At 43.3% G+C, this 223,401-nt stretch overlaps 40 protein-coding genes across 57 annotated transcripts; 18 read left to right on the plus strand and 22 right to left on the minus strand.

Moving 5' to 3' along the window:
• Positions 1 to 3,340: 3,340 nt before the first annotated feature.
• Positions 3,341 to 5,183, minus strand: LOC132264203 (leukocyte elastase inhibitor A-like). Its single transcript, XM_059764315.1, has 2 exons — positions 5,008 to 5,183; positions 3,341 to 4,886 (listed from the first exon to the last, which is right to left on the minus strand). The coding sequence occupies exons 1-2, from the start codon at positions 5,065 to 5,067 to the stop codon at positions 3,837 to 3,839; spliced, it is 1,110 nt and encodes a 369-aa protein (XP_059620298.1). The 5' UTR covers positions 5,068 to 5,183; the 3' UTR covers positions 3,341 to 3,836.
• Positions 5,184 to 20,619: 15,436 nt separating this feature from the next.
• On the minus strand, positions 20,620 to 21,521 carry LOC132264204 (chymotrypsin B-like). Its single transcript, XM_059764316.1, has 3 exons — positions 21,474 to 21,521; positions 21,239 to 21,411; positions 20,620 to 21,175 (listed from the first exon to the last, which is right to left on the minus strand). The coding sequence occupies exons 1-3, from the start codon at positions 21,519 to 21,521 to the stop codon at positions 20,620 to 20,622; spliced, it is 777 nt and encodes a 258-aa protein (XP_059620299.1).
• A 516-nt stretch (positions 21,522 to 22,037) lies between these two features.
• On the minus strand, positions 22,038 to 22,957 carry LOC132264205 (chymotrypsin B-like). Its single transcript, XM_059764318.1, has 3 exons — positions 22,886 to 22,957; positions 22,667 to 22,839; positions 22,038 to 22,596 (listed from the first exon to the last, which is right to left on the minus strand). The coding sequence occupies exons 1-3, from the start codon at positions 22,955 to 22,957 to the stop codon at positions 22,038 to 22,040; spliced, it is 804 nt and encodes a 267-aa protein (XP_059620301.1).
• Positions 22,958 to 24,165: 1,208 nt separating this feature from the next.
• On the minus strand, positions 24,166 to 26,743 carry LOC132264151 (probable cytochrome P450 4ac1). The gene is made up of 2 exons (XM_059764248.1): positions 26,256 to 26,743; positions 24,166 to 25,721 (listed from the first exon to the last, which is right to left on the minus strand). The coding sequence occupies exons 1-2, from the start codon at positions 26,520 to 26,522 to the stop codon at positions 24,465 to 24,467; spliced, it is 1,524 nt and encodes a 507-aa protein (XP_059620231.1). The 5' UTR covers positions 26,523 to 26,743; the 3' UTR covers positions 24,166 to 24,464.
• Positions 26,744 to 26,933: 190 nt separating this feature from the next.
• On the minus strand, positions 26,934 to 28,410 carry LOC132264154 (probable cytochrome P450 4ac1). Its single transcript, XM_059764255.1, has 2 exons — positions 27,642 to 28,410; positions 26,934 to 27,585 (listed from the first exon to the last, which is right to left on the minus strand). Exons 1-2 carry the CDS (start codon positions 28,389 to 28,391, stop codon positions 27,091 to 27,093), a joined length of 1,245 nt encoding a protein of 414 aa, XP_059620238.1. The 5' UTR covers positions 28,392 to 28,410; the 3' UTR covers positions 26,934 to 27,090.
• A 395-nt stretch (positions 28,411 to 28,805) lies between these two features.
• Positions 28,806 to 30,901, minus strand: LOC132264149 (uncharacterized aarF domain-containing protein kinase 5). The gene is made up of 3 exons (XM_059764246.1): positions 30,736 to 30,901; positions 29,533 to 30,676; positions 28,806 to 29,474 (listed from the first exon to the last, which is right to left on the minus strand). Exons 1-3 carry the CDS (start codon positions 30,739 to 30,741, stop codon positions 29,023 to 29,025), a joined length of 1,602 nt encoding a protein of 533 aa, XP_059620229.1. The 5' UTR covers positions 30,742 to 30,901; the 3' UTR covers positions 28,806 to 29,022.
• Positions 30,902 to 31,034: 133 nt separating this feature from the next.
• LOC132264155 (CCAAT/enhancer-binding protein homolog 2-like) lies at positions 31,035 to 31,578 on the plus strand. The gene is made up of 2 exons (XM_059764256.1): positions 31,035 to 31,282; positions 31,351 to 31,578. Exons 1-2 carry the CDS (start codon positions 31,199 to 31,201, stop codon positions 31,576 to 31,578), a joined length of 312 nt encoding a protein of 103 aa, XP_059620239.1. The 5' UTR covers positions 31,035 to 31,198.
• Positions 31,579 to 31,614: 36 nt separating this feature from the next.
• LOC132264206 (zinc finger protein 501-like) lies at positions 31,615 to 33,016 on the minus strand. The gene is made up of 2 exons (XM_059764319.1): positions 32,987 to 33,016; positions 31,615 to 32,856 (listed from the first exon to the last, which is right to left on the minus strand). Exons 1-2 carry the CDS (start codon positions 33,014 to 33,016, stop codon positions 31,615 to 31,617), a joined length of 1,272 nt encoding a protein of 423 aa, XP_059620302.1.
• LOC132264150 (GPI mannosyltransferase 3-like) lies at positions 32,793 to 36,365 on the plus strand. Its single transcript, XM_059764247.1, has 3 exons — positions 32,793 to 33,387; positions 33,443 to 34,742; positions 34,813 to 36,365. Exons 1-3 carry the CDS (start codon positions 33,260 to 33,262, stop codon positions 34,957 to 34,959), a joined length of 1,575 nt encoding a protein of 524 aa, XP_059620230.1. The 5' UTR covers positions 32,793 to 33,259; the 3' UTR covers positions 34,960 to 36,365.
• Positions 36,366 to 36,697: 332 nt separating this feature from the next.
• Positions 36,698 to 57,459, minus strand: LOC132264153 (protein NDRG3). Of its 5 annotated transcripts, none has more exons than XM_059764251.1 (9): positions 56,368 to 56,516; positions 50,741 to 50,937; positions 48,534 to 48,617; positions 44,597 to 44,790; positions 44,419 to 44,539; positions 42,929 to 43,374; positions 42,741 to 42,853; positions 41,971 to 42,055; positions 36,698 to 38,441 (listed from the first exon to the last, which is right to left on the minus strand). In XM_059764251.1, exons 2-9 carry the CDS (start codon positions 50,935 to 50,937, stop codon positions 38,431 to 38,433), a joined length of 1,251 nt encoding a protein of 416 aa, XP_059620234.1. In that variant the 5' UTR covers positions 56,368 to 56,516; the 3' UTR covers positions 36,698 to 38,430. The 5 variants fall into 5 exon arrangements, with proteins under 5 accessions (XP_059620234.1, XP_059620232.1, XP_059620235.1 ...); XM_059764249.1 differs by lacking the exon at positions 36,698 to 38,441 and adding an exon at positions 39,344 to 40,137 and having other exon boundaries at positions 56,368 to 56,515; XM_059764250.1 differs by lacking the exon at positions 36,698 to 38,441 and adding an exon at positions 40,153 to 41,063 and having other exon boundaries at positions 56,368 to 56,519.
• Positions 57,460 to 58,268: 809 nt separating this feature from the next.
• LOC132263969 (uncharacterized) lies at positions 58,269 to 73,659 on the plus strand. Of its 2 annotated transcripts, none has more exons than XM_059763996.1 (4): positions 58,269 to 58,557; positions 61,871 to 62,046; positions 72,047 to 72,335; positions 72,904 to 73,659. In XM_059763996.1, exons 2-4 carry the CDS (start codon positions 61,871 to 61,873, stop codon positions 73,081 to 73,083), a joined length of 645 nt encoding a protein of 214 aa, XP_059619979.1. In that variant the 5' UTR covers positions 58,269 to 58,557; the 3' UTR covers positions 73,084 to 73,659. The 2 variants fall into 2 exon arrangements, with proteins under 2 accessions (XP_059619979.1, XP_059619980.1); XM_059763997.1 differs by having other exon boundaries at positions 58,273 to 58,557; positions 72,047 to 72,323.
• A 111-nt stretch (positions 73,660 to 73,770) lies between these two features.
• Positions 73,771 to 75,697, plus strand: LOC132264009 (dnaJ homolog subfamily C member 21). Its single transcript, XM_059764050.1, has 2 exons — positions 73,771 to 74,362; positions 74,421 to 75,697. The coding sequence occupies exons 1-2, from the start codon at positions 73,876 to 73,878 to the stop codon at positions 75,467 to 75,469; spliced, it is 1,536 nt and encodes a 511-aa protein (XP_059620033.1). The 5' UTR covers positions 73,771 to 73,875; the 3' UTR covers positions 75,470 to 75,697.
• Positions 75,697 to 76,977, minus strand: LOC132264010 (LHFPL tetraspan subfamily member 2 protein). Its single transcript, XM_059764052.1, has 3 exons — positions 76,872 to 76,977; positions 76,471 to 76,671; positions 75,697 to 76,185 (listed from the first exon to the last, which is right to left on the minus strand). Exons 2-3 carry the CDS (start codon positions 76,647 to 76,649, stop codon positions 75,702 to 75,704), a joined length of 663 nt encoding a protein of 220 aa, XP_059620035.1. The 5' UTR covers positions 76,650 to 76,671; positions 76,872 to 76,977; the 3' UTR covers positions 75,697 to 75,701.
• On the plus strand, positions 76,680 to 78,208 carry LOC132264011 (putative gamma-glutamylcyclotransferase CG2811). 2 transcript variants are annotated; one of them, XM_059764053.1, is made up of 4 exons: positions 76,680 to 76,819; positions 77,238 to 77,574; positions 77,928 to 78,038; positions 78,118 to 78,208. In XM_059764053.1, exons 2-4 carry the CDS (start codon positions 77,252 to 77,254, stop codon positions 78,176 to 78,178), a joined length of 495 nt encoding a protein of 164 aa, XP_059620036.1. In that variant the 5' UTR covers positions 76,680 to 76,819; positions 77,238 to 77,251; the 3' UTR covers positions 78,179 to 78,208. The 2 variants fall into 2 exon arrangements, with proteins under 2 accessions (XP_059620036.1, XP_059620037.1); XM_059764054.1 differs by lacking the exon at positions 76,680 to 76,819 and adding an exon at positions 76,833 to 76,947.
• Positions 78,209 to 78,320: 112 nt separating this feature from the next.
• LOC132264012 (troponin C-akin-1 protein) lies at positions 78,321 to 80,406 on the plus strand. The gene is made up of 3 exons (XM_059764055.1): positions 78,321 to 78,881; positions 79,206 to 79,522; positions 80,142 to 80,406. Exons 1-3 carry the CDS (start codon positions 78,870 to 78,872, stop codon positions 80,305 to 80,307), a joined length of 495 nt encoding a protein of 164 aa, XP_059620038.1. The 5' UTR covers positions 78,321 to 78,869; the 3' UTR covers positions 80,308 to 80,406.
• Positions 80,407 to 83,904: 3,498 nt separating this feature from the next.
• On the minus strand, positions 83,905 to 84,433 carry LOC132264207 (uncharacterized). Its single transcript, XM_059764320.1, has 3 exons — positions 84,413 to 84,433; positions 84,295 to 84,350; positions 83,905 to 84,223 (listed from the first exon to the last, which is right to left on the minus strand). The coding sequence occupies exons 1-3, from the start codon at positions 84,431 to 84,433 to the stop codon at positions 83,905 to 83,907; spliced, it is 396 nt and encodes a 131-aa protein (XP_059620303.1).
• A 7,355-nt stretch (positions 84,434 to 91,788) lies between these two features.
• LOC132264013 (small ribosomal subunit protein mS35) lies at positions 91,789 to 93,015 on the minus strand. Its single transcript, XM_059764056.1, has 3 exons — positions 92,816 to 93,015; positions 92,137 to 92,756; positions 91,789 to 92,075 (listed from the first exon to the last, which is right to left on the minus strand). Exons 1-3 carry the CDS (start codon positions 92,931 to 92,933, stop codon positions 91,818 to 91,820), a joined length of 996 nt encoding a protein of 331 aa, XP_059620039.1. The 5' UTR covers positions 92,934 to 93,015; the 3' UTR covers positions 91,789 to 91,817.
• Positions 93,016 to 94,162: 1,147 nt separating this feature from the next.
• Positions 94,163 to 96,142, plus strand: LOC132264095 (ras-related GTP-binding protein C). Its single transcript, XM_059764164.1, has 4 exons — positions 94,163 to 94,322; positions 94,406 to 95,214; positions 95,393 to 95,969; positions 96,027 to 96,142. The coding sequence occupies exons 1-3, from the start codon at positions 94,320 to 94,322 to the stop codon at positions 95,727 to 95,729; spliced, it is 1,149 nt and encodes a 382-aa protein (XP_059620147.1). The 5' UTR covers positions 94,163 to 94,319; the 3' UTR covers positions 95,730 to 95,969; positions 96,027 to 96,142.
• Positions 96,143 to 96,252: 110 nt separating this feature from the next.
• Positions 96,253 to 109,603, plus strand: LOC132264094 (phosphatidate phosphatase LPIN3). The gene is made up of 10 exons (XM_059764163.1): positions 96,253 to 96,386; positions 102,537 to 102,891; positions 103,729 to 103,907; positions 103,989 to 105,146; positions 105,220 to 105,319; positions 105,401 to 105,529; positions 105,931 to 106,102; positions 106,165 to 106,835; positions 106,904 to 107,007; positions 108,959 to 109,603. The coding sequence occupies exons 2-10, from the start codon at positions 102,712 to 102,714 to the stop codon at positions 109,182 to 109,184; spliced, it is 2,919 nt and encodes a 972-aa protein (XP_059620146.1). The 5' UTR covers positions 96,253 to 96,386; positions 102,537 to 102,711; the 3' UTR covers positions 109,185 to 109,603.
• Positions 109,604 to 110,899, minus strand: LOC132264096 (mRNA turnover protein 4 homolog). Its single transcript, XM_059764165.1, has 2 exons — positions 110,548 to 110,899; positions 109,604 to 110,488 (listed from the first exon to the last, which is right to left on the minus strand). The coding sequence occupies exons 1-2, from the start codon at positions 110,573 to 110,575 to the stop codon at positions 109,761 to 109,763; spliced, it is 756 nt and encodes a 251-aa protein (XP_059620148.1). The 5' UTR covers positions 110,576 to 110,899; the 3' UTR covers positions 109,604 to 109,760.
• Positions 110,900 to 111,137: 238 nt separating this feature from the next.
• On the plus strand, positions 111,138 to 128,768 carry LOC132264097 (14-3-3 protein zeta). Of its 3 annotated transcripts, none has more exons than XM_059764168.1 (7): positions 111,138 to 111,269; positions 122,764 to 122,956; positions 123,091 to 123,204; positions 123,478 to 123,604; positions 125,613 to 125,736; positions 126,936 to 127,099; positions 127,899 to 128,768. In XM_059764168.1, exons 2-7 carry the CDS (start codon positions 122,895 to 122,897, stop codon positions 128,055 to 128,057), a joined length of 750 nt encoding a protein of 249 aa, XP_059620151.1. In that variant the 5' UTR covers positions 111,138 to 111,269; positions 122,764 to 122,894; the 3' UTR covers positions 128,058 to 128,768. The 3 variants fall into 3 exon arrangements, with proteins under 3 accessions (XP_059620151.1, XP_059620149.1, XP_059620150.1); XM_059764166.1 differs by lacking the exon at positions 126,936 to 127,099 and adding an exon at positions 125,900 to 126,063 and having other exon boundaries at positions 111,139 to 111,269; XM_059764167.1 differs by lacking the exons at positions 111,138 to 111,269; positions 126,936 to 127,099 and adding exons at positions 120,701 to 120,941; positions 125,900 to 126,063.
• A 2,914-nt stretch (positions 128,769 to 131,682) lies between these two features.
• On the plus strand, positions 131,683 to 136,457 carry LOC132264004 (ATP-dependent 6-phosphofructokinase). Of its 2 annotated transcripts, none has more exons than XM_059764046.1 (8): positions 131,683 to 132,043; positions 132,100 to 132,596; positions 133,552 to 133,660; positions 134,040 to 134,228; positions 134,285 to 134,563; positions 134,935 to 135,253; positions 135,317 to 136,004; positions 136,069 to 136,457. In XM_059764046.1, the coding sequence occupies exons 1-8, from the start codon at positions 131,900 to 131,902 to the stop codon at positions 136,208 to 136,210; spliced, it is 2,367 nt and encodes a 788-aa protein (XP_059620029.1). In that variant the 5' UTR covers positions 131,683 to 131,899; the 3' UTR covers positions 136,211 to 136,457. The 2 variants fall into 2 exon arrangements, with proteins under 2 accessions (XP_059620029.1, XP_059620028.1); XM_059764045.1 differs by lacking the exon at positions 133,552 to 133,660 and adding an exon at positions 133,800 to 133,908.
• Positions 136,458 to 136,529: 72 nt separating this feature from the next.
• Positions 136,530 to 137,712, plus strand: LOC132264005 (mediator of RNA polymerase II transcription subunit 30). Its single transcript, XM_059764047.1, has one exon. It carries the CDS (start codon positions 136,640 to 136,642, stop codon positions 137,495 to 137,497), a length of 858 nt encoding a protein of 285 aa, XP_059620030.1. The 5' UTR covers positions 136,530 to 136,639; the 3' UTR covers positions 137,498 to 137,712.
• Positions 137,713 to 138,234: 522 nt separating this feature from the next.
• On the plus strand, positions 138,235 to 140,116 carry LOC132264039 (ATP-sensitive inward rectifier potassium channel 1). Its single transcript, XM_059764090.1, has 2 exons — positions 138,235 to 138,846; positions 138,906 to 140,116. The coding sequence occupies exons 1-2, from the start codon at positions 138,370 to 138,372 to the stop codon at positions 139,923 to 139,925; spliced, it is 1,497 nt and encodes a 498-aa protein (XP_059620073.1). The 5' UTR covers positions 138,235 to 138,369; the 3' UTR covers positions 139,926 to 140,116.
• A 116-nt stretch (positions 140,117 to 140,232) lies between these two features.
• LOC132264208 (ATP-sensitive inward rectifier potassium channel 8-like) lies at positions 140,233 to 141,615 on the plus strand. Its single transcript, XM_059764321.1, has one exon. The coding sequence runs from the start codon at positions 140,233 to 140,235 to the stop codon at positions 141,586 to 141,588; it is 1,356 nt and encodes a 451-aa protein (XP_059620304.1). The 3' UTR covers positions 141,589 to 141,615.
• Positions 141,616 to 141,650: 35 nt separating this feature from the next.
• LOC132264040 (uncharacterized) lies at positions 141,651 to 143,664 on the minus strand. The gene is made up of 3 exons (XM_059764092.1): positions 143,420 to 143,664; positions 143,069 to 143,363; positions 141,651 to 143,010 (listed from the first exon to the last, which is right to left on the minus strand). Exons 1-3 carry the CDS (start codon positions 143,610 to 143,612, stop codon positions 141,780 to 141,782), a joined length of 1,719 nt encoding a protein of 572 aa, XP_059620075.1. The 5' UTR covers positions 143,613 to 143,664; the 3' UTR covers positions 141,651 to 141,779.
• Positions 143,665 to 143,919: 255 nt separating this feature from the next.
• LOC132264148 (uncharacterized) lies at positions 143,920 to 146,852 on the plus strand. Its single transcript, XM_059764245.1, has 3 exons — positions 143,920 to 144,397; positions 144,639 to 146,477; positions 146,735 to 146,852. Exons 1-3 carry the CDS (start codon positions 144,223 to 144,225, stop codon positions 146,770 to 146,772), a joined length of 2,052 nt encoding a protein of 683 aa, XP_059620228.1. The 5' UTR covers positions 143,920 to 144,222; the 3' UTR covers positions 146,773 to 146,852.
• A 433-nt stretch (positions 146,853 to 147,285) lies between these two features.
• LOC132264209 (chymotrypsin B-like) lies at positions 147,286 to 148,197 on the minus strand. The gene is made up of 3 exons (XM_059764322.1): positions 148,150 to 148,197; positions 147,909 to 148,081; positions 147,286 to 147,841 (listed from the first exon to the last, which is right to left on the minus strand). Exons 1-3 carry the CDS (start codon positions 148,195 to 148,197, stop codon positions 147,286 to 147,288), a joined length of 777 nt encoding a protein of 258 aa, XP_059620305.1.
• A 90-nt stretch (positions 148,198 to 148,287) lies between these two features.
• On the minus strand, positions 148,288 to 152,767 carry LOC132264215 (supporter of activation of yellow protein). Its single transcript, XM_059764331.1, has 6 exons — positions 151,047 to 152,767; positions 150,874 to 150,980; positions 150,675 to 150,812; positions 150,162 to 150,605; positions 149,778 to 150,096; positions 148,288 to 149,248 (listed from the first exon to the last, which is right to left on the minus strand). Exons 1-6 carry the CDS (start codon positions 152,532 to 152,534, stop codon positions 149,099 to 149,101), a joined length of 2,646 nt encoding a protein of 881 aa, XP_059620314.1. The 5' UTR covers positions 152,535 to 152,767; the 3' UTR covers positions 148,288 to 149,098.
• A 6-nt stretch (positions 152,768 to 152,773) lies between these two features.
• LOC132264217 (bifunctional lysine-specific demethylase and histidyl-hydroxylase NO66) lies at positions 152,774 to 154,383 on the plus strand. The gene is made up of 2 exons (XM_059764333.1): positions 152,774 to 153,039; positions 153,096 to 154,383. The coding sequence occupies exons 1-2, from the start codon at positions 152,900 to 152,902 to the stop codon at positions 154,360 to 154,362; spliced, it is 1,407 nt and encodes a 468-aa protein (XP_059620316.1). The 5' UTR covers positions 152,774 to 152,899; the 3' UTR covers positions 154,363 to 154,383.
• On the minus strand, positions 154,377 to 157,104 carry LOC132264216 (V-type proton ATPase subunit B). Its single transcript, XM_059764332.1, has 4 exons — positions 156,945 to 157,104; positions 156,503 to 156,602; positions 155,170 to 156,164; positions 154,377 to 155,098 (listed from the first exon to the last, which is right to left on the minus strand). Exons 2-4 carry the CDS (start codon positions 156,588 to 156,590, stop codon positions 154,694 to 154,696), a joined length of 1,488 nt encoding a protein of 495 aa, XP_059620315.1. The 5' UTR covers positions 156,591 to 156,602; positions 156,945 to 157,104; the 3' UTR covers positions 154,377 to 154,693.
• Positions 157,105 to 157,215: 111 nt separating this feature from the next.
• On the plus strand, positions 157,216 to 168,239 carry LOC132264214 (insulin-like receptor). 4 transcript variants are annotated; one of them, XM_059764328.1, is made up of 12 exons: positions 157,216 to 157,858; positions 160,449 to 161,092; positions 163,102 to 163,532; positions 163,607 to 163,757; positions 163,814 to 164,004; positions 164,067 to 165,258; positions 165,331 to 165,514; positions 165,925 to 166,316; positions 166,394 to 166,701; positions 166,769 to 167,498; positions 167,560 to 167,928; positions 167,994 to 168,239. In XM_059764328.1, exons 2-12 carry the CDS (start codon positions 160,687 to 160,689, stop codon positions 168,185 to 168,187), a joined length of 4,548 nt encoding a protein of 1,515 aa, XP_059620311.1. In that variant the 5' UTR covers positions 157,216 to 157,858; positions 160,449 to 160,686; the 3' UTR covers positions 168,188 to 168,239. The 4 variants fall into 4 exon arrangements, with proteins under 4 accessions (XP_059620311.1, XP_059620312.1, XP_059620309.1 ...); XM_059764329.1 differs by lacking the exon at positions 157,216 to 157,858 and adding an exon at positions 159,821 to 159,840; XM_059764326.1 differs by lacking the exon at positions 157,216 to 157,858 and adding an exon at positions 160,222 to 160,355.
• LOC132264218 (dynein light chain Tctex-type protein 2B) lies at positions 161,150 to 161,866 on the minus strand. The gene is made up of 3 exons (XM_059764334.1): positions 161,776 to 161,866; positions 161,495 to 161,694; positions 161,150 to 161,315 (listed from the first exon to the last, which is right to left on the minus strand). Exons 1-3 carry the CDS (start codon positions 161,776 to 161,778, stop codon positions 161,150 to 161,152), a joined length of 369 nt encoding a protein of 122 aa, XP_059620317.1. The 5' UTR covers positions 161,779 to 161,866.
• Positions 168,240 to 168,775: 536 nt separating the features above from the next.
• Positions 168,776 to 172,724, minus strand: LOC132264210 (xanthine dehydrogenase-like). Its single transcript, XM_059764323.1, has 3 exons — positions 171,267 to 172,724; positions 170,802 to 171,209; positions 168,776 to 170,743 (listed from the first exon to the last, which is right to left on the minus strand). Exons 1-3 carry the CDS (start codon positions 172,722 to 172,724, stop codon positions 168,776 to 168,778), a joined length of 3,834 nt encoding a protein of 1,277 aa, XP_059620306.1.
• Positions 172,725 to 174,075: 1,351 nt separating this feature from the next.
• On the minus strand, positions 174,076 to 182,613 carry LOC132264132 (MAGUK p55 subfamily member 7). 6 transcript variants are annotated; one of them, XM_059764220.1, is made up of 12 exons: positions 182,445 to 182,613; positions 180,975 to 181,173; positions 179,425 to 179,606; positions 178,006 to 178,101; positions 177,798 to 177,929; positions 177,064 to 177,096; positions 176,446 to 176,613; positions 176,182 to 176,364; positions 175,878 to 176,013; positions 175,481 to 175,756; positions 175,065 to 175,408; positions 174,076 to 174,988 (listed from the first exon to the last, which is right to left on the minus strand). In XM_059764220.1, exons 2-12 carry the CDS (start codon positions 181,009 to 181,011, stop codon positions 174,812 to 174,814), a joined length of 1,764 nt encoding a protein of 587 aa, XP_059620203.1. In that variant the 5' UTR covers positions 181,012 to 181,173; positions 182,445 to 182,613; the 3' UTR covers positions 174,076 to 174,811. The 6 variants fall into 6 exon arrangements, with proteins under 6 accessions (XP_059620203.1, XP_059620206.1, XP_059620202.1 ...); XM_059764223.1 differs by having other exon boundaries at positions 175,481 to 175,660; positions 182,436 to 182,613; XM_059764219.1 differs by having other exon boundaries at positions 182,436 to 182,613.
• A 2,766-nt stretch (positions 182,614 to 185,379) lies between these two features.
• On the minus strand, positions 185,380 to 189,970 carry LOC132264211 (RNA-binding protein FUS-like). The gene is made up of 9 exons (XM_059764324.1): positions 189,758 to 189,970; positions 189,164 to 189,294; positions 189,043 to 189,081; positions 188,795 to 188,973; positions 187,352 to 187,598; positions 187,224 to 187,301; positions 186,863 to 186,935; positions 185,739 to 185,922; positions 185,380 to 185,663 (listed from the first exon to the last, which is right to left on the minus strand). Exons 1-9 carry the CDS (start codon positions 189,764 to 189,766, stop codon positions 185,380 to 185,382), a joined length of 1,224 nt encoding a protein of 407 aa, XP_059620307.1. The 5' UTR covers positions 189,767 to 189,970.
• On the minus strand, positions 186,808 to 187,622 carry LOC132264121 (uncharacterized histidine-rich protein DDB_G0274557-like). The gene is made up of 3 exons (XM_059764207.1): positions 187,380 to 187,622; positions 187,224 to 187,301; positions 186,808 to 186,935 (listed from the first exon to the last, which is right to left on the minus strand). Exons 1-3 carry the CDS (start codon positions 187,558 to 187,560, stop codon positions 186,874 to 186,876), a joined length of 321 nt encoding a protein of 106 aa, XP_059620190.1. The 5' UTR covers positions 187,561 to 187,622; the 3' UTR covers positions 186,808 to 186,873.
• Positions 189,971 to 195,587: 5,617 nt separating the features above from the next.
• On the plus strand, positions 195,588 to 196,873 carry LOC132263981 (endocuticle structural glycoprotein SgAbd-2-like). Its single transcript, XM_059764017.1, has 4 exons — positions 195,588 to 195,691; positions 195,759 to 195,905; positions 195,964 to 196,410; positions 196,669 to 196,873. Exons 1-3 carry the CDS (start codon positions 195,677 to 195,679, stop codon positions 196,348 to 196,350), a joined length of 549 nt encoding a protein of 182 aa, XP_059620000.1. The 5' UTR covers positions 195,588 to 195,676; the 3' UTR covers positions 196,351 to 196,410; positions 196,669 to 196,873.
• A 1,022-nt stretch (positions 196,874 to 197,895) lies between these two features.
• On the minus strand, positions 197,896 to 199,239 carry LOC132263982 (uncharacterized). The gene has a single exon (XM_059764018.1). The coding sequence runs from the start codon at positions 199,147 to 199,149 to the stop codon at positions 197,920 to 197,922; it is 1,230 nt and encodes a 409-aa protein (XP_059620001.1). The 5' UTR covers positions 199,150 to 199,239; the 3' UTR covers positions 197,896 to 197,919.
• Positions 199,240 to 217,804: 18,565 nt separating this feature from the next.
• LOC132264380 (larval cuticle protein LCP-30-like) lies at positions 217,805 to 218,886 on the plus strand. Its single transcript, XM_059764571.1, has 3 exons — positions 217,805 to 218,031; positions 218,086 to 218,427; positions 218,497 to 218,886. Exons 1-3 carry the CDS (start codon positions 217,874 to 217,876, stop codon positions 218,729 to 218,731), a joined length of 735 nt encoding a protein of 244 aa, XP_059620554.1. The 5' UTR covers positions 217,805 to 217,873; the 3' UTR covers positions 218,732 to 218,886.
• Positions 218,887 to 223,401: the final 4,515 nt, after the last annotated feature.

A 223,401-nucleotide genomic window follows, 5' to 3' on the forward strand; every position in this document is an offset into this window, starting at 1 on the left:
ATTGAAAAGTTAACAGAGAGTGACTTGCCAATACGCCACACATTTTCCCTTCGACTCGCAACCCTTTTTTGCCATGGCATTTTCAATTACTCACATCCTCATTCTGGGGCGCTCTGTTTACTCGACTAGACAGATTTAATGATGCTTCTGTGTTGCAATTTCACCCCGGCGCGTTGCATTTCGTGACAAATGTTGTGTGGTGCACCAGAGGAAAGAAGAAAACTCACTCTGACTCTGGGTATTTCCTAACGACTTGCATCAATCTCTGGCCCTTTTCTCCACTCAATTTGCTGCCGTTTGCTTGCTCGTTCTCTCCGTGTATTCAACTTAATCGCAGGGTGTCGTAAATTAAATTCTCAGGACATATGAATTATATTTTTACATCTGCAGACAGCGAGATTATTCTTATCGCCGTTTCCGCGCGTCGGATCTCTGCGGAGACACATGCAAAATGGGTGAAATTAAGAGAGTGCGCTCCTGAAACATCTCTCCACGGGTGGGATTTCCATGGAACTTCTCATTAAACATGAAGAACATTTGCACGGGCGCCAAAACACTGCGCGACAGTGCCAAATTCTCATCCCCACGCGCTGAAAAATTTAATTCAATGACGAGGAAATTATGGCTCTTGAAGCATGTTCTCGAGAACTAAACATAATTGAGTTGATGTTTTTCTTCGGTCGTTACAAAAGCGCGCACTCCACTCACGATAGTGCATGAAAAAATCAATAATCTGGAGGTTCTTCGCCCACAATATTTTGTCATCATAATTCGATCTGAGATAATGAAATTTTTCCTCTCCCACCCCAAAAGAAAAGAAGAATGGCAGAGCCACAAGAGAGACAACTTATCGAAATGAGTGGCTTCTTCTGTTCTTTCTTCCTCACAATTGAACATCATTAGTTGAGCGAGTGTGTGGGAGGGAAAAAACTTTTCCCGGAGCATCTCAGAAGTACGCAGAAAATTCTCTCGGCAACACTGCTAGTAAAGGGAGAATCATTGTAAAAAGAAGTATTGATAATTTGATGAGGATTCATCTTCGAATGAGTTTCTGACTTTATTTTTTTAACATTTCACAGCATGATAGAATCCCATGGAGTGAATTTATTAGATAGACTCTGGCTTCTGAGAAATGACTCTTCTAACAGTGTTCCTCAGCCAGAAGGAAAATATCGTGACACGTGTATGAGGAGTCATAAAAAGCGAGAATATTGGAAAGCCGGCACTTTTATGTGACTCGCTCTCTTGCAACACATTTTCCAGCATTAACAATCTCGTCTGTATCGCTGTTTATACTGACGGAGAGAGAAGAAAATGCCTCTCGAGGCTCAACGTGTTTTCTCTTGCCCCATAAATTTCCACCCTGAATTATGAATTTAAATACCCCCCGAATACACATTTCCACCCCCAGAGACTAATCCTCGTGGCCGGAAATCGATACTCTTGGGGCGCTTTTCCTCACCATTTTCACGCCATGGGTCACGGCTTTTGTGCATAAAATGGATTGTTTTTGATCGAACGCCGCTTCCTTTATTTCTCCCATGACTCATCATGTTTCCGAAAAAGAGCGCCTTCGAACTTTAACACACCACACACAAGGCAGACAATCGTTGCCGGTGCAAAAAAGAAGCAATTTCTTGCACGTTTTTACTCATGGGAAAACACCGCACTTCATTCGAATTCCCACTCGCAACATCTGAGGTTCATCTGCGGACCATCCCAACAGGGTGGAAAATTTATGCAATCTCACACATCCCCATAATGGAGGATTATTGCAGGAGTGTAGAGCACTGGTGAAAATTGATGAGCTCATCTGCTCAGCGATTATTGCTTCAAGGAGAAATTGAATTCGTAATTTTGATCCATATGACGATTAAGTCACTGGCAATATTCATATCTCACTCTCTAATCGCCCAGCAAAGCGAGAATTATGTGCCTTTCTTTTGTTGTGAGCAAATTCAAAGGGTGGGGAGAAAAGGGAAGAACTGTTGTGCTCGTCTTAGCGAGAAGTCTAATTAATTTCGTGTCATTTATAATTTAATTCCATAATTGTTATGTCAATTGAGAAGGATGAAAAGGGATGACAAATTAATTTCCCGCCTCTGAAGTGGGAAATCGTCCGTTTTCTGCTGCTACGCGTTCAGATTCTTTCACCGACAGGAGCTGTAATTCTAATTGAAGTGTGTTTTTTTATAGCCAGAAGTCAATGAGAATCTTATGACACTTGAGATTATTGGCCAGGTGTTGAATAACACACAGCTGAGGTGGGAAAAAAGAACCATTCTCTGCGTGGAATTTCGCATTAATTAATCGCCTCCCCCTCGCAGCGGGGGAGAGATTGCAGGATCCCTCCCAATGAATATCCCAGTTTACAAGATAAGCTGCTGCTAGCAAAATTGTAATTAACTTTGTGGTTCATTAACTCAGAAAAGGTTTAAATTCACTTTATGGCCAAGAATGTGACGAAAGTTCCACTTGGGGTTCGCCTGAGCACAGAGGAGAAAGCGCTCGTCTGTGGACGTTACAAATGATTACTTATGCCAAATGTACCATTGGAAGATTCCTTTGAACTCTGGGCTCTCCATCTGGCATCCGAGAGAGAGGGAATTCCTGTGGAGGGATGAGTGGTGGAAGCGACCACCCATGCTGAAAGCTTACATTTTCCATCTCAGTCATCTTCCATTTTTCCTCACTTGGAGCGAATGAGGGGAGAAAAATACATAACAATGAATGTGTCCTCAGAGAAAAATGAAAGCTTATTAAAACACTTGCTTTCACCCCCAGCTTTCGCAATATTAATCTGTTCGAGAATTTATTCAAGCTCCACGACAGAGCATTATTTTATGTCCTCAAATCCAACCCAGAGATGGAAGATAAACGATGTCGCTTAATACAGATTCAATGGAGATTAAAAGCGATTTTCCCTCGGTGAAAATCCATCATCTACAGCGTCTTCCGCTCTGCAATATGGGCTGTCTTGTTCTCGACGGAGGTTTTTGTGTTCAACCAACAGCTCATGAGAGGGAAGCACAGTGCTGAGAACAATTTGTCGTACCCTCTTGATATCACTTTTCAATCCCAACGCATGTTCAGAATGGGAAAATCTCTGGAAAATCTCACAGATGTGGAGCATCTTTGAAATTGCAATACAACACAATCACTCTCAAACCCCAGAGAGCACTATTGGAGGTGGAAATTCCACAGACAGCGCTCCTCTTGCCACGCTCAGACATGCAGAAAGAATGCTGAAAACGGAGAAAGAGGACTTCGTGAGGATTCCCCGGATTTTTTTTTTACTACACAAAATGATGTTATATTGAATATGATTTAATCCTTAAGACTGACAAGGTTCTGAACGAACAATCTTAGATGGAAATAGTTCTATTTATTTTGTCTGTGCTTTCAAGATTTGAATCACCATCAGTGCAGCGACGAAGCAATAGAAAATGACTTGTATTAAAACGACACGCAAAGGATGATTCTTTGGTTTGAAGGTATGAAACAAATTAAATCTTCTTATCTCTTAAAATCATGATTTCTCTGGCTATTTAGTATGACTTCTTATGTTAATCCTTTTTATTAGTCAAACAGTATAATTTTTGCTGGTAAGCCGAAAAGGGGTTCCAAAGCTTTTTGACACATCCATAAATTAGACTTTCATTTTAGGAAAAATGTTGGCAAGAATCCAAGTAATTTGAGTAACCCGTAATATTTCTTGAGTGCGAGAATATGATTTTCCTCTCAGTGTCACAGCTTATTATGTGGCGAGATATATCTTTATTCTCTCTGTTATTTTTATCTTTGGCAGCTTCTTCACTTTCCAAACTGCCCATAATCTACTGATTAGGATCCACCACGTGACCTATGAAGACCACATTGCACTTGTGCTTGACGAAAAACAGGAAGGGATGATCGGCTGTGAACTCCTGAACGGCCGACGAGGAACTGGCAGAGTCGCCGTCTTCGCCGTCTTCGCTGATCGCGATGCTGGCGCGATGGATGATCTCAGAGACGCAGAACGGCTCGTCACACGCGATGCCGGAGAGATCAGCTGTTTGGCCTGAGAATAGGTCATGAACGCCCATCTGCTCGAGTGGCACGCGCATCCGCGAGCCGTGGTCTATTTTGAAGCGCGGCATCCGCACCGTCACGTCCTGGCGTCGCAGCTGCGCCACGGCGTACATGAGATTGACGCTGGGGAGCTGCTCAATCACGCGTCCCAGTCCCATCCTCTGATCCGGCAGCAGGATCACCAACGCGAAGTCGTCCTCCGCGAAATCCAGCTCTAGGATCTTGGCTGAGATCTCGGCGCAGACGGAGAAGCGCAGCTTGGCTGTGAGCAGCATGAAGTCCGTCGGCTTGGAGCGGCGCTCGTCAGTCCAGAAGGGCGCCTTGTTAGGCTGCTTCTGAAACTTGCGCTCCCACAGCGCCCCAAAGTGGGCGGCATTCACCAGGACGACACTGTCACTCGCGGCATCAAAATCCTGACCACGTTTCAGACACTCAGTCACATTTTGGCGCGTCTTCTCCGCCACCCACTTATTCACCGAGTCCACAGTTGTGAAATTCTTCTCGCGAGTGCTGAAGCTTTGCATGCTGACATCGAAATTGCTCCTGGCGTCGCTGGGAAACTGCTCGTCCATCTTCGAGGGCTCTCTCAGCAACATCTTGCTGGCCACGGAAATCGATTCTGTGTCGCGATAGTTGGAGTTGAGGGTGCGAAAGGTGGTCAGGATGGAGGAGAGATTGTGGCCGTTGTACATCAGGGCGACTGCCAGCTCTTCGGCTGTCTTTCCTCTCACGCCAATCAACGTGGCTGTGAGGAGATTCTGCAGGAAGAATGGTGCAACGGCGACGTTCTCAGTTGTCTTGCCACTGGCATAAATCTGCAATATTCAAAATTTATCATCTAATCTCTTTGCGACGGAGAAATGTGACTGATTCAGTATTTATGAACAAAGGATTGCTCGCTGGCACAAAGGCTTTTTGTGTACAAAGAACACTCACTCGATAGAATTGCGTGGCAAAATCGTTGAGTTTCATGAGAAATTGTAATTTTTCCGTCATTTTCACAGCACTCTTTAATCACAATTAACTGAAAATTCCCTTATTCAGTGCTTTGAAGCAGAAATTCACATAAAATCAAACTCAAAATACCGAGGATGCTCGACTTCACACGCGGATGATGGAGCAACGATTGAGAGAAAATTTCCACGGTGGAGACACAGAAAATTTATTTATAATTCCAACTCAGTGGCTCTTTCTTTGCCAATTAATATAGCGACAAGTGGATGACGTACTGCTCGGACAACGCCACCAGAAGAGCCTGAGCCGCACAGTGCATGATGAAGAGGCTTTATTGTGATTTTGGCTCCATAGCCAGAAATATCATTTCCCGAAGCTATAATTAATAAGTCACTGCAGAAATCCATGCGAATCACGGTGGAAAATCTCTGGTTGATTTCACAAAGTCACGTCGTGGTCTCCCAATCGAGGATGGATTGTCACAAGCAGGAAATTGCTGATGCTATTTTCAGTTGATATTCACGTGAAGAGTGAGAGAGAGAAGCTTTTCTTTTTCCACGGGATTTATTGCGGTATTTTTTTCTGCCAATGCAATTGACATGATTTCCATTCAATATCAACTTTCCTCCTTGAAACTTTCAAATCCCTCATTCAATGATTCAATCTCTCCCACCCATTTGATTTGAGCACCGAGTCTGACTCGTGTGTGTGTGTGTGCTCACAAGTCAATATCCTTATGGTCCCTTCCATCGGGAAAATGACGAGGAAATTATTCAAATGGCGAGTCATTCGGTATTCATGATGCATAAATCATACATGAAATGATGGCTGAAAATTGAGGATGGCGGGCCACGTGAGATTCCTGGACGACGTCCTCCAGTAGAGGTGGCTTTTTATGACTCTCTCGCCATTTATTAGTTATTGTTTTGAAGCACCAGCGTTAAGTGGAGTCAGCGGCGGCATTTACGATTATTTCAATCCAAGAAATTTATCTCCATCTCGTAAAGATACCCATAATCTTCCAGCTGCACTTGAGTTTTTATCCACCATTGTTACATGGCCATAAAAGCGTTTTGTCACGACCATGCGAAGAACACCCTCACAATTTCGTAAATTAAATACAGTAAAAATGCAATTGATATCAGGGGAAATAAAATGAATTACCTTCACTCACAATTTATACGTATATTTACCATGCTTTTGCATGTTTTTACACACATTTGAACTCCTCGCATATGTCACAGGATATGCCATAGTGGAATTGAGCTTGCTGGAAGTCTTCCAGGGTGAAATTCACCGCGAAAGGCAACTCTTGGACGTACTCGAGAGCTTTTCGCAGTATCTCTCCTCTTTTGTACATAGCGTAGGTAATATTGCGCAGTTTGTCATTCACATATCCAACGAGAATGCCGAGATCGTGCATTCCATTGGGCATTTCTTCGCAGCCCCAGAGCATCACCCACTGATCCCATCCTTCGATTCCGTGGGTGGTTTTCCTGAATCTGCCTCTCATCGGTGATTTCCATGTCGCACTCGGTGTGCAATCTCGCGGCAGAGCAAACTGATAGACTTTCTTGTAGTCCGCGAAGAACTTCAAATCCGGAGCTTCGAATTGAATGTTGAAACGATCCATTAGTGTATAAAATTCACTACACGATCTCTCATCCTTTTCAAATCTATCCTTCTGTCTTACGATACTAATTTGTCCGTTGGACATGTTTCTCGTCTCAGGAATGAATGTCCAGCAATCCAATTGATGGTCGAAGAAGTGGCGAAAGATGTGATTTCTCGACGGAAGACCTTCCATTAGGAGGATTGGCGTGAATTCCGCAATAATCCATATTTCATCAGATTCTTCATTCCACTCTGGACAAACACCTTCAAACAACTTTCCATCGTAACTCGTGAAGAAAAGCAAAATCAAGAATAAACCACAGATTTTCCGAACAAGCATTATTAGGCGAAATATCAAAGATACACTAAAAGTTGTGTTTAGAAACCGCATAAACTAAATCACAGACGACCAAATCTAATTAATCATTAAAAAACGATTTAACTTTTTCTCCTTGACACTCATTTGGGTCATCAATGCGACAAACAACATTTATTAACTTAATAAGCATATACACTCAAATAAATTGTTCACCAATTCTGTAATGAACGAAATTTTCTCTAGCAGTGCTCGAAAAACCATCCCTGAAGTTTCCAGTCAAACTTTCGATCCCTTTTAATTTCTTTTTACCCAAAGATTGATGATCAAATTAAATTTTAATTTATACACAGTACTTTTCTGGGCTCTTGTCGGTGATATTAATTTCCCCATCAAATCGTCTTTGGCAAACTTTGGTCACTCCTCAAAGGATCTCATCAATTTTGTGCAAAAGATGCTCTTCCAGTTTTACATCTCCTCCCCAAATGTAATTTGAATCTCATGCGACCCGCACTCTTCATCTCTTTGATTTCAGAGATTCAAGAGTCTCTTTTCATTGACAAAATATAGGGAAATTCACCAGCAAAGCATTGGTGAATTTTTTTTTCCTCATCTTCCCAACTGCTTTCAATAACATCCAAATTTTATGCCAAATTGCTTTTGTCGGCGACACAGCGAGATTTCGTCTCCTTTGATTCCTTTGGGAGCCTTTCCCCCATTATTCCCCAAAAATCGAGGATGATTTTCGCGTTATGGAAAAGGAAATTTTTAACGCATATTTCCCAAGCAAATCTCACATCATCATTCGAACATTCGATGTGGGAATCAATATTCTCAGCTAAATCATGCATCCATTCGGATGTCTCGGGGAAAACAATCATTGATGTGCCATCAAAGAGATGTTGAGAATTGAATGGGAATGATTTATCTCATGGGGTTTCCGGGTCTCCCTTTTGAAAGCACCGCTTGCGAGAAAGTACATTGGCTCCAGCTTTTTCCTCTCCTTTCGCTCACTTTCTCGAGCTTTTCCCCCTTTCTGTGCCGTGATGCAGAGTTGCTGAGTTGGAAGTGTGGCGCAGAGAGAAGTGTATGAATAAGAATAGATGTCTCGGGAAATTGAAAAGGAAAATGCCGCGAGGTGTGAGTGAAAAGGTGCAAAATTACAAATTTCCCATTGTCACTCCCTCGAGATTGATTGTTGAGTGATGAAAGAGGTTTTCACGAGTCTCACAATGAGACATGTTGATGCTGCAGAACAATGCAAAGTGCTCAGTAGAATCGACACTTTGGCTCACTTTGCGTGAAACCCTCAGATTCACCGCTGAATTCAAGTTGAACTTTAACATAGCACAGTTCATTAACTCCAGCCGCCGTTCTGGGGAGGGTTTTTTTTGTGGTGTGGCAGAACTTTTATGGCGATACAGGAGAATCATCCAGAAACAGTTTAATCGCTTCGTTTTCTCCTCTCGGGAAAATGCTATGGGAAAATGTTTGTGGAAATTTTCACGCGAACGTGAAGATTGAGAGTCCCGCCGAGGAGATTAATCTCAAGTCTGCGCTGCATTCTAATTCAAATGGTGAATTTAAGCAGAGGCGAAGATTATGACTTCAAAATGGGGATGAATAATAAATTAATATGCCGTCTTTTGTCACTCCTAATTGATTCACCGAGTATTCTAATTACCAGACCAAACAGAGACAGCTCTCAAGTTGAATTGCTCGTGGTGAGATTTCGTGCAGATTAAGAGACGCTCGCTGTCTTTCAACAAGGAGAGTTTTAGGTATTTACCAAGGCTTCTGTGAAAGTTATAATTAAAATAGAAATATTTGATTCTACATTAAATCTAGACTTCTATCTGATTATCACGTTCAAAGGAGCGACTAAACTTGGGAGGCAATTTGGAAGAGAGCTTTGGAAAAAGAGTGTGCAATTGGCATTTTCGTTTCACCACAAACATTTCACTCACACTTCGAGAGCTTCCTCGAAAACTTCCATTTCCTCTCGCATGAGCACATTTAGGAATCACTAACAATTTCCACACAACATCTCACCGAAAGTGTAATCTGCAGATTAAGAAAGCATTTGTATGGCAAGCAAGAATCCTGCTGGCAAGAGAAAAATGCACAAGTTCGCAGGAAATTCTTCATACACAGAACAGCACAGAAATTGGGAAAATGTACATTTGCTCAGCATCGTGACTGCTCTTGCAATTTTCCCGCAGTGCAGCACAGCGAGCAAATTCCATTAGGATCAACCCGATGCCGGATGGCGGGCAACAATCTGTATGCATCAGATTTCTCTTTCGCCAGTAAATGAAAAATATGGCAATTTCGGGTAGATTTTGTTTTATCAATCTCGACTCGATGTCCTCTATTTTTTCCTGGTTACAAAAGACGACGGATGGAAAACATCGATATAATAAATTATTCATGTTTTCCTTCCACTTTCCCTCAAAGTGAAAAATGCTATAAATTATTTTGAGATTAATGGAATGTTGCGGAACGTCGTGCAAAATGTATTCTCCCTTAAACCCGTGGCGTCTTTGCATAAGAGGGGCAGAAAAAATGTGCTCCGCGTTCAATGGTGATGACAAATGGCACATTAAAAGTTCAACACTTCTTGCATTAATGAGTGCAGATGAGAAGCGGAAAAATCCCAATGGAAATCTTATCTGTGGGGAGAAATTTTTCAGAACGCCCAAGACGAATGTCTAGACAGTTTTCGCGTAATGGAGCAAAATGATGAAATTGAAAGTGTGTCGTTCAATTACTTAATAGCTCATGAAGACATTTCGTCGAACATTCTCTCAATTATTTTGCTGAAAATTTATAGGGGGAAGAGAATCATCCCCATGAAGTTTTGATAATATTTTCCTCTCTCTCTCTCCCTCAAATTGTCCCATCGCACGGAATATCGTGATGATGAGGGCGAAAGTGCGAAGCTGTGCAGAGTTGCTGAAATGAAAATCCACCCCCTTTAAAACCACACTTGGAGAGAGCAATTATTGAGATGTACTTTAAACTTGACTCCCACATGTCTCTCGACTATCGAGCTTTCGAGCTTCTGGCAACAAATTCAACACTATATTGTCGACATCGTAGCCATTAATTCAGTCTGGTCCCTTCCACAGTTTCCTCCACGCCAGCGCCATTCCACTCCGACGCCCCGCAGACTCAGACATTATGCAAGAGATTTGGCCGCACTCTCGTGCAGATGCAATTCCCGGGCTGAAATTGGCCCATTAGGCAATGCATCCTCATTGGCTATAATTCATCCCTGTGGCAGCGCGCATTTGGCCGTCTTCCGGTGAATGGCCGGAACTCATCGGGTTGCTCATGATGTTGGCAATTGGCTTAATAGATGCAATCCACGCGGCCTTTTGTGCACAAATTGCCAACAATGGAGGCAATCTCTGCTTAATAACCATGGCCTCGCAAGTGCTGATATTGCGTGGGATCTTCTAAGGAGAATGGCAAATGAATTGTGGTAATTTTCCATTCGACTCCTCGAAGATTGAGCGATTAGGAGGAGGAATTTACAAGCGGAATCATAAAAGCATGATATTAATACGGGCGTTAGTTGCGTCATTTACAACGAAGTGCTCATTAGGAATATTAATTGATGAAGATTATAAGCATGTTCCATAAATTTTCGATCGATTTTACTCAAGCGACATTTCGGTGATGGAATATAACCACATTTCCAAGTCGCTTCTCAAGGATGTTTTCACTTTGAAATGCGATGAAACCTATGAAAAATGAATAAGGTAGAGTGATGTGTCTTTCTTCGCCTTGAGTTTGTTCAAAAATCTTTAGACAATTTATGGTTCGAATTGTCATCTCAGGGAGAGTGAAGAAAAGAAGCACAATATTCTCACAATGTCTCCAAATTGATTGTCTTGAAAAATTCAATTGAACACGTGGCGAAACTCTTCTTCTCTGCGTCCTTGCTGCCAAGTCATCCGTCGACCTTTCAACTTCTGCCCCAGGAGCATTCACATTTGCCTGGGGATGGAAAATAATTTTATCCGTGGATTTCCACCGCATCACAACGAAATTGTAAACAAACATCAAAACGCTATCAACTTTTTCTGATCTCTGCATGCAATGTCGTGTTGGGGGTTAAACGAAAAAAATTCTTCACATTTTGCCGGGCGAACTTCTTCGCAATCAAACATAAACAGTGCACCATAAGAGCGTTGCCTTTTCACCTGACATCATTGCATTGTCATGTGCAGATGAGAGGATTATTCAACCCTCAGCTCGAGAGCACTTTTGTGGTTTTTCTGCAAATGTTGATGCACATTTTGCAATGCAAATCATTAATTAGCCAACATTGATTATGGATTCTTTGCACTCTTGAGTTCATCGTGCAAATTTCGCGTCTGGTTGTCTTGAGGTGAGCTTTTACTTCCTCCTGGCCGGAGAATCATGGGGGAATGATTGGAATGGCAGAAGAGGTCATAAAGGTCGACAAGAGAGTGGGCGAGATATCAAATGGAAAATCCATCAATGCCTCGGTGGAATTTTCCCTGAAATATCTTCACCTCATCTTTCGCCTTTATCACGGCATCATAAAAAGTTGTTTCCATTAATTTTTATTTCGCCCGATTCATTAGAAGATACTTAAGATGTGTATCGACGTGATTGAATGGAATCCGATCTGGGCAGGAAAAAGGCTCCACGCGAAATTCAATCCCATATCGATTGATTTGCGGGCAAGGCGAGGAAGATGGATTTTGCATTGACCTTTTCTGTTTTATGTCCTTCGCTCCCCCCCGTTTTTCACCCGCCCTTCACGACACAGATATTTACATATTGTATTTCGAAGCGGAAAACACTTAAATCAACATCGCTATAATTGTATCTGGGAATTCCGTGCGCCGATGGAAGAAAAAAATCTCTCCGCAATTCCAATCTCAGAGAGATTCTGATGCGGACAAATCCTGAGGAATCTTCTATATTTTAAATTGCATATCTCATGTGATGGCTTATAGAAAACCGCCCATCGTGAGTCCCACAAAAAGCTTGTTTTCTCTTCCTCACCATCAATCACTTCTCCTCTCCTTCCGGATCATTTGCCACGCCGCTTCCCCAGGACGATTCCCCTTCCGGAGGATTCGCATCCCTCCCAAAACATCATGTACATGTTGCGCCTCGAGGTTCAATCCACTCAGACGAGGTCTGCCAATTTTGGGCGGCTCATTTGCCGCCACGAGTCGTCTGTAAATTGACTTTACAGCACCGAAATGCATGAAATTTTCCAATAAGAAGCATTTGACGCCAAGTTTGACGCACTTTAAGGACTTCACAGAGCCAAGAAATTGGCAAAAAGTATTCTATTTCTCATTACATTAGAGCAAGTGGGACACATTTTAATCTATTCGCATGCATTATTCGACCATCGCGTGCCTGGCGAACACGAGTAGTATAATTAATCTTTAGAGAGATTTATGGGCGAAATATATCATCGTCGCATCGGGACAGTGTGATGAAGATGAAAGAGGCTTATCCGCATGGTGATAATTTGGGTGAGTTAGTTACTTTGTTTGGCTCAAGTGTTCATCAACTCCGCATAGAGACCTTAGAGCAAAGCCTCACCCTCATCATTAGCCCCAACCCAGCCAAATTCTCACCACTTGATATGATTTATCCAGGCCGAGAGAGAGAGTTTCATAATAAAATTTCTCCCTTTCATGCCCCACGATAATGCCTGAGAATCTGGGAAGTTTGGAATTGATGAAAAACACGCAAGATGCGATAGATAAACAGAAGTCTTGAGATATTCACCGAAAATTCCATCGCTTGAAGCCGCATTAGCCACAGAATTGTGCGAAACCTTAATTTCCTGATTCTGATGTACTCAGACAAAGAGTAATCACAAGGAAAACTCGATTTTTCTTACGAGATTCTCTTGAGTATTGATTTTCCCACAGAATCACAGACACATTCAGCCATATCTTTTCTCCTGATTTTCTTAGGCTCAATATTCTTAGAAAATAATGATTGTAATGAGTAATAAAATGTGGTTTTCTCTGAGTGTGCATAATAAAAGGATCCCAGCTTGTTTGGGCAAAGTTCATGTGGAAATTTAGACACAAGTTTATTGCATTTGAAGTCACTATATCGGTGTGCTGGAGCCACAATTTGCTGTGGTGGCGCTATTTTAATAATCCCCGAACACAACTTCCTCATTTTCCCCCATTTTCCCTGGGAAATATCCTCTCACAAAATTGAAAATATCCAACGAAGCTCCAGGAAACTTCATGAATGTGGATGCATGAATTTAATTTAAGTGGTTTTGCCAGAGCAAATTTAAACATACAGCGAATATAACTTTGTGGTCAACATAATTACATGAATCCATATTTCAAATTTGCATTTTCGATGTTAATTACCTATAATTACGACAATTGCGACAATCTATGCTAATTGCCTTTCGACTGCAGTTTCATATCATTTTGCCTGAGGCGGCATAGTTTATTGCGTGAAACGCAACTGAACAAAGTAATTCTTTGTCTTTTGCAATTTAATTTCAACTCATATCAAAAGAGCTTTGTGAGGAAATTTATCTCATTTTACGGCTTCTTGGAAGGCCACCAGAGCGCCCCTAAGCAAACAGAATGGAAGTGATGTAAAAAGTGCAGTAAATTCCAACACAAATGCTTCAGTGTGGGGGAAATAAAATAAATTTCCTCACAGAGAATTAGACTGTCCCTTTCGTAGTCATTTTCCTAATCCTGCAGATAAGTAAATCCCAAACATTTCCTGGGAGTGATACACTTGTAAACTCGTAAGCTTGAGTTTATGAAGGCATGTGCAGTGGCAGAACGCCCACCGCCCCCAAGATTCCCAATTAAATTCACCCATGAAGAGGCCCTCACTCGTGCTCAGCATGCAAGAACCCTTTAATTGTGACAATACCTCTCTCGGGGCTCTGATAGCCATCAGTGACTTGACGGATACGCTTTATTATCGTCCTCATTGATGGATAATGCGGAGGACAGAAAAAAAACTTGACCCAAATTGAATAACAAATATCTGAGGCTTCGGCATTGGCTTCAATAAACAAAGGTCACAGAGGTGGTGGTGAAAATGTGTCCAATGTAATGGAATTGTGATGAACAAGAAGCGAAAGAGAGGAAAAAGTGACAAATTATCAGCAAACTTTGTGCGTACACGCATTTGCCTGCCACGAGCAACTTCTTGCTGTCCACATTATTTCCTCATTATCCCATGAGATAGTATTTAATTTGTCAAGAAGAAACTTTTCCACCCGAAACACTCGCAAGTGGACGCCGAGTTGTTTGTTCTTGAAGCTCCGCATAAGCATGCGAATATGATAGTGCAATTAGAGATATTGGAACTCGATAGTCACAGATTCACCCTTGTTTGCTCATCGATGAAAAACAAGAGCACAAGAGGAGATTTTCACTTGCTGGAAAATATCTCAATATTGAGAGGAAAATACAAGTTTTCAGCAACTTCAACCAATCCATTAATACTTAATTCACTCACTGATGCAAATAGCAATAAAAAGATGTTTCTGGTATTTTGCAATCATTTGCTCTTCATAATTTCCATGTCTATTTTATCAGCAGAAAAACCGCGCTTTTTCCTTCCTCTCGAGCAGCACACCAATTTGCAGTTTTTTGCACGAAATATGCGACTTTCGTGCTGTTGTGCTATCCATTTGGTAATTACATGCTTTAGCACACAAGAAGAGGGAGAAATTTCACCCCGAAGGTGCCCCATAATGAATATCAAAGAGGAAAAAAGTGAATTTTCCATTTACTCTTTCGTCTCTGCGCAGGATAAAATACGAGGTATTTTATCCAAGTCTAGGATCTGGAAGTCCTCTCAGTCTTGCCTTTTGTTGGGGCGCTGCGAGGCCGAGTCTGGGTGATTAATATCAGCACATAACGTAAAGTGGCGGTTAATTAGATTGCTCAGCAATGGTGGGCTGGAAAGAAAAAGAATGTGGATGTTGGGAAGATTAAGAAATGGAGTCTATTAGGCGACTGATTTATGAATTGAGTGTCTCTCATGGCAGGAGATTTCCAGGATTTTGTCGATCCCGCCACTTTGAGGGCGGGAGAAATTGCTATTTAATTTTCAGGGATAAGTGTTGCGGAAAAGCGGGATTAGAGTCCCACCCGTCGAAATTTGTCAGAAAGCTGAGCCAAAATAGGCGAATTGACAGGAGAAAAATGCGCATGAAGTCGCTTTAATTGAAAATAAATGGTGAAGAAAAATATGAGTGGTGAAAGATCTTTTCCAGCACCCATTTTTCTCCCCATTGACACCCTCATACTCTCCGGGGGTTGTTTGGGCCACAAAAAGTTTTTCCCTGTCAGAGAAGCTGATGGCAGAGAATAAACTTTCAGGTTGTCGTTGTTCTGCATGACGTGCAGAGTGGCTAAAAGGGTGGGAAAATTTGCATGAAATCACATGACGAGAGCGTCGGGAAAAATCCCGGCGAGATGAGTGCAAAATATAAACAAATCAATGTCTAAAGCTGGGCATTAGCCATCAGCATAACCCTTAGTTTCGGGTGAGACGCGGAGGGTAGAAATACCCGAGTGATGAATACGCTCTGACTAGACGGAATTTATGGGGTGATTCTGGAATGGGAATCCCTCGGCCGGCGTGTCGAGGGCGACAGATAACGCCAGAGTGCAAAAGGTGGATGATGGACACAAGAGTGGACCAGCGGGAATTGATATATTCTCTGGATGATCCGCACTCGAACTCAACTGAATTTCTTTGCAGTACTTTCGTCAATTGAACCAGATAAATCACTTACTTTCCGTCTGAGAGGCTATAATTTGTATAGGATTCGAGTTGAGACACGAATTTAGATTAGATTACGAAAATATTTTGCATCATTGTCAGTAAAATTCACTGTTTGATGACTGATAATAATTTCCGCCTCAGTAAATAACTATGTCAAAAATCTTGTCATATTGTACTTTTGTGGAGCTTTCCGGAACTTCATAATATAGTTCAGAAGCATTATGACTGTTTTAATTACCCACATTGTATTTAATTGTGAACAGATGAACATAGATAAACCCTTTTAAGCCAGATAAATTGAGTTATATGCAACAATCTCCTATCTAAACACTCACCAACTCCGCTTTCTCCAGACGCGATAGAAGATAACATGAAAGATATTGCTGCAGACTCTTCAATCAATACTTCTTCGATGTTCTCCCCATCTTGTGGCGCTCAGCTCTCAACAGGAGCCACGTTATTGAGGTCATGACAGTGCTTCACCCCGGAAGCTCCTCGCAGAAGGTGAAAGTGACGCCAACAGGAAAAAGCTCTTACAACATACGCTGCTAAATCTCTTTTTGCCTACTTCCCCGCATCGTCATTAAATAGCACTTTTTGCCACAATCGATATCGCGCTCATTAGCATTTCTGTCACTGCCAAAGATTTATCTGTGCCATGTTCAATAGAGAGACTCAATCTAGATAGAAAATTCACTGAGGGATTTTGCGAGATGATTTCCAGAAAATTTAATTTGATCTCTTGAAAAACAGAGAAAATCCGCCGATAAAGCATGACACATGTGAGAGAGAGAGAATGAGTGTGTTAAAAAGCGGGACCATCAAATTTTTATAGTCACATTTACATGATCTTTTGTTTATGCTGGGGAAAAAGGGGGCAAATATAAATTGATGCAGCATAAAATGCCAAGAGGGAATAAATGTGAATAAGGAGATCTCTCGAGAGCTCAGCTTTTTGCTGTGTAGCTTTCAAGTTCAATCACTTCGTAAATCACAGCAGAACACCTGAGTTGAAGGCAAGAACGTGGCCGAGAAACTGTGGGTGGGATTTTCTCGCCTCTCGGCACGTTTTCCTCAATCCCAGAGGGAGAGGAAATTCAACTCACATCAATCCTAACAGGTAACAATTTAAACTTCCGCTTCTGCTGGATTTTCTGCAACATTCACAACGAGATTTATCAATTATAAAGTTGTGTGTACATATTGACACTGTTCAACCATGAGAACATGTGCAAAACTGCCATTCAAAATTACTTTTTAGGAATTACCATGGCAGCTTCAGAGGATGCGCCAATTAGCGGATCCCTCAGTTGCTGCTGCTCTCCCAGGATAATTAGGAAGCAGACAGTGGAAATCCACCGCAAGAGGTCGATGACTAGCATGGTGATTTAGAGATGCTTTGTCACACCCTTCCAGACAGTTTTATGTCAGTTTCCCCGAAAGTGCAATTTGCAAAGCTCGCCTCTTGGCTCGCCTCAAACTCGGGCTCCCACAGGAAATTATATATAAAGCTCTGCTTGGGCAGAGCAGCGATTAATCAAATTGGGAGCTTTGATGTGTGCACAAATATTTAATGGATTTTCGATGGTTGAGGGCATAAAATATAAAAAAGTATGACCATGAAAGACGCTCGCCCATAAAGCGGGCATTCAACGCAATTTAATGGGTGAGACGAGAATGGAATTGTACTGTAAATTTTATAGACCCTTTCACACCCACAACTTGCAATATGTCACCCCCGGCTCGATAAATAAGCACTGCCACACACAAATTTTCCAGCTTCAATTTGCAAAATCTTCCCTTTTCGCCAGGAATTCAATATGTCATGCCTAAGTCATAAATTAGTCCTAAAAGACAGCAATCATCGAATAGGGTAAATTCCATTACCACTTTCGATTAAGATTAAATGCCTTAAAGGCATGTTAATTAAATTGCCAATCCGGAAATTTGAATGTGGCTGTTAAATTCAATATATAAGGAGTTTGTATTTTGACGAACTTTTGACCCACTTTCATTTCATGTGGGGAAAGATAAATGTTCCTTAATGGCTTTTCCTTCGTCATTTGGGTGTTTTAATGAGAAATTAACCGAACCCAGACCAAAATCCAGACTGAAATCCAACATTCAATATATATACATATAATTTGATTGCAATTTCTTCTCGACTACAAGAAGTATTGCTGCAAAGCGATGCATTATAACGATTTGCAATTCTCAGAGCGGATTTTCTCTTGTATCAGCAAATCGCTTTTTACAATTCTGCTGCGCTGCTGGACTGAATTAAATGGCAAATATACATGAAGACACCATCGAATGGATGCAAATGGAATTTTCAAACGTTTTGCCAGCAAATCACGTCAATTTCCATGCACATTCGCATTATTTCTTCGTTCGCACAGCTCTGAAATCGAGCATTTTCCCAGTCATTGGATAGTTTTTTCTGCCCAAGAGGAATTTATTGTCTTTAATACTGGATAGAAAAAATCCCCTCAGCAAATTGAATTGATTTCAGCATTTGACGGTGCAAAATGATATTTCATTCACTTCCGCAGAAAACACTGAATTTATTATTCATTTTGATTTCTAGACCAACCCAAAAACATCCACGAAATGATAAATGAACTCAAAGAAACTTTATTATTTCTCTGCGGTGAGTGGAAAAAATTCATTTCCACCGAGTCGCTGATGATTAATTGTGCGAATTCTAAGAAGAAAATGGACTCACGAGAGCAAATCATTGGGCAATTCTCTCATCAATGACTTCTGACGGGGAAATTAAATATCCTGTGCCGCTTGAGAATTGTTGCTATTTCGAGAAATCTCATTTGTGCAAATAAAGTGGAAAAAGCACCTTCATTCATCACTTAAAAGCCACGATGGAAAATCCATCTCGTTGAAAAGAACCGTGAGAAGTTTGACAGATTTTTCTTAAAATTCCATATTGACGATATTCTTCAATTAACCGAGAAGCTAAATTGTTGCTTCTTTGATATTATTTGATGGTGAAGAAATGACTTCTCAACCACTTTCTCTGTTTTGCGTTGCGTAAATTTCTGTTTGACTTTGGAATTGCAAAGGAAATATTGGGATTAAGAATTCGCACTTCTTTGCTTTGTCATGGAAAATCTTAATTAACTGTTTCATTTCAGACATTCTTGTTTACTGTGCAAATTCTACGTGAGCGAATATTGTTCATAATTAGAATGATGTTTCAGCATAAATCTCTCTATTGACTCAGTTTTTTTCCTGTTGTTTTTCCAGTTATTCTTATCTTGAAGAGGTTCTTAATAAATCCGTCACTTAAAATAGAAATAGAAGCAAGAGTGTATCTTGAATACCTTGAGGAAATATCGAAGGAAAATCTATCCACTTCACAGACTCACTGTCTGCTCAAGATACCCCCAAAAACGCCCAGACATTCTCAGTAAAATTGATGGTATATTTGGGGTAATCGCTCGTTTTCCATTGAGTGCCATAGTGAGCATCTCAGGCGAGCAGAAGCTTCTGTCGGGACTGTTAATTTCCCCCGAAACCTCTCAGGCAATCGCCCTAACGACGCGAGGAGTTTCCCAGAGATTGAAGTGAGACTGGCACGAGAGACTCCCCGTCAGGGCATTGGAATATTGGGATCATTGTTGCATAAAATGAAAATGGTGTTTGCATATGTAAATGGCCAATGGTGCAATAAAAATGCAAATTGTACAATTCGCAGTTGCGCTGAGCCATGCAAATGTCTCCCGAATGTGTACGCAATATTGCCTCATTATTGTGCAATATCGTGTGCTTTTTTGGCACATTTCGACCAGGACATTTTCGCCTTCTCCCTCTCTATATGAAGCCCTCGAGAGACTATTGAGAAGAATTCTTATTGTGTCTGCGCTGCCATAAGTGCTTCTTTTGTCGTTAAATTCTATTTGGTATTTTTCTTCGGCTCCGCAGGGCTTTTCACCTCCGAGGGAAAACTACAATATATATACACTGGGAAATTCCTATGCCATTAGAAAATTGTCCCTTGTCTGCGCGTCCTTCTGAAATGTCTGAAGTGTGGAAAGGGGTTGGAAATTTGCGTCCCTTCGTCCAAACATCATGTTTTTCTTCCATTTCCAATAATTCACCTTCGTCGACAAACACATGCAAATTTATTCATTGGCGCTGCTGCGGTAAAGAGTCTTGGCGGAGGCGCAGAAAACACATTTCGCTGTATATTTACTGTTTGGGCAGAGCAACAAGCGCCAATGTCACAATAAATTATCCTTGTCTCTCCGGCACCAAGAGAGGAATTTCTCAATCTCCAGCCGCGCAGCGATGGTGAAAATTTCAGCGCGAAGAAAGCTCGTGTTTCCCACCTTTTCCCTCTGCACTCTTCCACGAGAAGTCAGTTCATCCGCGATGGCGAGGGTTGATGAAGAAGTACAGCTCTGATTTTATGGTGACGCCACGGAAAAGAAAAATATAGAGTTTGGTGAGATAAAGCGAGCTTGTCTTTTTAATTTACACCTCCTGTGCACTTTAAGTGTCGAGCAATAAAGTCACAAACTTTTACGACCGGCGACTCTGAGGACACCGAAAACAGGGGTGAAATGAACCCCAAGCAATTAGTGAAAAGTCTTGTACAACTTTTCTTGATTCAGGTGCGCACTTGATTCATAGACCGTGAGATTTCATCACTTTTGTGTAAGTTTCCAAGTTTTGATGCGCATGAAGAGTCTGAGGAATTTCTGACTGTGCGATATGATTTTTGCAAAGGTAAGAATGTGGAATGTTCAGAGTCACTTTTCTTATTGATTTCTTATTGATTATTGAAAATAAGACACTAAATAACTTGAAATCTCAATTTAATTCGCCACTTTTCCCTCTGATCGCTGGATTTATATTCCAGTGATCATCTGGATCCACGTCCTGTAGACGCTCACGCGCACAAAAACTGCTGGATTTTCGACTTGGCAATTCTCACTGTGAAACGAAGCCAGACCAACGAGAACAGTCTGCGAACGCACCATACCGACGAGGGCTGTGCCCTGATCTCCGGCGCAGAAGGTGCTCTGGTCAGTGGCTAGGCCACAGAAGTTGTTGCTGAGGAATCTGCCGAGGTGTGGGTAAGTCTGAGCGCAGACCTGATCGGTGGTGACGCGCTTGAAGCCCATGAGGAGCTGATCGGAGAAGGGACCGGTGGGGCCGGTGAAGCCGAAGCCGTTGAAGCGGCATTTATCACCCGGGAATGGCGCTTGAGTATCAGTTGGCAGTGGCAGTGGAATAGCCTGCACATGTATGCTGGAAATAAATGGCTTCACCATGAAGATGATGGCGATGTTGTTGTTCATCGTGGTGTAGTCGAACATCGGATGGACGAGAGCTAGAGTAGTTGCAGACCATTGCAATTGATTACGATTCACACTCCCAACTCCGATTTCCCAGTGACCGAAGCTGCAGAGAGATAAATTCAATTCAATACGAATTTCCGGTATTACGCCGTGCAATTTTACTCACGTTCGCACATTCTGGGCAGTGGTGAGAACGTGAGTCATGGAGATGAGGCATCCGCTGCCGACACGCGCTCCATCATCCTGATTCTGTCTAATAAGAATGTGAGCGTGATAAGGAGCCGATCCAGGAATCGCAGGTTGACCGTTGATCACGCGATTCGAGATCGACGGATTGGCCTTTGAAAATGAATTCAAAAAATTGTTTTTACGGAAGCCAAGTAGAGAGCAGACTAAATTACCTGGACGCTAAGAGCGAAGACGAGGAGGAGCACAGGTGAGTACTTCATAGTGTAATTTTTCTCAACAAACTAGCTCAAGTTTCGCGACGATGTCTTCTTTTATTGGTGAATTTCACGCCGTAACGCTGATTGACTCGCCAGTTAATTAATAAATTCTGCAATCTTGATAGCGGCAGTGCAGTGATAATGGCAAAAGAAGAACACAAATTACTCACAATTCTTCGAAAGTTCTTGGAAGCTCAAACATTGGAGATACACATTTGATAATAAGCTCTGAAATTCATTGAATATGAAAGAGAAAGCATATGATAAGAAAAGGTGTCAAAATCGAAATTTAGAAGTAAATTGACCTTCCATTATGATCGTCCAAATTCTCCAATATGGAATCCAATTCTGAATTTGTAAGCCAACCTTCATCTTAATCATTAATTAATCTTTAATCTCATTCAGGACGAAAATCTATTAGGAAATACATTTTCTTATTACTGAACTTTCTTAGTGATTTTTTCAATGTAAATACACATTTTATAACGTAAAAGCAGCAGAAAACCATGGAAATAGGATTTACAATCCAGTGTTCTGCTGAATCCAATTCCTGTAGGCAGTCACGCGCACGAAGACTCCTGGAATGTTGCCCTGACATCTGCCATCGGTGAATGATGCCAAGCCGACGACAACGAGTCGAAATCGCACCATGCTGACGAGAGCTGTGCCCTGATCACCCTGGCAAAAAGTACTCTCAAACTGTAAGCCCTGGGCGCAGAAGTTGTTGACGAGGGAATGGGCAATATGTGGGTAAGTCTGGGCGCAGACCTGGTCAGTGGTAACGTGCTTGATACCCATGAGGAGCTGGTCGGAGAAAGGACCGGTGGGGCCGGTGAAGCCGAAGCCATCGAAGCGACAGTGAGCATTTGGAAATGGCACTTGAATATCAGTTGGTAAGGGCATAGAAATGGCCTCTACAAAGAAACCAGCAATGAAAGGTTGCATCACAGTGATGATGGCGATGTTGTTGTTCAGCGTGTTGTGATCGAACAGCGGATGGGCGAGAGCTTGAGTGGCTTCGCGCCATTCTAGACGATCACGTTCTACATTTCCTACTCCGATTTCCCAGTGGCTGAAGCTGTAGAGGGAGAGACAGAGGGAGATTTAATACGAATATCTACCATTGTGTCGCTTAATTTGGTACTTACGTTCGCACATTCTGAGCAGTGGTGAGAACGTGAGTCATGGAGATGAGGCATCCGCTGCCGACACGCGCTCCATCATCCTGATTCTGTCTAATAAGAATGTGAGCGTGATAAGGAGCCGATCCAGGAGTCCCAGGGTGACCGTTGATCACGCGATTCAAAATCAACGGATTGGCCTCCGAAAATCAATCAAAAGCTTATTATTAGAGAAGGTATTCTTACGGAAGCAGAAATCAAGCAATTAACCTGGACGCTAAGAGCGAAGATGAGGAGGAGCACAAGTGAGCACTTCATGGTCTAACATTTCCCAAAAAACTAGCATTGCTCACAAAACGCGAAGGTGCTTTTATATAAGACTGAATTTCCGCTCTGACACTGATTAACTCGACAAGCAATAATCAATAAATTCTGCAATCTGAATGCAGTGATAATGGCCAGAGAAAAATACACAATTGACCATAATTTTTCAAATATTCTGGGAAACTCAAACATTTCAAGATACATTTGATGATAAGCTTCTAAATTCATTGCATATTAAAGGCTTACCTGATATTACGCCAGATAAAATATTCATTTATCTGAAAAAGAGAAATTAAAGGTCTGCCAGTCAAACTTTATCAGTTTCCCAGTAAAGAAGCTTGTGCGGAATCTAGAAAGTTTCTGAAATGTCGGCAAGGAATAAATTCGCGTGCGTATTCAAATGAGACTCGCCATTTTCGTTTCATTAATTAAATGTATCGGCGCCAGTGTGTAAATTGCTTGTTTTGCCAAGGTTCAATTTGTTCCCTAATATTGCTACAAGATTACAGAGGCGAAGGGGAAACCGATAGTTTACCTTTCGCAGATTGTGTGGAAATTTGCCGGAAAATAACATTTTCCCCCTATTTAGCGTTGGTAAATCCCTCATTAAAATGCTAATAGCTCACAATTATGCTATCGGAAAGCGTGCTTTGTGTCCTCTTCTTTTGCCAGAGACTTTATTTATAGTCTCACCCCTTCATAAATCTCCGCGGTATTTTCGCTAAGAGAGAAATTTCCAAGAAATGGCTTAACTGAAAGCTTTTTGAAATGTTAGGGAGGAAAATCTCATTCGCCCACGTCCACAAATCAAACAATTAAATTATTTTTCATCTCTCTGGGGGATTGTGTGTGGGCGTGACACAATTTTCAGGGTGAAATCAAAGGCATGTTTTCGAGTCGTTGACCTAGAAGTAGAATGGAAGTTTACGCGTAGAAATACAGCATTTCCAGCCATCTCTGGCCACTCTCCATCGGGCACATGTGTAGTTAATGTTGTGTTGAAAAACAATGGAGTGAATTGGCGAGGATCCGGAGGTGACCTCCTCAGTCAAGCATGTCCACCCTCAAAGTGGCTGAGCGCAGATGCTGCAGGGAATTGGGTGACGATTTCAAGAGGCATTCATGGCTCAAGTTGAGGAAAGCAAGGAGCAGAAAAATGCAGAGTGCGAGGAAGGGAAAACTTCTTAATTGAATCTTCTTGCTTCTGGCACTTTCAAAATTCCCTTATTATTGAATTTCTGCACTTCTTCGACACCATCATAAACATCGCTCAATTGTCATAAAGTGAGAAAAGTTTAATGGGATTTGATGAGCTCCTGGCCTTCTTTGGAAACTCATTCTTGCATTTCACTGGACTTTCAACGGTGATGAGAATTTCCTCTCTTCAGATATGCTAATAATGAAATTTATATGCACTCGATTCGTCTTCATAGCAAAAATATATTATTCTTCATTGTATGTACATCTATGCCAAGAGTATATTCCCAGATTGAGAGAAGCTTCAATTGACGCATTTTCCAACTCTCCTATTGAATTTCACTAGTACTGGATCACGAGTTCGCAGAACAAGATCAGCAGTGAAGACAACATCTTCACGTTTCGTCACCGGCGAGAGCCTGAACGCCATCAGGACGTGCTGCAGAACAGCCTTGATCTCCAGAAGTGCGAACTTCTGCCCAATACAATTCCTGGGACCGGCGCTGAACGGCACGTAGGCAAAAGGATGTCTGTTCTCCACATTCTCAGGCAGAAAGCGATCCGGATCGAAGCGCTCGGGATCTGGGAATTGCTCAGGATCACGATGCAAATCAAATATGTGGATGTGACTCATAGTCCTGATAGGAATCTTACAGTTAAACAAGATGAATTCCTCGCTAGTCTCACGAGAGACAAGAGGAACAGGCGGATAAAGCCGAAGACACTCCTTAATTACGCGATCCGTGTAAGAAAGCTCACTTAATTGAGCCATGGTCAGGACTTCACCCGGATTTGCCTTCACCAAATACTCAATTTCTTGGAAAACTCTCTCTTGCACATCCGGATGATGAGCCAGGAGGAGGAAGATGAAGGTCAGGGCAGCTGAGGTTGTGTCATGACCCTCAAACATAAAAGTGTCCACTTCTTCTCGGATTCCCTCGGTATCGATCAATCCATCAGCTTCAGCCGCCAAGAGAGTGTCCAGCATCGCGTATCTCCGTTTCTTCGTCTCATAGATATTCTCCCCGTGAGTGAAATCCACAGATCCTTCCGTGTGGAATCTCTGCCTTCGCTGCCTGATGATCTTCCTGGTGAAGTTGTGAATGGGAATCAGCGGACGATCGATTTCTCTCTTGTATCCCAATAATTTGTAGGGCAGGTCGAGATAAATCCACGGTTTGAGGATTCGTGAAATCAGTAATTTGCCGATGGTGTAAATATTCCTTCGATACTCATCAGGCTCTTCCATTGAGTCCAACTTGACGCCCATCGATGTCTCACAGATCGTGTTCAGGGTGAATCGCGAAGTGATTGGAGGCAAATTCACATCCTCACCCTTTGTACTAATCATCGAATTGAGCAGATCGACGAGCTTTTCACTCTCCTCGTGAAACACACGCAAAAACTGCTGCAAGATGTTAAAGTGGAAGGCAGGAGTGAGGATTTTCCTCCGTTGTGACCACTTGTCGCCTTTGCTGATCAGCAATCCTTCACCCAAGAAAGCCGAGAAGAATTTGTAGAATTGCCCTTTGTCCATGTGACGATTGCCTGAGAGATAAATCTGCAAAGAAACAAAACATCTTCAAGTCTACAACGCCGATTAGCACAGACAGGAGGAACTCAATACAATTTGTGAACCGATAGAAGCTTTATGATCAATTGGGAGTGATATTAGAGTTAAGTGGGCGAAGTGGATTATAAACTTAAACAGCTTTGATAAGAGCGAAAAAGATTGTTTGATTAAAATACCTGCAAATTGGCATAAATCTATGAAGTATTCAACTGATTTAAGAGGTTTTTCACTCATTTTCTACAGTAGATTGACTCAGAGATACTTAAAATAATGCTGATCAGATGTAAACAAATATAGTGTACACTTTGAAACGTGATTAACGAAATAAAAACACAGAAATCAATACATTTTTCTAGAGTGTCGCGACTCCCTCGATCTTATCACCTTTGATTCCACAATTGACGTACAATCGTGCTAAAATTACAGTAATTTATAATCTACAATTGCATAATTATTGGTCTGTTTGAGTGGAAAAACACCAACATTGTTGCACAATTTCTTTGCGGATGCGCAAAGTCTCACCTCGACTTCCTTGGCGCGGATCACGTTGATGGAGAGCCGCCCGAAGGCGTAGAATCTGTAGGTCTGTCCGAAGGTCTGTGCGTACTGTCTGAGATGGCCGAAAGTTGTCTCCATGGTCAGCGAGGCGAGGAACTTCATGGCCAGGAAAAAGAGCTGCACGGGCGGTCCATCGATCTTGCGGGCGACATCCAAATACACAGGCCTGGTCCTGAAGTAGATCTCAATGCAGATCGCGAGCAGGAGAATCGCCAGCAGAAATGCGATCATTTCGCTCACTCAGTCACTGCGGAACTGCGCGCGCGAGTGGAATCAATCTGTGATTCTGTGTTCAAGGAAAATCAGTGGAAAACCCGTCTCAATTCACATTCTCATGCCGAGTGCAAATGACAAACGGCCAGAGTGACTAGTAGAGAACATTTTCCAGCCGAGATTGTTCACCCTCAGAAGCTGCGTGATGCCCTTGAATGGCGCATTGTCTCCGACAAATACAACTGATATCGAAGGCAATAAACTCTCACATAATTAGAATTTATGGATTTCGATAGCGCGTGGGCAGGGAAGAGAGTGAAAAACACGGGCCATCCATTGCGTCTGTCCGTGTCAGAGTCGACAAAGTCCACCGGAAAATTAACTCGAGTGGCTGATTAACTTATTTTAGCTGTTCCGTTGTCTTTCACCTTTGATCTAAATTCGAACGAATTCAGATAATCGCCCGCGGGAATATCTGGATCACAGACAATACATTTATTGACCCATCTATTCTCTCTGAATTTCGCATATGAGCTGAATTGAGTCATTATCAAAGCCTTGACTTTGACCCTCTCAACACTGGGAATTATCTGATATGGAATTTCACTTTTATCGGTGTTTTCGCGCGTAAAATTATATCGCCCACGAACTCAATCTCCTCACGCGTTGTCACCGGCGAGAGCCTGAACGCCATCAGGACGTGCTGCAGAACAGCCTTGATCTCCAGGAGCGCGAACTTCTGCCCAATACAATTCCTGGGACCGGCGCTGAACGGCACGTAGGCAAAAGGATGTCTGTTCTCCACATTCTCAGGCAGGAAGCGATCCGGATCGAAGCGCTCAGGATCTGGGAATTGCTCAGGATCACGATGCAAATCAAATATGTGAATATGAGCGATGCAGCCTTCGGGAATAGTCTCATTCTCGATCTTCATATCCTCAGTCACTGAGCGAGTGATGAAGGGAACAGGAGGATAAATTCGAAGGCATTCCTTAATCACTCTGGACGTGTACTCGAGTTCGTTGAGCTCATTTGTAGCCAAGTGTTGATTATTATTGCTCTCCAAGGCTGTTTTTATCTCCTGTCAAAGAGAGCAAGAATTAGAGAATTTCCTGGACATAATTAGCAAATTCTCACTTCATAGACTTTCTCCTGCACGTCCGGATGATGAGCCAGAAGAAGGAAGATGAAGGTCAGGGCAGCTGAGGTTGTGTCGTGACCCTCGAAGGTGAAAGTGTCCACTTCCTCTCGGATTCCCTCGGCATCGATCAATCCGTCAGCTTCAGCCGCCAAGAGAGTGTCCAGCATCGCGTATCTCTTTTTCCTGGTCTCATAAATGTTGTCATTCTCATCCAGCCCTGGCACCTTTCCAGGCTCTCGCAGCGACTCCAGGAATTGCACGCGTCTCTGCTTGATGATCATCCTGGTGAACGAGTGCACAGGCACCAGCTGAGCGTCCAGCTTCTTCCTGTAGCCGCTCAGCGTGTACAATGTGTCATTGTACAGCCAAGGCCTCAAGAATCTGTGCAGCAGAAGTTCTCCCAGCTTCTGAATTGAGCTCCTGTACTCCTTGGAGCCACTGTAAGACTCCAGCTTGACGCCCATCGCAGTCTCACACACTGTGTTCAGAGTCAAATGACTGGTCAGAGGAGGAAGATTTGTCCCATCGCTCTTCGTGGTTTCCACTTTAAGCAAGCCAATGAACTTTTCACACTCCTCATGGAAGATTGTGAGAAACTCCTTCAGGATGTTGAAGTGGAAAGTGGGCGTGAGAATCCTGCGTCTCTGCTGCCACTTCTTGCCATTGGCCGTGAGGAGTCCTGTGCCCAGGAAAGGATGCAGGAAGAAGTACAGGAAACTCTTATCGCTGTGCTTCGAAGAGGACATGACTGTCTCCACATCACGGCAGTTTATTATGTTCATGTTTAACTGCCCGAAGCCCCAGAACTTGTAAGAGCGGTAATTGTACTGCACAGCCATTTCCCGACCAGCATTGAAAATTTCCACTGAACGGGGAAGGAAAGGCTCATGATTTACATGACATATTAAATTACACTCTTAATCACCTGCATTCATGAGTCTCACATGGCCAAAATTGCCCAGAATGGGCCAAATTGGAGTGGGTCCGGGCAATTTGAGCGCCTTGGCCAAATAATAATTCTTCGTGAGCAAACGAAGAAGTCGTGAGAGATAGAAAAACACGACAATTACCACAGCACTCTTCAAAATAAGCACGACAGACAGCATTTTGGCTCTCGCTTTCTCTGACTAAATCCCACTGACGACTGATTTGCAATTCCTTCGCAATTGGCGTTATCAGGCGCCAAAAAAGCCTCCACGAACCCTTATCAAAAGTAATCACACATCTTCCAATACAAATAGTCCCTGAAGTGTGTTTATTCAAAATATACATCTATTACTCTACTCCAGCTGCGAGGATAGCTGGTGTTTGTGCACAATTAAAGCTCTCAAGAGGCGCTAAAGTGAAACTGACCAGCTCTGATTATCGCGGCAAAAATTACGCACGACTTTCTGTGTTTATCTGGAAGAGACTTTTTGTCTCTGGCGCTCTGCCCAGCTTCGTCAGGAGGCCCAAGTACGCCTGTATGAACCAGTAGTGGAGTGACATACGCAGCAGCGCTAGCTCAAAGTGCAGACGTCTCACGAGATAGCGCAGCCCCATGAGAAATCCTCCCTCGCGATGGATGCTCTTCATGGCGTGTCTGGCCATCACTTTGGGCCTGTTCACAGGATCACCGTGATCTCTCGCCACGGCGCGAATGATGTTCAAGTTGCGCACGATGAAGATGAGATTGCGTGGCATTTCCTTTAGCGTCTCCATGATCAAGTCAAAGCGTTTCCGGGCGATTTTCTGCATATACGCAATCTCTTCGTCAGTGAGACGAGTTGTAAACTTGCCTTTCGCCTCCAACGGTCGCTGCAGCAGAATCTCAGCGAACCTGTAGTGATCTGAAATGCAAAAACATCCCTTTAACTCCTCGTCTAACCACAATTGATCCCCAGTTACCTTTCACATTGAGTTTCGTTGCATACTTCTTCATCATATCATGATCTCTCAGCACGATTGCTTCCCAAAAGTGACAGAGAGAGTCTTTCACATCCGGCGGCACTGTTTCGTACAAGCCATGATCCAGAAGAACCAACTCAGCTTTGCCCCTACTTCCTTGGCGAATCAGGACATTTCCCGGATGAGGATCACCATGAACGAAACCACTGTTGAAGATCTGCTCTGAGAATGTCGTGAAGATCTTCACGTCAACATCAGCCAGATCGAATCCTCGTTTCTTGATCTCCTCCGTTTGGTTCATCTTCACACCGTCAATGAACTCCGTGGTCAACACTTTGGTGCTGGTGAGATCCCATCGAACCTTCGGCACGTAAACATAGGGAAACTTGGCCAGCTCAGCAGCGCATCTTTCTGAGTTTCTTCCTTCATTCACAAAGTCCAGCTCCTTCTCAAGATTCCGCCGCACATCGCGAATGATCCAGCCAAAGTTGTAGTTCTTGTGTACAATCTCAATGATGTCCTGCAGAAAGATTATCGTGCCCAAATCCCCGGCGAATCTCTCCTGCAGATCAATATACTGCACTTTAACAGCCACTTTCTCGCCATCCCTCGTCGTGGCACAGAACACTTGAGCCAGACTCGCGGCCGCTATTGGCTCATAATTGAACTCCTGGAACAGCTCCTCTGGCTTCTGGCCGAACTCCTTCAGAAACACCTTCTTCACCTCGTCCTTCTTCCGCGTAAGGCACTCATTGTGGAGCTTCTGCAGCGTGTCTGTGTACTCAGGCGGCAGAATGTGGTTGATTGTGGCGAATCCCTGGCCCACCTTGATGTACAAGCCGCCGTTGGCCAGGCAGCCCTGCAGCATCCGGTTGGCGCAGCGCAGGTGAACCTCCTTCTTCTTCGCATCGTACTCCGGAGTGCCTTCCTGCTGGCCCCACAGCGACAGCGTGTAGTCCAGCGAGATGGTCGCGGCGATTCTCAGGGATCTCATAAATCTCGTCGCCGCTCCCGTGACACCGAACTCATTCACCACTCCGTCATAGGCCAGTCCGGAGGCCAAGAGCCCCACGAAAACCTTACCCTTGACAGGGCTTCTTCGCTTCACCGCCGATGCCGAGAACTTCCGCACAAATGAGCGAATCTGCAAGATAAGAGGGAGTATAGTTAATCTGCAGCAGGTGCAATTGGTGACACACTCACAAACATCACAGAATGTTTGGGTGAAAAACAAGCAAAAATGCAACACACAACAAAATTTCCAATACACTGTCACACTTTCTCCTCTCAGTGGAACTTGTCCCAATCTGTGGACAGCAAGGGGCCAACAATTGGGAGAATATATTGCAGAATAATCGAAGATTTACCAGAAATAAAGAGAGTGTTATTTTCACTTAGATATCCATTGTGCATTGGGCATTATTGCATTTACATTACTTTCATCACAAGCTGATGGATGATTTAAAAGCCCCTCGCGTGTGGAAACTGACGTCATCGTGTTCCAAATTTCATCACAAGTTTCGCAAATTTCACAACATTTCGTCTTGCGTTCGCAGTCTTAACAAAATCAACGCACAGAGCGCACGGCAAAAATCATTCCTCTTGCAAATCCATGAAATTACTGTGAAGTATTGTGATAATAATAGGAAAAACACACAAAGCAACAATGCCTTCGAAGAAGAAGACCACAAAATTCGCGAAAAGCGAATTCAGCGAGGATTATCGCAGGAAACGGGAGAGAAACAATGAGGTGAGTTTGTCAGGTTCTTTCTGCCCTTGCCACACTTCCTCATGGACATATATTCCTTCCTCATTCAGGCAGTGAAGAAGAGCCGCGAAAAGATGCGGTTGAACACCATCGAGACGCAGAAACGCGTGGACAATCTCCGGGTGGAAAACAAAGTGCTGGAGAAGGAAATTGTGGGTCTGAAGAAGAACCTGAAGCTCCTGAAAGAGCTCTTTATCGCCCAGGCAAAGGCCAAGAACAGCACCAGCCCGAATCTGAGAGAACTGCTCGCCAGCGATAGCGAGGATGATGAAATCTAGCTTAAGATTAGAAATTAAAATAATTTATTAATCCACTTACCATTTCCTCACTTTTGCTGCTGCATTCTCGGCGGCGTGATGAATTCGCTGGTGGGAATATTTGGCTGAGAGTGTGCAGAACTCGTGGTCGCAGAAGGAACATTTGTGCCGAGGAAGTTTCGAGTGCTTCGCCGAGTGTTCGCTGAGATGCTTCTTCGTCTTGAAGGCTTTGGGACACACTTGGCAGAGGAATTTCTTTTCCAAGCCGCTGTGATTGTATCGGATGTGTTTCTTCAGCTCCATGGCGTTTGAGAGAAGCTTCCCACACTCCTGGCAAACAGCAGGATCGGCTTTGCAACGCTTCTGGTGCATTTTAAGAGACGCTCGTGTGGCGTAAAAGCCTCCGCATTGTCCGCACTCCACTTTGGCTGCGATTTCTGTGCCATGGTACTGCTTTACGTGCCTCTTCAGCTGGCATTTAGTCGTGTAAATCTTCCCGCAAGAATCACAGACGAAAGTCTGGCCGGTCTTGTCGTGCGCCTTCATGCGATGATGTCTCAACTCTGATGGCGTCAGGAAGCCTTTTGGGCAATCGGGACATTTGTAGCGCTTCTCCTCTTCGCTGGCATGAAGCCTCCTGTGGAAGTAGAGCTTCTTAGCACTGGGAAACACTCTCGGGCAGCGATCGCAGATGAAAGAGCACTTCTCAGGAGACTTCGAGCATGATTCCACATGAAGACGCCTCGTGCGGTCACTGAGGAAGATTCTGGAACACGCCAAGCACTTGAAAGCCTCCGGATCAGCGTGAAGCTGCAGATGAGTGACCAAATTGCCCAGAGCGAAGAACTTCCGGGAGCAACACACGACGTAGCCTTTAACACCGTGCCGCGTGCGAAAGTGGAACTTCAGACTGTAGTAGTTTCTGCACTCTTCTGCACACACATCACACTTGAATCCCAGATACTTCCGCACCAGATCATCTTCAGTCTTCAGGACTTTCTGCTTCTTGGAATCCTCCTTGTCCTTTCTCGAGTGCTTCTTTTGCTCCTTCACAGGCACTTCATCAGCGGAATCTGAGCATGTTCCTCCCGTATCTTCAGGGGAGTGACTCTCCTCAAAATTACTGAAGATTTCCACCAATTTCTCCTCACTTTCCTTGATCTTCTGGAAGAAGTCAATGCAGTCTCTAGATTTCGTGCTGCAGGCACAACAAATCTTGCGTGGCCAAGTGTCTCTTTCTCGGAGCTGCGAGTAATCAACACAAAGATGGATAAAATGTAAGGAAAATAATGAAAATGTCTTGAAAAACACTCTTATTTACCTCCAGTCTGAAGATAAGATTTAGGTTAGCAACCAAATCTTCTATTTTCTCCTCAACACTCTCACTGTTTTGAGTACTTTTCAAATCTTCCAAGCATAATCTACACACAGCACCCTTCTTCATCTCTTCACTGCTCATTTTCCTATTTTTCACGGGATTTTCCACTCAGTTCCCACGATTCCTCGCAATACCCGCATCGAAACCAAAACAAACAGAAATCCGACAGTAGCGCCTCTCGCGTGAAAGCCGCACAGGCTTGTTATATAACAGACTCGTATAACAAGCGCGTTCAGTGGGGGAGCCGCGTGTATTTGTTGCGCTTTTCCCCGGCAAAGTACCCCATTTCAGTGAATTTTCAGTGCTTATCGCCTTCTGGACACCATGAAGGGCGTTTGGGTGTTTCTCATTCTGCTGGCGGTGCGCCTCTTGTCCGTGTTGTTCGTGAAGACCTCCTACGTTCCGGATGAGTACTGGCAGAGCCTGGAGGTGGCGCACAAGCTTGTTTACGGGTGCGTCCGGAAGCTTCTTCCACGGGCCTTTGCTAACTCTTCTGCTCCCTTTCAGCTACGGCTACTTGACGTGGGAGTGGACGCAGGGCATTCGCAGCTACTTGCAGCCCCTGATCTTCGCGGGCGTCTACAAGGTGCTGGACTTGTTCCACGTGAACTGCGTCTTCGCCCTGACGCTGCTGCCGCGGGTGCTGCAGGCCCTGCTGAGCGCGTACGCGGACTGGAGGTTCTACAAGTGGTGCCAGTGCTCCAAATGGTCACTGTTTGTCGTCGCCACGTCCTGGTTTTGGTTCTACACGGGCTCCCGGACGATTATCAACTCCGCCGAGGCTTCGCTGACCACAATTGCGCTGAGCTTCTATCCGTGGCGCGGTGAGAGCGCCTTGTACTTGTGGTACGTGGCCCTGACGGCCTTCATTCGGCCCACATCGGCCGTCCCGTGGGTTCCGCTGTGCCTGCATCACATCCGGAACTCGCGCATTCCCGTGCTGCGCCTCTTGCTGACGCAATACCTCCCGGTCGGAGCGGTTGTGGGCGTCCTTAACACGGCGGTGGACTACCTAGGCCACGGATCGCTCGTGTTCACGCCACTGCGCTTCTTCAAGTTCAACGTGTGGCAGAATGTTGGCAGTTTCTACGGGAGTCAGCCCTGGCACTGGTACTTTTCCGTGGGATTGCCAACAGTGCTGGGCGTGGCGGCGATTCCGTTCTTTTTGGGCGTGCTGGACACCCTGAAGAACGTCTCGGCGAGTAATTCCCGGCGCTTGATCTTGCTCATCTCCATTGCGACGACTTTAGTGGTGTTCAGTGCGCTGCCGCACAAGGAATTCCGCTTTGTGCTGCCCATTCTGCCCATGTGCCTCTACCTGAGTGCCGATCAGTTGAGTCGCTGGAGTCGCAAGGCCAGCAATGTCGCCATCTGGGCCGTCACACTGACTCTGCTCGTGGGAAACGCCCTGCCGGCCGGCTATCTGGGTCTGTACCATCAGAAGGGCACCACGGAAGTCATGCCTGTGCTGGCGAAGATCGCGAGGGAATACAAGACGGTCGAGGGAGAACGCGCCAGCATCCTCTTCCTCATGCCTTGCCACTCGACGCCGCTGTACAGCCACGTGCACGCCAACGTCACGCTGCGCTTCCTCACGTGCGAGCCCAATCTCACCGACGATCCCAACTACGAAGAGGAAGCCGAGACGTTCTACCGCAATCCCACCGCCTGGCTGGACGCCAACGTTCCCGCCTATCCGCCCAGCGAGATGCCCTCTCACTTGGTCCTCTTCGACTCGCTGAAGCCCAAGATTGTGGAATTCTTGAGCAAGTACAGCGAAACGCACTCGTTCTCTCACGCAAATGTGGTGAGTTTGTCCTCCTGACCACTCAATCTGACCTCTGATTATTAATGTCTTTCCTCTGGAATCTTTGCAGCTCCTCTCCGATCGGGTGGGCAAGAATGTTCTTGTCTTCGAGAGAAGTGACCAGAAGACTGAAAATACTCAACAACAGCCGAAGAAAAAGGCGAAGAAGGAGATTCACGTTGAGGAGAACTTGGACGCGAGAGACGGCGAATTGTAAGGAGATTTTAAACTTGTGACAAAAGCGTACAAAAGAATTGAACAAGTAACTTTTTTTAGAGAAATTTAAGCAAAAGTGCAAAAATCAGGGATATTATTAAAACGAAAAGCAATATTTGAGAATTCTAAATTATAATTCTTGGCGCGCGATTGAAATGCAAAAAATGTGTGCATTTTTTGTCCATATATTTTGATCCTCAAACTAAAATTCATCACATTGAGTAGAAAATGATTCATAATAAGTTTCATGCCATCAATGAAAAGGCGAGGCAATTTCAGAAGTTCTCTTTCTCTCTCTAACTTGTTAATTTTATTTTGAAAGTAGATTCTTCAAAAGACATGAATATTTCGAGTGAATTTTGCTGCCATTTGTGCAATTTACTACCAAGTTTGTAAGATTTACTGTTTCAGCTTCTGAAAATTGTCTACTCTTTGATTTATCAACACTCTTATCTCGAGTCTTATCTAGTTTTACTTCATGCGTGTTCAAAATGTAGTCTTAAGTTTGTATTTCTCTTTCATTTCATGACTTCTTTCTGTAATCACATTTGAACTGTTTTGACAAAGAATTGGAAACTCTTCTCGTTGAAGTGTTAAATAAAAATATAATGGACTTTTTAAAATACATGCTTTTTCTCTCTCTCTTTCTCTGGAAAACATATGAATTTCATTATTGTGAAGATCAGGCGAATTTCTGTACACTTTCAGCGTCTCTCGGTGACTCAGGAAATCTCAACTGAAGAAATAGGAATTTAAGGATTTCAATTTGCAAGCAAAATGTGTGACAGAGAAATAGAATTCAAGTGAAAAGCTTCAACTTTAGTGCTAGAAGAAAATTCAGTGTAATTGAAGCTGTTATCAGATTTTTCCTAAGAAGTTAAGCAATTTTAAACTTCTGTGGGAAATCTCTTAATTCTCTAATATCAAATTAAATGTTTTCTTTCAACCAATTATCAATACAATGGATTTTCACAAGCGACAGAGATTTCTCCTGAAACTTTTCATCTTTCTGAACATTTTGCAAACGTGCTGAAATCTTCAGTTTAGAGAGTCTTTGAACTGTTTTTTTTATAATAAAAATTAAGCATCTTTTACCTTAAAATTTCGTCACACTTACCAAAATTCCAATTGAAGCTCAGCGGGAAAAATTGTGAAAAATATTAAGTAAAACAACTCCCAACGAACTTCTGATTAACAATCGGTTTTTATGTCTGTTTTTTTTTCATCGCATAAAATATTTAAATATTTTATATTAGCAGCTTGCATTGCGCAGTGATGTTCATTGTTATTTACCTTTTACACAATATCTCGATATTTTATCTTAATTGTATACACAAAAGATAAAATCGATAAAATCATACAAATTGATCTAAAAAGTGTGACTTTTGTTTTTTATATTATTTTCTTCTTCTTTTTTTTTTCTTCAATTCAATAAATAAAAGCGGAGATTGAGAGTTTTCTTTTCGTCTCTCTTCTCGTGTTTTTTCTTCTTCTTGTGAATCTCTTTTCATTGTGTGGTTATTGGTGAGGAAAATGAGGCACAAAGTGAGGAAAATCTCGGCGTATTTTTTTTCATCATCAAATCAACTTCAATTTATCTGTTTATCACAATTTTTTTTCGTCAGTTGGTGTTTTTCAAACGCTATTGCTTTCAAAAAATGTAACTCGCTTCCAAAAGGGACTAAAACTAGAAGAATTTGACTGAATTCAAAGCTACGACTAAATTATTTTTTCTCTACTTTCTTCTGATTTTAACACTCTTTGAAAATTGTCTTTTTTAGCTGCAAGAACGGAATGTTTCTCATTAAGTACAATTGTTTTGTAGCAAGAATACAATTTATCTACCATTTAATAATTATACATTTCACTCACTAATCAATACTCTACGTCCTGCCATTTAAAATGCTCCAATGATGCATGAGGCCATTTATTTCTATATTTTATGCTTAAATTCCATCTGCTCCTCTTAAGGATTATATTTATTCATAAATAGGTTTATCTGAACATGTAAAGCTCTACAGGATTTTCTCTCGTCATCTAAAATTTTCATTGTTTCTTGTAGTTTTTCATGCATTTCATCATCTCTAAGTATTGGTTTTTGTTAATTCAACTATTTATCATTCCACACTTTCTTAACCCCTTTTTTTCACGTGATCGCGTTTTAACCAGAAATTTTTGTGTCATTTTTGAAAATCAATAAATTGGGAGAATTGAATTTTTGCAATACAAATTTTTATCTGTTTTCTTTTCTATTCTGTGAATTTCTGGCAGTAGAATTTTTCTTTTTCCTCCAAGTGCTTTCTCTGCAAAATGCCTTTTTTATCCATTTGATAAAACTGAGACGCAACAATCACTACTGGACATTTCTATGTCATTTATTAGGAATATGTTTCTCATAGATTTCTCACTCTACTTAAGTAAAAGTTGCATTTATTTGCATTGCAAAAATATCTTAATCTGGCTCTTTTCCTTCTCCACCCCGGGGAAAAACCACTGTTTTCTCACACCCCACCAAGTTATATTGTCTACCTAAGTCACACTAAGATGTGTTTTTTATTCTTCAATTTGATATTTGTCTCAGCATCAGTTTTCTCATTCCCTCGTCTGCAAATAATAAGAGTCTAGGATAGAAATAATTATGATATGAACTTATTTGCTCTTTAGTGCCGTCGCCAAATTGGCAAAATATGTCTTAGGAACTCGATTGCGTGCTCACTTTGAACATCTTCACATCTCCTAAACTGCTGCTCTTCCCGCGCTACTCTTCGTGAGAACGAATCAAGGGATAGAATTTTCTGATATGTTTTCTATAATCAACTCTGGACTGCTGATGCTCAAATTGCGCTCAAAGTGATAGAAAAAAAAGTTCCTTCTGAGATTTGCTTAAGTATTCTCTCTAGAAAACAATAAGTAAAGATAAAAAAAACGATCAAAATGGCTCCCAACTGAGGAAAAATAATGTCTCCGCTCGAAGGCAATAAATTAGTGTACGATTAGGAGGCGCACAGTGCGAAATTTGCGCTTCGTCCAGTTTCGGCTGCGCGTATTGGACGCCGGAGCGAATCTCTAGCAGGTCACGAAGGGATTCTCCGTGATGCGGATCTCCTTGGCGGCCATATTGCCGTTCACGCTGTTTGCGTAAGCGTCACTGAAGATGTCGTTGTTGTTGCTGGCGGCGCTGCCGGTGCGACTGCGGAGCCACCTGAGCGCCGGCGTCGCAATGAGCGGTGATGCTGATCCAATACCATTTTCGTTAGACATTAGTGTGTTCGTTGAATGGTGGGCGGATGTGTTGCGAGTGGGTGGTGGGCGGTGAATGAAGAAAGCGTGTGTTTTGGGGAGTAGGATTTGTCATTTTACAACTTTCTCTTGGTATTTTTCTCTTTTGCGTGATTTCTGTGTTTTTTTTCTCATTCATTTTTGTCTGACTGCGCTCTGTGGCATGATTTCTTTTAGTTCAGCATTTTTGTCTTTAAATTTTCTCTGTGGCCGCGCGCAAGGTGAGTCGACGAGAATATGTACAAAAAGAAAACCCATGTTTAACAATCTCATCAACATTCTCATCAACTCCGCTGTAAAAGCAGAGCAATTTCGGTATAAAAGCTATGAGAATCACACACAAAGAGCCACAAAGCTGGATGAATTGTCCTTTCACTCTAGATGACTTGTTAACCATTCATAAGGCAAGTTAAGCAATTTGTCCTAGTTTCAGGCGTCAACACAAGTTACAAGAAACATAAATATGAATATCAAAATGTAGGGCAGTTTCAAGATGTTAAACAACACGATCTATAGCATTAGTAGAAACCAGTTTGAGCCTTGAATCATTCAGTTTTCTTCTCACATCGTTTTTTGTGAGAATTTCCCAGCTTTCCAAAGCCAGTTTTTAGTATTCTATTTAATCCTTGAAATCCTGCCCCACATTTTAACACTCACATTTACACAATATTTATTATCTCTTGTTGTCGTTGAGCATAAGAATGGTTCTTGAAGCCTTCGTTGCCTTACAAAAGTTCAACAGAGTTGAGTAAGTTGAGAAAGCAGCAAAACAAACCACTAAATTCAGCATCAAAACTAAATTTTAATGCTGAATCGAGAGATTCTTTATCTCATTTCCAGCCAAAATAACTCAACAAACACAACTCTTCGTCGCCTGTTTTGCTGATTGATGGCAATGAAGCGATGATGATGATGTTTATGACGAAAAAATAACATAAACATGATGAATCCTCAACGTTATTCCCTAAAATATCTGCTGGTCATTTCTCGGTTTCACTGTCATCGCTTCGTCTTTTGCATGTTGTGTTCAGAGTGTGAAAACTACCAAATCAAACAGTGTTGAAAGAAGAAAAAAAAAAGCCACAAAAAGCGTGCAAAACACAAGATTATTTTCCTCAAACGGACTCAGTTTAATTTATCCAATTGATAAAGTTGATATAAATTGTTTCTTCATCTTTTGGGTAAGAAAGTTTAGAGCAAATATTTAAAGGTTACAAGAAAAGGATTTTTGTATAAATCTATATAATTTTGCTTATCAATCTAAACTGTTCCCGTTTGCAAAATTATTATTTCTCTGCAATCAAAACTGCATTCTAAAAACTAGTCACAAATTCTTAATACTATTTACACTACTACTAAAAAGAAAATATGATAAATTTTGAGCAATGAACAATTTAAAATATATCAGTAAAATATAAATGTGATATTTCTCTTCAATATTATTTCTAAACTCTAACAATGAATTATTTTATTATTGACCTGCAAAATTTAATTCTATAAAAGAATACAGAAAATTGTGTTAAATGCTCATTTCTAAATTCTGCTTCTTAACTATTATTCTCATCTCTTGAACTGCAATTTTGCACGAAAAGCCATAGAAAATATGTGCGAAATATACTCACTAAGAAAACTATTGCGTGTGAAAAGCACATTTAAATAAACACAAAACTAAACATAGTTTAAAAAAAAGATAGACAGAAAAGATACAATTTAAAAACTATTTCGTAAAAATCCAATTTGTATTTTGGTATGCGTTTTTCTTGGCCTAAACCTATGATGATGTTCTTCTTCCTCTCCTAATCTAACGATACATATTTCCTCTTATACTGTGCACAAGATAGTCAGGGCGTTAAGCTCTCTACGGTGGCGGCTCTAGCTAACTTTTGCAACGCTCCGACAGCTATAAAAGAAATAAACAAAATGTGTGTCTGTGAAAAAAGAAAATTAACAACAATTTTGTTCCTTTCGCAGCATTTCATGCCAATCAAAAATTGTGTCCAAATTGTAACGCAATTGCGCTCGTTAAGCAAACTCAAGAGCTTTGCTGTCTCTCTCTGTCTGTTTTCCACTGCAATTCTAGTGCAAACTGAATCAATCCAGGAAGAAATTGATAATCCCACTTTTGTGTGCTTTTGACTATCAAATCTTGTGTAAATTGTCGTCACGCTTGCATCAATATTTGCTGATATAATTTTCGACTCTTCTTGCGCATTCTTTATTTGTCTGTCTGTCTATTGCGTGCAAGAAATTAACCAAGACATGATAAAAGATTCATGCTAAAAATATCTACAAGATGCTCTCTAAGACACTTTGCAACTATTTCTCAAGTTTCTGTACATACCATCACTCTTCGCAAAGGCACTCAAATCACATTTGTTTAAGCATGTCAAAATCTGTTGGGAATTTCGTGTGTGATTTTTGTCCAATTTCATTTGCTCATAAAAAGTAAGAAAAAGAGTGTCGAAAAGATCATGTGCCAAAAGCTCTGCCAGAAAGAATACGTGTATTTTTGTGTTTTTCAACAGTTCAATGTATATAAAATGAAGAAAAAAAAAATCGCCCTAAAGATGTTTATGAAAACAACTGAATTTAACCAACTTCAATATTTATTCAAGTATCAGTTTCTCTCTTTTTTTTCCTTCTGTCATCTCTGGATTATATCATTCGAAAGCAATAAATATTTTCATTCTTTACATGGTAATGACAAAAGTGATTAATATACTTCATATATATTCTCTGAACATTTCAATAGTTATTGTTTTCTCATCCTTTAAATACTCTTTCAAACATTTCTTATGCAGTTTTTCATAGATATTCTCTCTCTTACTGGAAACAAAAACACAAGAATAAAAAGCACAGAAACAAGTTGTGAAATTAATGAAAGTATTTAGCGAAGAAACTCATAAAGAAAACTCCTTTAATGAAATGTTTATAGAGTTTTTCATTTTAGTCAATTTGGTCAATTTTTGATTGCATATTTTTCTCTCTCTCTCTTATTTTCTTTATAATACTTCTCATTTTTTCTCCTCCTCTTATCAATACCAAAGTGAAGTACAAAAAAAACACTTCATATAAAGCTTTCAAGCTAAGAGTGCTTCAAAAAAGAATTATCTAAAATAAAAAACTTTGCTCTTGTATTGCATATTCAAAGGAATGTGCTTCAAAACAACAGAGCGAAAAGAAAACCAAAAAAAAGAGGTAAGAAAGTGATGTTCAAAAGATATAATAAGAGTTTCATATTGTGCAATACAATGAGCGATTTCTTGCATTGCTGCAAAGCTCTCGACTCGTACAATTAACAATCCTCACAATGCAACCCAGTGAAGTGACCGAGTTCCATCTCATTACCTAACATGATTGAGCCTTAAATTGGGTATTTTCTTGAAAGCTTTTTACGATCTTCTCCTCCTCTCGACCATCTCTGTTAAATTGATTATCATTGAGTAACTGTGATGAACATAATGGTGAAGTTAATGGTATTATTTCATGAATGTGTCCCTCTCGTCTTAGCTATCATGTTTTTCTGCTTAATGACTTTCTCTTGCATTTTGTATTTTATAAATATACACACACACATAGAAAAAAGAGCGTCAAATGATTCTCTATTGATTCTCATATTTTTTTTTTGGCTAAAATACTGTTTGACATATGAATTTATGGCGATTTGGTTTTGCATTCTTTCTCAGCGCATATTTTTTATTAATTCTGTTACTAGCAAGAATTTAACACTTACCATAGCCTTCACCCTGAAGGAAAAGCCTGAAAGCTTCAGCCAATTTTCCCGGTTGCTCCTCAAGAACCATTGCACAATCTTGAATCTGTGTGTTGAAAGATAGGCAAAACAGTCGTTAATGCAATGTGTAACTCAGGAATAAGTCAAAAAGACAGGATAGAAAGTTTGCTAATTCCACCCACGATTCACTGCATCGTCACCTTATCATGCTTCAGTGCCGTGAAATTGCATTTTCCTCCTCCTCCTCCTCCTCCTCCTCCCCATGGCAATGTGCAGGAGACAATTTATTTATGAAAGTAACACAACTCTCTCTCTCGCTCTGCCTTCATTATCATCATCCCTCGAGGACGCGTGAGAAAAGCTATTCTCAGTGCTGCAACATGAACCCACGCTTTTGTGCCTCGAGTGCCCGTTATCAAATATAATAAAATTGACACTTATTTATAACCCCCACCCTTCTCGTCAAAATCCGCCCCACCGCCAAAACCGCTTCTCCTCAATTAAGCACCACAAATGATGGCACGGAGAGAGTCTCCTCTTGCAGTGTTATCGGGAATTGCGTCTCAAATTTCACCACATGAAACTCAGTAGAGACGAAGAGGTTTCCATTGGCCAAAGTGCTTATTCACACTGTAATTTCCTGCCCCCTTTTTCCTGCCGCTTCGCATCACAGAATAATTTACACACCAGCGGAATTTGGAGGTATCTTTATGGCCAATTCATCCTCCGCAAAGGCACTGCGCGTCTATAAATAAACCAAAAATACTCACTTTCATCCAACTGGAATTTGTCGGATCGAGACGTCCATTGAGAGTCACAGTGTCGTCGACGTGCGGAGAAAGGGCTCCAGTGATGTTGATGATCGGCATTTTAAGCGTTGTGCCTGCAAAACAAAGCCCAATGTGAAATGCCTTGGACACAGACAAGCGGAGAAGCCCGAGAGTCTCATTATTATTACTGTTCTGCTGCGGAGAGCCAGACGGAGTGCGTGCGATGTTGAGGTCAGTCCTATGGATGTACGAGTAGATCCACATGCCCAGATTCGTGGGATTGATGGAGCGCTCGAAGTGGTTTTTGTACATTTGCACCAAATCGTGATTGCGCTCCTCGAGATTCCTGCCAAAGTGATGCCACATGAGGTAATCCACGACGCCCTGTGTCATGCCCTTGGTGCGCAGGAAGCGCGCATTGAACGTCTGGTAGCCCCACTCGATCCATCCGGCGGCCGTTGACACGCAGTTCAGCAGACACAGCGCGCCCACCTTCTCCGGATTGGCCAAGGCGAAGCGGGCCAGGATGTTCCCACCCGCGCCAACACCGAAGCCAATCACGGTCTTCAGACCGAAGTGCGACAGCACAAACAGCAGCTGAGCCGCCAACTCGTCCATCGTCGGATAGACGTAGCTGAAACAGCGAGAGATTTATTAAGCAAAATCACTTATCCAATTCATCATACGGGAGAAACTCATTGCAATTTTCTCTGATTTCTCTGCTCTGAAAATGCTTTCAGCTCACACCGACAGCAGAAAGAAATAGATTACATCAGGTGACATGAAGGGAATTTTCTTTCTGCTGACACAGCACAGGAAATATGTTGAGAACTCGAGTTAGGTGGTGAATTATTGAGCAATCACAAACATAAGTATATACAATTCCCAACAACATATAAACTTCCACAGACATTCGAGACATTTGGGTCATATAAAGTGAGTATAAGCTCTGAATATTTCCACCAACTTTCCCTTAATTTAATTCTTTACAACTATTGGATTTTGCCAACTTTTCCCGAATATTGGATAAAACCTTCTTGAATGCTCTATTCAAAGTCAATAAAAGTTTGTGTTACCGCAAGATAAGCTTGTAAAATTATAAAAAGAAACTTCAATTGCGACTAACTTCACACGGTGAACAATGTAACATCTTATCGTCTACTTTTTACTATGTTCTGTCAATTCCTTTGCCAACAGAACAAGGAAACACAAAGAAGACATTTCCAAACACACCCTGAAGTGTTGGTTGCACTTCGATAAAACTTAATCACAGGAAAACTGATCCAATTATTAGGAAAGCGTAGTGCTTTCCCTTATCACCTATTGTCATTGTTAATTGTTGTCCTATTTTAATTATCTCAGGTGCTCAACTGACTCAATTGACTATGGATGATTTTTGCCCGTTTTCATCCCCTTAAGCTGCTTTAAAACTAATTACAGTGAAGATTAAAGCACTTGAGTCAAAGTATAAGTAACTTCCTGAAAACTTTCCGCTGCTAACTTGATAATAATTCATATGTTCATCATGTGCTCTGCACAGTTTCAATGATTTCGATAAACAACGTGAGCTTTTGTAAGCGCTCTTGTTCAACATTTTCCCATTGAATGCCCGCACAATGTTATGCAAATTTCCCCCCGAAAACCCCCGCGAGAGAACAACTTCAATGACTATACTCACTCCTCGGGCAGCGTCGGAGCGCCTTCCTCTTGCCCAGGAGCCGTCACGTGGTACACGCAGAAGTTCTCCAACAGTCCTCGCATTGTTGGATAGTTGAAGAAGCCCGCAAAGCTGGACAAGTCTGCAAGGAGGGCAATTTCAGTGGTGTTTCAGCCAGCGACAAGCACATCTTACTCACAATTGAGTCCAAGATCATGGTACGTGAGAATCGCCGGCTTTGTGGTGTCACCCTGAATGGCCACGAGGATGTCTCCCTTGTCCGTTGGCACGCGCCTCAAGTCGCAAGAGTCAGCTATCGAGCCACGTGAGTTGGGAAATTGCAACTGGACGGAACGCAACTCAATGTCATCCATTGGATCCACTGGCATAGCTCTAAATCATCCAAGCGTGGAGAGAAAAATTATCATTAGCACAAACTTATCATAGAAATATTGCTGGCAAAAATACAAGAGACAAATCATAATAATTAAATCATAGTAAAGGATTTATCCATTAAAAAGTACTCCATTTATTTCAACAATGTCTCAATCTACAGGATGTTCCACTCAACAGTCGAGATTTTACCCACAGGAGAGTGAAATGGGAGAGTTTATACTGTGAAAAATATCTCTCTCTCTCTCTCTCTCTCTCTCTCTTCTAATGTCATCATCCTCACGTAAGATGTTCTGGAACTTCTGATGAGCTTCTTCCGCTTTTCTTGATCAACATTATATCCTCAATCCCACGAGAGTTTTGCTATCGATTTCTTATGTCATAAGAAATTCCTTCTTTCCTTCATTATTATTAAATTTGCATGCAAAATTAAAAATTTATCACTCAAATCAACCTCTTCAAAAACTCCATCTTTCGCTAGAAACAAGACAAAGACGTTTTTCTTATTCTCATCACTTCTCAAATTCAAAATTCTCCAGCAAGAAAATTACCCAAAAAGCACATGCAAATTTTTTTCTGTTTAGTCCAAAAACAAATTTGACGTGAGACGCATTTTCGGATTGTGTGAATTTGTACCAATTTCTCAAATAGCCCATCGCACTCTATATTATCTGCCAAATGGCAAGGCAAAAGAGCGGGAAAATTGCGCCAAGACAAATCGTGAGGAATATATATTTTCAATGATTTTCCCATCACTTCCTTTGCCTCCCATTTCGATATTCATTCTTCACGACCAACAATTGCGGCACGTGAGAGGTGGTTCTTTTTTGCCATTTTCCCCGTTCGCTGCTCCATTTTCACACACATGACGACACAGTGGCGGGTTTCTATAGGAACGCGCTGAGGATATACAAAACACACACCCTCATTTTCAGCCGCGCACACAATGAGAAAACACTGAAAAGGTATTGCAAGACCTCCACACATCGTGTTCCTCAGTGCCAAAGCTGCCCTCGAGCACCTTCGCCAGCATAAATGGTCACAAAGCACACCCTCCCCAGACGTCATATTTTTTCCACCGAGAAACCGCCGTGCGATAAGCAGATTACAACCCGAGCAGGTCAACTCCCATGTGCATGTGTGACAGACTCCACAGAGACTCAATTACGAAGGTTACCATGCACAAATTATTAGTTCGACTTCCCATCGAGCGTATTATGCAATTTTCTCACACAACCCGAGCAATTTTCTCTCACGTCAACATCAAAAGAAGAGACACCCAACCAGTCATTAATGCAATTTCCCTCCATCATGAGAGCGCATGAGGTATTTTCCCAAGGGAAACCCTTCGCGATGACCCACTTTCGCAGCCGCTCCCAAAAGTATTCAACAGGATCGCCGCTCATCCCTTCGCAATCGCACAATAACAAGGAGTCATTCAATATCTTCTCCCCCCCATTGAAAATGCAATGGCATTTATGGCGCATTTTCGTGGAAAATTGAAATTATATTTTCCCATTTTCAACATGGACAAAAGAGCTGAAAAGCGATAAGGAAGAGCGAAGCAACTTCAATTGCCCCATTGACAAAATTCACAATATTGTAGTCAAACTGAAAAAATATGGTTTCAATATTTTCACAGGACAATAAATTCCAACAATTCACCCAATTTCCTTTCCAACGGACTCGGCAACTTAAAACAGAAATGACTTTGTCGGAATAAGATCCGTGAAAAGCCATCGATATCCTGAGATTTGTAAATCGCGTGAGTCTTTAATAATGCAGTGAATTGTAAAATAATACAATGAATATTCCCACAATTTGTTATTGACCTGAATTTTCTATGAACTCCTGGCAAAACTAGTTTTTCCTCCTGATCAATGAATGACACGATTCTTCATCTCACTGATTTTCTCACTTGTTCGATAGCCCTGAATGCCCTGGACATCTTCCCAGCCTTCGATCACAGCATTAACTGCCTCATTTTTGCGCATCGCTCTTCTGTGGAAAATTCAATTTCTGTCCATTTCCTTTCAACATTTGGCTTTCCTTGAGAAACATGTGTCCGCTTTGATGGGCAATTTGGCATCCCAAGAAGCTTCCCATCATGAACATCGACGGGAAGTTGCCTCCCAACTTTCCACTGTGCCTCTGGAGACAAGACAATGGCATCTGCTGAGATTCACACAGTGCTCTGCACTTTGTTCCGCAACCACCGAGTCCATTTTTCATCTCTTGCCGAGGAGAAACACAAACTGGGCCAATGATATTTTTCAACCCTTCAGAGCACAGAGTGTCATCGTTCTGGGAATTTATTAAAATAGCACTCCTCGTGGCGCACAATAAATCCAATTGACTCCGGAATATTCCCCAATTAAGGGTGTGACAATCAACTTAAATGCGTGTAATTGATGTCCTGTTCAAGACAATTTTCCCCAAAATTATTAATAAAGTAATTGACACTCATTTTTTCCCTCCTATTTTTATCCTCCTCTTCACGCCATGCACAAGAGATATCAAGATTCTGACTCATGGATAAACTAATTGGTTATAATTTTCCATTAAATCTATTATGCTTTCCAAATTCACTTTGCACCCCCATCTCCTCACAAATTCATCCCCCTTTTCCCTTATCCTTGGCAGTGGAAATTGGCACAAATTCTCACCCATTCAACACACTTCATCTCACATCCAATTTGGGTCAATTGAATTATAGTTTCAAATGCTTTTTATAGCTTCACACTTTTCCAATTTGATATTTCACATGAAATTCACACATTTTTACCTGAAATCAAAGAGACTCTTATTTTTCTCTAAAAATGCGCACAGCAAAGAAACACGCAAATAGCAATTTTGGAACTCTCATTTTTCTTCTTCTCCTTTCCTCTCATGACGATAAAAAAAAGAAACTTTTTATGTATATTATCACCTCAACATATGAACTAAATGAGTGGGTAAAAAAAAGGAGAATTTACTACAATAATAATTGTTGTAAGTTGGTGGTTTGGTGTGATGTGAATGATTAATATATTCTATCAAGTCACGCACTTTCAGGTGGACAATAATTACGCTCTATTTGATTCTGGCTTCAGAGCAAAAAATTAGTTTGAGAAAATTCCAATTCTAAAAAGGACTTCATGCATTTTCTATACGACCTTGTGACTTTCCAACTTCAAATTCTTATCATCTTAATGGCAATTTACGTTAAGATACAATCATAATCAAAAGGTAATTTACGGTAAAAGAGGCTCTCTAAAGGTGTGATTAAGAGTTAGGTGTGATTTATCTAAACAAATCAATTTAATTATACTCAATACTAAAGAGATGATAAAAGACAAATCAACATATAGATTACAAAAGATTATATACTGGTAAAATCATCGACGACACCATGAGAAATTGCTTTATATTCATGATGTCGTGTCAGATTTATTTATCAACAACTCTAAATTATTAATTAGGGTGTGTCTCAAATTTTGGCTCTTCTTGCAGAAATACAGAAAAAAAACAATTTGTGTTTTATTGGTTCACTGAAATCTTTCACCTTTCTTAAGTCTGTCAAAACAAAAATTGCCTGATTGATCTCTGATTTCCAATTTATCTTATCGAATTTCGTAATCACACTCTTTTCAATATCTGCCAACAAAAACAATAACCTGCAAAATGGAGACTGAAAAGAAATCCCTTCAGTCGCTTTAAATGTTCAAGGGAGTTTCGTAAAAGGGGACTTTTGCTTCTCTTACCCAAGGAGACGTGCCTCTTCGGCAGTGTGAGTCGGAGCGGATGGCATCCTGTTGTTCGTTGGTCGACCACTTTTGTCTCGGTCTCTGCAAAAAATATCACTAAACATGCAGGCAAAACACGCAAGATTTTTATATCTCTCTTTCAAAAAACCATTAAAAAAAGAGGTATTTTACATATTAAATCAAAAGGGGGAAATATTACAAGTTGTATTGTTAGAAACCATATTTGAAGATTAAAAAAAAAACACAACACAAATTTAATTCATACAGAGAATAGAGAAAATCCTTCTCCATCTTCGCCACTCATTTGCGATAGAGAAAGATAATGTTAATTAATTATAGGTAAGATAACAGAAACTTAATCAAAAATCTACATGTTATTTGAGTATAAATGAGGAGTATTTCTTTTACATTTCTACACTCTCCTTTAAATTTCCCCCTATTTCAAGCGCGAAAACCTAATGAGAAATTTCATCCATTCTCTCTCTCTTTCTCTTATGCTAATAATGACATTGTGGTGAAGGATTAGAAAAGGAACTAAAAGTGGCACAATAATTTTACCCAAACTCAGTCATATTCCAAACATCAAACTCTCACGCGAACTTTTATGGAAAATTTTATTCTTTCTCGTTTACTTTTCTCCAACAATTTCAATTCAAACCGAATCAATTGATAAATTTGTAAATTCCTCTTGATTCACTACTTAAAACCGGATTGTTAATCACATTCCCTGATTCAACCCAGAGATTATCGCGAAAAGCCAGCAAAAACATACAATTTTTGCGTGGGATGAAAAATACGACAAATTGATTGTAAATTTGACAACTGACTGAAGGCACGGTTTTGCATCTTATCTGTGCAAACAAAGAATCGCTTATCAAAAAGAGATCATTTTTTGCTACCATATCACTCCTTCTACGTCGATTTCAGTGACTTTTACACTGATTCCCGTGCAAATAGACACACTTTAATCAATTTGCTCCACTATTTCGAGCTCAACATCGCGAAACACAAGCCAACAAGAGCGCTGTGTTTGCGCACAAACACTCTCAAGTGCGCGCCCAATGATGAAAAATCACGAGCCTCTAATTAAATATTGAGAAATTATTATTACTAGCAGAAAGCGCGCGATTCTCAGTCTCTCTCTCACTTTTACAGGCCATGATTCTTTTTCTGCGATAAGATTCCTCAATGTAACCATGGTTATATCAGCAATAACAATACTCCAATATAATTGTGTATTTTTGGACTTTGTCGTGTGTTTGTGTGTTCGAACGTAGAGAGAAAAATTAAAATAAAACATACCTCATATTGTGGTCTAGCACTAATTGATACAGTAAGCAAAAATCGTGCATGCAATGAAGCGGAGAAAAAAAGCCACCAAGAAAGTCAATTTCACAATTTCGCCTTTTCTTTCAATGGGATCTTAGAGTGTGTGGCACTTTTGAAGCACATTTTGTGTCTTACGAAAACACAAATATTCATTAATTTTACATCCAATCAATATTTTCACCAATTTATGCTCATTCCTCGTTATACAATTTTGCAAGCATATTCGCAATTTCACCTCTATTTACAAGCCAACCGGAAAAAAATTAGCTTCATGAGAAGTTCTTGGTATTCACAGTGAAATTCACACAGAGAGAGAGAGGAAAAGCAATTTCCCTCATGATTGCGAAAATAACCAATAAAAATTCACTTTATAACCAAATATCAAAGAAGTCTATCAATTCACCTTTTAAAACATGTTTCTCATGTTCGTGAAAACCATGTGAGAATTTCTTTCCTATTTCAATTTCCTTGAAAAGTGTTATTGAAACCCAAAATTTATTTTCTCTATGTTTATATCAAATAAAGAATTTTATTGTGAAAATTTACTTTCATCTCTCTCTCTCTCTGTGAAAGTTCACGAAAAGCCTCAAATTCTGACCTGTTGAAGATCTCCAGCACCATCGAGAAGTACTCTTTGGAAAGATGCAATGCAATCACCACAGAAAGTCCAATCAAAATGCTCTTGAGACTCTCTGTAGATGCGAAAATTCCCAAGTTGTAGCTTCACTTTATCCGATATTCTCGCCAGCCCAATTGGGAAGTTTCGCAGAAGCAAGCAAAAGCATTCACAAAACACTGTCCGTTCCTCTAACCCTTCAACAAGCGACTCTCTGGATGACAAGGAAGGCGGAGAAGCAACAGGGAACAAGACTTACCTGGAGCTCACGATGCTGATGTTCGTCGACTTGGCGTTGAGCAGCGGCGGGTCCTGGTGCCCGCCGATCGCCTGCCCAATCGCCCGCTTCACGGACTCGAGCACCGACTGAGCCCCCGACGCAGGCTCCGTCGTGGCATTGTACACGGACCGAGGCCCGTTCTCCAGCGACACATAACCCCCCTCAGACTGGGGCATCTTCGCCACGCCACAACACCCAATTATCAATCATACCGCCCGAGCATCATTCGGCGATTGGCAATTTGATGAGTGACCAAATTCATAACAGAACATAAAAGGAAAGAAATATAAAACAAGATAAGAAATAATAGAAAATAGATCTTTCAAAAAAAAAAGAATCAAATTATATCATAATGACCAAAGAACAAATACAAGTTTTCCCTTCACCCAAAATCAAAAACAGATAAGAAATCTCCCCTTTGTGATACCTTTTGTTACATTATCGAACCTTTTCCGTGTTTTTTTACCAAAAGGAAATGTAGGATGAAAAATACAAATAAACAATTTCAAGAGGACATGAAACATTAAAAAAGAATTCACAATCCTAAAGTATAGACTATATATTTTTATAATTTTGTATCTTGATTTATTAGTTGTGGAATTTTTATTTTTAAAAATTTCCTTATTTATAGGTTTTAGATATTATTTAGGTGACTCTTTAGATTATGTTTTGTGTTAGATTTGTATCATGTGTCATAATATGTTTGTGATTTTTAAATCTATTCGAAGATTACGTGTTTCTAAACAAATTAGAAATCAAACAAAAATACTCTAGAAACGAAGTATAAAATAAAAATATTACAATTTCCTTTTACATTAACACAAAAGAAAAAAATATATATGATAATCGCGTGAAATGTGAGTGAAATGCGAAGGTTTTTTTAGCATTCTAATAAAATTTTACTATTCACTACGAAAAAAATTCTACCGATCTAAAGAATGAATTTCACTTGATTGTGCAGCATAAACCACTCAACAGTAAAGCTATAAATTTGAAATAATATTTACATTGGAAGAATGGAAAATTTCTCCTTTTCTTCAGCTACAACAAACATTTTTTTTTCTTTTTTATTTTTCTCATACAAAAGGCAAGATAGAGAGATAAATGAAAGACCTAAAAAATATAATGTACACAAGATACAAAAGGAAATTGTATATGTATAGAAGGAAATTTAATAACATGGAAATTCTCCTGACTTTTTCTTGCCTCCACTTTTTTATCTCTCTCTCTCTCTCTCTCAACTATGATATCCTCTTTTCTCTATATATTTACCATACAACAATCAAAAGTGCCAATATTAGTAGAATGTTAATAATCTCGAGTAATATTTCCACTAGAGAACACTCAAAATACAGCCACAGTGTGATGGAGGCACAAACAACACACACCAAATCTAATAAGAATGTACACACAGGGAAATTTGGGACTGAGAGTGGGTGGTGGGTGGGAAATGGTGTAAAATCGATATTTTTTCATTAGGGCCCACGACTTTCCGGAAGCCCCACATCGAGACCATTAAATCACACGTATTGGCGCGGCAAAAAATGATCCACATTGAGCAAAAGACATGAGAAAAATCTGTCCGATAAGGGATGAAACTTTCGCCCTCGCTTCTTTTTATAATGACATTTTTGCCATGCCCTCCTCCTTCTCTCTCTCTCTCTCTCCTTCACTCGGGATCATATCTTATGTGGAGAGTTTGAAACTTGAAAACAAGTCACGATCTCCATGGATGAAACATTCGGCAAAAGAGACGCAAAAGTTCGCAAAAGGTGGAACTTCCATTCAGCTTCACATACGCAAGAGATGCTAAAACTTCCTCCCCTTAAAACACATGGAAAATTCTCAACACGAGACATGTTCTCTTCACCAAGTCTATAGCAATAAATTACTTTTAATTCCATCCTAATAAATCCTTCGTCTTTCCGCAGAAAATTTACCTACATTATACACAATATTGATTAATCCACCCCAAACATATATTAAAGCTTCTTCACCACCTCAAAGTTCTCTCCTCAAATTCTTCTGCATGACTAAACAAATTTGCTGAACTTGAAATTTCACAGGCAATAGCGAATTTTAGGCCTTCAAAGGCCGACACCCCGCAATCACGCATCGTCACAAACAATATGTAATTAAGAAGAATATTTATAGAATACAAAGCGAAAGTCTTCCCCGCATTAACTTCCTTCGCTCGAGTATCGTGTAATTAATCATTCACCAAATCAATAACTATCAATTTGCCACGATGAAACATTTGAGAAGCATTGAAAGCATCTAGAGACTTGAGAGAGAGACCTATCTCAATGTTTACCATGTAAAAGACTCCCAATATCAATTTGCACCCACACAAGTTGACTCTATTTTTACACACACTAATTGAAATTTTCCCACAAATTTATGGATGAAAAATATCTATGTCGCACTTTATCCAATTCAAGACAATTCCCCAACAGAATAGACACTGGAAATTAAGATGAAAGAGGAAATTCATACGTATCACGAACTCCTATTGAGTCACATCCTCTCTAACCAATTTAACACTGATAAACACTCCACTGTCTCAAACACACGCCTCTCTTCGCTGCGTCTCTCTTTTCTGCGTCTCAGATGGAAAAATTTCCCATTCAACACAAATACTTCGATAAATACACACTGTCGGCCCGCACAAAATCAAGCCGGCATTTAGCAGATTGAACTGGATTGAGACAAAAATATCCAGATGCAATTCAGAGACAATTTTCACCACTATTCAGTGATTATCGATCGACTTTGCATCCTCGCTTGCTTTCTTTCTCCAGCCACAGAGGACCAGGAAAGTGAGATTAATTGATGCAAACAAAACCCACCCACGTACCAAAGAGCCACGAAGAGAGACACAATCTTAATCTTACATAGACAATTGAATTAAATTTCTCGTCATTTGGGTTGATTTTCATGCCTTGTCCTCTTTCCGCTGGGCTTCTCAAGAAATCACAGTTATTGTTGAGTTACAAGTTAAAAAAAGTCTAACATTTTTTTTTAATATATAATATAGAATATTTAGAGAAGCATAAAAATTGTTACAAATTGTAATTTTAAAATAATTAATTAATAATTGAAAATTGTGTGGATTTTCTTAGGACATTTTCAAGAAAGAGAATAGAATTTCCTTCAACACAATTCTTTAAATGTTTCTCTCTTCGTTTTGCAATAAATCACTGAGTTTCATTTGAAATTAAGCTCTTGAACTTGAAATCGAATTGTTCTTAGCTTTGACTCAGACATTTGTTCGTATAATTAGCAGAAAATCGTGCTCATTCTGATGCATGATGATGAATCATCGCTTTGCGATATTTGAGGGCCTCAATTAAGCTAGTACGAATCTCTACAACTATAAACTTTTCAGGCTGTGTCTCTGGTTTTATCGCCGCCCTCATGTTGTGTTGGCCCTCGGACAAACCATCAACAACTTTAATGCGCTCCTCATTGGATTATTATGACTCTCAAGCGACTTGAGGGAGACAAAGTGGCACAATATACATTTATTCTAGAGATAAACTCAAGATAAATGGAGCAATATTCTTTTTTCCACAGGCAAATCTCCCTCGCAGATCATCGAAGATTTATGTCCAAATATCATTCCTCGCAGCGTGATTCACCTGTATTTCACAAAATCGCACCCGAAATCGCACGTGAGTGCGAAACAGTGACGCAATTTGGCTCCACTCTTTGCATTTTGCCAAACGCTCGCGAAAGCAGCGCCAAAAGGCACGAAAAAATCGATCTACATTACACAATTTGCAAGACTTTTTCACTCGATACATACTTTTTGAGTGAATTTTTATCATCTCTCCAACGCTTGGATTTTATTGCCAAATTTATCTTTTGACGTCTAGACTGAAAAAGAGTCTAAAAAAGAGCACAATTCGTACTCGTGCCATTACGCTTCCTTACACCCTTTTTTCATTTGGAATAAAATGGATTATGCTGAGGCAATTTGTCGACGCATATATCCATTAATTTGGGCACATTAGCAAGTGTGTTCCCGCAAAAGGGACAATTGCGCAAGAAAAATGCCATTTTTATGGCTTGTCAGTCCTTTATTTAATCGCACGATTTATGTTCGTCTCTCATATCTCGCTAAAGTGTATAATCAGTGGGAATCATATCGACCTACATCTGTCACTGCGAGATATTAGACGAAAGAACGATGCTTTGTCCGAGTTGTCTAATAAAATCTGAGATTTCACAGAACTTCTAGCTCACTTATCAATTTCAAGCGTCAATCGCAATCCACTCACAGAAGTGCACACAAACCAATAAATTGTAACATGAATTATTCATTCATGCACTCATTCTTGTGAAACATGTAGAAACAGAACCTTGATAAAATAGTGAAATAAGACTGCAATGAATTTTTGTGTTTCTGATCAATTTTAACGCATAAATGTTGTGTAAAAGTATTCAGACTTCATTCAGCCCTTTTTCTCCTTTCCCACCCAAATACTCAAACAAATAATTAATGAGTGATTTCCAGAGACGCCAAAAGAGAGAAAAACTTTCCACGAACTCGTTCCACCTAATTGGCCAGTGGAAATGAATTTTCCATGAAAGACAGAGATTCAGAGAAGTACATTCCTTTGGATTTTTCTGCTTATCTTGGGGTGAAATCCTCTTAGAATCCCTAATTTTCTTTTGTTCAATTTAATGGCATTCTGAAAGCTCGAGAATCATCAAAATTTCATGCTTTTTCGATCAAACTTCCGGACACGATTTTTTTTTCCGGCAAAATGACTTGCAAAACAATAAAAGCCCCAATTGTCGTAAAAGCCCCCTAAATAATCTTCATTTTTGATGGTTTTTAACTCCATGCTTTCATGGGTTTACTTCCTAAATCCGGTACATCGGCACTTAACCGCCGAGTGGCTTTCGAAGCTTAAAGCTCGCCAAGCCTTCTTCGATGCGCTGGAGCTTTAAGGCGATCAGAGGCGCAATTTGTGGCAATTTCGGGACTGAAATCCCTTTCGATTTCCGAGCGGAAATCCGATGCCACCCAGGGAATTAGATGCAATTAAACTCCCATTCCTAATGAGACTTTTATTGCGTGCCTCAATTTTGCCACAGGGCAGTTATTTCAAGGCACTTCCGGGGAGAATTGTCTCACCCTCCCGCCGATGTTTTCCACGCGAATTGATAGAGCCTCGCGACGGCTCTTCTGGCGATGACAGCGAGTATCGATTGAGGGCTCTTCGCGGTGGCCGCTGGCGGAGAGAGAGACAATAAGTCAACGCCAGAAAGCTCCCTGAAGTGACCCTTGTGAAAAATCAATAATCAATGCAGAAGACTTTCATGGCGCGCTCAGTCGAGCAACCTTCGCGAAAACCGCGGAAAAGTCACACCATTTTCCACCACCACCTTTCCGGAAGTACCCAAATCACCTCCCAATACAGGGCAGGACACTGTGGATGGGGTTCTGGGACTAGAGCCTCATGGACAAAGGCCGGGAGTGAGGATGAAAGTTCAACTTTGGCAACATTGATCCAAAAGAGAAGGCTGAAAAAAGGAGGGCAAATGCCTTCCTCCTCAGGTTTGCCGCACTACAGCTTCTTCCAACAAACACATACCTTCGATAATCTCTTGGGAAACGATTCACGTGCTAATCAAGAACGGGCAGAACACTTTTCACCACAAATTTTCACTTTTCACGCCGGAGACTCTGTCTTTCACTTCCACTTCGCACGAAATTCGATTACAATTTAATTACGTGAGTACAAAATTCTGACAGGCAGCGCGAGATTATTCCGCGCGGCGCGCTGCAATCGCCTGAGAGGCGTCACGCCTGTGCCGGAGCAGCAAATGCTGCACGCGCGTATGCTGTACGAAATATACTCACTCTGTCGAATTCCCGCCAATTTTCTCCATTCTCTGCTTCGTGATGATTTCTCAATTTATGCAAAAATAATCCATTTTCCACCGCTATTCCTATGCAGAGACGATGAAGTGTCAATTTCACGTGCAAATTTTCCGGTGCTTCATGGTAAAACCTGTTAAATGGCACTCAACTTCACCATAAATCTGCACTAAAATGCAATTGCAATTACACGATTCCTTGTCACTACATCACGATCACAAAATCACTATGCAATCTATGGGAGTGAAAAAAGTCCAAAAATGATGTGACATAGAGAAAATCATGATAGAGGTTTATCAATTTTAATATTTCCTTGGAGACACTTGTGTAAACTTCATGTGAGCAAAGAAAAATTACTCAAAAATATACCAAAACTAATATTTTCGTATTTTGCCAACACAAATTTGTGTCGATGAAGAATTATGTGTTGGCAAACCATATACAAAAAGGAATTTATCGATGTGTGTCAAAATGGAAAAAGAAGATGTAAAAATATTCTTATCATGATTAAAAGAAAATCAAAAAAAAGTGTTGCATAATTTGAATTCAGACATTTTTCAATAAAAGAAATCAAATTCTCCACAGGTCAAATTTAATCACTTTTCCCACGACACATCAATATAAATAATTTTATTCACTAAAAAATGGATATATGTTGATCTTAAAATGCTAAAAATATTCCTCAGAATTTATTATATTTCACTTTATCCACCCATTTTTGGTGTCTTTGTTTTTTCCACTCTCAATAATTGACGGATTTGCAAGTTTTGCGTGCTTCTGATCCGACTTTTTCCACTGAACTGAGATCGTTCCGCTCGATTACGCGACAGATGATCGCGTCACCCATATTTCAATCTCCCACAAAAGATAATTCAAATAGGTTGGAATCCATTGAAAATCGCCACTTTGTACGTGTGCAAATGCGATGCAGTGGCACATAAAACTAGTGAATATGCTTGTTGGGGGATTTTCATATCAATCAACTCGCTTCGACTATTGGGAGTTCCCGGTTTAATTGTCATCAATTGAAGGGCGTATTCATCTAGTAATGATACTAAGTAGTGTCTAGCAAAGTGTTTGTGCAAAACAAGTCTCTCAGCTCGCCCAGCTTTTTCGAACATCAACGAATAATTTTGAAAAATCAAGTTGTGCTTTCGGTAGATTTTCGATAAATTCATCTTTCTCGCTCGCACTTGGGGAAAAGTCTCCGCAATTTGAGCCAATCTCTCTTCTTTACGTGGTCATCATGTGACTCTTTGGAGATTTCGCGTGAGTCTCTTTTACACATTTGCAAATGGAATGGTTGAAAAGCGAGATGAACAGATGCAACCTGTTGCTTCCAGGTAACGAGAATTAACTGAAATGCAATCATTACAAATGTTAGGATTGTTAAATGAGTTCAGAATGATATCTATTAAATATTTTCAAATCTATCTTTGAACACATTTCCCTGCAATATCCTAAAAACTCGCAAATGCTGTGCGAAGTGGCATGAACTTGTTCAGAGGGGAAATTCAACGTGGCATCACTGAAACTGTTGTCTGTCTTTGCTCCACGCCCAGAAAGCATTGTGCTGAACAGAGAAGGCAAGAGAGACTCTTTCCATCTCTCCATGTGTTTATTTCTGTTGAAATTCAGACGCGTGGAATCGGCACCAAACTTTCCACAAGTGCACGAGTGAGACAGGCGATCGTGAGCGCGAAAGAGTCTTCACTTTCGCGCCAGAGACAATAATTTTGAAGTCAGTTTTTTCGCGGACTCGAGAGGAAGTGGGTGCTCTTGAACTGTTGGATCTCCTCGTGTGAAATCTGTGAAATTTCCCAGAGATTTTTTCCCGAAAGAAAATCCATAGAGAAAAAAAGACGAGAAATCACAAAGTCTGTGAAATTATTAGTTGTTTAAGGTTAGTGAATTTTCCACCTTTGATTATTTTCAGCTCTCGCGCAATTGCCTCACCTGAGCAAATAACAGTTGTGCAGAGTGAAACTATCGCGGAATTTATTAGCATTTCAATGGGGCTCTTGACTCTTTTGTCAGATGCGAATTTATAGTCCAAGTTCAACAGTCAGAGTCTCTCTGCAAGTGATGACGAAGGCACATTTTTCTGCCTTCGCTCTGAAGCTTAAAAGAGGGTGTAAAAAAAAAACGTGATCTTGCGTCGAAAATCCACGCGATCGATGCACTTTCCTCAACGTGGCGCAACTTTTCGTCAACGTCACACCATCGCCGTGGAAATTGGCCATTGAACAGGGCGGAATGCGGTCCGCGATCGGGTCTTTGCGTCTGTGACACGCGCACTGATGCGCAAATCGGACGATGATCTTGAGGCTGAATTAACATTCACCGCGTCGAATTGAACTTTCCTTTTGTCCAAATACACTAACTGGCAACCGCCTGCAGTTTGGCATGGAAGATGAAGGTGGAGAGGTATTTGTAAGAGTGGCAAATGGAGATCAGATCAGGACATGCAATTGTGAATAATCTCCATTTTTCCATAGTTGAAATATTTGGAGTGAAATTTGGATAAAAACACGTCATGTTAGCGATAAAGTTCAAGTGAAATTTTTATCACTTCACTTTTGAATTGAGCAACAGGAAGCAAAGCGAGAAAAGCTCAGAACCGGTACGAGATCCGGCATTTGAAAAGTGAAACTGATAAGTCAAATATGCACATTTATTTACCTCCAGAGCACAAACTGAATCCGCAGCAAAATTTCCAATGTCAAGAATTATATATCTCACATTAATCGCCTCTTATGTAGGCTTTGAAACCAGAAATGCCAAGACTCATTTGACGAAAATATCAAAACTCCGAAGGACAATTTGAAAAGAATTATGCAAAAATCAATACAAGGAAGTTCAGCAGAAGATTTGCAAAATAAAGGAAAATTCGAACTTGAGCAATTCTTAATTATTGTAATTTTGCAATGAAGAGTCACAATTCTAACTACATTTTAAATAGAATTTTCAAATATTTTTTAAATGATTTAAATAATTTGTTGTATTTGTCGTTTTTATTTATAAATTCAGTTTATTTTTCGGTTCACAATTTATTCATACTATTAGCATTCTAATATAATTTTGGTAAATTTTGAATAGATTACCTCATGTTGAAATTCTCTTTTAGACTCAAATTAAGACAGTGATTGATAGCAAAATCACTCTATTCTAGAAGATTGATTTTATCGATTAATAGGATAGATTTATTGGTCATTACTGCTCCGAAAATCAACTTTCACATACTCAATAAATTCATTGTTGAATTGTTCTCAACATACTTTGTTGTCGTTGCATAAAATGCTTATCAACTTCCAGTTTTCCCCTCGAACTTCCATTCTGTAATCATGTTTAACCTTGCAATCTGAACTGAGCGCGCTTATCTTGTTCATTTCGAAATTTGTCCATCATCTTTCAAGCCCTGAGTTGAAATTTCACAATGCTGATGTCTTGCGTTGATTGAAGGTTCTTGAGAAATTGTAAGACTTCTCAACAATATCCGTCGAGGCGCGCGTTCGATGAATCATGCCGAAATTTCCCGCCAATCGACTGGCAAATTTGTGTCGATATTGCGATGGGAGAAAACTTTCTTTCACGTCGGATGCAAAAAGAACCAGAAACCGCAAGTCTCATGAGAAATTCATGCATGCGTTGAAATTCGCTGTGTGATGCTGGAGAGGCGAAAGAGCCGCAAGATCTCAAGATGCCTCTCCGTGTGCTGCCGCCCCAAAAACATGAAGAGCAACAAGCATCAAAGGCAGAAAGCCCCTCGAGTTTTGTATGTTTGGAAGTTTTGCTCTCTGTGCACGGAGAATTGCACAGAAAACTTTCTTCGGAGCACGTAAAAAGTGAAAGCGCAACACACACCAAAAATTCACTGCAAATAAATCGCACTCCGTGCCTTTTGTTGCAAAGATAAAACCGCACACACAAGCCTCAACCGGAGTGAGATTATTGCCGAAGAAGACTTACTGATTAATTATCTCTGGGGCGGTTTGCGGCTTACGGGGCGAATCCTCGAGTCTCCCCACTAAACACCTCACAAATTCCACGAGCTTAGCTCTCGCAAGCTCTGAGCTTTCATCTCCGGAGGGAAGTTGTTGGCAGCATTTTTGGCCAGTGCAGTGCTGTTGAAAAAGAAGCAATTGCCGTGAAATGCTCATTGCGTGCCTTTTGACTTCTATCCGGAAGTATTGCGATTAATTGCGTTAAAGCGAGCTCCTAAACCTACAAAAAAACTGCAGTTTTTTGACACCCTCTTGAACAACTTTTCAATCAATCCACATCAAATCATAATGAGAACTCGTTTTTTCAAGGTTTCTCCAATTCCGGCATGTTGAACTGCATTTCCGACTTGATGATTTTTTAATTTTTCAGCTCCATCAGTTTATTATATTAAACTGGATAATTTTTTGGTGGAAGTTTTTCGACAGACGCTAACATTAAGAATTGTGATGAATAATAACAAACGATTGATTTGATTATTTAGGAATAAATCATCAAAGCAGAATGGCAAATATAAATATTATTCATATTCTTTTAAAATCAATGAGTCAGAAAAAGATATTCAAAAACAAAATTGCTTAACAATTGCGTATAATCGATATTTTCTTAAGTTTCTCTAGCTCTAAACATTGGATTTAAAGAAAATCGAAACTGCTACTTTAATGGGGAAATTTTCTCATACATTTGCTAAAATAAATAAGTTTAGTGTGAAGTTTGAAAAATGAATGAGTCTCAATGGTTTAAACCTCTCAGGTTCATGATCCATTGCGCTTAATCGGTCAATTGTTGAGGATTGTAAACAAACCGTTCAATTACGTGATTCACTTACGCGTAAATCCGTAATTGTGGAGTGTAATGTGCAATTTAACACTACAAACTTGCTGGACAATCCACAGTGGAATTGCTAGCCGGAAGGCGCAGTAAAAGTCAAGATGTGCGTGGCTTGGAATGAAACAATCAACTGACCTTATCTGGAAGCGTTTTCAAGTTTCCAGTCGGTTTTTTCTTAATCACGCCTCAACCTCGCAAAGTGGTGAATGGCTATTTTTCTGCTGATGAGCGCGCGGACTCTGCAAAAATGGGACATTAATTCTCGCCACATTCACTGTTTCGAAGTAGTAAAAGCTATGATAAAGAGCGTGTGTTATCGCTGGACAGATAATCGTAGACACTTTGGCTGATTGGGCGCTTTTTTCTCTTGTCTTTCTTTGCAGATGCTTAAGTCACTAGTTGTCGTATCGTGCCTTGTGGCGGTCATTCGCTGTGATTCAGGTCTCAAAGTTGACGTGGTCAGTGTACCGGAAGTGTGTTCCAACAAGTCGAAAAATGGTGATATGCTCACAATGCACTACACCGGAACCCTCACAGATGGCAAGAAATTCGACTCAAGGTAAGTCCGCCACACTTTCGCCTCCGTTCTTCGCCTCGAGATCTCTTTTTTGCTGACTCTCGAGCAGTTTCTCACCTTTTACCGAATTTCACTTTAGAGCATCCATTAAATTTGTTTATTAACCGATGGCAATTTTTGGCCGCCAGACAATCAAATTTCTCTCCGCACTGTGACTCATTGACAATTCCCATTTCAATCTGCAAGAAGATGTTATTACCAGTGGTTTTGTGGGAAATTTGCACACTTTCGATCTGACGATTGTGTGATGAGATTACGAAATGTGGCGCTTACTAAGTGTGGATGATGACCTGTCATTTCACTTTTCCATTGAAAATTCATAAAATCCCATTTTTACATAACTTTCCATCGCGCCGCAATCTTTGAATATTCATTTATCGACAGTAAGCTAAACGCATCTGCAACAGTTTCGGGCGCAAATGTGGATTGGGAGTGAGGTCTAGTGACCTGCTGATCGCCAGTACACCGCTGAGTGCGGGTGCCTCGCCTTGGCTGGCTTCCTCTAAAGAATGAACTCGCCAGAGTCAATAATAATGATGATCAATCTGATGGGCGGTTGAATTATGATTCTGGCCGCCAAGCGGCGAAATTGGGCGGGTGGGGGAGAAAATGCATTGTATTTCTGGTCGTTTTGAGGCTGTTTTTCATGCGTTCACACGGACAGGCCAATAATGAAACTGCAATGCGTCGATGCGATAAAGCGCCACAGAGATCCGAACTCTCACCCATTGTTGGGAGTGCTTCTTGAGTGCGAGCGAAAAGACAATTGAAGATGCTGCTCATTAGAAATCAGGGTGGAAAGAAATTTCTCCCATCCAAATGACAAATTACAGCGCGCGCGGCAACAGAGCCTTAATTAATGAATTAATTTATCCGCCAGCAATTGCAGGAATATTGCTTTCAGTGAATCAACAGACTGTATCATTTGTTAATTGTCACAATGCAGGGCATTGGGTTGAACAGGGAGCTGCGCTCACGCCCCCCCTCATAAGTAAATTTGCGTACAACAGAAAAGACACAGAAGAAGGTATTTTCCATCGCGTGGTGCAAACAAACTTTCCACGGATGCAGGCCAATTATAATCTTTCGTACAATTAATCAGGCACGTTCCTCGTTAGCGTCATCTCTGTGGCCATGCCTTGTCGTCCCCCTTTTACATTGAGCAAACAATTGTCCACCTTCCTCAATGGCTTCACGTTTCTGGTCCAAATCTCTGGAGATGACACTATATGCTTGAGACAATGCGGCGAGTTGTTTGAGATATGAACAAGTCTCGTCTCAAGACGCATTGTGAGCCGCGGCGGCCAGAAGTCTTAGGACAATCACCTGTCTAGGAACGAGGAATTTGATAATAAATTAGAAAAATACCCATAAACGCTATAAAATGAAAGAAACCGTCTGCTAACATTCGTTTTGTATGTTTTATCTCATTTTCCTTGGACAAAATAGGACTGTTTTACGACATTTCATCAGAAAATCAACATATTTGATCTCAATATTCAATATCAATTCTGTAAATCACCATATTTATTTACATAATAACCTCATATTCTTGAAATTCCTAAAGGATTAAACCCTCTTTTTCAAATTTATATAAATTCTGGTCTCTGTTGCTGAACAAATGACTATTGTTAGCCAATCTGTTTTTCTCTATTGGGCATTTTTCTTCGAAAAGCTCTGGCTAAAAGCGCCAAGCAGGACTTTGAAAAGTGATTTTTCCGGCGATTTGGTGGACAATTGAATTTCTGCGAAAATCCTTTGAGTCGCTTTTCGCCAAATAAATTTTCCAGCAGCCGCTCACGAGAGATAGGCAGCAAATTGCCATGTGTGTGTGTGTGCGCTGTGAGCCTTTTGCCACCCACTGAGAAGGTGGAAACAATGATGCTCCTGCGGGAGTGAATAAATCGTCCGAATAGTCTCGGAAAAGTGCATCAAATGTGTGAGAAGTGCGCTTTTTTGTGGCACTTTAGCACGAAAGTGCTTCTCAAATGTCCATTTGGGATTTCCTTCGGCGTGCCATTAGACACTTGAGCTCGTATGTGTTTAATTTGAAATTCACACAGTCGTGGCGCGTCCGCCACAAATCACAATTTCCCGATACGTATGCGAAATTGAGAGGAGGCTCTTTTGGCGGCGCAAGAGCTCCCGGCGGCCACACTTGGAGGGAGCATTTTGGGGCCAGGACGTGGCGCTCGAGTTCAACTTTCCACTTGAGACTCCGTCGTTTCCGCGCGTAAATAATTAATGATGGGATTCACATTCTACACGTCTCACTTTGCAAGGAACGACCACAGAGTTGAAGCTGTGCTGCGGATGAAGGTGCCTTTATTCGGCCAACGCACAGACAAATTTGCAGATCTGCAAAGTGAGCAACTCTGGTAATTGAGAAGATCTTCTGAGGTGTGTGTGTATGTGTGAAACACTGAACTACACGGCCGAAATATCGGCGTCGTGTCTTGTATAAATCGGGCAAAGAGGCAGAAATGGATGATGGCATAAATACACAAACCCCAAATTCAGCCCCTCGATTTTACTACCTTCTCTGCGTTGGAGCGCCGAAGGAATCAGTATGCGAAGCACTTCTGTCTCCCATCTGAGGATGCAATTTCCAAATTTGCCCCTATCGACAGGAGGAGAGGCGAGGGAATCAAATGCAGGTCATCAGTGAGATGAAACTGGGGAAGTTGGAGATGTTCTGGGCCATCAATCCACCGGGAAGGCTCTTCAATTTCATCTATGGAAAATGAATGTGGGTGTGGGCCGCTGGCCGAGGAAAAAGTGCATGAAATATCGCACAAGGAGACTCTTTTTATTCACCCCAGCCGCACACATTCGGGAGTCATAGGGCGGATATCTCTCTCATGGTTTCTTGTGTTGAAGAACACACAAGAAGGAGAATATTGGGTTCTGCCTTGGCGCACGAATAAATAATGCAAAATTGATGTGAATTTTTCATAGCAAGTTGAAAAACACGACGAAACTTGGCGAATAACATGTCCCAGAAGGCAATAAACAGAGACTTGAATAAAAATTCAGTGAGAGCAGCAGCAGAAAAGACTTTTCTGTGTCTCACAGGTCCTCTCCAGGTTCTTTGGGGCGCTGTGGGGCCAACGAAATGAACCCCGCGTCTTTTCTATGCATTTGCACTGTCTTTTCTTCTCCTCGGCCACGAAATTATCGTGACCGAGAGCAATTAGATCATGCGCTTTCTACTTTCTTTGTCGGCACTTTTGCTGGCGAGAAAAATAAAACCGAAACACAAATATTTGTGATCTACTGTAAAGTGTTTTGCTCCACCTGCAATTGTGAGGAGAAGAGGGTGGAAAAATAAGGGTGCAAGTGGTGGCTTGCATTGCGTTTTAGGGTTCTTAAGTAGAGGTTTAACATGTGAATTCAATTCTACTTAAAAAATTGGTGAAGCTTTTTCACACACACACACACGAAAACCATTGAAATGTGGTCATCGTGTGAAATTTCAGCACATTCCAATGGTATTTTGCTATGCGTTTGATATGCAGTCTGCATTCAAACTGTTTTTACTTGATACAAATTTCACTTTTCTTCTGTATTAACCCATTAAAGCTAGGTCATCGATTCACTGATTTACACCATTTTCAGCTAAACTTTCCGAAGATCGTGTAAAATTGGTATGAAATCTTTAAAGTAGCCAAGTAAAAAAGGATGTGGAAGCAGAGAGTTTGTGAGGTTGATGACCGACAAATGAGGAAAATTGATTAATGCTGAAGGGACAGAGCGAGTTATTTCCGCGTGTCAGAAATAGTGTGTGGGAAAATTGAAAAAGTCTCCACGAGCGCACATTTAACCGAATTATCTCGGTCCCTTTGTGCTGGCTAAAGTCTCACACACACACACTCTTCCTCATCCTCGGTAGTCTCATTGACAATATTTAATTAATTCTGAGATTATTCACCTTTTGACATGGGTGCAAATATTCGCAATGTCTAGCTGGATGGTTCTCGCAGTCATTTTTGCGCCAGAGCGCTTAATGAATGCCGCTCTTGAGGAAATTTACCGGAAATTAGCTGGGAGAATCCTTTGTAGGAGGAATTTCCATGCTGTGCACATGTTTTGAGAGTCTCACTCATCGTGAGGCTCCGGGATGCGCTGCATAAGCGATGGCTTCCTCGATGCAAAGATGCTGAGAGTTGCGTAAAAGAGTGGTTTTGTCTGTGCATCCAACTGTGTGGGGAAAATTGCACAATCTCTCGTGCAATTCACAAGAGGTTGTGCCGCATCCAAAAACTGATAGCAATTTGACCCCAAAAGCACGCCACAGAGAGATTGTGCCGGTGAACTTCACACAGAAGAGGAGCCTCAAGGTGGCAATTCGGCAAACATTCCTGGAGAGTCCTCTTTCTTTTGAACTTTTTCCTCATCCGCACGCTTTTTCGCGACGCCGTCAAACTTCCGTTCTGTGTCGAAAGACAGCATTTAGAGAGTCGTTTTATTTTGCATTTAATATCGCACGCGCGCCAGTGCGTAAAGACACACTCTATATATTCATTGCTGATCGTCCAATAAAAATTCATACAAATGAGTATCAACTTTTCAACCCCCTGCCGCGGCTTTTTCCGCACCACCTCGTCAGGGTGACAAACCATCAGGTTTTCTGGCGAGGCAAGAACAAGCGAAGGAAAAATGTCACAATTTTTTACGCCACTTCACAATTGTTAAGGGGTTTTTTCGCCTCTCGCAGACTCTCAACGAACAGCTACAATTCACATTAATTCCCAGTGGTGATGACTGGGAGATGTTTCCTCGACATTCCGAGACACATTTCCCGCCTTTTTTTCCCCCTGACAAGAAAATTGGGAAATTGAGGATAAAAGTTGCTAATTTGCACCATGTTTGGCTCAGGAAATTGCTCAGTGAATGACAAACAACTGAAACATGAAGTGTGAATTAAATTTATAAGCTGAAATTGCGAGAGAATATTGCAATTCCACTCTTTGCAAATTGCCACAGGAGTTACTGAATGCAATTGACTTTTGGGTTGAGAGTGTGGATCACCACAAATTATCAAAAATGTGTGTGGAAAGCTTGATTATCTGCCGAATTATCTGATAATCTTTCTCCAAATTGCCTCGTGAAATCCCTCGAGAATGCTCTTCTCGCCGAGAAAGCGTCAAAAGTTGAGCAATTTTTTACTTATTCATAAACGATGCCCTGAGAAAGAAGGCGGAAAAGGGGCCAAGAAGTGACTGTTATGGTGGTGAATTAATTAAAATTGATCTCAATGATGTTTTCCCACCTGAACTGGACGCTGAAGAACAGAGAGCGGATGAAATGCTAAACCACAGCGAAAGGTGTTTCATTACAATACCCATAAATTGGCACCCAAAGCACCTAATTAGACGTCAAATTTCCCGCCCCGCAACGCACATCCTGCGTCCTTTCGGGATGTCTTGCTGCGCTGCAAGGAGATTCCCTTGGGAGGGGCTGAGAGATGTGTGTGTGTATCACGTTTTATGGAGACACATTCCTCCATATTTTCCCCATCATTTTCGCCAGAGAGCAAAAATGATGCCATCCTGCGAGACACTCCAATGCGGTTGTTGGTGAATTTTGGATTTTATTCACAATTCGCACAATTCAGAAATAAATAAATCAAACTTGACTTCCACCAATTTCACTTTATCTTCCCCTCAAGAAACGGCATGACCAGAATCTGCTGCTCTCAACGTGTTTTGTGCACACAATTTGTGTGCAGAATTCTATTGCTTTCAGAGACAAAGCTTGAGTTGCAATTTGAGAATTTGAAATAAAAAAAAATGAATCAGAAAGCTCTGAAAATGGACAAAAATTTATTATAAACTAAAATTTGTAAGGGTTGGTAAAATTTAGCTCAATTTCTAGTATTATTGTATTCCAAATAAGTGCATTTCATACAAGTTTAAGTGTATGAATGAATGTTTTTGGGAGTTATTTATTTACTAAACTCGTTTAAAATTAGTTGCGTATCCTAAATTTGTGATGCAGGCCTAAAAAGTGATTAAAATTGAGTATTATACGAAAGAAATACAGTAAAATTCGAAGACTTCTACAATGTTTTCAGCAATTCTTTGCACAGGGTTCGGGACAGAGCGTGAATGAGAGTGTATTTCACCCTGGCACGGATATAAAACAGGGTCCCTCGTCCAAAAGCGAACAAGGCTCGCTACTCAAGGTGGAAAATTCATGCATTTTTCCGTGGTTAGGATTTTTATGGGTCTAAACGATGACGAAGTTGAACGTGAATGTGGCGTACATAAAAAGTCGTGTATATGGCAATATTTTTATTGATATTGGGTCACTCTCGATGGGCACTTGCGATCACACTCCCGTGGTCCAACGCAGACTCCTTTACGGCCCCAGCGAAGGCAATAAAACATCTCCATCATCTTTCACTCCGCAAATCGAAAAAGCGTCTCTTCTTCCACATATGGGAATTGAGTGGAAAATTGAGAAAATGCGCTCAATGAAACTAGCACGAATTTGTCGGTGAATTTTATGGGTCTATTGTTCACATAGACTAAAATCGCATCTGGGTTACAAATGTACGAGGAAAGTGTATCACACTTGTAAATGGAATATTTAACAAGTAAAATTCACTGAATATTTTATGACATTTTAAGGAAGTGTGCGAACACATCGCACGCTGAGCATCCTGAGAAAGGGGTGAAGGCGACCCGCCAGAGTTGAGGCGCTGCTAGATGGGATTCGCAGCATTGCTGCTTAGTCTGTCATCTGGTTGTTGGTCAACTCTGTAGATCTGTGTCTTCGGGTCGGGGAAAAAAGAATCTTCGCTGTGTTGCGATGGCGAAGCAGCAAATGTGAAAATTATCTTATAGGATTAATTTACGAGGATCCCTTTTCCATTCGCCACACGGACTGAGAGCCATGGACTGAAGGAGAAGTGATGAGACAGGAAAAAGGAGTTGTTCGGGAAGGAGTCACAAATCATATATTTTTTTTAAAAGTGTGCACATCCAGTGCAGAGAAAAAAGTTATTTATGCCAAAGTGAGGAGGAAATCTGTATATTTGCCAGAGGCTCTATTTATGATCCGGGCGGGGACGAAGGATGTATCAAGGAGTCGTTCGCCATAGCACACATTTCATGCAATTTTGATAAGGAGAAGCTACGGAAGACGAGGTCGGAGGGCCATAAGTATGCAGGAGGCGCAGTATCAGGAGCCGGAAAACTATCTGCTGAGTGGAGCAAATTTGCGGAATGCAGAGGGGCGTGAGCCCTTTGCCTCTTCTGTGTGTGTGTGTGTCTAAAATCATATGGAAATTGGAGGAAAATGACGCTGAGATCGCCCTTGTCTTTGGTTGAAATGCTTTTAATCCAACACCTCGGCAAATTCAATTAAATTTCTGTTGACCTTTCACTCTGTTTGCCCAACCATCTGTACTCCAATTTTCCCCATCGAAGACTGCAAAAATTCCCCACGGAAGCCCACTGATTGGGCGAGGTGTTCACCCTTCGGCGCCCCCCCCAGATAAATTTCCTCCGAAGAAGTGTGTCTCCTGCCGAGGCATCATCGGTTGATCCAGTGTGATTCGACAATTTGCAAGTCGATTTTATGACACCGCACCAAGATGGGATGTTTTCACAATCTTGAAGGGGTTGCGAGAGGGCGACCCGTGAAGATTGACATGAAAAACACCAATTCACACGTGCAACTCACGCTCCATCAATATTGGAGAAAATCCACCCCATGAGTTTTTATTTCACATCGTATTGGGGATTTATTTAAATTGTGCATTTTATCTCTCACACCCAAGCGAATACACACGAAGCGCCACACTTTCACCAATAACTCACTATCGATGGAGACACACATCGGGAGAAGAAAAGCTTTTGGGGTGGAATTTTTCGGGGAGAGAAAAATCCAATTTCTGACTATTTATTTCGTGTATTATTCAGCATCTTGTGGAATGTGCATCGTGAATCTTTGAGTGATAAATAGTGGAGAGTATTAACCAATGTCAGTGGCGAGAATATGAATTTTCTATCTTCTCGACTTTAGAGAATAGAATTTCTCTTCTATAAACTCTCTGTGGGCGGAGCTTATGAATGGGCGGGGCTTAGAGTGATTCTTTTGGATTTTTGCACTGATGTAGAGCCTTTTCTCTAGCAACTGACAATAATTCACATTAAAAATTTGTACAAATATGTTTTGAAGCGAAATTTAGCTCATTTCTTTGCTGTGAGAAATCTGTATGCGATTGTGTGGAAATTTGCCAATTTACTGTCCTTTGGAGACTTGCAAATTGTAACATTTTCGCAAAATTCAAGAAACGTCGAAAGAATAGGTGATTTTGGGTTAATTTTCCTAAGACATTTTACTCACGTGATCCATCAAAATTCCCAGACTTTCGACATTGTTTCCCCAATTTTAGAAAATAAAACAAGTGCGCTGGTTTAGAGGAATTTTAAAATTTAATTATATCTCTCGTGTCCAATTCTTCTGAGTGGATTTTTCATTCCATTCTTCTCTCGGAGACAATAAAACATATCTTCTCAGTGTGGCGAAATTTACAGCCACAAGAAGTTCTTCTTTTGGACACTTTTTGGTGCGCTTTTTCGGGTCATGAGAAGACAATCGAAGGTGTGAATTATGAAAATGTGACTTCCACGCTTAACTGGTATCGTGCAGTGTGTGTTTGACACGCTAAACTCTTATCATGTTTGTGTAATTTGAGATAAAATCTAGATAAATTGGCTGTTGAACTTCGCCTTTGATATTTCATCAATCTACTGAAAAAGCTCTTCTTCCGCCTGAACAACTTGCGAAGCGCCCTAATTTTTATTTATATTTGTGTCACTGTCACTCGAATGTTTTCCACCCACAATTACATGTGACAGCTTTATCAGGTGGAAACGGTGGAAAAAAAGAGGCGAAAGGAAGGAGTTCTCGAAAAGGAGACACCCGAGATCCGCTGGCATTCCCTTAAACAATGACAAATTATTGCAGAATTCCGCATATTTTGGCATCACACGGCATTTGAGGGAGTGAACGGAAGCTCAAGCATGACATAAAAACTGTAAGAAATTATGTCAAGTGTAATCCTAGAAATGTTCAACACACACACATAGAAACAAAGCGGGAAATTTCATTTTGCAAGCGGAAGGAAAAGAATGGCTTTAAATTTCTCACCGAAAAGCATGAATTGGAAGCAAGTGTTTAAAATTACACGATGTTTTTGCGGAAAATTCATCTTGAGAAATGTGATTAATGGGCATGCAATTGCGAATGGGGTGAGAATCTCGAAGGCTTGGCGCGCATTGAGTGTGAATGATGGGTTTGATTCTTGCGCGCTGCAATTCGGGTTGAAGTTCGGCAATTTGACCGGAGAATTTTTGACGGGGCGGCGGGTAAAACCTCAAGGGGCAGCAATTTTCCAAGGAGAGCAGCGACGAAAAATGAACTCCTGCCCAGAGCTTGATCATTTATTCATTGGACCACCCAATGGCGGGTGCTGAATACTCTTTACACAAGTACACACTCGAGTATTCACAAAATTTCCCCCCAAAACGCTGCACAAAACTCCGACAGAGCGCAACCTAGGACGTGGTTATCATCTTCACCTCCAGTCGAGAACTTGTGTAGACAAAATGTAATTAGGATCGGAGAAAAAGTGGGAAGAAATTCGGGTTAATTTCAGCATCTTATTGGAATGCCTGTGCGACAAATTGAATAGTTACGCGGCCAGTTGAGAATGAGTCACATTGGCGCGCAAAAGAGTCATCAATTCCCCATCTCTGGCACTTAATGTGGGCAAAGCTCCTTGTATCCACTTAGCCCAGGTATTTATCGCCCTATGGATGATGTGGAACTGCACCCGCCCATTTTCCGTGCTCTCGTGCAATTTTCATGCACATCTCCCCAAAAAGTGCTGCAAACTCTGCTCGATGCCACCGCACAAGAGCTCCTCAATTCACACTGTCTCACTCTCTCTCTCTCTCTCTCGCAGCCTCGACCGAGACCAGCCCTTCACGTTCCAATTAGGCGCCGGGCAGGTCATCAAGGGCTGGGACCAGGGCCTCTTGGACATGTGCGTGGGTGAGCGGAGGAAGCTCACGATTCCGCCGCACCTCGCGTACGGCGACCGAGGCGCCGGCAACGTGATTCCCGGCGGCGCCACGCTCGTGTTCGAGGTAGAGCTCATCAACATCGGCGACTCGCCGCCCAGCACCAACGTCTTCAAGGAGATCGACGACAACAAGGACAACCAGCTGAGCCGGGAAGAGGTAATTGAATATGTAGGGAGTATTTCATTTCTTTTACCCATTCGGTGGCGGGAAATCCTCGTGAAATGTATGAAAATGCCGCCGTGGAAATTTTCAAATGTAGTCCAAGAATTCAACACTAAATTTTCTTTCGTAATTTTTTTTTAGAAAATCAATGTCAATTTTGTAGTTTCTCTATTATTTGATTTATTTTCTGTGATTCTTATCAGAAAAATGCTATTTTTGTAGAAGAAAACTCTTTGAATCATCACAATCACATGGGAAATCACTTAGACAATCATTCTTATAGACAATTTACATTCAATTTTCACAATTATGCACCGCTTTATCACACCAAAATCATCCATGAATTAGTCAAATTGCTACCCATGCACACAATCTATTAATTTAGCATTACTTTGTGTAGACTACAATTAGAGAATTTTCATTGCCTCCAGCAAAATGCATCTGCAAATTTTTCATTCATTTCACAATTGTTGAAAATTGCACGATTCCTTTTATTTTGGGCTGATTTATTATTTATTACATGCTGCTGTTTAATTGATTTCCACACTAAAACTCGTGCTGCTTTCCTTTGCAGGTCAGCGAGTATCTGAAGAAGCAAATGACCGCCGTCGAAGGGCAGGATTCGGATGAGCTGAAGAGCATGCTTCAGGAGCACGACAAGCTCGTGGAGGAGATCTTCCAGCACGAGGACAAGGACAAGAACGGCTTCATTTCCCACGATGAGTTCTCTGGCCCGAAGCACGATGAATTATAATTGTCCTCAAGCGCCCAATCATCGACAGTTTTATTTTAATCACATCTCTTTTGTTACATTTACCATTTATGGAAAATGAATGTTAATTAGGTGTAAAATGTATGAATAAGTGAGAAGTGTATTCACGACTTTTTCTCATATGATTTTTCTTGGTTTTACTTTCCGCCTAGAATTAGAAAAAACACACACACGGAAAAGAGATCGTAATTCTGTTTCGGGAATCTTCATTGAAGGACGCGGAGAAGTGACAGTGTTTAAACCCCAAGATATTCAATACTGTATACTTGATTTGTTGATGTACATATTTATTGATGAAAAAAAAATACCATGCGAATCATGCAAATTAGGTGGTAAATAGAGGACTTCTTGTTTCCTTACATTTTATTGTAACTCATCTTCAAGCGCAGAACGATTGCAAATGAAACGAAAACATATCAAGATTTTTGTACGCCCAGAATATAATGGAAACATTTAGGAATTTGTGAGCTTTTGTACATGAGAATATTTCTTATCAAGACAGCAATGTAGAACGATAGACGAGTTTTCCAATAAACATATTTTCAAGTTTCCGAAAAACGTCTTTTTTTGGCGCGACAATTTTCAGCGCAGCCGAGACACCTTTTGTCAGCGTTGTCAGCGGCCAGGCGGCGCTGTGAGCATCAAAACAAAGACGACATAACCTCAAGAGGTGAAAGTGCAAAGAGTTTTTCATGAGGGCAGGAAAAATTGCTCACTATCTGGCAAATACTCAACAGATTGTGCAATTTAGGTGAAAAACTCATTGGCAAGAGGATGAAGTGTCACTACGAGGTGCTGAGCATTGAAAGGTCGGCGGATGAAGGTGAAATAAAGGCTGCGTATCGAAAGCTCGCCCTGCGTTGGCATCCTGACAAGAATCTCGACGATCCGGACGGTGCCAAGGCGCAGTTCCAACTCGTCCAGCAGGCATATGAGGTGCTGTCGGACACCCACGAGCGCGCCTGGTATGATAACCACCGGGAGCAGATCCTGCGCGGCCGACAGACAGACTACGAAGACAATTCCCTGGACGTCTTCCAGTACTTCACTGCCTCCTGCTATCGCGGCTTCGGGGATGATCCGGGCGGCTTCTACGCGGTGTACGGAGGGGTGTTCGAGCAGCTGGCCACAGAGGAGATAGAATTCCTGGACGACGAGAGCGACTTTGAGAAGATCCCCAAGTTCGGCACCTCGGAATCCGACTATGAAGAGTTCGTGCATCCGTTCTACGCGTTCTGGCAGAGCTTCTGCACGAAGAAGAGTAATCCAGATAAAACCGACACCGCGACACGATACTGAATCTGTTGTTTTTTTTGCAGGTTACGCGTGGTTATCGCCCCACAACATCCATGAAATTCGGGACAGACGAATTCTCAAGGCGGTGGAGAAGGAGAACAAAAAAGTGCAGCAAAAAGCGCGACGAGAACGAAACGAGGAGATAAGGAACCTCGTGGCGTTCGTGAGGAAGCGCGACAAGCGAGTGCTGGCGTACAGGAAAATACTGGAGGAGAGACTCCAGCAGAACCGCGCAAAGCAGGCGGAGAGTCAGTTGGAGCAGCTGCGGAGACGCAACGAGGAGATCGCCACGGCGCAGCAGAAGAAGAGTTTCAACGCGGACTACGAGGAGCAGCTGAGGATGTTGGAGAAGTCGTATCTGGAGCCAGAAGAGGCGGAGGACGAGAGCGGCGAGAGTGACGCTGAGGATGAGGAGGCGCTGGCCGGTGGAGTGGCGGAAGTGAAGATCGAAGCAGAGGAGATCGATGAGGGGGCAAATTGGGACGAATTCTACTGCGTGGCGTGCAATAAGACGTTTAAGAATCAGAGTTCTTACAGAAATCACGAATCGTCGAAGAAGCACAGAGAGAATGTGCAGCGAATCAGGCAGGAGGTGCAAGAGGAGGAGGAGGAGCGCGTGCAGAATTGTGATTCATCAACAGTGAATGGCTTCACGTCGGAATCCGATGAGGAGGAAATTGTGGAGATCAAGTCGAAGGCGAAGAACAGCAAGAAGAGGAAAAACCAGCGAATTGTCGCTCTGGGATCTGACAGTGAGTGCGAGATGGACACTATTGGGAAGCTCTCGGAGACGGAAGAGGACTGGCAGGAGAACAGCAAGAAGACGAAACCCAAGCAGAAGATCTTTAGCAAGCCTAAAGTTGTCGAAGAGCCTCAGGCAGCGCAGCAGCCGGCGAGTGTGGAAGCAGAAGTCAGTCCGTCGTGCGTTACGTGCAACGAGAAGTTCACGTCGAAAAACAAGCTGTTCGCGCACCTCAAGAAGACCAACCACGGCGTGCACATCCCCAAGGCGGGCAAATCCGGCGGCCAGAGCGCGAAGAAGGGCGAGAAGGTGAGTAAAAGAAAGGCGTAAAGTTTGTTAGTTTGAGGGGTTTTTATTTCCACGTATATAAAATAGTATAAAAAGATATTTTTGCTTGTAAAATACATTGAGAAAAACTACCCTTAAGTTATGTTTTGAGTATTTTGTGTGAGTACGCTGGAGTCATACAAAAAAGCTCTCGAATACATTGGCGGTGTGTGTTATTCGTCCCACTCTCAGTGGACTTAAGTTCGCGAGTCTTTGGGAAGTCGATGGCCAGCGGCTAGAGGAAGAGCACGAGGCGCTCGCCCGCCTCGACGCGCCGCTTCACGGAGGCGCTCATGTTGGCGGATTCGGCCTTGAGGCTGATCAGGGCGCAGAGGAAGGCGAGGCTCATGCCGACCACGGCGCAGTACAGCGCCCAGCCGATGGCGCAGTCGCCTGGGTAGAAGGCCTCGGAGTCGCCGCAGAGGCGCAGCACGCGCGCGGCGCCCCAGCCGAGCGGGTGCAGGAAGAGAGCGACCATGATGGAGATGCCGGCGAAAGCCTGCGCCGAGCCGGTGATGGTGTGGATGCTCTTGCCCAGCAGCGACTGCCGGCAGCACGTGACGAGCGTGAGGCAGACAGTGACCGACAGCACGAAGAGTCCCAGCGAGATGAAGAACATGCAGGCCTTGAACTCGGTGGGGTACACGGAGGAGTCCGTGAAAAGGCCGTCGAAGTCAAAAGGGCCGCAGTGGAAGTGTCCGTCCACCATCATAGTGCATCTGCAGAGGATTCCATTGAAATTGGCAATTTTAGAAAGCACAGATTTTTAATTAGAGTGCATTCTGAGATCAAGAAGAATTCTCAGGATCTTCTAAAATACTTGGCCAGAAGCTTAGCCAGTAAAAAGGCCAATTTGCACAGAAAAATGGTCAAATATTTCCTCTCGTTTGTTCTCCACTGAAAACTCCGTGAAGAGTTATCAAGGCATTGTGTAAATGGAGCAATTTGCCACTGATAACGTGCTTATTACTGTACTCAAGACTTACAGCCAGTTCTCTTCTCACCTCGTGTAGATGCCGAGCGAAGGGCGGCGCTCCTGGGCCGTGAAGTTGTTCTTCACCACGAACACTTCCGGGCCGATGAGCCACTTGGGCGACACGACGGCGGAAACGGTGAGCATCGCCGCCACGAGGCTCAGGAGGAACCAGAGCAGACTCCGGCCGGTGATGATCACGTAGCACATCTTGGCCGGAGACGCGGCGGATCTGGTGAGGAGGGAGAGAGAGATTAGAGGTCACAGAGTGACATTTCTCCTGTCACTCGCGGGCAGTAAATCACTCCAATCTCTCGTGTGATAGCTGTGAATATTGCCTGCGCGTCTCTGCGTTCAGTTTCTGGGTGTTTTTCCACGAGGTAAAGAGTTCTGGGCGACGAGAGTGGTTTGGCGGAAGTGCGGATTACTCACCAGAGATTCGGAGACGCGCAGAAGACGGGAAGAAACCTGAGCGGAGTGTCTAATTGAGTCCTCTCATTGTTCCGCGGTACACAATAGACACACCCTAATTCAATTTTTTATTAACATTTTATTGCGCTGGGTGCTTCTTTATTCTCCTCTATTTTCTTTCGCCCATCCACAGAGGAGGCAAAAAACACTGGCCATCTGTCAGAGCGCGCCCTCCTGTGGGTGTGTGAGAGAGTGCACGAAAGTCTCTTCCGAATCCCGCAATCTCGCGCGTTCACTTTTTATCTTCGCAACTTCCCCTTCGGAATGTCGCTCGCGCGCGCGCATCAAACTTCCCGCCAAAAGTAACTCTTTCGCTTGCTCTTCCAGGTCCGGTCGCGAGGATGGCCAGCTCGACACTGCGGCGGTTCTTTGTCTACGGCACTCTGAAGCGCGGCGAGCCCAACCACCAGCTGCTGACGCGGCCGGAAAACGGCGTCAGCAAGTTCGTGGGCCGCGCCGAAACAACCGTGAAGCTTCCTCTGGTCATTGGCACTCGCTACAACATTCCGTTCCTGCTGAACCAGCGTGGCACCGGACACTTCGTCAGGGGTGAGATTTACGAGGTGGACGACGGGATGATGGAGAAGCTGGACGAGCTGGAAGGATATCCGGAGTTCTACGACAGGGAAATCCAGGAGATGAAACTCCTCGACGATCCGGAACAGTGAGTATCATCGTGGGCATTTCTCTGTCCTGAGGATTTGACTGAGGAATTCATGCTGAATTCAGTGATAAATTTATTTACAAACATTTCGTAATCATTGTACAAGTTTGAGTTCATTTCTTGCTTTACAATTTTATCAGTTTACGTAATTTCTGTGCTAAAATCAAACAAAAATGAGTTATTTTTACAAATGAACTTACAGAAAAAAAATTAGCAATTCTAATTCAGTTGAATATTTAGGTTAATCCCAAAATTCATGGAATTTTCAGTGTTTTTATCAGTTTTGAGTTTAGGCCTGCTTATCATAGTTTCCATTCCTCAAATTCACGTTTCTTCATTGGTCACAATTCCAGGAAAACTCTTCCTTGCTGGGTTTACTTGCTGCGCTCCTTTCCTGACCACCTGCTGGGCTTCGAGATGCTGACTGAGTATCGCGACACGCCGGAGAAGCGATACTGCGAAAGGTCTAAGAGAGATGCCAGCATCTCAGCCAAGGATGATTTGGGCTTCAGCAGGCATTAATGTCGCACTTTCAATTTGCAGCTACAATGAGAGCACTCCTGAGGATCTGCGCGAGGACGTGAAGAGGGACTTGCAGAAGTGATTGCGTGTTGTGCGGGAAAATTAATTAAAAGCGCTGTTATTCTGGCCAAAACAGAGCCTTCAATTTGTTTGTGTGGGGCGAAATTGACACGCCTTATCAGGCGCGTTTGCAGTTATCTGGGCCATTTGGCTATCGCGATAATTACAGAGTCCCAAGGAGGTATGATTTTTCGGAGAGCAGCGTCGCCTCCAGCGATGCTCCCATTGATCCCAAATTGACTCCCAATGATCTCGCGATGTCGCGTGTGCTGATCAGACAAACATTGCTATTTTTGTGGGCATTTGAAGTTACAGCATTGGCGGATGGAAAAAACGTAAATGAGTTGGAATATTGATAAAAAGACTCACTTTGCGATGGTGTTGGAAACGAGTGGTGTGACCAACACAGAGGCGCGCGGTGTTCGCATGTGTGGCGTTGGCCAGAGGCTGCCTGCCAAACTCCGGGCTTCAGTTCACTCCCAACACATTGCAGAGGTGGAAGGCATCGCGGCAGACGTTTGTGAGCCAAGGTCAGCCAAAATACAAACAAGCCAGGCAGAAAAAACGGGCACGGAAAGTAACAAAGAGACAAGTTTGTCCAGAAACTCCCTGCAAGAGCGCAATTGTCGCGTGTGATGAACTGAGAGGCCGGAGAAATCTCTGTGAATTGTGAGGCGCGCAAGAAGAGCTGAGAGAGACTCAAGGAGGCCATCATGAGCTACAAGGTAGACGACTCATCGCTTAATCTCTGCGAAAAGTGTGAATGTGGCAAATTCAGACGCATCTCGAGTGGCTCCACTCGGAGGCTACGTGCATCCGCTGCCCCCCATAAAGTCTCACACCTTATCGCCGAAGAGCATGTGCAAATCCAGTGTTGCGGGGCCTTCTTATCTCCAAAGACACCGCACATTTCACTGTCCGGCTCTGTTTTCGTGTGGGCTTTCTGTGTGTGCAGTGAAAATGGGTGAATTTGGGATGGAAATGCGGCTGCTCATTCCCACTTTCCACTCAAATCTTATGTAAGCGATGACACACAATCTCTCTTCCAGAACGCACGATCCGCCCTGCAGAAGCTCTTCGTGTACGGGACACTGAAGAGGGGCGAGCCGAATCACCACTTCTTCAAGAACTCCAACAATGGATACGCCAAGTACATCTGCAAGGCGGCCACCACGAAGAAGATGCCTCTGGTCATCGCCACGCGCTACAACATTCCCTTCCTGCTGGACAAGCCCGGGCAGGGCAACTACGTGGCCGGCGAGATATTCGAAGTCGACGACAGGATGATGGACAAGATTGAGAACCTCGAAGGGCGCGATCTGCTCACGCGTGACAAGCAAGAGATGAACATGGGACTGCAAGAAGGGTGAGAATGATGATGTTAAGATCATTTTGCTTTCAATTGTTGCGTCATGATTTAGTTATTTCACTCGTGATATTCACAACTGCATGTGTAGAACGAAATGATAACGATGAATTGTGATTTTCTCTATTTTTGAGCAGACATTCGCTCAAAACAAGCTCAGAACACGTAATTCAACTATTTTTCACTCCCTTTCACACTACAGAATTTCATAGGCAAACTTATGATTTGATTGAAATATAATAATTCCACTTCGTTGATGATTTGATGAATGTCTCTCTGCAAATCTGAGAAAGAGAGCATCAAAATACTTGGTCAGCTTAAGCTAATCTACTCTAAATTTGACGTTGAATACTTCAACTGCTTCCTATTTCCTCTGATTGATGGTCATATTGATTAGTTTGGGTGTTTTATAATGAACTTTCTTTGGATACATTCAATATTCTGCATAGGCGCGCCTCGTTGAGAGTGTGTGAATGCAGTTTTGCCAAAGTTATTATCATAATCCTCTGGCCAATTTGAAATGCAAAGCCATTATCTTCTCATGTCTTATCTCCATTCGCACAATCTCCAGTGGAACGTGTGAAAGTGACTCTGAACTCACTCTTCCTTTCATTTCCAGAATCGTGCCATGCTGGGTGTTTCTGCTGAAGGACTATCCGGAATACCTCGATCAGCTGCCGTACTTGTCAGAGTACAAGAACACCGCGCGACATCCTTACGGCGCGCGCTCGGAGCGCGAGGAGAAGGTGGCCAAGAACGACTTACTGTACAATCTATTCATCTGAATGTCCTGTGTGATTGCGCAGGTCAGTGCCTCACGTTTCCTCTCTGTTGAGTATTTTCTGATTTGTTGAGAGTCATGGATTAAATTTTGTATAACAAGACATTTATTCAACATCACTTTGGGGGAATTACTGGTATACATTTGGTGTGAAAAGAGGAGGATTCTGCGGAGGTGGGCTTATTTGTCCCATCCGTGGGATCCGGAGGAGGCGAAGCCATGCGATCCCTGCCATCCGCTGGATCCGGAGGATCCCAAGGATGATCCAGAAGATCCGGAAGATCCGGAGGCGAAGTCGAAAGAGCCCGCCCAGCCGTGATCACTGCCGTGATCCTCAACGTGGTGCTCCTCGACGTGCACCTCGTGCTTTGGCTCGTGGTGCACGTGAACTGGCACGTGAACGGGTACGTGGACGGTCTTGTAAACCGGGACGTGCTTCACGACGGGCACAGCCACCTTCTCAACGTGATGATGGTGGTGGTCGTGAGTGTGGTATGGCACGTGGATCTTGAAGTGAACACTGCAAGAAGACACAAGATCAGATTTTTCTCCCAAGAACACCCACAATTTCCATCACTTACTGCTCTTTCTTGCCCAGCGAAGCGCTCGCGATCGCGATCATGGAGACAATGAACACAATCTGAAAGATCCACAGTGAATTAGCAAAGGAAGATCGCTGAAGATCACTGATAAGAATGTCCTGCCACTTACGGAAATCTTGCTAAGAGCCATTTTTCTGCACGTTTTCAATTTGCGCTTTTCTTTGCGAAAAAAGTCACACAAAATCACTTGAAGATCTCGGGAAGAGTGAATTGCAAAAACTGATGTCAATTCTCGGACGCTCGTCAGCTTTTATAATGGTGAAATGCAAAAGAAATGGCCCCACCAAGGCATTGTTTGCCTCCTCTCACTCTTGATTTCGGGTAAACTGCATTAATTGGATTACTCCATAATTTCATATCTTCCCAGTCATGTTAGATAATAATGCTTGGCGTCTTGTGGAAGAGAGACACCTGAAGAAATGAAATGAAAAGACATTTTATATTCAGCCAAAATGCGGTCCGGAAGTTGACCACTGCAGATCACGTGTGATTTGAAGGAGAGTTCATTTGCAAAATTATATCAATCCAACTTATGTTGCTCGAGAAAGTGATCAGCGCTATGCTGAAATGGCTTCCCTGGCGTCATTGTGCAATCTCTGGTGGGCCAAATGACGCAATGTTACCCAATGATAAGTGGGATTACAGTTTTTGGGACATTTCTCCGGTCATTGATTTACTTTCTCCGCGCGCTCGTCAATGTCTTTTTAATGACTCTTTTTGGGGGCTCTTTTGACAGTGAACACACATTATACATTTTTTTTTATCTCATGCATAACGATCACGTTTATTAATAAATAAATAAATAGGATTATTAAGCTATTGGATCGCTATGTTATCGTTGACAGGGTATTGTCTATAGTCGCGATCACTGATCCGCTGATCGTAGACTTGAGACGCTTGAGATCCTTGATGATATTTGGGAATTTGGGTGTGCAGTCGTGATCGAACGTGCTGTGTGAGCTTGTGATTTCCGTACTCTTGGTGATTGTAGGGCTGATCGGTGGTCTGATGGTTGGTAATCATCTGCTGGCTGCTTTGCTGCGTGCTTTTGGAAGGATCGTGAGCGTGATAGTTGGACACCTTCACAGTTGAGTGCTCAGAGACTTGCTTATCTGTATATGGAAGTTCCTCCGTTGACTGGGATTTGACCGGGTGAAAGTTCTCAGGCTGTTCGTGGCTCATTCGACGCATTTCGGTGGAGTAAAGGCCTTTCCACTGATCGTACATCGCTTGATCGGCGAACTGAACATCAGCCGTTTGATGGCTGCTGATCGGATAGAAGTCGTCTTGCGAATAGTATTTGGTAGGTTGATAGAATCCATATGAACTCTGGCTCTGATCACTCCATCCGGCATTCTCCCAGTCGTTGCTGTTCACCAGCTGTTGAGAGCTCAATTGTGTGTATTGATTGGTGTTCCAAAGACTGCTGTCCTGCTCAATTGTCGGTTGACTGGCGACATGGTGAGCGATATAGACAGGAACTGGAAGCTGAACTGGCTTGTAAACCGGCACTTGGATCGTCTTGTAGACCGGAACTTGCTGCACAACGGGAACATGCTTGACTACAGGCACAGGAACAGGGATTCTCTTCAAGTGGTGCTTGTGAATTACGTGATACTTGTAAGGCACGTGCAATTTCACCCTAAAATCGAGTGGAAAATCAACAAATCATCACTTTTCACCGCTCGCGATCTCACCTATTCTGTTGCGGGTACGCAGATGCACAAAATGCCAGACACAGCAAAAAGACGAGTAGCAAGTAATTGCACAAAACTGTTTTCTGCAGATACATTTTCTTAGAATATTATGTTAATCAATTAGCAAACAGATGCTTTCAATGCCAATGCCACAGTGAGACTGATCGATTGAACTTGGAAAAGGTTCGTTTTATATATTTTTTCAGCGCAATAAAATGCGTGTCAATTTGCTCCAGCAGAGAAATTTCGACAATGACCAAAATGTTAACCCATTAGGTTTCGCTTCATTAATTTATTTTCACTTTGCAGACGATACGAATGTTGAGACACTACACAAGATGTGATTTTCTCTCTGGATTTGCTTAGGAAAATAACTCCTTTGAGTCACTTAAAGAGTAATTCACAGACGAATGGCTGCTTTTAATAACAATTTGCTGAAGATAATTGTCGTGATAATTAGGAATAATAAAGCTAATGTGGAAATTGGCGCAAAATGATAAAACAAATCTCGCATAAATCTTTGCTGTTTGTATTTCCATTCAGCATCTTGCATATCTCAAGTTAATGCCTATAAAATGCACTCATTTTTAGGATTTTACGATGTTTTTATTAAATATGAAATTACCCTAAGGATTCTTCTCAATGAAGCTATTAATTTTGCAGTTTTTCTTCCGTTAATCAATTTATTGTAATCGAATATTAATTTTTAATTACTCAGAAGCAATGCTCGATAAAAGGATATCGAAGTAAATTCAGCTTGAATGTAATTTTCTTTGTACTGAACCTTTAAGAATGCCTGTAAGTCTAGTAATAAGTATCAAAAGAAGAGAAAGAAAACAGCAAACTATTCGCAACTACTGGCAGATTCTTCCTGTCTTTTAGAAGCATAAATTTGTATGCTTTTAACTCTCATTTATCAGTCTCTCTCTCTCTCGATATCTTCCGGATAAACATTTTCATCTTTTTCTCATGAATTGTAGAAAACGAAATATAATCTTCTTGGATAAGACCAATAATTTTCACACTCAATTTATATTGTAAAATTGCGTTTTTTTACGGAAAATTTCCATTTCAAATACGTATTAGAAAAACAGATATTTCTTGAGGCAATTTTTTCGCATTTATTTATGTAATGTATTTTAACGTTTGACTCAAAACTGAGTCTATTAATCTAATAAGTTCAACTCACTGCATATTTCTGTGGCTTATGACTAAGTAGCAAAGTTTATTCGGATAAAATGGGTGAGGAACTTAGGCTAAGTATTTACAAATTGGCTAAAAGCTCTTTGGTTGCTCCCACTTCTACCAATAACCACCGGAATAGTGTCCGCCTTCATGGGTCTGGGCGTGTCCTTGCTGCTGCCACTGCCAGGCGTCGTTGTGGTAGGAATCCTGGAAGCTGTGCTCCTTGTGAGGCTTCTGATAGATCACGACCGGCACTTGCACGGGCACGTGCACCGGGACGTGCACCTTCTGGATCACCGGCACTTCCACCTGCTTCACGACCGGCACCTCGACTGTGTTGTACACGGGAACCTCCTTCACGACGGGCACCGGCACGGGCACCTTCTGGATCTGATGGTGGTGAACCGTGTGGATTTTGTACGGCACGTGAATGATTCTGTTTGCGAAAGAAAGTGGGTTTTATAATTGGCGTATCAACTTGTGTTCAATGTAATTCTTGCAACTCACTTGCGAACATGCTCTTGAGAAGCTGAAGCGACCACAGCGAGGGCAAAGATCACGGCCTGAAAGATATTTTACTCTCAATCAATGATAAATCCTTTAGGGGTGAGTGTGAAAATCCTACCAGAACTCTGAAGGCTTCCATGTTTCCGATGGTATTGCTAAATCCACTGTTCAAACCTGAAATGCGACTGATGCCAATCAATCCCGTCAACACAGTTTATATACGAGAGGAAATATTTGAGCAATATCACATTGACACCTCCAATCGTGTCATAAAACCTCCCCACAAAGCCTAAGGAATTTTTGATCGATAAAAACCACCCAAGAATAACGAATGTCTCTTGGCGATTTTCAACTTCTTTTGGCCACAACTAATAAACAGCTAAAAGAGACATTTATTATTCAATGCAACACTTTCGCTTAAGTTTTCATCACTTTTTTTCGGGAATTTCACACTTTGCAAGTTTTTGAACTTGCGAAGGGTCCATAAAATGGCAAAAGAAAATTGGGCTCAAATCAAAGTGAAAATTTCGAAAGGTTCTCCCCATCAAAACACGGAAGACTAACAACTAACAAAGTAATGTGTTTATTTGAGCTAAAACCTGATCGGTTGCATTGTTGGGCGCAGCTGCATTTCGCTGATTTGCTTGTGCACACAAAATCTCTTCCGCAGAGCCAAAAGGTGACCAAGAAGCCAAGTGATCGAGTTAAAGATCGCACTTTCGATCGCGTTCACACCATTCATCACGCGAGGAAAGTGCCTCCAAACCTGTGTCAAATCCTACACTTACGCACAATTCAGCAGCAGGTTAACCACTTGCAATTTATGATATTTTCCGTGATCCAACAATTGATTTCCAGCGCATTTGACAATCAAGAAATTAAAATTATGCAACATTCTCATTTCTTCTCAACAAGGATTTAACGCAGAAGTTTAATTTTCCCTGTTATGAAAATTACAGCCAATTTAATTAAATGTTATCCAACTTACAGTTTTGGTCCAAGATTATGCATGAATCCTTTGAGAATCCTTTTTTTTTACCTACAAATGTTTCTGAATATTTTCACACTTATGGCTCCGCCTTCTCGAATGCTCCGCCCACAAGCAAAATTACTTCCACTCCTTATCTCAATGATAAAGACATTGAAGTTCTTGAAGATCGTGAAAGTCTCAATGCATGAGATTATAATGAAATCAATCATCATATTTATACCTCGTAAACAATGCGACAATTGTTCAAAGCAATTGACATGGAATATCATGCTTAATTCATCGTCCAAAATTGCACCTCGTAAATTAGGAATGGAAATTGGTTGGACAAAGTGGAATTTCGAGCTATGTTCACTAATCCAATGATGAATTATTCAGTCGTGCGCCGCGGAGAATGAAAAACGCCTAAAAGTATGGTGTTGTTTATCAACATCAACGACGAGTGTGTTTTATTGCATCTCAGCGAGAGACTTAATGGTTACAATGAGAGGAAATCTGCTGTGTGGAATCAACGAGCGATCTCACCGGAGCGTGAGAACATTGAACTATATGTACAGGTGTGCACTGCGTGCATCATTGGCACTTGACTGTGACTCTCGCGCGGGCACGCGCTCGATGGCCTACCACCAGCCGCCGTGCCAGCCGTCGTAGTGAACGTCGTGATGGTGCACTGGGTGGTGGATCTCCTTGTACACTGGCACTGGGACGTGCACGGTCTTGTACACGGGCACGTGCTTCACCACCGGATAGGCGATCTTCTCCACGTGATGATGGTGGACATCGTGAACGTGATACGGCACGTGAATGACGACGTGTTCGCTGCAAAAAGAGGGCAAGAGTGTGAGTTTTGGCGGGAAAAGTCTCTTGGTGTATTACTGATCGCAGCGTTATTCCTTTTTTGGCCATCGCGCACGCACTTTCAGCTGGAATTCCTTCGCGTATTGGCGGACAAAATGTCTCTCTTTCTCTTGTCAACCATTTAGAAAAAAAAATGGAAATTGATCTTGATTGCTGAAAAATGATCGCGCGCGTAATCTCGCGAGTGCATTTTGCTACCATTCCGCAACTCTTTGATCGGTGTAATTAGATAGGAAAATGATGGAGAAATTTCCGTCAATTTCACTATCAATGTCAATTAAAAGCTACTTATAGGTGTTTCCCGTGATCGTGCGCTCACAATATTACCCCAGAAGGAAGAGATCTTTGTGAGGAAAAGATCACTTAATTGACCAACACGACAATCAGCGTAAGTGCGTGTGCCATAAAAAGAGATAAACGGTGTCATCGTTCGATGAAAATGCAAGTGTTATTCCACTCTTGTCTCGATCGCACGATCTTTCTTTCACAGTTAATGAGCACATTTAGTGAGACGAATTGCAATTTCTGGCTCAATTTGCCACACACGCACGTAAAAAAAGCCGTTGCAGGATGGCCAATTGGCTCACACTTACTGTTTGTTCTTGAAGAAGATCGGCGCTGGAGCACAAGACGCCACGGCCAGCATGCAGACCACGAAGATGGTCTAGGAAGAGATCGGAAAGAGATCAATTATTACACTTCACACTACACTGAGAGCTCCTAAACACAAATCCTGCGAGAGCTCTGCGTGACACTTACAGCGATCCTCAGGAGAGCCATTGTGTGTTGTGTGTTAATTGGCACGGTCGTGAATTGAGCGCGATTGACTTGACTTGGTGAGTGATAGTCGATGGAGTGTCTGCTCCGGTTTATATAGGAGCCTCTCCTTCTCAAGTCGCGATTATGCGAAACTCGCGGCTCAGCTTCGCGCGCAATGTCGTAATGCAGTCCATTCACAAAACTGCGCGGCAGACAAGCTTCCTCGCCGGCGCGCGGCGGCAAAAAGCCCCCGAAGGAAGTGGCAAAGGCTTCCTCGGAAGGAGGTGCGCAGCCAAGTGTCTGCAGAAGAATTTCAAGATTGCACTGATCTTGTGCGGAATGTCAGTTTCTTTTGATGACGATAATGCAATCAATAAGAAATTGACTTCTTTCTTGCTGTTTTTTTTGTTCAATAAACTGGTTTTCCTGCGAAGCACTTCCGCGTGTTTCACTGCACTTGGAGGAGGTTTCGAAGAGTGTTTTGATCCTGAAAACGGATGAATTTGAAATAATTTACATTATGATCTTCCAAGCTCTAGAAACTGATTAAAAACACATTTTTGATCTTCATCTTAATTGAACGCCTTGGAAATGAAGCTTCAAATTTATTTCAATCTTATTTCATTGAAATTTATCTATAATTTCGTCAAAAGCACAATAAAGTTTGGTGGCATAATTTTTTACAATTATCCAAAAGCAGAAAATTCCCACAAAGAAAAGTTTAAAATGACATCAAATTTAGCACATTTTAGACACATCGCACCATAAAAATGCAATAATTTTCCATATTAATCACCGCGATCACTTTTTGTGGCCCAACATGAATTTTACTGGCAATATTGTGGATTTCCTCATGTGTCGATTTTCATGCACCATTGCTAATTGCCTGTTGAATCACTCTGGAGGCCTCCCAAAAGATTTTTATCTCTCATCTGCAATCTAGAAACTCTTGGCCACTCTTCAAATTGTCGCAAAGCGTTGGCGCGCATCTCCAAGTGTGCAGAAGTAAAGTGGAAAATTGCCTCAAATAAATTCATTACATCGTGTGTGATGTAAAATTTAATGGTATTCGCCGTATTCGCAGTATTTGCGCGATTGGACAGATCACATGAGAAAGTGCCGCATCAAAATTGTCCAGAGCACATTAATCAGCGCCTCGTGTCGCGGTGTGTCGCAAGTGACCCGCGAGTCTCGTGATTGTTTCTGCATTTGATGCCAATGATGTCAATTAATCTTCCGCCCGTTTGCCGGTGAGCTGCTCTTCTGCCGCGATTGCGCAAATTTGGCCCATTGACGATATGGATTCCGCCACGGCTTATCTCGAGACGTCGCGCGATCGAATGTCTGTCAGTGTGCCAAAAAGTCTGTGGCTCACGTTTTGGCCGGAAAAAAGTGATCATATTGGCAATTCCGAGCGCACACAACTGGATGAGAAGTGGTACATGCATGAAATACCTTAAATTTAAATCATACCACGTTTTGTATGAAATGAGAGAAATGTGAGTTTTACTTTCGCTTATGCAATCGGCAAGTTGTTGAGATGTTTGCGGCCAATCTCGTTGCCAATTGCCTCGCGCGCGCTACTCAAGAGACCTTCTCCGGGATTAAATGACTCGCAGAGACGCGATCAATTTCAAATGCAGCCAACAAGTTGCAGGTTAGACCCGAGAGGAGCTTCTGGGAGTGGTGATTTTGAGTGCTGCAAGTTCGATGGACCGAAATGTGTTATTGCAGTGCAATTTTGCTCGCGAAGCATCAATATCTGTGGCCACGTGCGTGGCAGAGAAGACACGCACTCGATGCAATCGATGGAGCAACTCTGGTGCAGATGTTAATCGCGGAAACCATCTCGCGAAGAGGCGATGAAGATGATTTTCCAACCCATTCAAATCTAAATCATTTTATTAGCCTCGTCGCAACCGACTTTTTTTTTACTCTCCTGCGCGATTATCCAATCGCAATATCGCGACATCGCGCTGCTTTTCTGACAATTCTCGCTCTGTTATTCTCTTATTATCGTTGGCGGGAGAAAAAAAAATGGATGATAAATATTGGAAAGGGTCATTTGCGTAATCACACACGAAAGCTCACATTCCAGCCCTCACACAATTCCGTCTCGTCATTTGAGGCGCAGCGGTGCAGAATTCAGGGCAGCAAAGTGAACGGAAGACAGACACTTTTCACTTGAGCGCCGCCGAAGAAAAGGTCCTCGAGTTGCACATCTCGTCACCTTGATTAATCCGCGAGTGTTGCAACTGTAAGTCTTCAATTGCTGACTTCTGATCCATTGCCCCATTGCCCAATTAGTGGGTGGGCTTTGTCGCGTGGAAAAGTGGTCCAAAAGCAAGATTGCGTTGCGTGATTTGATGGAAATTCCCGCATTTCTGAATGCTCAAAGGCCACAGTTTGAAGATTTAATAATAACAGATATATATGAAAGGTTACGCAAAAGGCAGCAATTTTGAAAATTTATGATTTTTAAAAATAAGCTTTTTGCATGCAAAAAATCTGGGACAATTGCATTTTGTGTCACAAATCATGGAAAATCACTTTGAGCTTCGCTCTTTTGAGATTTGAAGATTGAACGGCAAATTGAGTAAACTAAAAACTATAATGTTTAAGATTTATTTATAAATTTCTATACAAAAACATAAGATTTCCTAAAGTAAGCTTCAAAGGCTGAAACTTTTTTCAAGCATTTGACCCGAAAGCTTTCTTCTGCATCCGCAATCGCCTTATCTGCAATCTTTGCACTCGTCGCGCATCCGCCGCGAACTTGCTAGTGGGAAGTGCGCCAAGAGTCTGGCGCGACTGAGCTTCTGGCGCTCTGCATTCTCCCCCGCAACGGGCGTGAGCCTCTGGCTTATTGCCTCGCCATCGCGCAGACACTCAGGAGAGTCCAGTGAAAGTAGGTTCGCGGACCAGAGACGCGATGCACAAATGAGATCGTCCGGCAATGTTGGAAAAGGAAAAGACTCAAACTAGTTCTAGTTTTCACTTTCATTCACTCGCCACTCGATTTCCTGCAATGCGCGCGAGCGTCTTAATCCGCCAAAAACATGTTTCCACTGTTCGATCATGTTTTATGGCATTTGTTTATGAGATCATTTTTTTATCGCGTTTCCCATCAAACCTCCTCATGTCACACGGAATGATCAAATGGATCTGACCAATTTTCCGCTCGCGCAAAGCTTCCTTTTTCGGCGCACTTGCACAAGAGATTTGCAGTGCAAAATGTGAATCGTCGCGACCAAACACGCGTGATAATGAGCTTCCTGGCAACATTTCTGAAATCCTACACTGATTTTCGCGTGAAAATCACACAGTGATATTTTTAAAATAAACTAATGGTGGATTTGCTCAATTCCTCAGTCACATTTTCAGGTCTTGTTGTCCTAATCCTACTTGATATTCCAAAATACTGATGATAAAATTAACCAGTTGGATAATTCTTCTGTGATTTCCACTCTAAAACGTTTGTTGGATCAAAATCAATCTTTGAATATTAAAAATTATAATTTTGCATTGATTGGCGGACGCATAAAGCATCATTTGGATTCGTGTGAAAATGCTCCCTCAAACTTGAAATGCTTTGTATTCCGATGGCCATGGGCAAAAAGTCGCCGCCTCATTGCACAATCGTTACGGAATTTCGTCTGGAGCACGGAAATCAGGTGTTTCCTCTCACTGCCTCGCGATGCTCGCGAGAGTGACACAAAAGCCCATTTAGGAAGCTCACCAAAGTGGCCATTCAGTGCCATTAGCCTATCGAGTTTTTTTTCTTCTTCTTGCGCTGCGACTGAGCATTAGAGCAAGTATAAAACGTGTCAGAGAAATTAAATAACACTACATTTTAGCCTCAGGATTAGTGGATCAGGTGAAGTGCCCTTTTTGTCGAGCGCGCGCGCGCGCGTCGTGAATGAAAATGTCAACGAGGAACTCCTCAAAAACCAATACATTTCCTCCATCGGCGATCGTGTTTTTTTTGTCTCCATGTGCGCGGAAAAGAGCGCAAACACGGCAAAATCCAAGTTGCAAGTCACACAATTGCATCGTTTGGGATTTTATATGATCTGCGCGCGATGGACACTTGTTGATACTTTCTACTTTTGCGCCAAACACAATTGTCCGGCCGCAATTTATTGGCCGCACTATAAATTTTCCTTGGCGGGATATCTGAAAAGGCCCCCATTTTGGCCCGAGACAGCTCGCTTCCGCATCTGGATGGGCCGCAAAACACCCCCCAAGATCGTGAAAATTGTCAGAGAGATCATGCAGAGATCTCACTTTACACGAGATCGCACGGTGTTTGTTATTTAACGAGATCGGTGAATGCCTCCAAGAAGTAACAACATCGCGAGACACCCAAAATAAGTGGTTCACTTATGTAATTATCACTCTGCCGCTCGACTGTGTGTAAAAAGGTTTTGCAGAAGGAGTTGAAAAAAACACTCATTGGGTAATAATTAAATAAATCCGCGGATTTTTGATATTCAAATGGACATTTTACGCACGCATGTCAAGCATTTGGCGATATAACGATAATGCCAATCGTCGCAGACGCTCTGCAAATTGCCACTCGCGTTATCTCAGCGGATATAACTAATCGCGATCCTCGCGATCACTGAATTTTGCATACCTTCCGGATTAGGAGTTCATGACCAGAGCGCAAGTCAGATCCTCGCCTTGTGTAGTTTTGAGGAAAAGATATTTGAGAAATGAAAATTGATAAATCAGTTTCTGACCTCAATTTTACTTAGAAAAAATGTTTTTTTAAGATTTTATATAAAAAAAAAACTCAGGGAAAAAGGTTCTTCAGCTTCTCAAAGATGCGGAGATCAAGGATTTGCTGATCGACGGATAAAAGCTTCTCAGAATCAAAAACGACGTTATAACCTTCTCTACTACTCATTTATTTTCACTTTTCCTCCACTTTTTCATCCAATTGAAGCAGTTTCACGACTTCATCCTTGTATCTAGACAAAGTAGAGTCACTTTCATTCCTATTGAGAAGATTCTCTACAGCTTTCTTGAATGAACTCGGGATTTCGCACTTCTCATCGTCCTTTTGACCCCATTTCACGATTTTCTCAGCAACTTCTCTGGACTTGTTGTTCTCCCAAATGTACTCCTCCATGTCCTCTTCCAGCTTCAGGTCCTCCCAGGGCTCTTTTACCTGTGAAAAAGACAGAAATCTCAGTGCCTTGAATCACATTTTGGCATTGAGCGCAACTCACCCAGGATTCATGGAAAAGCGCTGTGACAAGATACATCGCATAGTCGTAATTCTGCTTCCGCAGCGGACAGCGATCGGTGACAATGGTGAGAATATCTGTCTTCGGATCGTATCTGTCTCCAACGAGCCTCAGAAACTTATCCTTCGCGTGCTTGTCCAGCGGCAGCCGCGAAAGCCTCAACTTCACACTCACAATCCTCGCCAGAGGATTCCTGATTGTCGGCAGGGCGTGACAGTAGTCCGAAGTGATCACTTTCACCGGAAAGTGTTTCTCCACGTCTTCCTCTTTCTTCAGCTGCTTTGGCCAAGGCGTGCAGAACTTCTTGAGCGCCTCCGCCTGTCGCTTAATCACTGGCGGCGTCAAATGCAGGAAATTCGGGATCTTCATGAGTTCCGTGTTAGCCACTTTGCTCGGCGGGGCCTTTCCCTTGGGTACCCAGCCCTGGCGGAGCGGCAGAGGCACGGTGGCCGGGTGGAAAGTCCTCGGGCCCGGCCAGACTGCACCCCAATCTTGATGCACCGACATTTGTTCGCTCCTGGGCGGCGGCACCGGATAACGCTTCACCGGCTGCCTCTGTGTCTTCTGCTCTCTCGTGTTTCGCAGGTTTAGGACGCGAAAATCTGGGAAAAACCACAAAAATGATGAAGGAAAATGTGAGCATAACCTCACATTCACGCACCTTCTTTTTCCATTTCTCTCTCGTCCGCTTGCGTGGAAAAACACAATGTTTGATATCGGGAAGATGCGAGAATAGGCACTTTTCCATTTTCACGGAAAATCCTCGCGATTAGGGACATATTTCACGGGGAAATGCAGAAATAAACAGTGTGAAAATATATAAAAAGTTTCGACGGGATTTGCGATGTTGCCAAATCGATCAGAATGAGATAAAATATATCGAAATTCAGAAACGATTTTCCGCCAAAATTTTGAAGAGGATTTAGAAAATTGTGTTTCTTCGTGTTCTATTTGCTTTGAACAGACATAAATCAACTTGGATTGTTGTTAATAATCTCGTCAAAAACACTCCTTGGTGACAGAGAAATGCAAGACAGGTTCACTGGATGAGATAATTGAGCTTGAAAATCACATAAAAGCAGTGAATTCTTGCACAAATCCATCAGTTTGTATTTCCTATAAAGTCTGTGAAAGATGCTGAAGTTCTGCACGGTTGTGTTTCTGGTGAAATTCTCCCTCGTCAGTGGGAGATTTGTGAAAATACAGCCACTCTCTGGCCACTTGAGTCCGCCAAAGGAAGAGGACGTGGTGAAGTTTAAGATGACAAACCCTTTGATGGACTTTAACAGCACGAAAGCGAGGAATGAGACTCAGAACCATGGAAGATATATAACTGATAGCGTTATTGACGACGTCCTGAAGCTGATCATCCTCAAGAACACCTTCTCGATGATAAATCCACTGATATTCAAGGAAGGATTAACTGAGAACCATGCGGATCTCAACACTGGCGAGAATTCGAGATATTTCGGAAATCCTTACCAGGACGGATTTGGGGCAGGAGCAGGAGCAGGAGGATATGGTGGAAATCAGCTCATGTCGGGAATGCCTTTCATGTTCGGCGGTACAGATTTCACTGGAAATGGCAACAATCCAATGATGTCCTCGCTCTTTCTGATGGGAACTCTTGCCTTTGTCACCTTCCTGATCAACTCAATCCTCGGCTTGGTGGGAAAACTCCGTCTTCCTCTCTTGGGCACGCGCAATGTACTCGACGGAAGCGACGACAATCGCTTCTTTCGCGTGCTTGAGAGACTGGACGGCGACCCGAGGAACTCCAAGACAATCATGGACATGGAGCAGAAGATCAAAGAGGCGATTGCTATTCAGGAAGAGAATAATATGAAGATGCAGAACCTTCCGTAAAATGTAATCATTAAATTTCATTTCTGAATAAAGATCGCTTTTTGAGTTTAAGAAGTTATTGAGCATAAAATAATCACGTGCAAGGGTTAAATCCTGCGATTCGATATTTTAGACGAGTGAGCGATATATAAATATCGACCATATGATTTCTGGGCGAGTGTCAGATCAACAAAGAGAGACAGGAAAAATGTCCAGAAGTGATAAGAAAACAGTGGCTTCTCGGCTGGAAAACCTTTAATTCCCATCTGTTCACCCTCAATCTGATCCACAAGACAGCGCTTCGGCTGAATATCTGCGCAATGGTGAGTGAGATTCGTGCGCTGGGTGGAAAATGGGGTGGTTTTGGGCGTCTGACCTTGAAAGGGTGTCTTTTCTCCCTGATTAGAACTACCAGGAGGTGGAGGAGCGCTATCCCAAGGAGTACACGTACGGGGAGGAGTTCGAGGCGGAGCCGGGCGTGGGCACGCGCGAGCAGAAGCCCCGGATCCTGCTCATGGGTTTGCGGCGGTCCGGCAAGAGCTCCATCCAGAAAGTGGTCTTTCACAAGATGTCCCCGAACGAGACGCTCTTCCTGGAGTCCACCAACAAGATCGTGAAGGACGACATCAACAACAGCAGCTTCGTGCAGTTCCAGATCTGGGACTTTCCCGGGCAGATCGACTTCTTCGAGCCCACATTCGACTCTGACATGATCTTCGGGGGCTGCGGCGCCCTCGTGTTCGTGATTGACGCGCAGGACGACTATCTGGAGGCGCTCACGAAGCTCAACCAGACCGTGACGAAGGCGTACAAGGTGAACCCGCGCATCAAGTTCGAGGTGTTCATCCACAAAGTGGATGGCGTGAGCGATGACTTCAAGATGGAATCGCAGCGCGACATCCACCAGCGCGCCACGGACGACCTGGCGGACGCCGGCCTGGAGCAGATCCTGCTCAGCTTCCACCTCACGTCCATCTATGACCACTCGATCTTCGAGGCGTTCAGCAAAGTGGTGCAGAAGCTCATCCCACAGCTGCCGACTCTCGAGAATCTGCTGAACATCCTCATCTCCAACTCCGGCATCGAGAAGGCCTTCCTCTTCGACGTCGTCTCGAAGATCTACATCGCCACGGACGCCTCGCCGGTCGACATGCAGAGCTACGAGCTGTGCTGCGACATGATCGACGTGGTCATTGATCTTTCCTGTATTTACGGGTGAGTTTCTGACGAACGCAAAGAACTGAATCTGTTGTGATTTTATGGCCTGGAATCTCTGTAATGCTTTTAAATTCATGCTAAATATTCTCTGAAAAGCATAGAAATGCTTTCTAGTGATATTAACGATGTTTATTAGCTGACCAAAAGCCTCTAATTCGCCATCTTTCTCGCTCAGTCTTCAGGGGAATAGCGAGATCACCGCCTTCGACAATCAGAGCTCCAGCTTGATCAAATTGAACAACAGCACGATTCTCTACCTGCGCGAGGTGAACAAGTTCCTCGCCCTGGTGTGCATTCTGCGCGAGGACAACTTCAGCCGCCAGGGCGTCATCGACTACAACTTCCTGTGCTTCCGCGAGGCGATTGAGCGTGTCTTCGAGCTGCGACTGAAGCACCAGAAGAGCCAGTTTCTGTCCCACGAGGACGACTTTCTCGATCCCACGATAGTCACCAATGGCCGCGGCCAAATGAACGCCTCCGACGGAGAGTCCGTGGACGTTATTGTCACATGAAGCGCCATGAGTTTTTTATTTGTTACATTGTGTACGCGACTAGAGGGAAAAAGTCAATACTTTTGGAGCGGAAGTTTATTAAACTTTTTTCTTCTTGTATATTTTCGACTATAAAAGATTCAATGAGGCTGTAAATTGCTTTTAAAATGTGTCAACGGCGCGGCGCTGTGGTAGCATGAGGATTTCCCTGGTCATTTTGGGACTTTTCCTGGTCTTCCTTCCAATTCTCGCTGAGGAACCGTGAGTTTATCTGAGAAAATCAGCGTATTTGTAAGCAAATCGCATTTTCTCCTTCAGATTCGTCTTTGATGACGCCACACCGACACAAAGCATGGACATGAGAGCATTTCCAGCATATTCGGGCAGCTCCGACATGATGCAGAGCGAGCTAAACGATCCAAACTCAAACATTCCACCGGAGCTCGCTCTCTAGGCTCCTCCTTCTGTACCCAACGGACAATCATTTCGAATAAAATCGCAGCTCGTCTAATCCGCCCCCCACCAAGAATTCGATATGCCAATGTTGCCTGCCATGTTGTTTGACATCAATTTGACATCGCGATTGCTGAAAGTTGGGTGATTCGTGCTTTTCCATTGTCGTGATAAATCCCCAAAAATAGCAGAAAATCAAAAGTGTTGTGATTATTTTCCCACTTGGTAAGTGCATTACATTGTCCTCTGTCAATAACACATGTGAAAAGTGAAAATTTACCAGTGAAGGGATGTGAAAATGCCTTGAACTGTCCGGCTCGTCTTATCGATTTTCCCTTTCCATTGTTTGCGGGAGCATTTTAACCCATTGCGAAACTGAGCGTATTTTGCAGTATTTCGAGCATTTTTTGCATTTTCGCATATACTAGCACAAAAGTATTGCGATGTAGATGGAAATTGATGATTCTATGCGTCAGATTGCCAATAAACCGTGCTCAGTTGGAGATCTTCTGAACTTTGCCCTGCAAACGTAAAAGACTTTATCATCGTCACTTTTTTGTGAACTCTCGATTTGTTTGACGTAGAAAAAACTGTCCGCAAATTGCTGTTTACTGACTCTTTATCGTCTCACACTAAATTAATTGGCAAAATGCTGTCTGCGTCCCGGATTCTATGAAAAAAAAAAGTGGAAAGTATTGATTGTGAGGGACTTTCGAGGGGACTTTTTTTCGCCACATGCAAGGGAGAGAAAAAAAACTGAAGGTGACTCATCAAAGAGTTTTCCTCTGAGTCTTGCCATTTCCATCGATTTTCTCTTCTAATTCATTGTCTATTGCCTCTATTGCTAATAAAAAGACACTTCAGTCACTGGAACGTGCTTGAGAGGTCAGGAAAATGCATATTTCACGAGAAGAATGTATTTTTTTTATTGTCTGTCGTTTTGTCTTATTGCGAAAGTCGTTTGAAGGGCTTCCTTTTATAATTGCACTTCCCGGCAGTTTTTATGTAAAGAGCGTAAAAAGTGATTATTTGTCACTTTAAACACTTAGAATGGACAATTTATGAGACTGTGCATTAATCATCTGCCGAAATTAGCAAATGGTTATGAAATGTCCCATGAAATCCTATGACAATCATCGGATTTTCCACTTATTATTTTCAATTAATGTTTTCATCACTATATTTCCCATTTTCATGCTCGATTGTAAGCATTGTAAGAGGAATTCCTCAGTAAAACAACCCCAGAGAATTACAGTGTGGAATTTGCGTTCTGAAGATTGAACTCTCAATTAATGGAAAGTGAGAATAAATTAGTTTCGCCGCTGAAAGTAACGAGGGAAACCGACAAACGGAGCATTGACTGGTCAATATCACTTTTCCATCTGTTGCACGGTTCATTATTGCTGTTCTCCCGGCAGAGAACATCAATTGCCGCGCCAAATTGGCACAAGAAATGCTTGGTTTCTTTCGTATATCAAAGAAAAAAAGACCCACAATTCCAAGGTCGACGTATTGTCTCTATTAAAAGTTATGATTCTACGCAAATTTCGACCAATTAAATTGTTCTACTTTGTCAATTGCCACTTCTTTTCCTGGGTCTATTAAAATTCTGCTGCTTTAATTATTCTCCTCTTTCTAATTAGTAGACTAAACAAAGCGAAGAGGGGCATTTTGCTGATTCGGATTATCAATTTTCAGTGCGAAGAGTGCGAAAAGAAGGAATGCCGACAATCTCCGCAAGGCCGAAGAAAGAAGTCTCACGGCTTGTTTCCAAGGAAAAGCAACATTGATATTACCACCGAATTTTTTGGGTCAAAAATATAAATTTGACTCATTTATTCGATGCGCGGTGCAAAGTTCATGTCACTGGATTTCGCATTAAATTGAAGAAGTGTGTGCAAAAATAGATCCATTTACACATTCTTCGGCAAATCTTGAGTGGCGGCCAAGTGGGAAAATTTTCAGGAAAAGAAAACACGAGGCTCAAAAGAATGTTCTGCGAAGATGTGTGAAAATTCGCGTGTGTATTCCAACCACTGAATGGATTGTGCGGTGATTAATTGCCTGATTATTCGCTTGAGCATAATATTGTAAACACAATAGAAAACAGGGGAATAATAATAAAAAAACACTCTCTTTCAGTTGTGGAAATAGCATTTGAACCAAATTGTGCACTTTCGCTGGCGGATTTCTCTGGTCCAGCGTTCAGTGATCAGTGTGTTATGAAATCCATGTCGGCGATCACGCTGCGCGTCTGGGCGTGAGGAATGGGCCAGAGGTCACTCGTGGCGCGATAGTGAGCGTGATCGGCTTTTGTGAGCTGCAAAACAAAGGCATGCTCGCGATGTGTGGAGGGGAAAGCAACGAGACGCCAGCGGAGACGTGGCGCGATCGACGAAAACAAGTTGCAATTGGCTGAAATTGAAGGCTCGACTCTATCCGGACTCAATAAGCCAGTGACGATTAATTTATCGTGAGATCACAACAGTGCCAATCAGGCTAAATTGGCAATGCAATCGACAGATATGCTAATCAGGCTTGCGCCTACCAACCGATAGAGGGATTGTTGTTTGCAAGCACAGCCAAAAATGTGTGCGATTTTTCTTCCTGGTTTGCTGTCCTCAAGCCTGAAATTTATGTCAAGCGACCGTGATTTTCTATCTTATTTCTCAATTCCCGAAAAATTCACTTCACGATCACCTTTTTATCTCTTCACACATGACGGAATTCTGTTATTTTGATATAAGAGAGTGTAAATAATTTATTAGCATTTATCATGTGGGCTTTTTATGTGGTCGTTGTGCGATGATGACAAAAAGAGTGGCACCCAGTGTTGAGCACAGTGTGTTTTCGTGGGCCACACGCACAGAAAACAAGGTCAATGCGATGGGGAATTATTAGAAGTCGCAAATTTCACAAAATGCTTGGGTAATTATATCAAAAATTTCCGTCAAGTGAGATTTTTTCTCACTCTATTCTCTAATCTTCAGCCACTTGTTTATCAGCGTGGATGGGAAGAAATGTGAGCAAAGTGGCAAAGTGCGTAGCGAAAGATCGGAGAAATTTTGGGTGCAAATTGTGAGTTTTATTGGAAAATTGAAGATATTCTCTTCGTCAAAGCAGAGTTTTTGCAATCTAATAAAGTATTATAATAATTATGTTAGTTTAGTTTCTTTTTTCAGTGAAACTGAGATTTTTTCAGCGATATTTGTCCAAAACTGGCCGCTCTTCTCTATGCACGTATTTTGTATGATGTTGTTATGATTTCCAAAGCACGTTTTCGTCCTTCACGAGATGTCGTCCTACCCTTGGATGAGTTTCTTGGCTTCTCCATTTTACAAACAAACTTGTACATTTTTTCGCAAATAAGCCAGTGACACTGATTTTGTTAAGCAACATGAGGAAATTTGATTATGTGACATTCTTGTAAAGGTCAGTTATCGAACAAAGGAGTTGATTGAGCCTTATGCAAAGCTAGGCAATGAGTTGCTAAAGTTCATCTGCGACAATTATATGCCCAGGCAAAGGCAAGTGAAGATAAATATTGGCCTTTGTTGCATCGCCGATAAATGAGAGTTCATTTTATCACAGTGTAAATATTATTGTTGCGACATTCCAATAATTAGGTGTGTGTTTTGATCTCGAAATGCAAATATGACTGCGTGCCAGCCTCTTGGCCTATAATTGAAAATTAATCACTGGCTTATTTCGGTGCGAGACGCCGATTGCGGCTGCAAATGTGTTGAGGATGTTGATGACTTTGTTGTGCATTAGAAAATGCAGTGCAACCAGGAAATTCATATAAGTGAACGTGGGCTGTTTCGTTTGTGTGGTTGAGAGCAGAATTTTCAAGCCACTTGAATAAATAGTAAACAAGTTGTTATTGCTGCAAAGCGTTCAATTCCTCATCCATCTCAGCCAATGTGAGAGTGCGATAGAAAATTATTACGAAACGATTGCGTCGCAAATAAACAAAGCACATTGCTGGGCTCTTGTGTTCCTTTGCAAAGTGAGAAGAGAGAGAGAGAGAAAAGGTGGAAAAAAAATTAAAACCCGTGTTTATGTTTGACTTTCGGGAGACTTTGTGGGGAGATTAGCATCTTATCATGCGCGCAGAAAATGCCAGTCGAGGGCATTTGCTCGCAATGTGATGTGTATTGATTCCTGTCCGCACAAGAAAGTGATTTCTATTTTCAGGGACCGGAAATTCTCTTTTCCGGCTGAATTTATTGCCGCCGTGCGGCTGAACAAACGTGCTCAATCTCAATTCTATATTCGTCATAATCACAAATGTTCATGCAGACGCTCATCAATTCTCAAGCATAATTCTCAGTCCGTTTGTGGTCTTTAGAACCGTCTCTTTTTTTTCCACTGACTATAAATAGAATGAGTCACTTGAGGGACAGAGAGAGAGAGCGAGCGGCTTCGCTGGCTTCAGCATGAAAGTGATTAAAAAGAAAAGCGGCAAGTGAATATGAAATAGCGTGACGTCACAATCATGCGATCCATTCAGACATGAGTTAAGAGTCTTACGATGTTTCTGCTCTTTCTCCAAAGTATTACACACCGTTCCGTGTCCAGAGCCAGTTGATATCCCCACTCGTTGGAAGTCACCTCATGCCGAGAGGAAAACGTGGTGTGTTACCAACACATTGGCCGCGAGGTTGAACTGTGTTCAACCGCCTTTTCACGACCACACACCAAAGCGAGCAGTTTCATCCAATTGACATATTGGCAAAGTTACAGTCGCTGGCGGTTAGATTGCGGGCAGGTGTTCCAATAAGAAATCCTCCCATAATTTTCCGATTCAAGCTAACTGTGAGATTCCAGCTGTTTTCTTGTTTGATTCCTTTGATACTGTCTTAAGCGGATTCTTGAATGCAAACTCTTATTTAATTACTCTGTTTTGCTAACTAAAGTCGTGAAAATTGTGTGACTGTCGTATGAAGATCACAAGAAAATTGTAGGACAGTCGGGTGATCTATGCAATTCTACAAAACAAGATTTCACAGTTCGTGAAGAAGACTTCAGCTCTTTATAAGATTAGGAAAAAAAAGAAATTTTATAATCAAGTGATTTGTGTCCATCATAAGACAATTCTACCAATTAAACGTCTTGTGATTAGCTTAACACTTCCAAAAGATGCTGAAACGAAATACCTAGAAATAAACAAACGTCACAAGACTCTTTGATCGATTTTGCTTTAGCTTTTGAAGTGATGTACTGTAAAACATATGATTAAGATTGCGACATGAAACCACAGTCTGACTGTGTGTTGGGCGAGGAAATATGAACGCAATTCTCCCACAAAGTGAATGTGTGTTTGGGCCAGACTCAAAGCCAACCAGCGAAGCTTCGCGTGAAGTGATTTTGAGACATTCGTTTCAGTTCCACTTTGAAAGTCGTAACGATTGAAAGCGTTTCATCGTCAAAGTAACAATTCTGTTTTGTGAACCTTCAGAAATTGTGTATTTTCACTTTAACATTTCAACATTATTCTGTTCCTCGCTAAAGAGAGAGGGGCCAGAGTTTGAAACTCCTTTTGCCGCCTTTTGGATGGGAAAATTGTTAATGTGGAATGTGTGAAGTGACTTTGTTGGGAGTTCAGGGTGTTTTGTCTTCCTGAATGGACATTCTAGTGCGAGGCAGGAAGAAATATTTTATGAGAGTTAGCAAAGTAGTGATTAGTGCTTGAAAAGCAGTGAATCTTTGGACTTTGGAGTGACTATTATTATCGCAGAATAGGTGGTTTTACGATGGTCAGTGTGTGTTTTCTTCATTAGAAGCTTCTTATTTAGAATTTCTCGGTCACCTGCCGCCGCTTTTTTCTGCTCTGCAACATCTGCGCCTTCGCTTGGGCACTTGATTGTCTGGCGAATGCCAAAATTTCCCTCATTCTTCTGCTGTTCAAGCGATCGAGAGCCACGAGAATGAAGATCGATGCCAAAAAATGAATCATTTTTCTCTCTTGCTGAGGATTTTATTCACTTTGGGTTTCTTAAAGTGGAAAATCACTCGCCGAAAGTGTGACGCTTGAAGAAAAGAGACGGGGAAAAAAGTGGGTCTTGTGCTAAAGTCAAAGGCATTTCATCAAGTGTTTGGAATTGATGAAAATGAAGGAGTGTGAATTTTTGAGGTCACAGGAAATCACTAATTTCTCAAACTCTCTTCAACTTGATTGTGATTCTTGCTTCCTATTTAGCCTTCTCAAATTGAATCGATCATGATTATGAAAAGCTGCGAGAATTTGTGATGTGGTTTTGGGTGGTTTATCAGTGCGGGAAACAAAGAGCAAAATGTCTTTAGATTAGAAATTTTATTGGATCAAAGGTCGATGAGTAGTAAAATTGCTTCTTTCTTCTTGTCTTTTTGCAGATTTCACACCTGAGATTCTGGCATCTGTGAGGTGATATAGTTTTGTTAATTTAACTTTGTGATAAGTTAAAGAACAAAGACGGTGGCTCGAAAGTGTTAAGAAAATATTCTTTAGTTTCCTAATAGCGCGCTTTGCCCAGTTAATTATTCTTTAAGAGAGTATTAGCCAGTCAAAATGAATAGCCTTGTAAAGGTGTTTAGCAATTTCAAAGAGTTCTACAGTGAAATTAATGGTGCCACACTCACGGGGGCCATCGATGTGGTGGTGGTGGAGCAGTCCGACGGCACCTTTCTGTCATCCCCATTCCATGTGCGCTTCGGGAAGCTCGGCGTGCTGCGGAGCAGGGAGAAGATCGTGAGTATATTCCTGGCTGAAATAATATACAATTTCTGCCTCTCAGCTGCACTTTCCGGTCAAATCCAACGCGACGAATGTGTTCTGAGCGGTGGCCGAAGGAGAAAAGACACGATTTGTGTGAGGCTGATGACCTCTTCTGTGGCTTGATAGCCAGAGAAAGTTGCGTCATCGGCGCGATTAGAAAGACATTTCGAATGGAAAGCTCTCTCGCCACTGATGATGATGCTAGAGAATCATGCTGAGTATGCAATACATACTTGAGATAATGAGAGTTTCAACAAGTTTCCATGTTGAGCCATCAGTTTGAATCTCTTTAGGCGAGAGTGACATAATTTTATGTCTATAATTTCATGTATTTGTGCTTCTTATGTGATCAATTTCTGATTGAGGTGCCCCAGAGATCTCGTTGTTTCAGCATTTTCGCGTGATTTGGTGTCAAAGTGATCAACCTTGACTCAAGTGAGATTGAAAGTGTGCCTCAAGATAGATTTTCACTGGAAAATTCCTCTTAATTTTCCTTCTGCTTTCACCTTGAAAGTTGACCATTCACCGTCAAATCCAAAGCACTGGCGTCACAAGACGCTGTTTCGATTTTTTTCGTGTTAAATTGAAACTCATTAAAGTATAAATAAGCACAGAAGGAAAAGTCAATAATAATAATTTGTACAATTCTGTCCACTTTTCGGTCAATGCTACTGGAATCTGAAGTACTTTCAGTGAAAGAATAACAGTCGCGTGGCTTTGATTGCACAATATTATTTCTCTTGGTAACAGAATTGATAGTTTTATACTTGTTTTTACATTTCGGATTTCTTCTCTGGCGACATTTTTCAGGTGGACATTGAGGTGAATGGAGAGCCAATTGATATTCACATGAAATTGGGTGAATCTGGTGAGGCATTCTTCGTGGAGGAGTGTCCAGAGGATGATCTGGAGGAGCTGCCATCGAATATGGCCACATCACCAATTCCGTCCAGTGAATTTTCCAAGTTGGCACAAAATTCTGACTTTACGTGAGTGTTTTTCATCGCCTTGTGCACGTTCACAACAAACACATTAATTTCGTTGTTGTGTGTTTATCATCTTGACGACAGGTCGAGTTCCATGAAGGAAGAGGAGATGCAAATGCCTAAGCCTCGACGCAATTCCATTGACCTCCTAATCGGTGACAGTGGCGAGAAGGCGGATTGCCATCAAGGCAAGAAGTATGAGAATCAGGTGTCCGATTATGCTCATCGGCGGTACACGGACAACACGATGGAGAGGCGGGATCTGGATGTGTCGAAGAAGGAGTTCACCACACAGAAGATCCGGCAGCAGTGGGCGGAGCAGCAGCAGGACGAGGATTCTCTGCTGGCGGGAATCCAAGAGAGTGGCGACTGGCGGAACAGCACGACTGTGGAGGAGACCAAAGAGGCGGCCAAGGTGGTGGAAGTGGCGCTGGAGCCTGTGGAGGAGGGCGAGCAGGTGCCGAAGGAGGAGAGCAAGTCGAAGAAGAAGCGGCGCAAGAAGTCCATCATGAAGAAGAAGAATGCCCAGAGGAAGAACTCAAGCAGCTCTGGTGGATCCAATCCGCCAGAGGCGATCGAGGGCAGTGTCGAGGCGGAGACTCTGACCACGTCATCCACCGAAGAGAGTCCCATTGTGTCTAGTGACGTGATCAAGGCTGTTGAGAAGCCCGCGGACATTCCCATAACGTCCAGTCGAGGATTCGATCTGGACATTCACTTCTTCAGCGACACGGACGTGGCGACTGGCATGAGTCCGCGCACGTCGCGCCCCTCGACGCCCATCCAGAGTGACACGGAGTTCGAGGTGTCGCAGCGCGAGAAGGGCGAGGCCAGCAACTGCATGACCAGCTCGGCGTCTTGGAAGTGGGGCGAATTGCCGACGCAGGACGACATAGTGACGGACGAGAATACTCCCGAAGCGGCGATGCAGGCGCAGCGCAACTCAATGCTCAGCGGGATGTTTAGCTTCATGAAGCAGAACAAGAAGTTCCGCAATAGCGCCCCTGAGGGGCTCTACCTGGCCGATTTGGATGCCGAGAGCATGGATCCGGAGGTGGCGGCGCTGTACTTTCCGCAGCACAGCCGGAAGTCCTTCACGAGGGAGGCGGAAGAGGAGATGAAGAAGGAGGATGAGGAGGACAGAGAGAGTGGGAATGGAACGTCTCTGCCGCAGAGTCCCAGCTCAATTGACGGTGCCAAGAGTCTGGATTCGGACTACGAAGACGGAAAGGCGTCTGACAAGTGAGTATATGAAAGGGCGCGGGACAGAGAATGAATGGCAAGAGAGCTGAGAAACCTCGTTTTCCCTCTCCAGATACCTCGACTTGGTCGCAATGTCACTCTGTGGCGGCCTGGAGAATGCCAATGGGCCCAATGATGAGGACTTCGATAGGCATCTTATCAGCTACACAGAGGTGAGGAGTTGGCAATGGCATGAAGTCACTTTCATCCCGCATGCGGTGTCTTATGATTTTGTTTTCTCTCTCTCTCTTTAGGTGTGTCGCAATCCGTCACTTTTCTCATCACCTAATTTAGTTGTTCGCCTCAACGGCAAATATTACAGTTGGACAGCCGCTTGTCCCATTGTCATGACATTGATTGCATTCCAGAAACCACTACCAAATGTGAGTTTTTGCCTTTTATTATTTGTGTAAATATTTTCAGTTGTTGGACAAATTTGGCTTTATCATCTAAATTTAGAGAGACTTGTAGTTTACGAATGGATTTAACCCTCATTCGGTCTTCAGATGAAATCACAAGGAAGTCAAATATATATTTACATAAGATGATCTCGCAGTCTCAATGCTTTGTTGTTTATTAAAGTGTGTGATGCCTCGGGAAATGGAGACAAGAAAACCGATTTAGGGTTGAATTACATTTACATTGGCTTCCTTTTTGGTAGGCAATTAATCATGGAATCATTGTTTGTTTTGATTTACATATAATTCTCATTGAGGAAGCTCGATGTGAATCGATTTGGGCAAATACTCTTGGCTTCATTGTCTGTCTATTCTTCTCTTTGAAGACCACAATTGACAAATTGATTGCTAGTCAGAAGGAGGAGCCGTTGGCGGACGCCCACGATAGCAGTGTGGCGCAGAACGAGCCCAAGAGGTACTCGTGGTGGTACTGGAGGCGACCAGGAAACGGAACGGGAAGTGATAAGGGCCAAGGGAAGAAGAGTGGAGAGGAGAAAAGTGAGTTATTAGCTTCTTTGTGGCTTCCTGATGATTGAGACGATGATTTTTCCGCCTTTCAGTTGGTCAGGAGCTGCAGCAGAAGGATGTTGTCGACAAGGATGATCGCAAGGATGACTCTCTATCGTTCGCCTCGTCGACAGCCATTGATATTCAGCAGTTGGACCAGAGTCTGGACAGCGGCAAGATGTCGGAGAAGTTCAGGAAGACACTGAGGCTGAGCTCTGACCAGATCAGGAGTCTGAATCTGAAGAGTGGCATGAATGAGATTGAGTTCAGCGTGACGACGGCGTATCAGGGCACGTCCAGGTGCAAGTGCTACGTGTTCCGCTGGAAGTACAATGACAAGGTGGTGATTTCGGACATTGACGGCACCATCACGCGATCCGACGTGCTGGGCCAGATCCTGCCGATGGTGGGCAAGGATTGGGCGCAGATCGGTGTGGCGGATCTCTTCTCGAAGATCGAGGAGAATGGCTACAAGCTGCTGTATCTGTCGGCGCGTGCCATCGGCCAGAGTCGTGTCACGCGCGACTACTTGCGCTCAATTCGTCAGGGCGATGTTCAGCTGCCGGACGGACCGCTCCTGCTCAATCCCACGTCACTGATCTCTGCGCTGCACCGCGAGGTGATCGAGAAGAAGCCGGAACAGTTCAAGATCGCCTGTCTGAGTGACATTCAGGCGCTTTTCCCGCAAAATCCCTTCTATGCTGGCTATGGAAACAAGATCAATGTGAGTTTGAGTGTGTGTGTGTGATTTGACAAGTGGAGAGAAAAACTCTTGAATTCCTTCCTTTGCAGGATGTCTGGGCTTACAGAGCCGTTGGTATTCCGATAATGAGGATTTTCACGATCAACACCAAAGGGGAATTGCGTCATGAGCTAACGCAAACATTCCAATCCACGTGAGTATTGAATATGCTTATCTCTTCCTGTCTTTCCTATACATTTTCCGCCTTGCGATACTTTTCTGTGTGTAAAGAAAGAAAAGTGTTGAATTGCAATTGATGAGAAGGCATTGTAGATTATCGCCAGAGATAGTTCAAAAAGTCACTCAATAGCAATTCAATTCTTGCACACTCAATTCGCTTCTCTTTGTGCAATCTAATAACACAATGAACAATTTCTCGCACAGCAAATTTAATATTCTCCTTCTTATATTCTGTTAACACTCTTGTACAGTTTCTCTCAATTCGATAAAATGTGTGGGAATGTGACAAAATTCTTCAAACATATTTCCAAAGGAAGAAATCTCCAATGAAAAAAAAAGCATGCATTTCCTCTGCTTTGATCTGCTCTTCGTCTTCTTTTTCTTACACTTCTGTTGCATAGTGTTGATTCTTTTTTTAAAAAGGTTTATTTTCTTTCTTTTCTTTTCTCGTTGTGCCATCATTTTCCTCTCCTTTGCGCGGGCTTTCGCCACGATTGCGCGGTTTTTTTCTCTTTGCAAAGCAGTTATTCGGGTCAGAGTCTGGTTGTGAATGAAATCTTTCCGCCGCTGATGCGAGACTCGGACGACACAGACGAAGGCTGTGAGAGTAGTGCGAGTAGTGGGCGATTGAGTCCTTTTGCATCCGAGTACACGGACGAGGATGATGATGAAAATGAGGAGTTGCAATTTAAGAATGACAATGATGTCATTTGAGCGGCGAAAGAGTCGCAAAATTGTGCCACACTGATTGGAAACGAAAGTACAGGAAATTATAGATAAATTGTGATATGATGATGATGATGAGAGGAATTTGAAGTCGCAGCGTACCTTTTCTAGATGAAAGCCAAATGAACAAAGTATATCAACAAAAAGCCACGACAAGTTAAACCTTAGATGTATAGAGAATTTGCGATAAAAGATAGAAAAAAAGCGTCCATCAAATTTGTCCGGTAAGGAATAAATTGACGAATTAGTGTTGCTAGAAAATAACAGAAATAAAAAGCGCTTCCTCATGTGACTCTCATTACAATCTTGTTAAGCAACATGCGCTCATTTGCATCGTCATTTAAGATCTAAGGAACGAGACACCGAGATCTCTTCACTGTTTTGAACGTTGTTGGATAAATTTATGGTTGTTGTTGTTGGTTTTCTGTGAGATATTTTGGAAATATGTATGAAAGATGGATTTTTATCACTTCACTAACACACAATTTCACACAGACACATGCTTTTGGTGCGGCTTTTTATTGATTTTAGCAAATATTTTTAGAATAGATGCATTCTAATCATAGATAGAGCTTGCTTGATTGCTTTTTTATTCCATTGATTCACAATACTGTGCTGAAAGAGGGTTTTAATTCTGGATTAACACTGTTCTTGTTTAATGATAACAGATGAGGTGAAAATGATTTCAAATTCATCAATCTGTGACTAAAGCTGAAATTGGCATATTTTAATAGAAAATCACTTTTATCAGAAGAAATCTAATGCTATTCTTAATGCATATTCATGTGAGATCGACAGTTAGCTGAAGAAATTGGCAAGTTCTTTCAAGACCGCGTGAGAAATTTATTTACATTCACTCGAAAATCTCACGTCTTTCGTTTGAAATTCATGAGCACATCAAGAAAACAGATCGTTTGTTTGTCTCTTTTATGATGTGAAGAAGAAGACATTCTGGAATAATCACACAACAATGCAGTAAATCACAATTTTCTCTGTACTAAAACTATTTTTCTAACGAATGCTTGAAAACCCAAGAAGTAACTGTTATTCGTAGTCTTGATTTCCTGACTTTTTTTCCTTATATGTTATCATGAAAACTCTCCAAAACATGTTAACCAGAATATCACACATTTCATTGTTCGAGTCGAAAGAGAGTCGAATTCCGGTGTTCTGATCAGAATCTCTCCTCTCAATCGCAGGTACTGCAGATTGGCTGACATTGTGGACCAATTGTTCCCGCCAATCAAGGAGAATGACTTCCAATCTGACGAATATTCGAGTTTCCGCTACTGGCGCGAGCCTCTGCCGGACATCAACTTCCTGGACATCATGGACGGCATGAGTTTAGCCGTCGGGGCGCCCGTGAGCGCTGCAGCGACTCCCAGTGGCGCCCCAGAAGCCGTCGTCGCGACGACAGGCGAATAGTTTTATCTCTCTAGCGCGCTGCATCCTCCAATGGACGTTGAATTTTTCGTTTTTTACATTGTGAATTGCCTAGTTTTAACAGAATAGTCTCATTTGTGATACTTTATTGAAGTTTGAGTAGTTATCCTTGGAGGATTGACACATCCCAGCAAATCCAGATGCTTCAGACTCGCATAATCCATATTTATAGTTAATATTGTATGATCTCTGTGAGGAATTGTTTTTAAGCACAGCGTGCGCTGATAAGTATCTGGGAGGGTTTGAATGTTTTGCGGTGGGTTTTTGAGCTGAAAGATGACTACATTCCGAAGTGGCGGGAAAATGGTGAGATTTGTGGTCCCTTTCAGGTACATATGGCGCATCCTGGGCACGCTGAGGGGCTTTTGCAAGAATAAACTGCTGATGTTTCTCAAGCGAAATTGTAGTAATTCAATAGGATTTATTGAATAAAATATTTAGTAGGGTAAAATAGGGACATGCAATGTGGCATGTCGTATTTATGTGCTGCAGCAGGAAAGTGTCAGGAAGTTGAGCAATTTGCTTTTAGAGAGGGTGAAATAAAGCAGAACAACCCACTTAATCCTCCTCATCTTCTTCCATGGCCGCTTCTGCGTTTCGCTCCATTTCGTCGTCGGCTCCGTTTCCGCTGTCGCTGGTGTCTGTGTCGTCCAGGAGGTTCTCAAAGCCGCCCGTCTTCAGCCACAGACACTTGATGAGCAGCTTGAAGGTGGCGATGGGCATGTTGCACAGCTTCAGGATCTTCGCCTGCTCGGGCGTCAGGATGCTGCCCGCCTCGCAGACGCGGTACTCCTGATACAGCGACACCACGCCCTTGTCCAGCTTCGTGGGCAGGCCGAGCTTTCGCAGGTGCGGCTCGATGGCGTGGGAGAACTCCTCGCACGGTCCGGCGGGCAGGACGATGGCCTCGTGGCACTTGTGGCCGCTGCGCGCGTACTCCAGCGCCGAGTAGTCTTTGAACCAGTCCAGCACCACGTCCTTGCCGTGATTCGTGAACAGCAAGCCGCACTGGCCATGCAGGCGGTGCGACAACTTCAGCAGGTTGTCCCTGACGTCCTCCGTCAGCTCCTTGGCCGCCTCGCCGAGCCCCATCTGCATGATCCGGTTCTTGCCGAAGAAGAAGCGCGAGTCCTTCCACTGCGTCCGCAGCTCCTTCAGCAGCGTGTTCCTCATGTTGTGCACGGAGAAGACATAGATATGAGAGTACTTGGACACGCAGTGCCTGATGTCCTCAACTATGTGCTGCTTCCACGCCAATCCTTTCCGGTCAGTCTTGGTCAGGGAGACTGCAGAGAAATGCGAAAACATTGACGTTCTGCATAGCAGAGAAGCGGATTCTACTCACTTTTCTGATCCCTCTTGGACTTGGGCATCGTCTGTGCGTGTCTTCCTTATGAGATGCAGGAAAATAAGTTGAGAATCTTGAAGAGTTTCCTTCACCACGTGCTGCTGGCGATTGTTTTGACAGCTCTGGCTTCGCTTTGAGTGCAGCTGAGCTCACTCAATCACAGCTATTGTAACTGATGTCTGAATACCAACTCCAGAAATTCAGTGATTTAACTTTATTGTGCTCCTAATGACTTTATTTTAGAGAATTATTAACGAAATTATCTCATCTTTAAGAGAGTTATTGAATAGTTATAAAAATAATTAAAAAGAATGACGAAAATTGAGATAAATGGCGTCTAATGAAAGCAAAACCAAGATCTTATAATTGCCTTTTATTTCGCGCTTCAATTCTACTCAAACATTTCTGTGGTTATCTTGAGTAATATTCGTGGTGCACGGAAGAAGCACACTTTTCTCTAACTCAATAGGCACTGACCATTCTCCTTCCCAAATCGTCGCTCAGCGAAGACACACAAGATGATGAGCTGATTCTACTACCACAATCTCGCCGAAGCAGCGCGTGCCGAAAATCGGAGTAGAAGAGGCGATCGTGGCGCCGCGACAGCAGTAGTTTCGGACTTTCGAAAGACTTCAATTCGCCGAGGTGCATCGAGTTTGAGATAGTGTGTAGATTGTGCCATTTATTCTGTGCTGTTTCTTCATCCCTTCTCACAAAAAGTAAGTACAATTGTTCCTCAGCCACCAATGAATGTGAATTTGATGGAGTTGTAACGAAATTGCACGTACATCGTGGTGAAAAGTGGATTTTTCTCCTGTGACGCATTGAGGAGTGTCCGGGCGGCCATTTTCCCACATTAATTTCGTGTGCCTCGCTCTCGCTTCCAATACAGCGACTTGGCTCGTGGTGTCTCGCTCGCACTCACGGCCGCGGCGCCTTGGTGGCGTGGACGCAAGTGCGGGCGTCTCGCTCGCACGGCCGCCCCACACAAATCCTCTCTCTCGCGATATAGATATGTCTCTCGAGTACGGTAATATTTGGAGGCCGCACCGGAATACCATTGAAAAATCGTCCAATATTGAGGCGCACATGCACGGCCGCCCGGGGGCCCACTGAGGTGCCGCCAGAGTGCAGCCGGGAAAGCGCCCGTGGAGTTTTCCCGTGGCCAAAGCTGCCACTCGCGGACGCGAATGGCGCAACAGTCGGGAAGATGGTTGGCGGGCAGTGCGAGTGCGCTGCGGCCGGGATGAGGCGCCCTCCTGGAAGGCGCGCGTCCGGCGAACAGCCCCCAAAGTGGATTAAATCTCTGACCCTCCGTTGCGGGGTTTCTCTGGCGGGGTCATCACTGAAATGCCCACACGACGCGCAACTCCATCGCGAAGCCGCGAAAGCGAATTCGCTTGCGGGCTTCATTGATTCTTGCGTTCAATGCGGGTTTTTCTCGAGATTTTTCCACACTTAAGTCGACACGAGAGCCATCTCAGGAGTCACTGGTGCCGACATCGTGTCTTCCGGCGCGCACAGAGTCTGATTGGTCGTTCGGGAATCACCTCAGTTTCCTGGTAAATTTCCTCGACATGGCGTGTTGGCTCCCCTTCGGGGCGGCGATCCGCGGAGGCCACCGCGGCTGTCGCACTGAAAATCGACGTCGTCGTCGCCGTTGTCATGGATTCAACGGAGAGACCGAGCGAGGAGAGAGAGAGTGTGTGAAAATTTAGAAATTCCCATCGAGTTCTCCTCTATTAATAGATCCCACTTTGATTGACTCATTTTTATTTTTATAGGAAAGGAAATAAAAAAGAGTCTTGAGAAGTGGTTGAAGGAGAGAAGAAGAAAAAAAAAGTCGCCCGATGGCACAAAAATCAATTGCAATGCTCTCGCGAATTCTCTCCATCTTGCATTCGGAGTTTTTGCCTCTTGGTGTGTTGGGCGCGCGCTTGTGTGAATTGACGGAGAGAAAAAGTGAGTCATCAGACAAGCATTTCACACATTTAGTGACCAATCGTCGAAAGAAGAGAGCTGCATTGAATCGGAAATCAGTCCATTTGATCCTGATCTTCAGCCCTGTGCTTCGCGGCATGAAAAGTGATCTTGCACACAACACACACACACACACTTGCACTGTTGGCACGTGAAAGAAGTGAAGGTCGGACACTTGCGATTTTGTACTTGATTGCAGGCAAAGTGTGGCTTGTAAGATTTATCGATCATCCTATAAGAGTTTAGAAATAACCTCAAGATCCAATGAGAAGTAAGTGAGAAACTGACACCGCACAAGATGTTTGCCGAACGTGAGAAACAGGGAAATGCCTCGTAAATAAACAGAGACAATGGCTAAATGGTTAGAAACTCGAGGAGTTCTCAGCGAAAGGGTGCTTTGGCTTGTTTGAGAACATTAATCTTGTATTGGTTTTCAGACATGGAGAGTGTTTGAGGCGCTCTGATTAGCTAGAATTAGTGAAAACTTTGAAATGTGTTCACAAAACACCTGAAGATATGAAATGCGCGAGGTGTTATTAAATAGTTCTGAAAGGGAGGATTTTGAAGATAGGGAAGAGGAGGGCAAATTCAAGAATCACAACACATTTTAGTGCTGCTAAAGCTCGTGATGAGACACAAATTCTCTCTTCTTCTTTTTTTAAATTGTAATTCTGAAAGTTGCCACGAATTTCCAATTATATTGATTTATCACTAGTCATCCTAATTGATTATTATTCAATTGACATTGACTTTATTTTTAGAAATTTTGCTTCCTAGGCACACAATTTGATAGAGGTTTGTCTGCGGAATTTTGAACTGAAATTGTTTTTTTATTTGTATATTGAAGCAACATAAATACAATTTATAATTTAAGGAAAATCGCTTTTTGATACTTAAGAAGAGATCTTTTAATGAATATTGGAACATTCTTGACTGAAGAAAACATTTGACTGCTTCCAATTCGGAATTAGTAGACCAAGAGATGACTTCTTTTCTGGAAAATTATAGAACGTGACGGTTTATATTTGCAATGTTTGCGCTTGGTGGAAAAATGTTGCCTGAATTTTATTATTGCTGGCAACATGACAAGAAATTGCGTATTCAGCGAAGGGAATTGAAAAAAAGTGTGACATTTTCTCGTACTAACATTGCAATGAGAGAGAGAGAAAGCTCAATATCCTTAATTGTTCCCCGCCTTTCCCTAAATACCGGATCTTGCGAAGACGTGCGATGAATAAGTAATGAAATAGTTTTGCACACTTTCAATGCTTGTGAGCTTGAAAGGTGTGTAAATCAAAAGTGGTTCCGGAAAGAGAGTAGTTTCCTAATGAAAACCCTTAAAAATCATGACCAGAGAGAAACACGACGCGCTTCAAATACACACACAAGCGCTGAAGTAATCACGCTTTTTCGGAGATCGCGCGCGCCTTATCAAATGCCCAGGCCAATAAAGGTGAGAGGGAGGAAAATAGACGAAGAGTGATAGGAAATCGATTGCATAACGGAAAACTTTTAGCCGAAATAAAATATTGAAAAAGAGAGCTGATGATATTTTCAAGGGAAACATTATACATATCTCAGCATGTTCATAAATTTTATGGTTTATTTGTGTTTTAAAGTGAAACCAAATATGGAGGAAGAGTGGAAAAAGAGATGAAATATGCGATTAGATGTTGAATTGTGTGTGAGAGTGTTTGCATGTGTATTTTGGGGGGATTTTGGTGTGTGACGTGATAAAAGGCGAAGACAGAAGACAGAGACTCTTGTTTAATGAGGAAGAACAGAATTATGATTATTTCGCAATATGGTGAAGAAATGTCATGAAATAGGAGATGAATTTTTGGGGGAGATTGTCAGAGTCAAGGTTATTTGTGGCATAAAAGTGGGTTCAATTATAAATGAATTTTCAAAAGACACACAGAAGCAAAATTGCCACCATTTTATTTGCCTTCCTTCGCTCATCACAGAGGCTAAATATTTGATTGACGGCGCGTTCGGTAAACAGAGAAAATAATTTTTTGTGGGTGGAATTTTCACAGGGCGAATGTTGGGCAAAAGAGTGGCGTGACGACGAGGAGGGTGGAAAGGAGGAGGGCGCGGAACTGGCGTGCAAATGAGATTCAGATGATTTTCTCACTTGGCGCGCTGGAGAAGTTTGATAAAGAAGCGTGATGGAAAAGCATAGCGTTCAATATTTTCCTTTCTGTGTGCAGCTTTATTGACGTCAGAAGAGACTTTCTTTGAGCCTGGGCGAGAAATTGTGTGTATATTTTACAATAGTCGTGTACTTTCCATCGGGATTTTCCATTCAGTCAGACGTTTAAGGATCGAAGATGGATAGAAAAGCTGCCCTTATGGTTGTGGATTTCATTGTGATATTGTGTGGAAAATTGCGAATTCATCTCTCTCTCTCTCTCTGTGGCTTTTGACTTTGTGGCGGCAAAAGCTTCTTGAAGGAAGAATATTGCTTTTCAAATCTGACACGCTTGCTGTGTGCCACTAATTCGCCATGATTAATGCCAATGGAGATGAAATGATGTAGACAAAACTCATTACTTGCGTGCACTCATCGTGAGAGAGTGACGACAGTCTTGAAAAAGAAATATGATACATTTTTTTCCATAAAGCTCACACAACATTGATTGACAATGTGTGAAGAAGCGCTGAAGAAGTTTGTGTGCGTTGAGGAAAAACGCGCGCCATTGAGAGTTGAATAGAACTTATCTCTGAACGGAAAATACTCACGTGGCTACAATGTTTAATTCGCCAATATGCGCCATTTGTAAGTAGCGCGCGCGTTTCGAGTTACATAATAATCGGGCCTGTAGTAGAAGTCAGAGAGGCAAAAGTTGGTGCTCAACTCTCGAATTCATACCTCGCGAAGTACGCGTCGGTTGGAAGAAAGTTGTCATAGCGACACTACTCACATCATTTATTAAGAAAAATAATGACTTCTTCAGCGCGCAAATACAGCTCTCGTGGGCGCGATGCACGCATTAGCATTGGATGGAATTCTCCTGAATGGGTTGGCTTTTTTTGGTTTCTGGATTGTGCCAATATTTGGTTTCTGATAGCAAGACGATAAGCTATTGAAAATGTATTAGAGGCTTGAGATAGCGCCATGGAATACAGAGGAGAAAAAAAAGCAGAGTGTAACGTATTTTTCCTACTCTATCTCTGTACAGTTTCAATCTTTATCAAATCATGTGATAAGCGTTGATAGTGCAAATTTCTGTTATCAAACCATGAACTCGGTTTCTCAATAATTTCCCCATCGCTTCCACTTATTTTCCCATTGCGGTTATTTTCCAGAATGAATTTATATTAAGTTGATGTTGCTTAACACTCGCACTTACGTATTTCCTGTCTATGAAAAGCCTGAATAATTTAATGAATTACATGATATTGGCAATAATAGATTCCAGAGTATTGGAGAAAGGATTCTAACGTAATTGTATTGAATGTTCTGAGAATGCATTGTGAAGCTTTCGTCGTCATGTGCTTTCTTAGAATCCATTGAAGATGTTTTTAAATACATTCTGTATCTGAATGGCGTGACTGAGGGAATGAGCTTGAGATGAGAAGATGTGAAAATCTGAATTCCCATTGTTCATGACCGAATTGGAGAAAAAATCTCTTGTGGTAATTTTATTCAATTTCCATTACAGCAAATTAAATTTAATTTGCATCTTATTTTGCCACCTTTTTTCCTCTCAATTAGGGAGATTTGATGAGGAAGTAGTGAAAATATCATGAAAGTAGTTATTCTTAAAGAGACTTTTGGTTCTTTATAACTTTGTGTCAAGAAATTGATATATAAGTGGCGTAGAATGGAAGTTGCTCTATGAATTGATTTTGCTTTTGTGGCGGTTTTGGTCATGATTCAAAATATTTACTCAACTTTAGAAAATTGGTACGTTGATTGTGAGCATTTTGTGGCAAATGAATTTTGTTATAAACTATTAGGAACTTATAATGAACAACATAAGCAAGGATGATTTATCTTAACTCCATTACGTTGTGTTCTGCATATTGTATGAAAACAGCCGCAAGTGTTGCACTTAAAAACAACAAGTTTGGCAGAAATTAAGATATAAACTTTAGAGATTAGCGAAGAAGGTTTAAATATCTTATGATTTTGCAAATGTTTTTGAACGACCAGTTATGCAACAGGGTGCGAACCTCACTAAATGAAAGCTCTATTAGATTCCCTTTAAGGTTGGGAATTGAACCATTTATGTGGTTATCAAAGTAAAGTAGACCGCAAAGTGTAGACAACATGTCCTTAATGACGAAACTTGTTGATTATCTTCCCGCAAATGAGCGTGAAACCGATGTATACGAAGCATTTACATCGATGTGTTGTTAATTGGAAATTAAATTGCCATCCTATTTTGTGATTTGACCCATTTTTCTTGCGCAACATTGTAATTCTGGGCCTCCCTAAACATTGTGCACGTGTGAAAAGGTGTGTGTGTGTGAGTGTGTGGACACATGGATAAACATAATTTGCGTTTTAATTATGGGCTTCCTTTAAAAAGACGAATCGCCACAGCGTGACAAACATTGGGTTACGCAATGTATTTGAGCTCTTTTCAATCATGTTGAAATTACACAAGAACATTTCTCTCTATTGAACTGACATAACGTGCTTATCTATTGGGCTTTGAATCCCCTTTCACAAAATCCCAGCATTCTCAATAGAGAGCTAAATGGATCATTTGACCCTCAACTTTCACATAAGAGAGAAAAGTTATTATATAAAACTGGGAGTGAAAATAAGGTGAGGAAAAGCGAGGACGGAGAGTGAGAGAGAAGTTGTAGAAATGTGTGGGTGGCGCAGTATCAATGATGGTGTAAATATTAAATATCACATGAATGTAGTTACTTTTCTCTACCTAAGCCGAGAGAGAGAGAGACTTCTCGATTTTAGTAACACCATTTGTGCCACATAGTGTGAAATATATGTCTTGAATAAATTCACACTTGGCCTCTCCTGTTTCTCCATTTCCCTGCACAAGAAGGGTAGTTTTTTGGGGTTTTGGTTAAAGTGTGGAGAGAAATAAAAAGCGAGAGTTTACTTTTTTATGAGATTCTTGTCTATATTATCTCCCTGTTGCCTGATAAATTTAACCAACTGTCATCCAGGAGCAATGATGATGATGTATTGGGTTGGGAAAATAATTTTCTCTCCGTTGGCATCATCATTTTCATTGTCTCTCCATCTCTTTCACGCTGTACCTTCCATCTTTCCACTGTTAATAATTCTCTCCCCTGTTTGATATTGGAAGTATTTGAGGGTTGCTCGTGGTTTATTTATAGATATACCGGAGCAAAATTCTCGTACTCTGGCCTTACATTTCAGCCCCGTTGGGAGGGTTTTCTGCCATGGCGCGCCATAAAAGATAAATTTGCTCAAATGCTTAAATAAAATTCATTATTTACACATCCTTTAAGGATGACTAGAAAATAGTAGAAATGCTTGAAACTATAGAATGTGAAATTTTTCCTTGAAACATTTCCATTCTTGGCGCGCAAACTTCACTCTCCCTCTCTCTCTTTCTCTCTTTGGCTGTCCTTCTCTCGAGATATCCTGGGAAAACACATTCAATGCCACTCGGATGGATGTTCTCTTCTGCCAAGTCAATTTACGCATTACACATTTAATTGAAATCGATTTAAAGTTTACCCACGAATTTTCCGTTTTATGGAAATTTTGATTGAATTACCGGAGGAAGAATAAAAATTGACCTACCTTGTCAGCGCATGGTGCGCTTGGTATTGATGATGGGGAAATCAAATTAATTGGCAATTTAACTATTTTATATTTAATTAACTTGTGCGCCTTGCTCTGGCCATACACTGGAATTATTTAGAGCGTAAAAAGGGGTATAACTTCCAGTTCCGTGTATAGGCGTTTTTTTTTCACTCTCTCTCTCTTGACGCACAAAATTGCTAATAATATGTTTCGGGAATGGCATAAAGTTCTCTGTTTTTTTTCGATGACTAGTTGCTGGTGTGATACACAAGAGAGCGATTTTGTAGGTGTGCGCGCTTGAATTTGATTAAAGCATTTTGATAATGTTGTCAGCTTTAGGTGGAAGGGGAGGAATGAATGTTAATTTATTTTGGGTGGGTTTTAACGCTGAGAGAAGAGAGAGAGAGAGAAGGTGAGAGTGACAAAAGTTGGGTGAAATTTCACCTTCAACTTGGATAGATTTGCATTTTGTTAACCAATTTGGGGGTTAATTTACCACCGCTTAATGCTTATAATCATGAAGGTTTTCCATTGTGATGGCAAAGTTTCTCTGAAATGGGTGTCAAAAGAGTTCGTTTCTGCAACATTTATGGGGTAGCATTTGGAGGAGGAATGTTGGTTTTACCAGAAATAAACGACGAATATATATGTATGAAACTGTAATGGGAAGAAATGTAACACGCAGCGTTAATATCAGATGAAAACATAGTTAATTGATAGTGAGAGAGAGCATAAAGACCATTTTGTTGGGAAACATATTTTAAGCTTTAGAAATTGTTTTCCTTGGCTGCAGAAGTGGAAAAGGTTAAGGAGTAGCTTTGCTTGAATTTGTACTTTTCTGAGCGCAATTTCGAGCAATGGTGAAGAAATGAGAGAAAGAGTAATATTTATGAGGCATTAGAAAGAAAGAGGCCTAGAATGGATATTCTGGGCTTATTTCTATTGTCACGTGCCGGTGTTTCATTCCTCTCTGGGTTGAACTGAAATACGATGTAATTGCATGCAAAGCTTAAGTGAAATTGCTCCCGATGTTGGAGTACACATAGAAAAAAAAGAACTATTTCCATGCAGATGTGTTGTGTTGAGAATAGGTAATGATGAAGTCTAAATACCATTCTAAATTTTGCCTTCGATAAAAGTTTCTTTCTTTCTGCATTCATCGTGTGACTCATTTCTCGTCTCTTGTCTCTCCATTGGCAATGTTGTGTTTGGGTATCCTTAAGAAGTTTGTGCTTGAGAGAAAGTTTCCTTTTGTTTCAGCCAAAGGCAAACAATCAATTTCTGGGCGAAAACGCAACGACAATGAGTCAGTTTGTTTGTTTGTTTGTTGAAAGAAAGAGTTGAGGAGAGGAAAATGTGTGAATTTGTGTACAACTGTAGGCTTTTCGCTCCAGATCCGAAATTTTTGTAGTACATATGTGAGAAGAGAGTGCAAGAAGGAGGAAAATGTGTGCTACAAAGAATCGATCAATATCTTCAAAGTGAGGAGGAAAGCAAACCTGCTTGTAAATTTTAGCAAACGAGAGGTGAAAAGAGACAGAATGAAGCCGGGGAAATGCCTTTTCCTCTACCTTGTGTTTATTTATTGTCGGCGGCATTTTAACTGGTCATCTTTCTCTCCACATTTTACTGTTTTTCTCTCCCTTGTTGCTTTCTTTAGTGGATGGTTTCTGTGCATAAAATATTCACTCTGGGGAAGGAGTGAAATTTACTATACAACTTATCAAGCAATTGTCTTAATTTGCAATTTGGCCTTATTTTAAATTTTATAGGGCACTTTTTTCTGTCTGTAAAATTCTTTTACTGTTTTTTTTTTTGCTGTAATAAATGCACATATATTTGTTAAAATGTGTATAAAGCATGTGCTTTTTTTCAATGTCTCTTTTCTTTCGCGGTGGATTTATTATATGATCCATGTGATGAGGAGGAGGAGAAGAGAAGAAAAGGGGAAGTTTTTCCCACTTGAATGCTTCTGAAGAGACTTATTGGTGTCTCGAGTGTTATTTTTTAACTTTAATTTCCCAGTCATTTTTCAGTGTGCAATTTTTTAAAGTGGTGTCCATGTTCCGTGACTATCGAGCGCGCCGTTCGGGTGTTGGGGAGCTTTTATAGGGACACTCCTAATGCCAAATGCGCCGTCGTCATTTTCATTGTGCGTCGCGACGTCGCATTGAATCCGCTGGTGCTGCAATGTTGAGCCAGAGCCAGTCTGTCTGCCATGTGCGGAAGCGAGAGGGCGCGATAGAGTGGTGGGTTTTCTGGAGCATCATCTATGAAAATTTGAGGGGTGAAATGGCAAAAGGGGGGTCGACGGTGGACGTCGCCGCAGTCTCAACTCTCAGTTCATCTTGGGTTCTCTCCTTCGTCACACACGGGCATTGTACGCGAGTGATGCACAAAACTTGGTGTGATTCTTTTAAGAGGCAAAGAGAAGTGTGTGTCTAGTTTGAGGAATGTTCTAATTCTCTGAGAGCGCACACCGTGTAGGATTCTTCTTCATCATTGTCAATTTTGTGTGTGGGGCGAGCGAGAGAGAGAGAGAGAGAGAGGAAAATAATAGAGAAAAGCGGCTGATTTTCTCGTGTGTGTTGGCGAGCCATTTTTAGCTGGAAAGAAGGGAGAACAAATCAATTCTACTCTCACATTTTCACGGGTAAATTAATACAACCCCCAAATTCTGCGCAATTTATCCTCCTTTCCCACCTTTTTCTTTGGTTGTACACACAGTTTTTTCATCCGTTTGTACGCTATGAGTCATGCAAGTGTGCCGGAAAAGAGCTTTTTTTCCTCTCAAGCCTTGGAGGAGTTGAACGAGGGAGAAATCGGGAAAAGATGCAAGATATTGACTTGACAACGGTTTCTCTCTCTGGCTCAATTCTACTTTGTCACCCCAAAAATGGATTACAGAAGGATTACCAGTGATTTAAATGTGACTACACATGAAAGTATGTGTATTTTGGAAGGTTTTCTTTTTTGTAGTCACACAGAAGCATATAAAGGTATTCATGGGAATTGTATGTGATGAATATTTTATGATAAAACTTTCTCTATGCCTGGATATTGTCAAGGATTTATCGGCAATGGACTTGTGTAGGGAAGAAAATCAATAGGAGGAGTGTGAAGTCTTGAGCGGAGACAAGGATGGAATTTCCATTAATTGATATTCTATAATGTGTATGCAAGACTGTATTTTCCAGCAGCATTATGCGCAATCCCATAATTTAGTCCCTGTGTAAATTGATATATAATGCTCATATATATGTATCCACCTTTTGTGCCTTGATCGGGAGAGTGAGAAAGAGAGGAGAGGAAAATTGCACAGACACCCGGCGCCTCCATCTTGGACGAAATGGCGTTTCCAAGATTTTCACAAGCGATGTCGTTGTTTGTATGCACACATTTGCCCATTTTGCTGCAGTCTCGAGGCGCGCCTCGTCCCAATGCCTTCCGCCCACCTCTTCGGCGCACAGCGTGATGAGGCCACGGATGAGCACATAATATTTGTACGGAGATGGGAATTATTGGACACACAACACCACATTGGCGAGGAGGGAGACTGAAGCACTCGAGTGCCATGGAATATATTGGCTCGTCAAATGTATTTAAAAGAAATGTGAGATTGAGAGACAGCAGGAGAGTGCGAGAGAGAGAGAGGAGACTGAAAATATTGATTTTTCACTGCACTGCTCCTTTTTCTTCCCCACACAAAATATGTTGTATTTCTCGCCTGGAAAATTCAACTGATGCAATTTAACTGCAAATTACTCTCCTCAAAAATACTCTGTTGTCCATGCAAAATTGCATCAATTTCACATGAATTTCAACAGAATGAAAGAAAATTGGGCGCGAAGCATTTTCGGTAAATGTGTGCGATTATTGGTCATGAGTCAGAAAAAAAGAACCATACAGTGAAGTCATCATTATATTGGTTTTTTTTTCTTCTTCTCTCAAATGGTTTGAGAAAATATTTGCTTTGTGATATCTTTACTGGTCTTTCATTGCGTCATTTTACAACACTTTTGACTAGTATTTATCACACTTGAGTTTGTGTGTAAGTCTGAATGATTGAGCTTCGATTGTGGGCGGAAAATTTATGCATAACTCAATTGTTGTAGAGAAAAGCGGGGTCGTTTTGGACAGATTTGTGTTGTGAGAGGAGGAGGGAGGGATTCAAGGAAAAATTCAAGAGAAACATCAATTTTGAATTCCAAAATAATAGAAGACATTCATGAGATTCACGAGGTATTTGAGATCTAAAGAAAGTCAGACAAAATATGCAAATGAATGAAGAGACATAAAGAGAATTTGGACGCATCTTAATGCAAATATGCAAATCTTTAATCAAAATGCAATCAAGTATTAATATGACTAAGAAATATGAACTATTTATGTACCAGAAATTCTCTATACTTTGTGAAGTTCTCATGCAATATTCCAGAACTAATTGCTTCTTTCCTGTTTTCTTATCTTTGCAGGGGCGCAACGCATCTCTGGTTTATCATCAATTCACAGTTTCTCTCGAATTCCCCTCCCGTAATTTTTCAAGGAAGAGGCAAAGCAGAGTTTCACCGGGTTTTTAAGGACATAACAGGCACCACACAGCAAAATGTCGTCTGTTGACAAGGAGGAACTGGTTCAAAAGGCAAAATTGGCCGAACAGTCGGAAAGGTATGATAAAATGGTGATGAGATTAACTTTGATTTATACATTTTACCGCTTTTGTGCCAGAAAGGACTGTCTATTATGATAAACCTTTTTCCCTTTTCTCTTTTTCTCTTCTTCTATTTCTGCAATAATAAAAGGTACGACGATATGGCACAAGCCATGAAGTCTGTGACAGAAACAGGAGTTGAACTGTCGAATGAGGAGCGAAACCTGTTATCGGTGGCATACAAAAACGTTGTTGGAGCTCGCAGGTGAGTGTTTTCTTCTGTCTCTTTTTTTTTCTCTCAAGAATTAGGTGAAAGTGAATTAAATTGTAATCTAATAATGTTGTGATATTTGGTCTTGATAGAAGAGGAGGAAAAAAAGAAAAACAGAGGCGCCTTAGATGAGATATAAATGCGTCTTCGTGATCAAATCCAATAGTTTTTCCACTCTTTTTCTCTTTCATCACACACACACAACACTTTCTATCAATTTCCACGTGAATCGTTTGGATATAATTTGGGGTGTGGATTATTTTATAGGTCATCTTGGAGGGTGATTTCCTCAATTGAACAAAAGACGGAACCTTCCTCCAAAAAACAACAGCTCGCCAGAGAATACAGAGAGCGCGTTGAAAAGGAACTTAGGGAAATTTGCTATGAAGTTCTGGTAAGTGGAAAAAACATTATTTTTTCCTTGCGATGAAAAGTTTTAATGGCATATTCCCGATATTACTTGAAGACTAAGTGCAATCTTATTGCAATATTGATGCTCTACTACCCATATATTGAAGTTGTTGGGAAGTTTTCCTCGCAAGCTTCGCAATATGTGGATTTTCTCCCCTTTTTTTTGCTGGCGACGACCTTTCGTGTAATTACGAAAGCTGAGGTTGCCACAGTGTATGTATTGTTGTTGAAAAGAAGGGTGTAAAGAAAAATGACACCAAAAACATCGCTTTGAAAATTCTCCCGCACACAATCCAATTAATAAACTTTTCGCAAGTTTATTTTTGGAAGGAATTACTAAGCTTCAGGGCAAAAAGTGTTTTTATGGGTATGTTTTTTTTTTTGTTGTTAATGTCGCTTCTTGCCTTTCTGATTAATTTGCCCACTGGAAAAAGAAGGAGTGAAGAAGTTCTTTCCGAGTGAAGAGACAAAATTCTGTACACACAATTTGTAGGTGAAAAATGTGTGGAAAGTTTTGTTGGATTCTTTTTTTCTCTCCAGAGAGTGAGATTTTTCAGTCACGCAATTATTTCATTTCCTCTTTTATTGATTTCTTTTCAAACACGCGGTTTGAGGACATTCACTATAATGCGGCATGAGAGTTTATGGGTGGGAATAAAAATAAATGTAAAAATATATATAAGCATTGTGCGTTCTGGAGAAGAGACCTTTTCCCACTGATAAAGTGCTTTTCTCATAGATTATTTAAGGGCAGTGTGCTTGAGAGCGAAAGTCATGAGCGCACAAAAGTGTGATCACGAGATTGAGTAGAATTTAGAATTCCGTGAACTTGAACTTTGGTATTTTCTCCACAATGAAAATGAATTAATTTGTTGTCGGACAATATATCAATATAGTGGATAAAGTTCAAAGGAATAGAGTTTTTGTGCTTGTGGTGAATTTTCTAGAATTCTTTCTATTTTCATTAGATTGCAAAGAGATAAAATCTATTTATACTTATTGTATTTTCCCAGAAATGATTCGGAAATAAGAAAAAGGGATTCTAAGAAAAGACAACAAAGAGCATGTCAAAAAGGAGAGAACCTTTATTTGCTCTGGAGAGAGAAGAGAGAGAGAAGAAAAACCGTAGCAAAATGTAAAAGATTACTTGTTTTCCATTGTAATTCTTGTGTATTGAATTTATATCTGTTCTGCTTTTGGGGGGGTGGAGAAAAATGTGTGTTGTGTGTATATAAAGCGGAAATTTGTTGTATGACTTCTTGTGAATACACACAGAGATGAAGCAGAAAAAATCTCTCTTGTAACGTAACATTAAATATTATTCACAAAAGGGAAGTTCCGGAGTGGGCAAAAGAGGGAAGAAAGATGAGGAATTTACTGATGAGAGACTTACAGTGATTCCAAAGTAAATAGCGCCTCGGCAAACGCTGAGAAAGTTGACTAAGTTCTTACTTTGTGTTTAATGATTTCTATTTGTATATGATTAATTGTATTTTAAATATTCAATTGGGTTTATTTACTAGCCTCAAATCTCAACTCAATCAAATTTCAAGACCCTGAATCTGAATTATTTATGTATATTTTTTAAACTTTGTTTTCTGCATTGAAAGACGACTGTTTTCCAGCATAGCTCGCAGAGGTGTGCTATTTAGAGTGGAGTCACTGTATGTACAATGTGTCATTTTGTATATATGGACAGAGAAATATCTTTTCCTCTTTATGTTTCCTTGCCTTCGTCTCGTCGACACTCCCCCAAATCACTTGATCATTAAGGAAATTTTTATATTTCTTCGCCCTTTCATTTTGCAATTGGGAGGAAATTGGCGAAGTTAAGGAGAGGATAGAGTCAATAAATGCGAGTTATGCCCTTATGTTGGGGTGTTTTCTTTTTCTTTTTTTGTAGATATTCTTTTAAGTGCTCACAAATTGATGCATGAATGTGAAATTGAGAAGACAGAGATTTATTTGACCTCATTTTCTATCTTTTGCAGGGTTTGCTCGATAAATATTTAATACCCAAGGCCAGCAATCCCGAAAGCAAAGTCTTTTATCTGAAAATGAAGGGAGATTACTACAGATATTTGGCTGAGGTTGCCACTGGAGACACTCGCAACAGTAAGTTGATGGAATTTGTGTATGATTATTGATCTAATTTGTTATGGGAGAGAAGAGATAAAGTCTCTTCTTCTTCCATAAAAGATGAAAAGCTCGAGGGAGAGATTTCCAAAGAAGAAGACGAAGAAGAAGAGTGTGTGATGTAATGAAAACCTTTCTCTAGGTGTAGTAGATGACTCCCAAGCTGCGTACCAGGATGCCTTCGAAATTAGTAAGGGCAAAATGCAGCCAACACATCCCATCCGATTGGGTCTCGCACTCAATTTCTCAGTCTTCTATTACGAGATTCTAAATTCTCCGGATAAGGCTTGCCAGCTGGCCAAACAGGTCCTCCACACAGATACATATTTTTTTCTTTCTTTCTCTTTTGTAATTCAGGGAAAATCTCTGGTGTTCAGTCTCTCTCTCTGTCTCTTTGTCGCTAGCAATCAATTAGGATACACATTCCCTAAGGTTTTTGATTGTCCATTATGGCGCTAAAAACACACACCCTCAATGTCTTTTTTGCGCGGTTTATGGTGCGGAAAATTATGCCCCATGGTTGACATAAAAAGAATATTTCTTGCCTTCCACTTTATGGACTTTAAAGACATTGCGTGGTTTTATGGGCTGGTGTTGTTCGGGGTCGAAAAACCTATTTGGCAATTTAAAAGACATGTCATAAGTGGGACATGGCAGAAATGTCCTACTTTCCTTCACACACAACAAGAGCCTAATTTGTCTCGGCGGTTAAAGTGAGATTAGAACATGATGGGTTATTTTCACTTCTGCCTGCGATTTTTAATCATTTACTACAACTGTGATATAAATTTCTACTGAGTTGTGCGAAATTTTATGGACACTTAACGTTAGTTTTTTTGATTTTAGTCTAATAGACATTTTCTAACAGTAAATAAAACATAAAATTCAATCGTAAATAGATGGGAAGTGATCCATAAAGTTGTCACACAACTTCGTAATTACAATATTTTCCACTTGAAATTTATTCCAATATTCATATTTTGCTTTTTTCTAATTTGTTTTTTTATTAATGTAATATCTTTGATTTTTCTTTCTTTCTCTTTTCGCTCCTAATGTTTGTGTGCGCCCTTTGCGTTCCATTTGTATACCGTGTCAACCGTGTTGTCGTCTGTCTTCCACAAAAATCAACTCGCCACATTAAACAAACTGTGAAATCTAATCAAAAACCACCTGATCAGGCGTCATTGAGGACTCACAGAAAGCGTATCAGGAGGCATTTGACATTGCAAAGTCCAAAATGCAACCCACGCATCCGATTCGTTTGGGTTTAGCGCTCAACTTTTCGGTCTTCTATTATGAAATTATTAATTCACCGGCGCGTGCGTGTCACTTGGCCAAACAGGTTATATAAAAGAAAAAAAAATACATACCAGATAAAGTCAATTTCAACTATTTTGTGTTCGTTTTCTTGTTCTTTGTAAAAGTCTTAACCCAGAAAAAAAAACATTGTGCTTTTCCTCATTGACATTTTGCTTACCTTGTCGTGTTTCTTTTTTTTATCTGTGACGCATTGCTTTCAATTAGAATAATATTGTGGCCAATATATTTCAATTGGTTGGAAGTTATGTAAATCGTTGAGATAGGAAGGAAACAATGTAGATGCCGTGAATGGTGTTTGTGATAAAGAGTAATCAATTTTTAATGAGCAACTAACATTAAGCGTTAAGTGTTTGTGCTCGTCAACTTACTTATTAATGGAAAAATTAATTGAGGATGAATTTGTAAAAGCTTTTCTCACTGAAAGCGCTCGACAACAGATCGCGACTGAAGCTTGGCAGACACAATTTGAGCTGACAAAATATCCTTCATGATAAATATCGGCTTAAGAACATGCAGAAAAAGGGATGTTCTGTATGAAGTGTACGTGCTGAGTTTCGTTTGTTGTCGAGGGTTTTATGCTTAGTAGAGAAAGAGAGATTTATAGTGTGTATTTTCATCCCTTTATTAACACAATCCTTTACTGCAAAAAAAAACTGCCCATGAGAATGTTGTAATCCGAGAGAGACTGAAAGTGAGAGTTTCCCTATCTTTTTTTTCAATTTTTTTCTATCAATATCACAAATATCAATGGAGATTTGGAGGAATGTGAATAATAACTGACATATTTTCTTCTCCTTGTGCGTGAAACGGCGGAAATGCAGGCATTCGATGACGCGATAGCGGAATTGGACACACTCAATGAGGACTCGTATAAGGACTCAACGCTGATCATGCAGCTCCTGCGAGACAACCTCACGCTGTGGACGTCAGATACGCAAGGGGATGGCGATGAAGTTCATGAGGGCGGTGGTGATAATTAACCAAACAACAGTGAGGAAGACAAGAAGAAGGAAGAAGAGAAATCACACAACATCAACAAAGATTGAGAGGGAGAAATTTTTAAAAATTGCAGTAAAACATGCTTTTCAAGTGAAAGAGAGAAAGAAAGGAAGTTTGAGGATGGAGAAGAAGAAGAGGCGTGAAATTATCTGAAAAGAGTTTTTCATTTTGAAAGAAAGGAGAAGAAAAAAAACACCGTGAATTAAGAAAGTATGAATAATGTCACCCAAGAAAACACACACACGCCGTCATTTGAACAAGATGATAATGAAATGAAACCCAGTTTTAGAGGAAGAGGAGGAGGAGGAAGATGAAGTTGAGGAGCAAAAGAAGCATAAGATTTTTGTGAACATCAAAAAAAGAAGCAGATGAAGTAAAAAACAAGATTGCATTAATATTCACCACCTTTTCAGAGAAAGAAGATGAAAGAGAACTTTTTGTTTACTTTTTTAAATGAATAATAATAGTGAAAATTTTTCGAAGAGGATTTGAGAAGGAGAAGAAGAGGCATTAAAGAGGGTGGAAAAATGATGGGAAAAAGTAATGTGTAATATTTGTAAGACATCTGTGTAACCCCTTATAATCCTGTTTCACACAAAAACACACACACAAGAGAGAAATCAAGAATACTTTCAGGAGGACATCCTCAGTGACAGATTAAAAGGATGGAAAACAAATAAGAAAATAAAATAGGGAAGGAAGTGTGAGTTCAAATGCTGATGAAAGAATTCCTTCTGAACATGCAATTTTCTTTTTCTTTCCACAAGAAATATGTGCCCTCTTTTTGCAATAAAAGTCGCGCTAAACGAGAGATCCTTTGATCATTTATCAACTTACACTTTATTTCTGCCTTGTTTATTTGTTCCTTTTTTTGCGCGCGGATCAGAGGAAGAAAGCGGACACTAATCATGAAGTATTGTTTTACTTTTTCTATTTGTAACTATTACTACTGTTAATTTGAAATGAGAAAAAGGTAATAATTCCCTTAAGTTCTTTTCTTTTGCACTTAACAATGTGACATTATGTTCGCGATGCGGAGTTTGAGGAGGATTTATGGTACTTTTCTTTATATAATTATTTTTCTTTGTGTTTTTGCAGCATGTATAAAAGATTTATAATAAAAAAAAGAGAGATGATGAAAGATTATGGATGAATTAAAGGATACTTTTTACTTGTTGAAGGAATAAGAAAAAAAAGAAAGAACACAAATCTATATAAAAGTAATTTTAAAAATGAATGGTAAAAACTCTTCTCGTCCTTTGTACGTTTAATCGTAAAAAGTGAATCATAAACACTTAAATTTATCTTTAACTAAAAGGTGAAAAAAAAATGATGATGATAACTATTTTAAACAAGATGAAAGAAAGATGATCATAAAGAGAAAGTCCATCGTTCTCTTTCTCATATTTGCATACATAATACAAGATGAAAAAAAAATGAAGCATAAGAAGAAATCATGAGAATAGTCTTTTATCGATGAGAGGTGAAAATTAGTATTGCAAGTGGTTTTTTGAACCAGACGTCACTCTAAAATGTTAATTTAAGGTGAGGATTAAATGAAATTGTCTCTTACATTGTGAAATATACTAAATTGTTTGTCTTGGACACAGTAAGAAAAGGAAGAAATGGTCGTAAACGCTAAAAAAAAACAAACTGAGCAGAAATAATATCAACACACAAGGGAAGAAGAAACATTGGAATAAATGCCCAATTTATTTTTGATTGACGACAAGACATCGCTGAAAATTCATTCTTTTTTGGATCACAATCACAGCAATATTTTGCCATCTAAGCGCGTCATCAATTTTCGCGCGCTTAGTTGGAAAATGAGGAGTGTGAATGGTAAAAAAAAAACATGGATAAAAAAATATATATTTCAGAATGAAGAATAATAGCAAAACAATGAGGAAAACAAAAAAGAACCTTTTCAATATTTGTCTGATTTTAATTTTTTGGTAATATCGCTGTTTCCATTGGTTGTAATTCTATAAAAAGAAAAAGTATATTTAAACTTAAAGAAAAAAAAAACAATTTTCAAACATAAATTTCATGATGTATAACAGAAATCAAGAATAAAATGAGAAAAACCAAGAAAACCCCCAAAAACGCTCTATTTTTCTTATTGCTTTTCACTCGCCTTTCGTGGGAATTTCTTTTTCATTTGCACACTTTTCTCTTGGGCGTGTCAGAGACGCAAAAAAAGCATATTTCATAAGTGTTTTAATGATGAGATGAGAAGGGAAAAAGGTGAGAATTTCTGATCGCATTGCGAATCCATTGCGCTCTCGAATATGAGAATTATCTGAATATTTCAGTTAAGAATAAGCCTATTTTGTAATTTGCATTTATAACACACAAGAAAAAAATCCAGTGGCGAGAGTGTCACTGAATTTGCATCGTATTATAGAAAAAAAAGGAAGAGGAAGAAGCAGAAAAAATATGGAAAGAATACTATATACTTAAAGAATATTAATTGTTATGTATTCATCTTTCGGAGATTCTATGGAAAAGACGTGATTTTTTTCGTAGAAACTTTCATTGTCATATCCAAAAAGCCCCTCTTTACACACATTCTCTCCATGGCGAATTGTCTGTAGGTATAATAATTACACATTTGAGTGAAAAAAAAACCAATGTATGTGGAAATTCTGTGGACAAACAAGAAAATACTTAAAATATTTAGTGCTCTACTGCTAAATATATTAAAAGAAAAAAAAACTTTAAAGAAATGGAAGCAATTTTTCAGAACAGCAGCAAAAAGAATATCTTCAAAATACCGCCATTAATTGAACTTTTTCTTTTCTTCGTGCAATAGATTGCAATAGAAAAGAATTTTGGCTTTTTGTTAACATAATTCAAATAAAGGTTTCTGTATGTTTATGCCATTTTAACTAGACTTGTTAATTCAGCGATTGTCAATGCAATCTCAGGAATGCAGTCGCGATGCTGCAAAGGTAAGTTATTGGATCGTTTTCAATCTTGCAAATATAAATAGTGAAAAAGCCAATAATTGCACGCAGATCAGACTTGAGCCGTGAACAATCGCTATTGAGTCTCGAACTCGATGAAAATGTTGAACGAAGATGAAAAGTTAGTCAAGCCAAGCTTTTGTAGAAGAGATCAAAGGAAGGATGAAAGCTCGTTTATTTGCGAATTCCTCAGAAATCGCAGCTTATCACAAACTGAAGAAAATAATGCATTATTTTCTATTCTGTCTACATTTTGGCTATTTTCATGATTTATAATCTATTTCAGTTTGTTCAAAGGGTTAAAGAGACTCACAAAGGACATTTTGGTAGCAGTATTTTCACAGGACATGAATTCAATCCACTTTTCTTGGTGAATCAAAGAAAATTCCGTCAAATGTGATGAAATCTTCAGAGCAACTCAACTCGTTGCACGATAAATATCCAAATTGAGTCACCGCAGTTCGCTATTTCGCAAGATCCTCAACTTCTTGCCCTGCACACAGTGCAACTCTTGCGCAACACCAAATCACTGACCTGCAATCCAGAGGAGAAGTCCACAGAAAAGGTGCAAAAAGTGTGTTCGGCCGCGGCCGTTGCGTTTGAAACTTATCATTTTGATATCGCGCAGCACGTGGCGCCCCCACTTGCTGCATCTGAGGTTGAAGGTCACCTTGATCCGTCAGTTGTGTGTGTCACCTTGACCAGCGGAGAAGAAGTGGAGTTTCTCTGGCCACGCTTTTTGGAGCTCCAGCACAGTCCAGTGAGGCATTCGCACGCGAGCTGTTGGTGCGTCAGCAGGTGTTGTTCAGCGGAGAAGAGGGATTAGTGTGTCAGTGATTGTGGAAGTGTGCAGGATGGCCGATCAGAAGCAGAGGTTTATTGAGCGGGGCTCGCACAAGGGCAAGGGCATCGCCGTGTTCACCAGCGGAGGCGATTCGCAGGGCATGAACGCGGCCGTGCGCGCTGTCGTGCGGATGGGAATCTACCTGGGATGCAAGGTGAGTTGTGGCTGAAGACTTTGTGGGCTCTCCTCACGCTCTCCGTCCTCCGGCAGGTGTACTTCATCCGTGAGGGCTACCAGGGCATGGTGGACGGCGGCGAGAACATCCAGGAGGCGAACTGGGCCTCCGTGTCGAGTATTATCCATCGCGGAGGAACTGTGATCGGTTCGGCGCGCTGCAAGGACTTCCGGGAGCGCCCCGGACGCCTGCGGGCGGCGGCGAACCTCGTGCGGCGCGGCATCACCAATCTCGTGGTCATCGGCGGCGACGGCTCCCTCACGGGCGCCAATCTCTTCCGCCAGGAGTGGACGGGGCTGCTGGATGAGCTGCTGCAGACTGGTGAGATCACGCCGGAGCAGCGACAGAAGTACGGCAGTCTGCACATCGTGGGCATGGTGGGTTCCATCGACAACGACTTCTGCGGCACGGACATGACCATCGGCACGGACTCCGCCCTGCACCGCATCATCGAGGCCATCGACGCCATCGTGAGCACGGCGTACAGCCACCAGCGCACGTTCATCATGGAAGTGATGGGCAGACACTGCGGGTGAGTCCCTCCCACATCCTCACGCTGCGCTCGCACGCACGCACATACGCGCCAGATCACCTCCCGAGAGCGACAGCCTTATCTCGCGAGAGTAACATGGAAATTGCATTTATTACAAATTCAGTTACTTGTCAGTTGTGGCGGCCGTGATATCGGAGGCGACATATGTCTTCTGCCCGGAGTCGCCGCCGCCGGTCGAGTGGCCGGAGAAGCTCTGTCAGAAGCTCCTTGGGGTAAATGCCAACAAGGCCTTTATGTGATTGATGAGCAGTTGTCCCTCTTTCATCCTGTGGCATCAGCACAGTCCCTTTGCTGACCCCAAATTAACTAATCTGCCCAATTCGATCTCTTTCCGCCCGTGAGACTAACATTTCCGAGCAATCAGCGGTTTGTCAAGGCAATTGTTGCCATGCTTATTGACTAATGAATGCGATAATGGCATTCTAGGCCCTCAAATCTATGAGACTTATCTCTAAATACCACATGTTCTGACACTTAGGGGAGAACCAGGCAGTTTGGAGCATTCACCCTTCAATAGATTAATCTAAAGACTTTTATTCAGGAGCATCGAAGAACACTTTTTGATCTTTATGTCCAGAATTTAATCTAAAATACATTTTGAATCAGATTTCAATTCCAATTAAAGTGGAACAAATTTTGCGAAATTGCCTAAATTTTCACTACAGCCGAATTGATAATATAAAAGCTCAGGATTAATTTGTCATCTGATTAATTATAGATATGGCTTGGCGCCCGGCGTTAAAGTGGTGCTAAATAAATTACCGTGTTGTTTATGCTAAATTTACCGTCACTAGCGCAGTTCAATTAGGCGTGGTAATATTCATTGAAGGGCCTGGCAAATTTGGCCAATTGCTTATTTAGGGAGTTCAATGGCCCCAAAGCTTATCGACTTGATAAACCGCTGAGTGTGCAGTAAAATTATGCCTATAAATAGCTACTTGGCACTTGTTGCTGGACTCTCCGTCGAGGCGGACTTTATCTTCATCCCGGAAGATCCACCGGGCGCCGACTGGAATTCCCTGCTCTGCCGGCGATTGTCCCAGGCAAGAAAGGGAAAGAGAGAGGGAGAGATGACGGCTTGGTGGCGGGAAGCATTTTGTGTATTTCATCACCTTCCGCACGCACTTTTTGTGTGTTAGAAGTTAGAGCATCGTGATATGTTCATATTGAGTTCTTTTCTAGTTACTTGGCCGTTGTCGCCGCTCTGGCCAGTGAGGCTGACTACGTGTTTATCCCTGAAGATCCCGCTGTGCAAAATTGGCCAGAGAAATTGTGTAATAAACTCCTTCAGGTATTCACATCTTTTCCGTGTGTGTGTTTTCTGTTTCTCCTTCTCATTCATTTTGTCATGTCAATTGCTTGCATCGTGTTTGGCTTGCGAGCTTTCAGTCCTTGCTCACATGGGTGTGTATGTTGTTTTAGGAGCGCAACGCCGGCCAGCGCCTGAACATCATCATCGTGGCCGAGGGTGCGATCGACAGGGATGGACGTCCGATCACGGCGGAGAATGTGCGTCAAGTGGTGGTGGATCAGCTGCAGCAGGACACGAGGATCACTGTCCTTGGTCACGTGCAGCGCGGAGGAAATCCCAGTGCTTTCGACCGAGTTTTGGTACAATCCCACACTCCAGCGCCTTGTCACTCTCACTCACCATCTCTTCTCCGCAGGGCTGCCGGATGGGAGCTGAAGCTGTTCTCGCTCTGATGGAGGCTACTGACGAGACGGAGGCTTGCGTCGTCTCGCTCGACGGCAACCAGGCTGTACGGGTGCCGCTAATGGAGTGCGTGGAGAGGACAAAAGCCGTGGCGAGCGCCATGGCAGAGAAGAAGTGGTCTCTGGCCGTGGAGCTGCGAGGACGCTCTTTTGCCCGTAATCTGGAGACTTACAAGATGCTGACGCGTCTAAAGCCACCGAAAGACGCCTTCGATGCTTCGGGCAAAGGAATTGTAAGTTTAGAATGCACATTTTGATAAGCATTTCCTCACATTTCAATCACTTTGCAAGCGTCTTTCCGGAATTAAAAATGTAAGTCTCTATGCACACTTGCAAGAAGGCACTTTTTTTCTAAATTTCAATCACTCTTTTCCATCACAATAAATAGAATACACGTTGGGCGATGGTGAATGAGCGGGTAAAATCTAATGTTTTACCAATAAGCAGAGAGCGGAGCGGTTTTGTAGTTTTCACACTTTTGACTGGAAAATCAAGGAAATAAAGCTTCTCATGTTGATTAACAGTTTTGAGGAAAATTGCCCCGCTCTCTTGTATTGCAAAATACATGGATAATCCTCTCATTTCTCCTTTTTCGTCCTTTCAGGAGGGCTACACGCTGGCAGTGATGCACATCGGCGCTCCGGCTTGCGGAATGAACGCTGCCGTGAGATCTTTCGTGCGCAACTGCATCTACCGCGGCGACACAGTGCTGGGCATTCACGATGGCGTTGAGGGATTGATTGCCGGGAATATCAGGAAGATGGAGTGGAGCGATGTGACTGGCTGGGTGGGCCAGGGAGGCGCTTTTCTGGGCACCAAGCGAACCCTTCCCGACGGCAAGTATGAAGCCATCGCGGCGAAGCTCAAGGAGTTCAAGATTCAGGGACTGCTGATCATTGGCGGCTTCGAGGCATATCATGCATGTGAGTTTCTGCACTCTTGTAGAATTAATTGGACTGATCTGATGGCGCTTTTGCTCCCTTCAGGTGGACAATTGGTGGACCAGAGGAAGAACTATCCCGAATTTTGTATCCCACTCGTGGTGATACCATCGACGATATCGAATAACGTGCCAGGAACTGAGTTCTCGCTGGGCTGTGATACTGGCCTCAATGAGATCACCGAGATTTGCGATCGCATCCGTCAGTCGGCGCAGGGCACAAAGCGTCGTGTGTTCGTGATTGAGACGATGGGCGGCTACTGTGGCTATCTGGCCACTCTGGCGGGCCTCGCGGGTGGCGCAGACGCTGCCTATATCTATGAGGAGCGCTTCTCGATCAAGGATCTGCAGCAGGACGTCTATCACATGGCGTCGAAGATGGCTGACGGCGTGCAGAGAGGCCTGATCTTGCGCAATGAGAAAGCCTCCGAGAACTACAACACGGACTTCATCTATCGCTTGTATTCGGAGGAGGGAAAGGGCCTCTTCTCCACCAGGATGAACGTGCTGGGGCACATGCAGCAGGGCGGCTCGCCGACGCCTTTCGACCGCAACATGGGCACGAAGATGGCGGCCAAGTGTGTGGAGTGGCTGGTGGACCAGTTGAGGGTCAACACACAGCCTGACGGGACAATCGTAGCCACAAGCCATGACTCTGCGTGTCTTCTGGGACTCGTGAGGCGTCAGTATCGCTTCACGCCACTGCACGAACTGATCGCCGAGACGAACTTTGAGTGAGACGCTTCGAAAGACTTAAGGCTGAGCTTAACATTAATTTGATCTCACTTCCCTTTGCAGTCAACGCATCCCGAAGACGCAATGGTGGCTGAAACTGCGTCCCTTGCTGAGAATCCTTGCCAAGCACGATTCGACGTACGAGGAGGAGGGATTGTACATCACAGTGGAGGAGGAGTGTTCTACCGATACGGCTGTTATCTAAGCCACATGCAGTAAAGCCCAAAGGGTATTTTATTAGATGAAATGTGAAAGTTTAGCGTATTGGATGTGTTTATTTTTTCAATTGATTTGTTAAACTTTTAGAGTGTGTTTCGACTCTGAAACTATCACGAGGACGTGTTAGTTTCGAGAACCAGTGTTATATCGCTTCTAAGTATTATTTGCCCATTGGCTTTGAAGGGCTTTAAAGTTTAAAAGGACACATACAATAAATTATTGTTGATCGAGTATATATTTCTCTCAGTGTTATTGTTTTGACTATTCGCCGATGTTGGCAGCACTGAGTGTGTTGCTGAGCGAAACGTCATAACAAGAGAAGAGTGCATCGCTCTTGGCCGGCAGTTTTCCGGGGTTTCCTGTGGTATTTTCGGGATAAAGTGCGTGCGAGGAAGGACAGAGCTGCTCCGCAGACATGGCTAATCAGTATCCGGGTGGTTTCGGGAACCAGAACCGCGGGAACTTCGGGAATCAGATGGTTCCTATGAGCATGGCGGGCGGAGTGGGTCCCGGCGGCACGGCCAACGGGGCGGGCGGCCAGATGGGCGGCATGATGTACAGCCAGGGCATGATGCAGAGTCCGCAGCAGCAGCAGATCCCCACCACGGCCGTGAGCATGGGTGCCGCCGCGAACCCGGCGATGGGCATGCAAGCGGGCCCGGGAATGCAGAGTCCGTCGCACGTGAGCCAGCAGCAGGGCGTGCAGCAGGCCGCCATGCAGCAGCAAGTGGCCACGCAGCAGCAGGCACAGAACGCCATGAACCCCACCGCCACCTCGGGCGCCGGGAGTGGCACAATGATGAGCCAGGGCTCTGCTCCCGGCCAGGGGCAGTTCAACATCGTGAGTCTGTGCAAGTTCGGCCAGGAGACAGTGCAGGACATCGTGAGTCGCTTCCAGGAGGTCTTCCAGGCGCTGCGGGTGTCGACGCCGCCCAACGGCACCACAGCCGGCAGCACTGAGAAGAAAGTGCAGGAGCAATTCCGAACGATCCGGCTCCTCTTCAAGCGCGTCCGCATCCTCTACGACAAGTGCAACGACAGCTGCCAGCAGGGGATGGAGTACACGCATGTGGAGAGCCTGATTCCGCTCAAGGACGAACCGGACCACAAGCCGCAAGTGGCGCAGAGCGAGGAGTACCAGAAGGCGCTGCAGGACAACCGCGAGCTGCTCGAGACGGTGATGCTGAAGAACAAGCAGCTGCGCGAGGTGATCGACAGAATCCGCATCATCATCTGGGAGATCAACACGATGCTCAGCATGAGGAAGTCATAGACGTTGCCGAAGGCGAGGCTCTGGGCGCACTGAGTAATCGACGAGGAGGAGTTCGACTGCTGATAAGACTCGATGGTCAGTGAAGGGGTTCCTCAGTCCGCAATTCCACTGCAGAGACAACAGGTGACTAGAGAAATTCAAGTTCTATTTATTTTAATGCGATCTAAAGCAGAATCTTCACTTTGCAAATACAATTATTGAATAAAATACAAGAGAGAAATTGATATGGCTTTCCAACCAGCGCCACAAGGGAGAAACTTGTGAACTTTTCATGTTGGCAAGAGTTGATCTTCGAATTGATCTTTCTTTATTTTTCTGCACGTGATTTTTCTGAAAATCAATGAAGTCATCAGAATTATGAATGATACGCAGTGAGTGATTTTGTAGTAATTTTGAGGCCTAGGCGAGTTAATACGTCAATTGAACAAACTATCTCTGCTTGTCAGTGCATAATTTCGAAATTAATGGTGATTATAAACACACAGCGATATAATTAAACTCATTCCGTCTGGTGAACTTGGACGAAATAGCAGTGTGAATCAATCAAGACACTTTTTAGCGGCTTAAACTAGTTGTTTGTTATTATGGGCAATTTACCTGACATGATTACTTGCTTCTTTAATTACCATTTGTTCAGCTACCAATGCGAATGAGTCTGAATGAATTGCAGAGAATTCTCTACTTTGAGTTTTTGTGTCTAGAGCAGCAGAATTGACTTAACATTGCTGATGGTGATAAACCTCTTCTGCAGATATTTCCGCGTTTGATACCGATTTTGTGAGTTTTGCGATAAGACTTTCACTCACTTCTGAGGCACGAGTGCATTGGAGAATTGAGCGGAAAAGGGTGTTGTTCTTGTGACGAAGAGTGCAATGGATCAGCTTGAGGATGGTGGCGGAAGTCCGTACGCCAGAAGATTTCCAAATGTGGACAAGTTCACCTTCGAGTTGCGCGCAGAAGACGAAATCCATAAACTTGATCTTGAGCAGCGTTTTACGCTGCGCAAATCGTTCCAATCCGCGCCCAACAGTCCGTACGCAAAGCGTCGCAACCAGGAGGAGGCCGGGATTGAGTTGCAGGATGTGCAAGTGGAGCAGAAGCCTGAGAGTGTGAGTTCAGAGGAGGATCTGGACACAGTGCAGATGGATGGAGAGTCTCATCAGCTGCCCGTGGCGCTCGTGCGGCGGCCGAGCATGCAGAGTCTGCGACAGCGGCGGGATCCTCTCTACCAAGGCACCAGATCCAGGCGGACGAAGAGAGTGATTCACAGGAATGGCAAGACGAACGTGACCTTCCATAATATTCCTCAGCGATCGGCGCGATTCTTCAAGGATTTCGTGACGACGCTGGTGAGTTATCAGCGCTGCTTTCGTCTCTTATCGGATTCGTGATGGATTTTCGCTTGCAGATTGAGGAGCAGTGGCGCTACACCTTGGCTCTCTTCGCCTTCACCTTCTTCTTCTGCTGGATCCTCTTCGCGATGCTATGGTACTTGATAGCCTACGCCCACGGAGACCTCAGCTTCGATCCGGAGACCGGGGAGCGCCTAGGCGACGGGGAGAGGCCGTGCATCATGGAAGCCACTTGCATGGCCTCGTTCCTGCTGTTCAGCATTGAGACTCAGGTGGGCATCGGCTTCGGCACGCGCTTCCCCACTGAGGAGTGCCCTGAGGCGCTCTTCTTGATGGTCGTGCAGCTGATCCTCAGCGTGGCCATCGAGGGCGCCATGGTGGGCATCGTGTACGCCAAGATGGTGCGCCCCACGAAGGCGAGCTCAGTGGAGCTCAAGTTCAGCCGCAAGGCTGTGATCTGCTGCCACGACGGCAAGCTGTGCCTCATGTTCCGCGTGTGCGACACACAAGAGAGCCACGTGATCGGGACGACGATAAAGGGCTTCTGGCTGGAAGCGGGGAAGTCTCGAGAGCACACTCTGGCTCTGGAGGACTTGGGCCATCTCTTCCTCATCTGGCCAACGACAGTTGTGCACGTGATTGACGCGAAGAGCCCACTGTACGATGTCTCTGCACGGGATCTGCTGAACAAGCACTTCGAGATCGTGGTCACAATGACGGGCGGATGTCGGTCCACGGGACAGCTGACACAGACGCGCACTTCGTACCTGCCCAGGGACATTCTCTGGGGCCACAAGTTCGACCACCTGCTGACCTACAGCCACGAGAGTGAGGCTTACGTGGCGGATTACGAGAAATTCGACTCGCTGACCCAGATCGACACTCCTCTGTGCAGCGCCAGGCGTCTCGAGGAGATCTTCGCCGAGGTCACCAACATGATGCATCACGATTTTTACGCCAGCCATAGCCATATCCGGCGCATCAGCGAGGGATCGTGGGAGGGCAGCGAAGACTCCCCGCCGATCATGTTCGACGCCGCACGCCACAATTCGCATCCTGATTTGAAGAGCATCTAATTGTGGGGCAATTAGACAATTTACACAAGTCTTTCGGTAATTTACTAGCGACAGCGAGCAAATAACGCCTGAGGCCATTCGACAGAGAGACACTGGGTAATTGAGTTTATTTGCCCAGGGCGATGATGAAGTATTCATGACTGGGATTATAGAGAGAGAGAGGATCACTTGTGAGTGCATTGTAATAAAGCATTGAGAGAGAAAACCTACGTATACTGCCCCGCTCTCCCCTATCGCACATCACTTAATTTGAGCTCATATTTGATCACCTTATCGCAGGATCTCGAAGAAAGCCCAGTAGTTAGTCATGTTTGAACTTGTTACTCGAGTCAGCGTGTCTATTGGCAAACAGGGAAAATGCGTTGCCAAATGCGACTCTGGCCGGAGTTGCGGAGATTGGGAAAGCGCCTCGAGAGTGCAGAGAGCAACGAATGTTCGCCACAATCAGTCGGTGATCCACACTCGAGGCAGTGCCTCGGAGATGTTGCGCGGGAAGAACACGAGAATCTACGAGAAGAACGGCGGGAAGAACATCCGGCACAGGAATGTGTCCAGGCGATCCGTGAAGTTCGCGAAGGACTTCGCCACCACGCTAATCGAGGGCAGGTGGCGATACACGCTGGTGATCTTCGCAGTGAGCTTCGTGGGCTCCTGGGCGTTCTTCGCCCTGCTGTGGCAGCTGATTGCGCAGGCGCACGGTGATCTGGACTTCGACGAGACAGGACGGCGCCTGAACGAGGGCACGCCGACGTGCCTGCGAGGAGCGAGCGACTACGCGGGATTCTTCCTGCTGAGCCTCGAGACGCAGGTGACGACGGGATATGGTGAGAAGTACCCGAACGAGGAGTGCCCAGAGGCGATTTTCCTGCTGATGCTGCAGATGTTCATCGGCGTGGTGATCGAGGGTGCGATGGTGGGCGTGGTGTATGCCAAACTAACGCGTCCTCCTCGCCACGCTGGCGATCTGGTCTTCACGCGGAACTGTGTGATATGCCTGCGCGACGGGGTGTTCTGCCTTCTGTTCAGGATCTCCAATGCTGCCCAGCATCAGGAGATTAATTCGCGCGTTGAGGCGATTCTGTGCGAAAAGAACGTCGACGGTGAGACTCTGAGTCACAAATTGGAGTTGGAAAATGACGGGAATATAACGCTCTTTCTGCCCTACGTCGTCTCCCACGCCATCACTGAGGGGAGTCCTCTCTACGGATACTCAGCCGCTGATCTGTTGCAGGCGAACATCGAGATCCTCGTCACTCTCACTGGCAGCTCCAAGGCGACCGGCATGACCACCCAAGCGAGGACTTCCTATGTGCCCAGCGAGATCCTCTGGGGATACCGCTTCACCAACATCATCCACTACGACCATCAGTTGCAATCGTACGTGATCGATGGCGAGGAGTTCAATGTCGTGAAGCGCGTGAACACTCCGTTCTGCAGTGCCAAGCGCCTCTCAAAGGCCAACGAGATGCAGCAGAAGGATTTGAGGGCGAGGAGACGAGCCCAGGACACTGGGAAATCGTGCTGCAGCAAGTACAGCCTGCAGATGGACATGCAAGTGGCGGAAATCGCCGTGGATGACTTCAAGAAAAGCTATGGAGCTGCTGGCCAATTTGAAACTCAATCCTGGGCCGGAGTAATCGACGGTGATCTGAAGGATCTGTAAATGCTCGCAATAAAGAAGTGTTTAATATTTCCACTAGATTCAGATTATGGGGACCACGCCTCTTTGGAAGCTCCGCCCTTTTAAAAAACCGACTTAATTTCCTGCGTAACAATATTTAATATTCAACGTAATCTAAGCACTATTCACATTAGCCAATTTGCACAACAAAATATCAAAAACACAGCAAGTCATTATCCATCAAATCTGTTTTTCATCGCCGCCAATTGCGCCTTCAGACGTTCATTTTCGTCCTGCAGCCGCGTGGAGTCGCTAATAAGGTTCATCAGCATTCCCAGGCCTCTGGCATTGTCTTCCACTTTCTCCTCCAACTTGTGAAAGAGGTCCTCAATCAAGCGGTTCTGATTCTGCCACAGACTGAACATCTCTCCGTATGTGTGCCACTTGAGCGTGTTCATCTCCCACTTCAGCTCGTGCTCTGTTCTCTTGACCATCTTGGCAACTTCCTCAACAACATTGTCCGCCGTGATGGCGAGAGAAGCGGCGCTTTCTTGCGCTGCCTTGGGCGTGCTGTTGCGATAGTCCGGCAGGGGATTTAAGAAGTTAAGCGGAGAATCCACTTCCGCAGCTGCATTCCTGACCACCATGAGATTATCCTGGCCATTGGCTTCCTCGCTCTCTTCAATTTCCTTGACATCGGAGAGTTTTGGTTCTGCATTCACTGAACTTCTCTTCTTCCTCAGCGTGACGCGTGATAAATCCTTCTCCGCCTCTTCCGATCTGCGCGATCTCGAGTGACTGGTTTCGTGCTCCACTGAACTGTCGAGCAATTGCGGTGTGTTCGGCATCGTGTCCATGCGATCCATGAGGAAGTCCAGCACACTATCTCGGCGTCCCTTGTCCACTGAGGCTCGATTTTGAGTGATGGTCGGCACCAGGCTGAACACATCCACGGAATCATTCAGAGACTCGCCATCCGCCTCTCCGGAGCTCTCTTCTGGGGGTTCAGAGACTGACGAAGTGGTGGGAAAGTCCACTTCCATCTTCTCTGATGGCACAAAAGTCAGTCGGTTGACGAGATTCTCATGCGCTCGAACAGTTGCGAGGGTTTTGCCCATGTTGCGCACGTCGAACGTCAGGATCTCGCCCTTCAGATTGCCCACCACACACTCCATGGACGTGGGCGAGAGCGCAATGGCGGAGAGAGGATGCTCAGTCCTCAGCTGCTGCGCCACAGTCTTCTTCCGCGTGTCGTACACGTTGACGTAACAGTCGTAGCCGACAGAGAAGAGGCAGGTGTCGTTGATGCTGGACATCGCAACGTCCCGGCAGGGACACGTGTGTGCTCGCTCGATGTGAAATACCTTCTTCTTCACCTGGGCATCGTAGATCGTGACGCTGCCCAGGAAGGAAGTCACCACGAGCTGGAATCTCTTCAGGGGATGGAATCTGGCAAAGGTGGAGCTGCAGAAGACAAGACAATGACCAAGGATACTGGGCAATTAGCTGTCTTCATACTCACTTCTCGTCGATGTTGAAGGAATCCACTTCGGTAAAGCTCCTCATCCCGAACAGCTTCACTTTGCCAGACTGTGCAATGGTCGCAAGATATTTGTCTGTTGAGCTGAAGTCCATGTGCAGGATGCTGTTGTTGGGCCCATCCGGGGAGAATCGATAAGCCACCTCTGCCGTTTTGTAGTTGAGGAGGCGCGTGTGACCTGTGGAGCATCCCAGAGCCACATATTCCAGGCTGCTCTTAGGACAGGCGACGCAGCGAAGACTTTCCGTTCGGATGCGCTTCACCTGCGAGATTTTCGCTGAAAGACAATCAGAATTAGAGCGCTGATCTACAAATTGCTTTCTGCGTGCATACTACGGCCTTCTTGAGACTTCACGGACAAGTATTCCACAGCCGGCGCCTGAGGATTCGATGCAATGAAAAACTTGCTCTTTCGGAAGAACTGGAAATCGTAATAACCCTTCTCCAGGCCACCAAATGACGACACTGTGGCTAGGCTCGGGAAGCTGTGTACCTGGAAGGATTTTCCGCAGGAAATTAACTCCATTTTCGTGGAAAATCACACAAAAATCACGATGCGCCGTTATGATGCCAGTCTGCTGCCGCTTTTTGATGTAAAGTGCAGGGCTGCCAACAGCGGCGAATCGACTGGAATATTTTTCCACTGTTTTCGTAACACAAAAAAAGCCAAAAGAACACATTTGTAATCACCGGAAATCAGTGAATATTGCCTCAAATACGCAAAATTATCAGCAAAAAGTGAAATATGTACGCAGAAGAGGTGTTGTAAAATATTATTCCAGTGGCAGATTTTCGACCAGTTTCCAAGCGGTAAATCAACATGGCAAATGTAACGATTTTTCGCTTGTCAATAATTGTTTTGTCAATGGCTGCTGCCATATTACAAGACTGAAAATTTCTCTGCATTAAATTTGCAAAAGTGTAGTAAAATACCAAGTTTGGTGGAATTGTGAGACTGCAAGATTACTCACAGAGTGTCTTGGCAGGGCGTGACACTCGAGTTTGATAGGTTATCGAGGTAAATTCACAGGAAAAGTGGAAGGAAAGTTTGTGGGTGTCCCTGAAGGAGGGTCGCCTCAATGAAGTGAACATTATAGGCGTGTGCCTGCTGAAAAGGTGTTGCAAAGTGTTGCAGAATGGGAAAGAGGAAGACTGATCGCGCTGGCCACTCGGAGAGATCGCGGAAAGTGGCTAGATGCGAGAGAAGCGAGGACGAAGAGAGCTCTTCCTCCGCCCCTAATGACGATCCGCTGGTTGGCACCATTTTGGAGGACATCAATTTGAAGAAGTGGAAAATCGGAAAGCCCATCGGTGAGTTGGGGCCTCCTGGTGTGCAGGAGGGTGGTTTTGGTGGCACAAAGGGTTGAAAATTCTGGGAAAATGCATATTTTATCGATGGATAGCGATATCGAATGGATTTCCCCTTCTCTACCGGTTCCCGGTTGACACTCGAATACCCGATTCCTCAAAGTTTGTTTATATTTCGAGCTAACGGTTTTCCCATAACAGCTGTTTTCTTATCACACTCACTTGAAACGCTCTTTCTCCACAGATAAGGGCAGCTTCGGTCAGATCTATCTGGCGTCTGAGGAGATCTTCAAGTCTGTCACTGATGCCAATGCCAAGTACGTGGTGAAGATTGAGCCTCACACGAACGGGCCGCTCTTTGTGGAGATTCACTGCCTGATGAACGCCGGAAGGTGCACTCAAGAGGGCCAAGCGCTGCCCGCCGGGATGCCAAAGTACATCGCATCGGGATCTCATGTGCTCAGCCGGACGCGCTATCGCTTCCTGATTCTCGAGCGCTACACATTCAATCTGCACTCGATCCTGAAGGAGCACCACGTGATAGACCAGAAGAACATCCTCGTGATCGCGTGCCAGATCCTGGACATTCTGCAGCATTTACATGACACCGGCTATGCGCACTCGGACATCAAGGCGGAGAACCTGATGATCGGGAAGGAGGTGAAGACTGTGCGCAACTTGCGCGGCACGAACGAAAATCACCCCAACGGAGTGTTCAATGATGACTGCGAGGACTTCCGGTCGCTGCGCAGGGCTGAGAAGATCACATACAACCGCCTCACGCGCCGACTGAGACCGCTGAAGAGCATCAACTACTGCGTGGACGATTCCGACTCGGACAGCGCGTCCAACTTCTCCGATGACATCGACGAGGAGTTCCTGGAGGTGCGCAAGATGCACAGGACGCCGGCCAAGAAGAGTTCCGCCACGACAATCACCGTGGATCGGATCTACTTGATAGACTTTGGCCTGGCGTCGAAGTTCCTGGACGCTCAGGGTGTTCACAGGCCATTCTGCATCGACCAGCGACGCGCTCACGATGGCACACTTGAGTTCACATCGCGCGATGCTCACATGGGCGCCCACTCGCGGCGCAGCGATCTCGAGTGCTTGGGCTACAATCTGGTATACTGGAGCGAGGGCTTTCTGCCGTGGAAGCTGGATCCGGACATGAATCAGCAGCAGAATCTGGAGAGAGTGCACCACATGAAGGAGCACTTCATGATGAACGTGCCGACGATGCTGGAGCATGTGTATGGGAAGAGCGTGCCGAAATATCTGGGCACTTATTTGACTTACGTGGGCAACCTGATGTACTGCGAGCAGCCGGACTACGGCCACTGCCGTAAGATCTTCATGGATGAGTACAGGCGACTCGGTGGCGCGGAGCTGCAGCTGAATCTGAGCGAGATGCGCTCCTCGAAGGCGTTCGAGGGCAGTCGCGTGGCCAAGGTGATTGAGGGGAAGATTCGCGACTACAAGCAGCGCCAGGAGGTGGGCTTGAAGGAGACACCGTCGGTGCATCTGAAGAATCTGCGCTCGAAGAAGGCCGCCCATGAGGAGAAGAATCACGACAAGAGCTACACGTGGACGGACATCGTGAACACGGATCCGGATTTGGTGGTGAAGGACAGAACTGACAGAGAATTTAGCATTAATGAGGAGATGTCCACGCCGAGTGTCCACAAGTACAGAGGACGTCCCACCTATGCCATCATGGAGATGGAGAGGAAGATCTTCGAGCGGTCTGTCTGCAATGACACCTTCAACGGTTCGCTCTTGAATGTGACGCAGAAGGGTGGAAAGCGCTTGACTGAGGTGTCGAAGGCACCAGCTGTGGATGTGCTGCCGGCCAGTGTGCGCGTGAAGCGGCGAAAGTCCGGCCTGCGAACGGTGATCAAGCCAACGCGGAAGAGTCTGCTGATTGTGGGCGAAATTGGTGGGCTGAAGCGCAGAGGACGCGGCAGACCGAGAAAGAAGTTGAGGCAGATTCTGGAGCAGCAGAAGGGCAAGGTGACGCCGCCCAAGAGGCCAGCGACCAGGAGCATCCTGAAGCGAATGGAAGATCTCGTGACTATTAAGGGTAAGAGGAAAATGCGAGTCTTATAACAATTTTCGTGTGATGCAGCATTGTTGAATGACTGGTGCGCGCTTCAGTGTCACTGAAATGCTTTCATTTCAACGCAATTATGTGAAATCATTTGTCCAATCGAGTGCCAAATGATAAGAAATTATTCAATTTTAATTGATTTCCTGTTGATATTTTCGGTCTCAAAGGAAGAAGTTATCAGTCTGTAGATTGTGTGAGTAAATTGGTTTCTTTTCTGATTCATTGCACAGGTTCAGGCACTGAGAAGAGACCTACTTATCGAGGGTAGAGAGAGAGATGAAGGAGGAGACGAAGGAGTGTTATTACCACAAGTGAACGACAGAACAAACTACATGATTCACATGAAATGAGGACAGTAAGATTGGATTCTAGTAAGAAATTGTAGAATTTAACGTAAGAGCGGAAGGTGTAGAATCTTTACTTTATCCCTGTATTTCTTCATTCCCAATGCCACACATACACACATAATTGTACGTCCTGGAGGGCAATGAAGAATTAAGATACGAATAGATTCAGTGAGAAAGCTTTATGTGAACACTTGATGAGAGGCCACGCAGACTCTTCAGCATTAGAATGTGAGGATGGAAACTCATTTCATGATTTGTTTCTTATTGTCGGATTTTAGCTTCCTTTTTTTGGAGAATAAAACTTTAAAGAGATAAAGTGAAAAAGAGTGTGTACAAACGCCTAGATTGCCTCTTCATTTATTCTGCTGCTCGCGCAGATACAATTGCGGGGGGGGGAGGGAGAGATGCTGGGGAGCGGCGGATGGGCGGCCGGCTTAGACGCCGGTATTCTGCTGGATCCAGTTCCTGTACGGGCTCACGCGCACGAAGGCGCCGGGGCTGTTGGCCTGGCAGTTGGGATTGGTGAAGCTGGCCAGACCCACGACGACGGTCTGGAAGCGAACCATGCCGACCAGCGCTGTGCCCTGATCTCCGCCGCAGAAGGTGCTCTGGGCGGCGTCCAGGCCACAGAAGTTGTTGTTGAGGAAGCTGCCGAGGTGCGGGTAAGTCTGAGCGCAGACCTGATCGGTGGTGACGCGCTTGAAGCCCATGAGGAGCTGGTCGGAGAAGGGACCGGTGGGGCCGGTGAAGCCGAAGCCGTTGAAGCGGCACTCCTCGTTGGCGAAGGGCACCTGTGTGTCCTGGGCCGTGGGCATGGCGATGGCCTGGATGTTCATCGTGGGATTGAAGGGCTGCATCACCGTGATGATGGCGATGTTGTTGTTCAGCGTGTTGTGGTCGAATTGCGGATGGGCGAGAGCTTGAGTGGTTTGGCGCCACTCCAGCTGATTGCGATTCACATTTCCGGCTCCGACTTCCCAATGACCGAAGCTGCAGAGATTGAGAGATGGATTCTGCGCGTCTTTCCACCACTGCGTTTTGTCCTTTTTCTACTTACGTTCGCACATTCTGGGCGGTGGTGAGAACGTGAGTCATGGAGATGAGACAACCGCTGCCGACGCGCGCCTGTCCAGCCTGATTCTGCCTGATCAGGATGTGAACGTGATAAGGAGCCGATCCGGGAGTCGCCTGCTGGCCATTGATCACGCGATGCGAGATCGACGGATTGGCCTTCGCGGGAAAGCACACAATTTTAGTCAGGTAAATCCTCGACGAAAGCTGAAATGGGCACAAATTACCTGGACGCTGAGAGCGAAGACGAGGAGGAGCACAGGTGAGTACTTCATGGTGTAACTTTTCTCAACAAACTAGCATTGCTTGTGGATCGCGATGGTGTCTTTTATAGGTGAATTTCGGTGCCGTGACACTGATTGACTCGCACAGTTAATTAATAAAAAAGAGACCGTCCGGCAATCTTGATAGCGATAGTGGCAAAAGAATTACATAAATTGACCATCATTCATCGAAGGTTCTTTGAATCGCCCCAAGTTGACGCACTCCAAAACACCTGAGATACAACTCCGACGATAAAAGGAAGAAAATGCACGTCATTTCTCCGATATTCCTGTTTGTTCCACAAATCAACTAATAGATAGATTAATACAGGTTTTAGGCCATCCTCAGCATGACGCCACAACAGGGCAGAACAGTTCTATCATAACATATCAAAGTCCAAAAGGGATTAACCTCAGTGAGAATAGGAAAATAAACAGATTCATCTTCATGGCGAAGGTGCGCCCTAATCCGAAAGGCAAAGCCATGCAAATTGATTGATACTTTATCAGTACAAAAGAAATGATTCAGTGTATTAATTCCATTCCACATTTTTTCTCTCTCTCTCTCTCTTTCTCTCATCAAGTTACACTTTTCTTCGCATCATTCATCTCCCCCTTATTTTTTTTCCATTACAAAAGAGACAAAAAAAAGAAAACAAATTATTAGCCACTGATTACAAATCAGCGACACTATCCATTAATAGTAAAGACAGAAAGGAGATAAAAATGAAAATATCTTTCACGTCACTAACATAAATAAATTGTCCACTTTGATTTAATGAGGCGCCTGTGGTGAAAGATGGATTGTGTGTGATTTACTGCAGACCGAGATAACTAGAATTGCAGGAAAATATCAATTTCTTCTTTTCGCTAAATCCTCTCGCCGCCCTCTTCCGGCGTCGTCGCACGCGCTTTAGTCGCCTTTTCGCTTGCACGACGTGCACGGATTGCAATTCTGATCCTCTCTGCTGTGTGCATTCTTCTTCTCAGGTGGATTCTCTTTTGTACACATCGAGCAGTATTCGTCCTTGGCGTTCTCCTCCTCGGAATCAGAGAAGGATTCCTGCAATGCCAACAAGAGAAGAATATCAGTAAGTTTTTATGGCAAAGAGTAACAACAAACATTAAATTCCTTCCAATAAGAAAGAAAAGAAGCGAGATTTTGTGTTCAAAATTGCATTTTTCAGTCCATGAAACGAGATATCTTTGCTCTTATATGAAAAGAATGCCTTGTATAGATATTCTAATAAGATACTTCAAAAACTGCCAATTAGACTGCAATAAGAACACATTCAATCTTCAGAAATTCAAGTTTTTGTCGAGATAATTAACTATGAAAAAGTCAGAAAGTAATTTCTTCCCTCCAATTTCTAATTTGAATTATTTTTCTCTTCAATTCTGGGCTAATTTCAATGAGTTTTACGTAAACATTAACCCCAAAAACACACTGACTTTTATTACTCATGCACTTTGCCTTCACTGGCGCAAAAATTAATCTTAATTGACTTAATTGCACGTTTGTCAGCGAATGCATAAATTAATTTCTCTCGCTTCTTCTCCTATTTGATTTATAGTCAAATTCGCCCACTCACACTCGATGCCATTGAACTGGTATCTGATCCTGAATCCGATGAGCTCTCGGACGAGCTCACGACAGGCTCCTTCTTGTGATTCACCAAGCACTCGAACGGATTCTCGCCGTCCAGTGGCCTCGCCGTCTTGAGCGGGTAATAGATGAGACTCGCCGGCGTGTAGGACTCCCACTGTGTCGAATACTGTCCTGGTATCAGCTCCACCGGATAGGCCGTCGCCGCGGGATCCGAGAAGACGGGCGCCGGCGGCTTCTTGCGCCTCGGAATATTGATAATGTAGCTCTGCAGATCGATACAGCCCACCCGGTTCTCATTCCGCCTGCAAAACGCACAAACCAATTAATCTTCCGCGCGCTCTCAATTAATGCTTTTTTCACCACTCACATTTTGTTGAACTTCGTATTCCACGATGCCGTAGACTTGAGCGCTTTCTCGTGCACCGTCGCCTTGTCCACCTCCGTCTTCACGCCCTTCTGCTGCTTGCTGCTGGAATCCTTGAGCTGCCTCTCGCGATGGTACTTCTTGTACTCCTCGTACTTGTCATTGAAGTCCTGGTACATTATGTCCAGCACATCCACCGCATAGACAGCTGTTAGGCCCAAGTTGGACATCTTCTCCGACACCAGCTTCTTCTCCACCAAATAATTCCGCTCCTCCATCTCCACTGGGCGCCTGTACAAGTAAGGATATTTGCGCTTGAAGCTCTTCACGCCGAGATGCTCAGCTATTTGCTCCTGGAGCATGTAAGTGTCGCGGTTCTTGTTCGGACAGCAACCCACCGGCGGCGGCCAGTCATATTCCGCCAGCATATCGACCGTGAACTCCGTTCTGCGGGCGAAAAGAACAACAACCATCAGCAGAGGTTTCAGCAAGAAAGTCAGATGGTTAGATACTTGCCCTCCCTCCTCGTTGACCTCCATTCTCCCTCGCGACTTCTTCGTGATGGTCTTGTTACTGCTGTCCTCACCGACACTCGATGAGTCCATTGTCTTCTGCGAGTTGGTTTGGATGATCTTCGGAGTTGCCGATTGTTTCCTGCAAACACACAACAGACAATTAGCATCTCAACCATCTGCCCAGATGTGTCTCGCAGTACTTTGTGGATGTTGTAGGAATTTCTCCGCTCATTCGCGTGTCCTCCTCAAACAGTTGAATTGAATTATTTAGCGTCTCTTGGAGCATCTTCTGCCTAAAGTATTTGTTCTGCAAGCACAAAAAAGACAGTGAGAAATTGGCCAGGAAGATATTTGCTGATCGCAGCAAACTCACTTTGTTAAATTTCTGCCTAGCTGGAGGTTTCGATGTTTGTACTTTAGCCGGCGCCACGGGGGTCCTCTTCACGCGTTTCTTCCGCACCTTCCGCGTGGGACTCGGACTCCGCTGGTGATTGGTCGTGGAGTCCGCCACGACGGCCACCGCTGGCGGCTCCTCCGGCAGCGGATGCTTCCTAGGACGCCCGCGGCGTCGCTTCACCGGCACCTCGGGCACAGGCACCACTTCCGCCACCGAATTCTCGGCCGACGTCTCCGGCAGACTGCCCTCGAACGTCGGGAAGCACTCCTTGAAGTTCGGCACCTGCAGCGGATCTTCCAGGGAGTTGCTGGACTTCCCCACGAGCACGCAATCCGAGTTGCTCTCGTCCGGGATTATGATACAGTTGTCATTCATGGAATTGGAGAAGGAGATGTCACTCATCTCATTGGTGCTGCTGAGCGGCAAGTCCGCCTTGAGGAGTCTGTCCTCGCCGTTGCTCTCCTGCGGCTCGTCCGGAAGGATGCACTCCATGTCCATGTCAGTGGAGTTCACCTGATTGTCCAGCGAGAAGTTGCCTGCACTCTTGGCATTCTCCTCGCCATTCGTGTGGCTGTCCACAGAGGTGATCTGCACGTCCATGTCCGCCGGACTGCTCGGCTCTTCCGGCGACACCTTCGGCGATTCACTGGGGGTGGAGAATGTCGTGGAAGCCTCTTGAACCTTGGCCGGCGTATCGCAATTGGTCGTGGAGACGCAGTAGCTCTGATTCTTGTTGATCTTGAGAATGATACGCGGCGATTTTTGGCAGTTCTCCTCACTGTTGTCCATCAGCATCTTCTGCGATGGCGTGACAATCTCCAGCGGCGTCATGTCCTCCGCCTTGTAAGTAGTCTTCAGCTTCAGCTTGGGCAGCGACTCGGGGATGTCCTCCCGGATCACCGTCGTGCTGCTGCCCTGCTCTAAGTAGTTCGTCTTGATGGTGAGCTTGGGGATGGGCTGATACTCCGTGGCCACTTGCGTGTCCTTCGTGATCTTCAGCTTCAGCTTCGGCACAGACTGCGCGTCCGCGGGCGCCTCCTCGTGCTCCCGCGACGCAGACTCCACCACCTCGTGGCCGCCGGAATTGCTGAAGAAGGACGTCAGTTGCGACTCCACGAGCGGAGCCGTCCGCTTTATCGTGAGCTTGGGCAGCGCCGGCGGCTTCGTCTCCTCGCCCAGCCCCTTGTCCGTCTCGTACTCGAAGTTGTGCTGAAAGGTCTGGTACGTGGACGTGGGAGCCGGACTGCCCGGACAACCCAGACGGTACTCAATGTCTTTGTTCACCATTGAACTCTCCTCTAAATCGTTCGTTTTGCAGGAATTCCCCAATATTATAACATCAATATCGCTCGCAGACAATTTATCCGTGTCGTAGGTGAGATGATCATTCCCCGGAACCACAGTCGGGCTGCAGTCTCTCCCTTCTGGCAGCTTTTTCGTGGAATCCGGCTCCTGATCATCCATGACTCGCTCTATTTACACCAACAGAGCATCAACGCACTTTTGGCCCAAATGGCGCACTTCACAGCCGCACCACGCACACAATTCAATGTCCAAACCACCCATTGGTTTCCACCCTTGCGATTTGCACACTTTTCACACGGAAATGCACATCACAAGTATGTAGAAATGCAGGAAATATCAAAATTTTCCAAGGGAGATCAGAAAACAATTGAAAAACCAAAACTACAAATTGTCAACTGGCGCTGCTGGCGCTCGGGAGAAAATGCCGCGCGCCTAAAATGCTGCCTCACAGGGGGCGCCGTTGTAGTTAACCTCACACCGCGAAGCCGCGAGAGCAGCATTTTCCGCACTCATCTTTTTCCACAATGAATGGCTTAAAAGCAGGACAATCCAGAAAGCGGAAGGCCAGTGAAAGTCTGGAGAAACCATCCGACGGGAGTATTAATCATGCGTTGGAAATGCTGCAGTGGATTCTCTCTCCAGTGACCATAGAAGACTTCCTCGGGTGAGTTTTTGTTTTCTTATCGCCTCTCGGGAGGATTCAGGAATTGTCTGTTGCAGGATGTACTGGGAGAAGAAGGCATTGGTGGTGAATAGGAAAAATCCTCTGTACTTCAAGAAACTAGTCTCCCTGAAAGCTATCGATGAAGTCCTGAGAAAAGATGCAGTTCTGTTTACGGAAAATGTCGACATCACTTCTTACACGCATGGCGAGAGGAAAACTTTGAATGGCACAGGAAGAGCCACTGCAACCAGTGTCTGGGAGTCCTATAAGGAGGGCTGCAGTGTCCGCTTCCTCAATCCGCAGATATTCTTCAAGGAGATCCACACGCTGGACGCCACTTTGCAGGAGTATTTTGAGTGCATGGTGGGCAGTAATATGTACTTAACACCGGCGAATAGCCAGGGATTCGCGCCTCACTATGATGACATCGAGGCATTTATATTGCAAGTAGAGGGGAAGAAGCGTTGGAGACTTTATGAGCCTAGGAATCCGGAGGAATACCTTCCGAGGGTCTCTTCGAGGAACTTTACTCAGGAGGAAGCGGGAGAACCCTTCATGGACGTTGTCCTGGAGCCCGGAGATTTGCTTTACTTCCCTCGGGGGACTATTCATCAGGCCCACACTGTGGAGGATCATCATTCACTGCATCTCACAATCAGTACGTATCAAAAGTACAGCTGGGCTGACTTCCTGGAGCGCGTTGTGCCGGCCGCGCTGTCGATTGCCATTGAGAGTGATCCGGAATTTCGACGCGGATTGCCTCTGGGTCTCGCCTCGTACGCTGGCGTGAGTCACTCAGATCAGAAGTGCAAGAAGCGAGAGGAATTTCTACAGAAGAGCCAAGAATTCTTCGGGAAACTCTTCAAATATGCTCCCCTCGATGACGCCGTGGATCAGATGCAGAAGCAATTCCAGCACGATGCCCTGCCGCCTGTCCTCACGGCCTCTGAGAAGATGAAGACCGTGTCGTCGTTTCCCCACCAGTTCAGGGAGAATGGAGATGTGATGTCGACCGTGAAGCGCTTCAGTGCAGACACTCGCTTTAGACTGCTGCGCAAGAACATCTTCAGGATCGTGATGGAGGAAGAGACTGTCCGGCTGTACTATCACGTGAACAACTCCAAGATCTACCACGAGTATGAATCCGTGTTCCTGGAGGTGGATTCTGAGCTGGCGCCAGTCGCCGAGAAGCTCCTTCACGCCTATCCGCAATTCTTATCAGCCACCGAGATGAATATTCCCGAAGTGTCCAGGAAAGATTGCCTCAGCATGCTGACCAGTCTCTGGGAGCACGAGCTACTGATGCTGGAGAAGCCATTGTGAAGATTAAAAGCATATTTTTGAAACCAAGAAACATCTAACGATCTTTATTTAACATTACATTTTGCTTTTTACATCGCTTTCCTTGCTGAATTGTTTTTTTTTTGTTGCAATTTAGGGCGTTCACGACACGAAGAAAGACAACTCAGTTTAAAATACTTCATGTTGATGGAATGATCCAAAGAAATCTACTTAACACTATCCCTTTCTATCTCTCTTTTTTGCACTTGCAATTTATCTTATTAACATTAAAATCAATTTTATATTCTGTATGTATAGCCATCATACAACGCACACCTTTCCCGCCTGAGCAGAAGAGACCAAGATTCTCCGCTTAGTGGCGCGAGTCACGCGGGTAATACTCAGCGAGAATGGAAGCGGGAATTCTCTTGAGCATCTCCTTGGGGAAGATACGGAGCAACTGCCAGCCAATGTCCAACGACTCGTACACCGTGCGGTTCTCGTAGTTGCCTTGCGAGATGAAGTTCTTCTCGAATTTCGTGAGGAACTCCAGATACAGCAGATCATCGGGCGTGAGAGCCTCCTCGCCCACGACAGCCTTCATGGCCTGCACGTCCTTGCCGATGGCGTAACAAGCGTACAGCTGGTTGGACACATCGGAGTGATCTTTCCTGGTCATGCCCTCGCCAATGGCGGACTTCATCAGACGCGACAGCGACGGCAGCACATTCACCGGCGGGTAGATCTGACGATTGTGCAGCTGACGGTCCACGTAGATCTGCAAAGAGAGAGAGAGAGTCACACAACATCACCTCTGCACGTTCCCTGAAGAGCGGCGGCGAGACTCACCTGTCCCTCAGTGATGTAGCCAGTCAAATCGGGAATGGGATGCGTGATGTCGTCGTTGGGCATAGTCAGGATGGGAATCTGAGTGATGGAGCCATTCCTGCCCTCCACACGTCCGGCCCTCTCGTAGATCGTGGCCAAATCCGTGTACATGTAACCGGGGAAACCACGACGTCCGGGCACCTCTTCACGGGCAGCCGACACCTCACGCAGAGCCTCAGCGTACGAAGACATGTCAGTGAGGATGACCAACACGTGCTTCTCGCACTGATAGGCCAAGAACTCGGCCGCCGTGAGCGCCAGACGAGGCGTGATGATTCTCTCAATGGTCGGATCGTTGGCCAAATTGAGGAAGAGACACACGTTCTCCATGGAGCCGTTCTCCTCGAAGTCCTGCTTGAAGAAACGCGCCGTCTCCATGTTCACACCCATAGCGGCGAACACGATGGCGAAGTTGTCCTCGTGCTCGTCCAACACCGACTTGCCGGTCACCTTCACCAAACCAGCCTGACGACAGATCTGGGCGGCGATTTCGTTGTGCGGCAGACCAGCGGCCGAGAAGATGGGAATCTTCTGACCACGAGCGATGGAGTTCATCACGTCAATGGCTGAAATACCCGTCTGGATCATCTCCTCTGGATAGATACGTGACCACGGATTGATGGGCTGTCCCTGGATGTCGAGGAAGTCCTCAGCCAGAATTGGCGGGCCCTTGTCGATAGGCTTGCCACTGCCGTTGAACACGCGCCCCAGCATGTCCTCAGACACGGGAGTCCGCAGGATGTCGCCCGTGAACTCGCAGAGCGTGTTCTTGGCGTCAATGCCTGACGTGCCCTCGAACACCTGCACCACGGCCTTGGAGCCGCTCACTTCCAGCACCTGGCCAGAGCGTATGGTGCCATCGTTGAGGCGCAGCTGCACGATCTCGGCGAATTTGGGGAACTTCACCTCATCCAGGATGACCAGAGGTCCGTTCACACCACTCACGGTCTTGTACGCTGGAAAGGCAGAAGAAGAAACACAGTGAGCAGGGAAATTTGAGCACTAGAATGCTCACGGCATGCAAAATGAGTTAAGTATGCTATGAGCTGAATTTAACTCCGACAAAATGCCGGAGATTTCATGGCTAAAAATTGTCTCTATACGATGGGATTCCATATACTATCACGTGCTATCTATTAGCTAATCGCCATAGCTGATAACGGAGTAAAAGTGACGATCAGCTGAATTCTCAGATCATAAACCCCAAAGGGATCGCAGGAATCCGGCTGTCGATATTCTCAGGGACATCTTTGCACGCCACTGTACATGAAGAGCTGTGGACACTCCTACTTACTGAGTCGGGGCTGCGAGATGAAATCACGAGACACGGCCAAGACGTGCTCTCGCTGAGCCTGCTTTGCATTCATCGACGAGGAATACATCTTCCCTTATTGCTGTACACCAAGAGAGAAGCAAACAGTGAGATTAGTCGAGGGAAATGGGCTAAAATCATGCGAAAAGTGTGTGGAGGACAAGATACTGCGAGATACGGGGTCATATGACCAAGATGGAAGCACAGTGAAAGAGGTGATTTTCCACAGAAAAACCACTCTTGGGCGTCCGGGAGGGCGTGAAAAGGACAGGAAAAGCTGTCAAAGGATGGGATAGGTGGAGAGGAAGGGGTTTTCTCAGGCTTCCTGGCCAAACGGCCGGGAAATACGGGAAAATCGGGGAATCTCGGGTGGCTCAGAGGAAAATACTTGTTAGCCAAAAAGATCGATATTCCAGCCACTTACCGTGATTCAAGGGTGAAAAGGGAGTACTTAGTGAGTGAATGAAGGTATCAAGATAGGGAAATTCGCACAAATCTCCAGCACACTCCGAAACTCTCCTCCACAATCGACTGCGGGAATTGCGAGAGAGGAAAATCACCTGAAATTTTCGTCACTCCGCGAGCTCAGGGAGAAATGTCATGTGACCACCGTCAGCGCCACCGAGCGACCGATCGAGCGATTGCGTGCGGATTTTGCCGCTTGGCGCTGCTGTCGGCGAGAATGCGTGGGGCTTCCATATTTTCCCCGCAGCCCGAAAATGCTTGACAGTTCGTGTTTTTATTTTCCCCAGTGTGTGAGTCTCAGTTGGCTTGCTGTAGAAAAAAGTATCGGAAAACATCCCCCCGTGTGTCCCAGGGTGGCCCCACGGGCGACTATCCGGCAATAGTGTGTGATGCACGACGACGAGAGGTGCGAGCGAGAGACGCAAAAGCGGCTTTAGCCCACAGAATTTTCTCATCGTGCTCTTTTTCCTGTGTGCGTAGTCGAGTGAGTGTGGTGATTACGGGCGCTTTAGGAGGTGGAATTTCACACAATTCTCGGAAGAAATTGTTTTGATCGCGATACAATGTTGTGAGGTGTCGCCCCGGAGAGTCCCCAGAACGCCCCGCAACACCTCAGCGGTCGCGCGCCCTCAGCGGAAGCGCAGCGCCCCAGCGACTCGAAACGTGTGTGTGAGGAAAAACAGTGACTGTGCGCCCCCTTTTCCGTCGCCCGGACAATTTTCCGACCGTCCACGGGGGCGCGACGAGACGGGCGTTCTCCCCGTGTGCGGCGTGGCCAAAGTGCAATTGCATGGTGGGATGTTTTGGATTTTCACTGGCATTTCCCTCATGGGTGAAAATATGTCGCATTTTCTTCAATAATAAAGAGAGAGGGTAAGTTTCATTGACAACTTTGGGCGCGTGTGCGAGAGCGAGACGAGTGCATGCACAGTATGTGCGTTATTTTTCTTCGACCGTCTCTCCTAGGCTGTTTGTAGAATTTGGAGCTGACGGCGAGAGCGCGCGCGAGTGTGCGTGAGAGACGGAGACGGTCGGATAGGAGTTGTGTCGGTGTGGCCGAGAGGGCATGTCATTGCGAATTTGAGTCACACAGGAAATGTTTCGCGAAACGCGCGCTCTTTTGCTCACGTTTCACCGGATTCTCTGTGGTTTTCCAACCCCCATGAAGCCAAAAAGAACGCATTTTTCCTGTATATCTCGTTGCTTTTGCGCTGTGTTCACTCAAAATGCTAATCAATTTCAACTTGGGGTTTTCGTTCTTAAATCCTTATGAATTTGAGGGATTCTAGCGCAAAAGTTCCTTCCATGTTCACACATTAGATTTGTAGATATTTTACAGAGTTCTTCATAGAATCCACTTATCGGATTCCATCAGGAGATTCGAATTGTTTATTTCCGGCATGAGTGACTAATTGCAGTTCTATTTCCATTCCATGCACTGCAATTGGTGCAGTAATGAATGGGTGCGATTGAGTGAAAAGCGTCATGAAAATTTCCGATGCATTTCCCCTTTTTTCTGTTGTTTTGATGATGATGTTTCTGTATTTTTCACAACGCTGAACTCCGTACGTTTCCACCGGATGTCGGTGTGTGGCGAAAAAGTGGCTCGTGATTCTCCAATGAGATACCCTCTGGGGTGTTGAGGGGCCGCGAGACGCGACAGAGGCAGGACAGAGTGTGTGTGAGTGTGTGCCAAAAAATCTCACCTCTCTTTTACGCCCAATTGACTGGGGTTTTTCGTTCCTCTCCACCACGCTGGCTGTTTATATTCCTAATTTTGTGCTTTTTGGCCTCAGCGTGAGCGGATGAGAGGACATGGGGCATGGGAGTGAGTGTATGTGCGTGCGCGCGCGTGTGTGCTCGGGAGGGAAGCAAAGGGCGCGCACAGTGCGAGTGAGCAGAATTACGCACATACGAAAAAAGCCACTCAACTGATATAAAATCCATAAAACTATTACATTAACTACGCATTACTTATTAGTAGAATCACCCGTGTCGCCCCTGTTGTCGCCTCCGCTCTGGCTCACATTCTTTATCTACTCATGGCGAAATGCGTGTATATTTTGTCCCCGCCGCACGCACACGCTGGTGGAGTGCGTAAGACGTCGAATACGGCGAGCTCGCTATCTCGCTCGTGCGTCGTATTTTTTTTCGGCTGTGTGAATCGCCTTTAATTAACACAATACACACACGCGCGCGCCCAGAGCCCACCTTCGGCATGGAGCAACAGAGATGATCCACACTGTGCGTCGTGCGTGTGCAACAGGGAGAGAGCAGTGTTTTGACGTCTCACGTGGAAAAAGCGCCTCGTGTCGCTTTTGGAAGGGTCAGCAGGGAAGTCCCTGAAGGCTCAGCGCGTGGAGTGATCATCAGCTCCTCTCTGGGGCTGAAAGAGGAGAAAAATGCAGTGTCTCTCTCTCTCTCTTTGGCCAGAGAGAAATGACGAGGAATTAATAAAATTTGATGACCCATGACCGGCCAATAAAATCAATTAATTTAAGAACAAGGCAATTGCTATTGATTGCTGCCGATTTGTGTGCCTCTCTGCACAGTATAAATTTCTCTATTATTCAAACAGGATTTGAATATGATGTGGTGGCATTTGTTGGGTGAAAAAGCGGGTCTTTTTCTCCTTTATTTCCAATATTTAATTGTATACGGAGTGAATTTTGCTCAAGAGGCGCTCAACTAGTGAAATTATGTGAAATGTCACAAAGTTTTCGGTGTGTGCGAGTGTTGTTGGTTGTGTGTGAGGAAAAGTGTGGGGAAAAACAATTCGTGGAAAAGTTTAAGTAAATTACATAAATATCCGTCACTACAATGCCCAGTAATTGCAGACTCTTGACGTTACAATGGTAATTTGAGAGGAATACACTAATTGTATTTGTATGGAACGCAAATATCGAGGAATGCATAAATATGATAAATGCTACGCATAAATAAGACCTAGAGGAAGATGACTGACGATAAATCGCACAAAATTCACATTGAATTATGGGTGGAAAACAAGGAAATGTTCTGCAATGTGTTTTTCTTCAATAAATTCTTCACTATCAAGTGGAATTCAAATTGAGTATTGTGTGTTACTTTAGTGCACATTGCAGAATGATGTGATTTGGCACAGGTTTTTCTGCACTTGATCGCCTCTTGCGGAAGATCAACTGTAAAAGTTGATATCAGTAGAGTGAAAAAAAAAATTGCAACTTCAACTCGATGAAATGCTCCTTGTCGCCAGAATCATTTTATCATTTGATGTGATTGCACGTATAATTTCTGATTTTCTGTGTGATTTGTATAATTTGATGTGAAAACTCTCTGTTGTGAGAAACCTGAGTATTTGTTGATTCTGAGAAGAAGTGTTCTTCTTGTGGTGTGTTTAATTTTCCAAGAAAATTGCTTCAAATCAATGTTCTTCGTCTTATGGTTTTGTCATTCTCTCTCTCTCTCCTTTTTTCACTTGCAGATTCGTTCGTGGAAGTGCCGTGTAGAAGGACCAAAAAGTCAGTCACAAGCGAGTATATTTGGACGCGTGAGGGTCACAAAGTGTGGGCGAAGAGGAGAGCCTAATTGAATTGCAACCCATGATTGAATTAATTTAAAGGTGTAGTGAAATATTGGTAGATTTGTATCCTTGTGCTTAGTGTGTAAAGGCGTTTTTGTGGGAAATTGTAGTATAAGATGTTAGTGAAAGTCGCTGAGCAATGAAGAAGAGGAAATTAAGTGCAAATTCGTGTAGTGAAAAGTCAAGTGACTGCAAGTGGTTTCATGAGGATATCGCTGCAATGATGGAGCGCGTGGCGGCCCCTCCGAAAGATGGGGACACTAGTCTTGGGAGGGTTGAGTCCCGCGCGGACGACGGCGGGAGTAATTTAATTGGTAGTGAAAGTAGCTGTAGGATGTATAAAGTGCCAAAGTATTTGCATCAGGGATTCATCGATAACTGTTCCAATTGGCTCACGCGAGGCAGGACGACGAGGAGACTTTCGAGTTTTACAAATCTTTTAGTATTATGTGTGTTTGTATTGACACTCTCACTATCCGTACAACATGTACATGGAGATCAACTCCAGCCTGAAACTCATATGCCGTCATCTAATGATACAGGAGGTGAGTTTGAACATTGCAACAATTTATCTATTATATTCACATTGATATTCTACAGCATTAATCATAGTAGAGCGCATAGAGGGTGGCAATGGCGAAGAAGTGCGGCGTATCGTAGACATAATTGGCATATCCATCCTTGTCTGCATCCCAGAGGAACTTCACGGCAGATGTGAAGCTCTGGAAGTACTTTTCGCCAATTGTCACAATGCACACCAATTTGTACCTGTTGAGAAATTCCAAGAAAGCAATGCGAAAATAGTCTTTTTGCACACTCTTCCTCCTCCTTCCCCGCACACATCAGTCACTCTCTTGTGGTGTGTTATGTAAAAAAAAAAATGGGAAGAATGCACTGTGTGTGTGGCTAAGGAATGGTATTTCTTCTTTTCTCTGGCTTTCTGTTACCTGTCGAAGCCCAATGTTTTCACACGTGACTTTATTTCTTCACTGATGTTGTTGCATACCTGGTTCGCATCACTATTTGCATACACAAATGTACTCAACATATCATCAACAACTTCACGAATAATGATCTCACATATTTCCCTCTTGTATGGATTTTTCGATTCCGTCCGATAAGATGGCATATATTTCACAGTGGTCGGCTGCAATTGAAAATAGAAAATGCACACTGTAGTATGTCTCACATTCCGCTCCATCTCACCTATTTTCAGAAAATATCTCACCATTTTCGTCTGGCTCTTGTGTTGTTCTCTCTCTCATCAACTGTTGACGCAAATGCACTCGCACGCTTGAATGTCGGGAATTGGCTTTGCTTACGGCAAATAAAGAGAGAAAGAAGTGTGCTCGAGGAAAATGATTCAGGACATTTTCCTGGCCGCGGTGGTGACAAAAATGAAATAATAACAGCGTGCTGAACAACGTGACGCTCAACTGTGTTGGGGTATGCCTTGGGAAAGGAAGAAAAATTGGCGAAAAGGGGCGAATGTTGAGCGGTGCGAATGCTTATGCAAGTGGGCAAAATTTGAAAAATAAATATTCAACAGTTTCTCATGTAGATTTGAAGCTTTTGTATGGCAATTTTTGCTGCAGTGCTTTTTCATGGCCAAAACGGGGGTTCTCTTTCTCGCTTCACGATAAACTATCTTTCTGCACTCATCTGCCAGGACAGAACGAGTTTCGCAATTACAATATGACATGAAAACGATCTTCATTCCATGATTTATATTAAAATCATCATTCACCAACTCACGAGATGAAAGACTTGCCAGAAAAGTGGTTCAATGTTGTATCAAAGGGCGGGGCATTGCAGTGGGCGTGGTCTGTATGCAGAATTCCTGAATGTTTGTTTAGAGAAGAAGTTAATGGTTATGTGAAGTGGTTTTGCTTATTTTTGCCCAGGAAAAATGAGTTTTCAGTGCGCAAAATGAACATGAATTATTCACTTTCTTGCTGAAACATGATGTTTATATTTTCATTTCCGTGTTCTTGTTCTTTTGCCCTCGGGGTTATATTGTTTTGGTTATATTGTTTCTGTTTAGGGTGGGTCTTTATATTGTGAATTGTGTGATCGATATGATAAATTTCATGATTTTTCACGAACATGACAAAAGACATGATATGATATCAAGGGGTAGGAATGGGGAGGATGACAAAGAGAGACTAACAAGTGGGAGTATAAATCAGTGACTGTTGCGAGGAAAGTGGAGAGACAACATTTTTGACTTTGTCAGTGGTAAGGGGTTGGAAAAAGGTATATATAATGAAATGCTCAAGGATGGATGAAGGAAAAATGTGTGCTGTGCAATTTTATATTGCGCCAAATTGTGCTCCTGTGGCACTGTTATGGATTTTTTCTTCTTCTCAGGCGGTGTGTGGGGATGAGAAGGACAGGAGGAGGAGGAGGAGGAAGAGAAAGAAATGAGGTCACAATATCATTATTGTAATAGCTCATCTACCTGTCTATCTTGGCCTTGTCTAGACATTTGTGTTTAGTGCAATTTTATGCTAATGCGAGAAAATATGTGTGTCTCTCTGTGATATCATTGCAGTATGCCAAAGCATGGACATCAGAAATCATCCGAATCAGCTAGAACGTCTCAAGGATTGCCGTGTCATCGAGGGATTCCTGCAGATTCTGCTGATTGATCGCGTGAGGGGTTCTGACAAAGCATTTGAGAATTACACATTTCCTAAGTTGACTGAAATAACGAATTACCTGATGCTGTATCGTGTCAATGGCCTCAAAACACTCAGGAAACTCTTCCCGAATCTGGCGGTGATCAGAGGGAATCAACTGTTTGTCAATTATGCCCTCATTGTCTATGAATTGATGGATATTGAGGAGATTGGACTAATTTCTCTCACGCACATTGGACGCGGTGCTGTGCGAATTCAGAACAATCCAAGTCTCTGCTACGTTCACACCATCGATTGGACAGCCATTGCAACGCATACGGTCAAGGCTGATCACTACATAAAGGTGAGAGAGAGACAGAGAGTGATTTGTGGATTGGATGATGTGAATAATATGACTGGATGTTTTGATGTTTGCAGGGCAATAATAAGGAAAATCTGTGTCCAATGTGTCCGGGAAGCAAGAGAGGCGAGCGGGAGGGCGACCAAGAATCTCCTAAATCAACACTAGAATGCCCACGCAAAGAGCCATTTCATCGTCTCTGTTGGAATAGTGAGAATTGTCAGAAGAGTGAGTTTATGCAGGGAAATTCGTGGTGTCGACGCTAAAGTAATTTCCATTTGCAGCTTGTCCTGATATGTGTCGAAATCACTACAACAGTTTGTCATGCTCCAATGAGGGCACGTGCTGCGATCCATCATGTCTCGGTGGTTGTCACAAGTCTCATCCGGAATCGTGCATCGTGTGTCGATACTTCAGTCTCGGCTACGGAAAGGATCGTAAGTGTGTGGAGAAATGTCCTAATGGATACTATACTGTAAGTTTGTGATTTTGTGCGATGCAAGGAAGTGATGTAATTGGTGGAATTTATCTTTGCAGCACATGAATCGGCGGTGCATCTCGAAGCAGGAGTGTCTGAATGTTACAAAGTCGCTGGACGTGCGGGATGTGTCGAAGATGTATCCTTATATTCCGTTCAATGGCACGTGCACACTGGAATGTCCGACAAACTACTACAAGATGGACAACGACACGAACAATCGGACGTGCATTCCGTGCAATGGTCTGTGCCGGAAGACGTGCCAGGCGGCGAAGATAGACAGCATTTCGACGGCTCAACAGATGCGCGGCTGCACTCACATTGCGGGATCACTGGAGATTCAGATAATGAACCAAGGTGGATTGAATATTGTGAAGGAGTTGGAGGAGTTTCTCTCAAATATCGAAGAAATTGATGGATATCTCAAGGTGGCACGGTCATTCCCGCTGATGTCACTCAGCTTTCTCAAAAATCTCAAAGTCATTCATGGCAAAACACTCGAGTACAATCGCAATTCTCTTATTGTCCTGGACAATCCGAACCTTCAGTCACTGTGGAATACAACAAATCACTTGAAAATTGAGAGAGGTCGAATATCATTCCACTACAATCCCAAGCTGTGTCTGTACAAAATTGAGAAGCTGAAGACTTCCCTGCCCATCACTGGGCGGGATTTCTATGATGAGCAAGACGTGGCGAAGACGTCCAATGGTGACAAAATAGCCTGCAATGTCACGAGATTGATTGTCAATACGACAAAGATTGAGGACAATGGTGCAGTAATTGAGTGGGAGCCGTTCCAATTGGAGGACGACCGCGCTCTTCTCGGCTATGTTGTGTCCTACATTGAGGCGCCGTTCAAGAATGTCTCCCTCTACGACGGCAGGGATGCCTGCGGCTCTGATGGGTGGAAAGTCGACGATGTGGGACGCGACAGTGGTCGTCAGTCGTCGATATCCTACCTCTTGCCGCGACTGGAGCCCTACACGCAGTATGCGTACTATGTGAAGACCTACACCGTGGCGACGGAGAAAATGGGCGCCCAGAGTGATATCATCTACTTCCGGACACGCCCAGGACGTCCCGAGCAAGTGCAGCGGCTCCGAACGACAGCCAATGGCACGTCGGAGATCGTTGTTGAGTGGGAGCCACCGTCTAAGGCCAGGGGCAACTTGACGTCGTATTGCATCCTGGCGACTATTTCCCAAGACAGCGCCGCACTTAGGTCTAAGAGGAATTACTGTACTCATGGTGAGTGATTGTTTACTATTCAATCAAACTAATATCATTGCAAAACTTCAATGGCTTCTCTGCAATCTCTAGGGTTGAAGCCAGAGAGTGACTTGGCGGTTCCTCAGCTTCCGCCACAGAAGCCAACTTCGCCCACAACTAGTGACGATCCGGAAAAGTGTGCCTGCACGAAGAATGAGAAGCCAAAATTATCCGAGGCTGACGCTGAGATTCAGATCAGTTTTGAGGATCATCTTCATAATTATGTCTACATCAAGTGAGTAGAGTTTTTTTTTCCATTATGTATTGCTTGACTGCAAAGCGACTAACGAGCTTATAACTGGGATTTAACATAGCTTTTATTGCTTAGTCCTTAGAAAAATGGAATATTGTCTCTATAAGCTATGAATGAGAAAAACTAGGCGAAATTACTGGTCTGTGGGATATTAACAATACTGACAAGAATGTTTTTTGGCAAATCACCCTTTTTTATTCCAACTTTAGGAGAAAGAACAGTAAAAAAAACACCAAAATCAAAAGATCCCTTCATCACGACAATCATCAAAAACACAGTGTAGTTACAAAAGTTCATAAAAGGGATTGTTATTCAATTTCTAAGTCGCATGTGTGGGTCGATCTTAATTTTGATGTCTGCTGTGCTTAAGAATTCTTTCGCTATTCTTATAGGAATCAAACGGTTTCTCCTACTTATAGAAAAACCGGATCACGAACGCGTCGAAGTGCTGCGTTCAATGGCAACAATTCCCTAACGCTGCCGGGAGATATAGGTCTCTTTCCCGAAGTGCTATTTCCTGAGAATAAGGAGACGGAGGACACTGGAATTCCGGAGGAGAAGAAGAAGGACGTGATGGATGACAATCATGAGTACTTCATACAAATCTATCGCGAACTCAATGTCACGGAGACAAAGTATGTCATCAAGCAGCTAAAACACTACACACAGTATATCATCTCGGTCATGGCATGTCGGGAAATTGAGAATGCTTATACGGATAGTGAGAAGGAGACGCCGAATTGCAGCACAAAAGCCATCGTGCATCAGAGAACGGGAAAAATAGGTGAGTTTTGTCTAGTTGATTTCTTTTTTCTTCTTCTGCAAAGTGGTCGGTAATGATGTGTTTTATTGTATTTTTAGGTGGAGCTGATGATGTGACGAATGTTGCCATTGACAAGAGCAATAACAACACTCTGTTCATATCGTGGAAACCACCGAGGAATCCCAACAGTCTTGTTCTCACGTACACGGTGCGCATTCAGAAGGTTGATGATGTGAATAGTATGCGGAAAGCTGTGGAGCACTGCATTCAGAAGGAGGATTTCGATAAGTCTAATGGCACCTTCAAGCTGACGATGCTTGAGCCCGGCAATTACAGCATTCAAGTGATGGCAACGTCTCTGGCAGGCGATGGAAATGCAACAGAGCCTCACTATGTTACCATCGATGTAAGTGTGAAAACTTTAACATACTCTATAAGTCTTTCTAATGCCCTTGACGTTGTCGTTCTTGCAGAAGGAGACAAACAACACAACGATGTACATCTTAGTGACTATCATACCGATATCGCTATGCATCCTGGGCGTTGCCGTGTGGCTGTATTACAAGCGTAATATGCGGAATGTGCCGGACTTGAAGCTGATCGCCACTGTGAATCCGGACTACGTCAGCATGCAGTACACGCCGGACGAGTGGGAGATGCCGCGGGAGAATATCACGCAGCAGCGAGAGCTGGGCCAGGGCTCGTTCGGCATGGTGTACGAGGGTACAATAAGCAAGCTGGAGAAGTACGGAGAGAACGTGAAGTGTGCCATTAAGACGGTGAACGAGAACGCGACTGATCGCGAGAGGATGAATTTCCTGAAGGAGGCATCAGTGATGAAGGCCTTCGACACGCACCACGTGGTGAGGCTTCTTGGTGTTGTGTCGCGTGGACAGCCAACTTTGGTGATCATGGAGCTGATGGCGAAGGGTGATCTCAAGGGATACCTGAGGTCGCACAGGCCGGATCCGGAGGCCATCAAGACGGGCCAGAGTCCACCACAACCACCAACATTGAAGCGTATACTTCAGATGGCCATTGAGATTGCCGACGGCATGGCGTACTTGGCAGCTAAGAAATTCGTCCATCGCGACTTGGCGGCGAGGAATTGCATGGTGGCGGAGGACTTGACGGTGAAGATTGGCGACTTCGGCATGACCAGGGATATTTATGAGACGGATTACTACAGGAAGGGAACCAAAGGTGAGCACATTGTGAGGGCGTGTGTGAGTGGAAGAGACTGACTCATGCAATTCTCTGGCAGGTCTTTTGCCCGTTCGCTGGATGTCTCCGGAGAGTCTGAAGGATGGCGTGTTCACGAGCAGCAGCGATGTGTTCAGCTATGGTGTGGTTCTGTGGGAGATGGCGACGCTCGCATCGCAACCATATCAGGGCTTATCTAATGACCAGGTTTTGCGGTACGTGATCGACGGAGGGGTGATGGAGAGGCCGGAGAATTGCCCGGACAAGCTCTATCATCTCATGCGCGATTGTTGGCAGCACAAACCCAATCTCCGGCCGTCGTTTATGGAAATTGTCTCGGGCTTACTTGAGGATGCGCATGTGAATTTCACCAAGGTCTCCTTTTACCACTCCGACGAGGGAGTCGAGGTGCGACTGCAACTGGAGTCTGGTGAGTGCAGAGATCTTATCTCTCTCAGTCGGTCAGTGTCATGATGGATTGTTGTTTTGTTGCAGCATCGCAAGCACTGGCGGAGAATCGGTCAGATGATGTCACAACGCTTTTGAGACGCGACGAAGAGGCACTTAGCATAGATGATGACCACGATACCGATGAGAATTTCTTGATGGAGCGCCCACGAAGTCACCAACTCATTACGAGCGCAAGTTCATATCCAAAGAAGAAGCAGCAACACTCTCCGCTCAGGTGAAAATTTGTACAGGAAGGCGTGCATCAGTAGTTCCGCAGGAGAGAGAGAGAGAGAGAGAGAAAAGTGGTTCATATCCGTCGCATTCGCAATGCAGAAGAAGGAAAGAAAAAAAAGTTTTTTCTCTTGTGTCTCCTTAGAAGTGGGCTTCATTGCCGACCAATGAGGAGAGATGGGATTTAAAATCACAACCCCACTCACAACAGACTGTTTTGATTGTATATTTCATCCTTTTTTTTTTAAAACATAATTACTGTAAATACCGACTGAAGACAAACATAGTAATGTGGAAGAATCAACTGAATACTTAGTAAATGCGCCATAAGAAGCTAAAAAAAATCTACAAACATAGTGAAAAGAGAGAGAGAGAGAGAGAGAATAATGGTGCAAATAATTCTAAGCACTACCATTTACAATTTAGTGGAGAGAATCGATTATAGCTTATGCTAGGAGAGGAAAGCAGGATAAACTCTTTTTCTAGGAGGATAAAAAGTAAATACGTTTTTCATTAACATTTGGTATATATACGAGAAAAATTGGTATGTCGCGAAAGTAATAAAATTTTAATTCTTAATTCATGCTCTCTGGTCTTTACATGGTAAATTGGTCGTCTGGGGTGCTGGCCAGGACGAGGATGTCCTCCTTTGTGGTGCCTGAGTTGAGAGTGAGGAATATGTCGGGCGCTCCTGCGTCCTTTCGTGCGGACTCGAGGGCTTTTCTCAGCGCGAGTGGAGCCGAGATGGCCAGAGTGAGGCCTGGTTCACTGATACACTTGGCTCCCAAGACGCCAGCTCCTGTGGACGTGGATGGCAGAAGAGTGACGCGGAAGTCCACGGGGATGTCCTTGGCGCCTGGCGGTTTGTAGTTCCACGCGCGATCTGTCAGCAATTCGCCGGTGGAGCGATTGTAGACGAGCTTCTCGTGAAGCCAATAACCCAAGCCCATGACGTAGGCGCCTTCGACTTGGCCCACATCTATTCTGGGACTGATGCTCTGGCCCACGTCCTCCAGAATGTCCACTCGGCGCAGCTGGAAATCACCGGTGAGAACGTCGATCTCAATCTCAGAGCACGCAACGCCGTAAATGATGTACGGAGTCATCTTTGACGGATCGAATTGATGCACAGCGACGAGTTCTATGTTGGCTTTATAGGCTTCCTGGGCGATGTCGGGCCAAGAGAGGTTTGGATTCTGCTGCCGGATGGGCGCTAAGCGAGCGTTGAGCGTCTCACAGCAGCCTTGAATTGCGAGGCCGGCGGCGTCGCAGGACATATTTCCGCCTGACACCATCGTGTTGGCGCTCACGAGGTTGTTGGAGGGCTTCACCTTCACCATCTCCAGTGGACAGCCGAGGATGGAGGCCGCAATCTGGGCGCATTTCGTGTTTATGCCCTGTCCAAAGTCAATTCCTCCGATGCTGATGGCAACACTGCCATCGGAATGATAGATTGAAGTCAGGGCTTCAAAGACATTGGCGAACGCCTGCGGATACTGCATTAGCGACGTTGCGATGCCTCGCTTCTTCCATCGATTCACCGAATTGAACTGATTCACGTCGGCTAATCTCCTGTAGTACTCAGAAGTGGCTAGAAAGTCTGCATAGATCTTCCTTATCGGATTGGCAGCATCGATGTTGGCCAATCTCACTTCCACCGGATCTCTCTTCAGCGTCCACGCGATGTGATCCATCCAGGTCTCAGCGTTGGCGATCACTTCCATGGATCCCGGGGCTCGCATCGAAGTGTTCGAGGGCGCGTCCGTGATGACATGGTGGAAGACCACAGTCCAAGTGGCAGTCGAGTAGGCGTTGGCCACGAAGAAGGGAATGTAAGGTTCTAAGGCTTCATTCACCGAGCATCCCAGATCGTGCGTAACATCGCACTGAAGTCTCGTGATGACGCCCTGATCTGTGAAGTCCATGTCATACTCAGAGAACGCTGGCGTGCGCTTCCCAATCGCTCTCATGTTCGTCCTCATGGGCAGCACCATTCGAATGGGACAGCGCAAATGGTAACAAGCAACGGCGGCTGCAGCGGAAATCTGCGTTGAGCGGCTGATTTTCCCGCCAAAAGCTCCTCCGACGCGTCGAACGCGGATGTTGATGGCATTGTTGGCCAGCCCCAGGACTTGTGCCACGCCCGCATTCGTGAAGTCCATCCACTGCGTGCTGGGGAAGAGATCCATGCCATCCTCAACTGGCACCGCCATGGTCTGCTGCGTCTCCATGTGATAGTGATACTGAGGACCGCACAAGATGTGTCCCTTGATATTCCTGTCCTCCTGACCAATGCCTTGCTTTGTGGCCGCTATCGCGATTATGGGAATTTGAAAGCGATCTCCAGTGAGTTTTGGATCTGCTTTCAGAACATCTTCGAGGGTGGGCAAAACTTTCTCCCGAATGCTGGTTTTATCTCCCTTGAAGTAGCTGTAGAGCGATGCAAAGGATCCTTTTTCCTCCACCTTGCTCTCGTACTGAATCTTGACCAGTTCTGCCGCATGAACAGCCTCGTCCATCGTCTCAGCCACAATAATTCCCACAGGTTGATCATAGAAGAGCACCTGAGAACGTTAAAGAGATCAATCATCACTCTTCATTTCATACACGGAAGCGACTAACCTTTCCACTGCAGAAAAGTTCCTCGGGTTCGGGAAACATGAGAGGCGCAACAATCTTCTGGGTGGCGAATGAATTCACTCCCGGGATGTCTTTTGCGCTGAAGAACGCCTTCACACCATAAACCTTGAGAGCTTCTGTGGCATCGAAGCCTGCGATGGTATTAAATGGATTCTTGGACAGCACAAAAGCTGCCCAGAGAGCGTGAGGAAGAGGAATATCATTGACGTATTCCGCTTCTCCGCTGCACTGTCTCAAAGCCTCCACTTTCATGATGGGCTCTGTTAAAGGATATTTCGCCGGATTGGTCTCAAAGTTCTGTTCTCCTGAGGAAAGCGGTCTAAGGATTGGCGAAGCTCCACTTTGATAAGACGGCTGGATTCTTGTTCGGGGCGCGAGATAGAGAATAGTCTGCAAAATTGAAAGTGTTCTTTAGGGAGTTCTGAGTCAAATCAATGATTTCCTTACTCGATAGAAAAGTCCAATGGCGAGTCTTCGGCGGAACTCAGCCGATGAATTCGGCAGGGAATCGTCAAAGGTGAAAGTGTTGATAATGTTGATGACAGACTGGATTGTGGCATTGTTAAAGGGATTAATTCCTTGAATTCTCTTTTCAATGGACGTGGCGTGAATGAATTTCGGATTTACGCCGCCAAAAACAATCCTCGCTGATCGGATAACTTGCGATTTCTGGTTGATTTCGAGGAGAAAAGCAGCGTTCATGTATGTGATTGCGTTCTGCGCTCTGTCTGTGATCTTGTACGATTGCAAGCGATATCGACTGGGCGACAGTTGAGGCATCGTGATCTGCGTGATCACCTTCAATTCCATGTTCCTGAAGAGGAAATCCTCCGGTGAAACTGTCTCTGTCACCCCATTGATATCAGTGATTGTGATATTGGCTCCAATAGTTTCGAGCAGGAGGAAAATGTCTGAATAGAACTCGCGATAATCATACTTGATCATCAAATTCCCCGCGATCGTGCCGACATTCCGCACCTGAACCGTGGCGATTCGTGTGAGATGATCTCTAACGAGACGACAATATGCAAATCCCGCCGTTCGGTCGGCAGCCTCTTGAAGAATTGCCAACCATTCGGTGATCGTCACGTTCCCGCCAAGAACAATGCTGCTTCCAATTGAATAGCCCCTCAACTCAGTCACCGAAGACACGTCGATGAAGACTTCAATGTCATAAGGCATTCGGTAGATGCCATGAGCTGTGTTTCCCGCCACGAGTCTATACTTCCTGTTGGCGAAATTGCCGAGGATCTGCAGCACTTCACTGAGAGAGTAAACTTTGTGCCACTCAGAGACATCAGCAGCAGTGAGATGAAGTGCACTCGCACAGTTTCTGGAGCACTTCCTGATCGTCAGATCTTCGATGTCTGTGCAGAGACTCTGGAGATCCTGCGAGCAAGTCTCAGAGTCCATGGCGAATGACTTGAAGGCAGCCAAGATAGGACGATATCCGGTGCATCGACAAATGTTCCCGCCAAAATTGTCCTCCACCTCTTCGGCTGTGACGCTGCCGTACTTGCCTCTGTACAGACCGTGCATGGTCATGACGAATCCCGGCGAGCAGAAGCCACACTGAGAGCCGTGAAACTGAGCCAGGCGCTCCTGCATTGCATTGTAACCCGTTCTGTGATCGCCCAAGCCCTCGATCGTCGTGACTTTGAGGCCGTGACAGGAGAAGAGCAGGAAGAGACACGAATTCACGGCCATGGTGAATCTCTCCTTGGTCACAGGCTGAACGCCCTCCAGAGTCACGGTGCAGCAGCCACAGCCGCCCTCTTGGCACATGAACTTTGTGCCCGTGAGCTTGAGGCGCGTCCTCAAGTAAGTGTTGAGCGACGTGTTCGCAGCGAACTCGCCAGAACCAATTCTGCACTTCTTTCCATTCACTGTGAAAATCACTTCCATGGCTCGAGCGAAAAACACGTCTTCACACCTCAAAGAATACACCCAAAATGATCTTCCTCAGCTAATTCGGCAATTTCTTACCTCGCCTCGAGGCGCGATCCGGACACGTTCGTCCAGTATTTTGAATAAATTTGCATAAATAAGCGTCCAACACGCGTTCTTGTGAACACAGGGGGTTGACCTGTTTTCACAACAAAAGCGAGAGTGAACAACATCAGCGTTATATACATAAGTAGCACCACAAAGCTTTTGTTGAGGTAAGATTGGCAAATTTTGCACGAGCATTTTTTATATGCACAAAATGCGTTTTAATCTGGGCGTTGAACTTTTCCGGCTTTCATTCACTGGATAAAACTGATCATCGACATTTGACGTCACTGTTGAGTCCGTTGTGTTCCAGAGATCGGAATGTGATTGAAGTGAAGAAATAATTCAATGTCACGAGATTTGGCATGAGAATTTTTTTGCAAAAGTTCATAATGAATGGCTATGGAATTTAATGTATTAGAAACAGTAGAACCCAATAGATATCTATGGCTAAAGCGTTTCGCTCTTCTCCAATGTTCCTCAAAGCTATTAAAATAACCGCATTGGCAGAAAAATTCCATTTCGTCAGAAAAAGCTCCGTTTCTCAACATCTTCTGGATTCATTTCCAATCTACCGACTAAAAAACATATGACAAAAAAGCCTACCAAATTAACTTTTACTGTTAAAGATTAACATTTTCAAGTGAAAATTTTGAGACCTGCAAATTTCTGAGTTGATGCAATTTCACAAGAACTTTAACCACTCGTGGGAAAATTGGTAAAATCCCCGTGAAAAGAACCTCTTGGCTTGTGAATTATTCCACTTCTCCAACTTGGTTAAAATTGCCGCATTTGCTGCACTCCTGAATGTCTTCCGCATCGCCCGAGGGAAATTACACAAAGTTGTCTTTTACTTTTGTATATTTGCATGTTTCATTATATATTACACGAGATTTATTTGTCGCTAGAATTCTTTCTAATTTCTGTTCATTTTCTCAGTGTTTCATCATAAATGTAGTTTTTATTTAGGTTTTTATCAAGAACGGAAAGAGATTCTGTGATAAATATTTTTGCACAATTGGACTAATGTTTAATGTCACAAAATATATTGTTTTTTTTTTCATTATTTTCTTTTTATAATATTTGTATGGTTGTTTAGCTCTCTTGGTTTGTTTTCCTTTTAGAGAATAGAATTAGTGAAAAGAGAAATGCAAGTATTCTTCTTTCTATAAGATTCACAATAAATTTCTTATATTTTCGTCTATAAGTATTGCTGAATTTACCCATTCTCATAATGTCTTGAAGGTATTTCTCCTCCATTTCCTCTCTCTCTCTCTCTTAATCATTAAATAGAAACTCAACAACTGCAAACTTGCATTATTCCTAATTTTTTTTTTATTATCTCCTCTGTTAATTTCAAATTTCTTTCTTCTTACAATCAGCGAGAGATGCAGTGAGCTCGCTTTTGTTCAAAATTCATGGCAGTGAGTGCAACATTTATTATATCCAAAAAGATCATAGTAATATCGAAAGTGTGTCTTCTCAAAATGAAAAGCTGTTGCACTATTCAACTCAATAAATTTGTCTAAAAACGTTGATTTTGAAAAGAAAAAGTAAATAACGTGTCATTTAAGCGCCATCGAAAGTGTCTCCTCTCGTGTTAAATGTTTTCTTCATCATTTAATTTTAAAAGGGGATGGAAAAGGCATTAAAGCTGTGAGAAAATATTTACAAAAAATATATCTCGTAAATTTTATAAGATAGAGAATTTTTCCTTTTTTTACAATTTTCCCGCCTTCATAGTCGTTTTGTTTCATCTAATCCACGAAAATAACTTTTTCCTGCTCGACAAATGTTAAATATTCCCTTTTTTTACAAATATACATGACATGACTATTTATGATGCTAATATTTTTAAATTACTTTGTCTCTCTTGACTATCAGGGCTTGTTGTTGTTGTTGTTTTTTTGGTAAGGGCGAAACCGAAACAAAATGTTGGTTTTCATCTCTCAAAAGTAATCACTTCAGCTTCATTTCGCGCTCTCTCTCTCTCTCTCTCTCTACTGAACCCAAGTGGCTGGAGCCCACAGAGGTTCACACTCAGACTTCTGCGCCAGTTGCACGAGCATCTCGAAGGCCTTCACGAGATCATCATTCAGGATTTCATCGTCGAAAAAGTGTCTGTAGAGGAAATCTATCCTCTCGGCGGACTTTATCATGTCCTCAAGTTCCTCATCCTGGAAAAAAAACCACACAAAGTCACCACCTTTTCCACATGGGAAACACGAGGAAAGGATCTAGAGTGAAACTCACAGTGAATCCTCTGGAGTTCGTCTCGTCAAAAGTGGAACGAGCACGAGCAGCTTCCCGCGACTCTTTCAGCTGATCAAAGCTTGGCGGCTTCACGTGGATTATGAAGGGCTTCAGCTGCGGCGTCCTGAGCGCCTTGATGGCTTGATAGTGTGGACTGAGGATGCACACACAGCCCGCGTTCACGATGCTGCGCACACTCTCGGCAGAGGTGCCGTAGAGATGTCCCTTGTACTCGCCATGCTCGATGAACTTCCCCGCCTGGATGTCCGTCTCCATCTTGTCACGCGGGATGAAGATATACTCACGCCCAGGCACTTCTCCCGTCCGGATGGGACGCGTGGTGTCTGGAAGTGATTTAAAAATCATTCAAGTCACTTCAGCATTTTCTCTCTCTCTCTCGCATTAGTTACACTGACATGGCACTGGAGTGCGGTACTTCTCCGGATCTCTCGCCGCCAGGCGCCTCTTGAGCTCATTCCTGCCCACTCCTGGTGCCCCAATGAGAATGATCGGCCGATAGACGCCCGGCCTGGGATACAGCTTGGCCACCTCCTCGTACGTGGCAATCATCTCCCGGTCGAAGTCATCATTCTCCGCTACGTCGTACATAATCTTTTTAGTCTTGGGCCCACGACATGAGTTGGGATTCGGGGAGCCGGGCGGGGTCGAGCAGATGGATGCACATGAGCCTTCTGACATGTATTTTTGAGGGTGGCAAGCAATGATGGTGATGATGAAAGAGATTAATGGTGTGGTTAGTGATTAGTAAGCATGCGGCAGTGATGATGGAGAGTTAATGGACTCTGGACATACTTTTCGATTCATTGCTGTTCTCCACCAATTTCCGCTCGTGTATTATGCGGCGCTCCTGCAGATTTCTGCTGGGAATGAGACCCGCTCGGGCATTTCTATCTCCCTCCTTGCGCGCCTGCCACCAGAAGGCATCATCCTTGAACGGAAATTCAATTCCAAGTCTTATTCGCTCGATAAAAGCAATATTTCTAAGATTATGCTGAGAGCATTCCAGATTATTTGCATCATCAAATCCAATTTGGAATGAATCTTCCGGCTGAAAACTACTCAAAGTACTCAATTTTCAGTGATAATTTCAACTCACTTGGGATACAATGTGGAGAATGTCGCCTCGCTCAAATGCTTGTCCTGCCTCTTTGCAGGGAATATAAGGATCACTCAGTGGGTCATAGTCGAAGTGAGCACGAACGCGAACTTTGCTCTCCCTTTGACCACCTTTTCCATCAGACGGCACTATTTTGAACGTTATGGTCCCTTCAGAGTTTTCCTGCGCACGAAAAGCAATCAATTAGCCCAAATTGCCGCAATTTCGCACCAAAAAGGTCCTCATAAAAGGCACCAAACTCACGAGTATGTGAAGAACATCTCCCGGTGTCTTTCCCTCCACATTTATCCCATTCACCTCAATCACCTCATCACCAGCGTGAATCAGCCCAGAACGATCGGCCGCTCCGCCTCGCATTATCCTGGCAATCACGATCTTCCCCGTCTCATCGTCCGTCTTTATTGTGGCACCCTGCAAGAAGCCAAACCCAAAATTAATTAACCACATTCAATTTACACTCACTTGGCATTTATTCAACACCAAAACATTTCATTGCACTCATCGGTGATTTATAATGCAACTATTCTTCTCTTTCTCCCTTCACATCGAGCGAGAGAGAGAGAGATCTTTCAAGCGAATTCTCTGGTGGAACGAAAAGAAAAGTATATATACGATAACGAAAAAAAAGGTATAGAAATAAAAAGACATCTATTACACTAAGAGATATGGTCTCATTCCTAAAAAGCGGTGTCAAATGGTGTAATTTTGCTGTCATTGCTCAACTTAAAAGCTATTCTTACATAAGATTGTATTCTATTTGATAAAGAGATTTGTGTGGATTTACATTGATAGATTTGTTTGTAAAGGGAAAATTTATGGCTCTGTTCTTGACATTTGTTGATTTTAGGGTAAACTACTTACTACAATTGGTTCCGCACTTTGTTGTGCTCCACTCTATGCAGCAAATAATTTGATATTATCAGTTAAAAGATTGTGTTTGTTGTTATTTTGGAAGAAGAAAGACAGATTTTTTTTTATTGTTTCTTTTTCTTGCAATGTTACCCAGTCAAAAGCATACGAAAGCCAAATTACGAACACGGCAGATTCAATTTGCTTCCCTTAAATCGTATTGATTCATCTTCAATTTTTTATCAACTCCAGAGACTTTATTGAACACTCCAGTGCGGAAGGGTTGTTGCTTGAGTTATTGATTACATCCCCTCGAATATAGGCTCAATTCCCCATTCCACATTTGCCGAGAGGGAAAAAAAAATCACGAGCGCCGCTCTTCCACCTCTTCTGCCAGTCACACGAGAATATTGCCAAAGAAGACAATTTGTGACATTAATTATGCTCCATATTTCTTCCTCATGTGCGCTGGTGAACAGCATTAAAACTATGGCGTCTCGCGAACCCTCTCTTTCACTTCCGTCCCTCGCAATTTTCCCCACCAGTTAAGCAGAACACACACACACACACACTTTTTCTTGGCACATCGTTTCGGAAGCTTTGGGAGATACTTTGCAAAGTGCTTTCCTCTGTGACAATTCATATTGTGACTTTTTTTTCCCCGTCAAACGCCAAAGAATGAAAGACAGAACAGAAGAGATGTATAGACTTTAGGCTACCAGCAGATGTTAAGGGAAGAGACTCACCAAGGGTTCATTGTTCTTCACAAGTTGGACAATCTTAATTGTCTCCTCGTCTTCATCCACTTCTACGGGGATGTCCGGGAGGTGGGGATAAAAGTCCTTCTTGGCGATTGAATCGTGGGCAAACAGGAGACTCTGCAAAGAGTATGTTTAGGAATTTTCATCGATTTTCCACCCCGAAGCAGAGAATGCCAACAATCATGTGCTGTACCTGCAAATGTGGCGTTTGAAGTAGATGGAAGACTTCTTTGCAGAGCGGTGAGATGTGACAACGCGGCGCCAATTGTTCCAACACTTCGACGGCCACCTGCAATGGAAATTAGCAAGATAGCACATGAGATTTGCTGACTCAATCAAACCCATTTGCGACACTCAATCGCCACTCAAGCACTGACAAATGGGAGAAAATGTGCTTCAATATTGCCTTTATGCTCCAGTGACTTCATAAGTCCACTCTAAGAACCCTGCAAAAGACACTCGACATACTTCACGAATGAATCCTTTATGAAGGAATCAATTCCATGCATGTCACGAGCCACAACTTCTCAGATATTCACGTACATTTTACCAATCGATTTTCCTTCTCCAATGCAAATCATGCTTGTCATCCAATTAGGGAAATATTTAATGAATTGCACCATTTTCGTCCACACACAATTTATTATTATGACACATTCTTATTCCTTGTGAATTTCTAATGCTGAAAAGGAGCGCTTTTCTCATTTTATTTATGTATTCATGGCAACAAGGGTGTGTATTTTACGCGTGATTTATCCATAAAAATATGCCCATGAAATGCGGAAAGGAAGCTTGTGACTTTTACATTTTGCATATCAAGAAATCATCTCAAAGAATACAATGTCTCAGAGAAAGAAATGCTCAACAAAGACTGACTATTTTCTTTAAATACAGGAATATATAATAAAATGTGAAAAAAGCAAAAAACCTATTTATCCGGAAGAACAGAAAAATATGAAAATTGCATTAAAAAGCATATTTTTCTAGTGAGTTTTAAGTTAAGAGTACTTTTAATCAGTTCATATTAACTTGGGAAGAAAGAAGTAAGAAAAAATAAATAAAAATGCAAATAAATGCTGAAAGTGTAGCAAATTCGTCCAACTCTTGACGAGGAGAGAAAACGTGACTTTTGAATTGTCCCTCCATCGCAAAATTAAAGGCCAAAGTATCGATTTATGTATAGGAAATGAAATTTCAGTGAGTTTGAAGCGAAGTTCTTCTTTCAACTCACACCAAAAGTTCCCCCCCCCCTCAAATCTTTATCTTCTCGTAAAATACAATTTGCAGAAATTGATGAGAACGTAGAGAATTCCAGATTTCACTGCTTTAACTTAACGTGTAAAATACATTTGTGAGATGAGTTGCATGAGATTCACATTGAAACTCGTATTGCGACTCGCCGCAATAACACAAATTCACAATTTCTGGAACAATAATAATATTTCCTGCGCCATTCATGATGGTCAATAAATCATTCGCGCGAATATAGTGGTGCATGTCATTTATCACCCACTGAATATCTACCGTTTTCACACCAATATTCCCAGGTGGGCACGATAGCCGCGCTCTCTAATCCACGTCATAAGCATGAAGGTGAGAAAATATGCATTACCTGCATTGATGATGACAGCAGAGGCGCGACGCGGTCATCTTTGCCAACTTTTGCGATCTTGCTGTGTACATTGACGAGTGCATTGAGCTCCTTGGACTCGAGGAGCGACTGCAGGAAACCCAAATCTTGTTCGCCAGACAAACTTTCCGCCTCCTTGAGTGACGTTACAAGTCTCGAGAGCACTGAGGAAAATGCCAGAGAGAAGCGATGAGGGATCATATGAATGGTATAATGTTGAAATGGGTGGGAAAAAAAGAGGGAAATGCCAACAATTTGAGGCGTAAAGCGATGCAAAGAATTGTGTAAATTGAAAATATTCATCATGCAGTGCATGAGAAAACCCGACAATAAGTGTGTTGACACACATAAAAATATTCATCACAGAAATTTATCGTTCTATCAAGAGCCAAAGAGCCAAAAGCGAGTGGTAGGAAATTCAATATTTTCACTTCATACTGTGTCTCTTCTCCCATTCCTTGCTGGCTCAGCGCAACTTCATAATGTATACAAATAAAATATAACCCACGATTAATATTTATATCGCTCTCGAGCAATTTTATCTTCAATTCAGCACTTCTAAATACACACAGACGGAAGAGAGATGCTGACTTTATACTTAAAACAACACCGAAAAGAGTGAAAAGAGTAGAATGAAGTATTTTACAGTGAATCAGCGAAGAATTACAGCTTTTTCAATATGTTAAGTCTGGGAAATTGTTTTTATTTACATTTAAAAAGAGAAGCATTTTCGAACGTCAAACTTTTTCAATAGGTACAGAAGAGACTTTTGTAATTCACTTCCTTTCGCCCCGAAACATGAGAAAACTTTGGGCTTTTCATGTTTTTCTTCATACATAATGCAACTTTTACTGAATGACTTCGAAATGGCTTTTTAACAAAATGCATTTTTCATAGAGGTTTAAATTGAATTCATTCTAGTTTGAGTGGTGAAATTTCATTGCAAAAACGTGACGAGTGTTATTTATTGAGAAATCACTTGAAGCACGAATTTGTGATTAAATTTTATTACACTTCCCAGAGGCGAAGAAGTGAAAAGAGTTCTATTTCTGACAGAATTCGCACAGCAAATCAGGTGATAAATGAGAAAAGTCAATTGGTCGCCGTGAGTGGAATATCGGCGTGAATTTATTAATAAAATTGAGGTGTACAAATGAGAATTCATCCTCACTTTTTCCACGCCAACAACATTATAAATAAACTTGATTTCATTCATGCATTTCGGCAGGACCAATTTAAATCGCATTAATGCCACCCTCAGATAAAGCACGCTCTGTCGTCACTGGGGATGGTGTCGCGGTGGCAAAAACAGGTGTCCCGAGAGGGTGAATTTTAATTGAATTTCCACTACCAATTAGCCACAAATTCCAGGCGACGCTGAGCAAGTTTGCGCCTCTCAATTTATCACACGAAGCGCCTAGGTTTTTCCTCCCCAATGACGAGAGTAATCAATTAAAATTGTTGGCATTTTTCACTGTTTTCGCACAAGATATTACATAACGCGGTGTTTGAGAAAGCGATCTGCAGCTCACCTGGATCCAAGCACGTTTCCATCACTTCAGCAGTCATAATCTGGCGACGCGAAGCAGCAAATCGTCCTCCGTCGACGCAAATCCCGCCGAATATTTGCCTTCTCACCACAAAATCACCGGAAAATTGCTACTAATATCGATTTATCAGTCACAGATCCCCACAAACTCCGCTCCGTTCGTCCAGCCGCGCGGCACTTTTCTGCGAAGGCAAGAAGGACACAAGAAACACACAATCAATTAATTGCGGACTTTCTGCCACTTGGGAAAATCCTGCAGAAGAACGCACGAGAACAATTGTCTGACTTTCCGCAAAAATGTACGAGAGGACCGAAAGTGAGGAGCTCGTCTAGAAGTTATTAAAATAAAGAAGCTCCTCATTCGCTTCCACGCGACTTTAAAATAGACTGCCGGCGCGAAAAATCTGTTCCGCTGACTCTTTTGCTGCAACTCGCGCTTGCATTTTGCAAGAGGGACAGTTTTACCAGCCATAATTGTGCAAAAATCCAGTAAATAGAAAATTAATTATAAACTGAGATTTTATTTGTGAAACCTTGACTTCATTGTAAACTGTAAATAAATTTAAAAAAAAATCAGACTTTTCTTATTACAAAAAGAAAACAAATTAATGAAATTTTGCCAGTTTTGCCAAAAATTCTACAAAAATGTCAGAAAATTAAGTCACCTCCTTCTTAATCTATTAAGGAAAGCGTGAGTGCTCGAGCAATCTGCGAAGTCACCTGGCGAGTCTCTGGCTTTGCTGCCAGCCGCTGATTCTCCCCACTTTGCGCCTGCCCAAAATGCTTTCCTCGCCGATTTCTTTGCCACCCGGACCAGGAGAATCGCGTCCACTCTTCCTCCCAATTGGCATTCATTCAAGCGATCGCCCAGAGCGTGCATCGCATCTCTGTGCATTCTCTAGCCGCACACAGATTCCATCAATTGCTGATTGATTGAAGAAAGCGAGCAAAATTTCACCTTTCATCTCTAAAATTAGTGTCTCGCGTCCACAATTAGCACAAGCATAAAATTGGACTCTGTGCGACGCTATTAATACGCCTGCCGTGCTGTTTTTCCACTCGGCGCGAGATGCACCAGCAAATCGAGGTCAGCTCTCGTGTGGAGCGAGCCTGGAAAAGGTGGGGAGAGGACTTCCTGGCGGGAAACGGCCTTCGAGAGTTCCGGGAACAAATCTCACACCCGGGACACATTTCGCCTTGACACAGTGCCGCTGAAGGGTTTCCCACTCAGGGTGATTGTGAATCCAGGAAGGTCGTCCTTTGAGATGGGATGAGGAGACTTCTGGCCGAGAAAACCCACCATTTCCCCCCCAAAAGATGCACGCGATGCATTCTGAGATGCCCAAAATGCATGCTCACGGTGATTCCTCACCTCGAGAATTGCGGAATTGCGCAAAATATGGCAATAAATCAATGGACAAGTGACAAAAGGATGGATATTTACCTCACGCACCTTCTCCACTTTCCCCAGTCTTTTTCCACGCACAGAACCACCCACACTGTACTCTATAAAAGCTAACTAGTCGTAAGAAACGCACTCACATCGAGAAAACATCACTCAATTGCTTTAAACTGTAAATTTTCACTAAATTCCTTCCCACAATCGCTCTGACTCCTGAACATCTGCAATTTGATGGACTCTGACAGTTCGCAAGCTTCTTGGGCGTTTATGCTGGGAAACACCGCAACAGTCCGTACGATGCCCACAAATTCAAACATTCAAAGTGCACCGGAAAAGTCACACTGCCTTCAACGTTGGTGGGAACACGCATGAATGACTAATGAGGAAATTATTTGTCTTCAGTGAGATAATAAATTCAACGGTCGGCGAGTGAATGACTAAACGACTGAAGATGCTAAGTGCTGCTCAAAGATGAGCGTAATTAAGCGGCATATTTGGAGCTATTAGGTAATATTATGGGCGATGATCTTTGGGAAAATTACAATGGAAGATTTTCTTGTTTACGTGCGAATTTCGGGAATCGCAATCTCAAATGTTTGTGTGAAGCAAGATAAAAGCTGCTCCCAACAATCAAGATTCAATGTTTTGCAGTAAAATCAATTTTAATGCCATGTCACGCTTCCTTTCCTTTGTATCGCGCCAGAAGATGAATGAGTGATAAAAATATACACCTTTTGCGGCTGAATTCCAGTTGAGAGTGAATCGCTGTCGTGAACTACTTGCCAATGAGTCAGCCAGTGCTGCAGAATTGGCCGCTTCGGTGGAGATGAAGAACACCTGAGCATGAACTCCTCCGCTGCGGCATGGAAAGGTCGATGTGGCCTTCTGACATTTTGCCGGTCCGGCGCTCACGAAGAATCCCATCGCAGGTGAAAGTATCCTGGCGTCTTTCCCAGATCCCATTTCAATCCCTTCAATCCATTCTTCTTCGCACAATGAGAAATTTTCAATTAATACGTGCGGTCGGTCAGTTGCATCAGAAGAATGCTGCTGTGGCTTTGCTGAAATAATGCTGATGCTCTCTTGCATAACCGCACGAACTGGGTGAGAATTAGAGGCTTTCACTTTCCACTCGCGGTGAGTGTGCCAGAGTGGTTGTCTTGTCTTTCTGTCTACCTGAAGATCAAGTTCACACACTCGGCAAAACTGGAGCAAGTGCAATTTGGCTGTCTCACCAGGTAGTTGACATGCTAAGTGGCTTTAGATAACTCTTGGCTCTCAATTGGCCCTCAATTAACTCTTGACTTCTGTCACAGGCATTGAAAGTGCCGCTGAAGACTTCAGTTGCTCATCACGAAGGGTCCGAGAAGGTCATCATGATGAACTCTTGCAAATTGCTGGTCTTTTTCCTCGCAATCTCGCGAATCGGTGTGGATTCAAAGTCCCTCTACTCAAGGACTTTGAGCAGCCAAAATCTGGAAGCGCGACAAGTTGACGGAATGGGTTCGATTGTCTCGGGCGTCGCCGGATCAGTTATTGGAAGTGCTGTGAATCCTGGAGTTGGGAGCATTGTCGGTGGCATCATCGGACCAATAATTGGTAACATTGTGACTTCAGCAGTGGACAATCTGATCTCCAACATGCGAGACGAGTAAGGGAACCAGATAGTGAAGATTGTGCTTCTGGTGGAGTGTGTTAACAAGAATTTCGCGAATAATTATAACTCGTGTATTTTGTTGTTTTGCACCGAAATCAATTAGGATTGATTAGCAGGAATTTGGCAATGAGACAGCATGCTTCTTTCCCAGGCAAAACTTCGCCACGGGACGTGATGCCCCCTTTCCGTACGACTCCTACGTGGTCAACATCCCGAACTTGGGGCCCTACATCCTCCTTGTGCCGAAAGCTGAAGGCGCTGCTGGCCAGGAAGGCGAAGACTCCACAGAGATCAAAGACAAGCCATCGACGGCATCGGAAGATAAAGAAAACTCTGCGGGTCAAAGTGGAAAAGCGGCGAGTGGAGTACGCGTTATTCCTTTCAAACCACTCCACTTCATAAAGAAGCCTTCAGGGTCAACACAGGTGAAACTTTTCCATCCGCCACAGAATTAGGCATGAGCAAATAAAAACAAACACTGAATAATGCCACAACAACACTTTTATTATCACATCTCGAAGATGTACTCCAGCGCAAGCGTGGATTCCTCGCGGGCTTCTCACGGGAAGATGACCGCGACGGGAATTCCGTAGGGATGAGGATGGTAGTAAGGCGGAGGCGGATATCTCCGGTAAGGATTGCAGTTGTAGGGTTTTCGCACGCAATACGGCGTTCCGCGGTATCTTCGGCGGAACGCTTCGCGACGTTTCTTGAGGGCAAAGGCTGCCGCTATTGCAGCTCCACCTCCTCCGCCAAAAGCCGTCACTCCGCCACCATGATGAGGAATTGCCATCCCGAAGGCAAAGAAGCAGATGATCAGCAAGCACACATTTACTATCCGCATGGTTGTAAGTCGCGATAAGATCGATAAGACACTCTCAGTCTGGAAGACAAGCTACAACTGGCCGATGTGTGATCTGCAAACTGCTATTCATCAAAGATTCTAATTAGCACGAATGCTGATAAATGAGCAAACAAGAAGAGATGCCCCACAAAATTGCGTTCTGTCACACAACTGGGAAGAGGTTCGTCTTGACTCATCTCATTAGTGCCTTCCCCTCTTGAGATAAGTTGAGTTTGAATAGATCACCGAGATTATCCTACGTGAGAAAGTGGCATGAACGCCAAGTGGTGATTATCAAGTTTGAAATTTAGATTTGGCGTTTTTTTTTTTACATCCGAAAATGTATGCGGTAAGGGGGATGGGAGTGGTGGCGAGGTCTACCCCTTGTTGTTAGAAATCAAAACACAAAGAAATTTAGTTCGTTTAACGGAAAGGCAGTCTATTGAGAGGAATAATTTACATGAAGAAATTTTTGGTTTTGCAGCTTAGAAGAAACCGTGGCCGTGACCGTAACCGCCATGATGTCCTCCGTATCCGTGACCGTAACCGCCATGATGTCCTCCGTATCCGTGACCATATCCGCCATGGTATCCTCCATAGTGACCACCGTGATATCCTCCGTAATGTCCACCATAACCGCCGTGATGGCCATATCCACCATATCCGTGACCGTGATGGCCATATCCGCCATATCCTCCATATCCTCCGTATCCGTATGGCCGGCCGTACCCTCCGTAGTGTCCTCCATATCCTCCGTGTCCGAATCCACCTGCAATTGGATGCATGTTAATTTGCGGTCCTTAACAATAGAAAGCGCCAAATATTCGGCGTCTTTGCCACTAACCGATTCCGACGCCAGCATAAAGTCCAACGCCGCCCCCGAAGCCGATTCCACGAGCCTTGCGCGCCTGTTCGTCACTAGCATCCTGCTGGACGGCGACTTCCTGAGTCTCGTCAGCCTGTCTGTTGGTGTCCTGCTGCTCTTGTGCGCTCACGAGCGCCACGAGGGCCACAACGACCACGATAATCTTCAGGGGAGACATTCTAATTGTCACTGAACTGGATTTTCACTTGAAACACTGTCTTCTCGAGTGGCGCGACACAGATTGATACTCTGGCAAGGCGGAGTGGTTTCTTTTATACACCGTCTTTTGTTGTGGACAGCGGCCGTTGTGATCGAAAAAACCAATTACAACTCCCGCCGGTGGCGCGCGTCCTTTGGATTTTTCACGGCATCATTGAACTGATTTGCAATTTTTTCCCATTCCACTCTCGCGCGCGGGCCTCTTGATGAGTTTATTCACCGCGGCAATGATCAACATTTGGGGCTTTCTCACAGAGCCAGTTTCAGGCCTCTCGAAACTGAAAGTGGCTCGCATTGTCATCTGCTGAGGCGCGAGGAGCGGAATTTTCACATGACAGCGCGAAAAGAAGGCGGATTATCAAATTGGGCGACTGGATGTCCAACCTTGTTCATTGACATTGACTCCGTCAGCGTCTTCATGTCTCCCTCTCGCGTGTGACTCAATTATTGACACTCTTTCCCACCTTGCGCCAGAGCAGAGACAAAAATCAATCGCTCTCCTTGAACTACTAACTGATATAGTTTTTTGAGCTTCGCCCAGGGCAATCGAATGATACACTTGTTCACAAGGGGTAAACATGTGCCACTCTGAGTGAACTCGGATTGCGAAGATTGTGTGATTGTGCCAAAAGATTGCGGATTGCGCCCAAAGATTGCGATTTTACACTAAAGATTGCGGATTGCGCCCAAAGATTGCGGATTGCGCCCAAAGATTGCGATTTTACACTAGGGATTGCGGATTGCGTTTGGGATTGCGAAGATTGCGTTCTGAGTGAACCGTGATTGCGCCACATGTTTACCCCTTGCTTGTTCATATTGCTTCTTGGGCCCGATTTATTTATAGGAAAACAAACAACATTGATTCAAAGCATGGGAACTCTTGCAGAAAAACTCTCTATCCGTAGTATCCATGATGGTGGTGATGGTGATGATGATGTCCACGATGATGGCCCCATCCTAGAAAAATAATAATATTTCAGACTAAAACCGGAACAATAAATTTACATATATTTTCGGACAGTGTTATTGATTTATTTGATTCGAGGCATTCTTGTTGATATCACTCAAGAACGAATGTGAAACTGGCGAATAAACAATCTCATAGGTTTAATTTGAGGGCTAAATCTTGAGGTTTGAAGATTTAATTAATGTTTCATGGATAGAGAGCGGAAATCTGTTTACGGCCCAAATCATCTTCTATTCTTCTGTGGGAAATAAGACACTTAAAAATTTTACTATAATTACCATGGTGATGATGGTGCCCATGATGATGATGATGCCCATGATGATGGTGGCCGTGGTGATGGTGGTGATGATGTCCTCCTGCGATAAATATGCACGATAAATTTGGCAAAATTGGGGAAATCCCAAACATTGAAGCATTTGAAAGTAAATCTTTACCTCCATATCCATAAGGTGATCTTTTCAAGCGAAGATTCGTATCCTCGTCTTGAAGTGCTTCAAGCAGCCAATCTTGACCTTCAGGCACTGCATTTCCGCTGTTGACTTCCTCCAGTGGATACGAACTGACGAAGAGGAAGCACCCAAGGAAGAGAGCGCACAGCAAAACCAACACTTTCATTTCGGTAAGTTTCGAAAGCAACTTTTCAGCACGAGAACCTTCAGCAGCTCCGAGAGAGTTCTGGCAGAGAAATGACGAGGAAGCATGGGGAAAACAGGTGTTTATGTACCTCAGAGTGGATCTTCATCAGCTGTGGACATCATTAATCTTTCTTTTTTGTCGTCTCGTCTGCAGATTAGAATTCACGGCACGCAAAACCGGATGCAAAAACAGGCAGTTAAACGCCCATACACGCCTCAATTGCTTCATTTGTATACTGAGTAAAATTCCCAGACATTTTTTTCCTCCGCCATTGACTATTGACTATTCTGGACGCTCCTGGAGATGTTGGCAAGTTTTTCTGTTTTTTTGGAATTTTTGCAGAGACACAAATGTTTAATATATCATGATTGAGCGAATTAAAGTCATCAATGAGATTCACATCGTTTACACCGTTCACAAGTGTGAGTTTATCTTGATTACACTATAGATTTTTCTAGATTTCACAGTGTGAGATTCTAATAATGATCAAGTAATTAAGCAATTGAGATGTCAGATACTTATGAGATTATCCTGCATCACGATCGTTTAACCCTCTCACGATGTGCTTGATTATATTTTGAGGCGTAGAAAATATTTATAATGGATGCAAATCACATGATAATGAATAAACTTGCAAAACAATTTAGTCTCAATGGTTCAATTAAGCTACAAATCTGCATTGTTATAGTCTTTTATTTCCTCTGGCATTATTAACATGATCAAAAGAGTAATAAAATCTTACATATACTCATCCTTTTGTATTAGGTTGGCAAATTTTCACTAAATCACATCGTCTTGGAAGGGTTAATGTAGTTGTTTTTCGCCTCCAGTGTTGATAAGTGGAAAATTTTACACCTTTTTGCTCATCCTGACCGCTGCTTCTGTCCAGCAAGAGTAATTCCTTCAGAAAAGGGAAACCCCCGAGAGTTCACATTGTGCTGCCGTCCTCGAGAGTTCACAAGTGTGGCCGTCATCTCGAGTGAATCACAGAGAGATTGTCTTTCAAAAGTTGCCTTTATTGATGGCATTTGCATAAGTGTTCAAATTCTCGTGGGTGTGGTAATAAGGTAAAATCTTAGATGAAATATGCAATGTAATCATGGTGGAAATTAGCGAGATTATTTTAGGGACGCACGTAATAATTTATGTAGAAAAATCACACGAATATGGTAACTCAGAGACTGCGTGGGCGGCGAATTCCGTTAGAAGCCACCGAATCTGGGGACGTTCCGGAGCGGAGGTGGCGGAACTGGGAGATGCGCTCCTTCTGCTCTGAAGCCATTCTCATCGGCGATGTACTTCACGGTGTAGACGACGCCGTCTGGGCCCGTGTAGGAGTAGGAGCCTTGCATGACCTGCGCCTCGACGGGAGTGCCGGGATTCTTGAGGAAGCTGCGGTCGGAAGAGACAGAAATTGAGACATTAAGTCAAGTGCAAGTCGTGCGCGGAGAAATCGCATACCCTTGCTGGTCGGCGCGGATGCCGTTGCTGGTTTCGTAACTGCAGAGACAGCGAGACAAATTGTTTTTAGAAAACTCGCCCATTGACTTCCAATTTGATGCTGCAGATTGCCTGCAATTACCTGTACACGTACGAGCCATCGGGATTTGGTTCATAGATGTGCTTCAAGATGACGGCGTTGGCATCTCGACTCGGCACGATTCCGCGGATTTGGGCAGATGCGATCGAGGCGATGGCCAGTAATCCGATTATCTAACATTTTGCGGTATGTGGGAAAGACAGCGAGATATTATTACAAATTGATTTTCAACTAATCACACCCACAAGACAACATTGCAGACATTGCACGGAGTGCGAGAAATTCAGGAGATTCTTCTCTTCATTCTATGATTGTTGGCAAAAGGGCGAGGAAAATTATTGTGGTTTCGCGTTGAAAATATGGTTATTCACACCAATTTATTGGATTGGAGAGGATCGAACAATGGACAGTTGGAAGAATGCCTTCAATTTCCTTCAAGAGTCTCTTTTGTTTCGACATTTTTTCCACACGCAAAATTTGTGCCACTTCTGAAGGCTCATCTTCTTGCACAGCGTTTTCCCAGCAAAAATACCGTCACGCTTCGCTAAGTGGTAGCAAACGCCAAATTTTTGGGCCACCACTTTGTCTCACCAGCACAGAAAAAACGACAATGAAACGATCACTTCTTATACTTACAACTTTCATGGTTAATTCCTCGCGAACGAAGGGAGAGATGGTGAAAATCACTGGGATTTTAGGGTGGAAATTTGAGCACAGATCACAATTATTTGGGAAATCACTCGGAGATAGTATATCCAAATGGATCTGCCGGTGGTGATCGCAGAGGATGAGTGGGAAAAGCTCTTCCCTAGGGCAGGTGTGGGTGGAAGAAGTGCGAAAAAGCGATGAAACACTGCTCTGGTCCATCTAGTGCAGCACCTTTTATACTGATTCCTCCTCTTCTGCACTCACAATCCGCTGCCCATCTCACGTCGCTGGATGTGCATCTTGCAAGTGTGTGAGAAATTGCTCCGAGTTAGGATAGATCATCTGCCGAGGATTAATTTGTGAATCTCCTCCTCTCTTTCTCACACCTAAACACCCAATGCATCTATCATTCGATGCCTTTGGGCCATTTTCCCGTGAAATTGGGGCTCTCGATTGCAGGGTGATCCTCAGAAAGTGCACATGAAGTCATCGATAGAGCGAGGACGGAGGATGAGAGTGAAATGCAGCACAGGATAGCTGTGGAATTGTGAAAGGACTTTCCTCAATTTTCCTGCAAAATATTTTGTGGAGGAGCATTGTTGATCAAGCTGTAATCAGCGGAATATGAACTCTCCCAAGTATAGATTACGATCACCAATTTGCTTGAATCACAATGGAGGAATGCGAGATTTGCCATTTAGCCAGGGTGTCAAAATGATCATACCACGATCATTTGATACCCATGTCACACCGTCAATTGTCCACGGTGTTCAAGCGGATGGCAGAAGAATGAAATGGAAAATATCAACAGGTGAAACAGGAAATTAAAGGTGGGAATTTGCATCTCTCAAATTCGCCCCACGGAGACTTACTTAAAGTATTACCTCAGTAATGATAATATGATTATTTACAACTTGCAATTTCCACACATTGTAACGTATATGTTGTGCATAGCAGAGGTTACAAAGTGCTGGTGAGATAATTGAACGATGGAAAAAAGTATGAGTGAAAAACGTGAATTTATGCTATTTATTTATTTATTTCAATGTACTATTGGGAAATTAAAACTGTAACCTTTTGATTGTCTGTCTCGATATGATTTGAATATATGCAATACAGACGGTCTGGATTCACGCAGAAAGCCGAGTTCTCTTCTCACATCTCACAATAAATGGGAATTTTTTCGACAGATATATGACTCCTCGCGAGGGCAATTAAAATTTATTTATGAGACTGCAGAGCTCATTCTAAATTCTTATTCCTTGATCTTTTCTTTGCATTTGAATTAGTTTGCGCATTGCTTTGGGTGTTGATTGAATGCACATCGCCATGGGAACACTTCAACTTCAACCCCTATTAATTGATGTGTCTCTGAGATTAACACTCGTCATATTTAGCATTTCTTCTGCACCACGGCGTTGTTGTGTAATTGGCAAATTGCAGTGAACTACTGATCAATCAGCAAATGCATGCAATGGACCTTTGGGCTAATATTCAATTTAACTCAACAACTCGCGACTCTTCGACACACAAGTCAGCATCTCATGGTGGCACGTCGCTTGTGGAAAAGTGCATTTCTCCACTGAGGAAGCTCTCTTGATACTAGATATTAAAACCTAATCGCTTCATAATTTCGTCGATTTCATCACATTTTCAGCACAGCAGAAAGGTAAATAGCGGCTTAAGATACAAATCAAATAATACTTTCAAACACTCTGGCGAATTTTCCAATAATTTCAATAGTTTATCCCACTTTTGGCAGCAGTTTGTGAAAAAGGATATGAACTTTGGCATATAAAGTGACAAATATATGACGAAAAGTATGAAATAATGAGTGTTTTTGTTAGGACATCTGAGATATAAAAATTAATCTTCAAATAAACCTGTTTTAAGGTAATTAAAACAAACAGCAAAGTTATGCAAAGCAGTTGTAAGACACACAAACATAATACTGAAAAAATCTGGGAACCTGAAAATCTTGCTCACAATCGCGATAATCTTCAGCAACTGGTCTAATCTCCCACTCTTTGGGCAGCAGTAACTTTATCACAGGCCTCGCGATGTGCCACAATGAAATTTTAATTGATTTTGGGATACGATGCCTCCCACTGGCGCACTCTCCGAGGTCACCTCTCTCACCTGGAAATTGTGCAATCGCGAGCAATATTGTAAGTCGGATCTTGAGGATAGAGAAAATGTGTGCAGAATTTCGTAGGACGACACACATTTATGTGAAAAATGACGAGAATCTCTCACAATGATGATGGCTAAGAGGTACGTGAAACCGTGAACTTTGTTTTCAAATTGCCCATCGTGATTCCAGTTGAACTTTGTGGCACACACCCAATAATTTATTAAATTTGAATCAAATCTCTCTCGCAAAGAGACTTCGCAATGTCTCGAGTGGTTTTACTACATTGGAAAAACGGCTGATGATATTCTCTGGCATGGCGTATAGAAATGTGTGACGCTGTTGTGCTTTCCAGAGCTTTTGAAAGCTTGTATCGAATTACACGTAAAATTCGCCACAATTCTCTGTGACACGGAGGAATTTCTGTGCGCTCATCCAGCAAATGTTGGTGACTGTGTGTGATAAATGCATCGAAAAATTGCATTTGAAATTATGATATTGCATAAAACCACACTGACTGGCAAATGTGGGTGTCTTCCCAGGTGAGAATTCTCCTGGTATTTTATCTCATCGCCGATAATCGTGTCTCGTGATCAATGGAGTTCATTTGTCGCGCATTCATCATCTGCGCTGTGCAGATCAATAGCGAGAGTGAAAGACACGACTTCGATCTGGACCGATCACAAAAATCTCGTGTGGCAAAGTGAGAAGAGATTGAATTTCCCATCATGAGAACGACATTTTCTGTCTTTCGCAACGCGCGACGCTCTCGCTAACCTTGCTGGTCAGATGATCGCCTCCTTGTGGGTCACAGAGATTCCCTCCCAGGAATCTGCATTGCTGTGCGCTTGAATTGTTAATAGGAGACGCGAGATAAATCCAATTTGCGCACGACAGGGAAATTTGAAATGTGAAAAGGGCGTGATTGTATCTTCCGCGTGTGTATTTAGCAATAAATCATTAGTTTCAATTATCGAGATAACGAAACTCTATATCGTCCGGTGACGGTGTTTTGTGGTCAGTTTATTAAAGATAGACAATCACAAGAGGCGATTTTAATTAAAATCACTAGGATATTCGTGGAAATCTCCCCTTCTCTCGCACCTTTCGCCCATCGCATTTTCCCAACTACGCCAATCCATGTAAGAATAAATTTAAGTTCCGTGAGTAATTTAGAGATTCTCAGCCAGAGAAATATGGCTCATCTTGTGGCAAACATGAAACACATCCAAATTACACAACAATCTCAACAAACTACCAGTTGTATAACTCAATCGTGTTATATGAATTGATAATGGTCAATTTAATGGAGCTCAATAAAAACTCCCTTTTTGACTTGCAATGCCGGAAAATGTTGGCCTTTCTCTGTGAGACAATTCTTTAACTGCTTGGTTTGAATTATATCAGAACATATAGCTTATCTTGTAATGTTTTAAAGAATTGCAGAGAATTTAACAAATTGTTCAGTGTCGAGAGAACAAAGACAAAAAAAAGAAAAAAAATGGCGATATTGCAAAAATATGTAGGAAAATCAAAGAAAAACCACAAAAATTCCATCGTATGAAGTATTTGGAAAGCAAAGAATAATTGATCTTGAATGAAGACGAAACAATTCAACTGGATAGCTTAAATTTCGACTAAGAAATATATTTTCGAATACATTTACTCAAGACAGGAACAGGTAAAATAATGCGATTTCGTGTCTTCTCACTATAAAATCGAGTCACATTAAAGCAAAATATGCATGTATCAATTTATGAGTATTTCTTATGACTTTCAATAGTAAAGTGTTTACGGATAATAGCAAATTGTTACTGACTTCATTAACATTCTATCGAATAGAAGTGAAACTTACTCAATGAAGCTGATGCGTGAGGCATCTTTGCAAAACTAATTAGATTCTTGGGCACTCCCTGAGCAATGAATTCAATGGCTTTCGAGATCATTCGTCGCTTCTAATTGCGATCGTGGCAGATTTACTGTGTTGTCAAACACCAAATGAGGATTTATTGTCTCAATTTGCAAGTTCCCACACAAATCTTCGCATTGCTGGCGTAAAACAATTAATTTAACGCTCCTCCATGTCTTGTACGACAAGTCATTGAATTAACATCGACAGACGAATCGTGGTGTGATCCTCAATGTTCAATTTGCAATGGTGATTTACCGCATTAGAGAAATATTGAGAGGCTGAATGTTATCTCAGCACGTTTATCTTGATCTCTTCCTCACTTGCAAAGCATTGATCAGCAGTGGACTTGGCGCACTATCAATCAAATCTCAATTCACTTACCGTTTGGAGGCGTCGATTGTGATAGGAATTGACCATATTTATTGGTCATCATCCATGTGATTAGCATTGACAGCTCTTGAGCACGTGCAATAAATTGCCGGTGCTCAAAAGCACTTATATTAGGATCGTTTCGGAAAACAATATAATTAAGATGGGCGAGGGAGAGAATCATCTGTGCAGCGCACTTGATGAATGGTGAAAAGGCGGAGGTTTCGCGGAAAGTGTGCAATTCAGCAGTGGGTCAAGCATCCTCAATTACTCAGCGTCTAACAGGGTGAGGAAGATTTATCCATTGATTGGAGGTTTTTCAAAAAATCCCCCTAAATTGTAGCAAAACGCTCTGACACTTGCAATTTCCCCTTGCAATTTCACAAGACACCGCGCTTATAATCTCTCCTTTCAAGAGCAAAAAAGCACCATTCAAATTCAATGCGGAGTTCTTCGCGGGAGACAGAGATTGAAATGTGCGATTGTGGAGCGAAGAAATCAAAATATTGAGCCTGAAATTCCTCAGTGTCATGAGAATGCAAAATGGGGAGCGTCTTCTTGAGGTGTTGGAATGGAGGTGAATGCCATAGACAATTAATAATAGCACTTCGCAGAAATATTGTAACATTTTTACACAACAATTAATCCAACCACTTTGTCTGAGGTCACACGACTTTCGATAGCGGCAAATGGGAATTTCAGCATGCAAGTGTCTCTGCACGAGACAATCTCGCGTGGTCTTCTTCACGTGATCAGAGTTGGAAGTGCTGGACCAGTAGATGAGGGATCAGAGAGCAATCTTTGCAATCCCTGAACTTTAATTTATTATAATTAAATGCCGCCATAACTTTAAATGAAGTCATATTGATCATAAAACTATAATTGGTTTACACGTCTTGCATTTTTCATTAACAGCCTATTGATTTATGCTGATTTATGGTTGTTTTGTATCCATTTCCATATTTTTTGTGTTGCATTCTCCAGAACCATCAAACAGTTCTGTGTTTTTGCTTTCAATGAACTAAGACAAAACTATAAAGATTTAGCTTTATTATATTCTAATTCCTGTAATGGTGCAGAAATCGTTAAAAAAAACTCAATCTTAACCCTTAAATTTCTCAAATCTCCGTCTAATCTATGCAATGGTGTGTTCTATGCGCGATCGCCAACTCTGCCCTCAATTTCGGCGGAATGATGCGGTCTGCGTCGTGGTGAAAAATTGCGAAAAATCACCTCTTTCACTCTCAGCCATAGAACCAATCCTATATCGATATTTTTTCTCTCATCTCACCAATATTGCCTTGTAATTCACACACTGTCTGTACCAGCACTCCTCCTGCATTGTGATTAGTGAAGCGATGGCAGGTGAACTCACTATAAATATGCCTGGCAGAGAAATGACGATTGATAGTCGCATGTATCGAGTCTGGAGTGAAGATCGGAAGTTCTTGCACGCATTGTGATCTATTGGATTAACCACAGCAACATATTCGGAATGATGAATTTCTTGGTAACTGTGCTCCTGAGGGTGGTTCTGTGGGGTGGACTTGCGCTCATGGTCTTCTTGGGCTTTGCAGAGTGGCGTGTCGGCAGTGATGTTGCTCAGTGCGGTGGCTGCAGTGCCTCAGCAAGGTGGATATCAGTACAACAGGAATCAGTACAATCAGCCGCTCGGAGTGCAGCCCCTCCTCGGCAATCCGGGTCAGCAATTCAACCAGCAGCAGGTTTGCAAAGGTCGCGCTGTGGGCGAGAGAGTGGGTTGCATTGTGTCTTGTCTTGCAGGGCTTCTCGCAGTCACGCAACAGCGTCCCAATCACTTCGTACACGAACGAAGTGGGTCACGACGGCTCCTTCACGTACGCCTACACCACGGGGGACGGCCAGGGCGCCCAGGCGCAGGGCTACCTCAAGAACGCCGGCAACAAGGACCTCGAAGCGCAGGTGGTGCAGGGCTCGTACTCCTACACGGCTCCCGACGGCACGCCCATCTCCGTGAAGTGGTTCGCCGACGAGAACGGCTTCCGGGCGGAGGGCCTGCACCTGCCCACGCCACCCCCGATCCCCGAGGCGATAGCCAAGTCGCTGCAGTTCATCGCCCGCGCGCAGAATTTGCCGCAGAGTGGCTACAATCAGTACCAGAACGATCAAGGTTTCAATAAATACGGCTGATGAGGCAACCACCGAGCGAATATGGGTCACAATTCATCCACTTCTTCGACTACCAAGACGGTGAGTTTTCCGCCTAGCCAGGCGCATAATTGAGATTCCTCCGGAGCATTATGCAAATCGATAGTGATCATCTCACTTGAATACAATGGTGACTTTATGGTTTCCTCTCTTGAACTCCAATCCGGAGAGCTCCATTGATGAGTCTATTAAAACATCATCTCACATGCTTTTTGCTCCGAGATAATTTTCGCAATGCCGAGAAGGTCACGCTATTGTTTGAAATTTCTTCTCCTTTTTTCTCTCTGTTCTTCTCTGCAGGATTTTTCTGCCAGCATGTGTAAATAGACACTCTCTTTTGGAATATTTCCTCATTCATCAGATCAACAAAATACCATCAACAGCCAAATTCCTCAGAAGAAAACCCGCCCTCGTGTTATGCAATGGATATTTGCTATGTAAAATACTTCCTCCTACCGTAGATCATTATTTAATCCCATGTAAATGTTGCGATAATAAATCAGAAAGGACTTTTTATCAAATTCTGTTCATTTTTCACCTCTCTCTTAACATTCACCGAGCGAGGAAAATCGCCCGCAGGTAGACAAAACGAGGTGATCGCGATCGCGCAAGATCACCTTGCCTTGTGAGACACATCAATTCAGCGGCATTTCAATTGAATGGCTCGTCAATTTCTTTCGCGCGACGCCTCAGAATGGAGTGTCATCGCTAGAGAAATTAATAAATAACACGTTTTATGCCACAAAGGTAGCGATCTTCACCATTTGATCAATATGTGAGCATAAATTAGAGTCAATTAACTCCTTTAAGCAGTAATTGACACTCTTAGAGACGCATTAATTTGTCCAAATGGTTCCAGCTATCATTTGATTGCTGTTGCATCATTGGATGGTGATCGCGATCCTCCTTCTGGGATCGTGCTCAAAAAATTAATTGATAATGAGCTTGAGAAGAGGAGTGCATGAGAAATGATCAAATTATTCAATAAGCTTGCGCAAGACGTTCAGGCACAAAGTGAGAAAACTGATCCGTGATACTTTTTTTCACCCAATATTTCTCTCCTTTGATTTAGGGCTTGTGCAGAAGTCGCTGCTATTGTAATCAAAGGAGATTGTAATAAAATATTGTCTCATTATCGGGGAAATTTGGATTAATATTTTCATAGCAAGAAAATTATGAGAACATATGTTTTGATGGATTCAAATTGATTGGATTGAAGGCGTAATATTACAAAATACGATAAAGCTCCCAGTAAATCCCACTTACCATAAAATCAAGCAGACTCATCTCGTGTTCTTTTCTTCTCTCAGACTTCTTTAGACACACCATTTGACATCAGAGGTCACAAAGAGAGATTTTGAAATCGCTCGTGCACAGCCTTAATACACCCAATTTGGATTTGTGTTTCTCCTTTTCATCTGCAAGTGCTTCGGTAAATAGAAGATTCTGCACTGCGATTGCGTGAGCTGATACGGTGAGAAGTGTGGGATATGCAGAAGAATGGTCGGGTAACTTCCATCTGTTTATTCACACAACTTCCATACATGAATTTCAATTTTGCTGCGGTTTCCAGCGATTTTCGCCGTACAGCACGAGATGCTGGATCTCCAGGATGGAGAGTGACCAGGTCTTGGGTATCCACTTGATGATCATCACGCAGAGGAGGGTGAGGATGACAATGAAGATGACAGTGCTGTGCCAGAAGCTGTCGAAGTGGGAGAATTTGGAGCACTTCATGGTGGCAATGGTGATCAGGTGAGGAATGGTTTCAGCCATGTAACCCAGAGCCAGACTCGCTTCAGTGCACTTAATATTCGCCATTTCCATGATTGCGCAGTCGGGGATGAAGTAGGACAATCCCAGGTGGAAGTACATCAGGATTATCGGGAGGGAGTAGAGTCCGAAGAGAATCACGGCGGTCAGCTTGAAGATCATCAGGATCAGGACGCAGATGGAGACGCAGATGGCCGAGACGATGTAAATGGTCTTCGTGTTGAGCTTCAAGGAGATGCAAAGGCCTGTGATGGCTCCGAGGAGCACCAAATAGTGCATGGCGAAGTAGGAGCGCGCTCTGAAGAAATCCTCCGAGAAGAAGACGAAGAAAGCCACAAAGACCGCATGGTAAGTCATGTAGTTCTTGATCTTGGAGAAAATCATCAGCAAAGTGAGGAAGGTCTGGCGTCTCTGATTGGGTTCTCTTGTATTGTCATGTGCAGGAGCATTCCCATCAGTTCTGGGAAAGGGAGAAAATGCCAGCGCCGATTGAAATAAGTCTCCTTTCTCATTGGCAGCATTCAATTCCTCATCGCGACACATCTTGTAGTCAAAGAGTCCACCGGCGTGCAGTGTTTCATTGATGAGGAGGAGCATAAAGCCAATTGTGGCGCTGCTGAGGATCATATGACGGACTTTTGTGAAGATCTTCTCGAGATCTACAGAAATGAGCTCAACTCCGTGCACAGTGGACACAATTCCGATGAGGTAGACAATGTGACAGAGGCCAATCTTGAAGATCCTGAACTCATTGCTGGCCAGACGGAAGTGCATGTAAGATAGGCCGGTTGTGTAGATTATACCATGGCCCACTCCTCCGAAGTACAAGCCCTTGACGCTCTCCAAGTACTCACTCCAGTAGAAGTACACTGCATTGGCGATGAAGAAGATGTCCCCGAGCGCCAAGAGATAGAAATGCACAAATCTCACTTTCTTGCTGTGGATCTTGAAGCTGAAGAACACCACTGCCACGCCAAGACAGGCAATAATGCCCAGGATTTGAGGCATGAACTGATTAATTCCGAACAGCTGGGACGGAATGTAGATGATCAGAGACTGCCAAACTCCGCACTGGTAAAAGTGCAGAAGAACTACCAAGAGAAGAGATAAGAAGCAATGAATTCAGCTAGAAAAGACAATAAGTGTGTAAACTCACTTATCAATTCCGGAATGAAATCTCTAATGCTCATTTTCCTGGTCGATTTATCCTCTCAAATGCACAGTTACAACTGAAAAGCTCTCGCTCAGGGGCAGATTTGCATATTGTTGTGCGACATGTGAGTTATCTAATCAGGATTAATCGAGAATATTTGCAGATAACAATGAATGTCATTAACATCAGTGACAAACAATAAAATACCCAATATCTGTATTATTTGTTTTTGTCATACTAGAGGCCATAATCTGGCGCGACATGACAATTTTCCCTCGATTTGGTCACAACCCATTGGCATTCGCGCCATCGAGACGTGCTTCAAGACAGGGTGGGAAGAGAAATTCGCATCTGACCCACATTTCGCTGGAGATGGTGTGATATATGAGTGAGATAATTTGAACACAAGAAGACACAATGAAAGAGAATCAATTTGTCATGTTATGTGTGACTTCTTTCCCTGCCGATCGATACGAATCAATGACATGTTGGCGGCTTCCATGTGCACAGAAGAGAGGGAGAGACAGCTGAGACAAGGTAGAATGCCAGAGAGGTAAATTGATTGAAAAAGCGAAGTTAATAATTTATAGCTGAGCACAAGAAATCCATTTTGCCAATGATTGTAATCTCTGGGTTATTAAAAGTATGTGACGATGTTCGCTGGCAGATGATCTAGATTTGACTTGGAGAGACGCACGGTTGGCGACAAATACAGAGAGGAGCTTTGCCTTGAAAAATCTGCAATATTTGCTTGGAAATAGAGTGGCAGAAAGGCAAAGTGCAGCATCATGATGCCTCTTGCTGTGCATCCATGGGAATTTGGAGTGGCTTCACGCTACTCTTGGCAGGTGCAAAAGTGAATTAGAGATGGCAAAAAAGCACCATTACAGCCAATGACAATTTTATCAATCATTTGCTATTCTGCATCGTGAAATAAATAATCAATTTCCTTTCTTTATTTCACATTTGCTGGGCTCTTACATAAATTTTTCGTACACTGACTCGCGATGAGGCAACTCAGCGCGTCACTGTAATTTGCAGCAAGTTGAAGGTGTGATTGGGAAATCAAATTCCTATCGTCCCTACACATATTGCTCTGCGGCAAGGCATTTCCTCTCTCGGCGCTCATCTTCAGTTCAATCAACTTCTAATTGATCCACAGAAAGAAAGGCCTTCTTGACCCTCAACCTTTTCACAGCTTCTATTTGGCCACTTTCGCTTTCTTCTTGAAAAATAATTATCTAATTAACACAACATATAATGGTTTCGCAACTTAATACGATGTCCATCTTTGCCCTGAATATTTTTGAGCTTCGGAGTGCAGTCGATGCAATTGCCTTTTGCAATGAGAGCTTTCAAGAGCGCAAAGCACGACAGAAAACTTGAAATGTTGATGGATCTTTTCAGAGTTAAAGGTCGTTTCGGTGTGGTTTACAATCAGAGCACAAATATGGATTAACATTGATGACCACGGGGTCAATTCTGAAGTCTCGTGTAATTAATTGTGATTGTTTTGACTGTGTCAATTCGTGAAGTTCAAATGGCTGTTCATTGCAGGCAAAACGAGCTGTTAAGAGGATGGGCAAAAGGACAGAAATTAATTATCCAAATCCATTTGCACTGGAGTGGAAAAGCTGCTGATTGCAAGATTAAGAACTCTCGCAGAGGTTCTTATGTTACTCCATGACACTGTGTACTTTCGAACACATATTTTATGAAGATGTTTCCAGAGGTGAGATGATGGTAAAAGTGCGTCTGTGGTAAATCTCCCGTCGCGGCAGCGCGTCTAACATCTTCTGACCCAGTAAAGTGAGGCGGTGAAAGAGATGAGATAATAACCTCTGGTGTCCACTCGCGATCGTGTCCAGCAATTATGAGCTATGATCCGCGATGATGAAACATCCAGCCACCATTTCTGCTCATCAATTAATTAGGCGCACTCTGCAAAATTCCTCTAGGGTGCATCTTCGAGTCGGGCGCGAATAATTGATCTTGACGATGATAAATTCCATATCCAGAGTGGTGACACGCCGTGATAAATCGAGTTCAAGGGATTCACTCTCAATTGCACATCTTTCGATGTGTGCTTAATTGATACAAAAGTCATGTTTGAGCTGGCAAGTGAAAAAGCTCATGTTGTGAGGCAACTCGAAAATTCCAACACTCTCATCGCTGGAGATCCACTGAAAGGGGATCGATGAGAGGCTCATAATTGATAATTTGCACTGATGGCTCCCAATTACATAATCACCCCCGCGGAATTAATACAAATAGCATCGTAAAAAAGACGCATAGGTGAGAGCCAAAACCCGTTACAACTCCACTGCAATCCAATTAATGGACCTGGCGAGGCTGCGCTGATCACTTGTGAGTATGTTTCGTGGGAATAGTCGTTTGTCATCTGGATCGCAGAATTTGCAATTGAGGCACAACTACTTGTCACTTCCTCTGCTCGTGATGAGTGTAATGAGAAACTTGACCTATAATGTGGAAAGCTTTCCGACAGCGAAATTCCTGCACTAGAACTATTAATCTCGGCGAGAGGTTGCTTGATGCATTTTTGAAATTGTAACTTTCTATGTTCTCATCCTTGAAGAGGCGCCCAATGATCGCCATGAGTGCGTAAGTTCTAGTTTAATGTAAATTGCATGCGCGTGTTCACTTTCAAATTAAACTCAGAGGTGACATCTCCCCATCGCCTAACAAATGGGACCACTTAAATCCCCTCGAGAATGTTGCGCAGGAGATGTGCAAATTCGCAATTATGACTCTATTAATCCATTTCATCGCAATGAAGTGGACAAGTCGAATTCGGTGTCGATGAGTGGAATTTCAGAGCCCCTCTCCAAAGCTCGAGTGTGAATTCCTGATGGTACAGCTTTGCAGAGTGGCGGGAAGAAAAAAGAAGATCTCGTCTCATCGTAATGCCCCGTAGCAACTGAATCAATTCATTCACCAGGCAATTGTGTTCCAATATGTCGATCCGGCATACACAATTTTCGTGGTAAACTATATAAAGGAGTTCTCGTGTCTTCGAGTGCCATCAGTGCATCTTGTGATTTCGACCTGTTCAATTAAAAAGCTCCGACTGAGCTTTCGAGGATTGCTGACTCGCTGTCTCAGTTTCTTTGTGATTTTTCCACATAACCGAAAGTTTTGTGCGACACCATGAAAGTGGTAAGTGAACACGAGAAGACACTTTCTTCCACCCAACAGAGTTCTCTGCCTTTGTGATAAGAAAACGTGATGATGGTGTTGCAATTTGAGGAAATAATTTTGCATAAATCATGTGGAATTGCATGGAGATCACATAGTTTTCGATCTGATATTCCACCTGCCTTGATGGTTCATTTGCGCAGACAAAGAACAAGAGTTGATGAACGCTCGTGTTCTTATGCAAATCAATTTTTTGATATGGCACAAATCACAGACTTTTATGCAACAGTCCTCGCAACATGAGTCATACAAATCAAGGAGTGAAGAAGATGCAAAGTATAACAATGGAATCGTCGTGACAACTCCCCTGGAGTGATTTTCTCCCATGGCAAATGATCGTGCTGAGTGTGGTGCTATTTTCTCTGATACCCAGAGACTTGTTCTATCACCTGTTAACACACGATGGCCCCTTGTAGTGCCAGCCTTAAATGGGAGGCATTGCACACGCTGATATTACAAAATGATTCACAAGATGTTTGTCTTTTGCAATTGATCTTCACTCGCCATTGTGGAAGGAATGCCGTGTTAGACAAACTTCTGGTGCATATTCTCGAAATGCAAAGTAGCAAAGAAACTCGATCACTTTCAGCCTCCCCTCGCGCGTTGATCTTCAATCCCTGCGCGATTGCTCAATTGAGCGTGACTATTTGTGGATCAGTGAATTGTCATTACAATTATACACCATTTATGTGATCTTTTTCCCATATCAAATCCAATGTGTGTTCAATCTGTCGCCTCTGTGCTGAGAAACTGACAAGATCCGCAACTCGCGCTGCTTTCGTGATCCGTAAAAGTGTGAGGAGACTTTTTGGACGGATGGCTTTTCTCAAAATAATCAATGCGCAGATCAAGATCATGCCTTATTCATGGCGATTTCATTTCCAGTTTATTTTCGCCACTCTGATGACGGTTTGTGCATGCGCGAGGCTGGATAACACTTACCTGCCTCCGCCAGGAGCTGCGCAATCCGGAGGAGGTCCTGGCCTCTCCGCGCCTGGCTTCGGAGGCACTCGTCCTGCCCCTCGGCCTGGAGCTCCCGCTGCACGTCCTAACGGAGGATTTGGCGGCGGCGCAGCTCCCAGTGCTCCTCAGGAGCCTCCGATCGCCATCATTTCCTACGAGAACGAGAACAACGGCGATGGCTCTTATCGCTACAGCTACGAGACCGCGAATGGCATCAAAGTGGAGGAAGAGGGCGAAATCAAGAACAAGGGCACGGAGAATGAGATCCTGAGCGTGAGAGGATCCTACTCCTACACGGCTCCCGACGGCACTCCCATCACAGTCACGTACATCGCGGATGAGAACGGCTTCCAGCCGCAAGGTGACCACCTGCCCACTCCCCCACCAGCCCCTCAAGCATCGGGTGAGTGAAGACGATTGAGTGATGCACGGAGATTGCATCGAAATGCATTAACATGAGTTGTAATATTGCAAACACGCAAGTGCACAGCTAAAGAGACACTAAACCCGATTCGTTTTATGAGTGTTTCGGCGCTTTATTGAAATCCCACTCACTTTTCAGCGAGTGCATGAGAATTTAGAGCAGGTTTTGTCATAAAATGCATAAATTGATAAACAATTTAGTGATTTTTTTTTCAATTGGATTGAATAATTTAATGAAATTGACGATAAAACGTCAATTAAACGCTGTGCAACATGTCTGCCAACAGATCATAAACTGTAATTTACTATCAATTAGGCGGCGGCGGCGGCGGATACCCAAGCGGACCCGCCGGCGGACAAGGGTACCCAAGCGGCGGTGGCGGCGGCGGCGGATATCCGTCCGGAGGAGCTCCGCAGAGGCCCAGCAATCAATACATTCCACCCTCAAATCAGCCTCCGCGGCCATCAGGCGGCGGATCTTTCAGTCCGCAGAACGGCTACAGATATTAACGACAGAGCAGAAGCTTTCCCAAAAGCCATTCCGTGTGATTCAACAATTTTGATTAATGAAATTATCACCACAACACTCTTTTGATGTCAACTTTGCAGCGATTGAACAAACTCTGACCAGTAGAAATGGTATAATTGCAACATTAATTTATGTCATATTCAATAACAATGATTGATTGTAAAGATTTTACATATTTAATAAATATCTTAACAAGACTAATTGAATCTGTGGAGGCGCCGAGTGATTTTATATATAATGCTGGTGTTGCGCCTGAATGCAGGCAAATGAGTAGAATTTAGAGTTTGAAGTTAAGAGATTGATCAACTGCGATTTTCTCAGTGTCTCGTGCGATTCGTTTTCTTCTGTTTGTTCAGGTATTTGCACATATGAAGCCTACTTGTCTTGTTTGTGGTCATGCCAAATTACGCATATTTGTGTTTTTAAATGCAAGAAGAAGTATTAATTGATCTTTGTCCGTTCAGTGGCTTTACGATGAGAAACATTTAAAGATCAGTCAGCAAAGATTATTTCTTGTTTCTTATTCTCACAATGTTCAACTAAAATACCAATTTGTAAGTTGAAGTGAGTCCCATAAATTAAAAAGCACTTCTGGCAAGTCCATTTCTTTGAGAAGAGCTTTTCCTGAGCAAAGAAAAGCGAATATTTAGCATAAATTCAGACTAATATATTTTACTCTAAGAAACTGAGAAGGCATTAACCGAATATTCATCATTTTATACATTGCAAAGTGATCTGGTATTGATAAATGTGGGTTAATTGATCAGGTGTTTCGTCTGCAAGTCGATCTTCACTAAAATGTAATAAAAATTGTTATTAAAATCAACTTGCAAGACGAGTTCTGTGTGAATCTTCAGCTCTGTTTAGCAATTAATCAGATCATTGCCATTCGCCACAGCAATTTCGATGATCATGAAGTCAATACAAATATTTGAAATCAAACAATTGTGAACTGATGCCATTGAATGAGTGGGAAAAGTTCACACCGCAAAGGTAAAACCGCAAAGGGAGAAGAATTCGAAGTGTTTGCCTCAACAGCTCGAGAGTCTTCACGCTGTGCTGGCGAAGATGACGAAAGACTGAGAGAAATGAGGATGTTTATGACGCATTTGAAGTCAAAGACGACTTGGTGATTCACATTCGATCAGTGAGAAAATGTTTGAGCGTCAAGTGGTTTTGGGATCTTGGAGAGATGAATTTTGAGAAGAAGACGCCAAACAAAGTGATGAAATTGCTAAATGTATAAATAATTTGCTGAAACAAAGATTGCAAATTGAATTTCGACACGCAGTGTGTCTTCAGTCGCCCGCCGGCGCGGATGCACTAATCCAGGCAAGAGACTTGATACAATCCATCATGCCATTGTCAATGGAAATCCTCAAGAGAATGGACAATTGGCAAATTGAAGCGTTCCCCAAAATAATGGCGCTGTTTCTGTGGTGCGCCATTGAGGGCATATTTGCATTGAAGAACATGTGATTGAATAAAGTCAAATTATTGTGAATCATGTGTTGTAATATCGAAAGTATTTTTTCCACACAGTCCATTTAATAGTAAATGTCTGTGGATTTTTCTTTCGACGCCGGAGCTCAAAAGTCATGCCCGCTGAGATGAAATTTGATGTTTTCGGCAATTAAATGTGCCTTCAATTTCCTTTTTACGGCACCTCATCATCGCCAGACAAATACAACTATTTACCATGGTGGAATTTGTTGGCCATTCAGTCAAATAAAATACACTTCTTGATTGCGGCAATCGTATGCAAATTTGCTCCTCACACTCGCGCACAGTTCGGCACGAGGGGAGCCATAATTGACAATATAATAAATGAAAATGCTGGAGAGATGAATTTGTGGGGAGAAAAACTGCCGCCCGTGCCGGAGACAAATTAATTGAGGTGTCTTGAGTTTCTTGTTTTGTCTTCTGACCGTCCCACTGAGTGATTTGTACAAAAGAATTGAGGAAAACCTTAAAGACGCGATAGAGAATTTTTCGCATTTGAAATACGTGTCTGTTGACGAGCAGATGAAATTCGTCAATGATTTCGCGAGAAAACTTCAAGTCAATACATTTATCGTACTTTATTTTCTGTCCTTATTAATTATGCTGTAATTTTATTTCATTGTCATAGTCAAACACAGATTCCAGCGCCTCTAGTGGTGGTTTAATAAAGCTTTGCGCTGCAGATTAGTTGTAAAATGTTTCAAAAATATTCCAGTTAGCTCAAAATCATCGAGAGTGAATAGTTTGATCCCTGGTATTGAGACATTAGAAACACTTAATCCCAAATATTGAACATCCTTGGACAGATCTTAATATTAGAGAGGGAAACTTGTACGACAGTCTGTGTGAATATCCGCATCGTATTTTACTGGGTTCGGACTAAAACTTGTTTTCGATCAATCTTATCACATAATTTATCTGAGAGTGTACGATTTTGCAAGATTTTCAGAATATCCCATTAGATTGCCAAATTTTCCTCACGGATATGAACATAAATCGTCTTGGCGAAGCCATTTAACGGCGCCATCAAGCGCTGACTTCTTGCAATTCTACACTGTTGCACTTACACGCGACGGGCATTCAGAGATTATTTTGTAATTAATAAATTTAGCATGTGAGATAATCTCGCGGGTCTTTGACGGCGCAGTGCCTCGCAGAGAGGAGGCGCAAATTCTGTCCATGCGTCGCACCGCATGTGAGAAGTAATACAGAAATGATCAGCAAATTATTAATAAATCACGGATCATCGTTGCAGACACAAATTCATGCGCTATTCATTCCAGAAGTTGTGCAATTCGGTGACATTTGCCTGGGAGTTCTTCAGTTGCGTCGCTTTTTTTCCTTCGTCACATTTTCCACCACTTAGCGCGAATTTCATATATATATATATATATATATATATATATATATATTGGATATTGTGGCAAAATTGAAAAATTTTCTTGCACGCCAGAGCACAAGAGTGCTAATTACTGAAGATGCCACCGAAGAGCGTGAGGAGGCAAGAAAAGAGGCTATTATTTTACTTAACAATTTCCCAATCGATTCCAATTAGTCCGCATTAACCTTGCAATGGTATAATTTCCCGCACTTATGATCCATCATTATCGACAATGGGCCCAAGTGGTGATGAGAGCAGAAGATCAGTAATTTAATTGTTGAGATCTCCTCTCGTCAATTTTTTCTCCATCGTCACTTCTCATCTTCCCGTCTCAATGGGCGGATTTGTGGCACGGCTCGAGTGACAAAAAGCTAAACGACGACGGCTGAGGGCATTCGCTGTATGCCAATCTCTGCAATCTTGCCCCACACGCACAGCAATAACAACATACGCGAACTGTGGAGCGCCTCGTCAATTTGCCAAGTGCATATTGCTGGCCAGAAGACCATCATTGGGAGGTATTTTGCAAAGCCATATCTCTTTAAGGTTGAGACATTCTGATTCTCCTTAAAAGTCTCGCTTTGCCATCTCCCACAACTGGATTCTGGCCTGCGGCTCTTGTGCAAATGATTTGTTAACGAGAGATGCGCACGATGGAGCAAAAATATGAATAAATCTGCCGATTGAACCTTTAATAAATGGTGTGAGTGTGCGATGTTGTCACTGGCTTGAGGATCTGCTGCACAAATGTGGCCACGTTCATTCATCACTTCGCCAAGTTACTCCCAAAGCATCTGACCACGCCAAAATGTCAAATTCAACAAGGCGATTTATTCTCCCCGCGCCACTTCAAAGCTCTTCCGAGCCACCCGACACATTATTTCACATATTTGCCAGGCTGGTAATTAATAGACTGAGCGCACGGTGTTTTGCGGCCCAAAAAAGTCTTCATGCCTCCAAATGCAATAGGCAACACACCATCTTCAAACGCAATACTTCACGGGGCTTGTCCGTCGCGTAACGAGTCTCTGAGCATGAGAGCTTTTGGACTGGCTGAGTTTCTGCAAAAGTGTCTTCTGGCCATTTGACACCGTGTCGAAACTGCGATTCTCCGGAATGTTTTCATCAGAGGCTCAGCATCAGTGGCAAGACAGAGTCAAGGATGCCGGTGAATTATCATAGGCCAGTCAATACAATAAATTTATTAATTTAATCATTTAATTGAAGGTGTCAGGGAAAGATTGGAATGTCGCTGGTGGATGACAAATTCTCCTCGATCATCGTCCTTCTCCATCTGAGTTGATATGCAATAAAAGTCAGCGAGATAAGATTGTGTGTCGATTGGACAATAAAATAAAATGTCATAAATATTTGCACGAACGAGCAAAATTTCACGCAATTCTTTACAGTCATTTGATTGTCCATTTGACCACTTGACTTCGCGAAGAAGTGCGCAATTCAAATAGAGAAGAGAAGGGAAAAATTGAATGCTTAACTATCTTTGAATCATTGCAAAGTTTTCATCCATTCTCGGAGTATTTTTTCTCTGTTTTTTCTCTCACAAGTATTGCCAGGAACTCGATAAGAATTGGGGAAAGTGGTCAAATTGCCCCGCTCTCTCTTATCTCTGCCGGTGGTCTCAATATTGCTTGCTTATTGCCAGTGAACACGAAAACACCATCTTCATCTACCGCTAAAACAGCTCTGTTGACAAACTAATTTCGTGTTAGTTCACAACCAGAGATCATCAGACATGTTTTTAAGAAGCCAACATAGCATGGGTCATCCCAAAACTCTCCTATTAATTATTCATCCGCCACTGATCACCATATCACGAAATAATGTCTTGAGGTCGCAGACTGATGCTATCGCCTGTATTTAAATATGACGGCGAATTTAATTGATTTAAAGTGCATATCATTTGAATAACAATGCACAATCGTGACTGTTGGCGGCAAGAAGAGTTCTCATTATGTTGGGCGCGGAAAAGGCATAGATAAAATATGCAAATTGCCAGGCGAATTTCCTTCCCATCCACGCTGCCATTTTCAATTTAGACTGGCGAAAGAGAGAGATAAGAAAAAAGTGTGACGCGCCGAAGGAGAGAAGAAGCGAATCGATAATTAAGATTGGGAAATTTATTTATAGAAAACACGATGCTCAAGGATTTGTCGCTGCTGATCACAAAAGTCCAACCGTTATAAGATGATTACTGAATTCTAATGTGTTATTTCGTCATCTTCAGCGCTGCAGTTCCTCCTCAACACATTTTTTTACCCGCTCAAATGCCACACAAATTCACCTCTATATCTCATTGTCTATTATTTTATGAAGTAGTACAATTAGTAAATAATCCGCCTTCCATTTTAAATGTCACTTGCCTCGGTGGCTTTTTGCGCGCCGCAGTTTTTGCGTGGTCTCTGCCGAAAGTGTCCTTTGAAATTCGCGAGACGGCGAATCAAGAAATTTTCGATTAGGAAATACAAATTGAAAAATCAATAGTTTGGGCTTTTTTGGCCTCTTGCGAGCGCCTCTATTGCAAAGTCTCCCCGTCTGGGTCAGTTTTTTATCCACGGGGGCGAAAGTGTCTGTCATATTTGAGTGATTAATTGAATTAGGTAGTCAAAAATGTGATATCCACGTGAAATCATGTGTGAAATTGAGTGCTACTGAAGGCAAAGACAGGAGTTTGGTGTGCACTTCGTGAGTGAACGCCAAAGGAATTCTTTGGCGATGACCTCAAAAGTGGTGAGAAACTCATAATTAAATGCGTTCTTCATGGATCGCGTGCTGGGCCTTCCTTATAAATTGTGTACAAGAATTCCTTTTGTTGTCAATTACATCCGAAAGTTCATACTTAATCATGCAATGGCCAGGCAAGAGGCAGCGACAGCTGAAGATGAACTTGAAGGTCTCTGCAAGAACCCGCACAAGAGCGGGAGATTTATCGGGCAGAAGATATCACGAGAGTGTTGAATTGTCACCACCAATCAAATTGTCCCTCAAGCTCATGAGATGGATTCACTGGCGACCTTTCAAGAGGCTCGCAAATTATATTTTCAGGTTCTTGTATGCAAAATCCATATATCACTATATTGTCGCTTGACGAATTCCTTCGTCATTATCTCACCTCGCGTGGTGGATGTTCAAAAAACCCAATGAAAAAAACACAATTGATTACCATATTAAAGAGATTCAGCATGCCAACACGAAGGAAGGTAATTTATAAATCGTCAATCATCGATTAATCTTGCAATTGGCGTATCGCATAATTTTGAAAAATCGATGTTTTCACCGACATTTAAAGCAATTGCTATGATAAGATCAACATTTGAGTGCTTTCATGGAACAGCAAGTCAATGTTCTGAATATCATATCCAAGACCTCTTTTTATGTTTACTCGCTTAAAATCAACATGATGGCCAGTGTTTATGGCCAAGAAGCTCATTTTACGATCGTTCTCCAGAGGTTTTTCCTCACTAAATCGAAATCAAACCTATCATCTGGGATTGTGCAAAAAGTCTGGCAAATTAACAATCGATGCAAATCTCTGGCATTTACTAATTCCGGCCTTATGTTTGTCGATATGACCAAAAATTGGTGTTTTGCGATACATTCTCTTGGCGGTAATAGATGATAATTTCGCAATTAGTATTTCTCCGAATGTCCAATTAATCTCGTTAAGCTTCCGAAATCATTACACTCAATTAGCGCCCAGTGAGCAAAAGGTTTCATTTGCTATGGGCAAAAATTGTGAAAAATTAGAACCTCGTAAGCGTAAAAGAGCGTCAATTGGAACATCTCGCATCTCTTGTCTAACTCCAAATGTCGTGAAAATTGGTATTGATGCAAGAGATTTGGCACTGAGAGAGATATCTGTGTAAGAGAGACTTTCAAAAGCAGATCAGTAAACAGCAATTAATAAGAGGCGCATCAAATCCATAAATTATGCACGCAGTCCAACCCATAAAAAAAACTGGGAGAATTTATCTGCCCACACTTGGAGTCAGAGGCTGCATAAAAAGTGAATTTATCTCTGGCGCTCAGACACACAAATACCATTTTTTATTCTCACAATATTATTAATTTTTTGATACTGGCGTCGTTGCACAATTTGCACTCCGAAGACAGACAAATACACTAATTTTACTCTAACGCCGATCTTCAGGCCTTCCTCGGCATGTCTTTTCATTTCGGCCGCAATTTGTCTATTGAAGCTGGAATTTATAATTTATTGTAACGACTTTTTAAAGCACTATAATTATCCATAATGCGAGCTTTTTTTCTGCCCATGACCACCACCAGAGAATTCAATCTGGAGGAGAAGTAAGTCGAATGCCAGAGCTGTGGAGAGCAAATTACACATATTTGACCCTTCGCCATTAATAGTTCAAGGATGCGCTGCATGGATAGATTACAAACTGCTAAACCTCATGCTTAATGGCATCCATGTTGATGACACCTCGCGTGGCGAGGGATTTCTCATATATGAAAATGACCACCTTCTGCCAAAAAGACTCACACAGCGGCGATGAGGTGTTTTGTAAACAAATAATAGCAGTGACCTAAAAGATTTATACCATCAAGAGTGTGGATTTTTTCTTCTCACTTTTACCATCGAATCTAAATGTCTTCCTTCCAATGTTCTTCTGCCTTTGCAGCGTGCCGACTCTTTTGTCCAATTGAAGATATCACGGAAGAGAATTGCAGTCAATTGATCATGCTTAGGAAGAGCGTGAACTTTGCCTATTGCTGAAGATGGCTGAGAGGAAAACAGTGTAAAATCTATTTAATGACTTAATGAAGTATAAGCGATGAAAGAAAACTAAAACACTACTCAAATAGACTGGTACAAAATATCCTTCACGATCTGTTTCATCTGCTAATTTGAGACCAAACTTCAAGCTCTCTCACTGAATCATTACGCAAATGCCTCTTCTTGGAACTTGAGCGCGAGTTGGAGAGTCGAAAAAGGCATTTATTGAGTCAATTGCGAGGAGGATTTTTCATTTGATCAGAAGGTTGAATCAGAACAATCACCTGTGCACACTCATTGGAAAGCCTCAGCAAATGGGCGCTCCGTACACGAAAACAATCCATTCATGGTGCTTCATCTTCAAGTTTAATATGACAAATTAATATGAATTGCTTTAAAATGCCAGGAGCTTTTATGGCTCATATTTCACTGGACCGCATCTGACCAATTGCATCACGCGGACTCCGGGTCAGAGGTGGCTGCATGACCCCTTTACGTCGGGAGGCGTTAGCGGAACTCTTCGGCGGGACGCTGGTCGGAAATGCGTCCATTGTGGCGCGGCGCGAGAGGAGATGGCAGAGCGGAGTGGGGTCGGTTCCTCTCCACGCCACATCTCAACACAGACTCAGCTGGCCAGAAGAGTGCCTTTACCCTTACCTCTCCAGCGGAGTCATTGTTGTGGCCATTGCGAAAACCTCGTGCTTTTTTGAGCGTGTTTTGGGGCCGCGTGGGGCTGTAATGTCGCGCTTGCTGGCGGCATTACGCGATTAACGTACAGACATTCATCACATTGGGTGATTGGGATGCGGAGAGAGGGAAATTCTGACCCTCCAACTATCCTCAACTATATAAATACCCATCTAGAATTGACAAAAAGACACAGTTGGCTATATTCGATCAATCAGTGAACATATTTCAGTGTTGAGACTGTTCATCGTGCTCTTCGCCATTGAGGATTACTGAGAACCGCGCATCTCCGCATTGCCATTAATTATCTCCTTAGTTAAGATACGCAGTAGTAATATATCAGCAAATATGAAATACATTGTAAGTGTCTGGTGTGCCTCAATTCTCCGCTGGGCGGTGAAAAGTGCAGTGCATTAATCTCCCTTTCGGTTGCTGCAGATCTTGTCCGTCGCACTGACGCTCAGCTGCGTGGTCGCGGCTCCTCAGGGACCTGGCCAGAGTGTCACCACAGAGCCCATCCCGATCCTGCGCCAGGAGCAGGAGGTCAATTTCGATGGCACGTACAAATACGCGTACGAGACGGGCAACGGGATCGCCGCCGAGGAGACGGGCTTCCTCAAGAACGCCGGCACAGAGCAGGAGGCGCAGGTAAAGTGCAGAGCGCTGGGAGTGAGAGTTGCCCAACGGCGCATTTCATTGCAATTGGGTGTCTCTCGCGGTGGTTAAAGTCAACGCGGGTGTGAGAAAGTCCCACTCGCAGAGACAAAAGTGTCCAAATTCAATAGACAATCCCATGCAGATTGTCTTGCGCACCTTCTCAAATTTATTGCAAATTGCATTTGGCAATTGTGCGCCGAGAGGGCAAAGTTGAGGTCCCACGGAGGATATTTTCATTCACACCTTCATTTTGTAGGTGGCCCAAGGTGAATACTCTTACACGGCTCCGGATGGCACGCTCATTCGAGTGACGTACATCGCTGATGAGAACGGATTCCAGCCTCAGGTAATTGCCCAGGAGAGCCACTGAAGGGACACAAATTGATTGATTCTTCTGGATTTCAGGGCGATCACATCCCAACTCCACCCCCAATTCCGCCAGCGATCCAGAGAGCGCTCGAATATCTGGCCAGTCTGCCCACAACTGACGCTCCTCAGCGACTGTAGAAGAGAAATCTCCCCAGACTTTCTCAGCCGCACAATTCCAGTTGTATTTATTTGAAGCCGAGTGCTGAAAATCAAGTCACTTTGTTACAATTAGTATTTGGACAAATCGAAAAAGCTCAAGAAACCCTAGAAGACAATGTGTTAGAAAAATGTTTTATACCCATAATGGCAAGAGCGACACAGAGCCAGATTTCTCAATGTGTCTGCCGCAAAAAAATCACTTACAAAAATTGCATTTATTACATACAAATTACAAAACATTACTCTTTTTTTTATATGAAAACGTGAGAGAATTATGAGAAATAAATATTTTGTAAATACAAAATTGTCTCTAAATTGCATTTAATCCCAAATTATAACTCCGCACATGAATGGGCTCAATGATCATGATCGATGATGATAATTGATTGACTTCTTCACCTCTGCTAAGATCCATGGGAGATTGAAAATGCCACACGTCTTGTGGCAAAAATTTTCCATTGTCGCTCATCAAAAGAGGTGTGAGATGATTAACACCAAGACACCGACCATTGAGCTTGATTGTCATTATCTGCATAATGTTTTGCATATAACATAATTCCACTGACAGCTTGATTGGTGGAAAGAGTGCTGGAAGCGGCGATGATGCTCAAAATAAAGCTCGTGACGAGGATCTGGCCACCGAAGATATTTTAATATCAAGGTAACTCCGAAACGCACACTATCAGGAGTGTTGCGGCAGAATCTCTATTTTTTCCGACCGCACAGTTACACAATCGTCCAGGTGATGCCCCATGGAAACTGGCCGAAGAATTCTGCTGCGAAGAAAAAGAAGGAGTTTTATATTCCATCACTTCCTCGTGCAGCTTGTTAGTGAAGAAAAACCACATAAACTTGTGACCATAAATCTAATCTTACCAGCGCCATCGTCATTGTGTGCAGATTTGCCATCCTCAACTCGCGGCGTCTCATTAACCCAACGCGCGAAAGATGAATAGACTGAGGAGTTTAAAAATGTCATACGAGTTATTTAATCACTCGACCAAACATTAATGAATTCAGGCCTTTGTCAAGGTCGCCGCTCATCTTCATCACTGACCAAAAACCATCGCGCGATGGCCAATTAATTATCCACCGAATTTCGTGAATATTCAAACGCACACACAAAGTCGCATCCATTTATTTATATTTAATATATAAAATTCCGCAATCACTTTCAGTTTCGATAAGTCAAAGTAGAAACTCGGTATTCTTCAGACTGGTTGTAACAGTTTCTTCTTCTGCGAAAAGATTTTATTGTATCTCATTGGACTTGAGGATGAAACTAGCGAGAGGTTCATCAGATTCAGCTTTTGTATCCTTGCTAATATCTCACTTTGCTATACAAATTCAATTCAATCAATGCCTTTTTTCCGAGCATTACTCGGAAGAATTTGTAGCCAATAAACAAGAACTCTTTATTCAGGTAGTTTTTCCTTGATTAGGGCGAATTCAGCTCCAGGACTATCAATCTTAGGGCAATTTCAGGGAATTTTCCGACATTCCTCCTGGAATCGAAGGTCAGTACGTTGATCCTAGGCTTGAGTCTGTAATCATCGATAGGAGTGGTTGCGAAACCTCTTGATTAGGTGAGTGTAAAAAGTGCCTTTATGGACGTATTGGTGCCGGCGATCTTCACGACCTTTCTGATGGTTTTGTGAATAAATTTACAACACCATGTGGTGGTCGCATGTGACTCTCACGGCGACCTCTTCCCCCTTGTGGTCAATCCGCGCTCCACATGTCTCACATACAGATGTCTATGTGGATTTTCCAGATGACCATCGAGATTTGAGACACATTTCATCGACAGTAAATTAAAATGCCGAAAAAACCCCTTCACACGCGACTTGGAGTATAAATAGGTGGCAGTGTCTAGGAGGATCCATCAGATCGCCCGAGTTTTCCTCCGTGATAGCACGACTGCCCCAAATAGTTCACAATGAAATTCGCCGTGAGTTGAGCCGTGATTGTTAGTGACGACAGAGTGCTGATGTGTGGATACTTTCAGATTCTTGCCTGCGCCCTTCTGGCCGTGGTCGCCGCCGACAAGCTCACAGGACACGAGCCCGTGCCCATCCTCCGCAATGACCAGGTCGTGAACCCCGACGGAACCTACCAGTACGCGTACGAGACTGGAAACGGCATCGTCGCCGAGTCCCAGGGCTTCCTCAAGAACCTCGAGAAGGACGTTGATGCTCAGGTGAGTGATTCTGCAGAGCATGGTCGAAGAGGACACACAATTCCACTTTAATTATTGCGCAACGTTCGGCGTCTCGCTGCACTTTTGGCTTTCTTCCCCCGCCGCGTTTGCCGGCATGAGGTAATTAAGCGATGCCGCGAGACGTTGAACTTTCTTCAACTCCGCCAGACACTGTGTTTATTCAAATGCAATAAGTATGAAAGACAATTTTGCTATTATTGTTGTTTGGCATCACAGTGGAAAGGTCACCTATAAATTTTAACGTTTCATCTCTCTGTTGACTCGCGAGCGCGCGCGCTTTTGCCGAAACGTCCAACTTCTGCGGTATATGGAATTATAGGCGAGTGTTGCGCAAGACTTGCATTCCGCGGGATTCACTTCTCCACCTAGAATGTCACGGCAAAAGCGTGGGCGCGCAGATGTGCAGTGCAGATGAGTTGATTGATCAAGATGCTGACTTTGTATCGCCCTAATCTTGTAGGTCGCCCAAGGCCACTTCGGCTACACCTCCCCCGAAGGCCAGGCTGTGCGTCTGACCTACGTCGCCGATGAGAACGGATACCAGCCAACCGGAGATCATCTCCCAGTGCCACCACCCGTGCCAGAGGCCATCGAGAGGGCCGTGAAGTACCTGCTGTCTCTGCCCCCACCCAAGCAGACCTCCGTCTAAGGCGCTTCTCCTGCCCACATCCCTGTAACATAGTGATTCACTCCCTGGCACAGCACAACCCGCTCAGGATCCTCTCCTCATGACACACTCCCGACAATAGTCCACTCCTAAGTCATAATAAAATAGGCGAAGAAAAAAACATAATGACCTGCCTTGTTACTCTGATTTCGCCACTCACTAATCAGCTAATTAATTTGGCAAATTGGTGTGTGAATTGACCGAAAACACGCCAAAACTTTAGAAGGTATGACCCAGAAATTGCGTTGGCAAAACTCTCTTGCGCATTTTCCCACTATTGAGCAGCAAAAGTGCAGTTTTGCCAAGCAAATGGCTCTGCAGACACACTCGCGTTGTGTTACATTCGCTACTTTAATACCTTGTTTAATACTGTAAAAAATAATGCTTCTTGAAGTGGAGTTAAAGAGAAAGACAAAATCTTTCATCTCAACATCTTCAGAGATAAAATCGCTGTGTTTAAAGAAATGAATTAGGAAAAAGAGCAAAGAAAGCAAAAGCACATTCTGTTTGAGTGTTCAATTGCAGCGTTGAAAGTAAACTTTTCTCCTCAATTGCTTTTGATCTTGAATTTATGGGCGTTTCGTGCCTACAGTAGAGGAAGAGACTCGCGAATGGCACTGAAGAAGCTGCGCTTTGCATAATGATCACATAATGCTGTCGCAAAAATGATTCGAGATGCAGTCATATTCATCACGCAAGTCTTGGAATAATTACAATTGTATCATAAATTCACAGTGAGAAGTTAATTATGACGACATTTTGAGGATATTTGTATAAGTGCACAGTGAAGATATTATGACACACTTTGTTCTAATGTCAGAGTCTCACACCGTAACTGTGGCACCTGAGAGATATTTGCTGTGCGCGCCTAATGATTTTTGAATAATCAAAAGTTGCAGTTTATCGGGAAAACTGGATTATAAATTGTCACTGAAATCACCTCAAATCACCACCTATTGCTGTATATAAAGTCGGGTGGAGATGAGCAAGGCTTGACTTATCTCAGTTCTGTTCAATTCTTAAGTTCATCGTTGGTTCATCTTTGAGGATGAGAGAGATTTCGGGGTTGTGGCTCGTGATTCTGGCGGCTCTCCTGCTTGTGGACAGTGCCAGAGGTCAGACAACAAGACGAACAGCGTTGAGGGTTGACGATGGAAGGTATCGGCCAGCAAATGATGGGCGATACAGGCCTGGAAATGACGGAAGGTAGGCTTCAGCGGTGTTTCTCAATTAGAGTGGATAAAAGAGTCTTCCTCTAAGGTACATTCCTAACGACGATGGGAAGTACGTCCACGTGGGTGATGGATCTCGAGGACCATACACAGGAGGAGGAGGAGAGTACGTTGCGACACGAGCGGGAAATTTCGATGAAATTGATCGCTTCGGCGTCACTGCATCACCAGCTTCTGCCGTTCCCTTCACGACTGCTGCCAGAGTCCTTGTCACGGCGCCCCCGAGACCAGCGACTCCGCCACCGCGTCCGTCCACTGTTGCAGCCCCCGTTGTGCCCAGAGTCAAGGTGGTGGCCGATGGCAGGCCGAATGGAGAGTGGCAAACACTGCGGCACGAGAGTGAAGTGAACGCTGACGGTTACCACTATCTGTATAACACTTTTGAATATCGCTTTGCCGCGGTTCGGGCGGATTTTGACTGAGTTTTCAAACTTTGCAGCTTCGAAACGGAAAATGGGATCTTGGCAGAGGAGTCCGGACGCGTGGAGAATGACGATGTGGGGCTGAGGTCGCAGGGATTCTACCAGTACACCGGGGATGACGGCCAACTCTACCGCGTGGACTACGTGGCAGGACCAGAGGGCTTCGTCGCTCAAGGGGATCACATTCCCAAAGTTCCGCCGGAGATTGAGAAGCTCCTGGCTTATCTGGCCGCCCATCCGCCAACACAGTAACCAGGCGCCTCCATCGGCACACAAATGCTTAACGATCGCGAAATAAATGTGCAATTGCTGTTTTCAGTTTGAAATTTGTCGGTCGCGAAAGTGTGTCGTCGTGGGAGGAAGGAAGAGGAATATGAATAAGAAATACAAGTACAACCTTGCTGGAATTTTTGGCATCTTCTTGTGTGTCACTAGAGACTCGAAAATGTAAGCGATACGGCTGGGATTTATGGCAATTCCCAACGAAGGTTGCATCTCTTCGAGGTTTAAAAAACATCTCGGGTTTATTTTTGGCATTGATTGCCGCCGTTTAGCTCCGTGCACTGTTGCTGGAAATTTACGATTGCAGTGGCACAAAAAAGGAAGCGATGCGCGCATCCTCCGCGCGCCCGCGAGAGTCTTTTATGGCCGCCACAATTCCTGCGAATTTTATCACTGGGAGCAGGCAATTGATGAAATTATTTGATTGCGGAATCCGTGGCCAGATGAGACACGCCATCCGCGAGATATGCTGGAAGATGTGTGGTCCGAGGCGAGGCTGGACAGGAGGCGAGACGCGCCAGTTGAGCATTGACCTCCAGATTCCTCGTGGCCTGACCATTGTCCGCCAGGCGACAATTTTATCGATTGCATGGGCGACAGTCTGTTAGCATTTTCTTTAACAACAAATTAAGTGTCGCCTGGGGATTTTTTTCGGTGGGATATTTTCGAAATGACTCTCCATATTTATTGAGTTGTTTTGATATTATAATCGACAAAATGCGTTTGATCCAAATTTCGGTGGAATTTTATTTATCATTCGAGAATGCGACATCGCGAGTGCGTCACTGATGTATCTCAAATCACCATCTCAAGGAAATTTATTCACAAATGAGAAAGCATATTGATAATTCTGCAGAACACACGCTGAATGTGATTCACTTGGAAGCCAGATTGAGAAGGCGAATTCTGGTAAATTCTCATGAATAGACGGAAATATTGACAAAACAGAGAAAGAACGGCACTTTTCATTTAGATCCTGAAGATGTTTTGATCGAAATGTATTTTTCCCCTGAGGAAAAGAATGAGAAATGAAAGATTATGCATTGTGTGTTGATGAGATTTAACAAATCAACAATTTTAGATAATTTTCATGCTAGAGATTAAGCAAACCTATCAAAATATATCCTGCAGATTTGTGAGCTTAACTGAGCTTTACAACTGAATAGAAAGCATAAGCTCATTTGGCTTTTCTCTGTATTAACTACAACCGAACGGTTTCTTATTCATTCGGGAAAATTGCGACTGAGGAAATCCGTTCCAAACTCGCTTACAATATCTGTGACGTCTGTATGAATTAGCGACAGCCTCAAAACTGCAGAAAGCAAGGCAGAAAGCGACTAATCCGGATGATCTGACGACATCGCTGGCACGTGGACTTTTCACAGGCGCACGAAGACTCTTTTCTCGATCATTTCCTCACGCGTGTCTTTAATTGCCAGTCGATAAGATAGAGCGTGGGCGAGGAGTTCAGTATTCTTGCAAAATATACCTTTCAATTTGGAGTATGTCTGCTTGCGCCAAATTCCACGCAAAGGTCAATGGAATAATATTATTGATTTCAGAAATGTGCGCCTCAGCCGAAGATCAGCCGTTACTGCACCAGGAGGAAGGGTGACTCCAAGATCACCGATTGCGGAGTGTGAAATTCTCGAGGAAAGAAGGTGTAGTCCGGAACTCGATGGAGAATTTCCTGGAGCCATAAAAAATTAACATGATAATACCTTCCAGTGACTTTTGCACTTCGCGCATTGTACAAAAATGTGTTGTATTTCGGTTAAGCCGTGACCTCGGGCATGGGTGATGCTGAGCCTCTTTAAAATTGACGGTTACAGCGCCGAGAGTTCATCAGCGTGCCATAAAATATCGCACTTGCGAGCGACAGCGAGCATAATGCACGGTGTGAAAATGCCACATCTTTGAGCAGGTATTAATATAAAATATTCAATAACTGTCCTAGTAGAATCGCCCATAAATGCCAATCGTGAGTGAGGTGACAATATTTTGCCAGAGCGCGATTTTTGGATCGGAAAAAGAGATCGTCACGTCCTTTTTCCCATGAACTGGGCTCTCTCGGTCGCGCTGCACGCCTGAGAGATTACTCATCCTCGTGGTGATCATTGTGCGCGCGTGTGGAGGATGATCTCGTGCGAAGATCACTCAACACACACAAAAGCTCCCCATGGGCCGTCTCATTTAAATATGAGGCTCAGACTCCAGCCTCTCGCATTTCTTCTTGAGCGCGCAAAAAGTGACGGTTAGAGCTTTTGGTGATCGACAAAGTTCTCGAGTGAATTTTCTCTCAATTAAAGTGACGCGTGATCTTCGACGATCGACATAAACCCAGCGAAATTATGGTTTCGAGAGTACTTTTTGGCACACTTCTCGTGAGTACTTTTCCAAATTGCATCCTCTTTAGAGGAATATATATATATTTTTTTAGTCTGAAGTGTTTGTGATCATGTGTGATGTGCATGCAAATTGAATGATTTGCATTGGCGACACTTTTTTCACCCCCCTTCAAAATACCATCCGGAGTTGCAGTGCAAATCATTCGCGAAGGAATTTCCAGTCAATCACTTGTGTTATTGCCTGATGAATAATTTCCCGATAACACTTGTCTCTTCCAGGTGATGATCATCGCGATCAGCTCAGCTCGGGCTGGCGACGATGGGAAGTACAGGCCGAGCCAGAGCGTGAAGAAAGGACAGTACGTTGCAGCTGAGAATGGTGAGCATAGCTAATTCGTGTCAATTGTGCGCCCACTCGATCACTCGTGATCCTTGACTTTTCCCACTCACATAAAATCTAGAGCGAAATTCGCGTTCGCCTCATGCAAATGCAAGCACTTAAGCCTTAATTTATTGCTTCTCCATTGAAGGAAAATACGTGGAGAACAACGCCAAGTGGCGCTACGTTCATGTGCACGATCAGCGCGAGAAGGGCAAGTACATTCACGTGCACATCCCCTATGACGGCGGCTACGGGCCCTACTCGCACCTCGACAACCCCTACAAGCACATCGACAACCCCTACATCCACGACTACGATCCCGCTGGCGAGTACAGGTACGTCCACTCTTTCCCAATTGCATGCTCAGCTTCTGGTGTTTGGTATCAATTTCGCCGAGTGGCGCAACTGTGGCGAGAGAGAAATATTGATGAGTTCATAACATGCACTAATCGATCCCATAAAGGCGCCAAGAAACGCAACAGTCGAGCATTCCTTGGGTGTCGCATGCAAATGACAAATTCCTCCAAATTGGCAAGAGTAGATAAAAAATGTGAGAAGATTGAGAAAAAACAAAGATTTCACAATCATGATTTCACAATGGAAATTAATCGACAAAAAAAAGACATTTCCTTCTCCGAAAAGGTGGCGATGATGGAAAAGTGTGCCTCTGTGAGGGACAAAATGAAGAAAATTAAGTTGGTGATTTGTATTCGCGTGGCGCATGTCTCATTTAATTTATTTTATTGACCATTCTCACACACTAATTGCCATCAAATTTGCATAAGTGTCATCCCGAAAAGAGGTGCACGGATGATTTGGTGTGGTGTTGCGAACTTGTCTCATACATTTTGGGGTGAATGTGGCACATGAATTGCATTAGCGATTGGATCTTTCTTAAGTACCTTCTGGTCACCGTCTTCTTTTCTTCCATGTCTCTTGCATTTATAGTTGCATTCGAACGACTATTGTTCGCCCCTCGAGACGGGTGTGAGCAGAAACCGTGGAAAAGGTCAAACACGGGTCAAGAGCAGCGAAATTGGCGGCGATTTATCAAAATTCATTTGGCTACTGTTTAATTTTTGTAAAGTGAAAACTCACCTTAATATGTGTGTAATATCTAGCTTAAATTAGTCTGTAATAAAATATTAATTAAAGTAAGATACTTTATAAACAAATTGTGGCTTCTTTTCTTGTATACGAACAACCGAAAACCATACTCAATTGGACACTTTGCAGGTCATTGTAGCCGCTTGTAGACATGTTGTGATTTTGTAGCCATCTTCTGTGTGACTATAAGTAAAGTTTGCATTTCAGTCAACTTGACCCCTTCAGAACGGATGTCTTTTACATAGACAGACCTGAGATTTATCAAGAGTATGGCTTTCCACACCACGATCCCTTTGCCAAAGACTCCAAAGCATCATCGGGCAGTTCCTCATCCGACGCAATCCTTGGAGCCTCGTCCAACTCCAGGGACAAGATCGATCCGTTCGGAGCGAACGCCTTTGACATTGAAAAGCCAGCAATTACTCAAGAATACGGATTTCCTAATCATGATCCCAAAATCGCTCTCAAGAACACTCAAGGCGCCAGAATCAACACAGGAGATTTAAGACTAGACACTAGATTTACAAGCTCCTCATCAACTGCAGGACCTCTAAGCGGTTCCGATGATCTGTCCAATTTGTTCAGCAAATCCTCTTTCGATATCGTAAAACCACAAATCCCTGAAGAGTATGGCTTTCCCAATCACGATCCCTTCGAGAAAGCCACGAATAAACCTGTGGGAATCCTTGGAAGAATTGCAGAGTCTGCAACTGAAGTCATTTTTGCAGCTTCTTCTCCGTCAATTGAGCGATCGACTCAGAGATCCTCTGCAAAAAGGAATGTCGAAATCCTTCGCGAGAAGC

This window comes from Phlebotomus argentipes, unplaced genomic scaffold (assembly GCF_947086385.1).
Source record: "Phlebotomus argentipes unplaced genomic scaffold, Phlebotomus argentipes genome assembly contig_32, whole genome shotgun sequence".
Classification (NCBI taxonomy): domain Eukaryota; kingdom Metazoa; phylum Arthropoda; class Insecta; order Diptera; family Psychodidae; genus Phlebotomus; species Phlebotomus argentipes.

What these genes read in the sequence shown, in the direction of transcription:
- LOC132264207 (XM_059764320.1), bottom strand. Translation starts at nt 84,433, where the DNA reads ATGGAAGCCTTCAGAGTTCTG. An exon ending in TGGAAGCCTTCAGAGTTCTG is followed by an intron (nt 84,351 to 84,412) that starts GTAGGATTTTCA and finishes AATATCTTTCAG; the next exon opens with GCCGTGATCTTTGCCCTCGC. An exon ending in TCTCAAGAGCATGTTCGCAA is followed by an intron (nt 84,224 to 84,294) that starts GTGAGTTGCAAG and finishes TTTCGCAAACAG; the next exon opens with AATCATTCACGTGCCGTACA.
- LOC132264096 (XM_059764165.1), bottom strand. Translation starts at nt 110,575, where the DNA reads ATGCCCAAGTCCAAGAGGGATCAGAAAA. An exon ending in GTCCAAGAGGGATCAGAAAA is followed by an intron (nt 110,489 to 110,547) that starts GTGAGTAGAATC and finishes ATTTCTCTGCAG; the next exon opens with TCTCCCTGACCAAGACTGAC.
- LOC132264215 (XM_059764331.1), bottom strand. Translation starts at nt 152,534, where the DNA reads ATGGATGATCAGGAGCCGGATTCCACGAAAAAGCTGCCAGAAGGGAGA. An exon ending in GAGGTCAACGAGGAGGGAGG is followed by an intron (nt 150,606 to 150,674) that starts GCAAGTATCTAA and finishes TTTCGCCCGCAG; the next exon opens with AACGGAGTTCACGGTCGATA. An exon ending in AATACGAAGTTCAACAAAAT is followed by an intron (nt 150,097 to 150,161) that starts GTGAGTGGTGAA and finishes TGCGTTTTGCAG; the next exon opens with GCGGAATGAGAACCGGGTGG.
- LOC132264040 (XM_059764092.1), bottom strand. Translation starts at nt 143,612, where the DNA reads ATGGAGTTAATTTCCTGCGGAAAATCCTTCCAGGTACACAGCTTCCCG. An exon ending in GAAGTCTCAAGAAGGCCGTA is followed by an intron (nt 143,364 to 143,419) that starts GTATGCACGCAG and finishes ATTGTCTTTCAG; the next exon opens with CGAAAATCTCGCAGGTGAAG. An exon ending in TCCTTCAACATCGACGAGAA is followed by an intron (nt 143,011 to 143,068) that starts GTGAGTATGAAG and finishes TGTCTTCTGCAG; the next exon opens with CTCCACCTTTGCCAGATTCC.
- LOC132264380 (XM_059764571.1), top strand. Translation starts at nt 217,874, where the DNA reads ATGAGAGAGATTTCGGGGTTGTGGCTCGTGATTCTGGCGGCTCTCCTG. An exon ending in AGGCCTGGAAATGACGGAAG is followed by an intron (nt 218,032 to 218,085) that starts GTAGGCTTCAGC and finishes TCTTCCTCTAAG; the next exon opens with GTACATTCCTAACGACGATG. An exon ending in GCTGACGGTTACCACTATCT is followed by an intron (nt 218,428 to 218,496) that starts GTATAACACTTT and finishes CAAACTTTGCAG; the next exon opens with CTTCGAAACGGAAAATGGGA.
- LOC132264211 (XM_059764324.1), bottom strand. An exon ending in GATGGCTCGTACGTGTACAG is followed by an intron (nt 189,082 to 189,163) that starts GTAATTGCAGGC and finishes CTGTCTCTGCAG; the next exon opens with TTACGAAACCAGCAACGGCA. An exon ending in ATCCGCGCCGACCAGCAAGG is followed by an intron (nt 188,974 to 189,042) that starts GTATGCGATTTC and finishes TTCCGACCGCAG; the next exon opens with CTTCCTCAAGAATCCCGGCA.
- LOC132264205 (XM_059764318.1), bottom strand. Translation starts at nt 22,957, where the DNA reads ATGAAGTGCTCACTTGTGCTCCTCCTCATCTTCGCTCTTAGCGTCCAG. An exon ending in ATTGCTTGATTTCTGCTTCC is followed by an intron (nt 22,840 to 22,885) that starts GTAAGAATACCT and finishes TGATTTTCGGAG; the next exon opens with GCCAATCCGTTGATTTTGAA. An exon ending in ACTGCTCAGAATGTGCGAAC is followed by an intron (nt 22,597 to 22,666) that starts GTAAGTACCAAA and finishes CTCCCTCTACAG; the next exon opens with CTTCAGCCACTGGGAAATCG.
- LOC132264148 (XM_059764245.1), top strand. Translation starts at nt 144,223, where the DNA reads ATGGGAAAGAGGAAGACTGATCGCGCTGGCCACTCGGAGAGATCGCGG. An exon ending in GAAAATCGGAAAGCCCATCG is followed by an intron (nt 144,398 to 144,638) that starts GTGAGTTGGGGC and finishes CTTTCTCCACAG; the next exon opens with ATAAGGGCAGCTTCGGTCAG. An exon ending in AGATCTCGTGACTATTAAGG is followed by an intron (nt 146,478 to 146,734) that starts GTAAGAGGAAAA and finishes TTCATTGCACAG; the next exon opens with GTTCAGGCACTGAGAAGAGA.
- LOC132264203 (XM_059764315.1), bottom strand. Translation starts at nt 5,067, where the DNA reads ATGACGGAAAAATTACAATTTCTCATGAAACTCAACGATTTTGCCACG. An exon ending in TTGCCACGCAATTCTATCGA is followed by an intron (nt 4,887 to 5,007) that starts GTGAGTGTTCTT and finishes TGAATATTGCAG; the next exon opens with ATTTATGCCAGTGGCAAGAC.
- LOC132264095 (XM_059764164.1), top strand. An exon ending in GATCTTTCCTGTATTTACGG is followed by an intron (nt 95,215 to 95,392) that starts GTGAGTTTCTGA and finishes TTTCTCGCTCAG; the next exon opens with TCTTCAGGGGAATAGCGAGA.
- LOC132264097 (XM_059764168.1), top strand. Translation starts at nt 122,895, where the DNA reads ATGTCGTCTGTTGACAAGGAGGAACTGGTTCAAAAGGCAAAATTGGCC. An exon ending in AACGTTGTTGGAGCTCGCAG is followed by an intron (nt 123,205 to 123,477) that starts GTGAGTGTTTTC and finishes ATTATTTTATAG; the next exon opens with GTCATCTTGGAGGGTGATTT. An exon ending in CACTGGAGACACTCGCAACA is followed by an intron (nt 125,737 to 126,935) that starts GTAAGTTGATGG and finishes CCACCTGATCAG; the next exon opens with GCGTCATTGAGGACTCACAG.
- LOC132264004 (XM_059764046.1), top strand. Translation starts at nt 131,900, where the DNA reads ATGGCCGATCAGAAGCAGAGGTTTATTGAGCGGGGCTCGCACAAGGGC. An exon ending in GTGCTTTCGACCGAGTTTTG is followed by an intron (nt 134,229 to 134,284) that starts GTACAATCCCAC and finishes TCTTCTCCGCAG; the next exon opens with GGCTGCCGGATGGGAGCTGA. An exon ending in ATCGCCGAGACGAACTTTGA is followed by an intron (nt 136,005 to 136,068) that starts GTGAGACGCTTC and finishes TTCCCTTTGCAG; the next exon opens with TCAACGCATCCCGAAGACGC.
- LOC132264005 (XM_059764047.1), top strand. Translation starts at nt 136,640, where the DNA reads ATGGCTAATCAGTATCCGGGTGGTTTCGGGAACCAGAACCGCGGGAAC.
- LOC132264011 (XM_059764053.1), top strand. Translation starts at nt 77,252, where the DNA reads ATGGCCAGCTCGACACTGCGGCGGTTCTTTGTCTACGGCACTCTGAAG. An exon ending in CTCCTCGACGATCCGGAACA is followed by an intron (nt 77,575 to 77,927) that starts GTGAGTATCATC and finishes TCACAATTCCAG; the next exon opens with GAAAACTCTTCCTTGCTGGG. An exon ending in GAGAAGCGATACTGCGAAAG is followed by an intron (nt 78,039 to 78,117) that starts GTCTAAGAGAGA and finishes TTCAATTTGCAG; the next exon opens with CTACAATGAGAGCACTCCTG.
- LOC132264012 (XM_059764055.1), top strand. An exon ending in AACATGGGACTGCAAGAAGG is followed by an intron (nt 79,523 to 80,141) that starts GTGAGAATGATG and finishes TTTCATTTCCAG; the next exon opens with AATCGTGCCATGCTGGGTGT.
- LOC132264155 (XM_059764256.1), top strand. Translation starts at nt 31,199, where the DNA reads ATGCCTTCGAAGAAGAAGACCACAAAATTCGCGAAAAGCGAATTCAGC. An exon ending in AACGGGAGAGAAACAATGAG is followed by an intron (nt 31,283 to 31,350) that starts GTGAGTTTGTCA and finishes TTCCTCATTCAG; the next exon opens with GCAGTGAAGAAGAGCCGCGA.
- LOC132264151 (XM_059764248.1), bottom strand. Translation starts at nt 26,522, where the DNA reads ATGATCGCATTTCTGCTGGCGATTCTCCTGCTCGCGATCTGCATTGAG. An exon ending in TCCGCGCCAAGGAAGTCGAG is followed by an intron (nt 25,722 to 26,255) that starts GTGAGACTTTGC and finishes GTTTCTTTGCAG; the next exon opens with ATTTATCTCTCAGGCAATCG.
- LOC132264204 (XM_059764316.1), bottom strand. Translation starts at nt 21,521, where the DNA reads ATGAAGTACTCACCTGTGCTCCTCCTCGTCTTCGCTCTTAGCGTCCAG. An exon ending in TCTTCGCTCTTAGCGTCCAG is followed by an intron (nt 21,412 to 21,473) that starts GTAATTTAGTCT and finishes TCATTTTCAAAG; the next exon opens with GCCAATCCGTCGATCTCGAA. An exon ending in ACTGCCCAGAATGTGCGAAC is followed by an intron (nt 21,176 to 21,238) that starts GTGAGTAAAATT and finishes ATCTCTCTGCAG; the next exon opens with CTTCGGTCACTGGGAAATCG.
- LOC132264153 (XM_059764249.1), bottom strand. Translation starts at nt 50,937, where the DNA reads ATGCCCCAGTCTGAGGGGGGTTATGTGTCGCTGGAGAACGGGCCTCGG. An exon ending in GAAGAGGCACGTCTCCTTGG is followed by an intron (nt 44,791 to 48,533) that starts GTAAGAGAAGCA and finishes TGGATGATTTAG; the next exon opens with AGCTATGCCAGTGGATCCAA. An exon ending in GCTCCGACGCTGCCCGAGGA is followed by an intron (nt 43,375 to 44,418) that starts GTGAGTATAGTC and finishes TCGCTGTTTCAG; the next exon opens with CTACGTCTATCCGACGATGG.
- LOC132264210 (XM_059764323.1), bottom strand. Translation starts at nt 172,724, where the DNA reads ATGGAAGTGATTTTCACAGTGAATGGAAAGAAGTGCAGAATTGGTTCT. An exon ending in CCATTGGACTTTTCTATCGA is followed by an intron (nt 171,210 to 171,266) that starts GTAAGGAAATCA and finishes TCAATTTTGCAG; the next exon opens with ACTATTCTCTATCTCGCGCC. An exon ending in AACTTTTCTGCAGTGGAAAG is followed by an intron (nt 170,744 to 170,801) that starts GTTAGTCGCTTC and finishes TAACGTTCTCAG; the next exon opens with GTGCTCTTCTATGATCAACC.
- LOC132264206 (XM_059764319.1), bottom strand. Translation starts at nt 33,016, where the DNA reads ATGAGCAGTGAAGAGATGAAGAAGGGTGCT. An exon ending in AAGAGATGAAGAAGGGTGCT is followed by an intron (nt 32,857 to 32,986) that starts GTGTGTAGATTA and finishes GTGTTTTTCAAG; the next exon opens with ACATTTTCATTATTTTCCTT.
- LOC132264132 (XM_059764220.1), bottom strand. Translation starts at nt 181,011, where the DNA reads ATGACTGCTGAAGTGATGGAAACGTGCTTGGATCCAG. An exon ending in TGAAGAACAATGAACCCTTG is followed by an intron (nt 177,097 to 177,797) that starts GTGAGTCTCTTC and finishes TTTGCTGCATAG; the next exon opens with AGTGGAGCACAACAAAGTGC. An exon ending in TTCTCCACATTGTATCCCAA is followed by an intron (nt 176,014 to 176,181) that starts GTGAGTTGAAAT and finishes TTTCCGTTCAAG; the next exon opens with GATGATGCCTTCTGGTGGCA.
- LOC132264039 (XM_059764090.1), top strand. Translation starts at nt 138,370, where the DNA reads ATGGATCAGCTTGAGGATGGTGGCGGAAGTCCGTACGCCAGAAGATTT. An exon ending in AGGATTTCGTGACGACGCTG is followed by an intron (nt 138,847 to 138,905) that starts GTGAGTTATCAG and finishes TTTCGCTTGCAG; the next exon opens with ATTGAGGAGCAGTGGCGCTA.
- LOC132264214 (XM_059764328.1), top strand. Translation starts at nt 160,687, where the DNA reads ATGAAGAAGAGGAAATTAAGTGCAAATTCGTGTAGTGAAAAGTCAAGT. An exon ending in CTACAGGAAGGGAACCAAAG is followed by an intron (nt 167,499 to 167,559) that starts GTGAGCACATTG and finishes ATTCTCTGGCAG; the next exon opens with GTCTTTTGCCCGTTCGCTGG. An exon ending in GCGACTGCAACTGGAGTCTG is followed by an intron (nt 167,929 to 167,993) that starts GTGAGTGCAGAG and finishes GTTTTGTTGCAG; the next exon opens with CATCGCAAGCACTGGCGGAG.
- LOC132264094 (XM_059764163.1), top strand. Translation starts at nt 102,712, where the DNA reads ATGAATAGCCTTGTAAAGGTGTTTAGCAATTTCAAAGAGTTCTACAGT. An exon ending in TGCGGAGCAGGGAGAAGATC is followed by an intron (nt 102,892 to 103,728) that starts GTGAGTATATTC and finishes GACATTTTTCAG; the next exon opens with GTGGACATTGAGGTGAATGG. An exon ending in GCACAAAATTCTGACTTTAC is followed by an intron (nt 103,908 to 103,988) that starts GTGAGTGTTTTT and finishes TCTTGACGACAG; the next exon opens with GTCGAGTTCCATGAAGGAAG.
- LOC132263981 (XM_059764017.1), top strand. An exon ending in AGCAATTCAACCAGCAGCAG is followed by an intron (nt 195,906 to 195,963) that starts GTTTGCAAAGGT and finishes CTTGTCTTGCAG; the next exon opens with GGCTTCTCGCAGTCACGCAA.
- LOC132264013 (XM_059764056.1), bottom strand. Translation starts at nt 92,933, where the DNA reads ATGTCCCTAATCGCGAGGATTTTCCGTGAAAATGGAAAAGTGCCTATT. An exon ending in GAGAGAAATGGAAAAAGAAG is followed by an intron (nt 92,757 to 92,815) that starts GTGCGTGAATGT and finishes GGTTTTTCCCAG; the next exon opens with ATTTTCGCGTCCTAAACCTG. An exon ending in CGCTTTTCCATGAATCCTGG is followed by an intron (nt 92,076 to 92,136) that starts GTGAGTTGCGCT and finishes TCTTTTTCACAG; the next exon opens with GTAAAAGAGCCCTGGGAGGA.
- LOC132264154 (XM_059764255.1), bottom strand. Translation starts at nt 28,391, where the DNA reads ATGTCCTCTTCGAAGCACAGCGATAAGAGTTTCCTGTACTTCTTCCTG. An exon ending in TGCAGGAGAAAGTCTATGAA is followed by an intron (nt 27,586 to 27,641) that starts GTGAGAATTTGC and finishes TCTCTTTGACAG; the next exon opens with GAGATAAAAACAGCCTTGGA.
- LOC132264149 (XM_059764246.1), bottom strand. An exon ending in AACGAAACTCAATGTGAAAG is followed by an intron (nt 29,475 to 29,532) that starts GTAACTGGGGAT and finishes TTTGCATTTCAG; the next exon opens with ATCACTACAGGTTCGCTGAG.
- LOC132263969 (XM_059763996.1), top strand. Translation starts at nt 61,871, where the DNA reads ATGCTTAAGTCACTAGTTGTCGTATCGTGCCTTGTGGCGGTCATTCGC. An exon ending in GGCAAGAAATTCGACTCAAG is followed by an intron (nt 62,047 to 72,046) that starts GTAAGTCCGCCA and finishes TCTCTCTCGCAG; the next exon opens with CCTCGACCGAGACCAGCCCT. An exon ending in GGGAAGAGGTAATTGAATAT is followed by an intron (nt 72,336 to 72,903) that starts GTAGGGAGTATT and finishes TTTCCTTTGCAG; the next exon opens with GTCAGCGAGTATCTGAAGAA.
- LOC132264010 (XM_059764052.1), bottom strand. Translation starts at nt 76,649, where the DNA reads ATGTGCTACGTGATCATCACCGGCCGGAGTCTGCTCTGGTTCCTCCTG. An exon ending in TCGCTCGGCATCTACACGAG is followed by an intron (nt 76,186 to 76,470) that starts GTGAGAAGAGAA and finishes AATCCTCTGCAG; the next exon opens with ATGCACTATGATGGTGGACG.
- LOC132264216 (XM_059764332.1), bottom strand. Translation starts at nt 156,590, where the DNA reads ATGTATTCCTCGTCGATGAATGCAAAGCAGGCTCAGCGAGAGCACGTC. An exon ending in CATCTCGCAGCCCCGACTCA is followed by an intron (nt 156,165 to 156,502) that starts GTAAGTAGGAGT and finishes CTGCCTTTCCAG; the next exon opens with CGTACAAGACCGTGAGTGGT. An exon ending in GCTACATCACTGAGGGACAG is followed by an intron (nt 155,099 to 155,169) that starts GTGAGTCTCGCC and finishes CTCTCTTTGCAG; the next exon opens with ATCTACGTGGACCGTCAGCT.
- LOC132264009 (XM_059764050.1), top strand. Translation starts at nt 73,876, where the DNA reads ATGAAGTGTCACTACGAGGTGCTGAGCATTGAAAGGTCGGCGGATGAA. An exon ending in GAGCTTCTGCACGAAGAAGA is followed by an intron (nt 74,363 to 74,420) that starts GTAATCCAGATA and finishes TTTTTTTTGCAG; the next exon opens with GTTACGCGTGGTTATCGCCC.
- LOC132264208 (XM_059764321.1), top strand. Translation starts at nt 140,233, where the DNA reads ATGTTTGAACTTGTTACTCGAGTCAGCGTGTCTATTGGCAAACAGGGA.
- LOC132264217 (XM_059764333.1), top strand. Translation starts at nt 152,900, where the DNA reads ATGAATGGCTTAAAAGCAGGACAATCCAGAAAGCGGAAGGCCAGTGAA. An exon ending in ACCATAGAAGACTTCCTCGG is followed by an intron (nt 153,040 to 153,095) that starts GTGAGTTTTTGT and finishes TGTCTGTTGCAG; the next exon opens with GATGTACTGGGAGAAGAAGG.
- LOC132264150 (XM_059764247.1), top strand. Translation starts at nt 33,260, where the DNA reads ATGAAGGGCGTTTGGGTGTTTCTCATTCTGCTGGCGGTGCGCCTCTTG. An exon ending in GCGCACAAGCTTGTTTACGG is followed by an intron (nt 33,388 to 33,442) that starts GTGCGTCCGGAA and finishes GCTCCCTTTCAG; the next exon opens with CTACGGCTACTTGACGTGGG. An exon ending in CGTTCTCTCACGCAAATGTG is followed by an intron (nt 34,743 to 34,812) that starts GTGAGTTTGTCC and finishes GAATCTTTGCAG; the next exon opens with CTCCTCTCCGATCGGGTGGG.
- LOC132264121 (XM_059764207.1), bottom strand. Translation starts at nt 187,560, where the DNA reads ATGAAAGTGTTGGTTTTGCTGTGCGCTCTCTTCCTTGGGTGCTTCCTC. An exon ending in ATCACCTTATGGATATGGAG is followed by an intron (nt 187,302 to 187,379) that starts GTAAAGATTTAC and finishes TATTTATCGCAG; the next exon opens with GAGGACATCATCACCACCAT. An exon ending in TGGGCACCATCATCACCATG is followed by an intron (nt 186,936 to 187,223) that starts GTAATTATAGTA and finishes TTATTTTTCTAG; the next exon opens with GATGGGGCCATCATCGTGGA.
- LOC132264218 (XM_059764334.1), bottom strand. An exon ending in AAAACATTGGGCTTCGACAG is followed by an intron (nt 161,316 to 161,494) that starts GTAACAGAAAGC and finishes ATTTCTCAACAG; the next exon opens with GTACAAATTGGTGTGCATTG.
- LOC132263982 (XM_059764018.1), bottom strand. Translation starts at nt 199,149, where the DNA reads ATGCCTCAAATCCTGGGCATTATTGCCTGTCTTGGCGTGGCAGTGGTG.
- LOC132264209 (XM_059764322.1), bottom strand. Translation starts at nt 148,197, where the DNA reads ATGAAGTACTCACCTGTGCTCCTCCTCGTCTTCGCTCTCAGCGTCCAG. An exon ending in TCTTCGCTCTCAGCGTCCAG is followed by an intron (nt 148,082 to 148,149) that starts GTAATTTGTGCC and finishes TTTCCCGCGAAG; the next exon opens with GCCAATCCGTCGATCTCGCA. An exon ending in ACCGCCCAGAATGTGCGAAC is followed by an intron (nt 147,842 to 147,908) that starts GTAAGTAGAAAA and finishes CAATCTCTGCAG; the next exon opens with CTTCGGTCATTGGGAAGTCG.